At 48.6% G+C, this 242,303-nt stretch overlaps 2 protein-coding genes and 1 long non-coding RNA gene across 5 annotated transcripts; 1 reads left to right on the forward strand and 2 right to left on the reverse strand.

The window, feature by feature from the left end:
• The first annotated feature begins 18,408 nt into the window (after positions 1–18,408).
• GNAO1 (G protein subunit alpha o1) lies at positions 18,409–191,264 on the forward strand. 3 transcript variants are annotated; one of them, XM_019455910.2, is made up of 9 exons: positions 18,409–18,526; positions 18,764–18,806; positions 102,885–103,026; positions 162,555–162,715; positions 168,043–168,171; positions 169,397–169,526; positions 182,545–182,698; positions 185,871–186,086; positions 187,092–191,264. In XM_019455910.2, the coding sequence occupies exons 1-8, from the start codon at positions 18,409–18,411 to the stop codon at positions 186,056–186,058; spliced, it is 1,065 nt and encodes a 354-aa protein (XP_019311455.1). In that variant the 3' UTR covers positions 186,059–186,086; positions 187,092–191,264. The 3 variants fall into 3 exon arrangements, with proteins under 3 accessions (XP_019311455.1, XP_053762099.1, XP_019311456.1); XM_053906124.1 differs by having other exon boundaries at positions 185,871–191,264; XM_019455911.2 differs by lacking the exons at positions 182,545–182,698; positions 185,871–186,086; positions 187,092–191,264 and adding exons at positions 173,489–173,642; positions 175,751–179,510.
• Positions 183,345–184,880, reverse strand: LOC128778043 (uncharacterized). The gene is made up of 3 exons (XR_008423375.1): positions 184,790–184,880; positions 184,426–184,623; positions 183,345–183,626 (listed from the first exon to the last, which is right to left on the reverse strand). It is a non-coding gene; the product is annotated as an uncharacterized LOC128778043 (long non-coding RNA).
• Positions 190,937–235,285, reverse strand: AMFR (autocrine motility factor receptor). The gene is made up of 14 exons (XM_019455906.2): positions 234,835–235,285; positions 225,890–225,982; positions 221,757–221,921; positions 220,321–220,473; positions 217,513–217,553; positions 217,216–217,348; positions 214,429–214,562; positions 213,455–213,565; positions 205,669–205,859; positions 203,306–203,409; positions 198,239–198,373; positions 196,440–196,523; positions 193,204–193,388; positions 190,937–192,563 (listed from the first exon to the last, which is right to left on the reverse strand). Exons 1-14 carry the CDS (start codon positions 235,087–235,089, stop codon positions 192,416–192,418), a joined length of 1,932 nt encoding a protein of 643 aa, XP_019311451.2. The 5' UTR covers positions 235,090–235,285; the 3' UTR covers positions 190,937–192,415.
• Positions 235,286–242,303: the final 7,018 nt, after the last annotated feature.

The raw sequence follows: 242,303 nt of genomic DNA on the forward strand, positions 1-242,303 counted from the left end.
TCTCATTTCTCTCATTTCCAAAGAGAAATCACTCTCATCCTTATCTTTGTTCCTGTGCATATAATGCATCTTTATTCCCTGATTGCCTTTAAAATTTTTCTTTAATCACTGGTTCTGAGCAGTTTGATTATGATGAGCCTTAGTATAGTTTTCTTCAAACTTCTTGTGTTTGGAGTTCACTATGATCTTTGGATCTATGGGTTTGTAGTTTACATCAAAATTGAATATTTTTGGGCATTATTTCTTCAAATATTTTTTTCTATTTTTCCTTTGGGAACTCAAATTATAAATATATTGGTTCCCTTACCTCACTGATGCTCTACTCTTTTTTTTAAGCATTTTTATTGAGACATAATTCACATACCATAAAATTTGTCTATTTAAAGTGTACACATCAATAATTTTTAGCATATTCAGAAAATTGTCCAGCCATCACCACTATTTAATTTAGAACATTTTCATCACCCCAAAGGATACTCATTATATTAGTTTTCTATGGATGCTGCAATAAATTACTACAAATTTGGTAGTTTAAGCAACACAAATTTATTATCTTAAGAGTTCTGGAGTCAGAAATCTGAAACGGCCTCACTGGGCTAAAGTCAAAATGTTGGCAGGCCTGCATTCCCTTTTGGATGCTTTAGGGAAATGTCCATTTCCTTGCTTATTCCTACTTCTAGAGGGCACCCACATTTCTTGCTTCGTGGCCCACTTTCTCCATCTAAAAAGCCAGAAACATTGCATGTCTGTGACCATTTACATTTCCATCTCCCATCAAACATGGGAGAGGTTCTCCATTTTTAAAGATTCATGTGATTATATATTTATGTGGGTAACTCAGGATAATCTATCTCAAGGTCTGAACACTTACTTGATCACTTCTGCCAAGTCCCTTTTGTCATATAATGTAACATATATTCACAAGTTCTGAAGATTGAAATATGGACATTTTTGGAGACCATCATTATACCTAGCACATCCATTAACAGTAATTCCCTCTTCTCCCCACTCCCCTACACTAGTCAACCACAAATTGACTTTCTGTCTTTATAGATTTGCCTGTTATGGACACTTCATATAAATGGAATTTTATGATATCTGGTCTTCTGTGCTTGGCTTCTTTCACTTACCATAATGTTTTCAAGGTTCATCCATGTCATGTAGAATGTAGAAGTACTTCATTCCTTTTTATGATTGAATAATGTTCCATTGTGTGGATATGCCACATTTTGTTCATCATTTTATCAACTGATGGACAATTGGGATGTCTCCACTTTTGGGCTACTATGGATAATGTGGCTATAAAGATTAAGTTTTTGTGTGCATGTATGTTTTCATTTATCTTGAAATAAGAATAGAATTGTTGGGTCATGACGTACATTTAATCTTTTGAGGAAGTACCAAAGTGGCTGCACCATTTACATTTCCACCAGCAATGTATGAGGGTTCCAATCATTCCACACCCTCAATGATACTTTATTGTCTTTTTTGTTACAGCCCTTCTAGTAACTGTAAAGTGGTAGCACATTATTGTTTTGATGTGCATTTATCTGATGCCTAATGATGTTGAGCATCTTTTTATAGCTTACTGGCCACGTGTATATCTTCTTGGGGGAAATCTCCTTTCAGATCCTTTGTCCATTTTTAAATTGGGTTATATGTCTTCTTTATTATTGATTTGTAAGAGTTCTTTATATATTCTAAATACAAGTCCTTTAAAAGATACATGATTTACGAATATTTTCACCCAGCTGTGGGTTGCCTTGTATTTTCTTGATGGTGTTCTTTGAAGCATGAAAGGCTTTAATTTAGATGAAGTCCAACTTACCTATTTACCCTCTGTGCTTGTATTTTTGGTGTTGTATCTAAGAAACCATCACCTCAATATTATGAAGATTGACTCCTATCATTTTCTTCTAAAACTTTTATTATTTTAGCTCTTACATCTAGGTCTAGGGTCCATTTTCAGATAATTTCTGTGTATGGTGTGAGTTAGAGATTCAATTTTCTTCTTTTTTTGTGCTTATTTGTTTATTTTGAGAGAGAGAGAGAGAGAGAGAGAGAGAGAGAGCATGTGCACACACGTGCACGTGAGCAGGAGAGGGGCAGAGAGAAAGGGAGAAAGAAAATCCCAAGCAGGCTCCACACTGTCATCACAGAGCCTGATGCAGGGCTCGATCCCACAAACTGTGGGATCATGACCTAAGCCAAAATCAAGAGTTGGATGCTTAACCGACTGAGCCACCCAGGCACCCCAATTTTGTTCTTTTGAATGTATCTAGACTGTTCTTTCTCTATTAGATTATCTCAGCATTCTTGTCAAAAATCAATTGGCCATAAATGTAAAGGTTTACTTCTAGACTTGTAATCCTTTTCTATTGATCATATGTCTCTATATGTCTGTTCTTGTGCCAGTATTACACTGTCTTCCTTACTGCAGTTTTGTATTTAGTTTTAAAATCAAGACATATGAATCCTCTAACTTTGTTCTTCCTTTTCAGAATTGTTTTAGCTATTCTGGGCCCCTTGCATTTCCACATGAATTCTAGAATCAGTTTGACAAATTTTTCAAAATAAGCCAACTGAAAATTTGATAGGCAGTATGTTGAAACTATAGATCAGTTTTGGTAGTATTTCCATCTTAGTAATACTAAATATTCCAATCCATGAACATGGGATATCTTTCCATTTATTTGCATCTTTTTAAAACTCTCTCAATGATTCTATGTAGTTTTCTTTTTTTTATTTTACAAATTTTTTTTAATGTTTATTTTTGACCGTGAGAGAGAGAGAGAGAGGGAGAGAGAGAGAGAGAATGAGTGGGGGAGGGGCAGAGAGAAAGGGAGACACAGAATCCAAAGCAGGCTCCAGGCTCTGAGCTGTCAGCACAGAGCCCGACGTGGGGCTCAAACTCACAGACTGCGAGATCATGACCTGAGCCAAAGTGGAATGTTCAACCGACTGAGCCACCCAGGCGCCCCTCTGTGTAGTTTTCAATGAGCAAGTCTTGTACTTCTTTTTAAAAATTTTACTGCAAAGTGTTTTGTTGTTGTTTTGTTTTTGATGCTATTGTAAATTGAATTGTTTTCTTTTTTTAATTTTTTTTTTAAATTTATTCATTATTGACAGAGTGTGAGCAGGGGAGGGGCAGAGAGAGAGGGAGACACAGAATGTGAAGCAGGCTCCAGGCTCTGGGCTGTCAGCACAGAGCCCAATGCAGGGCTCAAACCCATGAATTGTGAGATCATGACCTAGGCTGAAGCCAGACACTTAACTGTTTGAGCCATGCAGTCAGTCTATTTTCCCGATTTCGTTTTCAGATTGTTTATTGCTAGTGTATTGGAATATAACTGCCTTGTATATTGATCTTGCATCCTGCAAACTTGCTACATCTTGTCATTTACAAATAGAGAGTTTTAATTCTTTCTTTCCAATCTGGCTGCCTTTTATTTCTTTTTCTTGCTTAATTTCCCTGACCAGTATCTCCAGTAAAATATTAAATAGAATGATAGCTGACATCCTTTTTTAAAAAAATTTTTGTAATGTTTATTTTTGAGAGAGAGAGAGAGAGAGAGGGAGGGTCAGAGAGAGAAGGAGAAACAGAATCCAAAGCAGACTCCAGGCTCTGTGCCATTAGCCCAGATCCTGATGCAGGGCTTGAACTCACAAATAATGAGCTGAGTCAAAGTCAGATGCCTAAGGGACTGAGCCACCCACGTGCCCTGAGGTAGTTCTCTTCTATTTGTACCTTTCCTGACTGCTTTTAACATGAAAGAGTGCTGGAATTTGTCAAATGCCTTTTCTGTATCAAATGAGATGATTATGGTTTTTGTCCTTTATTAAGATGGTGTGTTACATTGTTTTCAACCTTGGGTATATTCCTGAGATAAATCCCACTTTGTTATGGTGCATCTCTTTTGTATATGGGCAGATTCAGTTTGCTAGTGTTTTGTTAAGGATTTTTAAATCTATATTCACAATGCACGTTTGTTTGAAGTTTCCTTGTGATGTCTTTGGTTTTGGTATCACAGTAATATTGATATCATTGGCTGAATTGGAAGGTGTTCCTTCCTCTTCTATTTTTTTTTAGTGTTTGTAAAGTATTAGAATTCATCTTTAAATTTTTGATAGATTTCACCAGTGAGGCATTTGAGCCTGGGGTTTGTGGGAAATTTCATTTTATTTTATTTTTTTAAGATTTTATTTTTAAGTAATTTCTACACCCAGTGTGGGGCTTCAACTTACAACCCCAAGATCAAGAGTTCCATGCTGTACCAACTAAGCCAGCCAGGCACCCTGGGAAATTTTAAATTATTAATCCAAACTCTACTTGTTATAGGTCTACTAAGATCATTTACTTCTTCTTGGGTTAGTTTCAACAATTTGTCCATTCCATCTATGTTACTTAGTTAGTTGGCATACAATTATTCATAGTATTCCTTTGTAATCTTTTTTATCTAAGAATAGTGATGTTCTTTCGTTTATGATTTTAGCAATTTGAGTCTTTTCTCTTTCTCTTTTTTCTTTCTTGATCAGTTTAAGTAAATGTATTCTGTTGATCTTTTCAAAGAACAAATTTTGGCTTCAGTGACTCTCTCTGTTTTTCTATTCTCTATTTCATCTATTTCCACACTTATCTTATTATTCCCTTCATCTGCTAGCTCTAGGTTGTTTGCTCTTCTCTTTTAGTTCCTTATGGTGGAAGATGAGGATATTGATTTCAGATTTCCTTTTTTAATACAGGCATTTATACCTATAAACTCCCCTCTAAGCACTGCATTAGCTGAATCTCATAAGTGTTGGCTTGTTGTGTTTCCCATTCATTTATTTCAAAATATTTTCTTTTTAAAAATTTTTTTAACATTTATCTAGTTTTGAAAGACAGAGACAGAGCATGAGTGGGAGAGGGGCAGAGGCAGAGGGAGACACAGAATCTGAAGCAGGCTCCAGGTTCTCAGCTGTCAGCACAGAGCCTGACATGAGGCTCAAACTCACGAAGCATGAGATCATGACCTGAGCCAAAGTTGGATGCTCAACCAACTGAGCTATGCAGGAGCCCCTATTTCAAAATATTTTCTAATTTCTCTTGTCATTTCTTCTTTGGTCCATTGATTATTTAGGAATATGTTTTTCCCCCCACATATTTGTGAATTTTCCAAATTTATTTCTGTTACTGATTTCTAATTTAATTCCATTGTGGTTGGAGATGCTCTTTGTTGATTCACTCCTTTTAGGTTTATTGAGGCTTATTTTGTGGTTTAACATTGTTCTAGTCTGGAGAACATTCCATTGGGCTTGAGAAGAATGTGTATCTTGCTGCTTTGGGTGGAGTATTCTATAGATGGTTATTCAAGTCTTCTATTTCCTTGTTGATCTTCTGCATAGTTATTCATTCATTACTGATAGCAGGATAATGAAGTCTCTAACAACTATTATTGAATTGTCTATGTCTCCATTCAATTCTGTCCATTTTTGCTTCATGTATTTTGAGGCACTGTTGTTAAGTGCATACATGTTTGTAAATGTTTTATACCCAAATGTTATAAATTGTTATATTTTCCTTTTATCATTATAAAATATCCCTCTTTGTTTCTATTAATAATTTTTGTCTTAAAGTCTATTTCATCTGATATAAGTGTAGCCACTACAGTTCTCTTTTGTTTACTATTTGCATGGTGTATCTTTTTTTTTTCCATCCTCTTATTTTCAATGCATTTGTGTCTTTGAAATAAAGTGTCTCTTGTAAACAGCATATAGTTGGGTCATATCTCTGCCTTTTACTTGGAATATTTAGCCCATTTACATTTAATGTAATTACTAATAAGGTAGGATTCATGTCTGCCTCATTTTCTAAAATTCTTTTTTCTCTGTGTGTTTCATTTGAATAGTTTGTATTCTGTTATCAAGTTCACAAATTTTTTCTTAACATCTAGTATGCTGTAGATCCCACCTAGGGTATTTTTCACCTAAGATAGTATGATTTTCATCTCTAGACATTTAATTTGTACATTTATTTTTTATTTGTTTAAATAGGTTTTTTTATTTTATTTTTGAGAAAGTGCATGAGTGAGTGAGGGGCAGAGAGAGAGAGAGAGAGAGAGACAGAGAATCTCACAAGGGGCAGAGACAGGGAGGGAGAGAGAGGGAGAGAGAGTACAGAGACCTAAGTGGGGCTTGAGCTCACCCAATACAGGGCTCAAATTCATGTGGCTCATGAATACAGGGCTCATGATTCACCGTGAGATCATGACCTGAGCCAAAGTCAGATGCTTAACCAACTGTACCACCCAGGCACCCCTAATTTGTACATTTAAAAAGACATATTCTAAGTCTCCACTTACAGATAAGATTCAGTTAAATAACTGTTAATGTATTTGTCTGCTAATTCTAATACCAGTATCAGTTCTAATTTGGTTTTGCTTGATGGATTGTTCTCCACATTATGGGTCAGATTTTCTTATTTATTTGGATGCATGGCAATATGTGTTTGAGTGTAAGACATTGTGAGTATTACCCTCTTAGGTGCTGAGTATTTCTGTATTTCTTTAAATATTCTTGAGTTTTATTTCATAACAATAAAATTCCTTGGAAACTATGTGATAATTTTGGATTTTGCTTGTTGGGTAGGATCAATGTAGCATTTAGTCTGAAACTGATTATTCTCCACTTCTGCGGCAAGACCCTTCTGAGTACCCTCTCAAATACCCCATGAATTATGAGATGTTCTGGTCTATCTAACAAGAACAGATCCTGTTATTGGACCTGTGTGAGTGTTGCCACTGTTCCCTCTAATCCTCTGATGGTTCTTTCCCAATCTTAGGTAGTTTCCTCACATGCATGTAACAATTAGCAATTTGAATACTCAAGAGGGACTCTGCAGATATCCAGAGTTCTCTCTCTGTGCAGATCTCTCCTTCCAGAATTCTGTCATGAGAACTCTAGTTTCCTTGGTCCTTCTGGATTCTCAACTCCATCTTCTCAACCCAAGGAGTCTGCTGAACTTCACCTGGATTCTCCCTCCCTGTACCACAGCCTCAAAATTCCCTCAAGGCAGTAACCTGTGGAAATCATAGGGTTGCCTCATTTGTTTCCTGTCTCGTGTCCCTCAATACTTGGTGTCCGAGATCTTGAAATACATTCTTGTGCATTCTGTTTTTTTTCTAGTTGTTTCAGTAATAGGCAGTGCCTTCTTGACCAGAAGTAGAACTCTTTACCTGGGTTTCTTGATGTCCCCTGGGGGTTCCAAATGATTCAGAATTTTTTTTTCACCACTGGGAGTGCCTTCTCACACACCTGATATAATGGAATAGGAGGTACATAACATGCCCTTTGAAGTATTTTTTTCAAAGAATGTTTAACCTGAATCTGAGGAATATTGCATCTGAATCAGGGTGGGCCTCATATAAGCCACAACCCCACAACAGAATTTCTTTTGCACCTGAATTCCTCCTGTCTCCAGAGCTCCTGTGTCCAGCTCCTTTCTCTTTATGCCAATCTATACATGAATTTATGTTATTCCTATAATGTCATACACAGGCACTTTGCTAAGAACAGTGTGAATCCAGATCCAAGAGGAGGAAGACATATTCCTCCATTGCCTTAAAATGCAGGCTGCTGGTGGAGACATTGATTCATGCATCTCTAAAATATTCAATTATCTTTACCACAGAGAAGTCAGAGCCCAAAGCATAGAGCAAAATCTGTGTTCTTTATTTATATATTTTTTTAAGTTTATTTATTTATTTTGAGAGAGAGAGCAAGTTGGGGAGGGGCAGAGAGAGAGGACGGGAGAGATTCCCAAGCAGGTTCAACACTGTCAGCACAGAGACTGACATGGGGCTCACACTCACAAACTATGAGATCATGACCTCAGCTGAAATCCAGAGTTGGATGCTTAACTGAGCCACCCAAGTGCCCCCAAATTTGGACCCTTTAAATTGCGGTATGCTTAAATGACTTACTAGCCGATTCAAGAGCCAGGAATTAGAACCTTTATAAGGTTTTCAATAAGCAGAAAAGTAGAAACAAAAAATAATATCCTAAAATGTAACAATGATTATGATATTTAGAAATTCCTCACAGAAAAGTGATTTTCTCACGATTTGTCAAAATCAGGTTTGATTAGTGATAGGATGCCTAAGGAAGGATCAAGACCCAGAAACTAGATTGAGCTTCTCAAAGTATGATTTTTGTACTATTTACCTCAAAATTTAAAAGATAAATGTTCAAATTCAGGTTTCTAAATCCTGTTTCAGAATAACTAAGTCACAATTTCTAAGGGTGAAGCCCCAGAACCTGCACTTATAATAAGCACTCTTGGTGATTTTTATGCACATTAAAGTTTGAGAATGACTACAGGTAATCCCACTGGAACTAAGCAGGATAACAGATCCACTCAACAGAGACCAAAAGGAAAAACTCCATATATGCAGGCAAGACATGGCGTTAAAGGAATGTGGCAGTAAGCAGATAGCTCATGTAGAACATAATGGGAGTGGGAGAAAGGTCCTACAATGTCAACAGATGGAAACCAAAAGTGGAGAGATGTATTAGGAGTCAGGGATCAGCAATAGGTAAAGTTTCAAACAGACAGATGATGGGCATCAGAGATATAGTAGCTTGTAGTAAGTCATGCAGACTTAAGTTTAGGAATTGGGTTCTAATATCCACAGGGTTGAAGGCATCAAAGTAGAACTCCAATCCCAAAGCAGGCTGAGAAAGAACCTGAAAGAGCCTATTACTGGAACTAGTCACAAGGACCAAGGTTAGAGCCTACTCTGTAGGGCCAGGGTCAGCTCACAGAAGGACCAGCACAGAGACTGATTTGATGCTCAGCCACCAAGCAGTGTATCTAGGGGTTCTTAAATTTCCTTGCTCATGGCCTGGAGCAGTCCAGGATCCACCACAAGAGTTATCTTGCTCCAGGGAGGTAAGTGGCCCCATGGAAAGGACTTATGTGACTCAATTTCCCATTCCCTACTTGAATTCTGATGTTGTCACAGGAGTGATAGTGGTTTTCCTCAGTAGTTATAATGCTGGCAGCTAGCAGGGAAAGAGGCTGATTCCTAACTAGAATAGCTCCCTAAGGGGAGAACTGAATTCTGGAGCCAACAGCAAGTTGTCTTCAGCCCCCAAAAATTCTGAAATGTCATAGCCTAGTCACTCCAGGGTAGAGAACCCAGGTGTTCTCTGTTCAATTCCACTTTTCTTCAACATAGCAGATGAGTTTTGTAGTGAAAGAAAAACTAATTTTTATCTCACTGTTGGATGAACCTATAAATCCTTGGTTCTTTCAAGCTTAGAACTGGTATCTCTGAAGTTGTGAAAGCTTATGCTGAACCCCTCTATTCCCTTGATGAAACCCAGCAAACAGGCAGGGAGCAACTAGTAGTCACTAACCAAGTGCTTACTAATCTGGCAAACGTATTCTGGGGTATGGGAAGTAAGCGAAGCATTGGGAGAACTATTACAGCCAATGCCAGAGAAAATCACAATGGGAGGACTGAACAGATCTAGTGGAGGGTGTTGAGATAAGGCCTACCCCTTGTCTGGCTTATCTGCCCTTTGGTTACTTACCACTGACTGTGTCACTCCTGGATCTATGGGACTCCCTTGGCTATCCCTCCTGAGCCCTGTGGGATGTTCCCCACTCATCCCATTCACCCACCAAGAAATACTCTCAAAATCAATTGAGTGGTGATTACGAGCCATTATCTGCCTACTGTGCTGAAAGGAATACAAGGCAATCTGGAGAAAACCTTTCACCATTGGCTTAAAAAAATCTCCAGTATATCTGGAAGTGATGTCACTTCTAAGTTGAAAAATCAAAGCCAAGCTACAATCCTTTCATAATATTGGCTTGTTTTGGTTACAAAGTGTTCTATTTCTAAAGAAAATACCATAAGACCTATGAAAGAGTCATTCTTGATGTGAAGGGAGGAAAAGAGAAAAAGGAACCATTTCAACAGTGGAACAGATGGATTCAGAATCAAGGGTTAAACGGATTTGTAACATTCCCTTGCTCCATAGGAGAAGCCTATTGCTCTGCCTCCTATAGTCTCCCTGATGTCACTCTCCAGGATCTCTGTCCACTTAAGTCAGATTTAGAATTGTGTATGTGGAATACAGTAGGTGCCTAAAATTCAATTCCTTGATTAAGGGAATGAAGGCCTAGAAAAAGTACTAAATTTTCCAAAGTTGGCTGAACCAAGACTAAAAGTTCTGTCTTTTGATTCCCAGTCCAATGTTCTTTCCACTCTGTTGCCTTTCTTGATTTCACTTATTATTTGTGCAAACCTACTGGGACTAAAGCTTTCTAATATTATCCTTTAACAGTTGTACATAATTTACTCCCAATTTCTAGTTGTTATCTTTATGAAAGAGGGCATGTCACAAAACATGGACATAATTTATTCTGTATTAAGAGCTAGGAATTATTTATTGGAATAAATATCATCGGATCACATATTGCTTGGATAAAGTCCACTTATGATGATCAATAATACCTGACAAGGGGCGGGGGAGGATTATTGAGCAAAGTAAAAACTAACTAAAATGTGAATAATACAATTGGTCTAGATGCTACTTAAAAAGAGCAACTTCGATATAATGTTTGAACCACGGATCCTAGGGAAGTAGCATCATATAACATGAAGACTGTCTTGGAACATAGAAAATTGAGGGTGACCATGTTGATTACAAAATTTACCAGCTGGTCTTGGGTAAATCACTCGAACTTCTCTAAGCTTAACTTCAGTATGCATAAAATGTAAATAGAAATTTTGGCTATTTCAAAGGGTTGTTAAAAGGATCAAATCAAAAAATGTATGAGAGATTGGTATAATTCAAAGATCAGAGACTATGTGCACCATGATGCCAGGGGACCACATGCATTGCGTTCCACAGTTTACTCCCAACACAAAGCACAGAGTCTGTCACATGGTACACACACAGTGCACACATATTATAAAGGCAATGATAGGGGAAGTGTCATTCTTATCACTATTTTCTTGCCAGAGAACTGTTCATGGGGTGGGGGATAAAGCCAAGTGTAGGAGTGGAGCAGGGGTGGGGAAAGTGAAATAGAAGGAAAAATGCTTGGCGTCACTTCTTTCCTAGAACAGAGGAAAGGTGGTGGAATCAAAAGAAAGGATGATCAAATTGACCCATTCTTTCCATGCCCCATTTATCCCACCTCTTAATCTCAAATCACACGATTGATTTTTTTTTTTTAAGATTGCTTTTGGGCATCCACCTCATTAATTTTGGTCATTTAAACTACGGCATTCAGTGTTTTTACTGAGATCTTTATATGTCCTCTCTTTGGTGACTGAGAATAACACTGCTTTAAATTTATATTGGATATAAGTAATTCAGCGTTCTCCTCCTCCTTTTTTCTTTCCTCTCCTCTTAGCCCTCTCCAAAAGCTACAGTGGCCATGGGAAGAGGCAGCAGACTGCAGGGACAGCTTGAGAGGAAAATCAATCTAGTTCTTTTCTTTCTACTTCAAGCTCTGAATGAGTCTAGCTAAAAGTCCAATGGGATAGTTGTCTGGCTAAAAATGTGTCTCTTTCTGAATTGCCCATCTTCAATTTTATAGATGTACCTCATCACACACATAGAAATTTCAATAAAATGCTTTTTCTCTGCCACAGAGGTCAAGGTTTTTCAGGCCTTTGGGGAACAGGTAACATGCCCAAATGTCAGCTCAACTGAAGACAGTGTTACCCCCCATGGAACACCATGTTCTTGGCATTTGGCAGACTTTGGGAACACCCCAAATCACATGTAGAGGATGCAAACAAGTCACAGAATTAAATCAGTCTAGCCAACCTACTTCTACTCTCACACTACTTCTAATGAACTTGAATTAATGAAAGCCCTCCTCGTCCCCCTACTCATAATTGTTACAGCCAATTCAAACTGATTTTACTGGATTCAGATAAAATTCATCTACTTTTTGCTTTCGCAAATACAACTGACAGGAACAACAACAACAACAACAATTTCTATTTGTAGAGAGCAATTGATAATTTTTTGGACCTTGAAGCTTACAGAAGTCTAAAACGTGTTGGAGCTGCATGCATGAAAGGCTCTATGGAGATAGAAAATACGATAAATAATGCAAGAAACCTTCATGTCAGGAAATCTCCTGTCTTCTGGAGGACTTAGTAAGTATTAAATAAATGCTTTACAAAGACATACCTGCTAATCTTATCTGTCAACTTCAGCCGGGGGAGGTTGAAAAGTACTATTATTCTCGGTTCTGAAGAAAGATTTTCCAAGAAAATTCCAACACAGACCACAATTGGTAGGTAAGGCCTTCATATTAAGCCAAGCTTCCAACTTCAATTTCAGCACTTGGTCAATCTTATCAATGTGAAAGCGCTAGTCCTACCTCCTCAAACTTTGCACTCAATCTCAGCCAAATGCATCCCTGGGGGATTCTTTTTCTACCCTAAATTGAGAAAAATCACAAAGTGCACCCTCTTTGGGGCTCTTGAACCATCAAAGCACACTCAACAAATAATGTTCTCAAGAGTGACCACATAATGGATTTCAATAACTTAAGAGCTCAATTCAATTACCTACAAGTCTTAATCTGCTCCTTCATGCAAGTCCCTTCCTTTAAAAATACACAAAATCTTTATTTCTTCCCATGGCATCTTTTATTCCTAACATTATAAATAAAGAAACTACTTTTTTCATGAACTCAACAAAATAACAAGACACAAAATTTATCAAAGAATTTTCTGATGGATTCTTCAAAAGCATTTGGTATACATTCTCTTCTTATCAGCTCCTAAATGCCAATAAATCTCCCACTTGCTTATTTAAAGTCAGTATCATTTCAGTTTTCAGAACCTTACTTGAAAACAAGCCACTATCATTTTGAACTTAATCTTAAAAATCTTCCCAAGTCATCAAGTCACAAAATTTCTATTCGAAAAAATCAAAAGGTCTCAGCGCTAGGGAGAACTTTGACAAGTGATCTGATTTAACTCTTGCCTATAGATAGGTGAATTTAATTTACAAGCATTAAAACTGATGACCTGTGGACAGTGGACCATGCTTGACCTTCTGGGACATTCACAAAGTGATAAGACAACTCTCTTGGCCTCAAAGGAATTTACATGCCAGTGATGTTTCTCAAACTTTGTCAGTATCACTTAGGGGAGGAGATAGGATTATAAAGATGAACATTTCCAGGCTCAATCTCAGACTTACTCATTCAGAAATTTTAGGGATGAGACTCACAAATCCACATTCTTAAAAGCATCCCAGGTAATTCTTAGCACCATTGAACATTTGAGAACCACTGTTCCAACAGGTCTGAGAAATGTGCTCAAAATAATATCAGTCATAGAAGTGTTGAATATGGACTAAATGGTGGTGCGGCCTATCTTCTAGGAAAAGAAACAAAAATTTGATCAGTATCTTCCTTCATTAAAACCAGGTATCTACCAGAATATACTCAGTCATCTGTTAGTCTGGCCCAGACATTTTTGTAAGTTATATTGACCACTAAGTTATATTGTAAGCTATCAATTTCATAATAGAAACCCTTAGTAAGGAAACTTAAAATCTCTAGTGATCTACCATTCCCCCTAAAACACCAAATTCACCTGACATTTAGTTCGGTTTCATTTAGTTCATGAACCACACGTTTTTAGCTTAGTTTCTTACCATGACAGTAGTATTCAAAAGGGATAGCAATTCTCACGTTTTCCTTTGACAAAAATATTTTTAAAACAATAAACATTTTAGAAGTTGAGGGGCACCTTGGTGGCTTAGTCGGTTGAGCATCCAACTTCAGCTCAGGTCATGATCTTCCAGTTCGTGATTTCCAGCCCCGCATCAAACTGTCTGTTGTCAGCACAGAGCCCACTTTGGATCCTCTGTCCGCACCCCCCCCACCCCTTCCCCCCCACCTCAAAAATAAATAAAACAGTTTTTAAAAAGTTGAATTCAGAAACATGTGAGATGTCTGAACTTTTAAAAAGTAACCTCCTACCAGAATTAATTGGCACATACAGATTGTATGTATAAGCTCCAACATTTTGTGTACAGAAAAATCATCTGGGGAGTGGCTATCAATATGGAATGCAGAAGAGTCTGACTTGGTAGAAGTAAGGTGGGTAACTGAATTTTTATGTAGCATCCCAGCTAATTCTGATGTGAATGGTTTTGAATAAAACATTCTAGGGATTTTAAGAATCCAAGCTTATACCCATCCAAACCTTCCTTTGAATCAAAATCAATATATTAAACACAAAAGATTGCCAATACATGCATATTTGATTAATTACAAAAGGGAAAAATAGAGAAGTTTGGTTCATCTAATAAGAACGTACATTCTTTAAGTCAAAACTGGAGGATCTTGCATGTATCATAAATTACTGTCCTCCAGAATTAGAAGCCACATGTAGTAAAAAGGCTTAACATAGGCTTTTGCTGTTGTTCCTCTTATAAAACATTCTAATTCATTTTAAAACCCAGGGGTGCTTGGGTGGCTCAGCTGGTTCAGAAGCCAACTTCAGCTCAGGTCATGATCTCATGGTTCAGGAGTTCAAGCCCCTCGTTAGGCTTTGCACTGACAGCGAGAAGCTTGCTTCAGATTCCCTGTCTCCCTGTCTCTCTGCCCCTTTCCCAGAGCGCTCTCTCTCTCTCTCTCTTTCTCTCTCTCTCTCTCTCAAAAACAAAAAAACCAAAACAAACCAAACAAACAAACAACTTAAAATATGTCGAACAGTGTGTGAGAATGGCAAGGCAGACAGTCGACTGAGGACTGGGTAAGTTAACATGATTCTCTGGCCAACAGCAATAATCAGAGAAACATAGTTCTGAGGATCATACAAAATAAGCAAATGAATTTGTCCTTTATCACTCCTGATGTTAGGATTGTAATTTCCCTATTCCCACAGGAATTAACTGTGGACAAATTAAACACTTGTGGTATTATCTAATTACTAATAACTTGCAGAAAACTGAGATGTTCTCATGCTCACTTCTTTTGTTGGGAGGGTGAATATCAGTGGGTTCTGGGGTTGTCAGCATTCTCAGAGTCTAGAAAGTATGCTTTATATGCTTATACAACATGTTATTTCTCAAATAATCCACAAACACATAAAAGGAGCCCTGGTTTATTAGTTAACGATGGTGTAACCTTGAACAAGTTATTCACCCCTTCAGAGGCTCAGTTTTCTCAGCTGTAAAATGGATAGCCAGGCTGATCTGGATTCATACTCTAGGCTCTTTCCACTCTGCCATGACACTCCCAACACCACAGTGTCTAACCGAGGTTTACATGGGAAGATCCTAAGAGGTAATTTTTATTAAAGTGTTCCATGAACTGTAAAGCACTATACAGACACAGTGCATTATTAGTTGCTTTATGAAGCCCAGTTATAAAGATGCAAAGTGACCCAGAGAAAGAAAACAGGGTAGACAAACCTGAAATACAATATCTACAGTACCTAGAACATTACCTGGTGCATGATAGATAAGGTGCTTAATAAGTAAAGAAGTAAAGAAAAACACACACACAAAAACAGGTCTATGCCTTCACCATACTAGGCGTGATACGAAGAAGAAATAAATATAACTAAAATCAAGGATAGTTTGATTCAACCATATAAGCCACAATTCCCCAGTAGCCTAAGATCTCAAAAACTACTTGATATGAAAGAGGATTAAAATATAAGATATGACCCATCATCTTTTAAAAAATGGTTATATTCTTACCTCTTTGGTCGTTCCGATGCAGCCTTGTAGGGATAGCAGAATCTGGGTGAGTTGCTGAAGTTTTTCCCTATATCAGATCTGCATAATCATCTCAGCAACCTGTAGAGGTAATAACAGATTGTATAGAATGTTGGGTACCTTAAGCTCTGTTTTGGATCTGGAAGGCTGACTTTTAATGACACACTAATTTTCAGCAAACTAGGTATATCCCTTAAGCTCCCCTCCTCAACAGACACACCAAAGGAGGCTGGGGTCTGGGTAGGCGAAGAAGTTATTTATTTTATAAAACAATTCTTTATGAGTCCTTTGTCAGTTTCCTAGAATACATAAAATGTGATTCGAATTTAAATATTCAAATTGCATTACATACAGCTTTTGACACAGCTATTTATAGAAAGAGACAAATAACACATTAAATTCAAGGGAAAAAATGTTTTCTTCTGGGTGGGCCTTAACTGCCTTCTCCTCCACCCCCATTGCAAATATATTTTTATGCTGGGTAATATTTCCAAAACAGGGGTGCTTTTTTCTGTTGTTGAAATGAAACAAACAAGTTTGCTTTCAGAGCCATAGAAGTGCCCAACTGTTAGAAAAAACATTTTCTGCTGGCCTCTTGCCTGTCCTATCCCCATGCAACCTTTCCTATTGGCCCCTTTCTCTAGGAGGGCCCCTGAGGCTGTCTGCTGGAACTGTCTGCTGTAAAACCATTTTGTGCAGTGAGAACTAGTCTCTTCAAAATCTCAGAGACCACCCAGAACACGCCTGATTTTTGGCAAATGTGTATGTGTTTCTTCGGTACTTGATTAGCTGTATGCTGAGTAACTGACCTGGGTTTCTGGGTCTTTATTTGAAAAAGAGATGGGAAAGTGTTTTTAAAAAATTGAAGAAAGGAAGAAAATCTCTTCTCTCACCAAAAAGCGACTTAACATTCATTTATTTGTGTTTGGGGGAAGGAGCAGGACAAGGGAATTAAATGCCAAGATTTCAACCAAGCGAAACCGTTCAAAATGAGCACAAGCGTTTAAATTCTGTGTTGAAAGAGCAATGATGTGCTAGAAGCTCATGAAAACCTGTCCCTCCCAACCAAAGGCTTCCCAGAGTGGGACTTGTCTCCTGCGCTGATACCTATGGCGGGGAATCTCAGAGCAGGGTCCGCGAAGGCACAGGGAGGTAGAGGCTCCTAGAGAACAGGCCCTGGCTTTGTCTCATCCTGCTGTGTTCCTCTCCTCACAGCCTCTACTCTCACATACTAGGTGCTCAATTAATGATGGTGGGTCGCAGGAAAAGAACAATCCGCGACCGCCCCCATGCCCCAGGCGAATTCACCGGAACGCAGGTTTACTCCGACCCACTGTCTCCTCGCGTTTGCTGAGGTCACTTGGTCTCGGCTGCCACAGCCCTGACAGCAGAAGAGTAACCAAGAAGGCGAGCTGCTGGAGCCAAGATGGAGCGGAAGCGGGAGGACGAGCAGGGCGGCGCGGGGCGCGAGCCGGGGGGCCCACCTGACCGCGGCGCGGGCGGCCCAGTCCCGCGTTCCCATTGACCAGGAGGTCGGCGGAGCCCGCGCGTCGGGCGGGGGCGGAGGCGGGGAGGGGCACCCCGGCGCGCGCCCGGCCCCAGGCTCCGCCCCCGCCAGGCCCCGCACGCTCCCACCTCTGGGAGCCGCGGGCCCGGGGGCGCTGGGGGGGGGGGGGGAGGGAAGGCCGCGCGCGCGCGCGCCGCCGCCGGCTGACGCGGTTCCCGGCGCGCGCGCCTCCCCCGTCCCCCACCCCTCCCTGTCCCGGGGGCCCGGCGCGCGGCCCTGCTGACGTCAGCGGGCGGCTTGCGGTGCGGGGTGCGCAGAGCCGCTGGCGCACTCGCGCGCTGCGCTCGCCCCCTCCCCCGCCCGGGCTGTGGCGCGCGCGCTCGCTGGCTCTCCCTTCATTTTTTTCTCCCCTCCCTCCCAGCCTCTCTCCCTCTCTCTCTCTCTCCCTCGAGCTCCCGGCTGCCTGCGGCTCCCTCGCTCTCCCTCTCTCTCCGGTAGGCTCCACCGAGCGATGCGAGCTCTGGGAGACAGCGACGCCGCCTCCCGCTAGAGACCTGCCCCCCGACCCGGCCCCCTGCCCAACCCTGCCCTGCGCGCAGGGGTCGGCGAAGGCGCCGCGGACGCACCGACGGCTGAGGACCCGCGATGCACATGCACTAGCAGCACCCCCTCTCTCACTCTCTCCACACCCCGCGCCGCCGCCTCCTCCTCCTCTGGCAGCAGCGGCAGAAGGACCCACCCTGCCCCCCACCCCACCCTCCGCCGGCTCCGGCTGCGGCTCTTGCCTCAACTATTATTTTATTTATTTTGGGTCGTGCACAAGCCTCAGTGCCTGCAGCCCGCGCCTCCTCGGACCGCGGGCGCCTCTTCCCTCGGCCCCGGAGCCCCAGACCCCGGCCACCTTCGCCTCGACACCCCTAGAACCCGCCAGCTACCGCAAGTCTCCGCTGCTGGAATCTTAGCGGCTGTCTTTTTGGGGGGTCCTGGTTTCCCGACATTTTTGTTTTCAACCAAGGGAAGGATATCGTGGTTTTTTCCCCTTTGAGCCCAGGCTCTGCTCTCTGGGGGGGTGGGGGGCGCGCCGAGCCGGGGAGCCGTGCCAGCCGAGTCGTGCGGGCTGTGGCAGGGAAGGGGCCACCATGGGATGTACTCTGAGCGCAGAGGAGAGAGCCGCCCTCGAGCGGAGCAAGGCGATTGAGAAAAACCTCAAAGAGGATGGCATCAGCGCCGCCAAAGACGTGAAATTACTCCTGCTGGGTAAGGACCGGGGCTGCCACCCCCATCTCCCGACCCCAGCCACTCCGCACCCACCTCTGCCCTCTCTCCCACCCTACTCGTGTCTGGGGAGACCTGGTCCCGGAGTTGGCACCACTGTGTGCCTAGGATCGTCCATCCTCTCGCATGCCTTACCTCCATGCCTTCCCCCCCACCCCCCCCCCCGCCCCTTCCCCTAAGCTGACACTCACCAGTTTTTCCCCCCGTCTGTCCCAACAGGGGCTGGAGAATCAGGAAAAAGCACCATTGTGAAGCAGATGAAGTAAGTCCCTGTGGCCTTGGGATTTGTACTTTTATTAAGAATAATTTTTTGTCATTTGTATTATCTTGCTCATTACACATTGCTCTCCAGGCCTGGTTTCTGATTAGTGTACACACACACACACACACACACACACACACACACACCTGGATTTGACTCCCCTCCCCCACGCCCTCCGTTGGTTCTGGGTCCTCCACCCCAGCTCCCCGGTGGGTGTTTTTTTTGCGGAGGGGGGAGGGAAGTGGAGTGCCTGTAGTTGTATGAATGACAGTGTCCGCCATATTGATCAGAACATCACACTATTGGCATGATTATGATCATTACTCTTTCTTGCCCCTTGTATGTATCACTACCTCCGTTTCTATCTATATGTCTCTGTTTCATTCTGTATTTCTCTCTCCTCCTCCCTCCACCCCCTCCCCCTTCCACATCCACAGTCCCTTCCCCCTGCTCTTCTCCTGGGGCAGTGATTTTGAACTTGGCTAAAACATGGAAAGGACCCAGCCCTAGACTGGGGTGGAGGATCAAGTGTCTGCTGTTCATGGATTTGGTGCTGAATTGGAGGTTGTGGTTTCTGCCCCCGCCCCCCAAAAGGACTAGGGTCAGGGGAAGGGGTTATGTGGTAGGGGAGGGGGGTGGATTTCCAAGCAAATGTGGCTGGCACAGCTGTATCCAAGGCAGAGGTGGAAGGGGAACTCTGGCTGAGGCTGAATGCCTGTCCCTTGTGTCCCCCCTCATCCCTCCCCCCCCCCCCCCACCAGCGTTTGGTCTCCTGACCGGCAGTTTCCTTCACTCTGTGGCCTTTATCAATGTATTTATTTACACTCTGCATAGGCCATGTTCCATGTAATCTACCCACAATGCGGATTTCAGGCCCCACTTGCCACCGCCCCCTTCTGCCTTAGATATCAGTTTCCCCTCCTAATTAACTGGGGGTGGATTTGAGTGATGGTTGAAAATTAAAACAAAATGGGATATTTCTTCCCTTCCACACTTTCTCAGTAAGGAGCCTCGCCCCTCCTTCCCACTCTCAGGCTTGCTTCTTGCCCCATCCATTGGGCAATTCCTAGCGAGCCCACAGGCAGCTTTGCTTGGGAGGGGGTGGCCTGCGGGGAAGGGGTGGATGCCCTCAGGGCCTCCCGGCCCCGCTGCTTCCGTTGGCCTGTCAGTTCAGGACGGAGGAGTTCGTTAAGACCATTTAGCGAGGATTCCACGTCCCTTTGCTGTGACACCTTCGTGCACACACAGCTCCTAATTAGGGGTTGCTGTGCAGTAAACAAAAATGATTATTTTTCAACTTGACAGAATAGCTGAAGTAATTGCATCCCGTAGGAAAACAATGGAAAATAAAAACCCCTTTGGCGGAAAGGTGGGTGGGAATCGAAGCATGCTTGCGGTTTCAGAACCAAGATGCAAAAAATCTTGCATGTGTAACAGGCATGACAAGCGGGTTCTAGGCGGCGCCATGATGGTAGGGAGTAGCGACTAGGAGACAATTCCCCCCACCCCACCCCGTCTGTTTGACATATTCTTATTTTCGTTAGAGAGCTCCCTGGGGCTTTCTTTGCAGAGGCCCCTCGGCTCGCCGCACCCCTCTGAGCCACGGGTAATTTGGCCTGGGGCTTCTCTGGAGCTTGTGCAGCCCAAATGGATGGAGAGGCGGGGCCGAGGGAATTGCTCTTTGCAACAAGGTGCATGTTGCATCTGCCTGGAGCCCTTGCAGGTCGGTTAATGTAAGCAGCGCCACCCCTCTCTCCCAAAGGGGGATGTTTCAAAACTTAAGAAGTCTGTAATCTGCAGTGGTGGCCTCGGAGCCGGGTAGAAGCCCCAGCCACAGGGGCTGGGTGAGGTTTCAGGCGTTGCGAGTGGTGGACAGCGCCCAGCTGAGGCCGGAAAAGTCGATGGGGCTCAGCTCGGTGACGCTCGGCTCAGTTCGGGGCGGGCTGGGCGCGGGGCTCGGAGGGACTCGGCAGTGTTCGGAACGGAGTCGGGGCCCCAGCGGAGAGAACCCGAGCCGCTTCGGAGGGGGCCGAAGGCATTCGGAAAGACTCGTGGGAGGAGTGGGGCGGGGGGGGGGGTGAGAACGAAGGAGGGAGGTATGCTAGAGTCTGCAAATTAACTTTGCGTCCACCAGAGCAACTCCTTACCTGCTTTTCCCGAACATGCCCCATAAATTAGGTTGATTTAATAAGAAGTTTAAAAATATATACTGACTCCCCCAAAGGGTACCTCACCTTTTTTATTCAAAGAGAGCTGAGCTCTCTGAGGAAATAGGTGTGCCATTTTAAAATGAAAATTCCTAATTATATACTGGGGCAGGGAATCTTAAATGAAGGCTGTATGTAGACTTTCCCCGGAAAGTCTTATGTGTCTCAGATTTAGTTACACTGAGGAAGATGAAAAAGTCAAGCCTTTGATGTTTGAGATGGTTAAATCAGATATCTGAACATTTCTTCTCTTTTCCCTGTACTCCCCACTTTTCTTACTCCCACAGAACACCTTTTTGTAGAAAAATGTCAGGCAAAACTGAGGTAAAACTATTAATTTTTTTAAACACACCAACTCTAGGAAATAGGCTATGTTTGTTCAAAAGGTCAATCAGAAAGATTTCTGGCCCTGTAAATTTTGCCACAAGGGACCCTGGCATCCTGTCCTCCTGAAGCATTCATGAATGGCAGCTTTTCCTGTGAGCCCTCCAGCTTGGCTTGAAATAAATCAGATCAGGGCCTTGTGCCAAGCTGGATGCAGGACTTGTTTTATTAACCACAAAATGTGGGATTGGTGTCACTGTATCCTAGTGACAAATTCTTTTGAGTCCTCCTTTGCAGAGATGATTTTCCTGATCGCCACGACTGAGAATCACTTGAGTCAGGAGACCTGTATCGTGGGTGGGGCTGGGCCCAAAAATGTAGGTGCCATTTCCAGAAAGCAGTTTTCGACTTGTCTGTGCAGTGTGATTAGTGACCGACCTATCAGGCCATACATATGAATGAATTCGGATGTTGCTTTATTTTACCCAGGTAGATGAAATTAAAGAGTTCTCCATGGGTGATGCCCTGTGAGAACTTGATGATTTCCTAAGGGGGCCTTGGGCTTAATAGTTTCTGTTGAACAGAGAGAAAGAATATTGATATTCAGACATCTCCAGACCCTTTTAAACCAGCGTTTTCAGAAGAGCATGCCATTTAGCCTCTTTTCTCATCCATGTTGTGGCGTGCTGATTAGAAGGAATAGGCTTCCATATATGCCATAGTAATTGAAGTTATATGATAAAGGGCTAACTGATGCTACTTAAAACAAAGTATTAACACACACATCAGCCTAGAAATGTTGCAGGAGACCGACCTTTGCAATTCTTTTGCTTGATACATGTTGTAATGGGAAACTTACAGCCATTAAAGAGATGCCACAGATGAGACTGTCATTTTAGAAGCCTGATTCTTAGTACTTTATTAAATTTGTTAAAAGTTTCATTTGAACATAGCTTGCTGTGCTGTTGTTGTTGTGTTTTTTTGCATATGTGATCGTGAGCTAGCGTCTGGGAGTTCTGGGTCAGACAATCCAAAACATTTCAGTTCTAAGAAATAACAATCATTGAAAGAGCACAAATAAAATTTTACACACACCATGAACAGTGACCTTTTTAAATATGTGGTATTTTACTTGTGCTTGTTAGGAGGCGATGACCTCACCTGTGATATGGGCCTCATCATTTTTGCAATCCATGGGACTGTTTTATTCAGACAAATCAAAATTTTATTTTTTATTTGTTTTACTTATTTGTTTATTTTTGAGAGAGCAAGAGCATGAGCAGGGGAGGGGCAGAGAGAGAGGGAGACACAGAATTCGAAGCAGGCTCCAGGCTCTGAACTGAGCTGTCAGCACAGAGCCCTACATGGGGCTTGAACTCGCGAACCGTGAGATCATGACCGGAGACGAAGTCGGTTGCTTAACTGACTGAGCCACCCATGCACCCCTGGACTAATCAAAATTTTAAAAGGAGGTGTTCATTTTATTTAATTACCAAAATCCTTACCAAGAAATCTCTTAAAGAATTATACTTTATGAAGTATGAAATCAATAGAATATCCTTTTTAGTGACTTCCCGTTTTGAACAAACAGTGACAAGTGCTTGGGCATTCTACCTGATGAAAATGTAAAATGAGCTGTGGAGGTGCTATAAGAACTGCAGTTTGCCCTCATTTGAGGTGTTGAGTTCTCTGTGATGTCACATTCAGGCTCCCTGTGTCTGGAGCATTAGGTGGACTTTTAGGAGATAGGGAGTTGGAAGGTGGCAATGAGGTGTGGCTTACAAGCTGCTGGCTTTAAATATAAATGGACAAAGTAAAATGGAGTACTCTGGGTGTGCACTCATTCCCAAGGCGCCTGCTCAGTGCCATTGTAAAACAAATGCCAGGATTTGTCCGGTGAAGACGTCATTTCTTGTACAAATATCCCAGCCCTTATAGTGGGTTATGATTCAGAGGACAGACCCCATCCTGTTGGAGAAGGTAGTCTTTTAAAACGTCACCTCCTCCGTGGGGCGCCTGGGTAGCTCAGTCGGTTGAGCGTCCGACTTCAGCTCGGGTCATGATCTCATGGTCCATGAGTTCGAGCCCCGCATCGGGCTCTGTGCTGACAGCTCAGAGCCTGGAGCCTGCTTCAGATTCTGTGTCTCCTTCTCTCTCTGCCCCTCCCCTGCTCACACCCTGTCTCTCTCTCTCAAAAATAAATACACATTAAAAAAAAATAAAAACGTCACCTCCTGACAAAAGCTGGTGGCTTCCTCCCACCAGTGACCCTGCTTTTGTAAGTAGGGTGTCTTCTGTTTGGCTTAGGTTCACAACAAGCCTGTGTTCAGTCAGCACACTGCTGTTCAGCACCTCCCGAGTGGCAGTAATGAGTGGAAGGGAATGGCCACTTGCAGCCATTACTCTGTAAAAGTGCAGCCATCTAAAAGGGCATTTCCTGCATGTCCCCAAAGGGTCCCATGTTGAGGCAGCACTCCGGAGAACCACCCTTCTAGGTTTGTGGACTTGTTATTTCTGCAATCATCTCTTTGGCTGCTTTGCCCCTCCCCCTTCCTCCCTTCTCCATGTTTATTCAAATGGATGCACCTTGCTCTCTGGAGACAGCATGATCGCAAACAGAATGTCGGATCAAGTAGCAGATGAGTTCTCCTTCGCTGATGGATGGTGCTCTCTCCTTGCTTACTGTTCACTGAGCTGTAAATACCAGCAGACCTTCTTGCCAGAAAAGTAGCAAACAGTCCACCTGATCTCCTCAGGAGTCAGCCATGGAACTCTTGAACCTGAGTTACCTGTTGAATTCTGAAGTAGAACCTGTCTGCTTGTTAAAAGGGTTGTTTCTGATTAGATTACATGGATGAGGCTTCATTTGGGATTGCCATGGCTCTAAAGGAATCAGACTTTCTGTTCTCTCTCCGCGTGGGACTAGATTACATTTATAGTGCTCAGAGTCAGAGTACTGGCTTGTTTCTTTACCACTCGGAACTCCCCAGATTATGATTGTTCTCCTTAGTGCACCACATCTGCTAAAGATAGGACGGGGTCACTCATGTTTCTCAGCTGCTCACAGCACTCTATCTCTATGAACACTGGAGATTTAATGTGAGTAGAATAAGGTCCTGTTTTTCTGACATGTGGTGAGTCCATCTGGATGCAGGGACTGGGTTAGCTGTCTCCCAGGGTGTCTTCAGGGTCTCCTGTCTAATGAAGCTAGACAGATCATTATCACAAGAGCACGTCGTGATCTGAAAGACAGTAGACAAGCTGGGAAGGGGATGATTTCAAAATGAAAAAAGACATTTTGGAAAGGGTTACCCCCAAACTTGACACTAGCAAAGAACAGCTTTTGATTTTGACGGAAGGAAGCTGTGTGTGTGTGTGTGTGTGTGTGTGTGTGCGCGCGCGTGCGCGTGTGTACACACATGCTACGTAAGTTTAAAAACAGTGGATAGTATGAGAAGAGCACTTTACTTATGGACTGCATCACCATAAACACGTTGACGGTACTCAAATGATCTCCATTCTAAGAATTTGTTTAAATTTGTATCACATTCTTATTTTATCTATCCTGTGCTTCTCGCGCGTACTACACAGTACTGGTTAGAAAAGACACCGTCCGGCAAATCAGTCATTAGCGTAGAGGGGGAAGAGAGGAAGGACCAGTGGCCTGTTACCGGTTCAAAGAAAAGCTAGTTTCTTTTTTCGAGAAGCAGTTTAGCATGCTTCTCTAAAATTGAGAGGTGATTAAGAGCATGGACGCTGGAACCAGACTGCCTAGCATCAAATCTTAGCTCTACCACTGATTAGGTGTTAGTAACTTAAACAAGTTACTTTACTTTTTGTACCTCAGTTTCAGTGTCTTTGCCTATAAAAATGGGGCTGATAATAAAAACGCCACCTAAAGGAGTTGTTGTGGGCAAATGCCCTTATAACAGTGTTCTAGAAATCACTATACAGACGTCAGCTATAGTTTTCATTCCTTTGATTGATTAGTGGGTGTTCCCTTCCCATATGGAGTTGTCTTTTCAAGTATGTGGGCCTTGTCTTCCTTAAAAGCCAGAAGGGGAGTGCAGTGGTTCATGCTTATGGCTTCTCCCCCTTGGTGCTCTGCAGTATGAGTTATATAATAAACTGTGTTGTCATAACTGATGTGACATTTTTGATGGTGCAGCTGCTTCAACCCAAGAAGCTGGAGTGATGTCACAAAGAGTGGGAAAGAGCACTGGACCAGGAGTTAAGGCTAGTGGCTCCTCCCGCCACCTGCCCCTCTGGGGGTACTGTTTCCCCCAGCTCCTTCCCTGTCTTAAGTGGCCCATGAAATCAGAGCTACCTTCATGTCAGGGTCTTGAGGTCTTTGATGCAAGGTTCTAAACATAAAAGCATCATTTATAGTTCCATCCTGCGGTGGGGGGCGGGGGGAGTACGGGGTACCCATGAAAGCTCTTTGAAGGCCAAGATGATTGTAGAAAAGCGACCTTAACCACAAAGCTTTGTCAGCCAAGAAATTCGTAGTTCTGAGAGGCATTTTGAGGAAACCACCTCTAACCAAACTCTTGATGCAGATGTGGTTCTCAAACCAAAGAGGAGGATCCGAAAGTATCCTGCTGGTGAAAAACAGGATGTTTCTGGGAGGAGAGCCCCAGTGACATGTTAGAGGGAGAAGTGGTTTGTCGGTGGCTTCCAGGAGTCTTAGAAATAGAGACAGCCTGGCCCCACCAGGGGTGGCTGCAGGTGAAGGGACTTGCTTGGGTTCAGGTGTCTCAGATCCCAGGGGTCTGCCCGCAGACCAGTAAACGGGGAGGATCGGTAGAACTGTGTTTTAGTTTTGACTCATTCTCTGATTCGACTTTGGGCAGGTCGTTTAGCCCCTCGGAGCCTTGGTTTGTTCATCTCGTAATTAGAACGTGGGCTTTCACCACAGGATCTCTCAGGCCTCTTTCAGGTTCTTAGCTCTAAGATCCAGTAAATGCAGAGAGAAACCTAGAAGCCTGAAATGCAGGGGGGAATAGTGGGAGTATTTACCGCCCACAGCTTTTATCTGCTGAGCCATCTTTAGTTCTAATTTTCTTTACAGAGGAGAGGAAAAACATTGTGCTTTTCATAGCACACACAAAAAAAATAATAAAGTAAAATAAAATCCTGCAAGGCTAATAGTGCCCTGAATTTGTCCCCCTACTCGCTTAATTTCTTAACCAAGAAGGAGGAAAAAGAAGAGGGGAATAGTATGTAAGGATAGTATTCCATGGCAAGAATTTACCCTGGATTCTCTGCCCATGTCATAGCCAATTGACAGGCTTTCTGTGGAAAATTGATACTTTACAGGGACAGCTTCCCCATGTCATAAAATCAACTCTGGGTCACCCGCCTCCAGAGGCTCAGAGCACTAATGTTTATTACACATTGTAAATTAATTATGTGTTTAATATATCTGTCTCCTTTGCTAGTCTTGGTGCCCCTTCCTTACCAGGGCTTCCTAAAGCAGAGATGGTGACTTCTTTTTGCTCATAATACAGCACTGAGTGCAATGTCTGGCACACAGGAGGTACTTCACAAATGCTTGCTAAATGAAGAAAAGAGAAAGGAATGAGGTTCACAGGGGATACAAACTCATTTCTACATAAGCCAGCATAATAACATTGAAAGCCTTTGATGTTCGTAGCGTTGATCATTTTCAATCCAATCCATTATCCTCATTTGTTTTTTCACATCAACCTATGCGGAAATACAGTCATCAACTCCATCTTACAGATGAGGAAGTGAAGCTCAGAGAAGTTGGGTGGCTTGCTCGAGACCACACAGCTTCGTAAGGCCACAATTTGTTTAACTCCAAAGCCTATGTCCTTTCCATTCTAACACTACGTGGTCCTTACTAGACCACCACCAGTGTGGACAAAAGAGAGCTGGCAGACTGGGACCCAGTGCCCATCAGCAAATGGGATGTCACTAACTTTGGTTGAGGTCAGTGGCTGAGAGAATAGCAAGTGTTCGATTGGTGCCGGATTTTTGGAGGTGGAGGTGGTGGCCGTCCTCACATATGACATTAATTCTGACACCAGAGTGTTTCCTAACCCTCATCTGGACAGCCTCTGAAATAGTTTTCTGTTGCTGCCTCAGAAATGTGGGCCATTTGTGGGTGCGGCCACTGAAGACTTTGGCTTTGGTAGAAGCAGGTGATTCAGAGGAGGCTTTTGATTCAGAGAAAGACAGGACAGTAGTATATACATCCATTCAACCACCTTCCATCCATCCATCCATCCATCCATCCATCCATCCATCCATCTTTTCATCCACAAGCATTTACTGAGCATTTATCAAATGCTGGACATATGCATGGTGTCATGGAAGTAGAGAGGAAGGCCTCAGTCCTTGCCCTTAAGGAATTCAGCCTAAAGGGAGTTACATGTAAAAGACGCTTATACTTCAGAGCAAGAAGCCCCACAGGAGAGTTCTCCCCACAGCCCTAAGTTCTCCCCACAGGAGAATGGAGGCCCCCAAATCTAGGCAGGAAGTTTGGGTAGAAAATGACACATGGGCTGAGTCCTAAAAACTAGTGGTAGTTAGCCAGGTGGAAAAGGGAATCCCAAGGGGCGCCTGGGTGTCTCAGTTGGTTAAGCGTCTGACTTCAGCTCAGGTCATGATCTCACAGTTCGTGAGTTGGAGCCTCACATCAGGCTCTCTGCTGACAGCTCAGAGCCTGAAGCCTGCTTCGGATTCTGTCTCCGTCTCTCTCTCTCTCCCTCCCTCACTCATGTTCTGTCTCTCCCAAAAATATTAATTAAAAAACAAAACAAAAGAAGGAATGCCAGGCAGAGGGACCAACATGTAAAAAGGTGCTAAGATAGGTCACCACACGAAGCAGGCTGAGGATGTAAAATACTTGATTTGAGGAGTGTCCAGAGATAAAGGATGAAAGAGGAGACAGAGATAGATTGTGAAGGGCCTTGTCTGTTGTGCTAATAACTTTAGATTTTATTCTGAATACAATGAGATGGCACAGAAGGGCTTTTTTTTTAATTGAGGTGTGATTAACAACATTATATTACTTCCAGGTGTACAATGTAATGATTTGATATTTGTGTAAATTGCAGAATGATCACCACAATAAGTCCAGTTAACATCCATCACCAAACATGGTTACAGATGTTTTTCTTGTGATGAGAACTTTCAAGAACCATAGGGTTCTAAGGAAATGGGTGGCAGGATCATTTTTTGCACTTTAGGAAGATCACCTATGTGGACTAGAGAGAATCATGTCCAGAGGTTAAGAGACCATGTGGAAATTTATTTCTGTGACCCAGGTGGGAATAGAATAAGAAGAAACTCAAAGCAGTGGAATGGGAAAAGGGTATTTGGGCAGTGGAATAATTGAACTTATTTGATTAGTTGAAAGGGGATTGGGGAGGAGCTCCATTTTAAAGGATATAGACAAGGGGGCACCCACCTAGCTCAGTTGGTAGAGCATGAGACTCTTGATCTCAGGGTTGTGAGTTTGAGCCCTATGTTGTGTGTAGAGATTGCCTTAAAAAATAAATAAATAAAGGATATAGACAAGACTGGGTCCAGGATTCCTGGTTTGGGCTACTGGTGGGATGACGGTGCCATTCCCTGAGATGGAGGAATGCTGGAGGGAGAAGGAAGGCTTGGGGAGAGAAATTAAGACTTAATTTTGTTCATGTTGGTGATTTTTGTGGATCATCCAAGTGGAGATCCCTGGCAGGCAGTCAGATATGTGGAGCAGGGTGTAGGACACACCTGGGGAGAAGGATCAGTTTGGAATTCTGTGGTGCTGTGGGCAGTGGGAGCCATGAAAGTCGGTAACCTCACCAGGCTGAGTGAAAAGGCAGAGGATGCACCCCGTGCCACGTGCACACACCCCAGCTCCAGGATGTGACATTTAGGAAGAGGAGCCTGCGAGGGAAACTGAGAAGGGATGAGCTGAGGGATGGAAAAGAAACCGAGGTAGAGCAGCATCATGAAAGCCAAAGAAGGAAGGGGTTAATTGAGTCAGATACTGCAGTAGTCAAATAAGCCGAAGACGGACACATGTCCAGTGGGTCTGGAAAGTTGTTGGTGAACTTGGCAAGAGCAATTCCGGTGGAGTGGCAGGAGAAAAGCCAAATTGCAGTAGGAGTTAAGTAAGTGGTACTGAGGAAGTGGAGGCTGTGAATGGAGACTCCTGGAAAAGAAACCCGGGTTCTAGAAGGAAAGGGACAGAGGGAGGCAGGAATGCAGTGAATAGGGTTGAGCAGAGGCTTTATTGTTCATTTGGCTAGCAAGGTGGGACCTGGATCCGCTGAGAAGCAGAAAAGGAAGAGCCCAGATGGAGGGAGATGTTGAAGGTATGGGAAAAAAGAAGTGGTAGAAGGAGCAGAGCCCTAAGAGGATGGGCAGAAACAGGGTGCAGAGTATGGTTGAGCGACCTGATGTTGATGTGAATGTGTGTCACCTGCCCTGAGACTGCCAGAGGGGCCGTAAGGATAGGGAGATGGGGAGTGCATAGGGAAATTTGGAGGCGGGATGGTGGGCACAAGATGTTGAGGGAGTTCCTGCCTTATCTTTTTTTCTCAAGTAAGGAGCATTAAAAAGTAGCTGTGCTCATTTACTGGCACACACCAAAGACTGGTAACCTTTCTTCCATTCAAACCATTCATTTATTCATTTACCCAGTATTTATCTAGAACCTGGTATGTGTTAGGCACTGTTCTAGGAGCTTGGAGATTCAGTGGTAAGCAAGTCAAGTCCCAGGGGACTCAGGAAATAACTTCATAAACAAATATTCAGGCACCGTAATTGCAGACTGAAAGATTTTCTGGAGCCACACCTTTGGTTAAGACCTTTTGCTGATCACCGAGGGATCCAATTCCTGCCGTTAGAGAGTTGAGTCAGTTGAAGGAGACAAACTGGTGCGGTGAAAGCACAGAAGAGACGATGGCAGAGTTTAATTTGGACAAGGGCTTAGAATTACACATGCCTCAAGACAGCTAGGTGGAGAAATGAGAGTTCAGTGGACACCCATTGTTTTACTCTCTCCAGGCTGCTCCGGTGAGGCTGCCCATCACTGCCCCCTGCCACTTGAAGATAAGAAGTGAGTGTGTGACTCAGGCCTTGCCATTCACAAAATCCCATTCTCCTGGCCACAGTGATTGGAGGATGGGATATGACTCAATCCAAGCCAGACAGAGTCCTTCTTTGGAATTTTATAGTCAGTAGGGGAAACAAGCTCTTCATCAAAGAAGGTCTTCACTGGGTTGGAGTGATGAAAGCCTAGAGCTGCCTGTGGCCACATTTCCACGTCTCCATTACACTGCAAGGAGGAAGTTCGCTTCTCATGGGAAAGACTGAGGCTTTAAGAGAATGGGGCGTGAGGGAGGGAATGAGGAGAAGACAGAAAGAGACAGAGGAAGCCAGAAAGACATCCGATGATAATTATTATAATCTCTGAAGCTGCCTCTATGGACCTGAAAGTTATGTGAACTAATAAATCCTTTCTTTTACATAAACTAATGTGAGCTGGAATTCTCCCCTCTTCACGCAGGAAGAAGAAACAGTGTGAGCTAAAGCGCAGAAGCAGTACTCCACTGTGCAGGGCACCATCAGGGAGCAGTGAGCAGTCTTACGTGACCGAAGCATTGGGGTTTTGTGGGTCTATAAGGAGAAGTGGTTAGAAAAGAAGAGTGGAGCTACATTGTGAGGGTTCCCAGACCGCCTTGCCAAGGTGTATATACTTTGAATACAGATTAGGGTGCCTTTCCCTCTGTGGTAGGGTAGTAGGGTGCCAAGTCGGCAGAGCTTGAAGAGGAAGAGTAGACAAGAGGCTTAAAAGCAGAGAGATTTTTGTAGTCTGAACTAGGAAATTGGAAGGAAGGGCCACGAGGAACGGGGTGGGGAAGAGATTCTGGAGGCGGAGTAGGTGAGACCTGCTGTCTGCTTGAGTATGGGGAAAGAGTAGATCAGAGGAGTCCTCCAAGTTTTGAATCTGGTGTTGGAGTTTAGTGATGACATCAAGTTAGGAGGCATAAGAACAAGGAGAGGGGTAATAGTAGAAGGAAGAGGGCAAGTCAGACCACAAGCACGAATTTTGGCTCCTTGAAGGATAACTTTTATGTTCCGCTCCCAGTGTTCGGTAGTCTTCTTAGGCAGTCATTCTAGCATTTGGAAGGGAGGTCAGGGCTGGAAGGAGGACTGGGCTCAGCTGCCATGCACAGTAAGGCCATGAGAGTAGATGCAGTTTCCCTGGGGTGGTATGCACATGGAGAGGAGAAGGGTCCCCTTCCCCCGCCCCCCGTTGTGGAGGTGAGCTGGGAAACCTGCCTTCTGTAAGCTCTAGACTCCTAAGAAGCTCCAACTGGGAAAAGGGGCTGGGAGTCAGAGGAGCGGAGGAGAACCCTGCTGGGCGCTCTGCAGGCAGGGACTGTGCCTTGGTTAGTTCTGTGTGGCAGCACGGTTCTGTTCTATGGTGGTTCTGCTCCCTGGCATTGCCAAGCTAGATAAGGACTGAGAAGGAGCTATCGTGTTTGGTGATGGAGGCCTTCAAAAGAGCAGTTTCAGTGGAGGGAAAGGGAGAGAAGCCAAACTCAAGAACATTTTAGGGTGGATAAGTCTGGCCTAGGAGTAAAGAAACCTGAGTGCTACCCCAACTCAGTCCCTATTTAGCTTGGTGGCCCCAGGCAAGTTCCGGAGCTTCCCTAGGCCTTAGTATCCTCACATATAATGTTAGAAAACTAGACCGGATATTCTATAAGCTCTTGCTCAAATCTTGAGGTCATAATTTAAATTTTGCTGTCCAACAAAACAGATGTTCTCGTGGCAGAGGAATTCCCTGCCTTCTCCCTTGGCCACCCCCAACTGAGATAATAAATTATAACAAAATTAAGCTTTTAGAAGTCTAGTGCTAATTGAGAAAGAAAACTGGGACATCCGCTCAGGGAATTGTGGACACCAGTGCATGTGCGTCCACGTGTACTCTCCATTGAGAGTGTGGGGCCCTGTGCGGGAGGAATATGACTCCGAATGGTATCAGGGTTTACAAGACCAGAGTCCTATGTTGCTCTTCCCTAGGGAGGAGTGCTGAAGATGTTCCTGGAATGCAAAGACAAAACAACCTTGGGGGTCCCCTCTTCGTGAGCTCACATGGCTAGGAGAAAGAAGGCTTGTAGCCTGAGCTGGCTCCAAGGGGGGTGTGGGGGAGCTCCAGCCAGGGTAGGCAAAGAAGAGCTGGAGGGACCCATGCCTCAGGAGAGAAACAAGCATGAGGGCAAGTGTAAGGGAGGTGCTGGCTCTATCTCTCAGGCACCTTGTGGCTCTGTCAGTCGGGGGGCTCTGGGTAGATGGTAGAAAAGCATCTGGTTCTGAGTCATTCCTGGTCTTCCACCTTTTTTCCCCGGTGTACAAAAAGGCCTGTCTTTTTTGAACCCTTTCCTAGAAGTGTCAGCTATGTGGACCTCACTATTCCCTAACTTCTTTGGCGCGTGTCCGTTCATTCTGTGAGTACTGGTGTTAGACCAGTCGTGTGTTGGCGCTGAGTTTCCAGAAACAGAGCTCTTAGGAAGACTGACAAGCTGCCTGCCCTCAAGGAACTTACAGTTTTGGAGAAGGGAGATAGTAAACAGGTAAATGAATGAGCAAGGTCATTTCAGACAGTGATATGTTCTAAAGGAGGAAATAAGGCTTAAAAACAAGAGAGTGGTTGGCAGAAATGAAGGATAGGGAAGCAGGTCAAAAAAGATCTGAGGAACAGGGAATAGAAGCAGAAGCCCAGAGGCAGAAATGAGCAGAAAGAAGGCTAGAGAGGCTGGACCTTAGGAAAGGAAAAGTGACACAAAATGGGATTAAAGAAGCTGGTGGGGGGCACCTGGGTGGCTCAGTCAGTTGAGCGTCCTACTTCGGCTCAGGTCATGATCCGTGAGTTCGAGCCCCACATCGGGCTCTGTGCTGACAGCTCAGAGCCTGGAGCCTGCTTCGGATTCTGTGACTCCCTCTCTTTCTGTCCCCCCCCCCCCCCACAGTCTCTCTCTCTCTCTCTCCCTCTCTCTCTTTCTCACTCTCTCTCTCTCTCTTAAAATAAACATTAAAAAAAAAACATTTAAAAAGAAGCTGGCGGGGTGGGGTGCCATTGTTCAAGGCCTGGTGGCCATGCCAAGAGAAGCATTTAGATTTCATGCTGAATGCCATGGGCTGTTGAAATAGGGGACAACTTGACCTGACTTATGTATTAAAAGATCCCTCTGCATTCTGGAAAAAGCAAAACCATAGGGACAGAAATCATATCACTGTTTTGGGGGGATGGCAGGAAAGAGGACTACAAAGGGGCACAAGGGAACTTTCAGAGGCGATAGAAATATCTGTCTCTTAATCATACGGTGGTTGCACAACCATCTATGTTTATCAAAACTCGTCAAACTGCATCCCTAAAAAGGGTGAATTTACTTTAATTAAATTATAATTCAATAATCCTGACTTGTCAAGTGTACATTATTTAGTTTAAAAAATTTTAGTAAGCCTTAACAAAATCCCTTTGGCTGCTTTGTGGAAGATGGAGCACACAGGCCTTGCACAGTCTAAGCAGTACCCCCACTGCTGGTCCCACGATTGAGCCTATATTATGTGCCGTACCTGGTGGCTTTCTCATCAGTTTATTGATGTGTGTTCCCAGTTTTCCTGTTTTACTTAGCTTTCCTTTATAATTGGCTTGAGAACGCAATGTGGGTAGAAACCATCTGCTTCCTTTGTGTGGGCCCATGGTAGATACTGTTACATATTATTTTCCTTACATTTGAATGGCACTCGAGAGTTTACAAGCTGCTTCCACATTCATTATCACCTTTGGGCCTTACAACAGTCCTGTCAGGCTGCATAGACACCCCTGGATCCCCATCTTACAGAAACTGAGATGAAAAGAAGTCAGTGTAGCAGTATCAGAGAAGTGTGAAATTTGGCGGTCTTAGCTTTGCCGTGTGTTGACTACCAGTGTGATTTGGGGAAAATTATTTAGTCTCCCTGAACCCCAGTTTCTTAATTATTAAAAAGAGATAAAGAGGAAACACACTGCAGATATGCTATGAGGATTAAATGAGGTAGAGCTGAAAGCACTGAGCACATAGTTGAAATTAACTCAGTGTGAGCTATTTATATCATTTTTACTATCAGAGAAGACAGATTTATTCAATACGATGTGGTCAGTACATGATGGAACTCAAGCCCAGTTCTTGTGATTTCAGGTGTGTGTCTCCTTCCGCCACATCACTCAGTGCATTCTTACTGGTTGGCAATTGATTGGTCCTGGGCTAATTAATTTTTTTTTTAATTTTTAAAAATGTTTTTATTTATTTTTGAGACAGAGAGAGACAGAGCATGAGCAGGGGAGGGGCAGAGGGAGAGGGAGACACAGAGTCCAAAGCAGGCTCCAGGCTCTGAGCTGTCAGCACAGAGCCCGACGCGGGGCTCAAACTCACAGACTGTGAGATCATGACTTGAGCCGAAGTCGGACACTCACCTGACTGAGCCACCCAGGCACCCCTATCCTGGTCTAATTAATTACTCTTTACCAAGCTAGATCTTTCAATGCAGTCATTGATTAATTCAACAAATACTTATTGAGCCCCCACCGTGTGCTCAACACTGCATACGATATGATGGTGAGCCAAGACAGGCTGGTTCTCTGCCTTGAGAACAGAGATGCCCTTACAATTAATAAGCACCATAGCCAGGATGCTGAGGGCATTCCTTCGTCAGTTTGGGGTGTGGGAAGACTTCCTGGAGGAGGTACATAGAAAATGTCTTTTTTTAACAACGAAAAAGTCTTTTTTATTGTGACATAAATATACATGCAAAGTGTGCATTTGTTTTAAAAGGCAAACGTTCACGTAAGCTTCACTAGGTAAAAAACTAGGATGTTCCTAACAGCCAGGAAAGTTCCCTAAATACCCCTTCTTGATCCCTACTACCTTGATTTTCATGGTGTTTCTTTGCCTTCTTGTAGAGTTTACCACCTATGTATGTATCCTGTAATCATAGAGTTCAGTTTTTCCTGGTCTGGATGTAATTAGAATCATACTGTTATATATTATTAAGTCTTATATCTTTTCTTTGATATTGTGTTTGTATTATTCATCCATGTTGTACATAACTGTAGTCCATTTATTTTCATTGCTATATAATATGCTATAGCATTCTCTTCTGAATATTTATAATTTTTCTCTGTAGCATTCACAAATATTTGTGTGTATTGATGAATATGCTATATATTATTGACTTCACTACTATATAATATACATTGTTATTTGCTGGCTATGACAATACTGTAATTTATTTATCCATTCTACTGTTGATGTACCTTTGGGTTATTTTGAGTTTTGGACAATTGTGAAGGATAGTGCTATGAACACCTATGCGGATATATATCCTAAGGCACATGCATTAGGATGTGAAGTGTTCTTTGAAGTGGAATTACTGGGAATCTTCACCATTATTAGATAATGCCACATTATTTTCCAAAGTGGCTATTCCATCTGATACTTGCACTAGCAGACAGAATTCCTGTTGTTCTAAATTCTTGCCAATATTTGGTATGGTCAAACTTTAAAATTTTTGCCAACTGTATTGGTAAGCAGTAGTATTTCATTGTGCTTTTACTTTACATATTCTAGCAGCTTTTCACATATTTTTTGGACATTTGATTTTCTCTTTTGAGAAACACCTGTGCTTTTATTACTTTTTAAATTAGGTTGTAATTTTATTAGTAATTTTTAGGCATTCTTTATATGTTCTGGATACTAGTCCTTTTCCAGTGTTATTCATTACAGATATTACCTCCCATTCTCTGGCTTGGTTTTTCGCTTTGTTAATGGTGAACTGTGATTAAAAGATGTTCTTATTTTTAATGTAGTCAGAGTTTTTGGTATTCCCCTTTTTGATTATTGTTTTTTGTGTCCTATTTGAGAAATCTTTCTTTCTTTATCTCTAAGGGATAAAAGCTACCCTCTTTTATCCTCCTGTTCAAAAAAGCTTTGAAGCTTTTTTCTTCCATATTTAGGTTTTTAATTCACCTGTAATTCTTGTATGTGGTATAAGATAGAGGTCTTGTTTTATTTTTTTCCCTAATAGACACCTGTTTGTGCCAGCATTGCTTATCCAAAAGGCCATTTTTTCAGGCACTGTTCTGTAGAACCACCTCTATTTTAAGTCGTGTGTTTATATATGCAGAGACCTGTTTCTTCTCTCTTTAGACCATTCCACTGGACTCTATTCCTATGTCAGTGCCATGCTGTCTTGATTACTACAACTTTGTAACATGTCTTGATGTTTAGCAAATCCCGTCTCTTCTCATGGTCATCTTCATCAATGTTTGGCTGTTCTCAGCCCTGTGTGTTTGCATGTAAATATTAGACTCGGTTTATGATACTAATCTGTTTGGGTAGAATTGACATCTTTAGATTTGACATCTTTAAACCTTAAGTTTTGCTGATCCATGAACATGTTATATTTCACCATTTATTTAGGTTGTCATAATTTCTCTCAGAAATACTTAACATTGCCCATAGAGATCTCATATACTTTTTGTTAGATTTATAGCTAGATACTTGATATTTACAGTGGTCTTATAACTGCCTTTTTTGAATTGCAGTTTGTATTTGTTGCTGGTCTAGAGAAATACAACAGATTGCATATTGATTTTGTATTCATCAACCTTACTTAATTTTTATATAAATTCTAATGGTTAATCCGTAGATTATGAGGCCCAGAGAAAGGAGTAACCTGTCTAGGTTCCAATGGCCTTGCTAGTAACAGAGCAAGAATGAGTGTGGTCCCATTTTTCCCATTTCTGCTTCCCACTGACTGTTCAGGAAGGGTTGGGGTAGAAGGACACAGCTGGGGAGAAGGAAATCACATTTACCAAACACCTGTTATTTACAGTGCTTACTACATATGTGAGCTTAACTTACTGGAGGCTGATTTTTGGTTATCCCCATTTTATAGATGAAGGAAGTGAGATTCAGAGAGGCTATTCGAAATATTTGTTCAGGGTCACACCTTGGTTTATCACTGAGAGGACATTCCAAAGTTGGAGGTTTCTCTTTCATGCATGTACCAGTTTGCACACCTTCTGTATACGATTTTAGATACCCACAGAAGTCTTTGGGCCTCCTCCCCTCAACCAGGCTGTCTCCCGGGCCTCCGCCCTGTGCAGATCTGCCTCTAACAAAGCTGTGCTATCATCTTCAGACTCACACAGGCCTGCTTCTTGTCAGCTCCTAGGTTGAGTTCCTACCCAAAGTCCTGAGATCACTTTCATCCTGCCCTCTCCAACCCCCCCCCCCCCCAACATGGTTCCCTCCCAACTGAGAAAATTAGTTCACAAGTTGTTGGGTTCTAGGAACCAAATTAGGAGTTGGCCTGGGCATCTTGTTTCGGTCCTGACTTGAAAATATGGTTGCGGTTTTATGACTCTGCTTTGTTATACAGTGGACTAGAGAGAATTTATGGTTGCAGTCCTTCCTGGCTCCCCTTCCCCCAGTCTGACTGATTGGTGGGAGCTGCCTGCACGCAAAGAGGAGGTTTGCTGTTACTGGCTGTGCAAAGGAATTGTGAAATGCTGTTTGTGAACACAGCCCAGCAGTGCTCTATTCAGTGTGACAGCTTCCTACTTGGGAACACACAGCCCTTCACAGGGTGACTGTAAATTATGCAACTCCGGAGCTAAACAATGAGGACTAATGGGGAAAAGGAAGGGACAGACTGGATTTCAGCCTGGATCTGCAGTGGTAGAGTGCAAGCTTAGGCTACTTGGCGATCCATGGGAGGAAGGTCTTTAGCAATTGAGAAAAGCCAGGAAGTCCTGTCACAGTGCTACTTGTGAGAGTGGGTTTTACTTTTTTAAAAATGTAAATGTTCTTTTCAAACTCTGTTTATCAATTCAGGGAGCGTTTTAGAAACTAGGAGAGACATTTACAAAAGAAAGTAGTCATATGTTGTTACCCAAAGTAATTGAATGCTGTACACAGTATTTAACCTTTGTCCTCATGGCCCCAAATCATCATTTTTTCCTTACTGCTTTGTGCTAAAAGTCAGCAGTGCCCCTCAGGGCAATTGATGTACAGACCATTTCCCACCCCCTGGCCCCCCTGCCCTGCCCCCATGGTCTTAGAATGCAATTAACTCCACTTTGATATGCTTTATATAATTTTCCTGTCTCTTCACTTGCTGTCATCTGTCATGCCTTGATGCTTTCTGTGTTCCTACCTCAAGCCTTATTTCCCTTCTCTTGTTCTACTCTGAATCTGTAATGGCCTGGAAAACTACGTGACTGGGTCTGTCACAAGAGTGTGTAGGGCAAGAATAAATAAGGTATAAGTGAGGACCCCTTCTACAAGTAGAGTGCTTGTGCTTTAGTGCCCAGACCTCTCTGCACTCCTGCCTCTTAACGGCATGGCATTAAGTATGTAAAACTGAGTTGGCAACCATAAAATGCTCTACAAATGTACATGATGGTGAAAGGGTTGCTGTTGTTGTGCAGCCTGGTGCTCAGAGTTCTTCATTGTCCTTCATGATTCCTGGCAGGGTTCTGATTCACAGAAATTGTTGGACAAGTAGCTTCCAGATAAGAGTGATGCACTGTCATTTGCTACAAAAGATGTTGGGCTGGCCTTAGCAGCCAGGAGGCTGGTATGAAGAACCTCTGTGGTGAAAGGGTTCTGCCGGGCCCTTTCTGTAAAATGACACAGGCACACATGGGTGCCACAGGGGTCAGCTGTGTGATCGACAGGGCCATCCCTGGGAACCCTCCGCAGTGGTGGGCATCACGGACATCCGCTCACCTGCATGAGAACTCTAGGTCACTTGGCAAATCCAGGCCAGACCCAGTCGCTACTTTCAGGAGACCAGCACCGAGGGAGAGGGTGGGCCGCTCCTTCCTGCTGGTCTCCTAGCAGAGGAGGTCATCACTGGCCCTGGCTCTGCCGCCTGCTCTGCCACAGCACAGTTCCCAGACCATGAGCCCTGAGGCTTGAACAAGGACAGGAGGCTGTCCTACAGTCGACCTCATTCAGGGCTGTTGACCCAGGTGTGGCCTCGGCCTTAAACACACCAGGCAAGCAAACATGGTGTTGAGGTACAGATTCCCCGGGAACCAGAACCAGGGGGCAGGTCTCCTCACGTACAGCCAGAAAGTTTAGTGGTATACAAGTGAACACGTGTGTTATCCTATTTATTTTAACGTGTTTTAGGACGAAAGGTCTGTAACACATCAATGCCGTGGTGTTATAAATAATTGTGGTTTAGGATGCAGTTAAAGTAGTGGGACATTTTTTTTCAAAGGCATAAAAGCCATGAAGGTGGCCAAAAAAATGTTTGGGTAGTGCTATCCTCAGCCCTTCTGACAGTATGGGAGTGCTGATTCTGAGCAGGCCTCGCCCTCTAAGGGGCAAAAGAGTGCCTTGAGAAGGCTCCGCCTCTGTCATCTTGGGTAGGTGGTAGCAGTGTCTCTTTCCCAGCCCCGGGCCCATGAGCTGCCCCACTCAGTCATCTTCTTCCCCCCACGTGCCCGGCAGGCATGTCTGGGCCTGGCCTGGGGCCCCTCACTACCATCTCTTGCTGAGCCTTTCTCTGGGTGTTGCGCATAGCCTCTCCTCGTGTGTCTTCCAGAAATTCTGTTTTTGTCCTTCACCATCCTGCTCAACCACTTCATGGTTTCCTCTCACCCTCTGCATAGGATCTACAACTGTCCTTAGCTTTGAGAACTTACCCCAGTCCAGCTTCCCACACTGATCCTGAGCTGTCTCTCATTCTGTATAGAATGCTTGTCTCTGGGATCCACCCATGCCCATGCCTCCATGTTGCCTCTGTGCTGGATGCCGAGGCAGGCTTCCTGTCCTCTTCGTGTGCAGGCCTGGCCTCTGAGGGCCGGCTCAGTTCTCATCCGCTCTGGGGGGGGGGGGGGGGGGCGCTCCATTCTCTAAATCACTTTGTATGTGGTGCCTGCACCACAGCATTAGAGTTTTTAAACATGCTGTCATGGTCCCTAACGGATTGCCCTTCTGTTTATCTGGTCACAGACACACGAGCGCACACACTTGCACAGGTACCAGAACAGACTTGCTCACCGCGGGCCTGGCAGAGAGCTCTGCCCGTGAGCCGTTTGGAGAGAAGCAGTTTGAGCTTAGTGGGGAAGTGTTCCAGCTCTTGTGCTAGCTCTGCCTGGTCTGAATCCTCGCCGTGCCACCTGTTAACTTTGTGACCCTGGGCAAGTAGGTTTGAGGATGATGGGAAACAGAGTAGAAAGAATTTAGCTCCGTACTAAACACCAAATACACATACACTTGGTATGTGTAAGACTTGCTTCTTCATCTGGGCTTTAAACCTCCTGTGGAAGGAATCCCGATTCATAATCATTTCCACCCCATAAGCCAGATAGGTCTGAGGTGCATAAAGGAATATTCAGGGTAAATTTACATAGTAAGTCAGGTAGCCCATTTACACTGCTCTGAGTTTTCTTGTAAACTGTTGGGCATAGAAGTTTTTGCAATGCTTACGTGAAACTTCAGTATGCATACGTGGTATGTATTACCTGTATATTTGGGTCCCCAGTGGATTAAGAACTGCTGAGCCTGGGGCACCTGGGTGGCTTGGTCGGTTAAGCATCTGACTCTTGATTTCAGCTCAGGTCATGGTCTCCTGGTTTGTGAAATCAAGCACTGCATCTGACCCTGTGCTGACAGCATGGAGCCTGCTCAGGATTCTCTCTCCCTCTCTCTGCCCATCCCCTGCTTGCACACACTCTCGCTCTCTCAAAATAAATAAGTAAACTTGAAAAACTAAAAAAAAGAATTGCTGAGCCTACCACATCACAGGCTGGATGGAAAAACTATAGTAAGTGCTCCTCACTGGGCACTTACTATATGCAGGAAGAGGAAAGGGCTCTGCTGCCTGTCCAACTGTGGAGGCGACTTCCATCTCTGACTACATTCCCTTCCTGTCTCCCTTCCCCACAGCCTAGGCCTGTGCCTCTGCTCCCTTGCCCTACACACCTTCACTTTGCAACTCATTCCAGCAGGCGTTAGGGCCAGATTTAAGCAGTAGAGGAGTTTGTGGCAGGGCTACGATGCTAAGCCTTCCTACTGCTAAGGGCAAAAACCTAAAAGAAGTAATATCTCGATCTAGGCAGTGCTTATGTAGGCTATACATTTAATCTAATCAAATCTGAGGACCTGTACACCTAAGGTTTTTGTGTCTTACTATATATCTTGTTCTATATATATTACTCCATGTACCATTTCTCAAGCCTTTAAAAGGCGGCGATAGTATTTTTTGTTAAACAAAGGGCCTGGGAAATTACGCAATGCCCCTCTGAATCTACCAGCCTTGGGAAAGTCTGATTCTGTGGGGAGCAGATGGGGGTACTCAAAAGAGGAGGACAGGCCCACACCCTAGTTTTTCCCCACTCAACTACTAGCATCAGCCTTCTGTGAACTTCCTTCATCCCCCACATTTGTACCTGCAAGTGGAGGACTGGGAAAGGATGCCCCAGCACCCACTTTGGAGGCCCCGAACTGCCAAGCACCCAAGTTCGTGGTCACAGCCCTCTCTTTGGCACAAACTGCTTGCCACTGTGAAGCACAGGAATTCATGTCCTTTCTCTGCCTTTTGCTGGGCTGGGAATTAGCAAGTCCTTACCCTCTCTGAGCTTCTGGGGTTTTTTACCCCCTGTAAATTGGCGATAAGACCTGTGTTAGTCTTAACAGGAGTAGCAAATGAGATAGTGGATGTGAAAGTCTCATAGGACCATAAAACATAAACGTCAATAAAGTACACCCCCAAGGTCAGCTTAATTCCACTAGTGTTTGAGGGCCCAGGTTTTGAAGAGCAGTAATGTCCAGTGGTTCAGTGTGCAGGCTCTAGAGGCAGCCTGCCTTGGGTTCATTGGCCCTGGCCCTGCCACTTACTAGCTGTATGACCTTGATAACCTGCTTACTGTCCTGGTGCCTCAGTTTCCTCAGTTGTAAACTGGGGATAATGACAGCACTTGCCCTACAGGGTCGTACTAAGGATTAGAGGAGTTAATCCAGGTAAAGAACTTTGCTCAGGGTTCAGCTATGTAGCTAATACTACCATGAGCAAGGCTGGCTGCTGGGCCTTGAGAGGACATCTTTATTGAGCAGAGACTGGGGGCAGAAAAAAAAAGTCTCGTTTGAATATAACTGCTTTGTGCACCAGCTATATTTTCCATGACTTGGGTCTTGGGATAGATTATTTGCTGTATTTGGTAAGTTTTTCCATCCTGAAACCTTTAATCTTTTGAGTTTGCTTAATAAATAAAGGGCCCCTGTGACATGTCCTTGCCTTCAGAGTTCTGCTGCAGCATCGCTTGTGAGCTCTCTGATTTCCAATTCAGCGAAAAAGTGACAGACTGGGTCTTCTGGCTCAATTCAAGGTGATTGCTGCATAGTCATTTTTAACAGGACACCAGATTTAGCTAAATGCTTGCAGCAAGGTAGTGCGCATATTCAATTCAGAATGCTGGTTATATGGGCTGAGCCTCTACATCTTTCTGTTATGAGCCTGGATTCTAAAAAGTCCCATACCGCTGACATAGTGGCTTCTGTTCTGCCTACGGGGAGTGGGGGGGGGGGGGGATGCGCAGGGCAGGAGACCCCTATCATTAGAGTCGAGTGTTGACTCTTTCTTTACCCATCTTTTTGTTTTTTAAAAAAATTTTTAATGTTTATTTCTGAGAGACAGAGAGCGTGAGTGGCAGAGGGGCAGAGAGAGAGGGAGACACAGAATCTGAAGCAGGCTCCAGGCTCTGAGCTGTCAGCACAGAGCCCAGTGTGGGGCTCAAACTCACAAACCGCAAGTTCATGACCTGAGCTGAAGCCCAGTGCTTAACCGACCAAGCCACCCGGGTGCCCCTTCATCCGTCTTTTTAAATGAGTATGTATGAAGAAGCCCTTGTCTGGAAACTGTAGGGAACTCAGAGAAGTAGGAGGGCCACATTTGTTGAAAGTCGGCCAGGTTCCAGGTGTTCTACATGCATTAAGATTATTTGGTCATCAGACATTATACCGTGAGTTACTTATTATGACTTTCTTCTTACAGATGAGAAAAACTAAAGCAAGTCTGTTGTCCAAGTTCACCCTCCTGGGGTGTGGCCTGGATGTCATCCCAAGAGTTTTCTGGGACCCTGTATTGCATTATTCCAGGGTTACCATTCACATTGTGTTATGTATGAATGCTACATCCAGGATCTTTTTTCTGATTAGCTTCAAATCAAGTAGGAGAGAGAGAACACATAGGTAAATAAACAGTAACACAGGGTAAAGTCTGGTAAGGGGCAGAGAATGTGCTGTGTATGTTCCGAGGAGGGAAGAGGCACTTACTCAGATGGAGGCAAGGAGGTGCCAAATAGCTCGTAATTTGAAGTCAGTTCTGTTGCGTTTCGCATTGTGATCCAAATGTCCGATGCATGTTTCTGATATTCTAGGAAATGTCAAGAACGGCTATTAAGCTGTGACTAGCCATAAGTGGTTAGGACATCCTCTCAAATGTCTGACTGTGGCTTCCCTCTTCTTTTCCTCCTTGCCCTTTTCGGGAGATAGAAAACGTTCCATCGCATTAAGTAGGGCTGTTCCCTCCCCAGGCTGGATGCTCAACTGGTTCACACAGTCCTGAGTCAGGAGTTGATTCATATCTGGGCCTCAGATGCCTTTCCTGGTAGGTAGGGATGGACCATCACCCAGCCTTTCGGTTCTTGCAGGGGTGTGAGTTGTAGGGAGGTACCAGTGTCAGTGGAGAAAACCAGATGAGAGCATTAATGTTCTGCTGCAGTAAGTTTGGCAAGAAAGATTTCCAGCATAAAATTCTCATGTAAAATGTGAGATGGTGAGACCTGATGGTGAACTTGGGGCCCAGCCACACCGCCCACCATGCTGACTGACTCCACGGGCCACTTGAGAGTGGCATTTGCTCTGCTCCCATGGGAGCTCAGCTGAGACTTGCTGACGCCCTGCTGCCCGATTCCCTAGGACAGGCTCCAGGTTCTGCACACTCTGGTCCTGCCTGCCTCTCCAGCCTCTTCCCTTGCCAGCCACCTTGCCTCCTTGTATGCTGATCTTCCTTCCATTTCTGACACAGACTCTGTGTGGTCTGTGTCATGCATCTCCAGGCCTTTATCCACATTGTGCCCTATTCCTGGAGCCCTTTTTACCCTACTCTGCCTGCCCAAATCGTACTCAACACCCAGGCGTCAGCACAGATAGGACTTCACAGAAGCCTTCTCTGAACCCATAGGCCACTGGTATTCCCTCGCACATTGAACAGATCTACCCACTGCTCCTTCTATTATCTTTTCATTATGGGTATACGCCTACGCCTTTTTTTTTAAAAAATATGAAAGACACCACTTTGAGGGAATGTGCTCAGTTGGAGCCATTCCTTGCCTCCACCCCTAAGCTACACCTCTGAGTTGACCCATTCCAGAGAGAGGCCCCTGCATCCGAGGGACACATTTTTTTTTTTTTGGGAAATGTATTTATGTTTTTATTCAGGAACAATCAAAATGTTTTTGAAGTACGATTTTGGTCCATATCATATAATATAAGCAGTTTCACCCTGCTCCCCCCACCACCCCTTATCCAAAATCCATGGATGGAATATCTAGGAAATGCACAATTTACATCTTAGAAATAGCAGCATCCCCACAGGGGACCTCGTGAGACCTGGAGACTTAGCCTAAAGAAGGCAGCCTACTCTTCCACCTATAACAGCCATGGTTCAAAGGCAAGTTACATCTTTCTCTTAAGATGTCAAGGACGTTAAATGTCCTAAGGTCAAGGACTCAGTTGCTTGTGGAGATGTTGATGCACTCAGGGAGCATACTGGTACCTGATTACCATTATTTTTCCATTCCAGTGGGTCTTGGGTTGAAACTAGCACTTTGGGTTAAGGTCTGCTGTGATTAACCCTCCCCTCTCTTGCAAGCCCCAGTTTAGGGAGGAAGTCCCTGCATGGTTGAGAAGTCAGCCAGGCTTGGAAAGCTAAGGTGTCCCATAGCATCTTTGCTCTTGCTTATACCCTCTCACAAAAGAAGGCTTCCCGGGAATCCCCTTAGTTGCTCAGGTCATCATGATTGTAATTGCCTTCCAGAAAGCCAGAGGTCTTGAAAGGCTTGTCTTTGGTAGCAAATAATAGGAGCTCTTTCCTTCTCCCACCCTATGTCCCATCCCCCAGATAAAGATACTAATACACAAGGAGGAAATTTAACTTTTTCTAGGCCACACAGCAAACCAGCAGTCAAGACTTGAACCCATATCTCTTGACCCTTGATGCAGGCCTTTGTCCATTGCCATGTTCTGCCTTTTCTGCAGTCTGTCATGACTTCCTCTGTTCTCTGGAAGAGTCCTGAAACTCTCAACCTACAAAATAGCCCCTGAGAGAGAAGCATCTGGAGGCATGTGCTAAAATTCCCAGAGCAGAGGGGAAACCTGTCTCGCAGCTCCCATCAATAGGGTAAGGCCCTGGTGCCTTGGGCTCTCCAAGGTGTGAGAATCTCAATTCCCAGAACTACAGAAGACCCTCGTCCGTCGAAAAGTCTGGCAAAGTAGAGGAAGATTGTCTATCTGGCTGATGCCGAGAAACAGTGGGACTGGAGTTGGAGCCCCAGAAACACGAGAAGGGCAGGAGATGGAGGCGCTCACTGACAGAGCTCTTCCACATCTATTCTTTTTGTAAGCCTTCCCACAGCTCCTTGGACAGCTGTGTGGACCTCTCTTTGCAGGTAAAAAAGCTGAAGCTGGAGGCAGACCTGGGATAAGGGCTCCGACCCGGTAGCCTGGGGGTCTGCCGTTGTTCCCACCCACCTGCAGAACTTCATCCCCACCTCCTCTGTACGCACTTCCCTCCTCCCATGAAGACATCACCTTGGAGGGTGCTCCCCAAAATGATTCACTAAGAGCCTACTACAGCCAGGCTCTGTGATAAGTTCCAGGCTTTGGGAACAGAGTGGTACTTGAATTTTCTCCTGCAAGTGTTCAGAGCCTCCTGGAGGAGACGAGGGCCTAAAACTGGGGTTGTTAATGTCCTTCGGGTCACAGACCCCTTTGAGAAACTGACGAAGGCATTAAGAGTCTCCTCAGGAAAATGCCCCTGCGTTTTTGAATTTGAAGAAACACTGCATACAGGGTCAATAGTCTCCCAAAGGGAGCCCCGGACCCGCCACACCCTGCCTGGGGTGCTCCTGGATCGCAGATAAAGAAACTCTAGGCCAGATAATGATATCATAGCCTTGTTCCTTGAGAAGAGTTAATTCTCTGAAGACATCTCGTCACAGTGAACAGAGGATGGGAGCCTGCGTGTGCCTTTGGGATCGTCGTTATCATTTGGGCAAAGTTGTACATGTGCCAGCGTCCCGTAGTCTCTGATTTGTTGTCCCAGGGTTGGGGAGGAAGCCAAGGCACAGAGAAGGGTGACCAGCACCAGAGCCAGCTATGGTGCTCAGAGAGAATGGAGACGTGGGACCCAAGCGCTCTACTTCTGTGGGGGATGGCAGGAGGCCAGATGGGATGTGGGGGAGACTTAGGAAAAGAGCCCAGAGTTAAGCACCAAAGTTTTTGCAATGGGATTTCACAGGCTTTTTAAGAGCTCAACTTTGAGATGAACAGGAGGTTTAGAAAGCCTTTATAAGGTCTTTCTAAGTACTGCTGACAGCTAAGAGTGGCATGCCCCTGAGAGTCTATGATTATCTCACAGGAGAGATCTGTATGGGAGCCTTATTAAGAACAGAGCATGTCAGTGGGAGGGAGGAAGGGAGCAGCAACGTGTTCACAGCTCTGGAGGGCAAGTGAGGCAGCCTCCTTGGTTTGCAACGTGCCTTGCAGTCCGTTTCATTATTTCTGCAAAGACCCACGAGAGTGGCAGAGAACCCCATGCGCCCCGGAAATTCCAGGACACTAGGGTTGTCGTAGCAAGAGGTAGTGGCTGCCCGTCTAAAGGTATCCTTAAGATAAACGTGAGCTCGGGGTCTGCCCCTCTACATCCAGAGTGATGTGACAATCTAGATTAGAAGGTACCCCTCAGAACCTAGAGCCCTACAATTCCCTGGATTGGTGGCCTCCAAAAAAGAACATAAAAGATGTTGCTTCAGTGAGATCTTAATCCCCTCCCATGTGCTCCCGGGTGCAGGGAGTCCCAGTCAGCCCCGCCGAAGACTTGAGGTTCACTCTGGAGCCTGGGAGCCTGAGCTTCCACATCAGGTGGAAGTTCAGAAATGGAATGGGCCAAGGATAAACCCAGGAGACGGATCCTGGGAGAGCATGCGGTCCAACCCCTTCATTTGACACATGGGACAGCAATGTGACATGGCTTTGCTGCTAGACTTGTGAGAACTGCTGATGAGGGCGATAATAATAGCTAGCATATTTTGAGTGCTTGCTGTGTGCCGGGCACGGTGAATTGATAATATCTTATGCATTCTCCGTGAGATGAGCATCATAGCATGGTTGGGTGTCCGTGTTATATACATGAAGGCCCTGCGGAGAATGTGGGCCCTGGAACGTCAGCCCTCAGCTTCGGTACCTTCTGGGTGGGTCCTGGGTAGTAACTTAATGTATTAGTTTCCTATTGCTGCTCTTCCATATCACCACACATTTTGTGGCTGAAAACAATACACATTACTATCTTGGCGTTCCATAGGTCAAAAGTCTGGTACAGGTTTCATCAGACTGAAATCAAGGTATTGACAGGCTTCATTCCTTTCTGGAATCTCTAGGGAAGAATTCCTCTCTTGCTTTTTTAGGTTGCTGGCAGAATTCACTTCCTGGGGGTTATAGGAGGCCCTCTTTTCTTCCTGGTTATAAACTGAGGGCTGTTCCCAATTCCTGGAGGCTGCCACCTTCCTTGGCTTGTAGCCCCTTTCCTGCATCCTCAAAGCCTGCAGTGACAAGTGGAATCTTCTCCGTTGCATCTCTCTGGTCTCCCTGCTGTCATTGCGTAGCTCTCTGACCCAATTGGGAAAGGATTCATGTGATTAGATCAGGCCTACCTGGATAATCCAGGATAATCTCCTCATCTCGATGTCCATAACCTTAATGACATCTGCAAAGTCCCATTTGCAGAGTCGGGTTGCAGGGGGGAGGGGGGATTAGGGTGGGGCTGTCTTTAGGACGCCATTCATTATTCTCTTACCACAGTGAGAGGGAAGAGCACTTGACTTCTTGGTTTTGTTAAGCAAGGAAGATGAGGGCATCACCTTTGGACTGCTACTATGAGCATTGAATGTAACCGCCATCAGCAGAGGTCCTGGCACAGTGGTAAATGTTTACTTGGTATTAGCTGCGGGGTTTGCTATCAGACCTGGTCTATGGTTGAGACTAAGAGACATTATGTAACTTGCCCAAGGAATGACATTCAAAACTCCATGAGAGAAAAGAGTGCATTTCATTCATCCCCCATAGCCCTTAACACAGTGCCTGCCTGGAAAAGATGCTGAGTACATGTATGTGGAATAAATGACTAAGAACCAAAAAGACAAAATGACCTGTATGAGCACTATTAGACTCAGAGTATGTCAGAGATGGAGAGAACCTCAGTCCAAGCCCCTCATTTCACAGCTGGAAATCAGCTCAGTGGAGAGGGAATCTGCCTCAGGTGACCGGTAATGGCAGAGCCCCAGAATGTAGCCTGTGCCTCCCTGGCCAGTATGTCTTTCTCTGCGCCAGCCTCTATTTACTTCTGTAGGGGTTTCTAGACCCTGTGGTCCTGGCCAAGCCAGAGGCAGTGCAGTGGGACAGTGGTGTTGACTCTGACCCTGGCCCCTGGCACAGCCTTGGAGAGAGAAACTAGCATAGAGGAGAGAGCCCCTTACCCTCTCTTCTTAGAGGTAGCCTTCGTCAAGGCCTATCTGTAGCTTGTTGCTCAGGCTTCTATAGATTTCTAGAGGCAGCTCCCCAGTAGAACACAACCAGGTGCCTGATACCCACTCATAAGGCTGCATGGCATAGTCAGGGCGCTTGGGTATAGTGTACCCAGTTCACTTACAGCCTTATGGGACCATGGGCCATTTGGTTCCTTGGGACTCAGTTGCCCCATTTGTAACCCATCTGGACATCTCCAGGGTCCCAAGTGACAATCCTGGACTTCAGGCCCGTTTCAGAGGGATGGTTCAGGAACATTCACATCAGCCTCAGACAGAGATGTACTGTTGTCCCGAGGGCTCCCTGGCTCTGCTTAGGCTAAACACAGCTTGGCAGCCCATGAGATCTTTCTGGACAGCTGGTAGCGTTCCCTGTCTCCGTGAGAGCCAGCTAAGGCGGGACGGAGTAGCGCCCAGTGTCTGTGGCCCCTGAGGCTGTGCCAGGCTGCCCCTGACACGAGGCCACCACAGGGAAAGCCATTATATTTCTGTAGAGCGGAACGTGGCATATACCCTGTCTCGTGGGAATTACGGCTTCACTGTCGTGTCTGATTGTGTGAGAAGAGTTGAATCAACTCCGAGTTGTTCCTTTCTAGGCAAGAGATGTCAAATGTCACAATGTCAGGGGTACCAGGTAATTTGTTGGAGGAACGGAGGATGTGGCGTACGGTACTGTGAAAGGGGAACTGACATGTGTTCCTGCCATTTGCCAGCCCAGGCTTGGCACTTTTGCATATTGCCTACTTTCACTCCAATCCCTTGAGGCAGGTACGATTTTTCCCAGTTTTACAGATGAGGAAATGGAGGTTGGTAAGTGGTGACATTCCTGGTCACCCAGAGGGTACTAACGGGAATTACGTGGGCTCTAACTAGTTGGATCTGGGCTTCATTGGCCATCAGGTCAGCATGTAGGTATATGCATTCTGTCCAGATCCGCGGGGGCCAGAGCCACCTCCCCTACCTTCTGATGGAGGATGGAGCTCGTTCTAGCAGAGAGGGAACGGGTAAAACAGTGCTGCGATGACAGCCCCTTTCATCGGTACGACCAAGTACTTACCGAGTGTGTGCTGTGTGTGCTATTCTGGACACTGGTGATGAAACTGTAAGGGCAAGAGTCAGAGTCCTTGCCCTCAGGGAGCCGCCATTCCAGTTTCAGAAAGACACACAACACAGATAATAGATGACAGATACTTAATGCATGGAGAAAACTAGAAAGGAAAACGTGATGGAGGGCAGCTGGGGAGCTGCTTTAGCTAAAGTGGGTCAGGGAGCCAGCCTTCCTTAAGGAAGGAAATCTTAGACCCCAATGATGAGAAGGGGTAGTCATGCAAAGACCTGGGAAAGAACTTTCTAAACAGGAAGAACACAAAGACAGAGACAGCAGTGAGCACATGGTGATCCGGCGACGACCAGATGATAGGAAGGCTACCAGGGTGGCTGAAGCCAAGGGAGTGAGGGGGAGGGGGAAGGGAGGCCGCAGCCCTGGGAGGAGCCTAGGGGCTGTTGGGAAGAAAGTGTGTTGAGAAGCCCCTGGAGGGAGTGAATTAGAGATATGGTCTGATGTATACTCACTCTGATTGCCATGTGGAGGGCAGGCAGTGGAGGAGCAGGGGGGGACCAAGGAGACAGGGAGACGGCCTCAAAGTCCTCCAGGTGGGTGAGAGGTGGGGGCGACTGGGACCCGGGTTGTGGCCGTAGATGTGAGAAATCACCAGAATTGGGCAATATTTGCAGTATGATTAGGACAGTGGTGTGCTGGGAAGCGAGCCCGAGTGGAAGGGAAGCCCTCGTTTGTACCGTGCCAGTTTCTGTGGTGTCCCATTCCCACCATGGCTGCTTCCAGGCTACCAGTCTGACAGTGCGTGATGCACAGGCAGCTCTTGCGAGCCAGGGTGAGCCCACTCCGGCACTCTGTGGTTCCACTGTGGACGGTCAGGAGGCAAGAACTGTGTTCCAAGGGCTTCGGGCTGAGCAGCTCCGTGGTAGCGGTGACCTCCACTGAGGTGGTGAGGGGCAAACATGGTTCTGCTGTGGCCATTTTCACTTTCACATGCATATTAGACATCTGTTTTACAAACTCTGGGCATGTGCCTACTTCATCTCATTTAAATGTCAATCCTTCCGGTACTGGTGCGGTTGGTGGTTTCTTCTCCGTTTACAGAGCAATAAGTGCAGATAAAAGGGGCTAAAACCCTGACCGAGGTTGGACAGCCAGTAAATGGCAGAGCTGAGTTTGAACTTAGTTGGGTTTGATGTCACCGTCAAGAACCTAAGTGTCGTAGCCAGAAACTATGCCATCTTCGGCTCTACAGTACATTTCTTAGGATTTTAAAAGTGGGTCTTGAGTAGGTTTGGGAACAGCCTCCAGACCAGAGATTGCAGGATGGTTGCCTAGAGGCCATACCCCACCCTCAGATGTGAATGGAGTATGGGGGTTTTGGGTTTTTTGTTTGTTTTTTTTTTTTTTTTTGAAGATGGGGAGCTTTTCTTTTTTGTTTCATTTTGGTTTTTGCCTTCTATGGCATTTGTTTAAAAAGAACAAAGAAAGAAATGCCATGGCTTTAGACGAGTGTGTGTGTTCTCTGGCCACCACCTCCATCCCCACCCCACCCCTTCACTGCTTACCTGCTTAACGCATGTGTGGCATAGCAGGATCGACAGGAAGGTCTCACCCTGGAGTGGGCTTGACCAGGTGACCCTGAGCACTGCTCTGGAGCTGGTGGCACTTTCCAGAGCCAGGGAGAGGGTCCGGCCTACCTCCATCTGGACAGGTTCATGTATTCCAAGTGCCGCCAGTGAGCAGAGTTCCCCCAGGCCTAGTCTGGGCCCAGCCAGGCTGCACTAGGATAGGTCGAGCACACCTGGGAGGTAGCAGGTCTCCCTGGACGTCTTGGATGTTGCCCCTCGTTAGTAAAACATGTTTGGGTCTGTATCCTTAATATATGTAATTATATTCTGTATGTTAAAATGCAGAGGGACAAATAGGAAAATTAACTACAAATTACTGTAACTAGAAATGTTAGTGTTTCTCCCACGCCCCTGTGGATCACGGGAGCATACCCCCTCTGGTTCCAACCCACTCTCATCCCGAGCCTGCTGGCCTGGGGCTAGTGCAGTGGGAAGAGCCTGGCTGGTTCCAGGTCCCAGGTCTGCTCATTAGTTTGCTGCGTGCTGTGAGCACGTCTCCTCACCTCACTGCCTCACTTCCTCAGGTCCACATAAACGTCTCTCTCTTAGGTCTTTTCCGACCACCCACCCCACATAAACCAGCATCCCACCCTACTGTTACTACCTCTTCTCTTTCTCTGCCTTTTTCTTCCTGAAAGTACTTACTATCCTCTGACATGTATATATATATTTTTGTTCATTATCTGTGCTTCCCCATGTATGCTCCATGAGAGCAGGGATCAGCTGTTCTCTGCTGTGTGCCTGGCACATAGAAGGAACTCAACAAATATTTGTCAAGTGAATGAATTTCCTTTTCTCTGTATAACTGAAAGCTTCTGAGTGAACCTTTGTGATGAAGGAGAAATGAAAAATGACTTTAATGCTCAAAAGGAGGATTAAGAGAGTAGGGGTAGAATCATTTTAAGGAATGTCTGCTTTGTTGGAAGACACCGCAGTTGTCTTTACTGATTGTTGGGGGATAGAAGCTACAAGTAATGGGATCTCTGCTGACTACCAGGTACTGTTCTAGGAGGTGATAGACAGACAGACAAAAAGAAAGAACTTAATCTTCACAATAACCCAGTGAGGCAAGTTTCATTATCTCAATTTTATGGAATCATAACAAACAAACAAACAAAAGAAACGGCCCAGAAACTTAAGTGAATCTCACTGGAAAGTGCCTAAAACCGTGGCAGGCACCCAGTGAGTATCTGGGGATGGAAGAAAGCCCCACTATTTGTGTTCCTAAAGCTTCTCGGGCTCTTCGACCAGAGAGCCTTCCTGGAAGAGGGGTGTATGCCCAGGGAGGTCAAAGGACATCACCTGAAGCAGCCTACTTCAGGCCCAGAGTTTCTGTGATATCTGGCTTTTTATTCTGAAGCCTCATGTGAAATTCGTATCACAAAACAAACTCGTCTTGTTTGTTTTACTGTAAAAATGATGCTTTTGATTATTTAGCTACTTACATTATAGTTTTGTTTGTTTTGTTTTTTTGGACTTCCATTAGAGCTGCTGCTCGTGGGTGGTAAGCTCCTGGTGTGAGTTTTATATACCAGAAGTCATCCAGCCCAGTGTGCAAAGACCACAGTGGAGCCGGGTGTGGGGCCTGGTCTCTTCCATCCCCTCAGCGGGATCTCGTGCCACTTGTCCCTGTGTAAACATGGCTTGTCCAGAGGAAACGGGATGTTCACTTCCAAGCCCAGGCCATCTGTTGTTTCAGAGCTGGATGGTGGCTGCACCTGGGCGAATGGGGCCTTCAGCAAACAGTGCCTTGCCTGGCCCCCTGATAAGGGCTTACCTCTCAAGCAGATTTTATAGCTCTGCCCTTCATCCCCAGTCAGAGAGTGGGTGGGGAGAGAATGCAATAGCCCTGAAGCTGTTGGAATAACCTTTATGGTTTGTTTTTTATAAACCAGAGGTCCAAGGTGGTATGTGAAACAGACCGCAGAGACTTGGCCTGCAAGACGCTGATGTCAGGAGAGCTAAGGGCCTTTGGGAAGGGACCTCTTGTCAGGTTAATGCTTCAGTGATGGAGTTTCCCATCACCTCTCTAAGGAGGGAGTAACAGCATTCCGCTGGGTCTTGGGTGACATTTCTTCAGTCTGTGTGTCTTTGTTGGCCTCCTTCTAGAAGCACAACCCATGCATGTTCAGAGGCATACAGTGGTTTACAACTGGAAGGGCTCTTAGATTCCATCCAGCTCACACATTTCACAGATGGGAAACTGAGGCCCTGCCCCACTGTGATCTGATACATCCTCCACTTCATGGATATATCATGAAGCCAGGGCCCAAAGACACAGCAAGAAGCAAAGAGAATGAGAGTATTCAAGTCCAAAAGAGGACGCGCTGTTACTTGGGCAGTTTGGCTTACTCTGTCTCTGAAGAACTTGGTTGGTCCCTGTTCAGACCCAGCCCAGCCAGGTCCCAAACCTCTGAAGCCCAGGGTGGCTGACTTGGGGAGCCCCTGGGAGGTGGGCTCAGAACAGACTCACTCTACCCACCTTCATTCAGGTCTCTAACCAAATGTCACCTCTTCCAGGAGGCCTTCTTTTAAAATGAGAGCCTGTCTTTTAAAATAGCACCCCTCATCACTCACTGTCCCATTCCTTTGCTTAATTCTTCACCTGCCACGACCTCTCATGTGTTTATTTGCTCATTCTCTGTTGTCCCTTTCTAGAACATACGTTCCCTGAAGGACAGGGCCAGGTCTGCTTTGTTCACGGCCATATCCCCAGAACCTAGAAGAGTACCTGGCATGTTCTGTGTGCTTAATGCGTATTTGTTGAATGAATAAAAGGAGGAATGGGGGTTTGTGAGGGATCGGAAGAAATAAGTATGGTGCGGAGGTACTGGGAGGAATCGGGCAGTTCTGAGCAAGATCAAGAGATATGGAATGGGCAAGAAGAAGCGTGTGGGCTGGGGGCCTCTGCAGGATGTGGAGCACACGGAGACCGTCAGGTAGCCGTGGGAAGGAGGGGTGGTGATAGGGTAGAATCAGAGAGATCACCGTATTTGGGGGAACAACTGGGAGGGACTGGATCAAGGAAAAGAAGTGAATATCCCCCTCATTTCTGAACCAATTACATAAATCTGAACACAGACTCTGAGTCTTTTGAAACTCACCGAGCTTGATACTAGGCACTGGCATCTGAAGTCAAGGGTTTTTGATTCCCTGGTGGCCCAACCTATATTTCCCAAAGTGCCTCTGGTCCTTTGAGGCTCAGTAGCTTCCCCCTAACAGGGCAGGGCCCTTGGCAAGGTGAGCCTGGTCCCAGGAGGCAGGTGTATCTCAGTTACAGTGTCACCCCGTGCTGCCTGCCACCGGGTGTCAGATCATAGCGAGAAAGAGATTGTGGGAGCCCGAGGGGCCCCTGGGCCATCTGGTCCATTCCCATCTATTGCAGAAAGGTGAGTGGGGCCAGTGCCTGGAGTGGATAAAGGACCTCCCTGAGGGCACACAGCAAGACAACGGCAGAGCTCAGACCAGACCAGAACCTGCTTTTTTTAAAAATTCATACTTCACTATTGTTGTTGCTCTTTTGATGTTTTCTCCCTCCTAGAGCCTCCCCTACAAAAATAATAATAATAACAACAACAACAATCCCCAAAACCTTGGCAAGGGCCTCCTGATGTCTGCTCTAACATGACTGACCCCCTTAAGCCTTATAGCTCTGAGGTAGTTGCTGGAGAAGTTCATACATTTTCAGAAATGTGCCCAGTGAGACAAATGATGTTTCAGGCTAAAGAAAGTGGTTCCAGTGGGGCAGGTGTTTCCCAAGTTCATATTCCTTGGAATTCTGATTGCATGAGCTTTGAACATGTGGTCTGTACCCCCTCACAAAATAGTTGTAAGGCAAGTTAAGTCTAGAAAATCCTGCCGATTAAATCCCCATCTTGGAGAAACACAATGGTCTTTAGCATATTAAAGGCTCTGAGAAGTTCTGTAGTTAAAAAAACTCCCAGCAGCTCTTTTTGTACAACTCAGTTTCCCACACTCGTTTGACCTCAGAACTCTTTTTGCCTGAAAACTGTCGGCCTCTCACAGATCTGGTCTCCTCCAACCACAGACCAACTATATCACTCACTCAAGTTAATACCCAACTTTTACTTATATTTTATACGCTCCTGGGTTTTTTTACTTTAATAGTAAATATACTGGGGAAAAAATAGTCATACTGACCTCCTCAAAAGGGGTGTGGCAGGGTGCCCCCAACTAGCCTTTGCTTCTTCTTCCTAGAAGGACAAAAGAATGACAGCTTCACAAGGACATCTCTTCGTTACACTTATAATTCTGTTTTTATTGTCTTAAGACAGACTGCGGGCTCTTCCCATTTTGTGGGTACAGCCAAACACGTCCTCTACACAAATGGCTCTCAAGACAAGCCGAAAAGAAGTCACCATCAGGAAACCGCATCAAAGATGCTCACATAGCTTGTGAGGCAGGTGTCATTGCACTTAAGTGGGTTTGAATCCTGCAATGACCAGGGAACGTTATTTCATCTGGCTATAGTCTCAGTTCCCTCACCTGTTCAATGGGGTGCCCGCAGTATCTGCCCAAGACTGTTTGGAGGTTTACGTGAGATCCGTGTGTAGCATTGAGGATGGTGTGCAGTGCAGCTCTGATACCTCCTGAGCACTTACTGTTACTGTTAATATCACTAGAATGAGAGCTCTGTGTAGACATCAACTTTGTTTTGTTCACTGCTGTACCCCCAGTGTTTAGAACTGGGGCTGGCACATAGTAGATGCTTAGTAAAGATTCACTGACTGACTGAGAAGTTGAATGGATGGTCTTCTCTGTATGGACAGCAAAGCATGTTTCTGAGAATCAGATTCCAGCTGAGCAGGCACCAGGTTAGAAATGAGCTGCTTTCTGCAGGGCGAGGCTTTCACTTCCTCTGCCCTATCCTCCCTGTGCATCAGTGGGGAGCCAGCACCCAAGAGGATATAAGTCACAATGTGGAACTCAGAAGCAGAGCGTGAGGCAGTTTCCTGGAAGGTGACGGTGTCATCTGAACGTTTCAGGCCTCGAGGTTCCAAGCCTTGTGGATTTCTATTCCTGGTTATTGCATGCAGGTCTGTGTTTGCCCCAGCCGGAGAGTTGCCAGCATGAGAACCACTTACTTGTGCAGTATCACAGGAATGAAGCTGCCTCTGGAGCTGCTTTCCAGAAGGGGAAGTAGTCCTCGCTGTCAAAGCAGGACCAAGAGCCCTTTGGCCACCTTAGCATTCTTGCCCCCCAAAGGCTCCACATTCCTTCCTCTGGGGTTTGCACCACAAAATGGCATGTGAACCCTTAGCCTGCTGGTGTTGATTTTATTTTCTCTTGAGGAAACAAAACCGAGGCACTAGACCAAAATAAGCAGCCCAGATGTTGTGCTGACCCGGCTCTGCTGGGAAGCCGTGATATTGATTTGCCCCTGGCCTCCCTTTGCCTTCAGTAACCTCAACTCTGCCTGGGATACCTAAGCTGAGTGGTTGATTCCTCTCCATTCCGTGGCAGTGTGTTCATCCAGACACCTACACCCACGTTGTTTTATTCCTAAAGGAGCCAGGGTTTACCTAGACTTTGGTATTTTTAAGGACTGTGAGTGGCCCAGCCCTCCTGGTCTCTGGTGACACCCCAAGGAGAGTCTACCTGTCTCGCCCTCTCTGGCTGGAGGACCCAGTGACAACCAGTCTAGGGAGTGACAAAGGCCTGAGCAAAACTCGCGTGACCAGCCAGACTCATGGCCTTAGCCCTCTGGCCCAGAATGTCTTAGGCTGGGGATACTTAGGATTGGGGAGGGATGCACATCAAGACTGATCTCTGCAGAGGGGGTGGACAGAAATGCTGGAGGCCTGCAGCTGAACGCTGTCTTTCAGGAAGTACAGCTGGAAAGAGAGGTTAGCTGTGAATCAGCCAGGCCTGAGATTCCTCAGCCTCTCCCATGGGGTTCTAACAGCCAGTTTGGAGAGATCTCACGAAAGACAAAAGCCTGGGTGAGCCTGTGAACTATTTCAGAGCTGACTCAGCTTTTCTCAGTTCTGCAGCTTCCATTTTCCCCAGTCCCTGGGTCATTTGCTTCTCATATCCAGAAAGTCTCCTCTGAGAGCATGGGGTTCTTGAGGGCACATGGTTCAGAAGAAGACCAGCAACCACCCCACCCCCTGCCCGCCATCCCCACAACACTCTTGTTCTAGGACCACAGTGGGTGTGCAGACAGACGGTCCTTTCCAACTCAGAGATTCCCCCAAGAGAGCACATTCTAGCCCTAACAGTTGAAGAGACCAGTCTGCCTGTCTCCCCATGGTCAGTGGTCTGGGTCGGAGACCCGTTTCACTTGGGGTGACAAGTGCATGGCCATCTACAGCTGCACTGCACCTGGCTTGTGAATATTCAGCCATCAGTCTCCCCTGCAAATGTTATCCATGTCTCTCTTACCCCCAGCTCCCCAGGGAGTTTAAATATGGGTCTGGGTGCTTGAGATCCACAGATGACACCCATTCTCTGCCCAGGCAGAGATGCTTAGCCACAGCTCACAACTCTGAGGGTGCAGTTGGAGACCGGGGAAAGGGTATCAGATTTGTGCCCTCTTGAGATGAGTTATTTCTTCTAGTGTGACTCCCTCAAAGAAATTCCAGGACTTCCCTCTGGTGGCATGTGGCATCAGGATGTTAATAAAAGACTTAGTCCATGTAGATTGTCAAGAAACATGAAATAGATTTAGAATCACAAAGAAGTTAGGAGCTTCAAGAGAGTAAGAGAGGATGCAACTACCCTGCCCTTCTAAATCTTTTTTTTTTTTTTTCAGAGACAGGGAGTGAGCAGGGGAGAGGGTCAGAGGGAGAGAAAGAATCTTAAGCAGGCACCACACACTGGGCATGAAGCCTGAATGGGGGCTTGATCCCACAACCCTAGGATCATGACCTGAGCTAAAATCCAGAGTTGGACACTCAACCAACTGAACCACCCAGGTACCCCCCACGCCACCCTTTTACAAAGGAGGAAGCTGATGCCCACAGAGGCCACAAGGACACACAGCAGGTGAATGGCTTCCACTCTGGCAGCCTCTGCCGTCTGTCATTTCCCCTCAGCTCCTAGCGTGTTCCCTTAGAGCACACACCAATCTAAAACCTGTCTCCAAAGGCAGTGCTCACGGTGGAATGCTTGCTAAGAGAGAACCTTCACTTTCATGGGTCTTTGATGGAGATGTGGAGTGTGCCCAGCCTTCCTCAGGCCTCCCTGACTATTCTGCTCTGCAGGCTGCAGCCTCTGTGTCCTTTTATCCTTTGACCACCCAGCTCTATCCTGGGACTAAGAAAAAGAGTAATCCCACCTTCAGCTAGCCTATTGGACCAAGAGGAATGTGCATTGATTTTGGCAGGAGGTAAGATACTGATCTTCATCGTTGGACCTGTGTGCATCTCATGGCCATGTGTCAAACAGGGAGGGAAATAGAGTGGCACTTTATGTACAGGACTTGGTAAATCTTTGTCATTTGAAATCATCACAAAGAGGGATCAAGACTCCCCTGTTTTCACCTGAGCTGGTGAGTCTGAGTCACAGTGTATTTTGACACAGGGAAGCTAAGCATTGGTCTCAAGGTAAAGACTGTGTCAGCCCAGTCTCCATTTGAGTCCAGGCAGTCATTCTTGATGCTGCTTCATAGGTAAAGAGGAAACAGTGTTCTCCCATCATTACTTCTCAGATCTTTCCAGAAGAAGCTGAACTGGTTGACATTTGCTGGCAAATCCACATTGATCTCCTCTGAAGAAAAGAAATGAATGACATAGGCAATTCTGGCCGTAGTTGATATCGAAGACTTTTAGTACTGTTGAAGAGAAGGGAACGTATGTTAAATTGTATCTTTTCTGTTCCCCCCACAATTCTCTCTCTCTCTCTCTCTCTCTCTCTCTCTCTCTCTCTCTCTCTCTCACACACACACACACACACACACACACACACACACACACACTGATCAGTTTGAGTCTGTGGGGGTAACTGTCAGAGGTAGACGGAAGGAGAGGAAGGGGAAATAGAAGTGCCCTTCTTAGGGACCTTAGAGATTCCCAGATATGATTTCCAACAGGTATGAACCTCACTGGTCCAGGCCAGCCCAGTCAGTTTAATCAGCCAGGGTCAGAGAGATAAAGTACCAGTGTTTGGTCAAACTGCAAACAAAAGTCAGGGCTCCCAGTCCAGTGCTCCACTTTACTGTACCATGTCACTTCTCTCACCTGAAGTGCTCTTTCCAGGCTGGCCCATGACTCCCCAGAGCAAACTGGTCTCATGACATTATAGTCACACGAGCAGCTTTTTTCTCAAACTCAGCGATCGTCCATAATCATCACCCACCTTATGGCTTTGAATGGCTTTTGTTTGTTCCACAAATCCAGACTCACCAATAGAGAATGAAGCTTTAGCACCATTAAGTATTTTCAGATTCCGAATACATTCTGGAAAGGGTTGTCAGAAGTGCTTTAGCCAGTGGCGTGTTGGTGGAGCATGTGTGTTTTTACATTTGGATACCTGTGTCTAGTTACACTGCCCACTGCTGGGTGATCCTGGATAAGTTTCCTTCATTTATCTGTGCCTCACTTACCTCATCTATAAGATGGGAATGATAGGACCTAATTTATAAAATCAGAAGGATTAAGTGGAATGCTGGTGGCACATAAAATGCATTCAGAGAGTATTTGCCATCGGCATCTGTGACGTCAACCATCATCATCAGTTTATTCTTCTCTCTCATTTTCGTTTACATTAATCTCTCTTATAGTTGTGGATGTTATCAACCAACACAAATAAATATGAAGAATCAAAGCACTAAAGAGTAATGACATTAGCCTGGTGGGGTTTGTGCAGTCATTCAACAGATAATTTATTTTAAGCACTGACTATGTGCAAGACATAGAGCTGTATTTTGGGGTGAATAAGATAGATGTTCTACCTCCATGAGTCCTATCTCTTGGTAGGGAGACAGGCATTTATTGGGTAATTACCAGTATGCAGAGTGTCACCACGTGGATGCCCTATGTCTGATAGAGGAAGGAGAGAGAAGAAATCATGCATTCTGGTGGCCACCCCACTGTTCCAACCAGAAGAACACAATGATCTCCCTGGAAATCAGTCTGTGTAAATTTAACTCTAGAGGGAAAAACACAGCCGTTCCATTTCCAAACTGGAATTCTCCCCCCCCCCCATGTGTTTTTGGGAAGCACAGATGCCTTGGCATTTTCCCTCTAACAATAACAGAGATTGTTCACAATTATGAATGGTTTTGGTTGACTTCAGCTCCAACAAAACCATGAATCATTTCATAACTTCTGAAATTGCAAAGAAATAACAAACACCGTGGCTCCAGGGGGAAGAAATGGACAAGTTATGGGGCACAGAGTCATCTAAATTAAAACATGAATCCTTTTTTGTTTATTTAGTAGCTGCACATTGCAAGGCCAGCTGACAATGGATAAAAAAGCCAAGTTCAGTATCTTGGTACCTGGGGGTACCACTTGTACATTCTCATCTGTGTAATCCATAACTGGCTATGATATAACCTCCTTTCTTCAGTTTTCTCAAAGCTTTGAGCCCAAAGCATTATTTCATACATTTTACCATGTTCTGAGGAACTGAGAGGGAAAGGAGGTACATGGGCTGAGTCTCATGTGATAGAGGGTCTCCATCATGAATGGCGTTACAGATACCCACATGCATATACACCCTTAAGTGGGAGCACTTTTTCCAGTAGTCTTGTTGCATCCTTCTTATACTTGGCCATCAGACCAGGTTTTCAAAGGGTGGGACTGAGAGGGTCAGACTTCCCTGATATGTGACAGCCTATGTATGAGGTGCCAACAGGGCCTAGGACTTGAGATACAGGCTAAGATATAGGTTGGCAGCTCCTTCTCTTCCATCTTAATCTAGAAGGATGCTTTTTTTTTTCTTTAAAAAAAGGTGCATCCTGGACAAAGACACCCAGATGTCCTTGCCCATGCATGCATTCAGAGGCACAGCCAGGCTTTAACATCTCAGAGCTGAGACTAGGTTGGCAGGTAGGGGCAGACATATGATAACAGTGCCATAGTCTCTGAATCTTGCCTTGCAACCTATTGACATTCTTTTTTAATGTTAGTAATGTCAGTGTAGCTATAAGAATTTGTCGAGGGGCACCTGGGTGGCTCTACTTCTGCTCCTGTCTTCTCCACCCTGAGGGGGATAAGACAGATGGCCGTAGGCTCAGACCTGTTGCTCCAGCGTGCCCTTCCATACACACATTTGTTTTTCGTAACACTTTTATTCACAATTAACACTTGCTTATTGTAGATAAGTTAGAATATAAAGACTTAAAAAAGGAAGAATTTCAATATCATCTGGACTCCAACCAGGAAAGCAGTTAGCATTTTGGTGTATATATTTCCAGACTTCTTTTGATGCATGTGTATGTGTTCTTAAACAAAAATTAGTATGAAACCAAACACATAATTTTGTTACCCCTCCTTACACCTTTTTTTAAAGTTTATTTATTTTGAGAGAGAGACAGAAAGAGTGAGCAGGGGAGGGGCAGAGAGAGAGGTGGGGAGAGAGAATTCCAGACAGCCTCCACACTGTCAGCACATAGCCCCCTCCCCCCCGCCCCCGCAACACGGGACTCGAACTCAAAAACCACAAGTTCATGACCTGAGCCAAAACCAAGAGTCAGACGTTTAACCAACTGAGCCACCCAGGTGCACCCAGTACAATCAGGTGCTTCTGCCCCTCCTTACACTTAATATAGAACATTTTACCATACCAACAAATACAGTTGCCTAGCACTTTGCGTGTGAGAGAGCTTTCCTACTGTTTCTCCCTTCTTGCCATTAGAGAGCAGAGACAATAGAAAATGCACTTAACAGAGCACCTGGGTGGCTCAGTCGGATGAATGTCCAACTTCGGCTCAAGTCCTGATCTTGCATTTCCTGGGTTTGAGCCCCGCATCAGGCTCTGCACTGACAGTGCAGTCCACTTGGGATTCTGTCTCCCTCTCTCTTTGCTCCTCCCCTGCTCATGCTCTCTGTCTCAAAAGTAATAAATAAATGAACATTTTTAAGAAAAGTGGAGAGGCACCTGGGTGACTCAGTCAGTTAAGCATCTGACTCTTGGGCTCCGGTCATGATCTCACCATTGGGGAGTTTGAGCCCCATGTCAGGCTCTGCGCTGACAGCATGGAGCCTGTTTGGGATTCTCTCTCTTTCCCTCTCTCTCTGCTCCTCCCCTGCTCGCTTGCTCTCTCTCTCTGTCTCTCTCTCTCTCAAAATAAATAAATGAACTTCAAAAAAAGCAGTCTTAGGAGATAGTTTCAAAAGAAAATGCACTTTACCATTGCATCAAAGACTGACATCTCAGGCACCTTTGAAAGTTTTGCAGTAGCCAGTCACAATCACACCACCTGAGACACTTCCGCCTCTGAGTGGTGATTATGAGTACACTCAGTGCATCAGCCATGAGCCATGGCCAAGGTGAAGGCCAGCTCTGTAAAGTACACCGCCAGCTTTGCCACTATATACCATGGGAGATCGCCTTGGTGCTGCTCAGAAGCACTGAGCAGGTTGCCTCAGCAAAGGAAATGCTTTAATAGAACTCTCTTTAGTAATTAGATGCTTTAATAAAAAGCAGCCAGCTCAGTGTTCCCTTCTCCAGTCAAGGCTTACTCCAGCTGGAAAAAACCCTCCAGGGACAGAGAAGGTCCTAGAGATGCACTGGACAGGCCCTGTCCCCCTACCTGCTGAGCCAACAAGGACTGGTCAGATACTACCAGATGATAATATCTGTCCCCCTTTTGCGCCTATATCTGGAGGTTCTAAGCCATCATATTCTTCTGGTTTTAATGAAGGACTGTTTCAGTGATAAATTCTAGAGATAATTGCTGAATGTTAATTATACTGGGGAAAAAGTTAAGAATTTTCATATTTAGAACAGATTGGCTAATGTGGGAGCTCACTACGTACAATCTAGGTGCCAGACCCTTCTGAATGTCATTGTGAATTATCACCGTAGCCTTCAGCGATGGTTGTCTTTCCCAAGGTGAATAAATAAGATTGCTGTTTATTCATTAAAAGACAGCATACGGCATCTTAGGATAGACAACTTGGCAGAGGCTGTGGTAGTGCCTTTGGAGGAGAAGGGTCTTAGCAACTGTCCTTGGGCCATTCAGAACCGGAGTCCTGTCTCCACAAAGGTAGGTCAAGCTTTTGAATCAGAAAAACAGCCTGTCATTGTCTCCTGGAACTGCAGAATGTGAACAGGTGACTGGTCTGGAAAGTGAAGCAGGAGGCCTCGTAGAACACGCCCTGGGTTCAGGGCAGGGGCTCCAACCAGCCCCTCGTGGCTGAGGAAGAGATGGGAAGTGTGTCTGAAAGTCTCCTCAGCAGCCTCTGGGGAAGTGCCTTCTCACTGGTTTTGGCTCAGTCTGTACAGGGCTCAGGAGAGGTACAGCCGGGCATGGAGACGTTGTCTTGTGGACACCATTCCCTGGACCTTGCTTGTCCATCTAGTGGTGGAAAGTGTTCTGCTATTCCTCATATCCAAATTTAGTTGAGCTAGCCATCATTGGGCACCCTGTCTGTTGCCTTGCCTTCGCGTGTCGGTGGGGGAGGCAGGTATGAACATGGTAGTAATTTCACTCCGCTGGGTGATATCAGTTTTCAACTATTTATTTCCCTAAAATGGTTTGTTTTTTTGTCCCATGAATCTAGCCTGGCCCTGTTTAATGCTTTTATTTGATGGTGGGTCCCAAATGTGTATACATTTGAATTTGAACATGTTTGATGGCATTTCTTCTGTTGTCTAGGACTTTTATCTGGATCTCATATAAAAATCTAACTTTTCCCATTTCTGTAGACCTTTGCCAGTTCCTCCATGAAATGCCTACACAACATTCTAAGAGCTTTGTGAGTTGATCTTGGTTTAATTGGTTGGTCTAGATTGTGATTTCCTCTCTCTCTCCAAGCACAAGGCTACTCATGGCTGGGTACCGAGGGTAACGAGGTTGTGAACTGTGAAGCAGACCAAGGTGTTCTCCTCAAGTGATGTCATCCTTCAGATCCCAGATGTGGGAGGGATTTTTGGAAAACTGTAATAGGACAAGTTCTCCACGGGCTCCAGTTTGAGTTGTCTCCACACAGGATGGCCATCCTTGTGCAGAGGGAGAAGGCAGGTGATAGCCAAGGCCAAGATGCCTCCAGAGGAACAATGCTCCTTCCAGGAAGGTGGCATTGGCACCATTCAGCTCTCTCTAGGGCTCTGTACTCTTCATACTCTGTGTGCTAGGTGGCCCGGGCTCTCCTCACTGCTTCATGGAGCAGGGGCAGACCTTGAAAACTGAGCATTTCTGCTGCTGCAGCCCACCAGGAGCCATGCAGCGCTTGTCTGCAGACCCTGCAGTGCTCCTATGGAAATTTCCCCAGTAAGTCCAGAATACCTTGGGTGAGTGCTGATGCCCAGAGCCTATGTTGTAATTCCCACTCTCAGGGAATGCCAGTATGATTGAGCAGCAAAGCTTGGGGGTGGGGAGGTGGTGAAGCATCCCTTCTCAAAACACTGTCTCAGTGTGGAACATTGAAGGTACAGGCATGACTGTACATATAGCATACTGTTCACTCACTAAGTGGGAGGAAGTGAGCCCCTCTTCTGTTCTCTTCCAGTCATTCTGATCAAGTCGAGAAGAGAGTTTCAATTGGGCACTAAGATGTTTTTAACATCCTTCTCTAAGGCTTGTTAATCTTCTTTTAACAGACAGCATTTTATTATATGGTTTTGTTTCCTTTGTATTTACTTTCATGGTTATCTCCTATTTAAAGCACGTAATACTGACTTTCCATTTAAGGCAACAATATAGAATTTCTTTTTTAAATAATAAGATATATTTGTTTCTAGTATATAGAATTGTATTAAACTGTTAAGCTAATCGAGTGTGGTGGTACATGGCTATGACCAAAAATCATGAGGGTGGTCCTTGAGTGACCAAAGTCTGAGAAATGCTAAATCAGACCTGTTCCTTACCATGCAGTCCAGCATCCTTTCTTGCCAAGGCAGCTGAGAAGGCATTTTGATTGAGTGTGTGTGGATTGTATCACTCACAGGAGCTCCCGTCTACAGGCCTGTGGGAGCTGAACATGAGCTGAGGTCGTGCTGGTGCTGGCAGAGACCCTGGCCTTGAGCCTTAATGGGAAGCTACACTTGGGAAAATAAAAAGCCCCGGACTTGGGAGTTCCCTGTACCATATCTGGGAACAGCCTGTATACAGGGTGGTCACCATGGAGGATGGGGCTGTGGAGGTCACTCAGCCCACTCTCCTGCCAGCCTCGGAGAGCCTCAGGGACTACAAAAGTACTAATAATAAACATGTATTGGGCTTGTACTACGTGCTGGCACTTCACATGAGTTATCTTATTTACTTCTCATAATGCTAAAAGGTAATAGTGGTGGTCGTAGTAAGAAGAGGAGGAGGAAGAAAAATATGGGGAAAAAGTTAATATTTATTGAATACTCTCCTCGAAATGATCTGCAGATCCATTGCAATGCCTATTAGAATCCCAGGTGCCTTCTTTGTAGAAACTGACAAGCTGATTCTAAAATTCATGTGCAATTTCAAAGAACCCAGAATAGCCAAAACCACAAAAAAAGAAAAAGAAAACAGGACTTATACCTTCCTGTTTCATGACTTACTACAAGGCAGCAATAATCAAACAGTGTGGTACTGGCACAAGGGTAGACATATAGATCAATTGGAATAAAACTGAGAGTCCAGAAATAAACTCATTACATATATGGCCAACTAATTTTTTATAAGGGTGCCCAAACCATTCAGTGTGGAAAGAATAGTCTTTTCAACAAGTGATACTGGGACAACTGGATAGCCACATGCTAGAGAATGGTGTTGGACCCTTACCTCACACCATATATGAAAATTTTCTCAAAATGGATCAAAGACCTAAATGTAAGAGCAAAAACTATAAAACATAGGGATACACCTTTATGAGTTTGGTAAAGGATTCTTAGATATGACACCAAAAGCAGAAGCAACAAATTAAAAAACAGATAAATTGGACTTTGTGAAAATTAACAGTCTTTGTGTTTCAAAGGACATCATCAAGAAAGTGCAAAGACAACCCAAAGAATGGGAGAACATATCTGCAATTCATATATCTGCTAAGGGATTTGTATCCAGAATATATGAAGGACTTCTACAATTCAAAAGACAAATATCCTAATTAGAAAATGGGCAAAGGATCTAAATAGACACTTCCCCCAAAGATGACATCCAAATGGCCAATAAGCATATGAAAAGATGCTCAACATCATTAGCCATCAGGAGAATGCAAATAATAAAAACCCCAAGATACCACTTAGCACCCAGTAGGATGGCTAGAATGAAAAAGTTAGGTAACTAACATTGGTCAAGGATGGAGATATCAGAACTCTCGTATACTCCTGGGGGAAATGGAAAATGATGCAGCTGCTATGGAGAGCAATCTGGCAGTTCCTCAAACACTTGAACATAAAAGCTACCTTATGACTCTGTGGTCTGACATTATGATGTCATGATTGGAAAACAACCCGAATAGACAAGTGGATAAACAAAATGTGGTACCTCCATACCATGGAATATTATTCAACCATAAAAAGGAACAAAATACCAATACAGGCTATAACACGGATGAACCTTAAAAGCATTGTACTGAGTGAAAAAGGCCAGTCGTAAAAGATCACATACTATATGTTTTCATTCATAGGAAAGTCAAGAATAGAGAAATGGTTAGGGACAGAAAATAGATCACTGGTTACTTAGGTAAAAGAAGGGACATGGGAGGGGAGGTGGGGGAAGGTGATAGTTAAAGACTATAGGATTTCTTTTTGAGGTAATAAAAATGGTCCAAAATTGAGTGTGGTGATGGTTGCACATATCTGTGAATATACAAAAAATCATTGACTTGTACACTTTAAATAAGTGAATGGTATGATGTGTGAATTATATCCCAGTAAAGCTATTAAAAACATTTATTGAGCACTTACTAAGCGCCAGGCACCAGTCTAAGCATTTTACCTATATTAAGTCATTTTATTTTCACAGCCACCCAATGAGGTATGCCTCATTGAATGAATATCCGCCATTTTGCAGCAGAAGAAACTGAGGCAGAGTTGCCCGAGGCACTATTTTTACCCAAGCACATAAGGAAGACAAGGCACAGAGCTTAAGTGCTCTGTCTGTGGTCATGTAACAGTCACACAGTGGAGGGAGAATTGTAGTCTGGTACCAGACCCCTCCCCCACTCTTGGCCACTCACTGTGCTGGTCTAGACGGAAAAGAAAGGGTCTCTGTCCTTAGGGAGTTAGTGTCTACTTGCACACCCAAGAAGCATTGTCTGGATGACACTAATTCATGCAGACTTCAGTTAAGGCATGGCATTACTGGGCCTGTTTCCTCTTTCTTAAACCATGTCTTAGGCTAGATGCAAGAGGGCCCCGTCCTGGGGTTTTTGAAGGTAGTAATGCAGGTCTGTGGACAACCTCTAGCATTAAAAAAAAAAAAAATTTCTAGCAGCTATCCTATCTGTGAAAAGGCCTCACAGGCTAATGAGACTGCTGAGCGTCTTTGCTCTTGGCTGGAATCACATCCAACCAGGGCAGTGCCCTGGTTACCTCAGGCTGCTGAGAAGCTGATTAGCAGTTGCATATCTGACTGTGCTTAGCAAGAGTAAGAAATTGAATCCTTCATTGCTTGAGAAGGGCTGTGTGGTGCAACGAGCCTTCATAGCCTGTTTTCTGAGCCACTTGGTGGGAGAGGCCAGCACTCATCTGGAGGCCTCCACCTCTTTGTCAGACTGTGATTCTCCAAGATCCTTGGACTCCCACTGGACTTGCCCTGCCCTGGACCCCTGGCTTCCTGTGGTCACTCAGATCCCAGCTAAGGAGGCCTCTCCTCACCACTCAGGAGTTCTCTGTGGAAGGCTGGAGCCAAGGTGGTCAGTGGGTGGGGGCTGGCCACCACAGCCAGGCGCACCCATGCTGTCAGGAAAATGGGCTGGGCCCACAGTTCTCCCAGCCACCACCGCTTTTTCTCTTTAAATAAGCAGAAGGCAAGGCCCCAGGCCCACTCACTAGCACCATCTTGCATAATGCCTAGGGAGCTCTGAAGATAAGTCAGATTAGGAATAATTGAGGTATAGGCTGCACCAATGGCCCCTCAGGTCTACTCTAGCACTAGTGTTCTGTGTCACTGATTTTCAAAACCTGTTTTACTAAAATGTTTCCATTGCGTAAAACAGTGCCTTTGGGATCAGCCTATACTAGAGTCTAAAGACAACGGAGCCAAGATGAAGCCACTGAACAACACTGATTTATTTTTATAGATGAGGAAACCCTTTTGGTTTATTTAAAAAGATGCCTGGTCTACCACTATTGGTCTGGGGAGATGTGGCCTTTCTTAGGCTGTTGTTGCTGATCTGATAATCAGGATCATTTATCCGCTCGTAGAAATAGGGGACTGCTTCTTCTGCCCTGTGCAACTACTAAATTCATTTTGTATGGATTTGTCCTGTAATCACAGCCCCGATGCTGCATTTGATTCAGCTTGGCTGGAGGATGCTCAGGTCTTTTGTAGATGAATTCATGGCCCTGACCAGTTAGAGAGTGGCATGCCCTTAGGGGAGCCAGAAAATCTTGCTCACCGACTCATTCATTAACACACAAACACAGCAGAGATGGCCCTAGGTATTTGGGAAGCCTGTAGAAGTTGAGGTGGATGCGTTCCTGACCCAGAAGGAGCTGATAAGTGTCTAAGAAGGTAAATGTTTTATAAATGCACACACTTATCACTCTAATGCAAAGGCAGGAAACACTTGAGCCAGATGGAGGGCTGGGCGCTTGAATGTAAGGAGGAATTATTGGCTGTGAGAGGCCCAAGGAAGGTTTTCTGGAGGAGATAGCATTTGAGCTGATCCCTAGGGAATCAGTAAGATTTGGGAACTGATATGGTGTACTTTCTCTGTCAAAACCTGGCCCACAGAGAACAGGAATCCTAGCAGTTGAGACAGAGTACCAAGCCTGGAGCCTGCAAACTGAGGGGGTAGATGAAGGGGAGAGTTCCTAGAAGATTATCAGGGTAAATCACTCCCCCTCTCTGTGCTGAGTTTTCCGTTCTCAAAATGGTGAGGCTAGTGAGACAGTGGTCAGCCACTTTGTGCTCTAACTTCTGAAAATTCAGTCCAAGCTCCTTGTTTTTTAGAAGCCCTAAGGTGAAGTTACCATCCATTAGGTGGTTATGATGGCCACGCGCTGTGCCAAGTGCTTTACGTGCACCAGAAACACCCAATGAGGTCAGTTGCTCACCAGGTCCATCTATTCACTTAGCAAACTGAATAATTCTGTGTGCCAGGTACTGCCCTAGGCACAAAATGATGAACAATACAAGCATGGCCTGTGCCCGAATGAGGCTTATACAGTTTTATAAAGAATAACAATAAACACACAAAGGAATCTCATGACAAATTGCGGAAAATGCAGGCATTTTAGGAGAGAGGCTAATGAGAGTGTTATAACTTAGATCCAGTGTGTTGGGGGAAAGGGCAGCACATTCAAACCCAGAACCCAAGTGGTAATGACTCTGCTTCTTCGCAGCTAAGATCTCTGCAGGGTCCATGAGTGAGTCGGGGACAGAAGTTCGGCCTCTCAAGGCCCCAGGTTCGCCTCCTTTCCTCACAGCCCAGCCACCCCTCAGGCACATCCCTGTCTGCCTGACTGGTGGGAAACATGGCTGACTCCTACCAAGACACCTATTTGAGGTGAAGTCAGAGCAGCCCTAACACCCAAACTCCCCTTTTCATCCAACTCCTCAGGACGCATGACTCTCAAGTCCTAAAACAGTCATTGAGCTTTCCTCCAAGGTCATGTTTGGGAAACCCCTGTTTAAATCTGCCAGCTGTAATCACAAAGGGCATCGGTGAGAAAACCCCTGCTGTAGAGTTGGTGTTCGTGGCGACGTAACCCGGTCACAATCTGGGACAGATGCAGGGATTCTGCATTGCAGATGTCTCTGGGCCCTACCATTGTCCATTAATGGATGGTCAAGTTCAGGGTCTCCCAGCTAAATTCAGCTCTAGGAAACTTCCCAGCAGGGGCCATGGACAGGGAGCCAGTGTGTTCATGCACCAAAGGAGCTTCTCCTCTGCCCAGGATTCCCCTTCAGGAAAGCTCCCCGCACCGCTGTCCCCCACAGCCCCCAGCACTCCTCTGTGGCTTTATTGTCTGTGCTTTGTGATCTCCCTCACGTGTCCTCAGGACCCCAGCAGTCTGTCTGTGGCCAGTCTGCTGTCCCTCCTCTCCTGCCTGCCCCTCCTTTTCTTTCCTACAGCCCTTTCCCCTGGCACAGCGCTCTTGTCTCTCTTCCCTGGGTGTCCGCCTCTACAACAAGATGTCTTAAAGAGCGAAATTTTAATTTATGTTTGTTAATTAAATAAATTGATCAAATAAGCCTTTATATTATGTAATATTTTGTACGTATAAAAAGCCTATATAATATCAATATAAAGTATTAACAGCCAGTTTTGCCAAGTTAAATGTCCTATGTGACCCACCCCTGGAGTGACAGCCTCTTTAACTGGTCACTTTTCTCCTTTGTCCCCAATGTAATTTATTGTCCACATATCTGCTGAAGTAGTCTTTGCCCAGCTCAGCTCCCCTCAATCTCACACACACACACACACACACACACACACACACACACACACACACACAACTCTGCACTCCACAGAGCACGCGGGCTAGCGCTGGCCATTCTGAGCAGCACAGAACCGCCTGCACCCTGCACTCTGCTGTCTCCCTGCCTTGGAGTGCAGTTTCCTTTACCTGGAATAACCCCACCCACATGTCCCACATCTCTGCCTGTCACACCCACCTCTTCTAGGCCCCAAAGTGTCATGGTTTTTCCCAAAGCCGCACCTGATTTCTCCATGGGCTGTGCTTCCTCCTCCTCTGAGCCCCTTTAGAACATGGGTGCTTTTTCTTTCCTCTTGCAACATCTCACATTTTGCTGCTTTTTGTTTTACTAAGCTTAGTTTTTTCTAGATCTTATCTCACATACAGGATTATAAGCCTCTTGTAGACCGCCCCATGTCTGAATTTGCAGAGCCTAAGCAGAGCACCAAGCACATAACAGACGCTTGGTAAATCATTAGATTACAATGAATTGAACAGTCCTCCTCCAACTCACATCTTCTTCCCTGAAACCCTGTAAAAATAGGCACCTGTTGGTCTCCCTAGGGAGACAGAGTTTCCTTGGGCAGGAATATGGTTGATTCTTGATAAATACTGCCTGGATGCATGAATATTTGCAAGTATTCTGCCCAAGATAGAGGGTTGGACTGAATGGTTTCTAAGGCAAAAAGAAATGTTAACCTGTGCCACTTCTTGATAAATAGCTTCCATATAATGATATTTGGAATTGCAAATTAAATATCATGTAAAGACAAAGCAATTATGATATTGAATGTGAACTTTTACAAATACCAGATAAGGATCACAGCTCTCAGAAAACTACTCATAAAGGTTTGAAGTCTCTCTGTAAGTGTCTTTGGGGATCAGGGGTTGTGAGGGAGAGTTTTTGTCTACATGATCTCACTTATCCGTGCCTTTAACACAACACAAACTGCTTTGCTTTAAAGAATAATACTTTAAAAACATGATAAGAAAAACATGCACAATTCTTTGAAACAATTTTTAACAGTATAATATATTTATGCCTTCATTTTTACTGTCATAACAACAGAGAATTTATCATATAAAAACATCCACCACCCTTAACTGTTATTTCTGTTTTCCTGTGATATTCTCCAGTCCTTGTCCATGTGTAGCAAAGAAGCTTTCACTTCTTTTTTTTTTTTTAATTTTTTTTAATGTTTATTTATTTTTGAGAGAAACAGAGATAGAATGCGAGTGGGTTAGGGGCAGAGAGAGAGAGGGAGACACAGAATCTGAAGCAGGCTCCAGGCTCTGAGCTGTCAGCACAGAGCCCGACGCGGGGCTCGAACTCACGAGCTGTGAGATCATGACCCGAGCTGAAGTCAGACGTTCAACCGACTGAGCCACCCAGGTGCCCCAGAAGCTTTCACTTCTGCCAGAAGTGAAATCAGAGTGCTGATGCGCATGTGAAATCATCATGAATGTGAAATCTAATAGACAGATTTTGTGAGCTCCCACTAAGTATAAAACCCTGTGCCCAGAGCAATGGAAAATACAGAGTTTGTCCCCTGAACGAGTGTTTACTAAGTACCCGCGGTGTGCCTTGAGCTTCTCTGGGCTTTGAGAAGAGGCGGTGAATAAGACCAGCCACCAAAGAGAGAGAAAAGTAATATATCTGGGGCAGGTAAGCTATGAAGAAAAATAAAGCCCAGAAGAGGGATAGAGGGAGCTGCTGTTTCCTGAGAGTGGTCAGAGACATCCCTTCCAAGGTAACTCTAAGAGATTTGAAGGAAATGTGGGAGAGTGGGAAGAGTGTTCCCAGCAGAGGGAACAGCAAAGGCCCTGAGGTGGGGGCCTTTGTGGTGTGTTTAAGGTCTGGGGAATGGTGGGATCAGGAAATATCAGGTCAGGAGGCTCAGGTTAGCCATGTTTGAGGCTCAAGCAAGGGCTTGAGCTTTTTTCTAAGCATGACAGGAGTCTTTGGAAAGGATTACTCTCACTGTGGAGAACAGCCTGGGGACAAGGACTGGAAGCAGGGAGATGGCTAGGGGACTGTTGGGAGTTGCTCAAGAGAGACCTGTGGTGGCCTGGACCAGGGTGATAGTGCTTTAGGGAGGTGATAGAGCAGTCAGGTTCTGGATATGCTTTGAAGGTAAGAGGATTTCCTTACCTATTGATTGTGTGAAGAGAGGAGTCCAGGGTGAATCCAATGTTTGGGGCCTGGGTAACTAATAAAACAGAGATGTTGCTCGCTGAGACATAGAGAAACACAGGAGGGACAGATTTGGTTGGCAGAATCAGGAGTTTTTTTGGACCCGTGAAGCTAGATATGCCTCCCCCTAAGGTCATAGCAGACATTGCCACAACACTCTTCCCTGCTCAACTCAGATGTAGGCCCAACATCTCAACACTGTGCTTCAGAAACCCGCTCCTAAGATGAAGACTGTTCCACTTTCCTAGTATTGATGGAAAATCCAGTGAGTGTGCATTGGGGAGGGGGCTATTCCTAATGATTGGTGTGATCTGGGAAAGTTCCAAGGAGGAGAGGATGTTGAAAGTGAGCTTTCCTATCAGGGGACTGTTGGCTGCAAGTAACTGAGAACACAGCCCAAAGTGGCTTAAACCTTATAGGAATTTGTTAGCTCACAGATCAAGAAGCCTGGAAATTAAAGCAGTCCCAAGGTTGCCAAGTGAGGCCATCAGGGACCCAGGTCTTTCTGTCTCTGCATTCTGTCAGTCTCACACAAGCTAGCTCCTCGCTACAGCAGCTCCAGGCAGCATGGTTTCACATACCTAAATCCAGGCACAATAAAGAGCCTAACCCTTACCCGTTTCAAAATCCCCAGTGGTAGGCTTGACTTTATGTCTCATTGGACAGATTTGGGTCATACTTCTCTTCTTAATCCAGTCACTGACAAGGCAGGTAGTTAAATGAGGAGCTTAGACCAGTCAAGAAGAGTTATAGACACCAAAACACAGATTCTACTTGGCCAGCAAGGAAGAGAGAGAACAAGGTGGATGGCTTGGCCACCAACAGCATCTGCCCAGCCTTGAGTTGTCTGGAGCAATTGGTGCTGAGAAGTAGGAAGGGAAGGTGTTCTAGGTGGGGTGAGAAGTTTGAGCAGAGGTACAGAAGCATGAGATACAAGGTACATCCATCGGACAAACTGGGTTGTTGAGTTGTGTACGAGTGTGGCAGAAAGGCCAGAAAGAAACCATAATCACAAAGCTTGTTGGGGACCTCTCAGATAATCAGGCGTCTTCAGGGTCTTTAGGCCCTTAAAAACCACAGATCTCTCTGCTTTCCTCTATGTTAACTTCACTCTCAGATGGGCTCACCCCTCAGGGCCACAAGGTGGCCGCCTCAGCCTCAGGCCATCGATGGCCTCACTTTAAATCCCCTTACAAAGTGTGAGTTTCCTGACTGGGTATCCCAGGAAAAGGCTTACTGCTTCTCACTGATTCTAATTGGCTGACATCCCCATCCCTGAGTCCCTGAAGCAACCACCGTGGTTTTGAGGAATGCAGTGTGCTCAGACCTCACCTCAAAGACATTGACCCAGAGCCAGGGAGGGGAGGTCCTCCAAACTCCGGATAGAGGAGTTGTGGATGCCAGAACACAGCTGGTGAAAAGGTGACACAATACTTGGAAGTCCCAAGCCACAAATATCCAATCTAAGATTCTACCTCCACATCCAAGGAGTATCTAACAGATTTTATTCCACCATCCCTGACGTGTTTTACACCCTACAACAAGGTAGCACAGACACCTCGTTTAATCCCCACATATCCCTAAGGTGGCTGGATGGGAATTAGCCCACTCTACAGATGAGGGTCAGAGAAATTAAATTATTTATTCAGGACCATCCAGATAGGAAATAGCAGATCTGGCCTCGGAATCCGGGTCTTCTGTCTGTAAGACCAAGATTGTAGTCTACTCTGCCAGGAAAATTGCCCATCACATTTATGACTCACTCTGAACCTGCATGCATATTTGAAGAGAGAAGTTCTCAAAACTGCACAAATGAAATCAAGTTGAAGAGTCAGCTCAAGGAGTTACCGTCACTTGAAGGCTTGCGATATGTAAATGGTAAAATAAAGAACATCATTAAGCTCAAGGGCATGTTTTAATAACAGTTAATTAACTTTTACAAAACAGTCAGCAAATATTTCCCCCTTCTGCTGAGATGGGTCCTAGGAAGGACTGTAAGATAGAACCCCAGGTGGCCGAGTATGCGCTGGCTTTTCCTAACAGCCTCCTTTATAAAGAAGAGCTTGCCTGTGGGTGACTGTCCTCACACTCCCCGCCCCCCACCCCTTGCCAGTGTGCAAGCCATCATCAGCTGATAGTCCTGCAGATCATGTGGCAGAATTCAGTCTGCTCCCAAGGTTGGTACCCTGAGCTTTTCCCACCAAGTGGCATTGTCTGCCCACCGTCCACCTCATCTGAACTTCAACTCCAGTTGGCCAGCCAGGCTGCCATTTCCTGTGATCAGGAGGTGGCTCCAGGATGGATTCTAAGGCACCCTGTTAGATTTCTGGCTGTTTGTAAGTACTTTTTCTGCGGTCCAGATAGGACCAGAAGGCTTCGGGCAAGAGGGCACTAGCTACCGTCTCCAGTTCTCTGAGGCCCCGTCATGAAGACGGCAAATTAAACCTGTTCCCTACGGATGGAGCAAGGGCAGAAATTACAGGGATTAAAAAGAAGTCATCCTCCACCCTCAAAGTAGGGCCACACCAAAGAGGATAGAGGGAAGTCCCACTGCAAGTGAATTGATCAGGCCAGAAACTTGTGCTTATAATTCATTGAGAATATATATGAAGGTACAAGGTAAATTGTTGGTACTGTACTGTGTCCCCGTTGGTGATTAGTCTCTGGATGGCAGAGCAGTAACAGGACTGAGTGGGACAGCCTCTGTGAACCCAGGTCTTCTGACTCCCAGTCCCTCAGCTGGTTCCCCAGATGCCAGGATTCTGCCAAGACCCGCTCAGACGAGGGCTCGGGGAAGCAGTGAGCCCTGTGCTGTACTGACCAGGCTCAGCAGGTCACTAGGGTGCAGGGAGAGCAGGGCCAGCCCAGGAGGGAATTAGGACGAGCTGGAGCACTCTAGCACTTTGGTTTTGGAGTTTTGGAGTTAAACAGAAGCCTGGCTCTGCCACCTACTACCTGTGTAACCTTGAGCAAGTGAGTTCATTTCTCCAAGCCTCCACCTCCTCCTCTGCAACTTGGGGATAAGAGTAGCTTCCTCGGTGAGGGTGAAATGAGATGGTGCATGCACTGAGCACACTCTCCAGCACAGAGCAGTTCCTCAGTATGTTCCCCTCAAGCCATCCACCTCTTCGGTCCCAGCCCAGCATCTGGGCCCCCTCCAGGGGCTCCAGTGTTGCCTCGGTACCCGCCCTCTCTGCGGACCAGACCGCAGCCTCGTGGAGTTGTCAGACAGGGAGCAGCTCATCCAATACCCTCACTGGGAACACTCCAGAGGATTCACGGACGCCCTCCACACGTCCGCCCCTGGCCCCGGGCTGGTCCTGCTATTCCTCACGGGCAGTTGGGTGGGCCCTCTGTTCATAGGGAAGAGACGCCCTGCTGCTGCTCCAGTGTGCTGCCCTCCCACAGCTCATGGGGACTCCCTGGCAGGTGGAGTCCAAGGCTCCCCGAGGAGTTGCCCCGCAGAGTCCGACTCAGAGGCTGCAGTAGGGCTTATGGGTGATGGATGGGCCAAACACGCTTGCCTCTTTCCAGTTCATCTGGGGAGCTGCTCTCTCCTGACCTCTGAGTGTCCGATGAGATAGCAGCAGCAGCCACCTCTGGAGCCAAGTGTTTGCGCAGGAAACAGCGTCACCCTCCTCCGGGCCTCCTCTAGCCTGGCCCAGGTTCTGGCCAGCTCTCCTGAAAAGGCTTTCTCGAGGACCCTGGGTCTGCTGCCAGGACCCGTCGTCCCCACCGCTCCTCCACCTCACCCGCGGCAGCGTGTGACTTGTCTTATCACAGAGATTAGCAGGAAGGAAGCCTGGGATGTGGAGTCAGAAGACCGCAGTTGGAGCCCCAGCACGGCTCCTTGCCAGCTCGTGACCTTGAGCAAGTCACATTACCTTTCGAAACTTGGGCTTTTTCTTCTGGAAGGTGGGGAGAAAGAGGATAGCTGTCCCTTTTCCTTATAGAATATATATGTACGTCAAATAAGATAGCCCATAATGTAGTGCTTGGGTGTTTGAGAAGCTTTTAAAGAAAGCCAGAGGTGAATTTGAGAAATGAAAATATTTTTTATAGTCCAGCGGGACAGATATTGACCACCCTTTCCATCCACGTGGTGTTGGTGAGTGAAAGCAGGCACACTCTCACTGGACCAATCAGCTGGTTTCAACGCTGATCTCTATGTTACCCTGCTGGGTCCCTCTCGGGTCCCCCAGTAAGAGGCAGGTGGGGCTCTGACTTAATAGGCTGTCATCTTGTGGAAACAGAGCTGGGGGCTGTGTAGGTGGCTGAGGGGGAGAGGGGAGCCAGCACTGAGCCTTTACCTCCTCCTTAGGCTGGGAGCGGGAGGGAGATGTCAAGTCTTCCTGGGCTCGAGCTCCCAGTTAAAAAAACAAAAAATGAAAACAAAACTGTTGTTGAAATTCTAACTGAAATATGTATTAAATTCCAATATACGGGGTTGGCGTTTTTGTTTTTTTTTAATATAAAGTCGGTCCCATTCAAGAACATGTGTCTTTTCTTCAAATCTGTTCCGTAGCTTTTAGTGACATATCTTTTTTTTTCTTTAAGTATAACATACCTAGTAAAAACACACAAATCCTAATGTACAACCTGATGAATTTTCACATAGTGAACACACCCAGATACCCAGCACCCAAGTCAAGACGTAGAACGTGACTGGCACCGCTCTCTTTCTATCATTATTCCCACCTGGGAAACCACCCTCCTGACTTCCAACAGCAACGATCAGTTTTGCCTATTTTGGTATTTTTATGTAAATGGAATCACACAGTGTATGTTCTTTTGTTTGGTTGTTCACTTAACGTTCAGGTCTATCCATTCTGTCGTGTATGTAGTTGTAGTTCCTGCGCATTGCTGTATAGCATTGCATTGTGTGACTGACCACAGTTCTGTTTATTCCTCCTCCAAATGTTGGAGGTGACTTCTGGTTTTGAGGTATTACCAATAGTGCTGCTAGGCACTGTTCATGGCTTTTCGCGAACATATGTACACATTTCTCTCGGATATATACCTAGGAATGGAACTGATGGGCAGTAAATTTTTATAGTTTTCTTCATGTAGGTTCTGAAGGCTTCTTGTATAATTTCTCCCTAGGCATGTATAATTTTCTCACTGTTATGAATGAGCTATTTGCTTTATTTTCTTGCTTTAGGTACTTACTGCTAGGGGGGAAAAACATTAATTTTTGAATATTTATCTTAGATTCGGCCACCCTACCATTTCTCTTATTAATTATAGTAGACTTTTTTTTTAAACAATAGTCTCTTAGTTTTTCTGGATATCCAGATACCATCAAAAAGGCATTTTAGCGGGGCACCTGGGTGGCTCAGTGAGGTAAGCGTCTGACTCTTGATTTCAGCTCGGGTCACGATCTCACGATTGGTGAGATCGAGCCCCACGTTGGGCTCTGCACCGACTGAGCAGAGCCTGGACCCCGTTTGGGATTCTCTGTCTCCCCCTCTCTGCCCCTCACCCATTGACACACGTGTGTGTGCACACGTGCGCACGCTCTCTCTCTCAAAATAAACGGATAAACTTCTTTAAAAAAGTATTTTAGCTCTTGTTTTACATCACTGATACCATTTTCTTGCTCAACTACATTAGATGGTAGTAGCAGATCCCGTTAAGTACCAATGGTGATTACTGCCATCCTTATCTAGTGCTAGATTATAATGGAAATGATTATAGAATGTACTGCTTATAATCATATTTTCTGTTAGGCTTTGGTAAACAGTTTTTATTTTGTATGAGTCATTAGCATCTATTCCTTGTTTTTAATGAAGGGTGATTTAAATGTTACCAAGTACATTTTCAGCGTCTATTGAGGTGCGCAAATGCCTTTTTCCTCTTTGAGGTTGTCCTAGATAATACCGTTGAACCACTCAAATTCCTAGAATAAACCTGTTTCATTGTAACATGTTTTCTCTCATGATACTTGGCTATATTCCATGTGGTAATTTTCTAAAATAATTTTTGCATCACTTTTAATAAACGAGAATGGTCTCTAGTTTTCTTTCTTGTGCTGACTTCTCCATGTTTTAGTCATTAAAGTTATGATGGCTTCATAGCACTAATTGGGGAATTCTCCATCTTTTAGTATGACCTAGGATCTTGAAATAAAGTTGGAATTGTCCGTCACTAACAGTTGGATAAAATTCACTGAATCTATTTGGCATTGAATACTTAGTGCCATTTTCAATAACAGATCTTTACTCACCTTTCCAATTTTTTTCCTATGGTAATTTGTTTTTTCAAATGTTCTTCTGCTTATTGGGCCAATTTTAGTAATTTATGTTTGGCTAGGGAATTATCAGATTTTCATGTTGGTGGCCATAGCTCTGCGTGCAGTGTTCTTTTATGATTTTGTTTTTCTCTTCTGCAGCTGTAGTTGGGTCTTCTTTCTTATTTCTAATCTATGTATATTTGATCTTCTCTTAGTCAGTCTCATTAGGTTTTATTTTGCTTATTATATTTATATTATCTGCTCTTTTGTTTTTTAATCTTATCAATTTCCACTTTTTACTTTATTAATTTTCAGAGTTTCTTTGTTTTGGTTCATTCTTTTTCTGATCTCTTTTTTTTAAGAGGTTTTTTTTTTTAAGTTTATTTATCTTAGAGAGAGAGAGTGTGTGTGTGTGTGTGTGTGTGCATGAGCAGGGGAGGGGTAGAGAGAGAAGGAGAGAGAGAATCCTAAGCAGGCTTCGTGCTGTCAGCATGGAGCCTGATGCGGGGCTCAATCCCACGAACCGTGAGACCATGACCTGAGCCAAAAGCAAGAATCAGACACTTAACCAACTGAGCCACTCTTTTTGTGATCTCTTAAGAAGAAGGCTAAGTCCCTTTATTCTTCATATTTCTTTTTTAATATACCAGCTTTGAATTTCCTCTGAGTATGACTCTGTCTCATGAAATTGTTATGAAAGTTTCTCTTTAACTGCATTCTAGATTGTTTGTCATTTCCCTTTTGATTTCCTCTTTAATCCTAGATTTATCTTAGAGTGGGTTTCTTAATTTCTAAGTCAATATTTTTCTTCTCACCTTTTTTTAATTTCTAATTTTGTTGACTGTGATCAGATATTGTGGTCTATAAAACTTTCCTTTGTAAAATTTGTTAAGGTTTTATCTCTGAAACCCAATACGTGATCAATCTTTGTAAACGATTCAGGTCCCTAAAAGTAGTCCATTCTGTATTCAAGGACTGTAAGGTCCTGCATATTTCTAGTAAATCAAATTATATTATTCGTTTTCTTTGTTACCTTAATATTTGCCTAGGGGATGGGTTCATTTCTGAAATAGACATCTTTGAAATTTCATGCTAAAACTTCATTTATTCCATTTCTAATACATGCTTTACATTTAGCTTGTCTCTTGTTTGATGCCTACAGGTTTCAGATGGTTGTAACTGCCTCATAAAACATTCCTGTTATCATTAAAAACATCTTTATTTATCCTATGTGATTTTTTTAACTAAAATTCCACTTTATCTAATTAATTTTGACACTCCTACTTTCGTTCCATTTGCATTTGCCTGGTATCTATTTGTGCATTTATTTTCAACATTTCTACATACCTTTATTTTAATTAGTTTTTTAATGAAATTGTGTACCTGGGTTTTGCTTTTTGTTTTAATTTTTTAACCAATCTGACATCTGCTGTCTCTTAGTGAGAAATTTAGCCCATTAAATGATGTACTTGATTTTATTCCTTCCACCTAATGGTATATTTTTAATTTCCTTCCATCATTATTTCTGTGTCCTTTTTTCTTCTTGTTTGTGGCGGTTTGATGTAGTTGCTTTGCATTTCCTTTTTTTCACACGCTAATTTGGAAGTTCTCTACTTTTCCATCGTATTAAAGGTTACATTCTTTTCCCCTGAATTCATAATCAAGTACATATTGTTGCACTATTATTTGAAAACAGGATAACATGAAATGACTATATCTCCCTCCAATATGCCCTATTTCCTCTCCACTTTTCTCTACTTCAGTGGGATGAGACCTTGGAAGACTTTTACTCCCCTCCTCTTCAACTCCTTGATCTTGTTAGGAAAATTTAATATTTTTAGCTTTGGGCCTCTGTTGGAATTTCCCTCATAGTATGGCCCTTCTATTTTCAGAGTCCTTATTTGCCAGTTCCATTTAGGTTTAGGAGAAAGGGGAGGGAGCAAGTGTGTGAGATTCTGTATTCATCATTTTCCCGCACGTTAAGGTCTCTGTGCTGGTGCATTTGTTGTTTTGTTGCTTTAAGTATTTTCCATAGCTGGAATGTGTGGGTGATAAACTCTGTGAATTCTTGCATATCTGGAAATATTTCTTTTTTCCCTGAAAAATGATGAGCAGAATATTTGAGGGGCTTTGGCTCTCTTTTCTGAGTAGTCTGTATGTGGTATTACATGCTCTTTTAGCTCCTAGTATTTCAGATGAGAAGTCTGATGTCACTCTGATTTGTTGTTGTTGTTGTTGTTTTATTTTCTTATAGGCAATATGTTCTTTCTGTCTGGAAGCTTTTAAAGTGTTGTGTTCATTCTCAAAGTTGAGGAACTTTACTAGGATAACCTACTGTATGTTTCTTCTTGTCATCCTTCCTGGAACTTTGTGAGCTCTTACAGTCTGCAGACTCAAGTCTTTTTTCAACACAGGGGAATTGTCTTCTATTTGTCATTTAATTACTGGCTCTCCTCCATCAGTTCCTTTTTCTTCTTCTAGAACTCCCAGTATTCTTGGGTTAGATCTTTCTGGGTCTGTCCTCCAGGTCTTTTATCTTTTCCCTTACAAGTTTTGTCTCTTTATTTTTGCTCTATACTTGGATTGTTTTTCCATATGGTCTTTCAGGCTGCTAACTCACATCTCAACGAGGATTCATCCACTATGGTTGGGAAGACTTTTTTTTTTTTTTTAATATGCAGTAAATCTTTTATATCTGCCCTGAATTGCTTTAGGGCACATGTAATTTTCTGTTTGACTTGTCATTTGTCTCTCGGAGCTGCTCTACTTCACCAGGCATGTGTACTATTTGTTCTGACGGGTCTTCTGCTGCTGGGACTTGGAAGCATGTTGTGAGTGTTCTTTGCTCTTTGTTGGTGCCTCGGGTCATGGAGTTCAGAGCAGTAGCCCTGCGCTGTGGGGTGGAGCCGCCCTTGCCCTCTGGGCCGGTGGTGTCAAAGCAGGTGAGCCACCAGTCTGTTTGGGGGTCATCTGAAGGAATCTTTTCTCCCTGGCCTCCCTGTTCTCCTTTGGCCCCAGAAGCAAGGGTTGTGCACAGCCCACTCGTAAAGAGGTCCAGGGACACCTGGGCCAGTCAAGCAAAGATGTCTTTCCCTTCCGTCCTCTCTGGACTCCCACACACATACTGGGCCCCAGGGGTCTCTCTCGGCCAGGCTCTTCCCAGCATCTGCATCTGTTGGTCCTTGTTCCCACGTTCTCTGAAGCTGGTCTTCAGGTGAAGGGGAGAAATCCCCACACTGGTTTTTTACTCTTATCTCCCACATGTACCCCCACCTGCCCAAAGGCCTTAGTAGTTCTCAGGTTCGGGATGGGCAGATAGATTGGAGATGCTAATCTCTTTCAGGTTGCTCTGTTCCCAGGATCCCCGTCATCTTCTCTCAGTTTTCAGTGGGTCAGCTGAGACCGGATAACCCCCTACCCTTCCCTTCCTCAGGGCAGGCTGTCGTTATGCCTGGCACCCAGACACTTTATCACCCCACCCCCATCCCCTGAAGCCCTCTCCACTCTTTTGTCTGCTGGAATCAGATTAGACACTGGACTAGATTCTAGAATCATATGCTCCTGAGTCCCTTGTATTGAAGGCTGGGTGCTGCTGATGACCCCTGAGATGATTTGGTCTAGTAACAGGGACACAGTGTTCAATACCAGTGAATCCCATGGTGGGAAAGGTTGTTTTCTCCTCCCGCCCCCCCCCCCCCCCAATTCTCTTTCCATTCTTCTGATTATGAGAAATAGAAAGTCTTGAGTTTGGTGTTACTATGTCTTTGGCACCTCTTTAGCACTTATTAATCTCCCTTTTAACAAAAAAGAGAGCAGGTGTCATGCTCAGAGTCTTTGGTAGGCAACAGTATTTGCCTTTAGCTGGGGTGGGGAAGGCTGACAGAGGAGGAGGTTTGGAAGGAAAATCAGTAGTTCAGTGAGGGACCTATTTGGCCTGCGGTGCCTAGTGCATATCTAAGTGGAGATGTTGAGCAGGCAATCCAGGGTCTGAGCCCCGGGGCATTCCACTGTGTAGGGATTGGAGTTCTTCCCCATCGTCAACCAGTGCATAGGTACCTTTCCCACTTGTTGGCTAAGTGCCTTTGCATTGGCTAACTCAAGAGGTTTGCTTCCCATCACTTCTGGACTACTTCTCGGAAGCCGAGACCACGTGATTGTCATTAGTGCTCCATGCGTCTAACCCGGCAGCACTTACTTAAGTGCAAACATGGACTGTGGCCAAACGTCCAGCTGTGCAGGGCCTTCTGGAGCGGCCGTGCATCTTGTCAGATCCATGGGGTGTGTGGGATCCTCAAACAAGGCTGCATAAAAAGATGGAAGCAAAGTGGACTGGTTTCACAAGTTTGAACATGGTTCATACTAAATGTTCCGGATTCATCGGACCTGTCAAATTCCTGGCTACTACCCATATTTACTAGGGTGACCAAAAAAAAAAAAAAAAAAAAAATGGAAGAAGAAATCTACCATTAGTTTAGCACTTTTCCTTCCTGCTGACAGGCTGGAAATGTTTATTCTGCCAGGAACATGTGGTTAATGTCACTTAACCAGCTCTTTGAAGGAGTCACAATGGCAACAGAACCAGCACGCAGAAGACTGAAGTCTGTGGATTAGTGGGGCCTGTTTGGTTGCTGGAGTGCATTCACCCTGCTCACAGCAGGCAACCAGACTCAGGTCACACTCAACAAGGCAGATCAGCATGTCTGGTTTTTTTCAGAAGTCAGAAGTCAGTATCTTTTTGTGAGAATTCTCCTGATTTGTAAACATTTGCTCCAATAAAAAAACAAAACTAAACAAAAAAAAAAAAAAACCCCTCAAAACCACTGCAGGCCAAACAAAACACATCTCTCTCTCTTTCTTTCTCTCTCTCTCTCTCTCTCTCTGGCCCAGATCCAGGCTACAGCTGGCTAACTTGAGGCCTCTGTGCTGGGCCAGCGGGCCAGCCAGTCACTCTGATTCTCATACCCTCCCCCCACCCCATGACTGTAAAATGGGGCCACTGCTAGGGCCCTTGGGATGGAGGTTATGGAGGGAAACCCTGCTTCCATCCCCAGTTCTGTTTACCAGCTCTGAGACATTAGCCAGACATTTGGGTAACCTCCTAAGCCTCAGTGTCCTTACCTGTAAAATGGGGATAACTGTTACTTATCCCTGATATTTGTTGTGAGGATTAAATGAGATAACATACATAAATACCGAGTCCAAAGTTGGTGTTTACTAGCTCAGTAGGAGCTGTTATTATTCAAATAATATCTGTGGAAATGCTTGGAGAACTTAAAAAGGAAGCGCTGGGTATCCGTCACTGCTGGGGCAGTGGCACACGAGCCACAGTAGGAAGCTCCTCACTGTATCTCTTCAGCAGCGGGAGGCAGCAGGGCTGGACCGCGAATGGCCTCTCTCCGCTTTCTTGCATTTATTTTGTTCATGATGAAATGGTAGTGATGATACTCCTAAAGTTCTGGGACCTGCTGTCCGGGACAACCCGGTGCCGTGCCCCCACTGCTCCCCTGTGGGCTGCTGTCGGAGGCTGGCCGCCCTCCCACACATGGACCCTGACACACTCAGCCTCTGGGCAGCCCTCCCCATCCAGGATGGAGGGGTGCTAGAGAGACAGAGCATTTCTGCCATCCCCTTTGGGAGAAGTGAGGGATTAGTACATGCTGTGAGAGCAGGGCTGGGAGATGCTTTAGTCTGAGGTTGGACGGGGGAGCCCCTTGCGGCTCTGGCCCCCAGAGCCCTGTTGGTGCTTCGCGTTTTGACGTGACATCGCCGTGCAGGCCACCCTTGTACACAGCTCTTTGTTCTTTGTGGAAAGCACTGCCAGGCACACACTTGGCTTCAGATGGTCCATTATTGGAGGCTCAGAGTACGGTAACAGGCTTGAAACAACAGACCCTGCACCAGGAAGCGGAATATTTGCTTAGGCGTTCTTGCACAGCCGGCCGAAGAGCCCCGGGGATGATTTGTGATTGGTGCGAGTCAGCAACCCCGTGTTGGGGCTGGGGAATGCGGGAGCCTGTGCAGGAGGAACGGCCTGCGTCCAAAGGCATGGGCAGCACCACCCAGGAAGGCCCATCAGGAACTGGAGCCACACACCAAAATCAGAGCGAGTGCACCATAAGCCCCACACCCTGCCGGAATGCCACCTCCACGTGAGGGAGCGAGACCCACACCGAAGAGGCAGAGACCGTGCTTTGCACTTAGTAGGTGTCAGAAGGTGTTTACTGAGTTGAATTCCATTCTTTGACAACTCTGTTTGCCTCCGATGCTGGGAAATTGTGTGTATCGTCTGCCCCTCCCGCCATCCTTCCCAGTCCCTAACCACCCCTGTTCCCAGAGGCATGCACGTTGGAGCTCAAAGCGCAGAGGATGCAAAAGTGTCCTGGGGTGGTTGTCTCGGCAGTTGGCTATGGTGATAATAAGCAAAGATGAACGGGGTGGGGACACGAGGCAGTGTCAGGGGTCTCCCAGGACAGACGTCGTCCATTCGTTTGTTGTTCACACCTCCTGCAACCTTGTGTCTGGCTCTGTGGCTTTCAGCCCAGTGAGAGAGCAGAGGCGCATCACCGGGAACCGGAACATCAGGTAGAGCGCATTGAGTGGAGTGGATGCCGTACCGGGAGTGGTCAGCAGAAGAGCCGGGACAGGGCTCATCTGATGAGGATTCATTGAAGGCGCTGGATGTTTCACAAGGGCTGCGACTTTCCAGTTAAGAAACCTGGTCGCTGGGACCCCTTCTTAATATGGAAGTGCCTTTCCCCCTCCTTTCCAGTTGGCCAGCATTCTTGCCCCTCATCAGCCTGGTCTCTCCCCCTGGATGTGCTTGAGATCATCAATGCTTCTTGGAAATTGTGGTCCACGGGGCTGTCCATAGAGTGGTTAGGAGGTTGGACTCTTGGGAACACGTCCATTTATTGACCCTGAGAAAGCTCACTAACTTCTCTGTTAGCCGGTTTCTTGGAGAAGACTCAGCCTTTCACTAAGGCTGGATGCTGCGACGTGAGGCCCAAGGGTTGTTGGAAGGAGTGAGTGTGTGAATATCCACGAAGCCCTCAGCACATGCTGGCCACGTGCGGGGGTTCAGCAGATGCTAGCCACCATTGTCCTCCCCCAGGACCCAACCTCACTGCCCCAGGCCTGGCTGAGTGGCGTGCCTTAGAGCTCAGACAAGTAGGCAGTATGCATTTCTCTTCTCTTTACCAGAGATCCCACTTAGAGTCTGACCGGGTGAACAGATTCTCTCAGGATGGCAGCTTGAGAGGCCCATCCCCTTTGGAACGCTTGATGTCATTCTGAACCAGTTGCAGGCTTGATTCACATTCAAAGCCCCTCAGCTGCCAGCCACTGGCCCAGAAGCGGGTCTCTGCCTCAGCACAGGCTCAGAGACCGTGAGGGACCAGGACTGGCCTCACGGATGAGCAACAGAGCCATCCGCTGAACCCTGAGTCCATTGCACGTCAACCTCAGCCGAAGCGAAAATCCACCGAGAGGGCACAGCTGGCCCCCACCAGCATCTGCTGCACCTACGGCCTGGGCCGTGTGCCTTTGGCCAGAAGAGCAGAGCTCACTGCCCCATCCCCGACATCCCTAGAGAGGCGAATGGATGTGGAAGCCCACAAAGCGATTTCCGTGGACTCTCTTTTTTGGGCTGTGACCGTGCCCTAGTGGTTATTAACTAGGCGCTTCCATCTGCTTGAGAAAGGCTGCGGCGGGAAGCCCCGGAGGCCACGGCGGGGCTATTTAAATCCACCACACAGAGACCGCCATCCTTTCTGGGCCACATCCACCACCAGGGAAGGAAGGCTGGCGGGGCTGGGTTTTGCTCCGTGTTTCTGTGACTGTGTGTCTCTCGGTCTGGCAAGGCAGGAGGCCCTCGCCTGGAATCCTCCCTCACCTTCTTTCAAAGACCCGGCACAGATATGACGCGCAGGGAACCAGAAGACTGTGGCTTCCACGGTACAGACAGGCTCAGGACCTGAGTGCAGGTATGGTCCTCTTTGTCCGGCAAAAGTTGGCATGATGACTGACCACTGCTGTCTGCTTTGAGGGAGACGCGAGTTACCTTGGAGAGGAATGTGGACTCTGACTTGCTTTTGGCAGACCTGACCACAAGTATTTCCCCCCAGCGGGCATGAGAAATGTGATTTTCCCCAAGGAGCCCTGTTGCGGTGATCTGTACCTTTTGTCTTGAACTCTCCTTGGCAGGGATCTGAGAAGGGTGCTTTTTATTTGTCTCTTTGTTTCAGAACAAACACTCACCTAGAATTGTCTGCCATCTGGGACAGTGCTTGGGAGGCTCTCTGGCAAATCTCAAAGTTATCCCCTGGGTGCGTGCCAAGCACTCTGAACTGGAGAATGAGGATTCTTTTCACGCCCCTTTGTCTCTGCAGGTCGGGGGTGGTGTTTTGGTGTCCTTCCTCCCAATCACATGGTAAGAAGCGGAAGAAAAACAAGTCCTCATTTAAAAAGAACAGGAAGGGGAAAACCAAGAGCCTGTGAAAACCCTTTTCCAGGCTGCCTAGATCTATAATCTAGAAGAGAAGCAAGATGAGTGAAGTTCTGATGCTTTTTTTTTTTTTTGGCGGGGGGGGGGGGGCGGGGGATGGCTTATGGGGCAATGGAAAGACTTTGAGAGCTGCTGGTCCCTGAAAAATGCCTTCAGGGTAAAGTGACCTCCAGCCTGACTTGGCCACTGTAAAGTTGGGACAGGTGCTTTCATGCAGTGCTGTAGCCGTCAGAGCCCTGAGAAATCATGCAGTAAAACCAGACAGCCCCCTTTCAGATCAGGAGGTCTCTGTGGCTAGTCCAGTGTCCTATCACCGTCGTGCCAAACAAACTCACAAAGCTGTGCAATGTCTCTGGGGTCGTCATCGTTTCCATGTGGCTGAAACGCAAAAGGAAACACACTGGATCCTGCAACTGAGTAGCCTGGGCATGGCTGGGCAGGTGTGGAGCAGGAGCTCACCCAGGAACTGAGGCTGGAGATAGGGAGAGTCCCCATGGTGGGAGGAGAGATGGTTCTCCAAAGGAAGGGAGCATAGAAGTCGGGCAAACAAAAACAGCAGATGTCCGCTACAACCCTCATTTGCCATTTACAAAGCTCAATCTTGCTCATAGGCGGATTCTGCCGTGACTCACCACTGCACCCCACGGTGAGTGGCGAGGGAGGCGCAAGGAACCCAGATAGGAGCCCTCCCACAGATTGTCAGAGTCCCACCTGGTCCGCTTGGGTGACAGAGCCTGTCATCCTGGGGTTGGAGGGAAGATGCTTTAGATGGCTTGAGTTGGTGAATGGCTAGTCTGTGAACTGTCTGCCAGAGACCGTGGGTTCTAGTGGTCTTTTGTCTCTTTCCTGTGGTTCATGAGACCACATCCAGGGGCTCATGAGCAGGGATCATACATAATGAACAAACCTACTGTAGACAGGCAGGGGAAAAGGGATTTTTCCCCCAACGACTGAACAAGAGGAGCAAAGCTCTGCAGCGTCACTTGTGCCTCCTCCACAAAACATAATTAAAAAGCTGTGCACGCTGCCCACCAATGTATAAAATCATTCATATACTAAACATAATGTACTAATAAGAATACTCCGTTTCATTATGTCAGCAGCAGAAGAAAGGGCGGTCTAGCGGCTGCCCTAATCAGGGAGATGGGAAACCAGAAATGTTACTTAGATTTGGGCAGTAAAATCGACGCTGAACCAATTTGCCTCACTCACAGGCTTTTACTGTGTTTAATGAAAGCTCACGTCTTTACATAAGGCATTGTAAAAAGGGCTCGGAAGCCATAAAGCTCTCGGTCATGTCTTTGCAACGTAACCACTGAATTTAACAGTTGGATTTCAAAAAATGGCTTTGGAGTTTCCCAGAATTGAGCGTGGAGTGGGCGGCGTAAGGTGGCTGTATGTCCTGACCCTTTGAAAACCTACGGGAACCAAGATGAGGGGTAAAAGGGAGTGAACTCGCACGGGTGAGTGAGGGAGTAATCCTCGTTACCATCACTGGGAAAAGGGCCACAGGTTCTGGCCCCGAAGGGGGAAGACTGGTGAGCACCCAAGGTCGGGAGATGGGTTTAACAGCCAGGGGTTGAGGTAGTGGTGGTGGGTCAGGGAGCACATTCGTCCTGGCCCACAGTGTAAAAGCCACCCAGCTTCACAGGAAGGAGTCCTGTGTAGAGCTGCCAAGAGGTCCCAGGCGGCCGCCTGTTTCATTCAGCCATTCAGCCAACATTTACTGAACATTCACGAAGTCTAGGCACTTCTTGGGGACACTGTGGTCAGTGAACGAGACAGACAAGGTCACTGCCCTCGTAAAGCTCATTGGTATGTGGGGAGGCTGTATACAAGGAAGTATACACATCAGGCAGTGATGCATGCTACAAGGGAAAATAAGGCAGGAGAAAGACGGGGAATGATAGAGACCACCAGAGTGGTCTGAGGAAGTGACATTTGAGCAGAGCCTGAATTTAGCGAGGTACGCAGGTCTCTGTTTCAGAGCTGCCCAATCTTTTTGTCCCTCAAGAGCCCATTTAATTTTTTGTACCCGTGTTTTATGAGCTGTGATATTCCAAAAAGACTGCATTTGGCAAAGACATAGATATGACCATGGAACTTGGTTGACCCGAGTGAAGCAGGGTGGCCACAGGGAATTGACACACCCCAAGTCCAAAGCTAGGGCAACACACAAAGGACACGTCTAAGCTCACTGTAGCTGGTCAGTGGTAGAACCAAGGCCAGACCCCCCAGATCTCCTGAGTGACAAAACCAGGTTGTAAGCTGTCACAGTAAATGGCAGCATTTCCTAAAATCCCTGGCATGGGAAGGGCCAGCGGCTAGAGTCTGGGGGTGGATTGGGAGGCCAAGGGTATTGGCAGAGGAGGCAGGCAGAGCTCCCTCAAAGGCTTTCCTCTAACACCAAGGCGGAGCCCCAGGTCGAGGCGATGGTGCTGACCTAAGAAAGGTGGGCCACAGCCCCTAGCTCCCTGGGGACTTCTCTTCCCCACTTCACCTGGGGCTGTGATGCTTGTTAGTGGCCAAACAGCATAAGAACCTGGGTCTTCTGCCCCCAAGTGCAAGACAACAATGTATGTCTCTAATCCAAGGCCAGGGTCCCAGGATTCAGACCAACCATGCTGCCATGAAGAGAAAAAGGAACAGAGCTCTAGAAGGCAGTGTTCCGAGCATCACACCCCCATGGAATGAGAGCTGGCCTGTGCCCCCCCCTCACCCCCTGCACAGAGAGTCTTGGGAAAGGGCAAGGTCCACGTTGTTTTCCAGATAATGGCAGCAGAGGCTCTGTACTGGAATCACAACGAGTCCTGGCCTTGCCCCTGGCTCCGTCTGGTGACAATTGGCAGCTGACATCATTGCTTCTGGCCTGAGTTAGCCCTTATTAAAAATGGCATCTTTATAACAGATTTCTGCAAGTCACTGTCAACAGGACACATCCCTTGTTTTGTACCAGTCGTCCCCCTGGGGGACTGATTTGTTTAATACTATTATTTTAAATACCCTTCTATCCTGTTATTCTTAGAATTCCAAGTTTTAAATACAGTATTAATTAGTAAGGGATCTTATCTATTTTTAAAAAATAATTTTTCTCGTATCATACAACTTCACCCCACAGTTAAATAGCCGGTTTTAAGTTGGATCTCTCTTTTCTTTTCAAATAGCTGAAAGATCCCATCTGTGTTCACACAGTTCACTTGAGCCCAGCGCGTAAGGCCAGGGGTCACCCAGCCTCTGGCTTGTTCCGTCCAGGTTTTGTAGCTTTCTGCCTTTTTTAGGAGAAATTCGCTCATGGTCAGGCAGCCTCCCCAACAGCTGACTTTGAAGCTGGGGGGTGCTCCCGTCCACAAGCAACGCGAGCGTCCCACTGACGGCAGCATGGTTGAATGACTCAGGCCCCACTCCAGTGATGGGACACCAGGCAGCCAGCGACAACTCCTGGATGATACAGAGGCACACGGCGTGATTCCGTTTCAGGAAAGACAATACACATATGGGCTCCCAGATAAAAGGACTGAAATGTACACTAACATGTGGACGGTGCTTCCTCCAGGTGGTGGGATGATGGCGATTTTTTTCTTCTTATTCTTTTTTGCCTAGCTGTGTAAGTTAGAATCCCTAACTGTTCTGACAACAGGCCTTTCAGTCAGAGCTGGAGAAGTCAGGGAAAGAGGAGGGAAAGCTGCTATTTAAAAGCGATCCACACTTAGAGCAGAATCAATGGTGGAAGTCATAATGGTTTGTGGGGGACACGTTTTTTGTTTTAATAGGTTGCTGTTTGTTTTCATGTGTATTATGATAAAACGTAAGTTGTACGTTGGCCCTACATGATCAGCTCCCTGCTGCCCTCTCTGACCTCGTCTTCCACTCTCCCTGGTACCTACTCTATTCTAGCCCCTCTGGCTCTTCACCATTCTGCTAACACACAGGGTGCCCCGGGCCTTTGCACTTGCTGTTCTCTCTACTTGAAATGTTCTTCCTCACATACATACAAGGTCCGGTCCTCATTAATCAGGCCTCAGTTTCACATGCCCCCTCCTTTCCTGGCTCCTAACTCCACACCCCCAACCCCCTCACTCTACCCTTCTTGTGTTCATCACTCTATACTATTTCTTTATTTACTTCTTTATTCTCTGTCTTCCCCGCTAGACTGTGAGTCCTTTGAAGTCAAGGGCTATGTCTGTCCTGCTCACCACTGTCTGCTGGGTGCTGTATGAACGACACCTTACGTGTAGTGGTCAGTTGTGTGGATGAGGAAGAGGAAGCCGTCACCTTCAGGAGAGCTCTGGTTTTGCCAATCAAGGAAGCAGCCTTTATGCTTAGACAAGAGCGAAGCTTCTGATCTGTCATCAGGGCCTCTGGGTCCCAATGACTCTGCTCTCCTGGAACTCTGGGAAATCAGAAATCAGGGTCTCAGCATAATTACTTTGTGAAACACACACATCTTACCTCTGCCCAGCCAGTGGTCTCTGAGCCAGTCGTTCAAAGCATGAGTACCCTCTGGGCCCTCAACGAACTCATTCATTTAGGTCAAGACCCTGCTACACTGGGTAGGAGGGGGACCCGTGTCCCGACAGATAAGACTAGAGGCTTAGCCGTGCTTTAGCACCAATCGGTCTATATCTTTTAAAGTAATGTCAGCAACTGGCAACTAACAGGCCTGTGTACCAGGGCCTCCCCACATGTTCTTTAATACTGCTGACAGCCTGTAAGGGACAGCGTCATTATCCCCATTTACAGAATAGAGATCTGGGCCCACAAAGATTGAGAACCTGTCCACAATCCACACTGTTAGCAAATAGGACAGTCAGTGTGTGTCCAGCTCCTAATGGGTGCTCATTCTATATTGTGGAAGGAAGGAAGGAAGGAAGGAAGGAAGGAAGGAAGGAAGGAAGGAAGGAAGGAAGGAAGGAAGGAAAGGAAGGAAAGGAGAAGGAAGGAAGGAAGGAAGGAAGGAAGAAAAGAAGGAAGGGTGTCCTCACAGGGATTGGGGCTGCTGCATGTCCTGGAAGCGCCCGCCTCCCATCCACCCCCTGGCCCCACCCACACAGTACCTTCTGGACCACTGTTGACCATTCTGCTTAGTCCTCACTCTTGGTGGCATCACAAAATCAGGAGCCAGGGTCTCTCCTGCGGGTCAAACCCCGCCGGGCACGACACTTCGGCTCTTTGTCAGATGAAAGTAAATGTGACAGTTGGTGGGAGCACCAATGGGAAAGAAGAGAAAGGCCTTCAGCAGGGCCCTCCCCTCTGCCTGTTATCCTGGGGTGCCTCCCGTCGGCTGCGCCCGCTTCAAGCTGTCTGCTGTTCCTGCCAGCACCCTTAGCCTGGCCGGTGTTTGTGACATTTACCACATCGGCTTGGCTTACTGTTTCTACTTTTTCCAGGAGGTTGGGTGGAACCCTCCCTCGGGAGGAAACATCAGACCTACGCCGGCGCCAGATCCAGAGCAGCCCTCCCGACTGGGATCTCCGGCTCCCAGTCCCACCCGCCAGCCCAGGAAGTGCCTTCTGTTCCTTTCGTACATTTCCCCAGCACCCCGTGTGCCTGCCAGGGCCTCCGGAAGACACACGGAGACCATGCAGAGAAGTGGCTCTCTGGAGCGCCACCTTGGCATGTGCTGTCCCCCCGTGTGGAGTCCTGTCTCTGTCCCTGTCTGTGCAGCCAGCTCGTGCTCAACTCTCCGTGATACTTCCTGAGCCCGTGCTGGAGATCCTCCTCTTGGATCTCTTTCCAGTGGTATTTTAATTCCTGGTAGTGCTGACTCCAATTATAATTTAATTAAGCATTTGTGAAATTACTTATTCAATATCTACCTTCTGCAATAGAATTCAAGCTCTAGGAGGGCAGGAATTGTGTCTGCCAGTTCACTCTTGTCTCCCCAGCACCTGCTACAGTGCCTGGTATATAGGAGGTACCAGAAAAATACATGAAAAGTGAAAGAGGGAATGAGTGAATGAATGAATGGACAAAGAACACCCTCAAAGAAGCCTCCAAATTATTGGGAACTAGAGATTTTAAGACAGAAGGGGAAACAAATCTTTCTGTTTTGCAAATGATAGATGTTTTTCTCACCTGGTATGACCCATCAGCTCCCCTGCCTTAGGGCAGCACTACGGGAAGTGAGAGGCCTGTGGCACAATGGAAAGGCCTCTGGGAATTTTGTCCGTGCTCTGCCACAAGCTAACCATAAGCCTGTAGGCAAACCTCTTCTCTCTATGTCAGTTTCCCAGCTGGAAAATGACTTTCTATGCTGGTTCCAGGAAGGACCATTTCCCTATCCCAGGCAGAGGGCATCCTGGTAGGAGCACGATCTACCTTGCACGATCTACCTTTGTTATCAGATGGCCCCAGGGTTGATTTCGCAGTTCAGCAGCGCCACTGGGAGCCCCCTAAACCCCTTTGACCTGCCATTTTCAGGGTGGTGGCATTTAACCTCACAGTCACAAGATGGCCACCATGGTGCCAGTATTTACTTTTCTCACAACTGCATATAAAGGCAAGAAGCCAGGGTGTGACCAGTGGAGGCACAGCCAGGGTCAAGGAAGTAGTAGACTAGGGAGGCAGGAAAACTGCTCTCAAAACCCTCTCTCTTTGGACCAAGAAGGAAAACCATTTCTCAGAGGCATTTCTGGCCTACTCCCCTTCATCTTACTTGAACTGGATCATGTGGTCACTCTTAGCTGCAAGGGAGGCAGGGAAAGTAACTCACTGGAGCGACACGGGAATGTTGGGTGGTGGGCAAAACGTCTGACACACAAACCCTTCAGTTGGCCCTTGGCAGATAGTGCTTTATATCGCTAGCCTTGCCATTCTTAACACTTGCCTTATCATCCAGAAGGAGACCCCCGGGGAGGCAGGGACCAGGCCTCAAGGCTTCAAAGTCTTGAAGTCAGGCTTCAAGACCTTAAGTCAGGCTGAACCCAAGTGAAACATGTCAGGAAATTCCTATTGATTAATGATTCTACCCCTTTTTACTCTGGTCCTCTCTCCCGGCCAAAATGGTCCCCCTGTTAAGCACAAGTGTCTGTCTCCCACTGAAAATGATGTGTTGTTCTTTCAAATACCAATTGCACATTTTTTTAATGAGACAAAACCAACACATACAGAGTGTAAAAAAAAAATACCCCTGAATGCCACCACCCAAAAGTGATTATTGATGATACTTTGTTAAGCATTCTCCCCCTCTCCCTCCTTTCTCCACACCCCTTCCTCCTACCAACACCGTCACATGCAAATGTAATTTTATAAAAATGGCCCCAGAAGACCCACACATTGTACTCTAACTGGTGTTTTCATCTTAGGACCCGGTTCAGGTCCCGTGCTCTCTGATGGGTTCTGTGGAGCCCCTCATTGCTGGTGTGTGAACCATTAAATCACTGCATCTCACTGTTCACTGTTGGATTAAATATGTGTGGTCCTTTCCCACCACGGCTCGGCAGAGGCGTGGCCCCAGGGCACATGCCCGTTGCGGGTCAGTCTCCCTGGTGAGTGTCACACAAGTGAGGCACCGAGCACTGACCTAACCTGGACAGTCAACATGTGAATCTCCAGCTGTGATCAGAAACACATTTTATGACATCACGGAGCAGCACCCAAGTCAGAAAATCCAGCTTTTTAACCCACTGCTGCTCCTGTGATGTTCGTTAGGTAAATGAGCAGATTCTCTGCTTGAGTGCCAACAACGCCCCCCTCTCCCTGCCCCATCTTCCCTTCTGCGGCCTTGCTTGGCTTCCTCCTGGTGGGCAGTGGTCCTCTTGTGACCTTCTGGCCCCCCTGCCCTGTGGCCCCGGGGTCACGTCCTCTCCTGAAGAGGACAGACATGGTGCAGCCAGCCAACTGTAGCTCCACCCCAACCCTGCCCCGCTCACCAAATATGATAACAATAATAATAACAGTGGGGCTGATTGAGTGCTTATGATGCCCTGGATGCCCGGCACTTGTCTTTACAAACCACGACTGGCGAGGAGAGTTACTGTTACCAGGCCCGTCTCCATGGAAGGTTGAGGAAGCTGAAGCACTGAGCTGTGAAAGAGATTGCCCAGCCCCACAGTTTGAGTCTGGCTCCCAAAGCACCCCCTGAATCTAGATCCCCAAAGGGACTATGGTGGAGGATAGAGAGACAGTTCCAATGCAGGGGAAAGGGTGCTGAGAAAGGGGAGCAGAGGGGCGTTTAATCCAGCCTGCAGATGGTGTGAAAAATCATGTTCCAGCAGCTTAGGGCCCTGAGTTCTTGAACCTCCAGAAACTGGGGGTAACGGTATGTGCGTGGGGGCATTTGCCACAATCTCAGAGGCATCTGTGATTCAGAGAAGGAGAGTGGCTGCTGGGCCAGAGGATCCTCCAAGGTCCTTTCCAGCTCCTGAGCCTGTGCTTCTGTGACCATATAAGGCCACCGTGCCCAGGGAGTCTCACTGCAGCTGAGTGCAGTCCTACACTGAGAGGGGAAGCAGAGAACAAGAGAGCCCTGGTCCAGGCCTCCTGCGAGGTCCCAAGGCAGTAAGGAGGGGGAGCCAAGGCAAGGGAGGCCAAGGGTCACTCCTTGTTTGCCTCTTCCCAGAAAGCTCAGACCTGTTCCAGTGGGCTCGGATGCCACCCTCCCCCGTTTCCCCCCCGTTTGCACTTGAGGTCTCCTCCCTCAGTTGTGTTGCCAGGTTTCCAGAGTCTAACTGGTGGCTTCTGTCCAAAGGGAAACACTCAGGTCTGCAGTCAGCCCTTGCCTGCTCCCCATTTCTTCTTGGTCCACCCCTCAGAGTCTCTGAGTTTGGGATGGGCACCATTGTGGCATCTAACTTGGCTTTGCTTTGCTACCCTGGCTCTGCAGGCATAGGAAATCTGGTGGATTCCCACCCCAGCACACACACACACACACACACACACACACACACACACACACACCTGCCTCCTTTAGTGGGCTCCTTCGGGGGGGGGGGGGTCTTAAGCATCTGTCTACTCCAGTCTCACATTGTTAATGTCCCACTTTCTCAGTACTGTCCAGAGCGCAGTCCTGTGCCAAATAATATGGAGAAGAGGAACTGAGACAGACGAGATGTGGTACCTGGCCTCCAGGGACTGACAGGCTGGTGGTAAAGACAGAAAATTAATAAACAAGTTTACTAGGAGATGATCTCTGATTATTGTTATTATCAAGGTGCAAATCATGTTTTAGTCATGACTCTATTAGTTATAAATGACAGAAACCCGAATCAAATTAGCTTAGGCAAAAATAAGAGGGAATTATTTAGCTGCTATCACTCGAAAGTGTAGAGATAGGGTTAGCTTCAGGCATGGCTTGATCTAGTGGCTCAAATGATTGATGTCTCTGGGACTTGATTCTGCACTTGGATGAAGATCAGTTTATAGGACTATTGCAATGTGATGCCACTGACTATTGCTAAAGTGTCTCATGCAGCCTTGCTCCTGCTTTCCAAACCCTGGTATTATCTCCTCCAGGGCTCAGACCTCAGACTCCCCTGGGCTGCCTCTCCAGCCCCTGGCCAGATTCTTCCTTTCCTTGCCCCACACTCCTTGGGCTGATATTATAAGACATGTTCTGATACTCACTGTGTATGTGAAATCTCCAGACCCTCTGGGAACCTGGATACAGGGATCCAGAGCAGAAGAAGCACTTCTGCCTCTGTGTGTCTGTCTGGTGGTCACAGGTAGGGTCTCGAAGGCCACTTTGACACCTACCAGCTGTGTGACCCCAGGTAAGTGGTTCCATCTCTCTAGTTTCGGTTGTCTCATCTGTAAAGAGGTGATGATAGTTTTTATCTCCTAGGATTATCTTGAAGATTAGATGAGAGGGTACACGTAAAGCCCTTAACAGAGAGCAAACCCTCAGACATCAGCTGCTATTATTATTGTTTCTTTTATACTGCCAATGAAGGAAATTCTATTTGGGGGATTTTGACTGTGGAATGAGGATATATATTACTAATAGCTACCATTTATTATATACTTATATATGACCGGCACTTTCCATTTATTCCTCACCCAACAGCCCCTTGCAGATGAGAAACCTAAGACCTGAGGGGTGAAATCCTTTACCAATGACACCCAGCTCATCAGTGGTAGAGCTGGGGTTTGCCCGCACCTGTGTGACTCCTAAGACTAACCACAGCTCTGCCCTGCCTCCAGAATGTGATGGCGAAATAGAAAATCAAGGGGCCTTAAGTGATACTTGTAAGGACACACGACTCAAATCAATGCTTGGGGGGGGGCGGGGTGCGGGTAGCGAAAATGAACAAGGTGGTATGAAAAGAGTCCTGGAAGGGTGGACACTAAAAACTGCAGTGTCTTTCCCTGAGTGACGGGATTACTGATGATATGGGTTGTTGTGGGGGGTTTTGTTGTTGTTGTTTTATATGGCCCAGATTTTCTAGTGTTAGCATTTACTACTTGGTAGTTAGAGGGCAATATAAAATCCCACCCTGAAACAGGAAGTCCAATTCTAAGCTCATATGAGCCAGTTTGTACAAGGTATGGAACTCATCGTTGTGACCGGAGCAGGTTTTTCCCACATCGCGTCATTTCTGCAAACCTCACATGATGCTTCTGTACCTCAGGCCACCCCAGGCACCAGGCTGAGACCTTTCTGGCAGTTTTTGACCCAGTCCAGCTGGTGTAGAAGAGCGTCCCGGTCGACCCGCACTCCACTCCTGGGCTGAGAAGACGTTAGGCCAAGTACTTAATCTCTCTCAGACTCTCTTCCTCTTCTGTCAAACAGAATAAAAAACGTCCCCTCCCTGCCTTATTAGGTGGCATAAGGACTGATACTCATGGGTGTGGACAATGATAGCCCCATCCCTAGTGTTTCAGGGGAAATCCTGAAGGCAGCCAAGGGTCTAGAGAGTATTTCCGGGAGAGTGGTAAGGCCTCCTGGTCCAAAATGAAGCATGAGAAACTCACTGCACTGACTTCTTCAGAGACAGTGTCACGGGGACCGGCAAATCCCGGCTCCACCTCTCAGGTTCCCCAGCAGGTCCCACCCTCTGTGGGGAGGCTGGTCATGGAGCCTAGGTAACAACTGGCTTTTTTATATAGCTTTTTAGTTGTTCTAAAGTTTACAATATGTGTCTTAACTTACCGTCTTTACTTTGAAGTGCTTCATGTGTAAGAATTTTTCAACAGCGTGTTTCCATTTTATCCCTCCTATCCTTTGTGCCGTCGTTGCATAAGTTTTGCTTTTACATATGTTATAAATAACACAATATAGTTTTTTTAGCCTTTTTCCTCTCTTTGCTTCAGTTTGGATAGTTTCCATGGCTGATTGTTCAAGGCCACTAATCTTCTATGAGTTAGTTGCATACTGTGAAATGTTTATCTCAAATATTATATTTCCATCTCTAGACATTCTGTTCTGTTCTTTTTTATATCTTCCATTTCTCTGCTCGTTATGTTCATGTTTTCCTTTAATTTCTTGAAAATATTTTAAATAGGTATTTCTAAAGTCCTTGTTAATTCCATCACCGCTGTCACTTCTGAGTCTGCTTCCATTGACTGATTTTTCTCCTGGTTGTGCATCCCACCTTGCTTCTTTGCATAGCTGGGAATTTTGTATTGGGTGCTGGACATTAAAAAATATTATATTGTTAAGTGTCTGATTTTGTTGTCCTGATTTAAACAGCGTTGGACTTTATTCTATCAGGAAATTAAGTTACTCGTGGGTCAGCTCAATTTTTTAAAGCTAATTTTTAAGCTTTGTCAGGGTGGGTCTAAAGTAGCTTTTACTCTGGGGCTGGTTTAGACCTACTACTATGGCATGAGCCTTCTAGGGTCTCTGCTGAGTGATCTAGCTGTTCAACAAGGACTCTCCACTCTGCCTGGTCAGAACTCACACATCTCCCAGCCTTGAGTGAGGTTTGGGAAGTGTTCGCCTTATAAGCTCCCTGATGCCTCTTCTTTGCTGAGCCCTTGCAATCTCTCCCTATTCAGCCAAAGACTGAGGAGACCCCCATTCATATATCTAGTGCTTGGCTCCCTCTCTGTAGATTTCTCTCCCTGGTACTCAGCCCCTCAAATTCCAGCCACCTCAGGCTTCCTGAACTTCGAGCGTTGTCTCATCAACTCAGTAAGACCGCTGTGCTTTTCTTGGGTTCTCCCTCCCTGTGCTGAGAGCTGGTAAATGCCTCCAGGTGGAAAGCCGAGGCAGTCACAAGGCTACCATATTTGTTTCCCTTGTCTTCTGGATCACAGTCCTGTACTACTTATTCTCTAGTGTCTGAAACTTCTTGTTTCTTATATTTTGTCCAATTTTCTGATTGTTTACAGTGGGAACTAGCAATTTCCTTTAAGATCCCTCTGGGGTGCATCAATGATCCAGGCTACATGTACACTCCCTCCAGAAACTTGTACAGAAATGGATTTAGGGTTCATAAAAGTCCATGAAAAGTCACAAGGGTCATTCTGATCTGCTTCTTAGAGAAACCCAGGATAAAGACTCACAACCCAGTATCAAGTCAAATTTTACAACAGGAATTGTTAGTGTCCGTCAACTGATGGATGGATAAATAAAATGTGGCGTATCCATACAATGGAATATAACTGGGCAATAAAAAGAAATGAAGTCCAGGGATGCCTGGGTGGGTCAGTCAGTTGAACATCTTACTCTTAATCTCACCTCAGTTCTTGATTTCAGGGTTGTGAATTCAAGCCCCACATTGGGCTCCACACTGGACATGAAGCCTACTAGAAAGAAAGATAGAAAGAAAGAAAGAAAGAAAGAAAGAAAGAAAGAAAGAAAGAGAAAGAAAGAGGAAGGAAGGAATGAAGGATGGAAGGAAGGAAGAGGGAGGGTGAAAGAGAGAGAGAGGGAGGGAGGAAGGAAGTCAGGAAGGAAGGAAAGAGAAAGAAAGAAAAGAAAAGAAAGAAAGAAAGAAAGAAAGAAAGAAAGAAAGAAAGAAAGAAAAGAAATGAAGTACTGAAAAATGCTGTACCATGATGAAATGATGAATCTTGAAAACATTATTGTGCTAAATGAAAGAAGCTTATCACAAAAGACCACGTGTTATATGATTCCATTTATATGATATGTCTAGAATAGACAAATCTATAGAAACAGAATACAGATTAGTGATTGCTTACTGTGAGGTGGGGGGTGAGTGGAGATTACTAATAGGTACAGAGTATCTTTTTGGTGGGGGGACAAAAATTAGACTGTAGTGATCATTGTTGAACTATGCGAATATACCAAAAAACATTGACTTGCATACTTTAAATGGGTGGATTGAACGGTATGCGAGTTATGTCTCAGTAAAACTGTTTTTAAAAAAAGAATTGTTAGTGATTTTCTTCTGTACTGAAGGTAATGAAGGAATGGAAAAGTGCCGTGTTGATGTGGAAGTCTCAGCTCTCATATTGATGTATGTACATACCATAAGTAGTATTTAATTGCGAACTGGAAAATGTGACCAGAGAAGTATTTACACAGTTTTCTTGGGGGAGGTGGTGGCCACTGTTGGGTGTTCGTCTCAAAATCCATTCAGTCTTTCCTCGTTACTTCAGCTATAGGAGAACTCTTGCAACGTTTAGGTTTTATCCCCTCTTTCTAGTTTTTTCCCCTACCTGGAACCTGGTCAGCAGTAAGCCCATACCGAGTGACTGCTCTCTGCAGGGAGAAGGGACATCAGGACATGTCTAGCCTTAACCTTGACCTCGGAGGAATCTGAGAACAGGAGAGCAGAGAGTATCGCGTGGCCTCTGAGAACTGATGGCACTTTTGTGTCCTCCGTGTCACTATTCAGAGCCACCAGAATAAGGGTGACACGGTAGTTCAATCCCAGCCAAGGATGGAAGAGTAGACACCCTCCTTCTGTTGGTTTTTCTGTTGTCAGAGATGACGACGGTTCATTTAAGTGAGTCCTCTTTCCTTCAAGCACTGTGAGTTTTCTGCAAAAGAAAAATTATCATTCATTTGCAGGCTTCTTGCCGGGGTCTTCATCAATGTACTTCTAAGTGGAAATTTAAGTTAAGACCCTGAGCTTTGCTTAAAAATACCAATAGCTAACACTTACTGAGTTCTTCGTGTGTGCCCCTCCTGTTCTAAGCACTTTCAAGTATTATCAGCACTTTGCCAACTGGTACTTCTTTCACTATAAATAGGGAGTGTAAAGACACTGCATTTCTTTTTGCCACTACTCTGTCTCAGCTTAATTTCAGTAGGTTCTTCCTTCAGATTTTATGGTATGATGCAGCAGCTCAGTAATTCAGCATCCGGGTCGGACCCAGTCCTCAGCCAGCAAAGCCAGGAGGTTGGCCCCGGCGGCTTCACGCACCTGGCATTCTTGATGCCAAGTGAGGACGGTGCACTCATCAGATGTGTGTGTGGTTTTTCTCTAGGATCATCCACGAAGATGGCTTCTCTGGAGAAGACGTGAAACAGTACAAGCCTGTTGTCTACAGCAACACCATCCAGTCCCTGGCAGCCATCGTCCGGGCCATGGATACTTTGGGCATCGAATATGGTGACAAAGAGAGAAAGGTAGGCCACGGGGCCCATGGGCACCTCAGGGAGGGAGGCTGTGCTCTTTGCAACATCGGCTGCCTCCCAGGAACAGGAAGAGACTGCTGTGTGTGATAGAGAAGGCTAGTCGCCAGCCTAAGCCAGTGTATCAGTCGGCCTGGCAAATACAGTCAAACAGGGGCTTAGGTGATGGGCACACCTCCCAAGCGAAGTCGCCAGCAAAGACAGCAGACACAGAATTTGTTTATTTTGCATATGACAAAGGGTTGGTGACTGTCCTAAATCGGAACTCCTACAACACACAACATTGTGCGAGTACTTGCCCTTGGGCAATGAACTTGAACAGAAAAAGCATTTCTCAAACCAAACAAGCACTACCTGAGCACCGTCTCCCCTCCTTAGGAGAACTGTGCTTGCCTTCTTGGGAGTGGGGGGCAGCCATTTGAATTGACTCTCTTTCCTCCTTTACACCTCGTTCTTCCAGGTGAGTCTGAGGACCTAAGAGGCTCTCCTTCCTGTAGGAAGTTGATGTCCTGAAATAGGGGTTGTTGGGTTTTTTTGAACGTTTTATTTAAATTGCAGTTAGTTAACATACACTGTAATACTGGTTTCAGGTGTACAATTTAGTGATTCAATGCTTATAGACAAGGAACTGTTTTTCAGTTGCGTTTCCAGGTGTCTGATAAGTGGTGAATGGAATAAGTGCATAAAAGCCTCTTATTTGCAAACATTTGCATTAACTGTAAGACTGAACCATATACAGCTATCCTTGGCAAAGCTAAATAAAAGAGAGGAAGGGAAAGAAGGAAAACAGCCTTAGAGAATTCTATCCACGAGTGGCTCTTTGTGCCCTGGTGGGCTCGTGAATCCCAGCAATCCTTTCCCTGTGTCCTGGAAGGTGGAGAAGGGAAGGTGGGGAGGTCTTTGAGCGCCTGGGCCCCACACTGGAGCCTCTGGATGGAGAGAATTAATCTCTGATTACTGTGTGATTCAGTAGTGTGCTACGTACATATCCTGTCTTTGCTAAAAATCATCTCCCTCACAGAGGAAAACTATCCTCGTCTGGTAAGTAATCTGTGGCCGACAGCTTTACATGTAAAATTCAATAATTTACACACAAAATTCTAATTCCATAGGGCAGACTCATCCCAGCTCAGGCATTGGCTCCTCCTCCACAGGGGTATTTGGTGCCTGAGGGTGTGTTGAAGGCCAGCCTGGGACAGGGACGACTGGTGCTGGCAGGAGGGCCGGGTCCCCGCCCCCTGCTCCTCTGAGGGGCCAAGTCCAGCAGTGGTTCTGCAAAGGAGGCACTTCCCACCAGGGGGACCTGCTTTGGTTTCTGTCATAGAACCAGCGCCTGTGGGAAGAGTGGCAATGCTAGGTCTTCAGTCCTGTTTCCGTGACGCACGAACTGATGGCTTTCAGCGAGCCGGGCACGGTGCTGGCTGCTGGGGCTTCAGGAATGAGCACAGAGTGGGTGGTGCCCCAAGAACCCAGGCAGTCAGCGCATACCTACTCAGAGCATCAGAATTAGCCAAGATGGCTATAGGGCTCCATTCGTGTTAATAATAATGGCCACAGTGGTAATTGACGAGCTGTCACTTACTGAGCACCTCCTAGCTGCCAGGTGCTGTGTTAAGCATTTTCTATACATTAACTCATTTTCATTAACTCAGGCATTAAAGCCCAGAGCAGGAAATGCCTGGTGTGATCTTTAGACAAGGACAGGCCACAGGCCTCTTGGCCAAAGAGAGAGCAAGGTGCCCAAATCTCTGTTAACCAAATGACAGCTACAGTACAGAAGGCCCATGTGCCCACAGCACATGCCCTCCACGCTTACATGCACACACATATGCACGGCCCGTGAGATCTCCCAAGGGTATGTGTGTTCACTGCCATGCCTGCCTCCCAACCAGCTTTTCCTCCCCAAAATTCTCCTGCCCTGATTAAAACCCAGACAAGTCATTGTGACTTTGGAATGCTTTTCTCCTTCAGTTCTGAAAGCTCTACTTATTCCTGTGGAATTTTTTTTTTCTCCGTTTTATTACCCTGAACAGACATTGCTTGGGAATTGGGAGGAATACGATATATCAAGGACTTATGCCAGGGGCCCCTGGGGCCTCTGGGGCTGTGTCTCCTCTGTGACACAAGACAAGACAGTCCTCACGTAGGAGGGCAGGGAAGGTGCCAGTGCAAAGAGAGACTAGGACCAGAGTGGGGCTGCCCTGGAGAGTCCATTGGACACGGTAGGGTCAGAGCCCCGTCCTGTCATAGGTGGCACCATGGCAGGTGCCTGACCCATCCCTAAGGCAATTCAGGCTCCTCAGGCACAATCCTTCTGGCTGACAAAGGCCTCCAGGCCCATGGACACCTCCTCCCTTTGTTATGTCACCTGTGGGGAGCAGAAAAGAAAAGTTGACCCAAGACTCAGGCCAAAGTGAGCCAGGCAGCCAGAGAAGGTGTTTTCTGGAAGCACGCCAGCATGGATTGCAGTCTGGGAAGCTGAGTGCAGGGACCCCTATACATTAATCTGGGTGGGGGTATGGGGCAGCTACTTCAGACAGTTTCCCCTGAATCTGGAAGGGACATTTGTGATGAAACTTGACTATGAGAAAGAGACAGCCATGGGAGCAGAAGGGGACAAAGGTTCCAAACAAGCACGAAGGTCCTGACAGAGGAGTGAGCCTGGCATGTTGGAAGAGAGAAAGCCTGAACTGCACCCTGGGAGAGCGGCAGGGCCCTGGGGTATTGGAATCTTCCAGTCAGGTCTTCCAGCCAGGCTTCCAGCCAGCCAGTTGGTGGTGCCCAGATGCCCTGACCCCAGATGCTGGGTCTCCAATCTCTTTCCTCTCTCAGGACCCCAGGGGCTTCCCACCTGGAGAGTCTGCTGTTTGGATGTTGTGAGAACTGCCCAATGCGGAGCAGACCCAGATTTGTGTTTCGGCCTCTGAAGACTCCCTCACTCTCTTGGCTTCCCCACCTCTGCCCTCCTCCCCCAACCCATCATGGATTATCTAGAGGAAGACAGCCCCATATCCAGAGCATCCTTGGGCCAGCCAGCTTTGCACTCTCCATACAGAGAAGCATCTAGAAGCTTCCTTGCTGTACCTCATTAGAACAGGTGTTCCTGACTTCTCTTGGCAGCTGGCTCACCACCTACCCTGGCCCCCCAGTGGAGGGAGGAGTGACTGGTTTCTCTTTCAGCTTCTCTGTCATGTAGACACCCCAAGCCATATGATTGTGCATGAGCCCACTTCTGAAAGAGCCTCTACCTGGGACAAGTAACAGGGATCCCCCTACATCAATCTGGGGCTTCTGCCTCCCATGCCCCAGCCACAGAAGACCACAGAAGCCCACAGAGGTGCCACAGGGGGTATCTTTGGCCCCTCCCCAAAGATGCCACACACTCCCATGCCTCCAGGCCTTGTCTTAAGCCATACCCTGTGCTCCCAATGCCCTTCTCCCCTTCTCTTCCTCCTAGAATTCCTCCTGTTGACTGAGAACCAGCTTAGTTCCCTTCTCTTCTGTGAAGGCTTTCCCTTCCTTCTCCTTGACAGTGAAACTCAGCTCAAGTCTTTCTCTCCATCGAGCATTTACTCACCCACCAATATGAAAATTGGTTGTGTTACTGTTTCCTTAGAAACATGACCCTTGCTCTCTAGGGCATTCAAAACCCATTTGAGCAGCTAATGAAAGCAGGGAGCCTTCCTGTCTGTCCCATGCACACATCTGGGAAATTTTGCCTATAATTTCAGGGGGCTCTGGAACTCATAAAGCCCACGAGGGGAGCCTAGAATAAGAAATCCCTCATAATTTCGGGTCCTTCTGCACAAGGCTTGTGTCATTCCATCTTTCGGTCCCCTCCTCACCCATAAAAACCTGCACAGTGCTCAGAATATTGTAGGTCTTCAGAACAATCCCTTGAGTAGAATGACATTTCTAACTTTCTCCGTTGTCGGAGAACCTGTACCTGTAATTCATCACTGAATGAACAGATGTTGGTTGGGTAGGTACTGTGGGTAAAGGCTTTGTGCTAAGTGCTGTGTGAGGATTTGGAGGCATGTGAGACAGAGCCTCTAAGGAACTGATCTCGTTGGAAGACAGGGTTCACAAGCTGAATGGCTGGGCCATCACGAGGTGTGGGAGGTCAGGGAAACCCTCTCGGGGAAGAGAGGCTGGCACAGACCTTGAAGCAGGGGTGTGGCTTGATGGGGACTGAGGTGGGTAAGGAAAGGGACTCGAAGCAGCAGGAAGAACAGGAGTAAAGACAGTGGGTTGGTAGCTACCAAAACAGATCTGATGGACAGGGGAGGCCAGTGGCTAGAACAGAGGTTAGGATACTGCAAGGTGTGGGAGAGTTAGAAGATGCAGTTAGTTAGGTCCAGATCCGGAGGCCTTGGAAAGTGCACCGAGGAGTTTGGGTTTTATCCTATTGGCAGCAGGCAGCTTTTGATAGATTTTGAGTTGGGGAGGGATGAAAGTGGGTTTTTAAGGAAACTCTCACGATGGCTCCTGTGCGAGCAGGGGGTAGAGGGAGGGGGAGGCACGCTGGGGTGTGAAGTCTCCATGGGGGTTGGAAAGGAAGGGCAGCCAGAGGGGTGTGTGGTGATGAGGGGAAGAAAGGGGCCTGGGATTGAGAAGGCTACTGGGGCAGAAGGGCACAGACCAGAAAACCGGCTGACCAGAAACAAGGCGAAACCTTGGCAGCAAAGTCTCAGGTGGGGCTGGGCCGGGCCCCGTGTGCTAAGTCTCCTTGGAACTCACGGGCTACCTACTACCTGCTACCCAGCGGGAGTGATCAGCAAGTACATAGATCAGAGAACGGAAGCTTTAGGAACTAAAGATGCTGATAATAGTGACTTCCAATCTGTAAATTGCAGGGCCCAGTTTACACGATTTACATTAATTATCTAATCCTAACACTAGCTACCTGTGCGGAGGGTGCTATGGTTATCCCTACTTTACAAGTGAAAAAAAATTAGAGAGGCTCAGTGACTTGCCCCAGGTCATGCAGGCAAAATAAGTGCATATTTAATCTAGCTGGTAACCCTATTGAAGCTGTAATCCATGTGGCTCAGGTCCAGAGCAGAGACCCACTTAAACAGGCACAGCACAACCAGGCAAAACAGATCTTTAAAAAAATCTCGTTCTTTATCCTAAGTCTCTCTAAAAGTATGCAAAGGGACCCAAAGGGCAACTCTTGCTGCTTTTCTCAGACGTCCTTTTCTGTCCTCCTCATGCCTGCCCCACCTCCACTCTCTCTTGAGCTGCTGGCCCCCCAAATTCTGCAGATACCCTTCTCTCCCCGCAGCCTACAAGGCTTTCCCTCTCTTGGCCTCTTCTTCTCGCTCCCCCGCCTTTTCTCTGGTTCCTTCTCCTCCTCTCTGCCTCTAAGAGGTCCCCTCTCTTCCTCTCCTCTCCCCCTTTTCTCCATCTGTTTCTCGGCTTCTTCTTCCTCGCCCTCCACTTCTCCTTCTCCCCCTCCCTCCCCCTCCCTACTCCTCCCTCCTCCTCCCTCCTCCTCCACTCCTGCTCCCTCTCTCCCCCTTCTCCCCTTTTCTTCCCTCACTCTCGACCTCCCTCCTTCCTCACCCCCAGCTCATTATCATGTAAATTGTCTTAACCTTTGGAGCAGCCTCTCTCCTCCCTGTGCTTCTGCGGTGCTCAGCCCAGGGCCTACATCTGCATCACAAAAGCGGAGAAACTTGTAGGGCTGAACTGGCCTGGACTCCTTGGAAGAAAGGATGGGGGGGGGGGGGAAGACAATTACAGGATTAGAAGGTTCACTTGGACCCATGAGGGGATGGAGAAGCAATCCCGTGTTAACAGATTTTATCACCTGCACATGTAAACGTACATAACATTTATGTGCATATCCGTGTATACTTCCATATGTAACATACCTTGTAAACTAGTGGGGCAGGAGGAAGAAGTAATGCCTTCAGCTTGTAGAAGGCTTTATCCAGTTGAAAATACTCTCGTTTTTATTTGTTCACCCTTTGTACATGTGCTTATTTCTCCCATTAAATTATAAGCCCCCTGAGGACAGAGTACAGGTCTTGCGTACGGTGCCTGACACAAGAAGTGTCGGATACTATGTTCATATCCCAGCCGTACTACCAGCTCTACGGCCCTGGGTAAAATATTCAGCCTCCTCAACACTCAGTGTTTCTGTCTCTAAAATGGGCATAATCCTAATACCTTCTTCATTCATCTGCTGTAAAATTAAATGAGATAATGCATGCCAAGTGCTAAGGAGAGGGCCTGACGCAGAGTTCTCAGCGCGTAAGTCTTGTTCTTTTGTTTGTTTGTTTAAAATTATCAATAAAATCTTGATAAATGATCCTGATAGCAATCTAGTGAGGAATGGGCACAGTTGTATCTGCATTTTGCATGTTAGAAACAGAGGCACATGTACTTAGTCGAGCTGTGCAGGGTCACTGACCTAAACAGGACTAAAGACTGGTGCTGGCAGGAATTGCCGCCTGGGGCTCTTCTGTTCCACCAAGGGGCTTCATTAGAACTGCCCCCCACCAACCTGAGATAATGGCAGCTCTTTGGGGAGGCAGAATCAAATTTCACACTTGGTTTCCAGAATGTCATCAGATCTCCTCTGGTAAAAGAAATCTTGACATTTAAGTCACACAGTGGAGCTCAGAACCCTATCTTTTTTTTTTTTTAATCAGGAAAATATTGTGGCCTTGTCTCCATGGCATAGCGTGGTTCACCCTTGTAGTTTGCTTGAATTCTGAAACGGACGAAAACAAGGATGCTCTGTGGCCTGTGTTCTGCCTGAGTTCCCTGGGGCCTGGAGGAAGCTCCCTGGTGGTTGTCAGATCTGATGGGGGCTGGGGGAGGCGCAGATGAAGGCCTCCATGTGCCGGTGCCCAAACCTGAGGCCAGGAAGAGGCTTCTGCTGGGAGCAGCCAGAACGCCTGTCACGTGCTGTGCACGAGGCTCTCTGGCCATCCCAGCCCAACTCTGTCCTCCCTGCTCTGACTTTTTGCCTGCCCAGATCAAAAGAGCTGGAAACTCCTCCATTTAAGACCATCTAATTCTACTGCTCCATTTTGCAGATGGGGCAAAATAGGCCCCATCTGGCCCAAACAGGAAAGGGACCTACTCAGGGGATGATGTGGCAGACCCAGGACTAGAACTTCAAGTTTCCGGACTCACGGTTCACTTCTCTTTCCATCTGACCAGTCTGCCTCAAATTACCTAGCCAATGGGAGGCCTCATTTTCTTTCATTCGGTTGGCCAGTTAGTCATTTCACAAACGCTTACCGAGCAGTCGCTTCCTGGCTGACCATGCATAGGGCGGCAGGGTTGGATACAAAGATAAAAAGAGGTAGGGCTCTCAAGCTTGGGTGGAGATCCTGTTCCTCAGATGAGAAGGTAGACTTCTTGATTTCTAAGACTTCCTACAGCTCTGACATTCCAGCTCTACGTGACTCAGTGCAGCCAGGTCAGCTCCTTCCCTGTAGTCTAAAACCACCTCAGGCTCCAGGTTTGGGACAGACACCCATTGTTTAAGCCCTGCCATAAGGAGCCCCACATCTGGCTGCTGAGACCTTGGCCCAGGGCAGCAGCACCAGTCTCGTCCATCTGCATGTTCCCCCCATCACTGTGTTCAGTGCACAGCAGGGGCCAGTGGATAGCTGAGCTCATGAGTGATTCCATTCATCCAGCAGGTGTTCCGAGGCCAAGTGCTGGGCTAGGTGCTAGGGATATGCTTGCGAACCGGACAGACACAGCCCCTGCCCTGAACAGACACACCCGTGGAGGAGGGAATGAAAGATACAGAACACACTTATTTTCATGCCTTCTTGATCTCAATGTTGAGGGCAAAGGTGGCTGGAGCAGCCTCCTGCATTGCCCCATTTATTTGTCCATGCAGGAACTCATGTAGCGGTGGGTCAGACCCAGTCCCTGCCCCCAAAGGGCACAGGCAAGGAGGGCAGACACTTCCATAGAGAGCGGTTTTTATTTTCATGAAAGTGCAGCGAGATGAGCCCTGAGGTGGGTAATGACGATGGAGATAATAACAGTGATGTATCAGTGGGTTGTCTGAAGATTAAGTGACTCAGAAAGTGTGTGCTCTTAGAGCAGGGCCTTGCACACAGTAGGTGCTCAGGAGAGGTTAATTAACATCAGGATTGTGTGCCTTAAAGCAAAGTGACAGCTATTATAGTTTTCAAAGGTTGCTTCTGCCTGGCAGGTGAAGGGGAGCAGGGAGCCAGGCCTTCTGGGCAGAGGGTGGTGGGAGCTAAATAAAGGTATGTGAAAGGGGCCTGAGAACTGGCATAGGGGAAGTACTGCTTTTGCTTAGTTTCTGTCCTGTTGTCACTTATCCGTCCTGGGGAAACGGTAGGAAAGTCGGAGCAGGCTTGAAGAAGTCACTTCACGCACGATTGGCGTTTAAGGAAGAGGTGCCGCTGAGGGGAAGACAAGGTTTCTCATCTGAGCTTTGGCGATTCCTAAAGGCGATGGTCGAAAACCTTTTTCTGAGTCTTGATGAAATGCTAAGCCATTCCCTGTTTTAGTAAGTCTAGTGTTGAGAACACACCAGGGTCTTTGCTGGTTGATAGAGGATCACACTGGGTCTCTGGGTCCTCCCTGTGGACCTTCGGGCGCTGTGGTCCAGGCCCAGAGATGAAGGACATTCCTACAGGAGGTCGGGCTCAATCTGCTGCCCCAGGGCATTCTGAAGAAGTTGCCTTCTGGATGGACTACATTGCTGGGAAAACAGTTTACCTGGGGGAAAGCCCACATTCTTCCTGCCCTGAGGCCTTTGACCTGGAGACAACAGGCCGGATGTGAACACACTCCCTGAGCTGGTTCTTGAGGAACCAGGAGACTGCCATTACAGTCAGGGACGTGTTGTACGCGTTGGATTTCAGGTGGTCGCGCTCTTAAGTGTAATCGGTAAGTGCTTTCCCGTGAGCGAGCCACTCCAAGCTTCACTGTGCACGTTAGCATGTATTTGGCAGCAAGGAAAAGAACAGCCAGCCAACAGCGTCCTAAACCATAGGAACAGCCATCGTTTCCTGGAGAGGGAGGCCCAAGAGTCGGCAGGCCCAGGGCCGTCCAGGAGGCTGCGCAGCCCGGCTTCTTACCCGGCATTGGCCTAGCAGTCAGGGAGCTGGAGGAAGCAAAACCGTGGCCTTTTTTGCCACTCTAGTGGGACACACAGGCAGGAGAGGAGGGCAGTTTGGGGATAGCACCAGGCACCGCGTGTGGACTGCCGGGAATTAGGCCAGCATGTGCAGGTGGGTGTGCTGAGGTGATGGGGATGGCAGCGGGTGCCCTGGTAGATGGGGACTCCAAGGTGAACTGTCTTTCCGAGCAGTGGCAGAGGTGGCTCGTAGTTTCTTCTCTGGTTTTTGCCTCTGTTTCCCCACTGTCTTAGTCTCCTCAGGCTGGCATAACAAAAATACCGCAGACTTAAACAACAGAAATTTGTGTCTCACCATTCTGGGGGTTGGGAAGGCCAGGATCACAGATCAGACCGTCTCCTGGCTTCTGATTGTGTCCTCACATGGCAGAAAGGATGAGGGAGCTCTGTGGGCTCATTTCTGTGAGGGGGGCTCTGCCCTCATGACCTCATCTCCTCTCAGAGACCTTCCTCCTAATACCATTTCACAGGAATTTGCAGAGGGGCAGGGACACAGACATTCAGTCTATGGCACACATGGTGGTTCAGAAGGTTGATGTACCAAGGGGCACCAGAGACAAGAAAACAGCTGGTGGCGGGTGATTCCTGCCAGGGCAAAGCTGGAGGAAGAAGTCCTGAGGAGGAAGTTCAGTCCAGCTGATCCTGGGTCAGGGCTCCCTGGGCAGAGCACAGCAGTCAGGCCCCCTCAGCCCCACCGTTCCCCAACACCCCAACTTCTCTGTCTCATCGGGTGTTGTCGAGGCCACAGGCAGCCCCAGCCCCCATCTGGCCCCCCCCGACATCCCCTCCAAGGCATGCCAAGCGGAGGGGTATTAAGGCCGGGCCACTGCTGTCTTTGCACGTTCACGTGTCCGTTGCCTGTAGAAAGGGGAGTGGGATTTTTAAAAGAAAAAAAGGAAAAGGAGACATAAATGGGAGAGCCCACAGTAACAAAACGCAGTGAACAGTCAATGAAAGCCACAGGCGACGATGCCTTGCCCTTGCATGTTCTTTGTCTCTATGTCTCTGTGTCTCTCTCGCGCTAGCTTGCGTCCCCCTCCCCCCGTAAGCCCATCATTACGCTGCTCTGCCGGTGGAAGGATGTTACAACTATGCAAGTAAAATTTCCAGAGCGTCCAGACTGACGTGGGTCCCCGCTAATGGCCCTTCCCGCGACTGTCCGGGAGGCCCCTACATTACAACCCTTCCCGTCTCTGCCTGGCCACCCCACAGGGGGACCTGTGAGCCTCCTCTTTGCAGAGGGAGCCTAGTGGATATGTCCTTCAGGCCCAGCACAGTTGTTTTAAGGGGGCAAAGGAGCAACCAAAGAAACCTCCCATCCTTAGAAGATGCAGAGAATGGCTAAGAGAGGCCTGCCTGGCCATTGCCATTTTTTGAGGTCCCTGGCATACTGAAAAATAAAGAATTCCCAAGTCAAGGTCACAAAATTGTGGTATATCTTATTTTTTTTTATTTTTGTTAATGTTTATTTTATTTTTGAGAGAGAGAGAGAGAGGGAGGGACAGAGCGTGATTGGGGAGGGGCAGAGAGAGGAGACACAGAATCTGAAGCAGGCTCCAGGCTCCGAGCTGTCAGCACAGAGCCCAATGCGGGGCCCAAACCCACAAGCTGTGAGATCATGACCTGAGCCGAAGTTGGCGCTTAAAACAACTGAGGCACCCAGGCTCCCCGTGGTATATTTTAAATGTGTATGCTTAACAGTTTATCTTGGACCCACCTCAGATGCAATGCAATATAGTCACACTACCTAAAAAACAGCCACAGGATTTGTAAGAATATGAATTCACAGGGTCGTGCCGGCCACGTGGTCCTATAGTGGATCACAGGGGAAAGCTTTATGATAAGCATTGTCACCTCTCACTGCAGAGGTCTCTCCCTGACTATGTCTATTACCTCACTTGATCCAAGCCCCAAATCTGAGTGCTTTGTGAATGTGCGATCCCTTCCCGGTGACCCAGTACACCGTAGAGGAGACTGTTTGCTAAAATCCAGCTCAGTGGCAGGTGTCAGGGACCGAGAAAGGGCTTCGGTTTGTTGAGGTAGCAGCACCGTGTGGGTGAGACTATGAGTCATAGGCCAGGTGGGGATGGCCAACATGGCATCTCTCTCCCCAGCTCAGGGACCCTGCTCTGGGCCAGGGGAGGGGTGGGGGCGTGGAACAGTGGGGAGGGAGGTACACAGGTTGTACCACACACAAGCGTTTGGGAGTGGTTTCCCTGCAAAAACCAGAACCCGTCTGCCCCTCAGACAGCCACACACACACATTCACAGTCTGCTTTACTCAATTTCCTCCTCCTTTGTATTACTTGTGAGGCAACCTGCAGTGGTCTGGTATCACTGCCAAAGACCCCTCTCTGGGCAAGTTAGGACTCTCTTGGTCACAAGTATAAAACACACCATCAAACTGGCTTACGGGGAAAAACAAAACAAAACTGACTCAGGGGTTAAGAAGTCTAGAAGTACAGCTGCAGGTGAGGCTTGATTCAGCAGCTCTGATGACATCCCTGGCTTCTCACCATCTCTCCACTCTGTCCCTCTGTGTGGTCTTCACCTTAGACTCCACAAAATCGCTCTCTCACTTTGCCAGACCATGTCTACAGCAGTAAAGTTGCTATCTCTTCGCACCACACCTGGCCGCTGAGCGTCCCGGGATGTACCCCTCTGCGAGATGGGGTGCACCTCGCAGGCTCTTCCCTGAACAGCTCCCCAAGTCCTGGGAGTCCCTCTCTCTTGGTGGCCCTGTTGGATCACATGCCCATCCCTGAACCAGTCGCTGTGACCAGAGTTCAGCAGGGGTTAGAGCCGGGCTTTGGAGTCAGAGAGACATGACCTTGAATCCTGGCCCTGCCTTTCACCCCGTTGGACTTTAGGTTGGTCACCTGGCCCAGTGAACCTTAGATTCCTCATCCATAAAGTGAGGATGATAACACTACCTGCCCACAAGATTGTTCTAGTTAAAAGAAATTATGCAGGTTAAGAGATAAGGTTCCTGGCACCTGGTCAGTGCTCAATCAACAGCTATTGTTTTCACCCTCCTCTTACCCCACTTTACTGCCTGTTTGGTGAAGACCCCAATTCTGAAATTGGGGAAAAAATTAGTGCAGAGGCCTCCAAACTACTGCAGGTCGAAGAGGTGGCTTCCCCCTCCCCGAAGGGACCTGTTGGCTCTGGTTTTAACTCCAGGGAGAGAGTCAGGTGCCTCACCCCTGCCCTCTTGCTGGCTTTGCAGGAGTGGAGCTGAGGAGCACAGCTCCTGACCCTGGGCCCGGTGAGGCCCGAGAAAGAAGCCAAACGAGGGAGAGACAAAGAGAGAAGAGGCAGGGCCACAGAGAGAAGGCAGATGGTACCAGGTGACACTCGTCTGGGGAGCACTTGAAGGGGTTCTTCATGAGTGGAAGGGTCACCACGTCAGGTGCCCCTGAGCCAGCGTGAGGGCCTGTGGCCCTGTGAACGACAGTCCCGCAGTAAGCCCCTCCCTGGTCTCTGCAGCGTCAAGTGTCATCTCCCTCTCCGAGGTGCCACGTCCGTCTCTCTCTCATCCACTCATCCATCATTTGACAAACGTGTGTCGTGACCGTGTACACACTAGCAGTGTGCCGAGCCCTGGGCACACGGTGCTGAGCGGAAACGGGTGCTGCCGTCACTGAGCTCAGTCTGGGAAAAGATGGACACCCCTTGAGTAACTCTAGAGAGCTGTGAGCATCCTGGCTGCAGGCCCAGCCTGGCCTGTGCTGAGGACGAGGTGTCTGACAAAGAGCAGCAGAGACCGGCGGGAGGGAGGCAGATGAGAGCAGGAGAGAAGAGGCGGAACCTGGCAGGTAGGTGGAACAGCATGTGCAAAGGAGGTGAGGAGCCCTGACCAAGGGTAAGGGTCTGCAAGAAGGGCGGCGTGACCGGTGCCCAGAGGTCGAGGGGGCAGAGGGGCAATAGATGAAGCTGAAGAAGGAGCCAGGGCCAGCCAGGTGAGAAGAGCTCCTCAGCCACGGAAGGAATTTTGGCTTTGTTCCTAGTTCAGCAAGAAGCCACTGAAGGTTTCCTGTGGCTGCTGGGTGTGGAATGGATAGGCCCCAGCAAGAATGGCAACAGGGAGAAGAACAGAGAGGCTACTGTGGGCATCCAGGGACAGAGACGGATACGGTCTGTTCCAAGAAGGGACAGGGCCTCGCTCTGGGTCTGCCCACCATCCACCTGACGTGAAACCTTGTGCAACTGCCACGTCGCCCCGCAGGACCACAAACTCCTCCTGGTACACTGCCTGGCTCAGAGCCTGCCAAACCCTGTGGATGTCTGTTGGGCAAGTGGATGAAGGTCCCCTCCTCCACCCCTGCGGCTTAACCAATGCAGATGGGACCCCAGGCCCTGAGCACAACAACAGCCCTGGCCCCTTTGCTCTCTGCATCCAGGGAGTCCTCAGGGGAACTTCCTCCAAGCTCTGTGCATCCGGAGAGCTATGGCCTCCCCACCCCAACGCCTGACTTCAGCCCCTTCTGGAGGTTCTGGCCTCAACTCCCTGAACCCCTATCCTTGGCCCAGTCTCTCATCAGTAAAAAAGAGATAATTCCATGATTATGATGATCAAATAACCGTGGACAGGGAGCTCTTGCCCTGCAATGTGCTCCTGCAAACACAGCACGAACATGTTACTTCCAGTGACGCCCACGGGCCCTCCTGGCTCAGACAGCAAGCTCGCGTCACCCAGCACAAGTGCTGGCAGGCCGCTCTCCCTCCTTCCTCTCTCCCGAGTCAGCCCAGGAGCAGCTGACAGCTTCTGGAGGAGACGTGGACCAGGAGCATTTGCACACCCAGACTGCCCTCCCCCAGTATCTCTGCTCCGAGGTCCCCAGGGTGCAGTCCTGAAATAGCTCACTGCCAAATTAGGTCCAGCGTTTCCAGCTCTGTGGGCGCCTCCCCTCCTTTCCCAGCCCTCTGTCTTCCTTCCTTTCTCCTTCCTGCCACACTTCCCTGCATGGAGCCCAGACCAGCTGGTTCCCCTGATGACAACTGGCCAAGGAGAGGAAGGAGCTCTCGGGGCCCCGGGTGCCTGCATAGTTAAGTACCCTGACTCCCGGATCCTCCCCTGCCCAGACCCAGGAGTCCTGCTCTGCAGCAGGAAGGTGGAGGGTGAGGTCCCTGACTCGTGTCCTCTCATGGAGGGGACCTGCACCTCCCGGAAGGGAAGTTCTGTGTGCCGTGGGGCTGAGGACACAGGCTCAGGACTCAGTCGGGTACAAGGTCAAAACCGGATCCTCAATTTTCAGCTTTATGACATCAGACAGGTTCCTCACATACCCTAAACTCAGTATCCTCATCTGTATAAAGGAAATACTACCAGTGTATCTCAGGGGCACCTGGCTGGCTCAGTCGATGGAACATGTGACTCTTGATCTCGGGGTTGTGAGTTTGAGCCCCACAACCTGGGTGTAGAGATTACTTAAAAATAAAATCTTTGAAAAAAAATACCAGTGTATTTCAGTCACGATAGGGGCTTAACCTGCTGTAACCAAGACGCAAATAAGACAAAGGCGTTCCTCTCTGGCCTCAGCCGCCCAGATGTGACATAGGATCAGGCCCTTCTGTCCACAGCTGAGATGCCCTGTCACCTTCAGGGCCACTGCTTCCATGTCAGGCCCGAGGGGCTGCACCAGCTACCCCTGCTACCCAGGAGCATTGGGAGAAAAGGAGAGGGGTTCGATTGTTGAAGGCCTTGAGTGTCAGGCCAAGGAGGACAAGTTCTCCATGGTGTGGGCCAAGATGTGTCAGAGCTGGGGAAGAGCCCCTGCCGAGCAACATCCACCAGCACCAAGTGGTGGGTAGGATGGAGCACGTTCTCGCTGGAACCTGTTGCATCGTGTCGGTTTGCTTCAGATTTACTTTTCATCCAGGCCCAGCCGCTCTCCCCTGAGCCAGAGCATCAGAGCTCAGACCCCCTTGCACCAGCCGCCGTGGGGCAAGCCTTCCTCCAGAGCAGGAGCCCCTGCCTTGCCCAGCGCCTCCGGCCCTTCCTCGGGGAAGCGTCTCCCTGGTGCTTCCTCTCATCCTGCCTCCGCGTCCCTTGTGGTCTGCGGCAGCCCTACGTGAGTGTAGGCACAGCTTTCTCAGTGAGCACTTGCTGGAAGAATCGTTGACACTCTTCTAGCCTGACACTCCTCAGACGTCAGTCCCATGATGTGATCCAGCAAAACACGCTTTTCCTGTCGAGTAAGTTTGAGAACGTGGACCGCATCTCCTCGTGGGGAAGCACAGTGCACACTACAGCATCGAAGGCTCGCCGAGCCCTACGGAAAGGAAGTTTGTGGATGCATGGCTCATCCAGAATTTTCCAGTCCTTTTCTTCTTGCTTGAGTCATCCTATTAAGTTATGTAACCATTCCCTGGAACGTGCGTTCTCGCTCAGGTCCTTCCTTTTACAGAAGGGGAGACAGAGGCACAGTGGGAGGAGAGGCTTGCGCAAGGTCACATCACAGGCCGCGGCAGAGCAGTTTTCCGGACCAAGGGTTTTCTTCCATTTGCACGCTTCTCCCCCGCAAGAACCACGCTCCCACTTTCAGCAACTGTTCCGGATCTTCCTTCCCTGCTCCATCGGCCCCGACCCACGCGCTTTGCCTTGTATCTGGTCTCCACAAACACCAGGAGGGCAGGGCCACTGCCCTCTGCTGCTGTTGCTGCCACCAGTGGGGCACTTGCCCCTGTGACTGAGAGTGAGGCACTGAGCACTGGGCCGTTGATCTCGTTCTTGCCATCCCTGAATTAGAGTGGGTCCAAGGTCATCACCTCTAAGACTTCTACCCTCGCTTGCGCTCTGCTTGTGCCCAAAAGCACAGAGAAGGACAGCCCTGGGCACCTCTGTAAGCTGATAACACCCACCCTGTGCCCACGCTGTTCGAAATGCTGTCTACACGTGAATGCCCTTGGCCCTCCTCTGGCCCCTTTGAGGGCATCCTGTTTCTTGGTGGGACACTGACTGATACATAGATTCCATTACTGTACTCATTCTACAGATGAGGAAATGGAAGGTCAGAGAGAGGAAGTAACAGTTAAGCCCAAGGTCACAGTGCTGTGGGCAAGAGGCAAGTCAGGCCGTCTGGGCCAGAGTGTGTGCTTATGAGCAGGCAGGACCACGTCCTCCATCCAGGCCTCCCCCCCCAGGAAGGTCACTGGGAGCCACAGTCAGACACCAGGCACTGAGCTGTGTGCACAGAGATAACCAGTGAATCCTGGAAAACCGGGAAAGGGCCAGCCTTAGCTAGCCACCGACTGTGACGCCGTGCCACAGCCCCTGGCAGATGAGGCCAACGTGCTGACAGAGCAAGTGTTCTGCCCTCGCTGGCTTCTGGGCCTTGCCAGCCACAGGGGTGAGTGGGTGGAAAGACTCCTCCAGTGTCACTCTCTGAGGCCTGCCAGGAAGCAAGCCCAGAGCACATCCTTGCGCTCCAAGTCCTAGAAGTTTTCAAGCTGGGCAGGGGGGAAGAGAATCAGGCCTCGCCTCTGCTGGGAAAGGTGGGGGAGGTGGGAAAGTGCAACCCCACCGCCTTATCTCACCAGCCACCTAGCTCGACAGGGAGAACAGCTGGTGCGGGGCCAGTCCTCCTCACTGGGACTCTGGAGTCCAAAGGGGCAGGAGCCGAGTCTGCCTGGGACCCCCTTCTCAAGCCACGGGCATGCCAGGCCTCAGCTCATGGCACAAGAACACGGACCCTTCACGCAAGAGCCTGGTTCCCCACCCAGCCCTGCTCCCTGCTGGCTGTGTGACCTCAGGCAAGTCCCTTGTCCTGCGGGGTCCTACAGAAGGAGCAGATGGCCTCTAAGATCTCCCCTCCACCTCCTCCCTCATGTTCGTTCTATAAATTCTAAACAGTTCTATAAATTCTCCTGGCAGAGCTTAATTGCTAAGGTTAGGTGATTGCCAGCACAAGGCTCTTCCCTTGAATCCAAAAGAGAAAGAACCCCAGAGTTTCAAAAGCAGGACACGTGTGGAAGTCGGAGACTGACTTCTCTCAAGGTGGGAGTTGCTGTTAGCGGCAGGCAGAGGCAGCCCAGCCCTGGTGGGGGCTCTCCACAAGCACCCGGGGCCCGCGGCTGTAAGGATGCGCATGGTCCCAGCCCCGCGGGAGCCCCAGTGTGGACTGGCACGCGTAGGCCACCAAGCCATGGGGATGAAGCCACTGAGTCGGGCAGAAAAACACTGTCGGGTGTTCCCACTGCTGCCTCCGTGTCAAGGGTAACCATGTTGCGGGGCGGCAGTATGGCCGGCTGAGGCTCTCGGTTTCGGTCTGCTCAATCTGGAAGGCTCCCTGGGTGGTGGGGAGAGGGACGGCGGATTTCAGGAGCTGTTTGCTTGACGAGAAGGAGATGATGGAGCACACGGAGCAGGCTCGGGGCGGGAGGGTGACGCCAAGAACGCCTCTGGGCATTGTCACAAACAGTTTGTACACATGCCGTTGACGGACCCACACCCCCAAACCCAGAGCACCATCTGGGCACCTGGGGCTCAGACCAGTGGGCAGTGCTGCTGCTGTATATCCCTCGACCCATTTAGTGCCCTGCCTGCCGCAGTCAAGCTCCCAAGAATCTCCTCGCCAGCACTCAGCCTCTCCTGCCCGCCATGGTCTGTGGAGCTTTTACAAAGGCATAGCTGATCCTCTGCTTAACAGGCCCCACTGGCACCCTTGGCCCTCAGAATAGAGCCCTGCCAGCCTTGGGTCTGCTTCTTATGCTTTAAATGCTGCAACTTTGCAGTCCCGGGACCTCTGCAAGAGACATTCTCTCCTGCTCCTGTTGCCCCCACCCCTCCCCACCACCTGCACCCCACCTCCCTAAACTTGGGCTCTACTGTCACCTCTGGGAGTCCTTGCTTGACGCCCCCCCCCCAACACCAAGCCAGGCCTTTTGTCCCAATGCTCTCAGAGCCCTGGGAGCTTACTTCATGGCCTTGTCACATTTGTAAATGTATGTGTAAAATATTGGATCCCCTGCCAGACCACAGGGGAAGGAACAGGACCTATATGATTCCAAATGAAATCAGTACCCAGACCTAACATGGCACCTGCCCCAGAGCAGGTAGGTGCTCAGTTAAACTCTACTCCACAGACAGTCACTCACCCATGGTGTGCTGAGTTGTCTGCTGGGGTCAGAAGGTACATATCTCTGGTCCACCCCACCTTTCAAAACCGAAAGATCCCTCCCACCAAAGTCTCTGTTGAGCCCAGTTAACAGCTACAGGCAAGCTCTCCCCTACTGAGCCTTCCTGGTGCCCCAGCCCCCAGAAGCAACCATCCCAGAGTCCAGAGTCCCTGTAGACACGTTGCACTATAACGTGCAGACTTGGCAGAGTCAGGGTGTCAGACACCCGGCCCATCCCTCCTCCCCAAGCGTTGGCCTAAGAAGAGTCTGGAGATGGTGTGAGATCTGGATTTTAGACCCAGCTTTGCTAATAGCTAGCTGTGGTCCTTGAAAACCCCAGAATATGTGCTCTCACAGGGTCTCTTGGCCAGCTGATTGTGTAGATCCTGAGGTCCTAGGGATCATGGCATCCTTGGATGCTCAGGGAGATGGCTTCCCATGGGTGTGGTGGAGAGAGTCACTGAAAGAACCAACCAGAATTAAACTTTGAGAAGCAGAGTCTACTGACCTGGATTCCCCATAGCACTCACCGGTCCTGAGTTGGGATTTAAAGAATACCCCCCCACACACACACCGGGGTATTGGGTGAGAGTATGGGGACTGTGCTGTGTAGAAGCCAGAGGCTCTGGTAGCCCTAGAACTCCCTATTGTCGCTGCCTAGGCCTAGACATCTCTCCATCCTTCCTCCGGTGTTTGCGGAGCACCTGTAAGTGCCAAGCTGGCAGCGGACAAGTCCATGCACGTGGGGAGCCCACGGACCTGTCACCTGCATCATGGCGTGGGCACAGTGCGTAGGCTCACACGCCAGCCTGCCTCCTCGCAGAGCCCTGTAACGCTGCTCACCAGCGGGTGGCCTGGGGGGAAACTCCCGATCTGCTCTGTCCTTTTCTTTAGCTGGAACATGGAGGTAAAGGTGGTACCTACCTTGTGCTTGGGACAATGGGAAGGGCTTCAACATCTGCCCAGAACCTTAGTATGTGTAAGCTCCTTATTAGTCTGCTTGGGCTACCATAACAAAACACAGACTGCGTAGGTTAAAAAACAGAAATTTATTTTCTCACAGTCCTGGAGGCAGGGAATCTAAGAGATCTAGGTTCTGGCCCATTCAGTTTCTGGTGAGAGCTCTCTTCCTTACCTGCTGAGGGCCACCTTCTCCTTATATCCTCACGTGGCCTTTCCTAGGTACATGCCTGAAGAGCGGCAGGGAGGAGGGAGAGAAAGCTCTCTGATGTCTCTTCTTATAAGGACACTAATCCTATCAGATCAGGGCCCTACCCTTATGATCTCATTTCACCTTAATTACTTCTTTCTCTGCACACGGCCACACTGAGAGTTAGGGCTTCAACATACGAATTTGGGGTGGACACATATATTCAGTCTACAGACTCTTATTAAGAAGACTTTGCCCTTATGGCCTGCTACCCTGATTTGGCTCTTGATGATAAACTGACCTGGCATGTCTATAGCCTTTACCAACTGCATAGCTCTGTGATGGTGGTGAGCCCCCCTGTAAGGGCAGGAACCTTGTGTTTCCCAGCTCCAAGCTCTGGACTTGGCACGAAAGTAAATCCCTGTCACTTCTGACATCTTTTCCCTAATGACTAAGGATGTTGAGGATCTTTTCATATCTTTTTGGCTATTTGTATATGCTCTTTGGAGAAATTGTCTATTAAAACCTTCGTCCATTTTTCAGTTCGGTTATTTATCTTACTGTTGACTTGTAAGAGTTCTTTATGTATTCTTGATACCAGTCCCTTCTCAAATAGATGATCTGCAGATATTTTCTCTCATTCCCGTGGATTGTCTTTCCCCTTCCTTGATGGTGTCCTTTGAAGTCCCACCCACTCCCGCCTCTGCCCACTCGCTTGGACGTTCCTCCTCCTTTCTGATCTACTCATCTTTCTCACCTGCTCTCTGGGCATTTGCACTCTTCTGGGGCTATAGGAACTGGCTCTTTTCTGCTTCACAGGGATTCTCTCCCTGTGTTCCCAACGGGCTCTCACCCAGCCAGCATGCTGACCTGCACCCAGACTGTGGATGTCCCTGGGGTTGGGGGTTTCTGAGGCTGTGTGCTAAGCTGTGGCCACAGCCCCACGGCATGAGTGTGGACAAGGGGCGAGAAGACCACCATACGCTGGGTGTCCACTGCATACTCAGTGCTTTGCACGATCGCATCACATCCCCAAAACAGTGCCAAAGTCGCTAATATTTTCTCTACCCTGTGGATAAAATGGAGCCAGGATTTGCCATCCAGTACCACGCAGCATGTACCTGGCCCATGAGCAACAAGTCTAAAATCCTATTTGGTGAATGTCTACTCTGGGAGGGGCCCAGCGTTGTTCAGAAATACTAGAGAAGTGTTGGGTGCCTTAGTCCCCAGGACTGAGTCCCAGAACAGTAGCTACAGAAGTTCCTTGACACTTCAGAAAATGCCAGACTTCACCTGCTATAACAAACCACCCCACAACCTCAGTGGCTGAACACAGTACAAGACTGTTCCTTATTCACATCAGTCTGACGTGAGGTGGAGGGTTTCACTGGTCCATGTGGTCAAGAGCCAGCTCCTCCATTCTGATCAGTGGCTTTGCCCGGCCCTCAGGGTCTTCTGCTGGACTCCTGGTGTTGGGCCGGCAGACAGGGAAAGGAGGACACGTTGAAGGTTATAAGGGAAGGTTTTGAGAGCCAGGCTACACTTCATTGGCCGGAACTTGGTCACTTGGTCACACCAAACTCCAGGGGGCCTGGGAGATGTCAGGCTGTGACCTCAGGAAGAAAAGTCAAAATGCCCTTATCCGTAGAGAGCTGATGTCTGGCCCAGGGCTCAGATGTGAATCGTAGCCACGTGGCTTCCAGGTCCTCAAAGCACTGCCTCCAGTGTGGGGAGAGGTACACTTCTATGGCTCCTTTGGCCCCATTGCCTGCCCCGCCCTGGGACCCGGCTGAGAGGTTAAGGAGCATTCATCGTCTGGGACCTGGTGGAGCACAGCTACGAGCCCCCTTGGTGGCGATTGTGGTGGAGTGTCCTCTTCTCACCCTGTCTCCTTTATCCCAACTCCGTAAACGGGGGCTGTCCCGGTGCTGGTGTGCGTGACAGCTCTGGGGCTGGGGCCCCTGTGCTGTGTGCCAGTGTTCCAGGGACTCGTCCTTTTATATCAGTGTTTCTCTGGTGTGGTACACGTACTTTGGAGGCTATGAGATTAAGCGATACATACAAACTTTTTATTTTTACTTTTGAGGTTATATATTTATGATAATGTGTATCAGGAAAAAAATCACTAACACATAAAAACCCATAATTTCGCATAAATTATCACTGAAGATGAAGCTAATTTTGGGGGCTCTACTGATACAGAAAAAAAAGTGGCGCATGAATGATTGAGTTCGGGAACATTGCATGGGATAGAAAGGCTCAGATGCCGGACCGTCTCGACGAACTGTGGCTCGGTGCTCTCTAGCTGTGTGGCCTGCGTGTACCCGCTTCCCTCCTCTGTAGCATGGCCCCATAATGTATTTAGAGGTTAGGGTGCCCAGGGTGTCAAGTAATACATATCCCCTGCTCACTAGGTACGAGTTAACTAATGTTGCTGGTACTGGGAAAAATTGGATCATAATGCAGTTTGGATAATCCTGTGCCAATAATCCTGTCATAGGTGTTATTAATGCCATTTTACAGATGAGCAAAGAAGGCTAAGTCACTTACCCATCTAGTAGAAGAGCCAGGCTGTGACCCCGGTGTGCCTGACTCCAAAGCTGAGCTCTCCGAGGGGAGTCCAGTTACAGTCCTGGCTCTGGCACTAACTTAGGAGGCCCCTTTAAGCAGGCACGTCCCCCTCTGAGCCCCAGACTCCCCGTGTGCATGGGGCAGAGGACCCACTTAGTGTTTTGTGCAGGATCCAGCTCACAGAAGAAGTTAGGGACTACTATCCTCGTGTCAACCACTGTGGAAGCCTTTGCTTTAAAAAAAAAACAAAAAACAAATTATTAGAATGTGATCTAGAAGCCTGTAGGCTGTGGCCTCCCAGATCCTCTGCCTGCCTCTGAAACCTCACTGCTGTTTTTCTCCATAACACCTGGGCATTTCGTTGTGACCAGGTTTCAGACTCACCCCATAAATAGACCATCGTCTAGTTATCTGTTCATCTGTTGATGGACGTTGGAGTTATTTCCTTTCTGGAGCTAATATAAATAATGCTGCCAAAACATTGATGTACATACAGATTTTTGTGTGGACACATTTTTGCTTCTCTTGGGGAATATCAAGGAGTGGAATTGTTGGGTCACATGGTCAGGGTATGTGAACCTTATACGCAACTTCCAAAACCACTGTCCAAAGTGGTTGTACTATTTTTTTTTTTTTAATTTTTTTTTTTTTACATTTATTTATTTTTGAGAAACAGAGTGAGACAAAGCGTGAGCAGGGGAGGGGCAGAGAGAGGACACACAGAATCTGAAGCAGGCTCCAGGCTCTGAGCAAGCGGTCAGCACAGAGCCTGATGCGGGGCTCGAACCCACAGACTGTGAGATCATGACCTGAGCCGAAGTCGGACGCTCAACCGACTGAGCCACCCAGGTGCCCCTGGTTGTACTATTTAAAACTCCACTGGCAACGTATGAGAGTTCCTCGTTGTGCCACACTGTCATTGACACTTGGAATTTTCATTGCAGCTGTTCTGGTTTGTACGTGGTGGTATTTCACTGTGATTTTAATTTGCATTTCCTGATGACTAATGATATTTAGCACCTTTTAATGTGCTTTTTGGCCATTCATATATCCTCTTTTGTGGAGTATCAGTTCACATCTTTTATTCTTCCCTTTTAATGGGTTGTCTTCTTATTAATGACTTGTAGGAGTTTTTTAAAAATATATCCTGGGGGTGCCTGGGTGGCTCAGTCCGTTAAGCATCTGACTCTTGATTTCAGCTCAGGTCTTGATCTCAGGGTCATGAGTTCAAGGCTCACTTCGAGCACCTCACTGGGCATGAAGCCTGCTTATATGTGTGTGTGTGTGTGTGTGTGTGTGTGTGTGTGTGTGTGTGTGCACGCACACACACGATCCAGGTTCTTTGTCAGATATATATACCGTGAATATTTTCTCCAGACTGTGGCTTGCCTTTGCAATTAACATTGTTAAATGGATGAGTGAATGCTGATTTGTGGACTTTCAAGCTTCCATGTCTAGCCCATGCCTCCCTTTTGAGTGCCGGGAACGCTTTACTGTTTATTTGTTTGGCTCTCAGATATCTTCATCTGCAGGCAAAGAGGTGGTATGGCATTAGGGCTTGCACTTGTGACTCCGGGATCGGGCAGTCTTGGGTCCAAGCCTCAGCCCCATGGCTTACGAGTGGGTGGATCCTTCACCTCTGCTCTCTGAGCCTTGTTCTTCTGGCTTGTAAAATGGCAACAGCAGATCATCATCTCGGCTGGTGCGCAGATTAAATGAGGGGATGACTGTAAAGCACTGGGCGAGGGCACACAGAAGCTGAGCTGTGTGCATTCGCCCCCTTTGCCTTAGCACCCCAGCCCAGCCCTAGCCCGTGCAAAACCAGGCCACGCGAAGGAGCCTTCTTCTGCCTTCTTTTTCTCTTTGACATAAAACGTTATGTTGGCCTCAGGTGTACAACGTAATGATTCAATATATGTGTGTATTGTTAACTTCCTTCTTTATACTGAAAACACCACCTTCCTCCTGGTTACTCAGGGGCCCCCTTCCCCTCACTTCCTGTTCCAGAATGGCTCCTGAACCGTCTTGTTGGTCTCTGTGTGCAGGCCTGTGCCCCAGTCAGGCTTCCTTCTTCCCTCTGGTGCTCTTGGAATAACTCTTTACCAAGATGGTCGCCCTGCCTTCCGCCTCCTCCCATCTTGGACTCTGCGTGCCACAGCCACCATTGCCAAAGGATTCCTTTCTGAACAGAAACCCGGGGCTCCTGGGGTGGCTGTTTGGGGGAGACCACTTTGTAAGGGCAAGGCTCAGCTGCCACTAGCTTCTTCTCTGGTTATAAATAACAGGCTCTATTCTTAGCCCACCAGTCCTTGCTCTCCTCCCCTACCTTCCAGAGCCTCCGTCAGGGACCTTGGCTGTCCTTCTTGGAGACAGGCCATTCTTTGGCCTTTGGCAGGACCCATTCCTTTAATACGTGATCAGAAAATTCAATTATAAAACCAATTACTGATTTCCTGAGCTTTACAAGGGAGACATGAAAGTTTGATTAAGTTTGAATTCCTGTTTGGCCGATTGCCAGCCAAGGCCAAATGGGCTTGTGGGAGATTTTTGTTGTTGTTGATCCTGTTTTGTTTTGTGGCTGCACTCTTGGGGTTGAGAGGGGGAGGTACGTCGGTTTTGTGTTGTGGGTTCCCCCCACCACTTGCTGAATGGCTGTTCCGTGTTGTGATGCATGAGATGTAAATCCCCCAAAGACCCGTTGCCAGGGCGACAGGCTCCGGATCGAGCTCTGCTAAACAAAGTCCTTCAGCTTTGAAGGGGGCGGCATTTGTTTCCCATACGGAGTCCAGCTACAGCGGCCTCAACAAAGCCTCGTTCAAGGGCGCCTGCATGAACGGGGGTACAGAAGTGGCGCACTGGTCCCTTCAGAGTAGCTTCAGCAGTGTGGCTGGGCTCTCTCTGCCTGCTCCCTGCCCCTACCCAGGGGACACACACATGCCGAGGCCTAGGATCAAAATGTCAAAAGTCCTGTGTCTCTGCCCAGGTGCTCACATCTCTCCAGAACCTCCCCAGAACCAGCAGGTGACCACAGCCTGCTGGGCCCGGGCAGCAAAGACTCTGGTCAGGTAGGGATTGGAAAGCAAACCTTTGTCTCTAGCCAAAGTGCCTTGGTTTTTCAGGACCTTCTGGAAAACCAAACAGAGCATGTGGTGGTCTTGGAGCTGGCTGAGGCTCCGAGTTGAGTTGGTTCTGGGACCCAGGTTCCTTCGCTAGAAATAAAATGAGAAGCTCCCAGTTCTTTGGAAGCTGTAACCATCCCCGAACTCTTCCTACAAGAGGCATATTATCCAAAAAGCGGTGATGGGACCCCGCTCAATAGTGTCTTCCATAGGCCTAAAACTCCCCAGTTAGAGATGGAGCCCTTTGGGGTTTAAAGACTGTTAGCTCTCTAAGAATCCTGGTTGAAGTACCAAAACCCCTGATTAGAGAATCATCTTCCAGGGGTGAGTAGCCATCAGCCAACTGAAAAGACAGCCCTTTGGGAGCAGGATATGGGATTCCCTGTGCCCGGGGTGGGGTCGGATAAATTCTCCCTGCTTCCCAGCACAGTCAAGGCCAGGCCCCAAAGTCACCCCTTACACCAGAAAACATTCACACCTCTAATGTGTGCATGGTGCCCCACACCTCACAAGGCACTCACACCCTGCCCCTCGTTCTCAGGGCAGCCTCATGAGCCAGCCCATCTTGACCCCCATGCAGATTAGCAAGCGAGGCTCAGAGAAGTCCAGTGCCTCGCCCAGCATCACACGGATGGTGAGGCCAGATCCCGAACTTGGGCCTGGGACTTCTGAGTCTAACCCAACCCTGTTTCTTCTGCACACACAGCCTCCAGCTGCATTGAGGCCACAGGCACGGAGCACCCACTATGTTTGATTGGCTTGTTTGTTTGTTTTTACAAGGTGAGAATTTTTTCTAAGGTTTGGATTTGAGGGGTTTTCTTTTTTTTTTTTCCTTCTCTCTCTTTTTTTTTTTAACGAAACTGTGACAGCTTCCCGGTGGAGTTGTAATTAGGAAATTCTGGGTTAGTCAGCGAGGCAGAATTGACAAATAACCAGGCAGTGCTGGATGGAGGACTTTTTCCCTCCTTAGAAATTCAGGTTCTACCAAATTGGGGAGATAGAGTGGTGACGATGGGGAAAATGTGTGCAGCTGTGCTGGGCCAGGGAGAGCAGATTCCCTCCTTCATGCACAACTAGACAAGAAAAATGTAGCCATCTTTGTGGGGGTTGCTTTTGTGTAAACGTGTAGACACGACATAGTGTGGGAAAGGTGGGGAAAAGCAGGTGAAGGGAGAACCCAGGTCGGGGTCAGAAACCCAGGCTTTGGCAGAAAGAGTATTGGGACCCCAGATGGATGGAAGGGTTCTCGAAGCAAGTGCCTGGATAAGCCCCACCGTCAACTCCTCTTCAGCCCGCACTTCTGAGTGACTGTGATGATGGTGGGCAGTGAACAACCAACCATCCCATAAATGGAGCTTTGCGCCAGCCCCTGCCCTTTCTGGTGTCGCCCTGACATGCTTCATTTTAATAGTAGAGTATCTATTTTAATAGGAATCCAAAAAATAGGTAGCCCATTCCGTTCATGATCGCCAAGATATCAGAAGGCCAAAGTAAGGACTTAACTTTTTCCAGAAGTGAGTCAGGTAAAAGAGTCACACTGTGCGCTGAAGGGCAGGGGTTCTAAAAGCAGGACAGAGGGGTCTGGAGTCTGGGGATCCTCGCCTGCCCAGAGGAGCTAGGTGAGTCTGTGATTCTGCTCATTTTACAGATAAGGAGACTGAGGCTCAGAAAGGGCGGAGTGACTTACCCATGGTCACACAGCTGACAGATGACAGAGCCAGGACCTAGCACCAGGCCTGCCTGACTCCCAAGGCCGGGTCAGCAGCCCCAGGGTGGCTCAGAGCACACAGCCCAGGTGAACATTCTCATCTTCACTCCCGGGGGGGGAAGCCCCCTTCTGGGGCTGTCTGCCAGAGAAAGGAAGTTTTTCTGGTTCTTTACTGAAAGGTTAATGGAGGTGAATCCCACTCTGGGGAGGTGGGGCCCTGGGCCTGCTTCCTCCAGTCGGTGTCTAATTCTCTCAAATAAAAGCCTTTTCAGAAAGGGCCTGGCGTGGCGCTGCATGTGACGGGCAGAGCAGCCACTGCCAAGCGGTCACTGTGCGGCCTGTCCTGGCCACCACCCCCTGGCTCCGCCCCCACCAGGGCCCCCCCCCCCCACTACCACCTTTTCTCCCTTTCTTTTCTTCCCCGGTCCCTCCCAGCTCTTCCTTTTCTTCTTTCGTTCCTGTCTCTGAATCACTTTTTCCAATAAGCTGTCTACTCAGTATATCAAATAACTCCCTGAATGATTTCTGAAAGCCTCCTCCCGAGAGCCGAACCTCAGAGTTGGAAACACATTTAGATTTATGTGAGACCAGGGTTTCAGAACATTATTAAATTTGCATGGGGAGCCAGCAGAAGAGCCTCTTGCACAGTGTAGATGGTGAGGAACGAGCATCTTCAGCAGGATAGGAAGAGCCACACAGGCAAGTTTGCCAAGAAATCAGCCCCGTTTTCCCAGGCGTCAGGGAGCGGCCTCTCCCCAGACAATAAGAATGGCTCTTGTGGCTTAGGAACCGTTTGGATCCCTGTGTTTTCAAATTGGTCAGGTTCCTAATCAGGGATTCGGGGGCTGTAACCCCAAAATTAAAAGGAAGATAGGGGGAGGGGTGTGCACACATACGCACACTCACATGTGCATTTGGACGTGTACTTCCGGGTGTGGTTTTGTGTATGTTTGGCCGTGTGCTTTCCCTAAGGAGAGGGCCTCTAGCTTTCATGACATCTCAGAGGGGCTGTCTATAATCCTGAAAAGTTTCCATTAAAGACCTACTATGTGCCAGGCATGTAGGCTGCTAGCTGAAGCCTTTGAGAAGAGTAATTCTCATGGAAATTAGAGCTCAGAGAAGAAAAAATGACTAACAAGAACAGCCAGATGGTGGCCTCACAACGCAAAGGATTTAAGCAAGCAGGTGCAATAAGTGGGTGGCTGCTTGAAGTCAAGGTGGTAACCACCTGGCTTCTCCCACAACTCACCCTTGGCCAGCCGTGTGGCATATAACAGCTGACATCTGCTGACTGCTCACCATGTGTCCGGCACCGTCCTCAAAGGCTTATATTCGTCCCTGTCATCCTCATAACACTCCAGGAAGTTGGAACTATCCAACAGGTTGGATTGCTAAGGCTTGGTGAGGTCACACAGCTAGTGGTAGAACCAGGACCAAAACATAGGGTCACCCACCTCCAGATGTCTCACTGGGTAAAATACTTGCCTCTCCAGACTTCGGGTTTCTCACATGTAAAATAGGATGATTCCCTGTTTGGCTTTATCCCAGAGAAGCAAACAGAATATCTTTTGGGGGCACCTGGCTGTCTCAGTCAATAGAGCATGTGACTCTTGATCTTGGGGTTGTGAGTTCAAGCCCCCCACTGATTCCTTAAATAAATAAACTTAAAAAAAGATATTGCTTTCCTAGGTAACTGAGCGAAACAAAATTTTTTAAGAACATCTTTTTTTTTTTTAACATTGATTTATTATTTTTGAGAGAGCATGAGCAGGGGAGGGTCAGAGAGAGAGGGAGACACAGAATCCGAAGCAGGCTCCAGGCTCTGAGCTGTCAGCACAGAACCCGAGGTAGGGCTCGAACTCACGGACTGCGAGATCACGACCTGAGCTGAAGTCGGACGCTCAACCGACTGAGCCACCCAGGTGCCCCTTTAAGAATATCTTTTAAAACATAAACTTTTAGGGGCGCCTGGGTGGCTCAGTCGGTTGAGCATCCGACTTCGGCTCAGGTCGTGATCTCGCAGTCCGTGAGTTCGAGCCCCGCCTCGGGCTCTGTGCTGACAGCTCAGAGCCTGGAGCCTGCTTCGGATTCTGTGTCTCCCTCTCTCTCTGACCCTCCCCGTTCATGCTCTGTCTCTCTCTGTCTCAAAAATAAATAAACGTTAAAAAAATAAATAAATAAAACATAAACTCTTACACAAACAGGTCTGAAAATCACGCCCCTGCTTTTGGCCCGGGCGCTCTTGATGGTACCGATGGCCCATCTGTGGCCATAGCCCAGGCATTCCTGAGTTTTCTCGGGCTGCTTCCGGGCTACCAGTTGAACCACCAGTTGTGAGGAGTTTTACTTGAACCTCATTTTACGAAGTAGGGTCTGACCTGGTCGTCTCCCACTAATTTGTCAGGGTTCCCAGCGAACAGGTTTAGTTCCAGAACCCTGGTTCCCCGAGGTGCAAGGCCACCTCAGACTTCTGAGAGCTCCGATCTCCGCCCGTGTGGCCGGTATGAATACAGGCTGGCCGATGCTGACGGTGGTTAGTGTTGACAGTGGTTGACAATATCAGAGCTACGGTGGTCTGGAAAACGGAGTTGAGGCCTACTTGAGCAACACAGTTGGTTGACAGTTTTCCATTTCAAGCCCCCTGGAGTATCACCGGACCGCGTAACACACTTCGCTAAGTCCGTTGGGGTGACTCGGATGTGCCTCTGAGGATCAAGGCTCTTGAGGCGAGGTAGAGCCGACAGGCTTTGGGGATCGGGAAGATCCAGACACAGCCCAGCTCTAGCTTCCAGCTCCGGGACCCCTTAGACTGCATCGTCCGCAACCTTGCTCTTAGTTGTTTATCCAGGGGATGAAGAGGCTCCGGGAGGCAGGGCCATTTTCCTGTTGACTCTCTAAGCACTTATCACAGAGGCAGGTAATGTTTTTCATTATTGTTATGTGTGTGCATGTGCGTACAGAGAGATTGGTGGTTTTTTATTTATTTGGCTGCTATGATTTTTTTGTTTTGTTTCGGTGAGTTATTTTTAGCTAAACCCCTGACTTAGACTTGTTTCACTGTGCGTTTGTTGCAAGTGGAACCCAGCTCAGCCATTGTGCCTGATTGAAGGGTTCAGTCAAGCAGCTCTAGACAGATGCGATTAATAAACCACAGTGGCCATTATGTTGAGTTCTTACTATGTGTCCCGCTGAGCGCTTGACTGCACTCTGTCATCATCCCCATTTTACAGATGAAGGTAGACTCCAAGAGGCTAAGGAAGCCTGGTTCCCAAGTCCAATTACTGCTCATGGTGTTGCTGTCTGGAAGTGTGGGTGTGGGCCGAAAGTCCTGGGACCCTGAGCGCCCCCATGCACGGGTCCCACCAGCTCATCCCGACAGCCGCACCTGCCTTCTGCCTCATGTTGATGTGAAGTTTGTCTCCTCGATCTGCAGCTCAGAATCTGCTGCTTCTAGCCCCTCTGCCACCTTTCTGCCTGGAGTATTCAGTTCTCAGGGACACCGGCACCAGCCCAGGCAGGCTGAGGCTCCCTGGGCCCCTGGCTACTTATCAGTGCAAACTGTGGCCTCTGACCGATGGGTGTCCACCACCACCTGCTCCTTCTCTCTCCCTGCCAAGCCCCGCTTCCTGCTTCCCAGCTAGCCTGAACTTGCTCCCACCTCCGTGCTGGGAGTTACCAGCGGGGCCAACATTGACCCTATAGCCTTGAGCCGGCCCCTTCCTGTGCCTCACTTTCCCAACTTGTATGATGAGGGAGCATAAACAGCATCATTTCTAAGCACCCTTCCAGCTCTGACACTCCCCCAAACCTTTCTCATCTGATGGCTGCAGTAGCCTCCTAGGTGTTCTCTCTGTGGCCACTCTTCCAGCTCTGCCACCAACCTCCTGTGGCTTCCCACCACACCCAAAACAGAAGTCTAACTCCTTTCCGTGGTCAGCAGGTAGCAGTGCCCTGTGTGATGGGGGTTCCCACACTGACTGCTGCTCAGAAGGGGCCTTGAGCACGGCCAGCCCACCAGCCTGCCCACCCTTACCAATACAGTCACTGTGTATATCGATTCCTCCCCTAACCTGTGTCCTCAACTTTATATGTGTGTGTTGCCCTGACATTTCCCTTTTCTTACACGCCCCCAAATTAATAAAAACAGCTGCTTATAATTAATTGAATGAATCATGGAAAAACGCTTTTTTTCTATCTGTAAATAATTCCACCTAAAATTTTTTCTGGGAGGATAAAATGCTGGGGCCAGCATCCAACAAACACCCAGTGCATATTGTCTAGCTTCCCAGCTGCAGCTCACGGACATCCTGGCGCCATCTCTGGAACTCCCCATGGCCTGAAACGGGACCTCCATGGGCCATCAAGGTGGAATCAGTGGAAAAGCAGCCTTTGACCACTAATCCCGCCACTTCCAGACAGTTTCACATGACTTCAGTCCACCTTTTGTGTGGCCAGCTCTGTGCCCTATCCCATGGCTGGGGTGGGTTGAAGACACCCCCAAGAGGGATCACGGTCTTGTTTTCAAGACTGACACAAGGACGGCCATTCAGCAACCAACTGCGATCCGGAGCCCGGTGTAGGACCTCAGAAGAGAGCCAGGTACGGAAGCCGGTGCGCAAATACTTCCCAGAACAGACACTCCACCATCGTGTCCTGGTGCATGAAATGGGCTACAGACATGCCCAAGGAACCCTCTCGTGTTCACTTCAAGGTTCCGTACTGATGCCATCATTTTGTCCGGGGACCCTGACATGGGCAAGGTCGGGAAGACGCCCGTATAGCAGAGCTGGAGTTGGCATCTGAGGTGGCGAGGCCTTGGGCAGAGATTTCACCTGGGACGGGCGAGCCCCTCCTGATGGTTGAACTTTTTAAGTACATGCGTGCTTGTCACAGCACTGCAGAGTACGATGCTTTCAGTGACCTTGGGCATGATCACATCCAAAGAGAGGCAGAGATGTGGTGTGAGAGCTACCATTGACCCCCAGCCCTTGACCCTGGCAGTCACTGCTTCTCCTTCACAGTGCTGAACCTCACCTGATTGCTCTCAGGTAACCAGTGCCCCAGAGAGCCACCACGGTGATCAGATTTGGCCCTGACGTTGAAGCCAGCTTCAATGGTCTGGTCTACCTGGGACAGCTCACTTAACTTCACGGAGTACAGCAGGGGAAAGCGACCTGGAAGTCCACAGTGGGGAGAATACCTATACCCCCATGTCTTCCAACCCTTTGGCATGATGCTTTTTGGCTCTTTCCCTGCCAAGTTCATTTGTTCAGCAAATGTTGACTGAGCCCCTGCTGGGTGCCCAGCTCAGTGGTAGATCCTAAATGCAAGAAGGAGCCTGGCATAGGACCTCTCAGGGTCCAGGGAGAGATCTGGAAACACATACCCTAGAAGGTGATGAGACCTACACTCAAGTGCCACCCTCGTGGGTGGCACTGAGCCCCTTGTTGCTGCCTCACTTGCTTCTCAGGGGCTTTGCCCGCCCGCTGGACACCTGTGTTCTGTTCACCCCTTGTTCAAGTCCTTGCCCCAAATTCTAGTCTTGTCTCCAGGGATGACCAAGACCTGTGGCCATCCCAGGCAGGAAGATCACTGGTCCCTCCCCAAGCTGGTGCTCTTGAGGTGTTCGTCATTTATTCAGTGGATTTATTTAGGGAGATACTAACTTTCCATTAATGAAAATGTGTTTCTTTAATGTTCAAAATAAGGGATACGTTAGATGCACTGAACATAAACGCATCTTTTTAAAAATTAACACTAACTTTTTGGGAGCTGAGGCTTTCATGTCCATCAACTGTAAGAAGAGAAGACGGGTTCCTCACAATTCCTGAGAGGAAGGAGCCCATGTGGATTTAATTATGGAATTAGGCTCAAAAGTCAGTTTACAGTTCCTTTTTCTCTCTCTCTCTTTAATGTTGGCCAACAGTCTCCGCTTTTCTGAAGTCCATGTTCTTTCTTCAGTTTTCATTTTTAGGACAGGTTTCCCCCACTACCCGAAAGCAGAGCATCCCTATGAGACCTTTTGTAAGCCAAATGGCATAAAGCTAAGAGTTAATTACTGTTAATTTATACGGAAAAATTTTTGAGCATCGCTAGACCCAAAAAGTAACCTTAATTTTAGGCTTTTCCTTGGGACACCTACCTTGGGGCACAATGCTAAGGGATGCGCAGAGCAAATGAGATAAAGCACAGATGCTCAGAGACCCGGTTCAAAGCTCTGATGGCTTGCTGCTGAGACGCTCAGTGCAGAGGCTCCCAGGGAAGGAGCTCGGCGGGGCGCTCACTGCTCGGGGTGTGCGCTGCCTCTATGACGGCTCACCACGGAAGAAATGTTGAATGCTGGGTTTGCTTTTCGCCTTTTTTTTTTTTTTTTTTTTGGTAAAAGTGAAAATCGTCTTTGGATTTTTTTCGGTTCATGAAAACAGCTACTGACATAGGCCTCTCCTAAAAGAGAGATGGCATAGGGGCGCCTGGGTGGCTCCGTCGGTTAAGTGTCTGACACTTGATTTGGGCATAGGTCATGATCTCACAGTTCATGAGTTCGAGCTCCCCATGGGGCTCTGAGCTCACAGAGCTCAGTGCTCCCTGATTGGGATTCTCTCTCTCCCTGTCTCTCTGCCCCTCCCCTAGTCACTCACTCTCTCTTTCAACAAATAAGTAAATAAACTTAAAAAAAAAAAGAGAGAGAGAGAGAGAGGTGGCATAATGCAGACTTTCAAAAAGCGGAGGATGCTCGTATTCCAAGCCAGTTTCTTCAGAGGAATATTAGAGGGTTTGAAATTGAGAATATGTGGTTGTCTCCATATTCAGCTGACGTAGGTGGGCACCCGGGAAGGGCACTGCCTCCCCCATAACCTCACTTCCCCAGGTTTCCTGCAGAGACCTTGAGAGCAGGTTCCAGGTGGTCTCTTCTCTGCTTCCTTACCCCACCTTCAGCTCACTCTCGGGCTGCCAGGCTTCCCAAGGACAGGGAGATGGCACCTGCTCTCCATCTCAGCTTCTGGCCTAGAGTTCGTTCATCCCACAAGCATCACCCTGTGAATGAACTAAACAGTGAACAGAGCAGATGCAGGCCCTGCCCTCATGGAGCTCACAGTCTTGCTAGGAAGAGAAATAGTCACTGAGGAAACACACATATCCAGTTACACATTGCGATAAGTACTATTGAAGGAAAGAATGCTGGCGTGGGAACAAGAAGCCCCTGCTTTAGATGGAGGGACGAGGTAGTCAGGGAGAGCTTTCTCTAGGACTTAGATTTAAACTGAGATTGGAAGACTAAGAAGGAGCCAGTCTTGGAGACTTGAGCTAGCAGGAGGAGCCGTGCAAAGGCCCTGAGCCAGAAATGAGCTTGTTTGTGTGTGGCAAAGCCTAGAAAGGGGGCAGGGTGGCTGGCAGGTGGTAAGTGAAGGCAAGGGTGCCTCAGGATGAGGTTCAAAGGGAGGCCGGACCCAGATCCTGCACTGCTTTGCAGGTAGCTTGGAATGATAGAGAGCCCTGCTCCCAGCCCCAAGGAGAGCCCAGTCTCCGGAGCTGTATTCATTTGCTAGGGCCGCCCCAACAGAGTACCATAGACAAGGCGGCTTACACAGCAGGACTTTATTCTCTCACAGTTTTGGAGGCTGGTAGTCTGAGGCTATGGTGTCATGAGAGTTAGTTCCCTCGGAGGCCTCTCTCATTGGCTTGCGGGTGTCTGTCCTCTCTTGTGTCCTCACACAGTCTCCCCTCTGGAGGTGTCATAATCTCCTTCTAAGTATACCAGCCAGAACAGATGAGGGCCTAATCTAAAAACCTCATTTTGGGGCGCCTGGGTGGCTCAGTCTGTTGAGCTTCTGACTTCAGCTCAGGCTATGATCTCACGGTTCATGAGTTTGAGCCCCACGTCGGGCTTTCTGCTGACAGCTCAGAGCCTGCTTCAGATCCTCAGCTCCCTCCCTCTCTCCCTGCTCATGTGCTCGCACATGCGCGCTCTCTCTCTCTCTCTCTCTCTCTCTCAAAAATAAATAAACATTAAAAAAAATTTTAAGACCTCCTTTTAATTTAATTACCCCTTTAAAGACCTACCCCCCCCCCCCCCAGGGGCACCTGGGTGGTTCAATCAATTAAGTATCCAACTTTGGTTCAGGTCATGTTCTCAGGGTTCATTAGTTCGAGCCCCGCGTCGGGCTCTGTGCTGACAGCTCAGAGCCTGGAGCCTGCTTCGGATTCTGTGTCTCCCTCTCTCTCTGCCCCTCCCCTACTCACACTCTGTCTCTCAAAAATAAATAAACATTTTAAAAACACCTAAAAAAAAAAGACCCTCCCTCCAAACACAGTCACATTCTGAGGTACTGGGTGGGTAGGGCTTCAATATATGAATTTTGGGGGACACAGTTCAGCCCATAACTGGGCCCTCCCTGACATACTCCTTCAGGACAGGTTGGGGCTGTGGATCAGCGTTTGTAAAATTCTCTCCAGAACCCAGAGGAGACCCACCCAGGCTGCCCCCTCTTGGTTGGAAGAGATGATCGGTATGTTTAGGGGCAGCACAGACTTAGTACCAAACTGAAATTTTCTTACCCACAATTAGTCAGAATCCTCGACAGAGAATTGGAAACCTCCCCGGGTGTCATCAGTGGTATTAATGCAGGGTCCCCAGTGGCCTGTCCTTTAGGGACTGTCCTTCAACCATGCGGAGCTGGGTCGCCAGCAGAACCTAGGCAGGAAAGCGAGTGACAGGCTGAGCTGGGCCACCTGGCTGGCGAGTGGCCTGGTGAACACTGTTCTGGGGACAGTGCCGGCCATGCCACCCAGCCTCCACAGTGTTCCCTCCCAACCCTTAGCATAGCCCCTTGCCCTTTCCTGGGAGAGAGGGCCTGGAAGGTGTTGTGCTGAATGAAATGGAAGAAGAACCCACAACACAACCTTCCCTGAGAACTCTCAGATCAGTGAGTTTTCAGCCGCCAGGGGAGCCCCGCTGCTGGAAGATGGAGGCGTGCGCAGACCCACAGTTAGCCTCAGTGTGCCCTCCCCCCACCACCTTATCCTGAAGATAAAAATAACTACAAGGGGGGAGTTGTCCTAGAGAAATTACCTTGAAATTCGGAAACATGAAGCCTGGCTCCATCTAATTAAGATGACATTTTGCGATGGGGGGGGGGTGCGGTGTAGGGAGAGGCCCGGGTGGCATTTTAAATTGCAAGCTGATTGTGCAGCCTCTCTAATTTTGGTTCTGAGCAAAGTTTCCAATTGGAACAGAGGGCCGACTTCAAAGGAATCGCCTACCGCTGGCCAGGCAAAGGGAGTGAAAAGAGCAGCATGGGGCCTCGGGGCACAATGTGGCTGGGACTGGAGTAAAGGCTTGGGCCCGCAGGGGGCCGTAGCCCTCGGGAGCCTGCTGTGCCTTTTAGGGGATCAGTAGACCCACTCCTGGGAGGAGAGCTAATTGAAGCAGTGGCCTTGCCCTTGAAGAATGAGCTTTTGTCCTGCCTGGGCCATCGTGGGGGCACTTATTGGGCAGAGCTCTGGCCTGAGCTGGCCATAGGCATCGCCCCACCCCAGGCTCCCCCTGTGCTATAGAAACAGGCCTGGTTCTTGTGCAATAGCCTCCCAGCATCCTCTTGGGGAGGGGCCACTCCCTCCTGGGGACTCCTCCCTGCCAGCCTCTGAGGCCCAAAAGGTGGAGAAGTCCCGCCCCCTCCCTCCCAGACTCCGGAAGAGGCAATCCCAGTCCCTTTCAACTTGGAAGGCGGCGGATGGGCCTCCAAGTTGGAGGTGCAGTGACCAGCTGGCCCAGAGAGACACCTGAAGTGCAAGACACTGTTCTGCTTTCTGGAAAGAGCAGCCCCAGGTGTGATGAGCCGTCTACCCTCAGAAGCTCCTTCATGTGCTTCCTCTTGTCCACCCCGTGTTAGCTCACAAAGACGGCTTACCCAGGCAGATGTACTGTTACTGTAATTATTACTCATGCTACCAGCACTGATCCCCATGTGTGCACCTGCACCCGCACACCATGCTTTAAGCAGTTCACAGTTCAAAGAACACATTTCCCTGGACCCGGGTTCTCACAAACCATGGGAGGACAGCATGGCATGGAGAACGCCACCATTTATACTTGAGGAAACTAAGCCACAGAGCAATGAGATGATGTGCCCACACCCTTGGAGGCCAAATCCTTGCATTTTGTAAAAATCTGGTGTGACCTTGTGCCACGACCCCCCCACTTGCTTCCCCTGGACTTGCCCCACCCACCTGGCTCCTGACCACCCACAGAGGTCTCTGCCCCATTCCTTCTCTCTGTTCTCCATCTTCTTCTCCACAAAAGTCTTTACCCATTTCCTCCAACGGAAGGGAAGCAGGGCGGCGAGGTGGCTGAGGAGCATGGGCAACAGATAGAATGAGTTCTAGTAGGTGATGGGCGGGGTGGCCTTGGATCCATCACTTGTGAGCCATTGGGGGCTGGGGTGTGATTAAATGTTTGCTTGTCAACAGATTAAAGTGACAGAGCCTGGAGCCAGGAGACCGGGTGTTCTGGATGCCTGCTGTTATCCATGCCAGAGAGTCAGGGCTGACCTTGGAGGGAAAGGGAAAGGGTCAGAGTTCAGACCTTTCTGGGGGTAAATGACAGTTCTTCGGAATCAGTTGGCTGCAGGGACAGAGGAAAGGAAGAGAGAAGAGCTGACCATGGGCTCTCCAGCTTCTGTGACCAGAAGCACAGAATTACCCTTGCGAAGAGGCCACATGTCCCCAGAGAGTGGTACAGGCATTCCTGGCCACCCATTCACGCAGACCAACATCTTTTGTTTGAGTGCTTTTATGTGTTTTAGCATATATTAGAAAAATTAACACCCAGACCCCTGATTTCATGGATATTATTGTTTAAGATAAGCTGATTATTTAAAACGAGCCCATTTGATGTCATTTTTAAAAGGCAAGGAAATAGCAGCGGTCGTTTGTTGCTTTGGTGGAAATCACAAGACTGAGACGGGAAGGAAGGCAGTGTTGCAGACTGTGACATAGGAACGCAGGCGCCGGGGAGAAGGTGGGATTGACCGAGAGCGTGCTGAGCTGAGCGGAGGAGCCAGTGAACAAGAGGTCAGGTGGGGTCACTCGGCAGCCCCCTGCACAGAGGACGATCTGGTGACATCCTGCCAAGGGAGAAGGTGACTTACGAAAGCAAGAAGGGGTTTGAGGACTGAGCCCTTGGGAACTCAAACGTTGGGTGGAGGGATAAGGGCCCACAAGGGAGACGGGGGAGGGCCTGTGGTGGATTAATGTGACCTGGAATTCAGCACACTGCCCAGGAAGCAGCATCCACAGGGCCCAGCACCCAGAGACGGAAGTGAGCAGACGGCAGCTGGTGACAGGGAGGGCACTGAGAGCCCTGACGAGAGGTGGGCAGGGAGGAAGCACAGAGGACAGTGGCTTGCGGTGGGGAGCAGTGTTGGGGACAGACTCAGGATGGGAGGCCAGAGCATGAGTGTAGGTGGAAGCAAGAGGAAGAATGGAAGGGAGGTGCGGGACGGGTCAGGACGAGAGGTCAACAGAGATGGAGTCGGGACCAGACCAATGAGCCCCACTTTTTTTCAGCAGGTCAAGTCTAATGTGGAGCGAAATCCACAGTGATTTTTCTTTTAAGGGTATTGCTGAAGTTCATTTGGTGGCTGGGTGAGGCGTTAGAGGCTTGGGAGGGGACAGTCCTGGATTTGGATTCGGTGGCTCCCAGGAAGGGGTCATTCTCTGCCCCTCCCCCATCAGCACACAAAGAGAAGAGTCATATAGCCCCTGCTTGGGGGACAGCCCACCTCACGCAGGGCAAGTGCCCACTTAGCCACAAGGCTGCTGGGGACAGGTGGGCAGGACAGATGTCCCTCCCTCCTTCCTTCCGTCTTCCCTGCTGGCCTTGGTGCTGGGCACTTACCTTCGCACTGCCTTTTAAGAGGACATTGGCAGCTAGGAGACAGAAGTCTCCATGACAACAAAGCTCCTTAGCAGGCCAGAGCCCCTGGTTCTTCTGTGTCTGTGTCCAAGCAATTTGGGGTGACCATCACAGCAAAGCTGAGGCCTCAAGGTGCCTGCTGGGGGTGGAGCAGTGGGGGCAGGGGGTCAGTCAGAACAGACTCACTGTTGCCATCCCCCCACCCAAGTCAAGAAGGCACAGGAGCCCCTTCCCTTCCGGTGAGAATGTCACACACCCCTGGGGAACTGCAGCCACCAGTGGACTCATTCCCTCTTGAAACCCAAACCAGGAAACCAGGGAGGGAAGTGAGGACAGAGAAGGAGACAGGAGGTCCGTGGCAGACGAAGCCTGGAGCCCATGGCAAGCCACCCCCCATCCTGTGCTGCCCCCCAGCAAGCAGCATACACTCCCAGTAAATCTGGGTAGTTCTCCAGGTTTCACAGAACACGAAGCCCTGCTGGTGGGAGGAGGCTCAAGGCCATGCAGTGGCGCCCACCGTGGGGCGGTGAAGTGGGTTATTCCCAGCCCCCTGCCTAGGGGCTGGAGCCGGATTCATTGCTCCTGGGCTTGCACCTTCTGCTTGAGACCCTGGGGACACACTGGCCTTGTGCCTGCCTTCTGCTGCTCACTGCGGGGCGGTGCTTCCCAGGTGGAGGACGCAGGCAGATTTTACCTAGCACGATGGATGCACGTGTTGATTTTTATCTCAGCAGCTATTAACTTACTTTAACGCGTATTAGAAAAAGATTAAAAAACTAAGCTATCAAATATCCTTTTGCAAATGTTGTTAGTGATACTAAGTTTCCTTTCTCTTAAAGTAAGTTTTAAGTAGATGCAAGTCTAAAGAAAAATTTTAAGCCAACTAGAGTACAGGTGGTATCCAAACATGGCCAGATTTTAGCATTATTTATTGAGCACCTACTGTGCACCATGCAGGGTTCTGCAGATACAGTGGTGAACAAACATCACGCCAGCGGCAGGTACGTGGCTGAGGCTTGGGAGGCATGGCTGGGGGGCACTTTTTCTTGTGTTCAGGGGAATAGAGGGGGACACAGATTCTTTGATATTCCAGAACACTGGCCTCTGCCCTTGTCCAACTTATTGAGAGGGCAATCTAGTTCCTGTCCAGAAACCAGGAGAGGAGGAACACTAGCAGGATACATAGATAAGGGCACCACTGGCCACTGCAGCCAACATCGCCGATGTCTCATGATTCACACGCAACAGAAGGTTATTTCTTGCTCTGATAGTGTAGGGCAGGTGCTGCGGGTGGGTGGCTCTCCTCCACACGGTGATTCACGGACCAGCTCCTTCATCTTCCCTCTTGCAGCGCCACCACCCAGGACTTTGTCATCACGTGCATTCAGGGGGCACACTTGCATCTGAGGAGCCTTGGCCCACAAGCAGCACACTTCACAGTCACACCCCAACACCTCCAGCTCAGCTACAGGGCAGGTGGTGGCCCGCAGAAGGGTCTCAAACCCAGGGGCCGCGAGAGGGCTGAAACCCAGCCCACCTTCCCCTTGCCAGACCGTGTAGCTTGAAGGAAAGAACTCCTTTTCTCCTAACCCCCGGAAAGGTGCTGTGTGGGCTGGCTTCTATCCTGACTGAGGCTGGAGGAGAGGACATGGGAAAGGAGAGAGAGGAGACAGAGGGACAAAGGAAGGCAAGAGCGGCCTTGGAGGGGAGAGGAACCTGAGCCCTGGGGGCACCAGGTGGCCTCCTTTGTGGCCCCGCAGTTTCAGAGAGTGCGGGCCGCCCGAGCCAGTGCATCATGCCTGTCCCCAGCGGGGTAGAGGGTTCCACTGCCCACCCTCTGCTCAGCGAGCTGTGTGCAGCTTTTCTTCAGCGCAGGGCAGGACTGAGCCTCAGGCACGGAGGCCCCTGCCCAGCCTTCCATGCCCAGGTCTGTGCACCTAGGGCCTTATCCTCACCCCATGCCCATGGTCACCCAGGGTCAATGTCAGGGAGATGATGAGGATGGCAGGGGCTAAGTGGGGAGGGGAGGCCGGGCACCCTGGTCCCAGGCCTTGGGGAAAGCCGCCGAGATGGTAGCACCCTGGCTGGAGCAGCTCCCACCCACCGGGCCCCGGGCTGTCTGCATCCTCCCCTCCTAACATGAGAGGCCCACAGAGGCTTCACTCCAAGCCTCCCCCTGCCCTGGGCTCCTCTCTCGGGGCCAGGCACTGGGAGTCAGGGGAGCCGGCATCGCACCTGGTCCCACCATGCCTTCCAGCTCCTGCCGCTCCCAGGGTGGCCCGGCCCAGCTGCTGCACAGCCACGGGTGCCACTCTGCCTCAACGGTGTCTGGTTGACAAGAGCATTTGTCACCCTTGTTTTTTACACCTGTCACCATCCCACCTGCCTCATGTAAACAGTGCCAGCATCAACACACTAACACTGGGTCCCCAGAGTGGGCACCAGTCAGGCCCCCTGAGGGCTCCGTCCCCTTAGCAACAGGGCTAGGAATGCCGTGGTGGCGGTAAGAGCGTGTCCCAGGTGCCAGCTTTCCCAGACCCTGGCCTCAGGGAGAAGTCAGAAGACCAGGGCTCTGGCCCAGCGCTGCCCCAGGCTTGCTGGGTGACCTTGGACAAGGTCCCACCTCCCCCATGCAGGCCTCAGTTTTCCCCTCAGACCAGGAGTTGGGAAGCAGTGCTGTGTGGTAATTATGCAGTGAGCTCTGGAGCCAGACGGCTGGAGTTCAAATCCCAGGTGTGCTACCTGCTAGCTGAGTGACCTTGGGCAGCCCCATGACCCATCTGACCTTTGGTTTCTCTGATTATTAAAGGGTGAAATGGTAATACTTCTGAACATTAAATGAAATAAAGTACATAGGAAGGGCTCACTGAATACTAGCTACCGTTATTATGTCTTAGGGCTCCTCCTTGACAGCCAGACTTCTGAGCACGCATGTCCACGCAGGTGTCTGTGCTCCCAGCTCCAGGGCCCACAGAAGACACCGTAGTGGCCTCGACTTGCCGACCCTCTGGACCCGGTTGGTTTGGCCTGCCCTGGGTCCTCACCCCAGAACTTCCTCCTCAACCCCAACCCTGGCAGCTTCCACCACCACCAGGCTTGGGCAGAAACCCGCAATTCTTATCTTTCTAACCGAGAGGGGTTAGCTCTAGCTTCACGCCTCACCTCTCCCCCACCTCTCGGCCCATGAGGTATATGAATCGGTCACTCTTCAGCTGGCCCTTACGAGTACTGGCTGCAGGGTCTTGAGAGACCATGTGCCCAGGGCCTTCCCGAGTGGAAGTGCCTGCCACCCTTCTGTGCGATGAGCTGGTGTCAGTGGTGAGGTGAGATGGTGGACAGGGTCACCCCGTTTACTAATGTGGGTTCACCCAGTCGGGAAATGATTCCTTCCTCTCTTTCAGCCTGAGAAGCTCAAGAAGAAAGTCCCAGGCTGGTGCTAATATCTCCTTAACACTCCTGAACTTCCCCCCTTGTTAACAAAGAGGAAAGGGCAGCAGGACCCTGCTAGAATTTAACATTAGTTAAATGTTTCATTGTACGTATCCTTACGGGTATCTCTATTTAAAATACTTCACGCAGGTTTTCCAAGTACCACGATAAGGGTATGACGTTTATAAAGTATGAAGTTGTATTTACGAAACTTAGTAGGTGATACTCATCAGGTGAAACAGGGCTTTTGCAAAAGTTATAAAGATGCTAGGGGATAATGTTCGAGGAAGAATGAGCTGGTCTACTCTTTCTCAAACTTTTGGGTTTTGGAACCCCTTTAAACTCTCAAAAATTATTGAGGACCCCAATAAACATTTTGTTTATGTAGATTACAGCTACCGACTTCTTTGCATTAGAAATTGAAACCACAAAAATGTCAAATATGCATTCATTTAAAAATAATGATAAACCTACTACACATTAGTATAAATAACATTTTTATGAAAAATTATTTTAGTTTCTAAAATTTTTCCAGTAAGAAGAATGCCACTGTTTTACATTTTTGCAAATCTCTTTAGTGGCTGGCGTAATAGGAGACAGCTTGATTCTTGTATGTACTTCTGCGTTCAATCTGCTGTGATGTGTTGTTCTGATTGAAGGATAGGAATAAAATTTGGCCCCACATAAATGCATAGTTGGAAAAGGAATATTTTACTCGCCTTTTCAGATAATTTTTCTTTGAAACTCACCCAAACTAGACAAGTGGTAGTTTCTTACCACTGCAATCTGAAACAGTATCAGTGACCTTTTCCTGGGATGTTGCATTAAAATCCACTGATCTCCTCAACAAATGGTGCTGGAACAACTGGGACATCACATGCAAAAAAAAAAAAAAAAATGAATCTAGGGGCGCCTGGGTGGTTCAGTTGGCTAACTGTCCAACTTCGGCTCAGGTCATGATCTCGCAATTCATGGGTTCAAGCCCCGCATCGGGCTCTGTGCTGACAGCTCAGAGCCTGGAGCCTGCTTCAGATTCCGGATCTCCCTCTCTCTCTGCCCCTCCCCAATGTGTGCTCTGTCTCTCTCTCTCAAAAATAAATAAACTTTAAAAAATTAAAAAAAAATGAATCTAGACACAGGCTTTACACTTTTCACAGCCATTAACTCGAAACGGATCATAGACAGACATAAATGTAAAAAGCAAAACTATAAAACTCCTCAAAGGCTACATAGGAGGAAATCAAGATGACCTCGGGCATGACATGACTTTTAGATACAACACCAGAGTCAAGATCCATGAAAGAAGTAGATAAACTGCTCTTCAGAGAAATTTAAAACTGCTCTGTGAAGGCCACTGTCAAGAGAATAAGAAAAGCCATGGGCCAGGACAAAATATTTGCAAAAGGCATGTTTATTAGAAGACAGGTATCCAGAATATACAAAGAACTCTTAAAACTCAACAGTAGAAAAGTAAACACCCCAATTTAAAATGGGCCCAAGACCCTAAGACACATCACGGAAGAAGATATACAGATTGCAAATAAGGGTATGAAAAGATGTTCCACAACACAGGTCATCAGGGAAATGCAAATTAAAATAACAAGCTACCACCCCACACTAGTAGAGTGGCCAAAATCCGGAACACTGGCAACTGCAAACACTGACAAGGATGTGGAGCAATGAGACCCTCCTTCATTGCTGGGGAAAATGCAAAATGGTGCCACACTTTGGAAGACAGTCTGGCAGTTTCGTACAAAATGAAACGTACTCCTACCACAGGATCCAGCAAATCACGGTCTTTCATATTTACTCAAAAGATGTGAAAACTTAGGTCCACACAAAAACCTGCACACAAGTGTTCATAGCAGCTTTATTCATAATTGCCAAAACATGGAAGCAACCAAGATGTCCTTCAGTAGGTGAATGGATAAGTAAACTGGTACATACACACAATGGAACATTATCGCACGCTAAAAAGAACTGAGCTATCAAGCCAGGGAAAGACGTGGAGGAACCTTAAGTGCATATTGCTAAGTGAAAAAAGCCAATCAGAAAAGGCTGCATACCATATAATTCCAACTGTATGATATTCTAGAAAAGGCAAAACTATGGGGACAGTGAAAAGATAAGTGGTTGCCATGGGTGGAGTGAGCAGAAGCGATGAACAGGCAGAGCATGGGAGATTTTTAGGGCAGTGGAAATACTCCGTACGATACCCTAATTACGGACACATGACATTGTAAATTTGTCCAAACCCATAGAGTGTACAACAGTAAGCGTGAACCCTGAGATTAAGCATAGACTCTGGGTGATCATGGTGTGTTAATGTAGGTGCGTCCTTGGTAACAAATGGGCTATCTGATGAGGAATATGGGATAGTGGGGGAGGCTGGACATGCATGGCGGCAGGGAATATATGGGAAATTTCTACCTTTCTCTCAATTTTGTTATCAACCTAAAGCTGCTCTTTAAAAAATAGTCTTTTTTAAACATCCATTGCACTTTGAATGGGTCTCTTGCCCAGGCATGATTTTTAACACCATTTTGGTCATTTGGAAAGTGTTAGTTCAGAGTATGCAGATCTTCCAAATGTTAACACATTTTAGCCTGCAATATTAAAAACTCAACGTTGTGTTAACATCGACATCTACCTCATCAGAAAAGTCTTTAGGTATTGGGAAGCTTTTGAGCTCGTAATGATAAACACAAGTTTTCCAAAATTCTTTCACTTGAAAGCTAGTATTTTTTTTTTCATTTTGGTGACAGATATGTTAGTTGCTTTCCTTGAAACGATAGGCTCGGCTGAAATGTCTTCCAGAGACCCAATAGGAATTACCATTGTTTGTCTGTCAGGCTTCTTTTAAGTAAAAGTGGTGTCCCATGAGAAAAGGGACTATTTTGGCTGGTGGCTCCATCTTACAAGAGCATTTCCTCCAGAAAACCATCATCCTTTGGTTTGCTGAAATGTCTTATGCATACTTCCCATTTCATCACACAGAATATGAAAAAGATGTGTACTCGGGAGTTTTCTTAATTCATAATTTTTACTACTTCATCAAGGGCATGCTTTTTTTTCAAGTTTTAACTTAAATTCTAGTTAGGTAACATATAGTGTAATATTGTTTTCAGTAGAATTTAGTGATTCATCACTTACATATAATAACACCCCAGGCTCATCATGACAAGTGCCCTCCTTACTGCCCATCACCCCTCTAGCCCATCCCCCACCCACCTCCCTCCATCAACCCTCAGTGTTCCCTATCATAAAGAATCTCTTCTGGTTTATTTTCCTCTCTCTCTTTTTTCTCCCTTCTCATATGTTCATTTTAAGAATTTTGTTTCTTAAATTCCACATGAGTAAACTCATATGGTATTTGTCATTCTCTGCCTGACTTATTTCACTTAGTATAACACACTCTAGCTCCATCCAAAGCATTGCAAATAGCAAGATTTAATTCCTTTTGATGGCTGAGTAGTGTTTCATTGTCTATATATACCACATCTTTCTCCATTCATCAGTCAATGGACATTTGGGCTCTTTCCGTACTTTGACTATTGTTGATAATGCTGCTATAGACATTGAGGTATATGTGCCCCTTCAAATCAGTAGTACAATTGCTGGGTCATAGGGAAGTTCTATTTTTAACTTTTTGAAGAACCTCCATACTGTTTTCCAGAGTGGCTGCACCAGTTTGCATTCCCACCAACAGCGTGAGGGTTCCCCTTTCTCCACATCCTCGCCAACATCCGTTATTTCGTGAGTTGTTAATTTTAGCTATTCTGACCAGTGTGAGGTGATCTCTCACTGTGGCTTTGATTTGTATTTCCCTGATGATGAGTGATGTTGAGCATCTTTTCATGTGTCTGTTGGCCATCTGGATGTCTTCTTTGGAAAACTGTCTATTCATATCTTCTGCCCATTTCTTAATTGGATTATTTGTTTTTTGGATGTTGAGTTGGATAAGTTCTTTATAGCTTTTGGATACTAACCCTTTATCAGATATGTCGTTTGCAAATATCTCCTCCCATTCTGTCAGTTGCCTTTTAGTTTTGTTGATTGTTTCCTTCACTGTGCAGAAGCTTTTTTATCTTGATGAGGTCGCAATAGTTCATTTTTGCTTTTGTTTCCTTTGCCTCCGGTGACGTGTTCAGTAAGAAGTTGCTACAGCTGAGGCCAAAGAAGTTGTTGCCTGTGTTCTTCTCTAGGACTGTGATGGTTTCCTGTCTCACACAGGTTCTTCATCTTATTTTTGTGAATGGTGAAGGACATGGTCCAGTTTCATTCTTCTGCATGTAGCTGTCCAGTATTCCCAACACCAAGAGCAGACTGTCTTTTTTCCCATTGCATATTCTTTCCTGCTTTGTCGAAGATTAGTTGACCATAGACCTGTGGGAAGGACATTCTTAAATAAAAGTGGCATCTTCTGTGATTCGCCATGTGAATGCATGGTGGCAAAGAATGTAATGGCAGCTAGTGCCATTTGGTGTCCCTGCTTCCTGATAAGGAGCTAGCGGTCTTATCTCTTACTGCTTTTGCTGCATCAGTGCAAGCAGACAACACCGTTAGCAAGGCAAATAGCATCCTAGTATTATCATGAAAATAGTTTTGATCTTGTGGACCCACTGCAAGGGCCTCAGAGACCCCCATGGGTGCAGACCACCCTTGGGGAACCATTCCTGTACCCAACCCCTTCCTTATGCATTTAAGGACCCTCAGACCTTAAGAGGAGACGAGGCTTGCCCAGGGTCCCAGAGCTAGCTGGAGGCAGGGCCAAGTCTTCTGATGCCATGTCCCTGAGATCCTGGAAGCAGGGTGATCCACTCCTGGAAGCAGTATCTGATCACATTAGTGGATGGTGACAGTGAGGGGGCAAGGAGACAGGAAGGGGTGGTAATGCATAAGCCTGACTAGAGGCACCAGTCAGCCAAACCTGCCATCCTCCAGCCTTGCCCGTCTCCCCCCAAAACCGCTGCCATGTGTGTGGTGGCCCGACTTCCATCTTCCCTCTCCCATAATTGTGTTGCTAATATCTCCCGGCCCAGGCGGCTCTAATTAAACTATTCACCATCATCGCCTCGTCACTTCGTGTTCTGAAAAGATGAGGTTGGCCATTATCACTTTTTCTCTCCCTTTGACTGAGCTCTGTGTGGGTAATTTTATTCTGCCCTTGTTCATTTCTTAGAAATTTAGCCTCTCCATTTTTAGTTCTTTTCTCCTATCTTAGAACATTGTGCTCAGGAGAAAGGCGGCAGAGGGTGAGGGTATCACAGGTTTGGAAATTTCTGTCCCGTTCACCTTAAAGTTTATTTTTGACTGAACAGTGCCTGCTTGGTGGTTCAGCTGTCCCCCTGCACTCCTGCTAGGAGAGACTCCCAGGAGATACGGACTGGCAGGTCTGGACCCACCAAGGAGAGAAAGGCACTAATAGAAAATGGTGCCATGTAAGGCTGTCCCAAGGTGGGTAGTGACTGGAGCTTTGGACAAGCAGGAATCTCCACTTCATCCTCGGGGACCTGAGGTGGTCAGAGGCCTTGGTGACATAAACATACCATGGCTCCCCAAGGACCCAGGCGAGCCTCTATCCTGCCTCCCCCTGACTCTGCCAGTCGCCTGCATAACATACCCATCTGCACTCTGGCAGGCCTCCTCCACAGGCCCTCACCCCATTCTGCTTTGGCCTCAGCACTGCCCTGCCCAGAAGCTGTGGACCGACTCCTGCCCTTTACCCAGCCTGGCACTGGATGTCCTGCCGGGGTGGCCTTGGGAGATAGACAAAATGAAGCAGCTTCTTCTGAGCCTGGAAGAGTTGGGGTGAGGGGGGGGGGGGCTCATTGAAAGCCCAGGGAACAATGCTAATGCTCCCTGAGGAGGGGCTCCTTAAGGAGGGCCAGGAGCCAGGGAAGCACAGGGAGAGAGTGAGTACCCCAGGCCCCACACTCAGGGAACATCGGCATTTGCTCCATGGGACTCCGGCTATCAGAGCTGCCCCCACCGTGGGACCTAGGCACCTCTATGGAGGTACACACATTCACACTCAAACAGCTGCTCAGGACACAAGCCCCACCAAGATGGAGTCTGTGTGGAAGCCCTAAGGTGGCTGTTTCCAGCTTAATATCTAAGCATTATATGGACCTCCAAGCCCCACCATCATCTTCAGGCCCTGCAAATGGCTGAGGGGGCATCTGATGCCCTCTAGGACCCTTTGATTAGGATCTCTGCCCTTCCCCCTTTAATTCCCTGCCCAGAGAAGACCAGTCTCTGGACTGTGCCCTGCTTCTGGGCCTGGCTGACCCTCTGGCTCCCAGACATACCCCTCTCCCATCTCCCCACCCACACCAGTTTCGTCATAAGGCCCAGTCCTTACTCGGTGGCTGCCAGGAGGCACTCAGTTGATGTGTCTGATATCCCCACTGGGTTGCAGGCTTGGTCAGGGCAAGGTCTAGATCCTGCTATCTGATGTGTCCCCAGCACCCAGCCGTGGGCTCAGCATGGGAAGACGCTCGGCCAGCGTGTGGTGAAGAGACGCTCACTGGACTAGCACTGGCTCCTTCTGCTTAACTTGGGCCAGGGCCAGGGGTAGGAAACCATACCAGTTGCAGGGGTTGACAGACGGTTTCTGAGTGGAAACTTCTAGGCGTCAATGTTGGAACCGGTGAAGGGGTCTCAGAGGACTCAGGCCACTGTCACCCTCACGAGCCCGGGTTCTTGAAGATACATAGTAAGCCAGCAGGAAGAGCTGCCTCTAAATAATTGTAGGATTCAAAGGTTTTGAGGCTGGAAAGAGTATGATCCTTCAGAAAACTCAAGCCTTCTCCACCTTCACGGGAGGCAGCCTGGGCCCCAAACAGAGAAGGTTCTCAGCAGAGCTTAGGACAAATCTCTGAAGATTCTAGGCTCCTGACAAAGATGGGGGCCCTGGGCAGAGGGAGGAAGAGCCAAGGGGGCAGTTCTCCCCTGATGTATTTGGGGCACCATCTAACAGGCTGACGAGATTCAGGCAGTTCTTTTTTTTTTTTTTAATGTTTATTTATTTTTGAGAGAGAGAGTGTGTGTGCAGGTGGGTACAAGCAAGGGAGGGGCAGGGAGTGAGGGGGACAGAGGATCCAAAGCTGGCCCTGTACTGACAGTGTGGAGTCCAATTCAGGGCTCGAACTCAACAAACTGTTAGATCGTGACCTGAGCCGAAGTTGGATGCTTAACCAACTGAGCCACCCAGGCGCCCTAGCAGTATGTTCTTTTTATGCCAAACGTGGAAGTTCTAAAGACTGAGACTGCACTCATTAGTGGGTGTACAATGGATAAATGAGTGAATGGGTGGATGAACGGGTGGGTGGCTTGATAGATCAAGGAAGAGTGAAGGGAATGGGCACACCAGTGAGTAATTAAGGGACAGACAGGTGCTGTTGAAGGATAGAAGGGGGGCAAAGGGCCAGGTGGGTGGATGTGGACATGAGTGAATGGATGAACAAGGGTAGATGATGTAATGGATGGGTGGGTGTTTGAGTGGGTGGATGTATGATGGTTGATGGGTAGGCATCGCAGATAGGTAGTATAGGGATGGGTGGATGGATGCATGCATGCATGGGCAAATTTGAAAGGAGGCAAGATTGGAAACCATCAAATCCTTGGTTCTGCAAACCTTTCTGGGGAACCAGGAAAGTTCCCTTCCCAGGGGAATGACAGCATGCTGTGGGCACAGGCCTTACTAAGACCCATAAGCCCAAGTGAAGAAAGAGCCCCAAGGATGCCTGGCCCCAACCACTAAATGCCTGTAGTGCCCCAACTGTCACCACTAACAGAAACGCCCCGCATACGTCCAAGAGGCATCGTGGCACCGCTTCCCTCAGGGTCACAGCGAGGGAGCCATCTGCCAGGCCTGGGCCAGGGAAGCGGGCCCCTGCCGCAGGGGTGAGGGAGCGGCCCCTCTCGCCACCGCCATCCCCACTGGCCCAGGGCCCCGCTGCAGAGAGGGAGGGAGGGCTCCCCCCTGTGTGTGAGAGAGAGAGCACGACCGCCCAGCTGCCTCAGGTGCACGGGCCTGGGCGGGGTGGGCTGACAGTTGCTGAGTGTCCAGAATGCCCCCCCCACCGCCCACCACCCTCCGCCAGCTGGGATTGCAGTGTGGCCGCCAGGCCTCCAGCAGCTGGGGTCTCTGTGCCTCTTCCCCTTGAGGAACAGGGTGAGCAGCCCCAGGAAGACAGCGACGCCCACTGCTCCTGGCCCTGCCCTGCCTGGTCTTTTGAGCTCCCCTGTCCGCCCTGGTTCCTACTCCCATTGGCCTGTGTGCTCCTGCCCCCTGGCGGGAGTCAGGACAACTGCAGCGCACCAGGCGGGTCGGGATCAGGTGGAGGCTTTTCCCTGCGACTCAAGGAGTACTGCGTGTGTGTGCATGCACACGCATGTGCTCACACCTCGCTTGGCCTAGAAGATTGGAGATGGAGCAAAACTCTGAAAGATCCAAAGCAGCTCCTCAAATGGAAGGGGTTATTATTATAATTACTATGATTATTGTTATCAAGAGGATCATGCTTGCCTGAAAAGTCTTGTACAAAAGCAGGCTTATTTTATGGCAGCTTGTTGTTTGTGTCTGAGGGACTTCATCTTTGCTTACAATAACGAACATTTGCAGGGCTCTTTATGTTGCAAAGCTGTGTCATATCCTTAGCCTGGTTCATCTGCACAGACAGCCCTGGGAGGTGGGAACTAATCAGGGAACAGAGGCTCAGAGAGGTCCCGTTGGGCCGTCCAAGGTCGCAGGGCTAGAAAGCTGCAGAGCCAGGACGTGAACCTGGGTCGCCTCACTGAAAAGTCCTGTTCACTTCCCCACCACATCCTTTGCATCCCATCGCCTGTGAGGGTAGAGGCTTTTTATTGTACCGTAGCTCCAAGCCTTTTTGCGGCTGTTGATTGAACAGCGCGCACTGCCCTGAAGAGAAGGGAAAGGTTTTGAAGAACGAAGGATCAAATTAAAAGTGCAGTTAGCCGCCCCAGTTTCGGCTGATGAATGCACCTGAGCACTTCAAGCGCCTGGCAGTGTCTGGCAGGTGAATGGAAGTGTGTGGTGTGCGTTCAATGGCTCGGCTGGGCTGGCGCCAGCCTCCTGTGGTCAGCACTCACGGCCACCCCCCAGTGTGGCACAGCGCAGACATGCACCAGCCACATCTTGGCGGGGGTTGAGCGCGAGATGCGAGGGCAGGAGAAGTCAGTGCAGGGATCTGGCTTCCGGCCCGGCAGCTGGGAGCCCCAGGGGTGGGGGGGGGGGGGGCGAGTGGCAGGTGGAAAAGGCCCCGATGACCTTGGGAGCCCTCACCCCTCCTTGTAGTACCGGTTCCGGCTCCTGGAACCAGCTGGCTGATTGCAGATGGCTTTCTGGAAGTAGAGCCCCCCACTCCTGGACGCCAGTGTGCAGTCCCACTGATGGCAAGGACAGTGCCCGGATTGTCCCTTTGGGTCTCGGGTGCTGCCTCCCAAGCACATTCGTGGCCAGTCCCCAGCAGCACAGACCTTGTCGTGGGAGGCCTCTGGCCTGTATACCACAGTGAGGGACCCCTGTGTACTCTCAGTTGAGGGGCAGAGCCGCCCCAGCACCACCCTGGCACCCTGCTTGCTCCCCGGCAGTGGCCCGAGGCAGCCCGCCTCTGGGAAGCATCCTGTGCTGAGCTTCCCACCCCACCCGGCGATGGAGAAGTCTCCTGGGCCCTGTCTCCACATGCCCCCCCTCCCTGCCCACCCCTTTCTCCAGATGCTCACGGATGCGGTTTTCCAAGAGGGTTCTCCAGAGTTGTGGGCATCCCAGCGGTACCTCGCCTCCACCTAGAGCAGCTCCAGGCCATTTGTATGTCAGCATTATGAGCAAGACACCATGTTAATGCTGTTTTTAAATCACTGATGTGGTGGGGCGCCTGGGTGGCTCAGTCGCTTGAGCATCTAACTCTTGATCTCGGCTCAGGTCATGATCCCAGGGTCGTGGGATTGAGCCCCGTGTCCGGCTCCGCACTGAGAGTGGGGCCTGCTTGAGATTCTCTCTCTCTCTCTCTCTCTCTCTCTCTCTCTCTGTCTCTCTCCCTCCCTCTCTCCCTCTCCCTCTGCCCCTCTACCCGTCTACCCCACTCATGCCCTCTCTCTTAAAAACAAACAAAAAAAAGCATTGATGTAAAAAAGAGTCTCGCGGGTATCTTCTGCACAGCCTCTCCAGAGCCTCCTGACCCTGAGGTGCCCAGAATGGTACCTTACCCACATTCACATGCTGAACACACTATCTGGCCATGCCTCAGAATGTTCGACCCCATTACACACGACACACACACACACACACACACGTGGGCATCACAAGAGCAGGCAGGCTGGCCTCCTTGTCTCTCTGTGGCCCCCCAGCAGCTTGGGGGGGGGGGGGTAGGGCAGCGGCACCCCTCAGTTTCATCTCTGTGCTCGTGCCTTCCATTTGGTCACACAGCCCTGTGAAGAAAACAATGGTTCTGTAATGCCCATTTTTCAGGTGAGGGCTTTGAGCCTCAGAAAGATTAAAGCCCAGACGGGCTCCCAAGCCTGTGGCCGAGGCCCCCAGAAGGCTGCCTGGAGCAGGGCCGGGAGCCTGGGGAGGGAGGGGCCAGAGGGGACCCTCAGAGGGGTGGGTGGCATGAGAGCCGGGCACTGAGCCAGGGAGTCCTAGCAGGCAGAGAGTGGTGGGCGGGGGGGGGGGGGGGGAGGGGGGGGGTCGTTGTGGACACTCAGCAACTGTCAGCCCACCCCACCCAGGCCCGTGCACCTGAGGCAGCTGGGCGGTCATGGCCTCTCTCTCACACACAGGGGGGAGCCCTCCCTCCCTCTCTGCAGCGGGGCCCTGGGCCAGTGGGGGCAGCGGTGGCGAGAGGGGCCACTCCCTCATCCCTGCGGCAGGGGCCCGCTTCCCTGGCCCGGGCCTGGCAGATGGCTCCCTCGCTGTGACCCTGAGGGAAGCGGTGCCACGATGCCTCTTGGACGTATGCGAGGCGTTTCTGTTAGTGGTGACAGTTGGGGCACTACAGGCATTTAGTGGTCGGGGGCCAGGCGGGCTGGTGTGTGACCGAGCCGCACGGTGCAGGATGTCTTGCCTCGCACTCGGCTGTGCAGGGCGCTGTCAGACGTGCAGGTCCATGAACGGCCTAATTAAACTCCCTGCAGAGCCGTTCCCACAATCCCGCCAACCTGCCTCTAGTGTCCAGCATGCGGCCGGTGCCCACCTCACGCCTACAGCCACACACACAGGAAACCGAGGACAGTATGCAGGCACTGCACCCGGAGCGGGGTCCACGCCCTAAGAGGCGGGGGGGTCAGAGGAGCTGCGTGGGTCCCAGTAATGGGAGGTAGGCCTGACGGTCTCAGCAGACCAGGAGGTGGAATCGTCAGGACTATTTGGGGGTACAAATGCATAAGTAAAACAGACAAACAAAATACATCCTCGACAGGATTTGGAAAAAAAAGAAAAAAAACATCAAGAGATTGACTCAAGTAACTGGAAAGCCAGAGGTATATGTGACTGCAGGCACAGCTGGATCCAGGTGCCGACAGGTTATCGGGTCTCAGGGTGTCTCCCTCTCTCAGCTCTGCTTTCCTCAGTGATGGCTCCATAGTCAGGTGTCTCTTTCCTAAAAGTTCCTACAAATGTCCTGGGGCTGGTTGGGCCAGTGAGACTGATTGTCGTCTAATTGAACAAATATGGGTGCGTTGTCTACCCCAAACTATTCACTGAGACCAGCGGGATGACTGGCCGGGCCCCGACCATGTGTCCACTGCTGGAAGCAGGGGACAGAGTCAGCTCCACCCGAATTGCTCAGGCTGAGTCAGGGGACGGTCTCTCCTTCAGGGAGGCGGGGGCTCTAGGACCAGAAAACAAGGGGTGGAAGGCATCTCAGTAGAGAGGGCAGCTGTCCGGCAGAATGGGATTGAGGGAGGGGGCAGGGAGCTGCCACCTCCAGGCTGGCCACCGCCATCTCTCACGCTGCCTGGCGAGAGCACAGCACGTGCTTTCCACAGAAGTTAGCCTCAGCATTCTCCACTGAGTACAACTCTGTAGGTCCCACCTGGTGAGTCTGTCTTGAGGACCCGTGCGTGGTTTGTCATACTTCCTATTGCCTAGACAGCCGGGCATTCTGTGGCAAGAGGTGACAGCACCATGGGGACTATAGCAGAGGCAGAGGTGCTGGAAAACATTCCCGCTACTGGCCCAGGAGGAGACCTGGATGGGAAGGTCGGGCCCAGTGTGAGCACCATCCCCTGGGCCCCGGAAGACAGGCAGACAAAGGGACAAGGGCCTTCCCTGGCTCCGTTAATTGCTGTTAGGCTTGGCACCCACAGGGCTAGGCCCAGCCTCGCACCCTCCACAGTGCCCCAGAGCAAATTGGCAAGGTCCCTCCTCCCCTTCCAAGCCTGACCCTTCGTACCCTTCCTTCTTACCCATCTCCTTCCTTTTTGTTCAGGGGGCTGGGCTGGGATGAGCGAGTCCTCGGCTCGGGCCTCAGGTAAAGAGGCTGTTGACTAGAAGCCAGTAGAGAAGGTTGACCTTGGCTCCAAGCTGTCCTACTTACTAGCTGCATGGGCTCGGGCCCATTCCCTCACCTCAGAACCTCCGTCTCTCCATCTGTTAAATGGGGTGGCGACCTGCAGTTACTGTGATGATTAAATTAGCTATAAATATTGGTGAAATCAACAAGATGAGAAGAGTTGGGGAACTTAGAGAGGAGGGAGTGAGAAATTGGGGCTGTGCCCGATAAAATGCCAAGGGCCCGTTCGTTCCACAAATGTTGCTGAGCGCCAGCTCTGTACAAAGTACGGTGTGAGACCTGGGGTACTGTGAAAAATCAGGAAACCCCCTGCCCTGAGGAACAGGCACCTGTGACACCAGCTGTGACATGTGTGGTCGGTGCGCTGTGGGAATACACTCCGCCTGGGGGCATCGAGGAGGGCTTTCCTGAGGAAGTGACCTTTGAGATGGGAGGAGCCCAGGCACAGGTCCGTGAGGTGGGATGACCCCGGTTTACCTGAGCAGCAGAAAGAAGGGCTGTGTGTTTGGAGCCCCATGAGAGAGTCCCATGAAGGGTGGGAGGAGATTGGAACGCAGGGGTGGGTGGGGGCTTGGAAGCCAAGGTAATGAGTTTGGAATTTAGGCCTGATGAGAGCCCAGTGAAAGAGTCTCAACAGGGAGAGTTATTGTACTCATTCGGATTAGGTTTGATTCTGAATATCTGAGCCCTGGAAAATAATGATTTTAGTAATAAATTTATTTTATTTTTTTAATATATTTTTTAATGTTTATTTATCTTTGAGAGAGAGAGAGAGAGAGAGAGCAAACAGCGGAGGGGGAGAGAGAGAGGGAGACATAAAATCTGAAGCAGACTCCAGGCTCTGAGCTGTCAGCGCAGAGCCCAACGCGGAGGGTCCAACCCAACGAACTGTGAGATCATGACCTGAGCCGAAGTCGGATGCTTAACTGACCGAGCCACCCAGGCGCCTCAGTAATAAATTAATTTTAAATTAAAAAAGAAAATCCAGAAGGCATGGGGTGCCTACAGAGTTATCAAGGACCTAGGCTGTTTTCATATCGCTGTTCTACTATCCCTAGGGTATAGACTTTGTCTTCACGATCCAAGTTGGCTGCTAGAGCTCCAGCCATCACATCTAAGTTCCAGCTTCAGGAAGGAGGAAGTGAGAGAAAAGGGTACAACTTCCCTTTAAAAAGGACATCCTTGGGGGTGCCCCAGTGGCTCAGTCGGCTGAGCAACCGACTCTTGATTGGGTCCTGGGATCAAGCCTCATGTCAGGCTCTCTGCTGAGCATGGAGCCTACTTGGGATTCTGTCTGTCTCACCCTCTGTCCCTCATCCCTGTTCACTTGCTTTCTCTCTCTAAAATAATAAATACATACATACATACGTACACACATACAGAAATAGGGCACTCCCCTTTGGTTTATGTCTCATTGGGTAGAACTTGTCACTGGGTCACACCGAGCTGCCAGCGAAGTTAGGAAATGCAGACTTTTACTTGGATGTCAGTGCGTTCGGTTCTTTTTCTGAGGGGAGACTTTATGTCAGGAGGAAACTAACAGCCTCCTGCTGGCTGCCGTGTGAGGAACAGACCAGAGAGAGGAGAGGGAGGCAGGGAGTGCTTGGGAGGGGACTGAGGGCAGCTGGGAGGAGAAAGACGGTGCTTGCTGGGACCCAGGGAGGTACGGGTGCATGAGGAGACGGGGAGAAGTGGTCTGACTGAAAACAGCTCTGCCGGAAAAGCCGGCGGGACACGGGACGTGGAAGGGCAGCAGCGGAACCAAGCGTGACACCTAGGCTGAGTCTGAGGAGCTGGGCCAGTGGTGGGGCCAGACGCTGAGCTGGGGGGAGAAACAGCAAGGGCAGGTCGAGGGTGCTGCCAGCACAGGACCCCCCCCCCCCCCCACCGACCACCACCCCTCGGGGAGGAGATGGAACTGGGACGACGGCTCCAGACCCTGGGCTCTCCCCTGGAGAACCCCCAGCATGCCACCTGTTCCAGCCTTCCCCGAGCTGTGCCCTATGCTGCCAGACTCCAGGACACGGGTGGGGCAACCGAGGGTTCAGAGCGGTTTATAGACCACACCTCGCGGGGTGCAGCTCCAAGGCACTCAGATCAGAGGGTGTCTCTCACCCAGCAGAGTCTCGCCTGACCCCCCACCCCTCCCCCCCAACCCCATCCTGACTCCCTTCTCACAGATCGGGCAGAAACCACGAAGGTGAGGCCCACCAGAGGAAGCTGGGAGCACTCTGGCCAGGTTCCCCAGCCACATTCCACAAATAGGACAGACGGCACACGGGGAGCTGAGGGAGACCGAGATTTCCCAAGGTCACCAGGCACTCGGGAGCAGCATCAGCGTGTTGGCCCCTGATTCATAGGCCTCTTTTTAGCCCCAGGTGGAGGCAGCACCCCTGCTCACCCACCCTGCCTGAGTCACTGCCTGCCCGGGGTGCCCATCACCCAGGCGCCAGGGCCAGCTTTCCAGGTCGATGTCCCGGGGGAGGCTCAGATGCTGCAGAGATGCCTCTCCAACACAGTCCTGCCCCTCTTGGCGGGCAGCCCTCCTTGTCCGCCGTGGGTGACTCGGGAATCCTAAGCCTGGGGTCTTTGGGACGGGAACCCTAGGGAGCACTGTGGCCTGGCCTGGCCTGCTAGCCTGCAGGCCAACTGTAGCTTGCTTCCCAGGGTAGATGGCCGCCAGAACTTTCCCATCTACCTTCTGCAGTAGACGGGCCTCTGACACATAAATAGCTACCTCGCTACATAGCTCAGTTCTGGAAAGTCTCCACAGAAGGCTTTGGCCCCGCATACCTTTTGTGCAGAATCTTTTGTCAGCCACGCAGTGCCCAGGTGCTAACCTCATTTCCTTTGTGTCTCTCCCACCCCAAGGGACACCTGCAGATTTCCAGCAGTTTCCCTCACTTCTTGAACCACATGCCACGGATGAAGTAGTCTGTGTTTCCTCTAGCTCAGTCGGAGGACTGGGTGTTGAAAGGACTTGAGAGTAGAGTGACGGGCTAGTGATGATTACCATGCCCATGAATAGAAAACCCGACGCCAGAGAACCCAGGAGGTCAAGGATATGGCAGGCCTGGGGCACCCCACTCCCAACCCCCAGCAAGGGCTCAGCCTTACCATGGGCTCCAGCCCGTGCACGCTGAAACTGGGGGAAAAGCAGCTGGAAGAGGGGTCCCAGGGGTGCTGACACATACAGCGGGGCCCACTCTGCCCTGCACCCACTCAGCTCCCTGGATCTGCCCCTGTCAGTGCTCTACGTCTTGTCTGGGGCCTGGGATGTATGAGGGGCCAGGCTGCGGAGAGGATGAGGGGGCCTGAACACCATGGCTTCCTGCTTCTTTCTGGTAGCCTCATGCTTAGGGGCTTCTCCGCGAGTGGGACACGGGTCTTGGTGACACCACTGACTCTGGGGGCGCAGCCCCTTAGGCTCGCCCTACCGAAAAATCCCAAGGAAAGAACACAGCCGGCCCAGAGCAGGGCCTGTGCCTGCCAGCCCCCGTTCACCCGTTCACCCGCTCCTGGCCTCAGCTTCCCACACCTGCCTTCCTGGGCCCATGACCTGCCCGGGAAGCTGGCCTGGGCCCCGAGGGACTGTGGGCTTCTGAACACGAGGGGTCCAGCGTGCGGCCACGCCCACTCCTCGCCTGGCCCTGCACTCCCAGCCACACCTCTCTCCCCACCGCCGGAATGCCTCCCAGCACTAGGCCGTTACAGCACCTACGAAGAGCCAGGGACCGGGGGCAGGCGGCAGCCACGGGGCAGAGTTGTTCTTCAGAGCCCTCTGGGGTATCGCGGGCCAGAGGGGCCACACGGTGTCTGTCTCCCGCTGTTGGGTCAGGAAAGTGATCCGAGCAAGGCTCTGTCGCAGACCTTTCTGGTTAATGCCTGTCACCCTTGGTGTGCCCCCTGCGCCAGGCACCGACTGCCATCAGAGGTGCCACGGTCAGTCAGCAGCTGCTCTCGGCACATGTGGGTCTCCTCACGGAGGCTGGCCTTGGGGTCGGACACTCCTGATCTTGAGTCCCAGCTCTGGCACTTTCCTCTTGTGAGCATAGGCGAGTGCCTTCCCCTGTCTGGCCCTCAGTTTCCTGACCTATACAATGGGAGTAGTAACACCGTGACTAGTTATTGCCACACAATAGTACTAACAAACTTTCCCTAACTCAGTCACTTACAATGGCAATTCTTTCCCTTCATGAGGCGGGGCTTCCGCTGGGGATCAGAGACCCCAGGGCGGCTCAGCTGTGCTCCGCGCGTCCCTGATCCTCTTCCTGGAGTGACCAGGAGAGCCTGGGCGGAGGCCCAGCGGGACAGGTGGGACCACGCAAGGCCTCTGAAGGGCTGGACCCTGTCCCACAGCCACTCACAGTCAGGCACAGAGGAAATCCGCTCTACCTCCAGGGGGCAGGGACCGCAGAGACACAGGCAAAGGGCATGCACATGGGCAGGGGTGAAGACCCAGGCCCTTTAACGCGGTCTCCCGCCGCTCCTTCGTGAGGTGCTTGTGAAATTCTGAGCAGAGAGGGAGTGTGCCCTGTAGCGTCCTTTGTAAACTGTTAAGTGCTACATGTGTGCACGAGGTACTGGAGATGGTGAGGTGCTGGGACTTCTCCAAGAGCCTCCGACTCTCCGGAGAGGCCTCCGGAGGTCTCCCCCCAGCCCCAGGGGCCTCGGACACAGGACTGTGTCCAGATTGTGCCTGGTGGCTCACGTCTCCTGAGCGGGCTGAGGGCTGAGCCGCTGTCCCGGGGCCCCGGCAGGTGCCCGGCCGGGGCTCTGGCCCCACCGAAGCCTCAGAGCCACCACCATCTCCCCTCACAGGCCGACGCCAAGATGGTGTGTGATGTGGTGAGTCGGATGGAAGACACCGAGCCCTTCTCCGCAGAACTGCTCTCGGCCATGATGCGGCTCTGGGGTGACTCAGGAATCCAGGAATGCTTCAACAGGTCTCGGGAGTATCAGCTCAACGATTCCGCCAAATAGTGAGTGTCTCGGGCCTGGGGAGGCCGCCAGCGGGGCGCCGATGTGAGCGTGGAAGGGGACGGGGACGGCGGCCAGGGGGGGTCCGTGGCTGAGGTCAGAAGTGCCGTGAGACGTTCTGTCTCGGGTGTCAGGAGAGGCGTCAGGAAGGAGTGGGAAAGGGCTTCTCCCACCCCCTGGATGAGGACGAGGCCAGGGAGGTGGAGGACACAAGAGACCGCTAACCGCAGGGGCTCCCAGAGGGCGGGGCTTGGCACTCCAGAAGGAAGGTCTTTAGGAGAACGACCATTTTTCCCCCCTGGAGAAGCCCGGACCCCATAAGTACAAATCGAGAGCCATGGAGGCAGAAAATAATTTACGTGATGGCGTTTTGTTTCATTTGAGGCAAACTTTCCATTCCTCTATCTTTAAAATTAAAAATAAGGAAATAATGGAAGACATCCTTTGATAGTGTGTTAGAGAAGAGAAGAGAGAAGGAAAGGGAAGGAGAGGGAGGAGGCTCAGTGACAGCCAGAGAGCGCTGGAAGGGGAAGACAGGAGAGGCCGAGAAAGTGGCCTGCAGGGTTGGTGGGGTGGGGATGGGGGGTCTCTTCCTGTGAGAGCAGCTTTGTCACTTCAGGCTTCCCTGGGGTTACATGCCCTTGTTCCCTAGATTGGAGGCTCCACACCCCTGGGAATGGTCCACACTGGTTGGGAACATGTCTTCTGTCCTGGAGATGTTGGGACGACACCCCACTTTTGCAGCCTTGTGCCCAGGTTGTCAGTGGGAGCCCCTGGGCTTAAACCCACGATCTTAGGCCGTGTGCGCTCCGACACTGAACTGATTCAGCCATCCTCACCCCTGCTGCTCTTCCAGGACCACTCTGCCCCCAGGAGACCTTTGGCAATGTCTGGGGACAGTCTTGATTGTTCTGACTAGGGTGGTGTTCCTGGCATCTAGTGGGCAGAGGCCAGGGATGCCGCTGAACATCCTATGGTGCACAAGACAGACCTCCATAGCAAGGAATTATCTGGCCCCAAATGTCAATAGTGCTGAGACTGAGAAACCCTGCTACATAGCAGAAGCTGGGGCCCAGAAAATGGCAGCTGCTGATGGACATTGGGCCGTATCTGTTGGCCCAACTAGGGACTTGAGTAAGGCCAAAGCATCTCCCATTTCTGCACACTTAGACTGTCTACTGGGTAAGTGCTAGGCCCCGTGAGCCCCAGGTGGTAGGGACCCAGGCCCCAGGCCCGGATGAACCCCCAGGGACACATCGGTGGGCCAGGGTGCGAGCCCAGGGGTTTGTGTCCACACTCAGGTCACTCCTCCAATAGATCTGGGTCTTCCTCCTAAGACGTTCCAGTGGGGAGAGAGTCCTGCTTCCTTCTCCCCTTCCCTGCCCCTGCTGGGCCCAAGTCCAGGGACTTCCCATCCCCCACTCCCCTTGATGCCCTCAATTGTGCTCTCCACTTAAGTTGTTGTCCATTGAATTGTAACATGAATTCATTGCAAAAAAAAAAAAAAAAATGTTTAACAGTATAGAGAGGTATAAAAGTAATAGTAAATTCTCCCAAGCCTGTCCCCCTCCAACTTTTAACTATTTCCATTTCTTTGTCCCAGTGTTGTCCAGGAAAACCTGACCCTCCAACCTGCCTGTCTTCCATGTCTCTTCCCTGCTTCCAGTGTTTTGCTAGTTAGGGCATTATTTGTGGATCTTCTGGTGGTTACTTTCATTACTTTAAATAAGAAACTTGAGTCAGTATTTGTCAACTCCCCAAGTCAGCTGAGGAAATCAGCCTTCTCTCTGCGTGTTTGTCTCTGGAACAGGGTCCCAGGGCAGGCAAGGGCAGGGACCCACAGCAGTCAGGTTCAGAAGGGCTTAAACACTTCCTGGTCCAGGGTGTGGCTTTGCTGTTGTGGTTTTAGCAGCCAGATCTCCTCTTCTGACTGAATCCTGGGTGCGACATATGAAAACAGTTAACAGTGGGTTTGTTGTGACTGAGGGAGAGGGAGCCCCACTGGGCCATCTCAGGGCACAATTCCAGGGGGATGGTGTGAGTGGCTCCCCAAGGCCCAGAGCCTGTCACTAGGTCCCCAGCCCGGTCACCTCACTTGCAGGTGAGGATACCAGAGCTGGTGCGGCCAGGCTCCTGTGCAGGCTCTCACTGTCTCCCTGCACCCAGGCCTCTGTGAACAGAGCAGACTCTCCCTTTGCGCCTCTGACCGATCCTGAGACAGGCCCCAGAAGCCCAGAAATCTGAGCACCCGTCCAAGCAGGGGCTGTACAAGCCAGTTCCATGGTTTGGTTAGGACTGTTTTTTCTCCTGCCTCTCTCGGGAGCCCACCCCTCAGGCTGTGCTCCCACACCCCTGCTAAGACTGCTCGGGCTCTTGACTGCCTCCTGGAGCCCACTCCTCACGGTGCCCCCAGGGAGGGGGTGGTGCCTCAGGCTTCCTTGCCTGCCACCCTTTCTCTGTCACCTCCCCGCCCTCCGCCTGTGCCCTCACTGGAGTCCTTGAACCTCTTCCAGTCTATGCAGAGTGCCTGGGTGATCTCCAGCCTCGTCGCCCTGAATTCCTCACACACCCGGACAGATCTCATTTATGTCACCAGCCCAGCCCTCCCTCCCGAGTTCAGCCTACTCGGTGTCCATTTGGACACCTCAGCACATCTCAAATTCATACGTGCCCACTGACTCCTGGCTCCCAACCACCCCAGACCTGCTCTGCCTCTGTTCTTCCTCCCACCGAGTGCAGCTTTGTCACACCGCGAGGAGGCGGCTTTTATGGGCTCTGCGTCCCACACCCCACCCTCCCCCAGGCCCCTGCATAGCTGCCACTGTGGTGTGACCTGCCACAGCCTCTCTCCCCTGCACGGCTTCAACAACCTCCCGACAGGTGTCCCTACTCCTCCCTCCCGATCTGCTCTCCTTACAGCACCAGAGCCATTATTCCAACACTCTGCATCAGAACCTTCCAGAGGCTTCCTGTCCTACTCAGAGTGAAAGCCGAGGTGCCTAGAATCACTTCACGGGGCTACCAGCCGTGCCCCACCCTTGCCTCCGTCACCCCACTCCAGTCCCACAGCCCTTCTCCTGCCACACCTCCGACCTCCCCACCCCAGTCCCGTGTCTGCCTCCCAGGCTCCTCCTCCACCGCAGGACGGCCTCTGCACAAGCCGGCTCCCTCAGTCTCCACTCCAGTGTCATCCTGCCTTCTCCAGCCACCCTCTGTCTGATAGCAGCCCTCCACAGACCTCCTCCTTACCAGCATTCTGAGTCTTTCCTCCTGATATGCTCTGTACCTTACTTAGCTGTTAATTATCTCACATGCGCGCGCACACACACGTAGGCTCCAGGAAGGCAGGACTGTGTTGTCTTGCTTGTGGTCTCCTCCCAGCACCCGGGACAATGGGTAGGTGGAGTATACAGCAGGCCTCTCCCTTGGCCATCTCCCTGGGCGAGGCTCGGCCAGCACAGAGACGGAGGGCCAGATTTTCTGTCTAAAGGAGGTTTCCCGGCTGGGGCGGGGGGGGGGGCAAGACTAGAGGCTCGCAGCCCTGGTGTCCAGCTGGAGACAACAGACAACAGAACGAGGGTCATTTCAAAACCAGCGTGGCTCCTGAGCAGAGGCCAGGGGAGTGGGGGGAGGGCCATGCCCAGAGGATTGGGAAGGGCTGGGACGAGCTCCTCCAGGCTGAGCCCAGAGCCCAGACGCCCCCATGGGCCCGGCGAGGATACGATGAGGCAGCCAGAGCCTCCAGGTCTGCTCTGCGGCCGCTGCTCCCCTCCGTCCACAGAGGAGAGGAGGCCTGGAGGCCTGTTTAAGAGCACAGTATCTGGGGTCAGGCACACCCGGGCTCAAAGCCTAGCAGTGTCTCCTTTTTGCAGCGTGACTTCAAGCTTATGCCTCCTCTGCCTAGGAACCCAGCATTCGGTTTTATTTCCTTAGGGAAAATCCTCACAAGGATTTGAGGCAGGCCTGGATTATTGGTTTACCAGTAGAAACCCTCATTGGTGAAGCCGCCCCACCCTGCAACCCCATGAACGTCCTCAAGCCAAGGAGCTGGTCCCCACGTGTCCCAGGGCTGGTGCTAATGAAGCACAGCCCCTTCCACTGGCAACCCGGGACCTCACGTCGTCCTGTGGCTTGGACCCTCGGGGCTCCTCCCCTGTGGGCTGTGTGTGCTTCTCCCCCAGCACAAGGGGTGGATGGCCCAGCCAGCCTTGTGGGTCACTGAATGGCCTTCAGGCCTGGCTCACCTCCCTCATTCCTGGTTTTCCAGCTCCCACCCCAACTTTGGGTTCAGGCCTGACCCATACAGACCCCAAAGCCCTTCTGGGTACTCGGCCTGGGCGGGTAAAATGCAAAGGCCTGGTCTGTCTCCAGAGCGAGTGGTGATAGAAAAGAGAGCCCCGATGCCAAAGACGCGGCCCGCAAGGCCCAGCACCCTGCCCAGCTGTGTGACCTCTGAGCCTCCCTTCCAAGAGCACCAATGGGAAGGTGCGGCAGATGCCCCGGTAGACTCTGAGCAAGGCTGGAAAGGTGGGCGGATGCCCAGAGGGCCTTCCGGAAGCACTCTAGAGTACTGTTAAGAGGTGGACCCGGCGCTAGATGTCTGCCTTCGAGCCCGGGCGCACGGCTGGGCAAGGTACTTGGCTTTGTTGACCGTTGGTTTTCTAATCGATAAAGTGGTACATTGAACTCAGGAAAACTAAGGATGAAACCCGATCACAATGTAAAGAGTCGAACGTAACTATTGGCCACTATTATTTTAAGAGGAAGACATGACAAAACAGCACTACAAACGGTCTCATGTAAGAGTTTGAGCTTCTCTAGGGGCGCCTGGGTGGCTCGGTCGGTTAATCGTCCAACTTCGGCTCAGGTCATGATCTCACGGTCCGTGAGTTCTAGCCCCGCGTCGGGCTCTGTGCTGACAGCTCGGAACCTGGAGCCTGTTTCAGATTCTGTGTCTCCCTCTCTCTCTGCCCCTCCCCTGTTCATGCTCTGTCTGTCTCTGTCTCAAAAATAAATAAACGTTAAAAAAAAATTAAAAAAAAAAAAAAAAGAAAAAGAGTTTGAGCTTCTCTAAATGCATCTGGAACTACACACACAGCCCTTGACTCAGTGAGAGGCTCTTTGAGAATGTGAGGCCAGGACTTAAGTAAGCTTCCCCTCCTCCGTGGGCACCTCCCACTCTCTGCCCCCAACACCAGCCCCTGGATGGCGGGGGGGGGGGGGGGGGGGGGGGGGGGGGCACGCCATCGCTTCCATGGTTGGCCCCCAGGGGGCGCTGGCCAGGGCCGGGCTGGCTTGTTCCAGGGCCCCTGTGTGTTGCCATCCCCAGCTACCTGGACAGCCTGGATCGGATCGGGGCCGCCGACTACCAACCCACCGAGCAGGATATCCTCCGAACCAGGGTCAAAACCACTGGCATCGTGGAAACCCACTTCACATTCAAGAACCTCCACTTCAGGTGAGGCCCGGGGAGCCTCCCGAACCCTGGCGAGGACACCGGGACAGATGGGAGCCACCAGCCTCTCCGCCTTGTCTTGTCTGGAACACCCAGTTATCGCCCCGCCTCGGGGGGCTTTGCAGTTGGGACAGACAGTAGATATGAGAAGGGACCTGTCTGTGTGTCTGTTTTCTACCAAGTTCGGGGCCTAGGATGAACAGGGAGGCTTCCTGGAAGAGGCAGCGTTCTAGAGTGAGTCTCCAAGGAACAGAGGATTTGAGTAGACAAAGGGCGGTAGTCTTGTGCCTGGGTGACTTCTGAGGAGGGGGTAGCCCCTCAAAGGCCTCCCTGTGAGGAGTGGGAGGGAATGACGGGTAAGTGTAAGAAAATCTATGAGACCCGATGACCCAGATTACCTCAGAGCTAGAAGGCGCTCATAGATCAGCTGACCCACTGTCTCCGAGTACATGTGGGGGACACCGAGGCCTGAGAGCAAGGCTGTCCCCAAGCACAAAACACAACTCAAGTCCAGGAGCCCAGAGCACCTCAGAACAGAGGCCTGAGGCATGAGGCTGGACTTCTTGGGCCCTCCCGGAGAGTCGTGTCCCCACCTGGGGTCACCTCCATGCACTGAGGCCTGGAAGTCCCTGTCTTGCCCCCACCTACCTTCCAGATGTGGTTTCTGGGTGTCGGTGGAGCAGAGGGAGAAGCCAGGAGGGGGAGCGGCAGGCAGCCATCTGCCAGGGAGGGGTGGCACAGAGCAGAGATGAGGCCGTGTCCGTGGACACATCCGGGTCAGACCCCGGCCCTACCGTGCCAGCTCTTGCCGGGGCCGCGGGCACTTAACCCCTTGTGGCCTTCCTTTCCCTCCACAAAACAGGTGACAGTCCCCCCCTGCCCGACTCCCCCCGGGCTGGTTTGGAGTGTGCCCAGACCACAGACGTGAGCAGACACACTCGGAAGGCCAGGAACAGGATGTGCACGTTGCCCTGAGAGGAGGGCCCCGCAGAGACCTTTACTGGGGGCGGCTGAGGCGTAGCCCTCGGTACGGTTCTCGAGGTGCGAGGGCAGGCGCTTGAGTCCCAGCATGTGAGCACAGCCCAGGCACGGGACCGACGGCCACGGTCTGCCCGTCAGCACCTGAAGTGGGGTTTCTCGGCAGGCTCAGGGCTTGACCAGGCCTCCCCACACCTGCCTGGGCCCCACCGCCCACCACTCCCAGACAGCTTCCCTGTCTCCCCACCAGGCTGTTCGACGTCGGGGGCCAGCGATCTGAACGCAAGAAGTGGATCCACTGCTTCGAGGACGTCACAGCCATTATCTTCTGTGTCGCGCTCAGCGGCTATGACCAGGTGCTCCATGAAGACGAGACCACGGTGAGTGGCCCCGGGCCCGCCCGACCTGTGGAGGCACCGAGGGGCCCAGTCGCACTCTGCCGCGGGGTGAGCCCCAGGGGCACTGGGGCAGGGCCCGCCGCTCCCTCTCCCGACTGTGCGGCCGGGCAGACGCCCCGTGACGCCAGCGCAGGAGGGGCGGCCGCAGCCCGCCCCAGCTCAGGGGCCGCGTGCAGATTGATGACCAACATCTCTGCAGCCTCTGGGACTCAGGCACTTAGTGCCTCTTCAGTGAACACGGCAGAGTCACAGAGGCCATCAGGTCAGAACAAAATTAAGCAAATCCTAAAAGAAATCAAGGTTGCAGTCGAGCAAGAGCGTAGGTATGACAGAAATAGCTGCTCTTTGCCCCGACATCCTGCCCCACGCGCTGGCCGGGCCGCTGCCAAGAGAGGTGCGGGGCTGGCAGGGGGAGGGCAGGGCATGCGGCACGGTGGTCAGCGCCCCTCCGCTGGAGGACGCCAGCCCCGGTCCCCGCCTGTGTCACCCGTGCGTCACCCTCAGTCTGGGGCCTCGGAGGACACCAGGCTGGCTTCAAAAGGAGGCCCTCACCTGGAGACGGAGACGGGTGCTGCCTGATCTGGGCCTGCTCCTGGTTCGCTGCCCAATTCAGGCTGCACCCCCGCCCCCCGCCCCATCTCGGTTACTATTATCTGTCAAAGTGGGTTAACGACAGTACCTACGTTGGGGGCCGTTGGCGAGAGAACGAGAGCGCGTGTGAAATACTTGGAACCGTTTCTGGCAGAGCAGCATTGAGCTTGGTGGTTGTATTGTCCCTGGGACTGTCCACCAAGCAGCGGGCCCGTCTGCAGAGCCCGCAAGGGAAGCCGGGTGTTGTCGTGATGCACCCGCAGGGCCCCCAGACACCAGCCCGCAGCACCTCGCGGAGGTCACGGGGTCCTGGCTGTGGGGTCGCTCCCTCGGCATGAGCCAGCTCCTGCTGCGGGCGGCGCGCACAGACCCGGAGCCCCGAGCCTCTCAAAGTCGGCGCTGAGAGTTTGAGGCCGTTTGTCATCATGGTAGGGCCTTGAGCGAGTTTGTCTCCTCTCTGGGTCTGTTTCCTCCTCAGTCCTGGCCTGCTGGCCCCACACGGCGCGGCGACGCAGATCCGGTGGGCTGTGGGCGGTGGGGAGGGATGGGCACAGCAGTGAGGCTTTCGGCAGACTGGGGCTGGAGCCGTCGGCGGGGTGGGTGGGTGATCTGCGTGCCGGTGTGTCCACCTCGTCCTTCCTTGCTCAGGGCCAGCTGCGCCCCTGAGTTGGGTTTTGGCAAAGCCCCCGAAGCCCTGGCTCGTCCAGGGGCAAGGCTCCTGGGGCCTCGGCTGTGAGCTTTTTCTGGTAACGCTGTCGTTCTCAGGGGCTTCGGCGGGCTGTGGCCCCTCAGATCACTGGAGCTGGGGGTGGGGTGGACGCACACCCTGGGCTTTGCTTGGACCCGGACTCGCTGGCCACCCCACAGCCTGGGGTCGGTTCGTGGCCGGCCCCACAGTGAGTCCCTGCGCAGGGGACGGTCCCTGCACATCTCTTGCTGTTCCGCCGGCCAACTCTGTGCTTTTGGAGCTGCCAGGCCACCCACGTGGTCGGGGCTCCACTCGCCTTGTCCTTCCTCCCTCCAATACCCGGGAGTAAGAAGCAGGGCTGCACAGTGAACCTGACGCTAACCCAGCCACGGGTTTCAAAGAAAGCAGAGAGCTGGGGCGGGGGCAGAGGGGCCCCTCTCTCCTGCAGCCTGCCCTCTCAGGGCTGCCCGCAGCTTAAACCCGAGTCCCGGGCTCGACAGCCACAGGGCCGGACTCTCATTCGCCTCTGGAGCGTCAGGCAGAAGCAAAGGGTCCGACAGCTACAGGGCCCCAAGCTCCTTGGCCCCTGGGCTGCCAGTGAACGAGGGGCCGGGCAGCCGTGGGCACTGTGCTCGGTACCCTCCCCGTCTGCCCACCTGGTCCGGCCCTGCTACCGAGTGGAGCGCACCCCCTGGGGAGCTCTCCCCATAGGCGCCTGCGCCTTCCTTCCCTTCTTGCCTTTACTGTCCCTCTCCCAACCTCCCTCCTCTCTCCTCCTGCCCCATTTCCCCTGCCCTTCTTCATAAGCGCCGAGGCCCAGGACCGTGGGGAAACCAAGGCCAGGAACGGGCCTTCGCTGGGGCCCTTTCCTCCCCAAAGCAGGCTGCCCCTACCTCCTGGGCAGAGCAGCAGCCCCTGCAGGAACGGGCTTCTCAACATGACAACAGCTCACCAGGCGGCTCGTTGCCGTAGGGGCAGCAAGAACGATACCTACCTACCGTTGCTCTAGAGCTAAGCAAAAGTCTGTGCGTCCGGGACTCGGCAGCATCGGGCAGTAGAGGAGCCAGATGGGCGTGGCCCGGGGCCTGGCCCCGCCTCTGCCACTGGGCGAGTGCGAGCCGCCTCTCCACTTCCTCCTTCGTAAAGTGGCCGTGGTGGCAGAGCGGCCTGGCGGGCAGCCGTGACACCCGCCGCACACGGAGCCAGAACGACACCCGCACTCAGGACTCTGCGCGCAGTAGATGACCGTTGTCGGGACTCTGGCCAAGCGTGTGGCCGAAGGACAAGCTGGAGGACACGGACGCTCGGCCCCCGGGAGGCAAAAGCTAGGCCCTGCTGGCCAGTCCTTGGTCCTCAGACTTCCTCTGGGGTCAGCCTGCGCGTCCCCGCCCCCCCCACCCCCCGGCCTGGGGCAGAAGTTGGGACTGTCAGGACAGCTGTCTGGAGGTGGCTCCTAGAGGCTGGCCAGGAGCCGGGGGGCTGGAGGCTGCCCACCTGCCAGCGGGCCTCCCTGTCCACTACACTCCAGCACCCCAAGGGTTACATCCTGGCCTCCTACCTCAGGCCTGTGGCTCCAGCGGCCTTGGGCCTCAGCCTGCCGCCATTTCTTCACTGTCACCACCGTCACCACTGCCTGCAGGGCCTTAACTTGCCAAACCAAGGCCAAAACCATGAGCAGATTCTGAGAGACCCTCCAAGTTGGGCAGGTATGAAGCGCCTCCCTCCAAGCGAAATCATCAGCTAAGAGTTGAAAGCACCAGGTTGTCAGGGCGCCGCTGGGTGACTTTGCTGTGAATGCCCTCCCTGCCCACCCTCGCCTTCCATCTCCAGTCCTCGGGCACTGTGGCGGGCACCGTGGCCTAGGCCAGCCTGCGTAGGGGCCTCTGGATGGGCTGGCCTTGACCTCCTGGCCCCGGGACTGGTTGAACCAATATTTCCATTTTTCTCTCTTTCTCTCCTGTGTTCCGCTGGGTTTTTAATCTTCCTTTCTGTTTTAATCTGTTTTGCTGGGTTTCTTCTTGGGGTTCTTCTGGCCGCTCTACTGAGAAACCAGCCCCAACAACGAGCTCCCCCAGAGCCGCCCCTGGCCCAGCCACGGCCCAGCCAACCAACCCGATCCCCCAACCGCACCAAGGCCACAGCAAGATCACCCCCTAGACGCTGTCCCCCTGGTGGCTGCTTCCAACTCTGGATTAATTCGAGGATCTCTCAGTCCTCGGTTAATGTTTCCCAACGGAATGCGTGCACCCTCCCACCCCCGCGGGTGAAACCGAATGGGATCCCAGTAGAGAAGTCTGCATGGCCCCTGGTTCCGTGTAGACGTGTTGGATGGCAGTGCTGTCCCTGCGTGCATGGTGCATGTCCTGTCCGCAAGCCGGAGACCCTGCAGGGCCTTCTCTGCCCCCTCCAGGGCAGACCTCCTCCGGGGGTGGGGGGGCAGCATTCTCCATCCTGCCCGCCCTGCTCTGCCCCAGCCTGTCTGCGTGTGGAATGAAGTAGGGACCGTGTCCCGTTTGTCCTGTGGGTCCCCCTGTCTCTGTCCCTCGGTGGTACGTTCAGCCACGCTGGTGGGCCTTTCCTTTGCTTGTTCCGCTGTGTCGGTGGCCGCGGTGAGTCAGGGCCCCAGGCACCGCCAGCCCTCACTTGCCTCTCCGCTCTGTTGCAGAACCGCATGCACGAGTCCCTGAAGCTTTTCGACAGCATCTGTAACAACAAATGGTTCACAGACACGTCCATCATCTTGTTTCTTAACAAGAAGGACATATTTGAAGAGAAGATCAAGAAGTCCCCGCTAACCATCTGCTTCCCTGAATACACAGGTAGAGCCCCCCTGCCCCGCAGGGACAGCAGGGACAACACAGCGGGCTTCTGGCCACACTAATGCCGGAGGGGGCGGCGCCTCCCGCCCCCGCCAAGTCCAGTCCACCTCTCCCGTGCTCTGAGGATGCCCCAGACCCTGGGAGGAAGAACCCAGCCCAAAACAGAAGACGGGCCTCCAGGCCCCCGGAATGTGCCGTAGTGAGGCGGGCCGGGCAGCCCGCCGGGACCTCCTGGTCGGAGGAAGCAGGGCTACAGTCCTGGCTCTGCTGCCTCTTGGAGCCGCAGCTTCGTCACCTGTAAACACAGGTTATCAGTGAGGCGACAACAGCAGGATGATGAGGGGGTTGAAAGCCGGGGCTTCCAGTCAGGCAGCCCGAGGCTCACACCGGGCTCCGCCACTCATAGCAGGTTAGGTAACTTCTGGGAGCTCGAACGTCTGTGAGACGGGGATAATCGCTGTGATTATGCAGCCCTCCCTCAGGACTTGCCGTGCGGACAAAGTGAGCTAATGAGCATGGGGAGCTTAGCATGGCAGCTGGCACATAGTAAGTGCTCACTAAACATTCGCTATTACTGTCACAGTCGTGATGATAACTAACGAGCGCCATAAGAGCACCTCCCACAGGGGCAGTTAGAAGACGGGAATGATCCGTTGGCTATGACGGAGGTCTGCAAGCAGCAGAGACCCTGGCCTCCTGGCAGAGGGGCTGAGGACGTCAGAGCCACCTCTGCTAATGTTGCCGTGGTTCACCTAACTGGGATGTATGAGCAGCCAGGGAAAGCAGCCTGACCAGGGCCCCAGCAGAGGCGGCCAGAACGGCCCAAGTGCCCACTGGCTCTTCCAGATGGCCAGGGCCTGAGCAGACGGGTGAGTGGGTGGAGAAGTGGGCATTCCCAGCCTGACCACCCCCGGGCCTGGAAAGCACAGGGTGAGGGCAGAGTCCCAACAAGGCAGGCCTGTCAGGGGAGCCCCCAGGCTAAGCCCCCACCTCCCTGAGAGTAGATGTGGGGGTCATGATGGAGCCAGGCTAGCAGCACCGTCCCCCACTTCCTCGAGGCCAGGCCCCCAGTGGCATGCACCCAAAGATGGACAAGGCCCTCATGCCCACCAGTCAGCCTTCTCTTAGCCCTAAGTTGGTCTGTGGATCCTGCCCTAGGTGAGCTGGGCTGTGGCTTGTGGTACAGCGGAAGCAGGCAGGATGGGTCCATCCCCAAGGCTGGTTGGGGGCTGAGGACGTCTGAGTGCCTATGTGTAAGTCCCAAGGACGCTCTCCCTCACCTGTAGCCCAGATCGCAAAAGGAGCTGTGCTCTGGTAGGCCCTCAAGGCCAGGCCCGTGTGCTCATGTGCCTGAGGGGCTGGGACCCCCTTCCAGGTCCCAGGCTTCCAGTCCATACAGCAGCCACCCTAGCCTAGCACTGTGGCTCCAAGATCCAGCCCCACTGCCCGGCTGCCCTTAGTCGGCCGTGGGCCCCTACTCTGCCTGGGCCCAGACTCCTGCAGCCTGTGGGGGCCTCAGTGCAAAGCGGGGAGGTCCTGTTCCGCTTCTCCCCCGACAGCAGGTGCTTCTCCCGGGCTCACCTGGGAAGAGCAGTGTGGCACTCCCCAGGAAGGTGGCAGAGCCAGGCACTTGTGAATCCCAGGTGGTGACTGTGACAAAGGGGAGGGGTGAGAAGAAGGAGGGAGGAGGCCCAGGTGGGTCACCGACGTCCAGCAGTGGCCAAAGGAGGTGACGTGGGGAGGACCTGTCTGCAGGCTGTGCATCAGCCAGGGGCCCACCTTCTCTGAGCAGGACCCACGGTAAGAACATTTGCATCAGGAGTCAGTGGGGACAGATTTAAAAGGAAAACAGGAGTGTCACGAAACATGACTCACCCTTAATAGGAGCAAGGCACAGTGAGATCTGGTCTTTTTGCTTCATTTCAAACTGGACGTGGACCACTGACTTGCTTGCGTGGCCCCCTGTTGACTTAGCTGAGCCGTCAGGCTGCCCTCCCCCAGTCAGGTTTTCCCCTCAGGGTTGTCAGTGGGAGGTCCTGGCCCTGGGTCTGATGGACACCCTGGTGGCGGCCTCGACTCACCAGCTCCGCACCTGGTCTCTCCTGCAGGCCCCAGTGCCTTCACAGAGGCCGTGGCTTACATCCAGGCCCAGTATGAGAGCAAGAACAAGTCAGCCCACAAGGAGATCTACACCCACGTCACCTGTGCCACTGACACCAACAACATCCAGTTTGTCTTTGACGCCGTGACGGACGTCATCATCGCCAAAAACCTGCGGGGCTGTGGCCTCTACTGAGCCCCAGCCTCACTGACCAGCTGCCCGCCTCCCTGCCTGGACTGCCACCCCACCCCACCCCTAGGACCAGAGCTCTGTCGCCTCTCAGACCGCTCTCTGCACTTGACAAAGAAGCGCCAGCCACTGGCACTGAGGAAGGAGGAGGAAACACCCTCCGTCAGCCGCCCCTCCCCCGGACATCAGAAGGCGTGGTAACACAGGGCCTGGGCCGGGGTGCCAAGTGCCCGCACCACTGGCCTCCGCTTTATCTCTGAGAGTTCTGTCCTGGGGAGAGGGGTGTGGGGGCCAAGGCCACCATTTGGCCCAGAATGGGCATGCACTGCACTTGGTGACTCATACTCAAAGTCCCAGGGTCTCCTCCTGTGTGGGGGTGGCTCTGGGCCAGGGTGCTGGCTGGGGTGGGGGCCGCGGGAGCCACTGCTCAGCCTCTCCTGGGGTCTTTTCTGGTCGAGTGCGGCTGCGTCACCAAAAGCCAGGGTGGGACCAGCCCAACCACGTGTGGGTCCCAGGGCTCAGGACACGGCGAGTGCCTCCCTCCTCCTTGTGCCTGGATCTCGGCCCTCTGGCACGAGCCCCTTCTTCTCTGGACGATCATCCCTCCTTGCACACTTTGGAGGTTCCCATTGCCTTCTGGGGAACCCCCATCCCTGACTCCTCGTAGGTCTGGAAATGCTTCTGAGACTGACTTATTGCAAAGACACGTGGTTGATGGTCAGAGGGGTCGAGTCCCGCGCCTGGAAGGAAGTCTAGGAGGAGGTGGGAGGCGGCAGGGGAGGGGAGGCTGAGGGGAAGTAGCTCTGGGGTAGACTGGGATGGGGCCTCACCCCCAGTGCTTGCGGGCTCAAGGATGACCCGTTCACTTTCTCCCATCACCTGGGTCTCTGGCAACTGCTCCAGAATGTGAGTAGTCAGTCGTGCTCTCCCTTCTCAGATTCACAGTGAATCTGGCTCAAACCAGCAAGGCCAGGTGGGGGGGCCCCTCAGGCACCGTGTTCTGAGGTTGAGGAGGCCCCGGGGAGGTGTTGATGTGGCCCCTGCAGCCAATAGCGCAGCTTCCTTCTGTCTCGGTGAAGAAAACAGAGTTTGTACAGAGCTGTGGGTGTCCTGCCAGCCCTCAGGGGCAGAGGAGGAAAGACAGATGGGGCCACCATCCTGAGGGGCCCAGACTGGCTCAGACACATACCCACCTCCCCCACCCCCCGCCCCACTTCTCTGGAGAGAGAGTCCTAGAACACCCTGGAGGGGCTTTGCTGCAGAGATTCCTGAGCAGAAAGGGGTGGGGTGACTTCTTTTGGTGACCCAGGCCGTGGCTGGCCTCGGGCAATCAACATACCTCTCCCTTACACCCAGGAGCCTCCAGCGGGCTCGCGCCAACACCCTAGGCAAGCCCTGTGTGCTTGTTTGGCAGTCGGTCCTAGGAGTCAGATGTGCCCATGGTAGGGGAGAGGGCTGCCCCTTAAGAGGCCTCTGACCCCTTCCTCGAGCCCTCTGTGCTCTCGGCCTCACTCTGGGCTCTGTTCCTGGACTCCCACTACAGCCCCTGGGCTGCCCCAGAGCCAGGAAGAGCCCTGTGCCAACAGCTCTGGGCTTCTTGGTTCCGGTAGGCACAGAGCTCTGGGTGGTGCGCAGGAAACCCAGGGCATCCTCCCTAGTGCCAAATGCCTGCAGGGATGCGTGCCACTGGGAAGCCACACCCCTCGTCCGGCGCACTTACTGCTGCCCCCGTCCTTGTGGGAAGTCACCGGGCAGCCAGGCTGCAGGGACCAACCCCCCCACCAGCCCGAGCCCACTTCAGCTTTGCTTGCCTTGTTGCGTGCTGGACTTTGCACCAGGTGCTGGGTCGTGGCAGAGGACAGGCCCCTGGAACCAACAGTCTCCGTGTCCTACTGTGAGCAGCCAAGGCCAGTGAGGCCATTTTGTCCAACAGTGAAGACGTAGCAGGTCTTTCCCGGCATCACCCCACCCTGGAAGTGATCTGCTGCGCCCCTAACTCTGCCCCGTGACCCCAGACTCAAAAGCAGCCACCAAGAGGAGGCATGCTTGGACAACCCCACCTCTAAGGCCATTGCCCTGGAGGTGGAAGTCACTGGCCCTCTGGGCCCAGGGTTCTCCATCGGTCAGCTGCCCCCACCCTCCCCTGTGGCACCAGGAGGCTGGAGGGGCAGGTTGCCTGGGGCCTTCCTGTCCTTCTGTGCCCCAGGCTGCCCGCAGTGCTCTCGCCGTCCCACCCTAGCCTGCGGTGGAGTCCTCGGCTAACGGAAGCCCACACGGAGAGGGCATCTGGGACAAAGTTCCCTCCTTGTCCACTGCGTCTCCCATCCACGTCGTTACTGGTGGCTCCAGTATGGGGAGGGATGACTGAGGGTGACAGATGAGTTCTGGCTCCGTCGTGGGTATGGATGTAAGGGGACGATGTTGTGAGTGAGAGACCAGGCATTGGGGGGCGGGGTGGTGTCTCTCATCCATGGTGGCTTCGTGCGTGTCCCCAAAGGACCATGCCTTAAACTCTATGAATGGCTCTAATTTAGCAGGCTGAGGGGAAACGGGATTTCTAGGAGGGACGCCTTTGCCAAACCCATGAAAAGTGTGCCTGCCATTTAGATGCCTGTGGGCAAGTTCTGTGCCCTGCACCGATTGCCCTCACAAAAGCCCAGTCTGGGCCTTCCCGCTGAGAACTGTGGTTCCCCAGGGCTCTCCAGCCTCCCTGGAGGGAGCCGGGCCTGAGGCCCAGGCCGGGGCTCAGTTGAGCCTGTGGCCTCTGGCCTGAGGAGGGCGTGGGCTCCACCCTCCCCGACCCCCTCCCCTGACCAGAGGAGAAAGCACGGCTCTGCGTCTCTCGCCATCAGCCGTGACAGTCTGGGTTCCATGGCCATCTTCCACGGAGGCCTTAGATGCCACGTGCCCTGGCCCTTCCTCTCCCGTCCGTCCCCAGCTGAGCCTGAGGGCCCATAGCCGTGTGCGCCGACTACCCAGGCGCAGTGGCTGAGCCCAAGCAGAGCCACCTCTCCCCCAGCCCGGCTCCCCACCCCGCTGTGGGAACCAGGACACCCAGGCCCTCCGTGACTGCGCTGGGCATCGGTGAGTCTCCCCCAGGGCGGGCAGCAGCGGCGGGGGACCTCCCCACGCGGAACCGTAGCAGAGCAGCCCAGGACCCCTCCAGGCAGCCTTCCCTCCCACCAGCATGAGCCCCGCAAGGCAGGGCCCCCACTGAGAGCGAGGGCGTGTACAGTCATCCCCCAAGGGTTGATTCTGCAAGTTTTTCCTGCCCCCGCCTCCCTTCTTGCCGCCCCCCACCCCCAACCTGGCCTCACTCACTCCTGCTCATCTCCTGCCTCCTCCCCACCTGCCCCTACCCAGGCAGGGGTGAGTCCGGGTGCTGCTGTCCCTCTGCGTACAGCGGTCCCCCCTCCCATCCCTGCCAGCGCTGCCCACCCCGTATTAACTGTAATTTTGTAAGAAGAGTGACTTGTTGGTTTAATAAATCTCTAGTCATTGTAATAATTTATTGGCTACCGTAATGTATTTATTAGTCACCTGCCGTTAATAAAAAGTGCCAGCTTTTTCTAGTGCAAGTGTGGTGTGTTGTGTCAGGGCCCAAGGAGCTTCCCCCAGGTGCACCCACGTGACACATGTCCTCGTGCCCTGCACAGGCCCGATCCCAGGGCCAGGACTGTGGGCCGCACGGCAGAGGGGGCACACTCGACTGGAGGCCAGAAGGTTTCCGGGCATCCGGCCTGACCCCGCCGACCTCTTGGGATTGTCATGAGCCCACCTTCCCGTCCCAGTGTGCTTGGTGCCGGCCACACCGCTGCCCTGGGGGACGCAGCAGCCGGGCGGACAGAGCTTTCCTGTGGCTGCTGGTGGCTGGTGGGGGGAGACGGGAAGGTGACCGCGGACAGGAGTGGGTGGCTGTTGCCCGGCTGTGACCTCTGGCTTCTTTCTCTTACCCCCAGCGGTGCTGTCTCCACTTTGTGTGTACTGCAGCATCTGTTTTCTCCAGGGAAGCTGGGGAGGACAGGCAGGGCTCCTGGCTCGGTGCGGGGTTCCGGTCAGCGTGCAGAGGGATGGCAGTCGGGCGTGTGCGTGGGGAGGGGGGCTCAGTGCCGGCGCCTCCCCTCCCCACTGCTCTCCCTGAGTCTCCTGGATCAGCCCTCTTCCAAGACTCACTGCGAGACCCTCCCCGCAAAACCGGGTCCGACTGTGCGCAGCGCCTCTCCAGACCACAGACCTTTTCAGTGCGTGTGCCCTGTCCCCTCAACTAGACTGTGAGCTCGCAGAGAGCAGGACTTGAGCTGGCTGTTCCTACCGCCCCGTAGCAGCCCAGCAGAGGCAAATCCAGTCGGTGCTGCTGGGCAGAGCAGGTGTATACGCACACACTCTGCAGCCCTGGGCAGAGGCTGCGGAAGGGCTGAGCCTCAGGCTCGTGGAGCTGTGGGGCCCAAGCGGCTGGCCTGCACTTCTGCGAACCTAAGCTCGGGGGCCCGTGTGCTAAACGGACGCAGTCCCTCCTGGGTTCAGTTCACCCTGGGAATCCCTTCTGGTCCTGGGAGTCCTCCAGCATACGTCCCCATCACATCCTCCGGTGTCTGAAGACCAAAGCAATGCTCGGGACGGTCTGTTGTGCAATGGGCCTGGGGACTGGCCTCTGGCTGCGGGCTTGTGGCTCTCGGTTGAGCAGCTGTGGGACCAGGCAGCTCTGTGTGGTGGGAGGCATTTTCCTATTGAGTCCTTGGGTCGTGGAGCGTCCCTACTCTGCCCTCAGAGGTGACACATTGGGCCTGAGTGTTCCCAGCCCTCAGCAGGGAGCTTCCGTTCACGTGACCTCCTCCCGTCCTCCTCTGAACAGGCCCCGTGACGCCAGCACCCCCGAGTGCAACGGTGCACGTGACAGGCCAACTTTGGGGGTGCTGAGAATGGAATGTGCTGGTTGGGGCCAGGAGGCTAACGAGGTCATAGCTGTTTACTGGTCCAGCAAAGAGAAGGACAAGGCCGTTCACTGCGGCTCCCAGAGTGGGTAGTACAACCATGCCAGTCGGCTGCAGGCTCCCGAGGGGCAGCGGAGAACTTGTTCCAGCGACTGGCCTTAGCCGTCGGCACAGGGTTTGGGGCTGGGACTCTCACAGGTCATCGGTGTAATAACGCGGTCATGGGAGAGCGGCCGGAGGCGCACAGAGCTGGTCGTGGCCCTCTTCCTGTCTATTCCTCTAAAGGCCGTAGACTGCTCATACTGGCCGGACGAACCATTGCGTTTCGTAAGCTCTGGATCTGGCCCAGAGCCGGGTACACATCTCTGCTCTTCCGGGCCCCAGCTCTGTCACGTCTCAATGTCCCCTCATGCTTGATGAGGCTAAATAACACGAGGCAGGTGATGTGCTGGGCTGGGTTCTGGCAGAGTGGGGCCCGGGGAGCAGTGGTGGCCACTCCGCCGTCTTCCTCACTGCCTTGTGCTCTGATAGAGGAAGGTGGCCATGGCGAATGAGCCAGAAGCTCACTCAGCTCTTACTGCTTGCGAGGCCCCGGGGATGGGTTCCTCCCCCACGGAATAATGCCCAGTGATGCCCACACCACCTCTCCGCAATGACCTGTTTCAGTCTTATGACAGAGGGACAGTGTAGCCTGGAGTTACCCATGGAGCTGAGCGTGGGATGGATAAGTTTCCAGGGCTGGGACAGGGTCCGAGGGGAAAAGGAGTGACTGTCCCTTTCCTTGGGAAGGTACGTTTCACGGAGGAACCACCTTCCCGCGCAGAAATGGCTTTGCTCACAGAGAGACGTGCTCCCCTGCATTCCCAAGAAACATGACCCAAGTCTGTGTGCCCGGTCCTGAGCAGCACAAGTCAGTGCTTGCCCGGGGCAAAAGGCTATTCCCCCTCAGGTTCTGCTTTAATTGGAGTGCCCACGGTGGTCACTCGCTTGCTAAATGGACTTCTGTGTGCAAGGCAGTCCTTTGTGTCTGCATTGCTTCAAACTGTTTGCAGGGTCAGACATGGCTGAGTTTGCCCCGGCCAGAGGAAGTGCGGTCCCCCAGAAGCCTCCCAGGAAGCAGCCCGGGCAGGAGCATCTCCCCAGAGAGGTGGCCCCCGAGGATCCTGGCAGGAGCCTGGCATGACCTCCCCTCCATCCACAGGAGGGGTGGAGAGTCACCGTCTCCACCCACAGATTGGGCCCCAGAGGAAGCACCTGGACGGGAAGTGCCGAAGCCCTGCTCTCGGGCCCCAGTCCAGCACCGCCTCCCCCGACCAACACACTCCCACCCACGCAGGCAGACCCTTCCGTGGCGGGGGACCGTGCGATGGGGACAGTCCATGTCGCCCTGTCCTCGGCCCCACCCGGGGAGCCACGGCTGTTCCCAGCCCGGGCTCTGCCATTAGCCCCGAAATGATGGTGTCGGGTGCCCTGAACGCCGAACTGAGCAGCCCTGTGCTGTGACGGGTCACGGGACTACTGTCGCCTTCGGAGGAGCCGTGGGGGCACAGGAGCCCCACCTGAGCTGCTGGGCAGCCCTGTTCTTCTCTCTCAAACCTAACTCTCTTCTTCTCTTTCCCTGTCTCCATGTCTGTCCCTCCCACTGTCTGTCTGGCTCTCTTTCCCCCCGCTGGGGCTACAGAACCGCATGCACGAGTCTCTCATGCTCTTCGACTCCATCTGTAACAACAAGTTCTTCATCGATACCTCCATCATTCTCTTCCTCAACAAGAAAGATCTCTTTGGTGAGAAGATCAAGAAGTCACCTTTGACCATCTGCTTTCCTGAATACACAGGTGGGTGTCGGGGAGGTCCCGCCTCCACCAGGGACCTGGGCTCTTCCAGAGCCACGATCCAGAGCCCGGCTGCCCCGTGGGCTCGGGGACAGGCTGCCTGGCCAGCCCCCGCCGGCCCTGGCACGCGGGCACCTCTGCCCCAGTCGGGCAGGGGTGCAGAGAAACCCAGCAGGGTGGGGGCCTGTTTGGCTCTTCCCGGGACACAGCCCTGGGCATGGTGGGAAATGGACCCACCTGACCCATTTGTGTTGCCATCAAGTGACTCGAGAGTGACTTGACAGGAATCAGGAGGCAGGACAGGACCACAGGCTTCCCCTTACGTCTTGTGCTCACCCTCTAGGAAAGCTCTCCTGCCTTCCCCAGTCTCACCGGTGGCCTCCCCTTGCCCCTGCGCTGGGAGGCTACTGGGCCACACAGCACCTTGCCATGAATTAGAAAGGGTGAACTCGTGGTCTGGGAGGGGGCCCGGGCTGCTTTTCAGCCCCTACCTGCTTGGGTGCACTGTGCCCAGCCAGGTCCTTCCACCCCTCGCCCACCACACCCGTCCCCCTCTCCGTCTCCTCCCCCATAGCTGCCGTCCCCCTCTTCCTACGCCCCTGGCCCTTTCCCCAAATCAAAGCACTCCGGCTCTCTGCAAGCCGCCTCCATCCCTGCCTGCCTTCTTCCGCCTTCTCTGGGGAACGCACCTTCCCTCTCTTCGGGCTCCCAGGAGGAGGCATCACAGATCCCCACGAAGAAGCTCTTTCTGAAGGGGTGGGGAGGTGTCCGGCTGTCTCTCGCCGAGCTCTGGGCCGCTGCTAAAGGCCGGATCGGTGCTGATGGCATACCATCCCTCCGGGGACTGGGAAGCTTCCAGGGGCCCCTGGGGTGGCGACAGAGGAGGATGTGTCACAAGTTGGCTCAGCCAGGAACGCACCAACTGACGACCCTGGAGAGAGATAAGGGCATCGACTCGGCTCCCAGGGCTATCCGGGTCCCCGAACCCAGCCAGATTCCAGAAGAGATGAATGCCGGCCCCTCCATCCATCTCTACTGTGAGGAAGAGTCAGCTCACTCTTGCGTGGGGAGGAGGGCCCATCAGCTTGTTCGGAGCACAGCCCGTCTCCTCACCGATACCCCACACCGCTTGGGAACCTGCAGGGGCCCAGCCTAGGGTGCCTGGGGAAGGAAGGGGTGCGGGCTCCGTCTGACAGACGTCTGCAGCGCAGTCCCCCGTAGGCGGGGTGCAGGCTGAGTCCCCAGCAGCTCCTGGGGCCAGACCGCCCGCAGCTGTGGGCAGGTTGACCACCGGTGCCCCGCCTTTCATCTGGGCACCACAGCGGGTAACAAGAACGCCTAGCACCGAGGGCGGCCATGCGGATAGATGGAGCGGAGCTGGGCGCCAAGCCCACTTGCCACTGTCAGTAGTGTTACTCAGAGGATGAAAACCAAGAGAGGGGGAAGCGGTCGCGGAGGCTAGAGGGAGTCTGGGGGGCGGGCATGGGACGAACTGGAAGGGCCCGGGCCGAGGGGGGCCCTGCCTGTGGCCAGTCTGGCCAGTCTCTCGCAGCCTCAGCTTAAGGTCCGTCGGGACCGATTCGGGTCTTTAGAAAGTTGTGGTGACCGGAGAGGGGCTCGGTAGCCACAAGCCCCAGCAGGCCTTCTCGGGCCAGTGCCACCTTCTCGGGGGCAGGCACAACCCTAAGACCCTCCCTCGTCCCCAGGGGCCCGCCCTGTGGGACCCCAACCTGGGACACGGTCTGAAGAGTGGTCGGTCTTGGTGCTGCGGAGCACGGGGCTCTCGGTGCCCCCAGAGAAAGTCAGCCTCTGGAATCCAGAAACATCTGAGTTTTCCAGGGCCTCCAGAGAATCCAGTTTGAGTTCACACACCACCATGATGGATGACAAATGGTCACTGATGCAGCGGTGCCATGAACTGCCAAGGCCTGTGGGACGTAACACAAGCCGGAAGGCGGGGGGCTGGTGGGGGCCGCGTGTCCGAGGCAGGCTCGAAGGGACGGCCGGACTGTGCGAGGTGCCATCTCAGCAGATGCTACGAAGCCACAGCTGGGCATCCCCACCATCTGGACGGGGCCCCTTGGGGGTTCTCACCTCCATCGGTGCTGATGGGGTCCACCCTGGTGCTGTGTTCACTAACTTGATGTCTTTGCTACAGCCGCGCCTTTTGCCTTTGGTGCCCTGCCAATAGTGGGGTTGAAGAGCGGTCTCTGCCCTGACCCCCACGTCCCAGACATCCCCAGCCCCTTACCTCTGACCCCTCCTATTTGCTAATCTGGCCACAGGACCCCCAAGCCCCGGTCCGCCCCTGCGGTGCACACCCCCCAGCTGGAGAATGGGGCAGGGCAGACCAAGGTGGGAGGGGAGGGTCTCATCCCACACCCTCAAAATAAGATCAGATCATTTCCATGCTGGCTAGATCCTGGCTGCACTGATGAAAGTGGGGCATCTTCCTGAAACGGGTTTTAGGCAGTTCCACGTTTTGTGATAATTCAAAGTTGTCTACAGGGTGGAGCCACAAAGGTTTGGGTTGTAGCTGGATGGACAACTGTCCTTACGTTACCCACAGAAATCCCTGCCGGGCCCCAGCCAGGATCAAGGGGATGGCCAAGGGACTGTGGAGGGCAGCGAGGCCCAGTTACGCACCGCAAGCCCCCTTAAGCTTCCCACCCAGGGGATACCACTGTTCCCACATCCCAGCCCCGTCAGGACGCCTCTCGGGAGAGAAAGCCCTGGAGAAAGGAGGCACGGCCAGGACCCCGGGAGCCCTGGGTCACCACCCTTCAGGGAGCTGTTCTATCAGACTTCACTGTCTTGTTTGTCAGAAGTAGCGGGACTGGTTTAGATCACGGGTGAGTGTTGTGACTGTCAGCCCCAGGGCCCCAGCCTCGGTGTGCTCATCCAGAAAGCAAAAGAGGTGACCTGTGGCCCTCGCCTCCACAGGGCTCCTGGGTAGATCCAGTGTGAAAACAGAGTAAACGGCCTGAATAGGGCAAGAGCCAGGCGAACGCTAAGCTGACGTGGTCTTTAATGTAAAATGCGGCCACGCCTTGGGGTAAGGACCCCGTCTCGTCCTGCTTCCTGGACAACCCGTGACCCACTTCTCTGCCTGTGATCCCAGCCTGCACCACCGCGCCACTCACCGGGGCCCCTGCCCTGTTCTGTCTTGTTGCAGGCCCCAACACCTATGAGGACGCGGCCGCCTACATCCAAGCACAATTTGAAAGCAAAAACCGCTCACCCAACAAAGAAATTTATTGTCACATGACTTGTGCCACAGACACGAATAATATCCAGGTGGTATTCGACGCTGTCACCGACATCATCATTGCCAACAACCTCCGGGGCTGCGGCTTGTACTGACCTCTTGTCCTGTATAGCAACCTATTTGGTAATGATTCCGGCACTCAGAAAAGCTTGCGCGTACACACACACACACACACACACACCCCACTAACAAATGCAAGTTGGTAAATAAACTTTAAAAAGGTATAACAAGACCTTATATATATACAGATATATATTAAAAATTCTTTTTAGTTTGTATTAGAGCGAGCTTCGGACAGAACTGACCACCATCCCATAGACCATCAGGGGTTTTCTGGGACAGCACGTGAACAGGCACGTTAAAGCGTGCACACGCTCTCACACACACGTCGTGATAGGGGTCCATCCCTTTCCAGAACGGCCACGTGATTTTACTCTGAGACCCATTTCTGTGAGCAGGGGGAGGGCAGAGAAAGGCCTGCCATTAGTCTGGCTTCTCTGCTTCCACCCGCTGAGGCTGCGTTCTCAGTTCTGTCCTGCTCCTGGGCAAATTCCAAAGCCCTTCAAAAAATGGCCAACGCCCTAGGCATCTCCCTACCCTCTACTCCCAACAACAGAAAAACTAAGGATGCTTCTCTTTTGGGTGGCGGTGGTTGTTAATCTCAAGAATTTAGAAGAATCATTGCTCCGACCAACCCACTGTCTCCTGAGTTTTCTTTATTCATGTTAACAAGGCGAGAGAGTCGGAGAATGGGAGACTTGGCCTGCTTTCTAGAAGCAGCTGAGGGGAGGGGACACTGAAACCATGGCTGAAATTTGCCTGCAGAGTTGAAGCCAGCCCCCTTGAGAAGGGCTCTCCTCGTAGGGAGCAGGGGACGGCCCGATATGGAGGCCTGACCTGAGTCAGAGGCCTGCGGGGTAAGGCCTCCCAGGGGGCCTGGGCCTGGGCTGGGCTTCCTTGGGGTTCTTAATCCCTGCTGCAATGTGGCCCTGTCTTGCCCTACCCCAACATTATTAAAAAACATTCTAGGGTTTTTGTTTTTGTTTTTGTTTTTGTTTTGGTTGGTTGGTTGGTTTTTGAAATCAAAGAAAATGGTCAGACTGGACCCCCTTATCTCTCTCTCTACAGACTGCTTCACGGACTCTTTGCTGTTGACGTTGATCTCCTGGTAGCATGACCTTTTGGCCTTTGTAAGACACAGCCTTTCTGTATCAAGCCCCTGTCCAACCTACGACCCCAGAGTGACTGACGGCTGTGTATTTCTGTAGAATGCTGTAGAATCTGGTTTTAGTTGAGTCTTTACATTTAGAATTTGAAAGGAAAAAAGAAAAGAACATTTCTCATGTGCTTTGTAGCTTAAAAAAAAAAAAGGAAAAAGGAAAACTCACCATTTCATCCATATTTGTCTTTTTTTTCTTTTCTTTTCTTTTTTTGGAAATAAAGCAGCATACACATCTGCACCCGCACCGCGCCCCCCCCTCCACCCCTGCCTGCCACCTCTATCCCCAGCATAGAGGGGCCCCCAGTGCACCCGCAGAGCCACCCCTCCTGGGGGCTTGGGTCCCAGGGGAGCGTGTTCAGGTGGCGCTTCCCAGGGTGCCCCCCACCCCCATGCCCTGCCCACCACCTGCTCCCTCCAGGTTTGCATAGGAAAAGCACAGCTCTGACTGGCCAGTAGCTGCCAAAGAGTACCGAACAAACATATATAAATAGAGCCCTTACAGACAACAATTTTCCCACAACCTCCTTTCTACAGATTCCCTTTATGATTTTTCGTTATTGTTTCCATTTTTGTTTTTATTTGTGTCCCAAAGAGCACGATGTATCACATACCGGCTAGCTCTCATAGTCTGGGAAACAGGGTTGTGGATTTTTTTTTTTCCTCTGACACTTTTGCTTCTCAGTCTCTCAGAGGGATGCTCCCTTTGTGTGTGCGCCCCTCTCCGCCTTTTCCTTTGTTCCAGTGACCTGTGTCCGCTCCTTCTCATGTGGGGATGTTTGTGCTGCAGATAAAAAGAACAAAAACAAACAAAAAAAATTTTTAAATACCATGAGATGGAAAAAACAAAAAAAAAAATTTTAAAAACAGGTGGAATGTAGTGTTTACACGAAAGCCAGTTTTCATGATCAGTCCTATGTCATTTCTACTTTGACTAGTATCCAAACCCCAAACCTCTTCACGGTGTCACTTTTAAGACTTACTATTTGCTGAAGAAGACCAGTCACGGCCATTTCAGATAAAGAGGAGGTGAAAAGACAAAACACACAAAAAAATCAAAAATATGGAAAAAAAAAAACTTGAAAAAAAAGGAAAAAAGAAAAAAAAAAAAAGCCCACGGGTCTTTCTAAGCCTTTCTATTCCCAATCGGTGAGGTTTCTGTGATATCTTACACACTGCCAGTCTACTTCTCTGACTAATGGAAAATTCATGTGTAGCTCAATAAAGAGAATGTTTGTCTGTATTCTGAGTCTCTCACCCTCGGGCTTCATTCTGACAGGAGGGGAAGGAAGGGTTTGACTGGGCCACAGACACTGGGGAGGCTGGCGGGTAGGGCTGTAGGTACCAGATAAGGACCTTCTCCCCACCCCCATCACCCCTCCCTCCCCCCCCACAACCCAGACCTTCTCCATATCCACCTCCCCCCTCAGTGCGGCCACCAAGGGGAGCCAGCTGAGCACAGCCACCTGGGAGCAAGGAGGGCCCAGCGATCGGCCATGCCCACCTGTGGATGCCCTCTTCCTCCTGGCCCCGGCTCCTCCTCACCTAGCTGGTTCGGGAGGAGGGTGGAATTGAGGGCTAAAATGGGAAATAAATGGTGGGGGAAATAAATGGAATGGCAGGTAATCCCAAACCTCCCGCTAAGACAGGAACTTGTTTCTTCTGAACCAGTGGTTCTGCAACAGGGGGGGAATGGGTGGTCCTAAGAATGAGGCCAAGTTGCCTGGGTCTTCTGCACCCGAGGGGCCACACCCATCCACTCGGACATCTTTAAAAATCTCCCTTCCTGTGCCCGGATACGGGGCGCCCACCACAGGCGAATCGCACAGGGCACCTGAGGTCCGCACAGCCTGGCACCAGGAGCCTGATTCTCCTCTCCTCCAGGCTGCAGGCCCCACCACCTCTCCCCTCAGCTTACCAGGTTTTTGCTGGAATAACCAGCCAAGTGCTCGAGGCTGGGACCTAGAGGGGACACAGCCCAGCAGAGTCCCTGTGTGGTGTCCACACAAGGATCGCTTGTCAGCCAAGCAGTCGGTGGTGCCACGGCCATCCAGGGAGACGGGAGGGCCGGGAAGAGGTCAGCTCGTCGGACTCCTCTCCACGCACCAACAAATGGCAGTTGCCAGCCAGGGAGGCGCTCTTGCTGGCACCCCAAAGGGTGTTTCAGATTTAGTGGGGGTGGCAGGAGAGGTCTGCTGCAGACAGCCTGGAATCACAAGAGGCTGTGTGCAAGAACTGATCGGGCACCCTAGGCCTTCCTCCGCCGGGGCCGAGCCTCCCTTCCAGTGCTTTATCCACCCGCAACCCTCACCCCCGACCTATCCGCAGGGGGCTGCCCACCACCATCTTCCGTCACGGCAAGGTTGCCATCGTGGCCACAAACCTGACAGGACACCGGTCGAGGGGGCAAACCAGGACAGAGACGGAAGTCAAAGGGCACCAGGACTCTCTCTACCTGAATTTCCCCTAAAAACGAGCCATCTTCTAGTGTTCCTTCCTAACTTTCGAGTGAGTTTTGTAGGTAAAACCAACAGGTATCTTTGCCTTATCTCCCTTAAAACGGAAGTCAGGAAGCATTCGGGGGCAAAGAGTGCAGGGAAAGACCAATTCAATTAGAACAAGGAACATGGAGGCAGAACTCCTGCATCACGGCTTCTAGAAGCTCCAGGAGTGCTTCTAATGTGCAGTCGGGTTGGAACCACTTCTAACCTAACAGGAGCAGGGGCGATGAGATGAGAGACAGAGGCTTCCAGGTGATGAAGGGCCTTCCACGCAGGCGGGCGGTTACTCCTGGACAAGCTCGGCAGCAGGGCCTGGCTCCCCACTTCAGCGCTCGGCTTGCTTTCCACCCCCGAGGGGACATCTGCTGGCTAAAGATAAGAGAGCACACATTGTCTATACCGCTCCGGTGGGAGGGAAATTAGGTCCAAGCAGCCACCTGGACACCTCGGATTTATAGTCGCACAAGACATTCACAAGGACCACTGTTCTGTGGTTTGGACGAGCCTCCAACTTCGGGAGCGGGGGGCTACTGAGGAGAAGCTAAGATGTCAACAAAACAAGGCCCACAGGACAATGGAGGGAGCAACACAGACCACTTGCAAAAGAGCCCAGAGAGGGCAGAAGAGGGCAGAGGGCAAGGGCAACCAGCACTCACCACACCGCCCGGTCAGGCGCCTTGTTCTCAGCCGACAAGCCTGAACCAGCAGCCTGCCCTCAGCTCCCAACGAGGGTGGCTCTGAGCACAGGGCAGGCACCCTGAGCCCGGGGACAGCCAGGACACGGAAGATATAATGGGCTGGGGACGGGACCCCACCCAATGTAATAAGACCCTGGCCTGGCTCCCGCCACCGCCCTTAGCATCTGTCCCAGATGCCCCCAAGAAGCGACAAAAACCGAGAGACTGTATGGGGCCCAGGATCCTTTGCTGTCCAATTGCAAAACCTATGGGTGAATTTAGGACTGCTCTTCTTGGGTCATTTTAAGCTATGGAAGGCAGGTCTCCGCCTTGATCACGGTCATGTTGCTATATTCCAAGGTCCTAGGACCCTCTACCGTGTCTCAACCATTCTCTCCTTCCACACGTCTCCAACTAAGAACACGTGGAATTAGGGTCATCGTTAATGTGTGCCACCTGCAAGGTGTAAGGATGGGAAAAACTCTCCAAAAACGGTACACAGAGAATCAAAGTGGGTCTAACTTTGGCACCTCTGATGAAAACTGCCTTAGCGTCCAGCCACACACAGCACACTAGAAGAGTTTGCTTTTTATTATTATTATTGTTTTACAATAAAAACAAATAGCTATGCTCTCAGCAAAACAAAACCATTTTTTTTAAAAATCACAGAAATTTACTAACAGCATTTCAAGGTAAGGCTTTTGAAAGATTTATTCAAATAAATTATCTCGGCCTAAACATTTACCCATTGTTCTCTTCAATTACGTTTCAACATTCCGAAAACGTTCAGTTATGTAAAATACATTTAACTTTGCCAATCATTTTAGATAATACTGGATTCTTCCCCGAAGGACTACCATAAAACTATGCTTTCAAACATTAAAAAAAAAAAAAAAAAAAAAAATGTAATCCAACAGAACATAAAACTGAACTATGTAGCCTATGATTGTGTGTTTCAAATCCTGAAAGTTAAATGTGGGAAGAATTTGAACAGGTTCAGGACCTGGGTCCGCTCCGAGGCGGATGGATTCAGCATCTTACCTTTCTATGTTTAATTAAACCAACAGGAGCAAAGTCATGAAAATGAAGGGCTCTGGGGAAGAAAGATAAAAAAGATCTCTTATTTCTTCAAGAAAGCCCTCTAACAGTGACTTGCTCAGTTTGTAAGGCTCTCCTTTTCTATAAAGGACCAAACCCACAGCCCCTGGCATTGCCTAACTGACTTGACCAAGGAACTAGAACCATAAACCAAAGCTTTGCTGCTCAGTCCTTTCGGGGCTGGCCTTCCCCAGGTCTGGAACACAGAGGGGGGATAGACTCTCAGAGGTACTCGTGAGCCGCAGGAGCACCAGTGGTCACGGAAACAAAGCCAACTTCAGACTGGAGCTCGGCAGTCAGTCCCCGATGTCCTGGGACACAACAGGTCACCTCCTCACACTCCGCAGCCCCAGGCTTTCCCCTCCTCTGCTCTACATAGCAAATCAGGAGTCACTTTTCCGAGATGCCCCCACCAACCCAGGGCTCTGGCCCTGCTCGTCTGGCCTCCGTAGCGTTCTGAATGCCGCCCAAGCGAGAACAGCAGCTTGACGACAGAAACCACCCGGCGGTGGAGTCGGGCTCACGCTGCACATCTCCGCGCGGCTTTTTATGAATCCTGGCCCCCCCTCACCTTCCTGCCAGACTTGGGGCTAAAGACACCAGCGTCTGCTGTGACCTCCACAAGCAGCAGTAACCCAGTAGTCGGAGCAGCCTGCTTCAGGGTTTCCTGGCTGCCCTCTTCCACTCGGCTGCCCCGCCCCCTAAGAAGTCCCGTCGATGCCAGAAGAGATCATGCCTAGAGTTAAAATGTGCAGTGTTTCTAACGGGAAGAGAAATGTCACATAGAAAGTATTACAAAAAAGGATTAAGTTTGTCAGCTGTCCAAACACTATTAAGACCACATGCTTTATACAGCGGCAGCGCAGCCGACCCCTCCTCCGGCGGCGGCAGAAGCAGGGTCGGGCCTCTGTGGCGGCGCGCTGCTCGGAGGCGGCAGCGGTGGACGGCGAGGAAGCGCTAGGACGTCTGCTGCTTCTGGAGCCTCCGTTCGGCGGCCGCGGCCAGCATCCTCCGACGCAGGGTCACGGGGTCAGAGGCTGTGCCTTCTGCCGAGGGGCAGCGCTCCGAGGCCGAGTCGACTTCAGAACTTCTGTTCAGGAAACGCCTACAAAACCCAAAGGCCTCGCGTGAGGGATGAGGGACGCTCTGGGACACACACACACACGCAGAAACACACAGCTTCCCGGGCACCTTCCTGCGGTCACCTGGCACCAGCCCGTGGAAAAGACACCCATCCCCGGACAGAGGGGCAGAGGCTCCCTGCATCGGGGAGGAGGCCTGTCAAGCGGCTGTCCGGCCCCCCTCTCCACCGGCCACCACAGGGCCACCCCACACCTCCAGTGGCAGGCCCAGTGGCCAGGAGGGCGGCCTGGGAGCGGACACCGGGCCGGGTCGGCCTCTCTGGGCCTGTTCCTTCAGCCCTGCCTCTCACGTGGATGCAATTAGAGTGCTCCCCTCGAGAGTTCGGAGAAGCAGAAGCACCGCTGAGGGCTCAGAACACACGGGCACGCGGGCGCTCCGTGCAGGTGTGGCCAAAGGCATCCACGGGAGCTCACTGGGGGACACCGGTCAGGTCCGGACCCTTTGCTTTTCCAAGAGAGGTTTGGAGTCTGAACGTTTTGAACGCTTTTCAACGTTGGAATCTGTTTAAAAAGGCAGGACGTGGGCCTGACGCGACGAGGGTCCCCGGGCCACCGGGTTGCGACCGGAGACGCGCGCGAGCGAGAGCCGGAGGGTCGACTTACTTGCGAGCCTGCTGCAGGAGGTCATCCTTCCGCTGGACCAGCATGCGCTGCCTCTCGTCCGCAGACTTGGAGAAGCGGCTCCCCCGGGCCTCAAAGTCCTCGCCCTCGACGGGCTCCGCCTCCACCTCGCTGAAGTCCAAGGCCTCCTCCAGCCGAGGACTGAGGTCTAGGGGCACACGCTCGGTCTGGGCACAGAGGAAGCAGGGGGCCTCTGTGAGCACGGGCCGCCCTCCCGCTAGGACTCCCCGCCCAACCTGAGTGCCCCGAACAGTGTTCTTCTGCACCCACAGGGAGCCAGGCTGCCGGGTGGGGAACCATCGGTGTATGAATAATGGCCGGCGTGGGCTCTGGGAGGCCTGTGCGCCACTAAGGACGGCACCCGACTCACGCCAGATGTTCAAGATTAGTGCAGTTTTTTGTAGATGATCACCGGTATGAAAAACACAGACACCTTGAAACTGTACTCTCAGAAAACAATAAAGTTAACTCCAAGTTGATTTACATTCTGGGAATTTTTTGTTCAACTCTACTAATTGCTCTGAAACTTAAACAAGTCTTATCACATTTACTACACAAATTTTACACCCTCACTTGATTCTGAAAACAGAGGCAGGCAGATAAAAAAGGGTAAATTTTTTTTTTAATGTTTATTTCTTTTTGAGAGAAAGTGAGAGAGAGACAGACAGGCAGAGAGAGAGAGAATGAGCCAGGAAGGGGTAGAGAGACAGGGAGACACAGAATCTGAAGCAGGCTCCAGGCTCTGAGCTGTCCGCACAGAGCCCGACGCAGGGCTCGAACTCGTTAACTGTGAGATCATGACCTGAGCCAAAGTCGGATGCCTAACCGACTGAACCACCCAGGTGCCCCTAAAAAGGGTAACTTCTAAGGATCTTTTTAAAAACAGATATAAGATCACAAGACTCTTTGTGTAACAGGATATTAAAATGGGACTCTCTCGGTTTTGGCTAAAGCTCTGAACACTACGGCAATGCCCAGGCGCCCCACACACTTAGGCCAGTGCCTGAACATTGATGTTCCTGCTACCAGACAGACCCAGGTTGGCCAGTGTCAGCCTAGCCACCCACCTCTAGGTGACGAGAGTGTTGAGGTGGAAGAGGCTGAGAGACTAGCACATCTGTAAGATTTCTTGGCGTGTGGCACCTGTTACGCAACCTCACCACCCTTCCCTGCCTTCAGTCAAATGAATGAGGGGACTTCAAGACAGCCATGTGTCCAGACTCCTATTCCCTAGAGTTTGGGGGCCCCCGGGGACTGGTGGTGACTAACACACGCAAGGAGTCGAAGAGAAAGACACCTGCTTGTGGCAGATAAAAAAAGGGGAGCGAGTCCAACTTCCACCGACGGTAAGGCCCCACTGTGTGTCCTTCGGGGCGGCCACAGATGCTGGAGGGAACCAGCCTGAGGTTGTTGAAACAGACCCGGCCCAAAGGACCGCCTGGAGGGTGATATGGTCTCCATGAAGGGAGGGATGGTCAGAAAAGGCCAGCCCAAGTTCTGAGGAAGGACAGCTGAGGCTTCTGCCGCTAGCTGGGACAGGGAGATGGGTCAGGTAACAACTGTGATACACTCACACGTGTAGCACATGCACACACACGCATGGTGGGGTCATGTGGCCTGTCCTAACCCGCCCTCCTCCTGAGCCCGACCCTGGAGGAGGTAGAAAGAGCAGCTGGTAAATGGGGGAGATGAAGGAAGGAAACGGATGCACACCCCCAGTTCTGCTGGCTTCCAAGCAGGCCTGAGCTCAGGCCGGGGACAGGCCGCATTCGGTACCAACCCGCACAGCCAGTGCCACGCTTGTGCTACACGGAGGTTTTACTAACCGGACTGTTATCCAAGAACTTCTTACTTGGGAATGACTGGAAACACTATACAGCGCGTTCCTTGTGAAGTAAGTACATTCCCTTCACTGTGCTAGGAAAAGTTCAGACATCTTCCCACTAACTATAAAAACAGAGTTAAGGATCGGGACAGAAAGTGAACGTGCTCTACCCCGAGGGGCCCCCAGCCAGCCCAGCACTCAAATCTAAGCTGGGCCTGCTATCCAAAAACCCGGGAATGCAAAACCGAATTCCTTCTCCAGAAGCCAGGTACCACTTTACGAATGCTGCACAATCCAAATATGGATTTGGGTGTGAAAAATTTAACTCAGCAACAGATCTGAGAGAGTCTTAGTTTCTAGGGCTTCCTGTTTGCAGGGAAAAGCACACGAGGTACGGGGTGAAAGCAGCTTCCATGTCACTCACCCATCAAAGCAGCTGCTTCAGGAAGAGCAGCGTCACCCTGAGCAACACTGCTGGACAAGGCAGCACCAGCGTCAGCCCCCAGCCCCGTGTGTGGGAAACCCCACGTCACAAGCACACAAGCACAAAGACGGGGCTATCTGGGGTATTCTCCGGTCTCAAGAAAGTTTCTGGAAAGTGTGGTAATTGATTAAGCAAATGGGAATTACAGACAAAGGGTGTGAACCAGAACCCCCACAGTGGGGGGCTAAGAGCATGGGGGAGGGGGAGGCCTCTGCCCTGGAGACCAGACAGAGGAGCTGCCTTTGGAAGGGACGGCCACCTCGACTCACCTAAGTGGATATCCAGGCCAATCTGGCTCCCAAGATAACCACACTCCTCCCCACCCACACACCACTCAGAGGGTCTCATTGGCGTGAAGTGCACAGAAGCACTTAGAAACTCTGAGTTGGCCAAGGGAGGTGTTGGGGAGAAGACTTCAACGATTTCAGCTCGAGACAACCGAGCCCCAGTCAGCCCCTGTCTGGGTTCAGATGAGTCCGATCACCCAGAGTCCTGCCTGTGCCCAGCTTCCCCATGCCCCTCCTAGGGCTACTGCTCAAGGTCAAGATGGCAGGGCTGGCCCGGGGACAGCATGACTCCGTTCTCCCCCAGGTCCCAAGGATAATGCCCAGTGAGTGGGTGGCGGCAGGCCCTAGGTGGAAATGCAGGCCATGGCGTGGGCACAGCTGGGTTTGCTAACCTGACATACCGGAACAATGTGGCACGAGGCCTTCTCTGACACCACTGAGGCCTCATGCACACCAAAGGCAGGACTGAAGACCACTGCCGGGCACGACAAGATTGCCCCCGGGCCCATACACTCTCTCTCTCTCTCTCTCTGTCTCTCTCTCATACACACACACACACACACACACACACACACACACACACACACCAGACACACACACACCCCGCCTTTGCACACCTTACCTGCACAGAAGCTTCTCCCTCCTCCTGGTCTCCGTTTGGCCTTTCTACAGGACTGTTCAGTGCAGGCCTGATGCCATCTGAGCGCTGCAAGAGAAAAAGCACCACAGACCGTACAGAGCTGCTCAGGGGCTTATGGAACAGGGCCGGAGAAATCCTGGGGTACAGAGGGAGCTCCGGTCCCCAACGCTGTCTGGGCTTTTGACAGAGTCTGCAGCAGCAAAGAAATGAAGATGCTACTAAGATCGAAGAGAAGACAAGGGCGCCTGAGTGTGAGTCTGAGTCATCAACTGGCACCGCATTCAGTTTCTCCTCAGTGACAGTGACTGGACGGTGACAAATCGACAGCAGGTAACACTGACTGAACGCTTGCAGAAACTCAACGTGACCATCTCGTTTATCTTAACACCCTATGAAATAGGTACTGTCGTTCTTCTCATTTTTAGGCAGTCTGAGATCTTGGCCAAGGCCACAGATGCTCTGGGGCCCTGCCCATCTCCCTGCAGGTCCTGCCACGTCAGCGCGGGCCGGCCAGTTTCTGCAATTCATTGCCTGAGAGCTCACTCTGGCTGCACAAGGTCACTCTGAGCCCCACCCCCTCAAGCAGCCGTCAACCAGCAGCTGACGGGAAGTGGCATACAAATGCCCCTGCTCACTGCCACTTGGGAGGCCCCAGTGGGATCAAGCCCTAGGCATCCATGACAGTAACCTGCCGGGTAACAAACCCTTACTGGCCGCCTTCCCCGCACCGCCATCTCACAGCCCCACCTGCTGCCTGTTTCCTGCAACCTTCCCAGATGAACCACTGGCACTCGAATCCTTGTCCCAGGCTCTGCTGCTGGATAATCCAAAGCCAACAGCCAGGTCAAATAGGGAAGGACAGATAAGGCAAGTCTAATGTCAGCCCATTTGATGCCACGCTCTAGGCTCATTCTCTCTTGAAAGATTCTCAAATTTTAGGATTTTATTAATAGATTTCTACATAGTCTTATACATGAAGTTGAATAATTTCTTGTTAAATGACTCCTGGTCATGTATCTATCCCCTGGTCCTGCCAGGAACCTTGTTTTGAAATGTTAATACTGCGTCAAATCGCTAGTATACATCTGAAACTAATGTAACATTGTAGGTCAACTCTATTCCAATAATAAAAATGAGAGTAAATAAATCAAATGTTAATAGTTCTTGTGCCCATCAACGAGGTTATATAATGGGCCAGGAAATGTGACCTTTTAAAAACAGAAGTATCATAGCTATTACAGCTAATGAAAAAAATCCCACCAATGTGCAAAGCCAACCGGGGACAGAGGGCATTACCTCCTAGAGCTGGGGGTCAGCTTTGGCCTGCAGCCAAATCCACCCTCCACCTATTTTTATGGATAAGTTTTTCCTAGAACACAGTCACGCACATCCATTCACACACTGTCAGTGCTATAGCAGCCACAGCTGAGATGCGACAACAGGAGCCACATGGCTCACAAAGCCTACGCCTATCTGCCCTTTACAGAGAAAGGTTGCCAATCCTCGTCCCAGAGGAACCAAGGTTATGACCTCCTGGACTGGCGAGGGCAGGCTGATGTGGGGTGTGCATCTGTACAAAAAATTACCCCAATACACTTGTCCTTGTCTTAATCTGAGCCTCTTTGATGGGTCTGTCCTCAAACTTTGGAAAGTGAGGACATTCACAGAGACCCTTCATCAAATCATGAGTGATATTCAATTAAGTAGCTAAAGAGTTAAACTACAGGATTAAATCTCTGTGAAGACAGAATCCACTTTTCATGCATAAAACCCCAGTGTACCTGTGTGGGAAAAGGTACTTGAATCCGTCCTTCTAAAATGTTGTCCGTTGTTATTTCTACCGAGCGTGTCAGCTGGAGGTCCTGCAGCACCAGGTGGTATGGCACCTGGGGAAACATTTCTTGAATCTGATGAGCCTGTAGGAATACAAACATGGAAGCCTTGGAAACGTTCACCTTCAACAGTGACTCCTTGGGGTCATGGTGTATGGCAAGCTCTGAGCACTGAACTCGGCATTCCGCCTTGAAAACACAGGCAAGGCGCCCCTCTATTCTGCAGATCCCCATCAAACCTCACTCATTCTAGCATTTTCCTAGGATGCCAAACAGGTAGCTGGGGATAGCCTCGATTTCAAAATAAAAAGAGCATGGAAATCCAGCTGGATCTCGAAACAGGTTCAATTAGAATATCCCAATTTTAAAAAGTGTTCATTTTAAAGCTCGGTATAATTCAGGTAAAAAAAAAATGTGTTCTCCTTAAAGAATAATGCCGAAAAGGAACAAATTTCTGATACCACACCCGCATGGATGAAATTCCAATGCATTAGGCTAAGTGAAAGAGCCTGGCTCAAAGGCTATGCGCTGTATAATTCCATTTATATGACATTCTAGAAGAGGCAAAATTAAAGGGACAGAAAACTGGTTAAGTGGTTGCCAGAGACTGAAGGTGGGGAGAGGAAGCAATTTTACAAAAGGGCACAATGGAATCTGGGGCGGGGTAGATGGAACTCTTCTATACCTTGAGTATGGTGGTGGCCACACAACCGTATGAATTTGACAAAATACACAGAATCGGATACTATGAAGGGTGAATCTACCCGATGTAAATTATTACACCACCATCAGAAAAAAAAAGATTATAAAGAATGTAAATTCGTAACACTAGAGCTGTAGATTTCAAACCACCCTCTAGAAACGTCTCAGAGTCCACGTGGGCGGGGCTCTGAGCAGCAGTCTGTGTCTAGGGGAAGATGGCACAGGTCTCCCAGCACACCACCACCCATACTTGCATCAAAGGCCCAGATTTTATTTTTCAGGTATGTACATTCATTTTGCAATGCTTATGTTCATGGTTTTATTGTGGAAAAGCCCCAATGATCAAAAAAACAAAAGAGCAGGAAAAATGTGATTGCTTTCGAGGCATAAGGAAGTCTACCACTGGGGTATTAGCTCCTCAGGAGCACAGCACTGTAACTGCAGAAGGAGAAGGTGTCCAACATCAGGGCCTTGAGAGCAAAGACCAGGGTGAAACACGCACAAAGCTTCACTTAGTGTCTCACTGGGGTGGGAGGGCTAGACAGGCAGAGCCCAGCAGTGGGACCAATAGCCCCGCACTTCTGGGTCCCCTCAGGGTTTCTATGAACGGGAGCTGATCATTCCCCCCGCCCCAGGGTCAAATGAACACTAAGTGAAGAAGAGTCCATAAAAACCTAGACAATCAGGTAACATTCTTCTCCATTCTTCAACAGCTTCCCCCTCATTTCCCTGAGATTCATTTTACCAGACCAAAGCTTTTCTTCCAGAAAATCCAGTGAATTAAATATTGGATCTTTATAAAAAAGGTATGTTCTAGTAAACTAATTACGTTAAGAATAGGCTATTCCAATCCATCATGGAGCTAGAGAAAGACCAACCGGGGACTATCAGAGAATGCTAAACACACCAACTCCAAGAATAATTCTTATTCCTAGAGGGTTACGTGCCCGTGATTCTGGCTTTTTTAGGGAGCAGGCGAGGTGATCCACCTGCAGGACTTCAACAGCTGCCAGACCCCAAAGTCCACACACAGAGCCTGACACAAGCCGGTGGGTGGCCGCATTAGGCCGCCACACTGCAGACCATCTGTGTCCGTTAGGTCGTCACTCACACACTCTGCTGACGTGGCCGAGCACTTCCCTGAGGAAGCAAGAGGCAGCAGGAACCCAGGACTTTTCCTGTTATTACTATGGTCAAAAACATATAACCATCCTAACCATTTTTCAGTGTACGGTAGGGCGAACCATATGCACATGACCGTGCGACAGATTCTAGAACTCTGCCATCTTGCAAAACTGAAACCCTGAGGAGCAACTCCCCATCGCCCTCCCCACTGGCCCTTGGCAACCCCCATTCTAATTTCTGTTTCTAAGAGTGAGACTAATTTAGAGACCTCATCTGAGTGGAGTCCTGCAGTGTTTGTCTTTCTGTGATGGTCTTATTTCATTTAGTGTAACGTCCCGGAGGTTCATTCACGTTGGGGCACGTGATGAGATTTCCTGCTTTTCTAAGGCTGGCTAATATTCCACTGTATGCATGTGCCACACTTCTGGAATCCATTCATCCACTCACCTGGCAGACACTCGGGCTGCTTCTGCCTCTTGGTTATCATGAGCCAGGCCTTCTACTTAAACCACGCCTCAACGAAGCGCTGGAGCTGCCTCCGTCCGCCCTCCTAACAGAGGCGAATGCCTCTCTCCTGACCCCACCCTCCAGCTTCCCGTCTTCCTCTTCCATCTTTACTTCCCTGTGTGCACCGCACTTTCCATCTCTCCCTCTCTAGTGATCGTTCCCATTTGCACCCCAAGCATGCTTCCACATCTATCTTTACAGAAGACCCACAGGTACTCAAAAGAAGTGAGACCAGAGAACAGAACTCGTACAGCCATGCCCGTCGCAGCATGACGCACAAAAGCCCAAAGGCGGAAGCAATCCAAGCGGCCGTCGGCGGAGAGTCACGTAAGCAACGTGTGTGTGGTCTCCACACGACGGAACACCATTTGGCCTAAGAAGAAACTCTGACCCCTGCTACAACACGGATGAACTCGGAGGACGCTGTGGCAAGTGAAATAAGCCAGGCTCAGAGAGACAAACTGTGATTCCGCAGCTGTTCCTGGGCCGGGGACTGGGTGGATGGACCAAAGGATGAGAGAGCATGACTTCCCTGGATCCTCCTCTAGAGCTTCTGGAACTTGTGCAGAAAGGACCTGCTCAAAAACCTTCAAAAAAGAAATCTTAAAAAAGCCAAAAGCTCCCCTGACACTACAATCCTCGCGAGCTACCACTTCTACCGCTCCGCCCACTTTTACCACACGCTGCCAGCCCCGGTCTGTTTCTTCAGTGCCCACTCATTTCCCAATCTACCGGGAAGATCCCATCCCTCAGGCCACGGAAGCCGCCTGTTCCTCTGCAGTTAACCAACCGCCTCCATTCTGCCGAATCCAACACGTCCTCCTCCGACCTCACCTTCTAAGAATCCCCACGTGCTCGCCTTGCACCTTCTCCCGGTCTCCCTCCTCCTAGGTCACCATGTGGCCCCTCCCTCTCTGCCAGCCCTCGCCCGGAGTCCTCTCCTCGTCGTGAGCCGCATCCTCTCCCAGGAAGAGACCCGCTCCCCGCCTCGAGGAGCACCTACAGACCGAGAACTCCCAAGCGTCCAGCTCCAGCCTGACCTCTTCGGCGAGGTCCAGATGCCTACGTGGCATCTCCATGCGGATGGCTCACCTCTGGCCGGAAGGAAGGCCGAAGCCCCGTCCTCAGTCCTGCTTCCGCCCATCTCGGTACGCGGGCCCCCCAAAGCAAAGTGTCGTCCAGTCCTGTCGGCGCATCATCCCAAAGTGTCTTCAAGCCGCCCCTTCTTTTCATTCTTACTGCCAACACCCTGGTCCAAACCACTATCTTTTTCACCTGCATTATTGCACAGCCCCCTAACTGGGCTCGCTGCTTCCATCCCTGCCCCTCTATAACCCAGTCTCTCAGAAGCAAATCATTCTGTTAAATGTCCTGTCAGTCCCCTGTGGGAGGAAAAAGGCCTTGAACAACCTTCTAATACTTTCACAATAAGATCTACACCGAGCTGTGGCCTACTAACCCCTGCCATGACCCGGCTCTGCAAAATCAGCATGCATCACAATCTTGGTCTCTGACTCACTAGGCTCCAACCACAGTGACCGCTCTGCCCCCAGGGCTTTCTCACCTCATGACCTTTGAGGGCTTTCTCACCTCATGACCTTTGAACCCGTAGGTTCCGCTGCCTCTTTTTCTCCCAACTGCCTCTTTCTCATCCTTCTTGTCTCAGATCAAGTATCAGCCCCTCGGAGAGAACTACTCAGACACCTCCGCTAAAATAGCTCTTACCTCCACCTCTGCCGCACTGCCGGCCTTACTGCCCTCAGAGCACTCACTGCCATCAGCAATGATCTTGTTTGTGTTTATAACCAGTCTCCCCGGCTAAAATCTACACTTCCTGGGAGTGGGGCCCACATCTACCCGGTTTGCCTGGCAGGTGCTATGCAACCGTTTACACTGCATCATGCGTCGCAGGAGTGGGCTTTCAGTACAGATTTGTCAAGTAAATACATGAAGATAAAGGAATGAATGAACAAATGAACCAGTGCCTCTCTGAAGTACTGACCAGGCTTACCCAGGTCAGCCAGCAGCGCTATCTAAGCAGGACTAAGGCAGTTAGCATTTTAAGAGTCCTGCATTCATCATCACAATGAACACTAAATTGCAGTGATAACGACACATGTTTCTCTAAAACAAAAATACCCGCCATATGACAAAGCTTTAGAGAAACACAAAGAATATTTGAACAGTATCCTTGAGCTAACAGTATGTGTGCCTCCATATCTCAAGGTATATAGATACATGTGCATACCCACAGATGTGTGTGTGTGCGTGTGTGTGCGTGAGCACGTGTATTTACTTATTTGGGGGGAGGGAAGGGGACAGGGTCAGGAAAACACATTTAGCAGGCCTTATACAACTTTTAATAAAAGGCCCATCATTCTCTCCAGTCACTAAGTCTCTAAATATTTTTGGTTAGCATCAAGGAGCATCCCAAGATTGGCCTAGATCACAACAGAGCGAACCTGGCGGTGCTCAGAAACAGACAGATGATCTGCCACATATCTAAAATGGAAGCTGGTTTCCAAAGCAGTTTCAAATTTGAAAACACATGAACTGAAGTTGTCCCAGCTACTACGTCACATGCCCCTGAAAATCCTGCTATTTGGCCAGAGTGAAGCACACAGTGCACAGCGGCCAGCCCCTCCCTGATCACCAACCACCCCGAAGCACGGCGGTCCTTACCATCGCATTCAGCTGGGAGTTGCTCGCCTGTGTAATTCCTAGGATGTTGGTGGTGTGCATCACCTCGACGGAGAAACTCGGCAGCCAACTTGCGATCCGGGACCCTAAGACAAAGAGAACCCAGCACAAGTTAGAGATCTCATACCCTGTGTGGTCCAGTCTGGGGTCAGCCGCTCGGGGACCCCAGCTCGTTCCACTGACGGCTTACTGTGTGCCAGGCCTTTTGTACCAAGGGTTTCACACAGATCAGCTCATTGAATCATCGCTACTTTTATACCCGTTCCACTCTTCTCAGAGAAAACTCAGTTCTCATGGTCTTTTGTCCTGAGGGCACTCAGAAGTCAGGTAACTTGCCCAACATCACACAATTACGGTGGATTTGCAACCAGACAGTCAGGTTCCAGAATCCTTCACCACTAGGCCCTCCTGCTTTCCAGACGCCCTGGATCCACAGGTCAATCTGTTCTCCACCTGGCACAGAAGGAAGGCTTTAAGGCTCTACAGCTGCTACGTGAGAGGGGCTTGTGCTCCTGTCACACCGTACACAAATACCACTCACGTGGAGACATCATTTTCACAATTATTTTCATAAGGTATTTTCTACCGCATCGTCTGATTTAAAGACCTTGGTTTTCTGATTCGATTCGAAATTCTTTTCAAAGAGTTCGACAACACAGGCTTGTGTGTGGAGCCAAGAAGTCGGCGGCTTCTGCCATTTCCCCAAGAAAAGGGGGGACCCTAAGCTAAAGCTCCAAGTATTGGTTAATCAAGCTACCTGTTTAGGAGTTATTTTGCTTTCCTTCACAAAGAAGCACCGAGGCATGGAATATAAAAACAAGTTCAATGGCTGTCTCAAGGTCCCGCCCAACAAAATGTGCCTGTTAAAAAACTAGGTTCTTATTTCACGTACTTCCCAGGGAGAAACAAAGTGACTTTTCTATTTTGACTAAGTTTTTAGTACAAATTCATAAGGTAACGGATTATACAGCTGGGCCCCACGTGCAAGATCTGCTGGCGTATTTCCAAAGTCCTACCTGGTAGAGGCCTTAATCGACAGCCAACAAAGCAGCTGCCTCTCAGCCCTCCGGCACCTGTGGCCCAGCCAGCCACGTGGCCTCACCTCCTAGTCTCGGAGACCAGACTCTACTGCCCTTCATCCTCCTATGAGGGGTCTCATCAACACACCATGGCTCCCATAATGCTCCACCCCCTGGCAACTCAAATCAGATCAAAACAGCACTCCTCCTGTGATGACGCACAGGGACACAAGTACCCCAATGTTTACAGCAGCACTTTCAACAATAGCCAAATTATGGAAAGAGGTTAAATGTCCATCAACTGATGAACAGATAAAGAAGATGTAGTTTATATATACAATGTGATACTACTTGGCAATGAGAAAGAATGAAATCTGGCCATTTGCAGCCACGTGGATGGAACTGGAGGGTATTATGCTAAGTGAAATAAGTCAGTCAGAGAAAGATACCGTATGTTTTCACTCATATGTGGATCTTGAGAATCTTAACAGAAGACCATGGGGGAGGGGAAGGGGAAAAAATAGTCACAGAGAGGGAGGAAGGCAAGCCATAAGAGACTCTTAAATACAGAGAACAAACTAAGGGTTGATGGGGGGTGGGAGAGAGGGGAAAGTGGGTGATGGGCATGGAGGAGGGCACTTGTTGGGATGAGCACTGGGTGTTGTATGGAAACCAATTTGACAATAAATTATACTTAAAAAAAAAGAACACTCCTCCTAACAAAATCCCAAGGATACCTATTTCATGGTAACAAATATTAATTCATGGAACTCAGTGGTATTAGAAGTGATAAGAATCCACAACAGCTCACTGCAATATGAATTAAAGAAGGATGATCAACCAGCCCCTGGTGTGCAGCCCATGGCTTCAGAATTTTAAGTAGGGTTTTTACTACAACTCCTTGCAAAACTGTAAGGGACAGAATATTCATATTTTATGGACAAGGAAAAGGCTCTAGCTCTGATTCTGCTTCTGGTACTCACTGGAAAGTCTACTCAATGCTCCTGCATAAGTACTACACTGATGTAATAAATTATTAGCAATGGTTAACTATCATTAAGTGTGGTCCTCACAGGCCTGGCTGAGTCAATATTCATTCCTCCTCTTTCTCCCCCTCCTCCCCCTCCTCCCTGCCCCCATATTCACACAGAATCCAGCAAATGCCTGGCACAGAGTAACTCTCCAGTGCTATCCATGCCTACTGAACACTTTCAATTGAGATGGAAATATTTCTATTAAATTGGCCTAGGCAGGGCAATTTATAATTAAACCAGCATCCCCTTAGGGGAGAACCCCGTGGGTACGGGTTTAGAGGTTGAAACTAACCATCAAAGTGGAAGAAGTGATTGTGTTGGTTTAAGCGAGGGCGGCCTTCGGCGGCTGCTACAGGAACCAAATTCTCATCCAAGTTCTCTCCTTGATGGTCCTCCCGGACCCGGTTATTGTCAGCGATATTAAGAGACATTCTGCATGTTGGGCAGGAGGTGTCTTGTTCTAGCCAGGAACGAAGGCAGGAGCTATGGGAAAGTCCAAAATAAGATAGATAGCCTTAGTATTTTTTGTAAGAATTCACCAGAAGTACTCCGAATGTACCAAATGTGTTGCAACTTTAGCTTCTATTTACGAATAGTGAGATTTAAATGTTGAGAAACGTCTGTTGACATTACCTCTTTATTCATACACTTCCAGTGTGTTCTGCTGTGAACATTAATCCAACAACATATGTGGTCACCTACCGAGCTCCTGGTCATGACCTGTCTGCAGTAAGACTCTTATCACATGGCCCGTCATCTTCCCTTCCAACTCCATTGTCTACTTCAAAATCCATGAGGCTGAATCACCCAACACTCTAGCCTCTTATGTCTTTGAATCTTCTACTGCAGTAATCTGTTCTCACTCTACTTTAGCCACTCACTAACACAGTCACAATCTTGGCCTTCTCTTCAAACTTTTGACTCCAAAGATCTCATTCTAACTAAAGCTCTTCTCCTTCCAGTTCACTCCCAAGACCATTATTTGCTGAGAGCACCCATCCACAATGCCACCACTTTCTCATCTAGCGTCACAACCCCTCAAATCCTTACTCCCGTCCTCATGTCACTTACCTACAACCCCTCCCTTACACCTGCCACCTCAGCTTCTCCAGCCCTCTGCTATTCATACCCTGGTCTCCCAACGAGGCTGGAAGCTTCTTCTGCCCCCTCTCTCAGAAGATGACAATGCCCTAATTATTCCAGATAGGATAACTACTTGTGCTGTCATTAACGGGAAGTATATTAACAAAACCAAGAAGGTTGGATGATGTGATCTCTAAGGTTTCTTCCTATTTTATAACAATATATTACCTTTCTTCTAAGATTTCAAGAAGGCTCCCCATCCCATAACACATTACCTTTCTTCTAAGAGTTCAAGGAGGGACTGAATAAAAAGTGCTCACTTCCTTGGTGTCATTTTTAGTATCTGTGGACATGGGTACATTTATGGAGAGCCTCACCCTAATGTGATGATCCCCTGAGCCTCTGGCAACCTATCAGTACTTACGTATCAAAATTCTCCCTGAGGCCAAGATGGAGCTATTTCTTACTATCTCTGCTCCAGAAGAGCTTATGACAGTAATGTGACAAAATAATGAGTGTGTACGGCCAACATTATCACACCTGAAATAAACATCACCTATATATAAAGGACTTGTTTGTGATCATTTAAGTCAACCAGATAAATGATTATATATTTTAAAAGTTTGTTTCCTTTTCTCATAAGTAAATAAGTAGATAAGTAATTAACACAAGTCCACTTCCCTAACGAACACCCTTAAATCACACCACCAGTAAAATGAGCCTTGTGTGGGACTACAAAAGTATGTTAAGATCCTGGGCACCCTCCAATAATGCCACATTGTGACACACTTTTCATAAGCAAACCTAATTTCATATTCTGCAAAAACCTCCCACATTAAATATAACAGCCTGAAAACTCCAAGGTGAGGACTAGACGCAGTTGCCTTAAAAATAAAAGGCTAGACTTTCACAGCTAAAGAAACCAAACTTCAGAAAAAAACATGTATTTTTTTCTATAACTATAATAATACTCTATTGAAAGAGTATTTCTCCTCCATCTAAGTTTGATACTTCAATGTGACAGAATATTTGTCAGACTCTGAATGAAATCTTGCAAAGACCTATTCTATCAAAACAAATTATCTAGCTATATAATCTGCTAGAACCTAGACATTTAGTGTTATCACAGATTAAAACGAATCTGCCCTTGGTTAGTGTAGTGTTAAGCCCGGACAGCCGGCTTTTCTTTTTGCAGTGCAAGTGCCTGCTTTAAGTTTTGACAGCCTAGGCCTTCACTTCCAAGATGACTATCTCGAATACACACAATGCCAGCCACATGACTAAATAAAGAGCCAGCCCCTCCCCTCCCCCCAATTTGTTTTAGGGATCTTGGTTGATTTTGAAAACTGATCAAGTGGACAGGTTGCGTCTTCTCTTTCTGTGCTTTAAACTCACATTCTTATTTTTTAAATTCACCAAGAAAGAGTGAGCCCATGAAGCCCTAGGCGTCCACCCTCCACCCTAATAAAAGCAGAACCCCAGCCCCACACTTTCATCCTACCCACAACCTGTGTGGCCCCAGGTGTGCTATGTGCTTTCTAAGACCTATACCTATAAATCTTTTTTCCCCAAAGTTTCCTGATGGTTATTGCTAAGGGTGTCTTGCTATTATAATAAGAACCACAAGGGCCAGGGCAGCCCCAATACTGATTATCGATAGGCTGAGACCAGCATGAAACAACTTATCATTCCACAATCCCACTCCCATTCTATTAACCAAAGCTACAAAGTAGGGCAAACCAAGAGGTCCTATTAATGTGTTGTTCACTCAACCAAGACAGATGAGTGTCTTAAAAATTAACCCTTGTGCAGTTAGAAAATACTGAGACAAATGAAATAGAAAACACAACATACCAAAACTTATGGGATGTAGCAAAAGCAATGCCTCGGAGGCAAATTTTATAGCTAAAAATGCACAAAAAGAAAAAAGATTTCAAATCTACAGCCTAACTTTGTGTCTTATGGAACTAGAAAAGGAGCAAAGAAACCCACAGCCAGAAGAAGGAAGGCAATAATAAAGATTAGAGCATAGGTAACTGAAAATAGAGAACAGAAAAACAATGGAATAATCAATGAAACCAAAAGCTGGTTCTTAAAAAAAAAAAAAAAAAAAAAATCAACAAAACTGACAATTCTTAGCAGGACTAAGAAAAGATGCAAATAATTAAAATAAAAAATGAAAGTGTGAAAAAAAAGAAATGAAAGTAGGAACATTATTACCAACCTTATAGAAATGGTAAGGATTATAACAGAATACTAGAAATAACTATAATCTAACAAATTAGAGAATATAGATAAAATGGGCAAATTCCTACCAACAAAGAAATTACCTAAAACGACTCAAGAAGAAATAGAAAATTGCAACAGACTTAAACAAGTAAAGAGACTTGACTCAGTCAAAAAATCTCCCAGAAAGGAAAAACCCAGGACCAGACGGCTTCACTGGTGAACTCTACCAAATACGTCAAGAATGAACCCCAATCCTATTCAAAATCTTCCAAAATACAGGAGAGAAAAACTTCCTATCACACACTATGAGGCCAGCATTACCCTGATGCCAAAACCAGACAAAGACACCACAAGAGTATCTCTTATGAATACAGACGCAAAAATCCTCAACAAAATACCAGTGAACCAAAACCAACAGTACATTTAAAAAGATTACATACCATGAACAAGAGGGATTTATCCTAGGAATGCAAGTGTGGTTGAACATAAGAAAATGAATCAGCATAACATACACTAGAACAATAGAAAAAAAAATCATACGATAATCTCAATAGAGGCAGAAAAATCACTTACCAAAACTAACCACTCTTTCAAGATAAAAATACTCAGCAAACTAGGAACAGAAGAGAACACCCTTAACATGATAAAAGACATTCATGAAACCCCACAGGTAATATCACACTCAATACTGAAAGATGAAAAGCTTTTCCTCCAAGCTCAGGAACAAGATAAGGATGCCTGTTTTCACCACTACTATTCAATATTGTACAGCAAGTCCTAGCCAGAGCAATTAGGCAAGAAAAAGAAATAAAGACTTCCAAATAATAAAAAAAAGTAAGTAAAACCAGCTCTATTCACAGATGATATGATCCTATTATAGAAAATCCAAAACAACACACACACACACACACACACACACACACACTACAAAAGAGCTAATCATCAAATTCAGGAAGTTGCACAGTTATAAGAGCAACATGTAAAAATCAGTTATGCTTCTATACAGCAGAAATAAATAATCCAAACAGGAAATTAAGAAAACAATTCCAGGGGCGCCTGGGTGGCTCAGTCAGCAGAGCGTCTGACTTCAGCTCAGGTCATGATCCCATGGTCTGTGAGTTCGAGCCCCGCATCAGGCTCTGTGCTGACAGCTCAGAGCCTGGAGCCTGCTTCGGATTCTGTGTCTCCCTCTCTCTCTGCCCCTCCCCCGCTCATGCTCTGTCTCGCTCTCTCTGTCAAAAATAAATATTTTAAAAAATTAAAAAAAAAAAGAAAACAATTCCATTTCCAGCAGTATCCAAAAGCATAAAATACCTAGGAATAAATTTAACCAAGGAGATGAAAGACTTGACCCTAAAAACTACAAAGGATTGCTGAAAGAAATTAAAGAATACCTAAATAAAAGGAAAGACATTAATGTTCATGGCTTGGAACACCTAATATTCTTATAACAGTAATACTCCCCAAAGTGATCCACAGATTCAAAACAATCCCTATTAAATTCCAATGGCATTTTGTGCAGAAATGGAAACATGGATTCTCAAATTCATACAGAATTGCAAGGGGCCCCAAACGGCCAAAACAATATGAAATAAGAAAAAGTTGGAGGACTCACCATTTCCCAGTTTCAAAACATACTACAAATTCACAGTAATCAAAACAGCATAGTACTAAAATAAAGACAGGCATGCAGGCCATTGGAATTGAGAGTCCAGAAATAAACCCAAACATCTATGGCCAACTGATTTCCACAGGAGTCCCAAGACCATTCAATAAAAACAAGATTCAACAAATGGTATTGAGACTACAGGACAACCACATGCAAAATAATGAAGTCAGATCCCTTCCTCACTTCGTGTACAAAAATTAACTCAAAAAAGGGGTGCCGGGGTGGCTTAGTCAGTTAAGCGTCCGACTTTGGCTCAGGTCATGGTCTCATGGTTTGTGGTTCCAAGCCCCGTATCAGGCTCTGTGCTGACAGCTCAGAGCCTGGAGCCTGCTTCACATTCTGTGTCTCCCTGTCCCTCTGCCCCTTACCCGCTCACATTCTGTCTCTCTCTCTCTCAAAAATGAATAAACATTAAAAAAAAAAATTTTTTTTTAACTAATTGAAAATGGATCAATGACCTAAATATAAGAGCTAACACCATAAAACTACTAGAAGAAAACACAGGGGTAAATCTTCATGACCTCGGATTTGGCACTGGATTCTTAGACTTGACACTAAAAGTATCAGCAACCAAAGAAAAAATAGGTACATTGGAATTCATGATAATGAAAAATCTGTGTGCATCAAAGGACGTTGTCAAGAACCTGAAAAGAAAAGCTACAGAATGAGAGAAGATATTTGCAAATCATAATATCTGATGAAAGCTTAGTATCCAGAATTTATAAAGAACCCTTACAACTTATCAACAAAAAGGCAAACAACCCAATTCAAAAATGGGCCGAGGACTTGAACAGACATTTTCCAAAGAAGATATACAAATAGCCAACAAGCACGTTGTTTAACATCAATGGTCATTAAGGAAGTGCAAATCAAAATCCCAATGAAATACCACTTCCCACTAGGATAGCTATAAAATAGAAAAATAAATAAATGTGAAATACAAAGCGTGAAGAAATTAGAACCCTCACACATTGTCAGCGGGATATAAAATGGTGTGGATGCTATAGAGAACAGTTTGGTGGTTCTTCAAGAAGTTAAAAACAGAAATACATATGACCCAGGAATTGCACTCTTAGGTGTATACCCCAAAGGATTAAAAACAGGTACTCAGATACTTGTTTAAAAATTTGATCACAGCATCATCTGCAACAGCCAAGCGGTAGAAATAGCCCAAAAGCCCAACAATAGGTGAATGGGTAAGTTGCTTAATTATTATAAAATTATCATTTTCTTAATTCAGCCATAAAAAAGGGAATGAAGTGCTGGTATTTGCTGCAACTTGGGATTTGAAACCATTCTACGCAGTGAAGGAAGCCAGTCACAAAACGTAGGATTCCTTTCCTATGAACTGTCCATACTAGGCAAATCCACAGAAAGCACATGAGTGGCTGCCCGGTAATGGAGAAAGGAGAAATGGCCAGTGATTACTTTAGCGAGTATGGGGTGTTATTCTGTGATGATGAAAAAGTTGTGAGACTAGAAAGAAGTGACAGTTGCACAACATGGTGAAATGCACTAAATGCCACTGAACTGCACACTTTACAATGGTTAACTGTATGCTGTATGAATTTTGCCCTAATCAAAAAAGTAAATCCGAAACTTAACCTAATCTTGTGCTTTACGTTTCTTCTAGACCGACGTACACTCTTGGAGTTCTTCTTCCCAACTGTCTCCCAGCAACTTTGAAGAAACGGGTGTGGATTCTCAGGTCTCCCAATCTCAACTGACAGCAGCACTAGACGTGTAGCCGCACAGCCACAAAACCAGGAGAATCCCTGACCAGTCTTCTATTCCTTTCTCAGGGCCAATCCGATGGATCTGTCCACTGCTCCCCAACCCTTTTCCACCACTGTGGCCCAAGCTACTCTCAAAACACACCCGAACCACTGCGGCCATTACTAACTAGTCCTCCTGATTTTCTTAGGCTGCAAATCTGATCCCCAACCCCTCCTAAAACCCTTCGATGACTTCGCCCCTCCTTCCACTGGCCCTCAAGCCCCTGCAGGGTCTAGCTTCTGCCCGCTTCTTCTGCATCAGCAAATGCCACTCCTTATGATCTAAGCCCCGGGCATATAGAATCTCTTCCCATTCCTTCCACACACCTCATTCTGCCCTGTCTAGAGGATCTCTCTCCTTTTGCTGACTCAACTCCTACTCATCACCAAGAGTCACTTCATCCAGGCTTGAGTCAGATTCCTTTGCTACAAGCTCTAAAGAACTATGTTCCTTCCCCTTAGAGCACTTAGCTCGATTTATAATTATACATTCAGAAACGTGCCTGCTTAATTCATGTTCGTCTCCTCCATTAGGCTGTAAGCTGCATGAAAGCAGAGACCATGTCTGTGCTGTTTCACTCCCAGACCCCAACACAGCACCCAGCACACAAAAAATTCTATCAATAAATGTGTTCAGTTACTGATACTCCAGCTCCAAACCCCTTCCGATATTAAAAAAAGAAAAGAAAAACAATTTGGTAATCTAAAATAAGGAAGGTTAAAGATATAAAGATGAAAACTTTCCCAATATGCAAAAATGATCACTCCCTGGGAGAGGAACAAACCTGTCCCCACATAGAACTGGTGCAATCTTAAGGATTTTCTGAAGATCCTGTGTTGTTATCCCTGAAAATACACTCACAGCTCTTCTGGACTGTTCGGTAGTTCTGGTCCAGTCCCCAACTCAGCCCACTTTGCTGGCGTGTTGTTGTGGTGCTGCTTTTGTGCATGTGAAAAATGTAAAAATACACATTCTCTTACCCCAGGGAGCACAGAAGCTGTTTGAAAGCAAGGACTCCCCCACCCCCATCCCTTTCTTTTAAATCTTAACAGGCGTATCTGTTCTACTTCAGAGCTTAAATTGACAAGGAGCATGAAGACAGTTAGCAGACCCAGAAATTAAGATGGCGGACTTGTGAGTGGGGAACAGTCCTGCCGTGTAGGCAAGAGGCTGAGGGACAGAGGAGAACCTCCCAAAGCTCCCCAGAGCCCGCACCACTCGCTCCACGACCAGTCTGAGGTAACATCCCCACTCTCTGCTGGGACTGGTCGTGAGCCAAGCACAAACACCCACATGCCCCGGATAGGACACCTGTCCCTACTTGTGGAAAAGATGTCCACAGGGCAGTTTCCTCGCGGCCTGCATGGAGTCCCAGCAGATGGCACAGTCGTCATTATTGACAGCCAGCTCCTCTGGAGTTGCAACCGCAAACCTGTAAGAGACGAATGCACCCGGCAGACAGCTCCGTCAATTCCACACACGTTCACAGAGTGCCACTTCACAAACTTCGCCCTTCTGACACCAGTTACCCCTTCTGACATCTTGTTCCGTAAAACATTCCCGACCATCGAAAACATTACACCTGCTTTCTCTTCACAGCCCACTGAAGCAAGAAACTTACACACAGAAACTAACTCTGTCTTAACTACAGCTCCTCTTAATTCCTTCCACATAACACATTAGCTAAAAAGGACTTGAGAGAGCATTCTAGGCAAACCCCCCAAACAGCCAAACTGTTCCCCTGGACACAAAAAGGATACCCATTAATCTCACATTGTCAGGCTTGGTTTACCCTCAGGTTGGTGAGTGAGTCCCTCCTCTGGTGAGGTTAAGAGCGTGTATGTACATAAACATGCATGAGTAAGGAATAAGTGAGACCCACTTCATAAAATAGAGGGCAGAAGCCCAAGGAAGCTTCTGCTTAATAATAGTGATAAAAATAATGACACAGTAAGAACCACCTAATATTTATTGAGTAGCTACTACATACCCATAACTGTTCTAAGTATGTTACCTGCATTATCCCCTGATCCCTCCCAACAGTTCCAAAAAGAAGGCTCTGCTATCACCCCTAGACAGGAAGCAACTGAGGCACAGAGATTTAAATTAAGTTGCCCCCAAATCACACAGCAACTACGTGGGGATCCACACCCAGCAGTCTTCCAGAGCCTCCACTTATTCTCCTCACCTTTCTGTAAATAGCTTACAAAAGCAGTTCTCATGTAACCTGGGATCTGTTACTATGAAAGATCTAAAATGAGTGCACTTGGGCAACATCAGCTCAGGCTCGCTCACCTGGCTTCCATGTTCCCAACCACACGCAAGTAGTTCTTGTGTCGCCGGATCCGACGCTGCACTTCGTGGAATAGGTAACGCAGCTGCATAAAGATGACCAAGCTGGCCATGGATAACCAGATGTTGCCAAATAACTGAACAAGAAGGAAAGAGAACAGAATACACCATAAGATGAATGTGAACTTGCTAGTGACGAAGGTTAAGGCGTGCAACAGAAGCTCTTACTGTTGGAAAAGCTGAACTAGAACAATCTTTTGGAAAGCAAGCACATATATTTACCTCACGACCATAAACAATGCACATGCTCTTTGGCCTGGCCATTCTATCACCAGCTATCTTTTCTCAGGTACTAATCAGAAATTTAAAAGCTTTATGCACAAAGATGTCCATCCATGCAATTATAAAAAATAAAACCAGGAAATGAGCAAAATGTCCAGTAGGGAAATGGGTTCATATAATGTAATAATATATAGCCACTAATTACATTTATTATAAAGTTATATATTAACATTATACTGTATTTTATGTATAATCTTTTTAAAGAATAATTACATGGAAAAATAAGTGAAAAAGGCAGGATAAAACTACCTTAAAAGAACTCATATGTGGGGTGCCTGAGTGGCTTAGCCAGTTAAGCAACTGACTCTTGATTTCAGCTCAGGTCATGATCTCACAGTTGGTAAGATCGAGCCCCGTGTTGGGCTCCAAGCTGACACCTTGGAGCCTCTTTGGAATTCTCTCTTTCCCATTCTCTCTGCCCCTCCCCTGCTCGCTCGCTCTCCCCCTCTCTCACTCAAAATAAATAACAATAAATAAACTTTAAAAAACACTAACATGTGATAAAAAAGATTATGTAAAGATGTAAAATAGGAAACAACTGAATACAATCTAAACATCCATTACGAAGGTTAGTTAAATCATCATACATCTATATGATGGGATTTTTATACTGAAGGCATTAAAATGGTTTAGAAGAACTGTGGCTAGGGGCACCTGGGTGGCTCAGCCAATTAAGTGTCCGACTCTTGATTTCGGCTCAGGTCATGATCCCAGGGTTGTGGGGTCAAGCCCCACGTTGGGCTCCATGCTGAACACGGAGCCTGCTTAGGACTCTCTCTTTCTCTCTCTGCGCCCCCCACTTGACCCTTCCACTGCTCACAGCTCTCACGTTCTCTCTCTGTCTCAAAATAAAAAAATAAATAAAATTTTTAAAAAAAGAACTGTGGCTAGCACCCGACAATAGAGATAAATACATTAGCTAAAAATAAAGCAAAAGTGAACTGCATGTCTAAAATATGATCTCAATTTATGACTAGATATACCTGAATATAAAAACAAATAAAATGTTAACAGTTATCTTTGGGTATTTGTTTCGGGGCGAGGGGATTTAAACAACTATACGTGGTTTTTTTTAATATGTTTTCAAAGTTACTTTCAAAAATCAGACTTAGAACTGTTCTGTGTCAAGGCACCTAGGTGGCTCAGAAGGTTGAGGGGCTGACTTCGGCTTAGGTCATGATCTCATGGTTCACGGGTTTAAGCCCCACATTGGGCTCTGTGCTGATGGCTCAGAGCCTGGAGCCTGCTATGGATTCTGTCTCTCCCTCCCTCTCTCTGCCCCTCCCCGACCTGTATTGTGTGTCTCTCTCTCAAAAATAAATAAACATTAAAAAAAAAAAAAATGTCCTGTGTTGGGGTGCCTGGGTGGCTGTCGGTTAAGCATCCGACTCTGATTTCAGCTCAGATCATGATCTTGAGGTTCCTGAGATCCGGCCCCATGTCAGACTCCCTGTGCTGACAGTGTGTGGAGCCTGCTTGGGATTCTCTGTGCCCCTCGCCCACTCATGCAGCACATGCTCTCTCTCTCTCAAAATAAGTATTTAAAAAAAATAAAATAAAATGGTACAAGTACTAAAAAGAAAAGAAAAGAAAAGGAGAGAAAAAGAAAAAGAAATGTCCTGTGTCTAACCCAGTAATTTTTAAATACAACTTTAACAGGCTTATAATAATTCAACTGCCCACCAAATACGTTGATTCTCACCATCACTGAAGTGTTAACCATTGAAACAGAGTTTCAAATTTCTTGCACATAAGTAAAATGTAAACAACGAAGTAGGAGGAATTAAGTACAGGTGCTTTCTTTTTTTTTTTTATTTTTTTTTTAAATTTTTTTTTTTCAACGTTTTTTATTTATTTTTGGGACAGAGAGAGACAGAGCATGAACGGGGGAGGGGCAGAGAGAGAGGGAGACACAGAATCGGAAACAGGCTCCAGGCTCCGAGCCATCAGCCCAGAGCCTGACGCGGGGCTCGAACTCACGGACCGCGAGATCGTGACCTGGCTGAAGTCGGACGCTCAACCGACTGCGCCACCCAGGCGCCCCAGGTGCTTTCTTTTTAATTGTAAAGACAGAAAATTTATGAATCCATGAAGTAGCTAACACTGCAAGAGCTCCCATGATCCCCTACAAAGTAACTGCTCCATAGAAGTCATAGAAACAGTGTGTAGCACACTTTCTAATTTCATATTAGAAGAATTCTCAGTGACTTAGTGGAGTTAGCCGAATGTCCTAGAAGGACAGCAAACCCCTCCTCTGGCCGGGCTCCAGCCGAAGAGGCACGCCATTGCTTTCTACCCGGTGGCAGAAACACAGAGGGGCGCAGCTGCATTTATTTTTATAGTCTTTACATCCTTTATCCACAAATGGTGCATTTGCTATGAACTAACCAGGGCTTCTGTTTCTAAAAACCTTTGCTCTCTGTTAGAGCTCCTTCTGAGGAAGCTTACCAACATGTGAATATGATGCATGAGGTCCAGGGACAAGAGAGTGAGTTCCATGACAAAATCTGTGTAATAGACATAGGTTCCTTTTCCTTCCCATGTCCCTTCATGGTTGAGGTCCCAGAGGTGAATTACATATCTGCAATGAACAGAGAAAAATCTTTTCAGTAATTACTGTGACAATTTAATTTGGCTTAAACATGATATAGTACAGTCACATTTGTATAGATTTCATTCAGGTCATATCTTAAAATCAGCAGTATGAATAGACCTCGATCACCTCCTTCCCAAATTTCTACTCACCGTAAAATCACATGAGCGGTCCTCACTGTCACAAGAAGAGACTATAAAGAAAGGTATATTTTTTCTTTTTAGTAAAATTTGTAACTGCTCAGGCCAAACTTACTTTTACAAACAGATAAGAGACAAGCATTTCTCAGTTCAATTAAAAAGCAGCTTTATTCAAGGGACATTTAGGGAACTGGACAAACGTGGTCAGAAGGTACAAACTTCCAGTTACGAGATAAGTAAGGACTGGGGATGTCATGCACAGCTATTTTTTACCTGCTTCAACTACAGTTTTACCAAGTATTTTTTATCTGCTTCAAATTTCCACGGAATACTTTCATGACCTAGAAACCCAACTTTTATTAAGCCTTTTCCTGTTAATAGGTGACAACCAATTACACTTGTCCATCTCCTGGGGAGCCCTTTTGCAATCCTGAGGTTCATGCTAGTGGTCTGACGATCACTTCTATTTTATACAGCAGTAAGTCACCATCATCAGTCACCTCAAAGGGTGTCTGAATACCTGGTGACCCTATACCCGAGCATAGTTTAGGTACCACAGTCTGAGATAAGTACCTGCTCTCGACATAACACTTTGTGTGCTCCCTTTGCCCACACAGAAGAACGAAGGAAATAAAAAATAAATAATAAGCCCTTTGTAGAACTCTGTATCACAGAAATTGATATTTAAAAAAGTCCTCTTAAACTGCCAGAATAGAACTATTACATTGTTTGAGATCTGGAACTTCCAATTTATAAATAGAAAGTATTTTACAAAGAGAAATACTATAAATATAAAAATATGATTAAGTTTAAAACATGAAATCTGTAACATGATAAATTATCTTAAAAAATCAATACTAATGAACTAAAATAAGGGGCGCCTGGGTGGCTCAGTCGGTAGAGCATCTGACTTCAGCTCAGGTCATGATCTCACGGTTTATGGGTTCGAGCCCCGCGTTGGGCTCTGTACTGACAGCTTGGAGCCTGGAGCCTGCTTCAGATTCTGTGCCTCCCTCTCTCTCTGCCCATCCCCCACTCGCGTTCTGTCTCTCTCTCTCAAAAATAAACGTTTAAAAAAATTAAAAATAAATAAAATAAAAATATGTACTATAGTATAATCCAATAGGCCTAACTTAAATGTCTTTATTTTTAAGTATATCTTTTCCAAAGTTTGGCCTAATATTAAAAGTAAAGGGTGTCTCAGTTCATTAAGTGTCTGACTCTTGATTTTGGCTCAGGTCATGATCTCATGGTTTTAAGATCAAGCCCTGCATCAGGCTCTATGCTCGTGGAGCCTGCTTAAGATTCTCATTCTATCTCTCTCTCTCTCCACACACACACACACACACACACACACACACACACTCCCTCTCTTAAAAAAAAAAAAAATGCAAGAAAACCAGAGTATCATGCAAATGGTGATTTATAATAAAATATATTTAAAGCAAATTAGTAACATAAATCAGTGCAAAAAAACTTTTAAACAGATATTTTCAAGAGAAATATACACATGCAGAAACTATTCAACTAGAATTGCAAATGTTTTTACTAAATACTTAAATGCTCCTTTCCTAATTTTACTTATACTACATTATATTCTGAAATCAATGCTATTAAGCAAAAAAAAAATTTTATTTGTTCATTTATTAACTTATATTTTAAAGTAAACTCTACCCCCAACGTGGGGCTCAAACTCACAACCCTAATCAAGAGTCACACACTCTACCAACTGACCCAGCCAGGTACTCTAATAAACTTTAACCCTATTCTAACAAATTCCCAAACAGTAGTTCAAACTTAGTGTTTTGATATTAGTTAATTAGCTTTAACAATCTATTGTTTCATTCGTTTTCATTAATAGTACCAATTATGGTAAAGATAAAAGTATTTTGCCCTTGGCCTGAGGAAAAAAGCAGATATAGCAAATGAACATAAGGACATCCAAAAAATTTTTCTCTCTTTTTTTTTTTAAAGCTTATTTATTTTGAGAGAGAGAGAGTATGCGTGCACACACCAGCAGGGTAGGGACAGAGAGACAGGGAGGGAGAATCCCAAGCAGGCTCTGCATTGTTAGCATAGAGCCCGGTGAGGGACTCAGACTCACAAACTGTGAGATCATGACCCTAGCCAAAACCAAGAGTCAGACGCTTAACCAACTAAACCACTCAGGAGCCCCCCAAATTTTTATTTCTAATGAAAAAAGCTGGTATATTCAGAAAGCAAATTTAAAATATACATGAGTATCTCAGATTATTCTTCCAAAATAAAAAAAGAACTTATTTATGTTATTCTGTAAAATATTATGTAAATAAATAATTTATGTCCTATATAAAAAAAACCCAATTATAGAGTATTTCCTTTTTAATCACCACCAATCAGTGTTCATTACATCTGAGGGGGAATAATGCCCTTCCTACTAGGGAAGGATGGCACCTTGGATGTCACCACTGCCCGCTCTGGAACCTTAAACAGTTCACTGCACCCTCTATGCCTGTTTCCCCATTCATAAACAGGAATAATAAAATGAGTCAATACACATAAGGTATTAGAGCAATCCCCAGCATACAATAGGCACTATAAAAATGTTGGCAAAAATAATTACTTTATTACATTGTAGCAAGGATTACATAAAGTAACACTTTTCCCTTCAATATCAGTATCCAACACAAAAGCAAGGAATTCAAAATATGCTTGTTAACAACAAAAGACCAAATATCCATCAGTCACTGCACGAGTGAAAATAACCTGACAAGGATCCTCTCGCTTCCTTGAAAGTAGACTGGAATATGATCAGAGCAAAAACCTGCATCCACATCTTACCTCTGCTGCCATGAAAGCCAGCGTGTGCATCCCGTGGGTGTAGCCTGTGACACAGCAGACAACTGCTAATCCACAGCAAGAAAGCAGCATCGCGATCAACAGAGACAGCACTCGCCCATGGCTGCTCATGGGTGTGGTGGGGGAAAAGGAGAGCTGAAATGTACAAAACAGGAGAAGGAAGCTCATTCTTCTTCACTTCAGTGTTAAGCTTCACTGAGAAACTCAAGGTTAATCTTGGTGTCTTTGCTCAGGAATCTGTGCTTAGCTGTGTGGCCCTAAGCATCCCACTAACAGACAGTCAAAATTCTCCAACCAACCTAAATATGAGTATGAGCTGATATTTAAGAGATCTGTATCACTTAATTTACAGAAAGTAACAATATACATTATATTTTTATCTCAAATTCTCCAGGATCCTCCTACCAGTGGGATTATAAGCCTCCCCAAGCAATTTTCCAAGGGTATATCATTCTCTTTTTCAACATTCAACGGCACTCCAGATTGCATCATGTTCTGTTGTGTTTCTTTCTGGATCTTGCTGTAGAGCTCTCCTCCTGAAAATTCACTTGGAGAACGCTCCTACAGTGTTTAGGGCTGGGACAGCAGAAATGTAATCCAGGTGCAGAACGCCTAGATCACAATGCTATGTTAATAGTATACAAGGAGAGGCCACAGCCAGGAACAAAAGGCTGGGGCTGGGACTCTGAGCAGGAGGGTGGAGATAACAAACCAGTTAGGGAGGTTGGGCACTCCTGTTCTTGACGCCTTAACGGCTTTCAGACTGAGATGAACTCACACAGAGGTGCAAGGACCACCTGGTCCTCAGGGACCAGGGGCAAATAAGGCCCCGGAGTGGGGTTTAGCCGAGGGGCAAAACTGTAGGTGAGAATTTCCCCAGGATCCATGACATCAGTTTGAGTGCCCTCAGGAGTGTGGGTTCGCCTGCACAGCTCTGAAGTGGAGAGGCAGATCTTGCACCCAAAGAAGGATTCGCTTCTCCCGGGACCCAGGAAGCCAAGAGAGCTAATTGAGTCCTGGCCCAGGGGTAGAAACAGCATAAACCAGTCAGTAGGAAAGCTCCAAGAATTAGAGGAAAAAAATGGAAGGAGACTAGAACAGAAAATATCTGGAAGACAGCTGCTTGTTTTCAGTTTATATATTAAGCTTTCCTTGAGCTGTGATCAAAACAGTTTGTGTAGGTGAACTGACCCCACATGGGCTGTAACATAATATGCTATTGGGTAGGGGAGGAGACATGTTCCTACATTCCTTGGCTGCTGCAGGAAGTCCCTCAAGAAACAGGCAGTGGCTACCTGATCAAGGAACCTTGCCTGGAGACCTCCTTGGGACATGCCCTTTATGGCTCATTCATCTTACACAGTCCAAACCTGGCAAACCTGTGACTAAACAAGGAAAGATCATGGCTAAAAACTCACATATTCAAACCGGTCCTTGCAGAGCTGAACCATCAGATGCAGAAATACAAGTCCAGCAAACCAGAGGCACCACATGACCACCTCTTCCACTGTTTGGACATTCAGCACACCAAAAATGAAAATGAACTTGTAGAAAATAAAATTCCAAAACTTGTCCTTGAGGTGCTGAAAAGAAAAATATTTATAAAGGTGAGTACTATTACATCTAACTGATTTACGAGGAGTTAACACAACAAAAACTGGCCTCTCTGGAGAAAATATTCTACATTCAGCTTTCTAATGTTTTCCACAAGAAATTATAAGGTAAAGAAAAAAATAAATCCTCTGAAGAATAACGCTAAGACTTCTAGAAAATAATTTATAGACTCTGGATTGTAACCCTGTCAGTTATAAAATTTTAGCCAGTAAAAGGGAGTGATATTAGTCTAGTACCTTGTATATTAAGAATGATATACTTCCAACACAAAATTTAAAAAAATGGTGAAGGCTACAAGTATCATTTTTAATACTTCTGTTCTCTTGGACTCTTAAACAGTAGAAAAGATTAGGTTTTTTTTTTTTTAACACCTTTTTGATTAAAAAACAACATATGCTCATTGGCCAGTCTATAATCAATAGGAAAAGCAAAACAAAAATGATGCCTTAGCATTTTTATGCTTTTTTCTTGTCTTCTTCCTAATGTGCAAAAACAATTTTTGTACATTGCTTTATTTCACTTATTGTGAGAACCTTACCAATGTCAGAGAATAATCTGTGAATACACCATTTTAGTGGTTACAGATAGACAATAAAAACAACTTTGTTCCATACTGTTGGATATTGTGCAATATCCAAAAATATTGCAATGAATATCTCTGCAGGAGTTTCTATTTCTTCAGCATTATAAAATCAAGGGTAACAAATGTTTTTAATGGTTTCTAGTAAGTACCATCCACCTGGTTTACAAAGAAGTTAATAAATGTACTGCTCCTGGGAGCACTGGGAGAGTACATCACCTACAGGGAGGATATCTAGTTTTTAAAATCTTCACTACCCTGGGACACCTGAGTGGTTCAGTCAGTTAAGTGTCCGTCTTCAGCTCAGGTCATGGGCTCACCGTTCATGAGTTTGAGCCCCACGTTGGGTTCTGTGCTGACAGCTCAGAGCCTGAAGCCTGCTTCAAATTCTTTGTCTCCCTCTCTCTCTGCCCCTCCCCAACTAACGCTTGCTCTCTCTCTCCCTCTCTAAAAAATAAACATTAAAAAAAATAAATTAAAAAAAAATCTTCACTAGCCTGAAGAAAAAGGGCAACGAAGGGAGTTTAGCCACCAGATATTAAAATATACTATCAAGCCATCTGTGGGAGGGGTAGGAACTGAGGAAAGAAGAATGAAATAGGACTTCTAAGTACATTTGTATAAATTGTTCTGAACCATTTGTTTCGCAGATTCAAGCAACTGAAACAGAAAACAAGCAAAACTGAATAGAAACAGAAATAATGGAGTCTGTATGTGTAACAAGTGAATGACTACAGAGAGAGAAGAATACTTTTGAGAACTTTTACACACTGTACTCTATACATTTGCACAGAGAACAAATGGAACTAGGAATCTTTGGTGAAGGCTTGTTTTCAGATCTGGCACAGGTAAAGTACAAGGTGAACCCAGGACATCTTATGCTGGGTTTTAAATCTTCACCCCACCATCTATCTGCTGTGCAATTTTGGACAAGTCACGTAACATTCCAGTGCTTTGGTCTCCCCATCCGTAAGATGGGCCTTATTACTCCGGGATCACAGAATTGTGGGAGGAACTAAACATGTGTACTGTGCTTGGACATGTGCCACGGTAGGCTTTTAAAAAAATTCCTTGTTCTAAACCTCCATCCGTTTTTACCCCATCTTCAATATTCAGTGTCTTTGCCTCTAACATGACTATTTATTGAGCGGCCTTGAACCACCTACAGAGCAAACCTGTGTCAGTTCTGCAGAGTTCTAACTCAAACTGGTGCCTGATAAACGCCCCTGGATGACATTCGTCAAAAAATAAGTCGTCACAGTGGTGAGAACACCATAATGGCATAATGTGTATAGAGATTTTGAATCACTGTGCTGTACACCTGAAACTAATGTAACATCGTGTGTTACCTATATTCGAAGTTTTAAATAAGTAAATAAATGAAATGAAAGATGTGATGTCTACCGAAAAACTGAAAGTACAGTAACAAATGTGTTCACTACCTCTAGGAATTGTAAAAGTCTCTGTAATGCTCCAAGGTTATGCTTTCTGTAAACTTTGAACTGATACTTAACATTTTAGAAAAACGAAAACTATAGATCAGGTCCACTGGTGCCAGGTGAGTCCACCAGCATTCAGACGGCTTGCCTGGGCCTGACCAATTTCTGGCCTGCAAGTCAAAAGTTTTTCTTGAAAAAGAAAGAAGCATCAGGGCGCCTGGGTGACTCAGTCAGTTAAGTATCCAACTTTGGCTCAGGTCCCATGGTTCGTGAATTCGAGTCCCACATCAGGCTCTCTGCTGTGAGCACAGAGCCTGCTTCAGATCCTCTGCCCACCTCTCTCTCTCTCTGCTCCTCCCTTGTTAGTGCTCACTCTCTCTCTCTCTAAACATTTAAGAAAGAAAGAAAGAAAGAAAGAAAAAAAGAAAGAAAGAAAGAAAGAAAGAAAGAAAGAAAGAAAGAAAGAGAAAGAAAAGAAAAGAAAAGAAAAGAAAAGAAAAGAAAAGAAAAGAAAAGAAAGAGAGGGAAGGAGGGAGGGAAGGAGGGAGGGAAAAAAGAAAGAGGCATCAAAAGGAGCTTTTTGTATCCCACCAAAGAAATGACAATCTATTGATGCCATTTGGGAGACCTCTGGAGTTGATATTTTGGAGAAAGTGCTCAATACTCACTAATGAAAACTCTCTGGGAGAACAAACAGTCCTGCTCGTAACAGCATCCAAGGGCTCAACCACACAGTTACCTCATTTCAGCTCTGAACTAGGACCTCAGCCGACTTGATAATAGAGGACTTGGGTTGAAAGGATAAAGAGTGAGACCAGTATAGGTTCATGCAGCAGCTTCCTGTGTCTTATCACCGGAGAAAGATAAAGTAAAACATAGTTCTGTTTGTATGGTGTTGTGTTAAGGCCAGTTCTAAATTCTTATTTTAAAACACACCATTCTACATTCTACACTAAAATCCTTGGGGGACTGCCAATCTGTCCAGTACGCTTGTGGCACATTCTTTATCCGAAGCACGTCCTGTTCCTATACGTGCATATTCTGGGAGTAATGCTCCAATGCCAGACCACCCCACCTGAAACGAGAACAAGCCACCTAATTGTCTGCTCCTGGAACGATGAATCTTAATTTACTTTTCCAAAGGGAATAACTTAAATCTCTCAGTAAATCCCTTTGGAAAGGAACTTCTATCCTAAAGAGTGGTATTCACTACTATTCAAACTAAAATAAATCTATGCTTCCTTTCACACTACATTCATGAAAGTTATGGGGGGGAAAGCTGTAAAGAACAATACCAGGGCAATTTGGCTACAAATTGAATATGGACTGCGGATTACAGAAAGTATTTTATCGGTGCTAAGTTTCCTGATTTTGGTCACTGTGCTATGGTCACATAAGAAAATGTCCTTGCTCTTGTGAAGTACATAGTGAAGCATCTGGGGATACAGGGGGATGATGTCCACAACTTACGTTCAAATGGATCAGAAAAAAAACATTTAATATAAATAAAAGGTGAATGTTAAAGCAAATGGGACAGAACATTGGCAACCGTGAATCTGGATACAGGTGTATAGAAGTGCTTCAGAGTATTCAAGCAACCTTTCTGTAAGTTTAAAATTATACCAAACACTGGGGCACCTGGGTGGCTCAGACGGTTGAGCATCCAACTTTGGCTCAGGTCATGATCTCACAGTTTATGAGTTTGAGCCCCGCATCAGGCTCTGTGCTGACAGTTCAGAACCTGGAGCCTGCTTCGGATTCTGTGTCTCCCTCTCTCTCTGCCCCTCCCCTGCTTGCACTCTGTCTCGCTCTCAAAAATAAATAAACATTTTTAAAAAATTAAAATTATACCAAACACAAAGTTAACAAAAAAAAAAAAATCTGGTCACTAGAATCCATCCTTGCCATTTGGACTTACCTGTCTCTCACTCACTCGAAGAGGGCCAAACACAATACACTGGATTAGTTTAGCCACCAACATCAAAACACAGCAAGCAGTATTTACTAGAACCTGTACACAAACCAAAGAAAGAAAGTTTATTTCCTCCTGCTAAAAAATAAAAACAGCTCTAAAGATTTTGTATTCGGAATTCAGCAATCATTTCCAATGACTGAGCCTCTCCAGTTCCCTACCAACACAAGTAATATTTGAAGGGGCACACTTGTAGGGGTGGTGGGAGTAGAGAAAAGGAATGGGGAGGAGAAACACCAGCTTAGCAGCCAATTCACAGAGCCCTGTCCCAATATACCATCCAGCAGGCCACCTTCCCCTTCAGTCTTTACTGAACTGTGTGTGGTAAACTTTGTACTGAATGTATAAAACTATATGCACCTTGTAAGCCATACGTATCGCCTAGGTACCTCACTTCCCACATTAAGATTTTGAAGAAAACTTTGCTAGAAATGGAAGTTATCATAAACTAAAATCCAGCACCTACATAGCTTGCTCTGCCCTGCAGAAAGGAATAGCAAGTGAGGAGGAGAGGGTTGATAGTCACATAAGAATCACAAGACCATAAAAAATAGAGAACTCATATATATATGTACATATGTACGTATATATGTATTTTAATGTACTACAATGGGATAATCTGCCAACCAAAAGATAAATGTTCCCCATGCTTGGTGTTGGCCTTCAAGTAAAGATTCTGGGGGCATCAGAGGGAAATGGAATCGAGAAACCAGGAAGAAGGAAGAAGGAAACTAGCAAGGGGGTCTGAGAACTGGAAGGCAACCAAGAGACACCAATGCAAAACCAAGGCCTTCTTCAACAGGAGGTGAGAAATCTTCTCTTTTCTTAGGTAATTAAGAGAATGGATATCCCTACACCTAAACAAGAAATCTAATGCTCACAAAATGAAAGAGTTGGCTGCCCTTGACCAAGAGGCTAGGGGGGCACATCTCACCACTGATGCTCAAATGATTTTTAAAACTCTGCATGACCCCAAAAGCCAAAGGGACCTTGATAAAGACAGTAAACATGACTTTTATTGAGAAATGAAATTAATGGAATAGATGGAAATGAATGGAAATTAACCCCAAATCCATGTAAAGACTGCTTCAAGCTTTGATTCATTAAGCTTATAGGAAGGTGGCCATACTCTTCCTGGGTCATTCTTCCCTCTTCTTTTAAAAGAAGCAAATGATACTATGGAACTTAAAAAAAAAAAAAAAAAAAGATGACAGAAGAAGTAATATAAAAAAACAAGCTCCTTAAGATCTCTTCAGGTTCCCCTTAGTATTTCACACCATCTACCCCTCTGGGAGAACATACGTAATGGCAGTCCTGATTCATTACAAAAACGTTAAATTATGTTTAGTCCTATTCTGCCTGTCTAATGGGGCAAGGAAATGTGTGATATATTTTTAAAGAACTGAAAAAAAAAATAGTTTCGCTGAAAAAAGAAACTATTCTGGTAATAAAATCCTTCAAATAACCAGGAAAAATAATTAGTTATCCAAAACATCCTATATCCCTAACTTGTGACTCCAGTGGAACAGCCCTATTCCAAACGGTCCAACAAATAGCTTAGGATACTAATTTGCAAGGAGATGAAATAGATATCAAAAAGATCACTATCATTGTACTCTAAACCAGTCAATGGGAAGCTTGGTCATGTTAATTTTAAAAAACTTCATAAGACAAAGCAACCATAACCCTTCAAGCCACATCTCCTAGCTAAGCAGAATTTTTTTTTGTTTTTAAAGTAAACTCTGCCCCCATTGCGGGGCTAGAACTCATGACCCTGGGATCAAGAGTCACATGCTCATTGACTGAGCCAGCCAGGCGCCCCTGAAAAGAATTTTTTAAATCAGCCAAACATCCATCCCCCAACCTAATTATAACACAATTTTTAAAAAGAATTCTTGCTGGTTTTGCAGGTGGGCATAGCAAATAAAGAAATGACTCCACACATTTAGCACCTACTTGTTCAAGGCACGTGGGACTTTAAGAGAAATGAGAGAGCTCTGCACCCTGCATTAAAAGAGCTTTTAGAATCTGCAGGACACAGAACTTGGTAAGCATCTAACACACCAAGCAGGCTGCAGGGAGAGCCATCGGTGCAGGAGAAGAAAGTAAATTGAGGGCCACGTAATCATTGCTCTATCCAAAAGCACACTCTAGCACATCTTGGGTTGCAAAACAAAAAATAAAGTATCATTTACTATTTCTGTTACATTTCTTCAGGTTCAAAAATACAGTTCAAAAAATTAGCATCATTTTTTTTAAAAAGTGAGTCTGTCATAATCCCATCACTCATAGATAATCATGTCTTACTTAAATTTCAATGGAAGATTTAAAAATTAGCCAGGGTAAAAAGGAAAAAAGGCTTGAGAAAATACACTGATATTAGAAAGGGAATTTATGTAAAAAGAAAGAGCTAATCTTTTGTGACCTTTATATGAAAGCCAGGCTACACAGAATTGGAAGCAACTAAAAATTATTTTAAGATGATGAACGAAGTATTTTTAAAAACACCTTAACAATTATTAGTAACTATTTCTTCTTTGTCTATTTATAGAAAAATTACTTAATATATAATAAATTCTCAACTTTAAAACTGATTAAGCCTTGGGGCGCCTAGGTGGCTCAGGTCATGATCTCACGGTTCGTGGGTTCGAGCCCTGTGTCGGGCTCTGTGCTGACAGCTCAGAGCCTGGAGCCTGCTTTGGATTCTGTGTCTCCCTCTCTGCCCCTCCCCTGCTTGCACTCTCTCTACCTCTCTCAAAAGTAAATAATAAACATTAAAAAAAATAACAATAAAAAAATAAAATTGACAAAGCCTTGAAAATGTGCAAATACAGAAAGCAACCTAATTGTAGCATTCTCCACTTAAAAGCAAATCCCACCAACTATACTTCAATTAAAAAAAATCACCTGCACACAAAAATTTTTTTTTTACCATGCTTCTATGTGTGAGCATTTGCTAAACTGAACACTGTATAAAATCATTTGTTCCTGGGCCTCTGAATAGGAGACAAAGATAAAGAAATGGCAATTTCTTTCTATTGGGGATAAGTGGTATTTTCTAACTAAAATAAAGTATGGCATTCTAAAAAATTAAATCAATACATTAAAGCAAATCCCAAATCAGATCCCATTAGGTCACCAGCAGTATTCTTACAGAAACACTTTAGCCCAGATGTAAATCCACAGAACCAGGACAAACCTTCTCACCTCCAATAATCAAAATGAGGCTCACCTCTAGCAAGCCCAGTCTGAACCCCTTTATCCACACAGACCACAGTAAAAGTACTAACTTCATTTTATTTGTTCTGTGCAGCTAGTTTTTCCTTGCAGGCAGAATCCAAACTTGACTGTAAGGATAAAGGGTTCACTGGAGCACTGTTGACTGACAGCAGAAAAATGGAACACAATTAAATGTCCATCAGAGAGACAAGTTCAATAAACTGAAAGAGGCATTTGGTGGAATACAATGAAGCCAGGAAAACTGGCTCAGCAGCTTTTTATTTACGGGTACCCTATGGAACCTTCAAGATCACTTGCTTACTGAGAAAAAAGCAAGGTGTAGAAAAACTATTATATGCTTGCCTGTATGCAAAAGAGAAAGCATGTGCATACAGACACGCATACGCACTTGTATAACTGTAGATGTGCACTGTGCCAAGGACTTAATCACCTGGGTGTTTCTCGGTCCTCTACTTAACACTAGCACTAATTACAAGAAAGTGGTAATGGCCACTTCTGGGAAAGGGAAGCAGAAGATTTACTTTTCACTGTACATCACTTGTGTACCTTTTGACTTCTGTACCATGATCATGTATTATTTTTTTAATTGATTTTTCTAAAGTTTAGAGTCTATTAAACTTTCTGACCAGTTCTGAAATTCCACATTTATTTTCTCATCATACGATGGGAGACTGAGCAAATGGGGTGGCCTCAATTATCTTGTTACATGAGTATTTCTACTATATTAAAATGCTTCAGAAATGTTTCTCGTATCTACAGCAATGTAAAAACTTTAAATAATGTTCTTTAAGTCCTCACCAAACTTCTTTATTTTGTATCTAGTCTACACAAAATAAGTTTTGTGTGTTCCTGAACAGTCTACAACAGAAAATGTCAAGGCAGTAGTGACCCGAGGAACACCTATTTAATCAGGCTTAACGTAATTCCTCTTAAGGCCCCATAAGAAAATTCCCCTCCCACAGTGGTTCTGCTATGCTACTTGAGAACAACAGAAACGAAATTACAAGACAGTGTGCCCTGAGAGGAAAAGAGAAGAAAGCAATAGCAAACAGATTAGCCATGTTTATCACTGTGTAATTCTGGAGGTATTTTTGATCCTATAAAAATGCTGGCCACCAATGGGGTGTTATTTATAAGCTTGTGATAAAATGTAGTTAAACTACCAGGAACGGTCTCCAGGCCAGGATCAATATGGTGTTTCTTAGTCTCCTACTTAACACCAGTACTAACCACCACCCCCACACACCATTTGTCTGTCTCTTCTCTATAAGGACAAGTGGAATATGTTCTCTCTCTGAAGGCTCTCCATGACCAGTATAAAATTCGACAAAATGCAAAGATGCATACTCCCCCTTTATTACACGGATGATCATGCTCTTCTTTTCACAATGTCGGGGCAATAAGTGAGTTTATTTATACTCATCATGCACGTAGCAAGCAATCAAATCATCTCTTTCTCCTCCTCACCCTGAGGATCTTTTCTATATTTCTAAGTTGTTTATCTAGGCTTATATCCTCTTGTCTAGAAGTGTAGTCTTTCTCTCTAGCTGCCCCAACATTTCTAAAGCTAACATTTTTCTCCAAACTTCTTTGGAATATTCAACTCATAAAGACTCAAACCTAATAAATTACTTTCAGTTCTGGAGTTTCATAATTATATGAAGATGAACTCTTTAAAGCAGGAGTCAGCAACTTTTTCTCTAATGGGCTATCAGACAATAAATATTTTAGGCTTGGTAGGCCACATGCTCTCTGTCACATACTCTTCCCCTCTAAAAAAAAAAAAAAAAAAAAAAAAAAAAAACTTAAAAAAATATAAAAACCATCAGGGGCACCTAGGTGGCTCTGTCGGTTAAGCAACCGGCTCTTGATTTCAGCTCAGCTCATGATCTCATGGTTCATGAGGTGGAGCCCTGCATTGGGCTCTGCCACTGCCTACACAAGGCCTGCCTGGGATTCTCTGTCTTCCTCTCTCTGTCCCTCCCACGTGCTCCCCCACTCTCTCTCCCTCTCTCTCAAAAACAAATAAAAACTAAAATAAATAAATAAATAAAACAAAAATATAAAAATCATCATTAGCTAATAGACTTGTAGAAAATGGGCCAGGCCAAATAGGCCACTGGAGTTTGCCCATCCCTGATCATAGCGGTCAGGTCACTTTTCTCCATTTTCGTTTTTTTGGTGATTTTTTTTTTCCCCTAGAGACTTCTATTTAAATTATTTGATTTGCATACAACTAACTCAGAACTTTAACACTTATTTTGTATTTCCATTTCTCCATTCTACCATGTCCTGCTCGTATAATTTTAGAAGCAGATCTGTAAAAAAAAAAAAAAAAACAAAAAAAAAACCAGGAAGGAGATACAATGAAAATAACAAGAATAAAGAAGGGGAAAAGCCAAAAACACCTGTACAATTCAAAACAATAACAGAATGGATCAATAAGGGAAGTGACATCTGAAAAGTGTAAAATAAGCCTAGAAATAAATAATGAAACCTAATCTCAAATGAAACTTTAGAACGAAAGTTCTAGAAAGACATGCAGAAACAAGTGATCCCATCATCCCTCGGATTTGCCAGGGTAAGAACCCTGGAGCCTCCCCTCGAAACAGTTATGCTCACCCCAGAGGGCCGCCTGGAGATACCCCCCTTGGGGGAGGCCATCTCCTGGCCTCTTCCCATTCTACATGACTTGGTCCTCACCACTGCTGCCACAGGTCGCTCCTGAGAAAATCACCTCATCATGCCTGCCCCTCGTCCCCTCCACCCCCACTTAAACCCTATGGCCCACAAAATAATGTCCATACTCCTTAACAGAGCTGTCAAGGTTTACATAATCTGACCTTGACCCCACATCCTATTCTCCCTAATCCATTTCTCAACCATTAGTGTGCCTAAAATCACCTGGAACATTAATCAAAATGAAGACTCCAAGGTTCTGCCCTTCCCCCTGAATCAATCCCTAGAGAGAATCTGAGAAACTGTATCTCACTGTACCAGGTTGCCAGAAACTGTACCAGGTTGCCAGAGACCCACAGGTCCACACTTTGAGAAATACATGTTTAAACTTTAGAGGGGTTGGTCACTTCGCCCACCTCCTGTGACTCCTGGGTGTCCCCTTTACTTTCCCAAACTCACTCTTAATCATAAGACCCAATGGAGTTTTAATATAAGAGCCCAGTTTATGGGCTGCTCTGCATAGGCCGCGCACTACCTTTCATACGCTGTCTGAGCTTCACGGGCTCTTTTCTCTACTTGGAACACATACCGCTACTTGCTCAGATCCTTCTCACCTCCCGAGGCTGGGTTCAAACACCATCTTCCACGCATCCTTCCCCTAGGCATCACTTTCTCCTTCCCCTAGGCATCACGTTCTCCTTCCCCCAGACTCTGCCATTTCTTCTTTATATATCTACTATCACTCATCAAATTTTGCTTTATGTGTATACGGATTGCTTTGAGGGAAGGGGGAAAGGGTTCACAGCTATGCCTTCCAGAGTGCCCAAAAATGATACCACTGAAAGGTTTTGAGCTGAGTTTGTTAATCAAAAACGCCCTGAGATGCTATCAGACCTATACTGATTTAAATGGTGCTCACAAAGAGAAGTTTTAGAGATTCCAATAAGCCAAACAGCAGCTAACAGGATTTGCAAACTGGCAGAAAGATCAGTTTTTGTTTTGTCTTGCTTGGTTTTTAAAAAAATGAATCTGAATGTCTTTGGGCAGGACCAAGGCCCCACCGAATATTCACTCAACAATGCTGTCAGGCCAAGGAAGCAGGCCTTTGAAGACTGTGAGTCCCGCTCAGCTACTATGCAATGGGTGATGAGGAAAACTTATAGGGGGTCTGAGAAACCAAGGAAGACCAGCATCAAAGTGTGAAAACCATGAGGAAAGATGTTAGAAGAACAGTAGGAAGATCAACTGAAAAAGGGAAAAAAATCATCAGATTAGGAAGGAATGATAAATCTGCTTTAGGTAAGACCTCTAATGAAAAAGATGGGGGAAAATGGCTATGTTCGTAAAAGAAATAATTTCTGTGGGAAAATCAACAGGCTTTATGCAATGTTTAATGAAGAGGTGTTAACCTTGGAATTTGAACACAGGTTTTGTAAAAACAAAATCTCCTGGAGGGCAAAAAATCGTTAAACAATGCTAGTAGCTGCTATATTCTACAGTGGTTCCTTCTTATTTATGTCTTTTATATCGAAGACTGCATTGTAATCTTGACATTTGCCAGAAGTACTCTTGACATCGATTTAAGTTGTTTACCTGCTAACTCAAACGAAAAAATAGATCTGAGATAAGACAAGAGACGGGAGTTGGGTTCTTTCTCTTCTCCCTTCTTCTCTACTGTTTACACAGTACCCACCTCAGGTACACAGCAGTGAAAGAAGAAAACGTCACCCTTCACTGCCTTCTACTAATCTCTTCATCAGAAGGACCAAGAGACGTAATCCACAGCCCCCCGAGTTCATAAATCCCACTGCTTCCTGATGAAGCACAAAGGGATTAATTATAACAAATGAGTTGTAGATCATTCTCTATCCTTGGAATATTAATCTTAGTCATTTACAGCCTACTCTTAACCCCAAATGGGAACTGCAGAAGACAAGCCCCAAGACACCACAGCAAACCCAAGTGACAGACTTAAATCCTGGAGCAACTTTTCTGATCGCTGTGTGTACATACATGGCATTCAAGGCCAAGGTGGAAGCGAAGTTCTTTAGTCAAAATACTGTTGATCTGCCCAGCCTGAAATTATCTGTCCTAACAAGCGAAACCAGCACTTACGGCTCGTAGGTGCTGCTTATCTTGCATTGACAGACAAACTGAAAACCCTGTTGTAACATGGATCACTAAATGGGCAGATCCGGAGTGAAAACGATGAGCCTGCTCTTGACTCCGAATGTTTTACTGCCCTCACACATCAAAGGAAACCGTCACGACTCATCAGGTAAAAGCAACAGGAAAGGAAGCACGGTTTGTGTGTGTGTGTGTGTGTTTGACCCAAACAGGACAATCACATCCTAAATGGCCAAAACGAGAAAAGTTGTGGGAGCCGGCCTCCCTCCTGAAAGAAAGGTCCCAGCACACCCAAATGCGTACAGCTGTCCCAAAGCCAACATCTGATTCGCCTCGGCCCCCTCCTCTTTACTGGAAACCCGCTAACAACACTCCGTGCCGACCGAGTCAGAAAAGCCTTTCAACTTCCCTCCACAATTCACTGGCCCACTGGGGTAACCGGCTGCTGGAGGGCTTCGAGTTTCCGTCCCGGGGTCCCTCAGTCACTCCCCCCCCGTCCCAGCACCTCGCTTCTTCGCCTCCTCCGGCTGGACCGCGCGCCCTCGCGCCCTCCGCACCTCCCCGAGCCCCGTCCTCTAGCCTCTCTCGGGTCGCCCCCGCTCTCGCGCGGGCTGATCTCTCCGCGTCCCCCACCCCCACCCCGGGCCACCTCAGCACCTCAGCCTCCCGGAGGGCAGCAAGCTGGCGGGAGGGCCCCGCCCCCCCAGGCCGCGCACCCCGGGCCCCAGGGAGGCGACCCCGGCCCAGCCACGCCCCCTCCCGGCACATAATGGGTGACATGGCGCCCCTCCCCCCGCCCGCTCCCCCCCCCCCCCCCCCGCGGCGGCCCGGGCAGCTTCGCTCACCCACACGAACAGGCTGTCCGAGAGCAGGTACTGGGCCACGTCGCGGGCCCGGGGGCCGCCGGCGCTGGGCCGGGCGGGCGCGGCCGCCTCCGTCTGCACCGGGGCCGTTGGCGACTCGGGCTCCCCGGGCCCGGCCTCGGGCTGGCTGAGGGCGCGGTAGGCGCTGACGATGGTGCCGAGCAAGGCCAGGCCGCTGAGGCCCGTGTAGGTGCGGAGGCTGGGCCAAGGGAAGCGCTCCAGGAAGAGCAGCGGCATGGCGGCAGCGGCGGCCTCCAGGCCCCAGGCCTCCCCGCGCTGCGGCCGGGCTCCCGCGGCGGCCTCGCGAACGGTGCCCTCGGGCTCTGGCGTCGCCGCAGCCGCCGCCGCCGCCGCCGCCGCGCCGGGCCGGGCCGGGCCGCTCCTGGCCGCTCGCGCCGCTCCGCCCCGCGCCGCTCCCGCTGCTGCCCCTGCCGGCGCGGAAGAGCCTCGGCGGGCTCGGGGCGGGCCGCCGCCCCCAGCGGGGCGCGGGCGGGACGGGCGCGGGGGCGCGGCCTCCGTCCCCCGCCCCCAGCAGTCGCGCCGTCGCCGAGCGGGTGAAGGCCCGGGCCACAGGCTCTGGGGCCCAGCACCCAGCATTCCTATCCGCCGACACCCCAGCCGGGCCGGGCCCGCGGGCATACAGGGCGCCTGGCCGGCGAAGCAGGAGCGTCCCGCGGGCCTGACGGCGCCGGCGGGCGGTCGAGCCCAGGCAGCGTCGCGAGTCCGCAGCGCGCGGGGACCCGGACACTCGCCCCTGGGTTTCCTTAACAGTTACCCCGTCCCGCTTAGGCGGGTTACCCCTGAGTACCCCACTGGGCCTAGCGGCTTCCCTCGTGGTCCAAAGAGGAGATGATGCTTAGGGAATAAGAGAGGCTAGACCCTAAAGGAAAGCATATTAATCAACAGACTGAAACGTATCGCCAGTAAGGTGATCTTAAGGTTTTATTGTTTACTAGTAGCCTCCAGCAGAATCTACAACGGACTTAATTCAGCAGGAAGTAAAAAATGTGTTCCCTCATACACCAGGAATATAAAATAGGAATATAAAATAATGCAGCTTCTTTGGAAAATTGTTAGTTCCTCAAAAAGTTAAACACGAGTAACCATTTGACCTAGCAATTCCACTCCTAAGTACATACCCAAGAGAAATGAAAAACATTAACTCCACAAAAAATTGTACACAAATGTTGGTAACAGAATCATTCACAACAGCCAAGGGTAGAAAGAACGCTAATGTTCCTCAAGCGATGGGTGCATAAATAAGGTATAATCCATACAATGGACTATTATTCAGCCATGAAAATGAGTGAAGTAATGATACATGCTACAGCACGGAGGAACCTTGAAAACATGCTAGTAAGTAAAAGCAGCCTCACACAAAAGGCCACACATTGTGGGTCCATTTATATGAAATATGCAGAATGCGCAAATACATGTATAGAAACAAAACACAGGAATGGTTGCTGGCTGGGAGGGGTGGGATAGGGTGTGGTGGGGAGGGGGAGGCCAGGGATGAGGGAATTGGGGGGTAAAAAAATATGGATTTTTAAAAATTGCAATGGCTCCACCACTCTGAATATACTAAAATTCATTTCACTGTACACTTTAATAAAGCGGTGACCAAAAAAAAAAGTGCTATACCAAAAAAATGTTTAGCTCGAGGGTCTTACTCCTCATCATATCCCCAGGGTCTAGAATTGGGCCTGCTCCAGAGTAGGTGCTCAGTATATATTTGTTAAATCTTACAAACTTCCAAAAGAAAAGGACTAAACCATGTTCAAGGTCTCTTTTTCTTAAGGTCATTAATTAGAATACAAGGTTCTCTCAAGGTTATTACCATCCACTTTGGAATTGTTAGAAACATCCTATTAAAGGGCCTGTGATGGAACACAATTTGGCTTTTGGGAGGATGGGGAAATTACTTACACCACACACACTCTTCTATGTGAAGTCTAATACGAATTTTAGGCTTCAGCTCCCTTTGGTTTTCCACCTGTAGCCATTTGATTAAGATGCTCCGCTTTCAACTTTATTGGTAAAATAAAGGAAAGCTTTATTTTGAAAAATGAGGATATTTTCCAGGGAAGTAACCATTCTACTATATTTGAGCTCCCAAGATTTTTAAATCACAATACTGGGCCATCTATATTCAATCCAAGTCAAAATACAGTAACAAGATCCCACACACCAAACTTGTCCAGTCACCATAAGAGGGGTTGCTAATAGATCTGCCTATATATATATACATATATATATATATATGTGTGTGTGTGTGTGTATATATATATGTGTATATATATATACATATATACACATATATATATATTCCACCAACATTCCACCATCTGAATTCTAAAGTGCTATACTCTTCCTTGAACTATGTTGAGATAACCACTACTTTCGAAGTGTTAAACCTTAGACAACCTGTTTTCTGTAACAACTTTGTAAAACCCTTAATAGCAACTTTTTAAAGTTCTGACTACATAAAAATTATAGTCTAAGTTTGAACTTCCTGAGGACTCAATAGGTGAGATTAACCTAACTATATGAGATAATTTTTTATTTGCATTTTAAAAGATTTTTTATTTATTGGGAGAGCACACACACACACACACACACACACAAGCGAGGGAGGGGCAGAGAGAGGGAGAGAATCTCAAGCAGGCTCTGAGCTGTCAGCACAGAGCCCAATGAAGGGCTCAAACTCACGAACTGTTAGATCATGACCTGAGCCAAAATCAAGAATTGGGTGCTTAACCAACTGAGCCACCCAGGTGCCCCAGCATTTTAAAAAATGTTAAAGGTTTGTGCCTGATTATTTCACTAGAATAGTTAGTATTTGTTCTACCAACATTTTTTTGCTCTCCCACTCCAAGAAGGTAGCCAGGCTTTTGCACATTCTTCTCTCAAGGATTTTTTAGCAAGGTCAAAACTCGCCTTCTAAAATCTACCAGCACTTCTGGTTCTTTGCATTGTCTCCTACTCCCTGAGAGGACCAGGGGAGAAGGCAAAACACAGAGCAATAAATACTTAGTGTGCCCAGCAAGACTGAACATAGGTACAGGGACTACCTTGATAAGTTAAGTCCTCAGGCCCGAATGTGGCAGGAAGTCAACCACACCAGACCTTAAAGAGCTGGTCCACCTTAGACAAGAGAAGTATCTGTAGAGTCCATGAGGGAATCTAGAGCTGTCTGCACACCCACCCTTTCAGAGTACCATTTATGCTTTCTGGATTCTTCTGAGACTTTGGGCCCCAAAGTCTCCCAATAATGACTAAAAGACTGAATTTTCTGCCTTCTTCATAAGATGGTAACTGTGATTTAGCTTGAGTTAAAAGAAATTTTTTTAAAAGTATCACTTCAGGCAAACCAGAGTTTGTGTGAATTAAGATTCACACCTAGATACATTATTGGTATTTACTCTTTTTAAATATCTGAAATCCTTTCACATTCGTGACTTCATTTGATTTCACCGTACTGTGAGAAAGGCTGAGTACTTTTGTTGTTGTTGAAGATTCTCAACATCCTAGAAACTGAATTTCATTATCTAATCCAGTAGCTTTAAGTATACTCCCACAGAATTCTGGTGTTTCATTAGCGAGACCAATGTGTCCCTCTACTAAATCTAGCAGAGGGAGAAAAATAACCAACTCAAGTTGTAGGTTAAGAAGTTAATGGACATATTTCAATTTGGGGCTTTTCTTTCATAATTTTTCACAGCTTTTTGGTACCTGCCATAAAATACACAAGCAGTAAAATTTTCAGAAAAGTCTTACAGTAACTTTATCAGGTTTTATTCAACTTTTGTTCAGATATAAAATCTTACGGCTATGGTTTTATTACACACCTGTTCCCATCTTTGGGGCACGCTGTTGCTATTTAAGATGCTGAAATTACATTACACAGTATTACATAAGCAGAAAGCCTGGTGTCTGAAAAAAAGACTTAACGGAACCAACACTCTCTTTATAGGTGAGAAAACTGAGTCGCCAACGATACAACAACACACTTAACAAAATTATGGGACAACTTCTAAATCCCAGGGTTCAGGTTCTAAATCCAGTGTCCCCCTTCACAATGCAGGAAACTAGATCTGCCTAAGACCACGGCTAACACACAATGGAAGAGTGCCAGGAGAGGGCAATATCAATGTCCCAGTTCTTCAGGCCCTTGCTATTCTGCCAAGTTGTCTCTTACCTAATGGCCCCCAGCCAAGGACACTGAAAAAGAAGCATGCAGGATTTCTAATTGCAAACTAAGGTTAGTAGCCACACACAGAGTCATTGTTTTATTTTTTTAATTGAAATGACAATAAAATAAAATTTAAAAAGAACAGTGACCATTTTAATCCAACTTTTACTTTACAAATATAAAAATATAACCAAAACTTCGAACAGTTTCTTTTATACATTTTCTGTAAGTGTAATGCCATAAAAATTCTCAAAGCCAAACCATAAACGATGCTTGTACACTATGATGTAAACACAGTAACCCAAAGTTTTTAAGTGTTTAAGTGCACTGATCTCTCCCTCAACAGAGAACGTAATACATTTTCCCCATTTTTGTCTAGTTCTATGTACAATCGATCACTAAAATACAAATTACACCTAAACTGACTACATCTAGACTCACTTAGGTTTTAGTCCATTTTTTTGTTTTGTTTTCACAAAAACAAGCTTGATAAATACGAGCTAATATTAAAATGTCTTCTATGGCTCAAATTATAGTATTGTTTTTCATCATCTATCTAAACAACAAAGGCAAACTACTTTAAATGAGTCAGTTTAACCCAAATAATAAGTGATGCAAAGCAAGTGGAACAATTATAGGAAATCAAACTTTTGCTAGGGAAGCAGACTTGTAGTACAATGAAAACCCACTTAAAGCTTCTCTGGCGAAGCTGCATACAAAACTGCACGCTGTCTCAAATAGTCGTAGTGACCAGGAGGTACTGTCCTGAACACTATGAACCAGTAAAAACATTAAGTTTGAGAAACTCCAACGTGGAAAAAGCTAATCTAGGCATTTCACCTCAAGTGACTGAGCAAGTACTCAAAAATAAAGTCATTAAAAACCGCAAGCATAAGAGTCACATCATTTAAGAAGGGGAATTTTTAAGCTGCTAATGCTTGCTGGTCTGTTGAATTTAGAGGACCTCTACCTACCTCTCTTCTAATTAAGCATGAAGAAAGACTGGCGAATTTGACTATGTTTTATCTAAATACATGCTAATTTAATGGAACCCGTAAAAAAACAAAATAACTGAACCATATAAGCTAAGATGATAAAAAATAAAAAATCTTCCAGATCTCATGTTATAAAGTACAAATTCATAAAGAGAATTATCATAATGCCATTTTAAGTATCATCTACTGATTAAAAAACCACAATAGTCTTCATCACTTAAAAAAATTTCACTTTTCTTCAAAGGGATGTCAATTCTAAATATGACTGAAAACATCTGAGTAAAACTTCTAGTTTTTCCTCCAAGCTATTGAATATTTTCCAGTGCCATTTAGCAGATTTATATACAATATGCACTACTTGGATTACTCTGAAAAAATAACACGGCATATATTGTACTCCTACAATGCAAAAGAGGACTCTCATCTATAAACCAACCTGAAACATAGAAGGCATTCAAAAATACAAAATCGGTTCAAGAGCTCATTTTAAAATTATTCCGTATTTAATATGTAGAGAATCAGAATGCACAATTTTAAGACTGTTAGTTTTTGCAGAGGTGTGTTAAGAACTTACATTAAAAGAGCTTAGCGTTAAGCAATGCCCATGTACCCTCTTCTAATGTGTAGGAATACATCAGATTTGAATTTCCTAGTTCTACTATTTCCATCAGGAAAACCTAAAACACCAGAGTATTGAGATACAACCGTAACTGTCCAGTTCAAAGACAGTTTAAAACATTTGTGTTTGTGTGTTGTCAGTTTTACATCCCAAACCAGATCTTTTTACATTCTAAGGTTAGTAACCCAGACAGCTGAAATCAAAGGTGTCTCTTACCTCGGCCCCAACATATAAATGATGGACTCAAGTACTTACACTGTGAAGTAGTGATCAAGAATTTCTAGGTCAAAGCCTATGTTACAAAGGACATGAGAACCTTCATATTAGATCTCTTCAACTTATACAGCATTTTATAAACCACACGAACCCACCTCCTTCCACCATCCCCAAATGACAAATACTAGCCTAGCACATCTGAAATGTGGTTACTGTAGCCTTTCACTTGGATGCCAGAAGCAACCAAGAAGGTGGACTGGATTAAGCTGTCTCCATCTTTGCCTTCCCCAATCTTGACAGGGCTCAGCTAATCAGTGAGCTCACCAGGAAAATTATGGTAAGTTATAAACATATTAATGTAAACCAGAGGAGTGGGACTGTTAGCCCTTGAGGGAGATGACTATCCACAGAATTAGTGGCTTTTTCAAAAAAACAAACAAACAAAAAAATCACTAATCATTTTTGGTCCTAAAGCCTGGTGGTGCTCACCTACTACAAAGCATGAGCATGGTCTCGATCACTACTTGACACATAACCTTGTGATGGTTTGATGGGACCTCAACTAAATAAAATTGAACCTTTACTAACATAATTGCTCTTGGTCTAATTTTTTCAAGTCTAAATAGGGAAGAGTATGCAATGTACCTTTCAAATCACCCTATGTTCAGGAGAAAAAGCCTGTGATCACTACCATAAAGATATAAGAACTAATCAATAGTTCATTTCTGCTTATCTATTAAAAACTATAGCAATCTGTCTTAAGTAGTTGCATCTTACAAGATTTCCTTTTCACCAGACCTACCATCAACAAGTGTGCTACAAGGCATATACACAAAATACTTTGGCCATTAAGCTATGACACAGCCAACAAACTCCTTTGCCCTAGGAGTCTTTTTTCATTCCCCAAAATTTGATCCTAATTTAGTAGTGTTATTTTAAAGAGCTTTTAAAATTTGGCATTTTTCTCTTAGGCTGATAAAATCTATCCCCTATCCTGTCCTTATATTTCAGTTGATTCAAATTATTCCAAAATATTTTTGAAAAGGCTTATGTCACTTGCTAAAACCAAATTTTCGTTTCTATGGATATAAACTGAAATGACTAACTTTGCAATCCAAAGAGCTCAAAACCTAACAGACCCACTTTTAGAAACTTCCTTTACAGACCACTATTTTACCATGACTAAGAATGTCACAACACAAATAATTAATACCTCCATTATGTGAAGGAAAAATATCTCAATCAGCTCTCAATGGGTCTCTTTTTATACCAATTCCCACAAGTTTCCCTAAGGTAGCCAATTTTAACGACTCCTCGTATGTTTAAGGTCTGTTGCTTGCGAACAAAGGTCTGAACGTATCAGTATAAAATGTACAAGTCAGTAATATACTGGCAGCTCTGCTGTAGCACAATTCAGAGTGCTTTGTTT

This window comes from Panthera pardus, unplaced genomic scaffold, assembly GCF_024362965.1.
Source record: "Panthera pardus isolate Hobbes unplaced genomic scaffold, ASM2436296v1 HiC_scaffold_18, whole genome shotgun sequence".
In the NCBI taxonomy this organism is placed as follows: Eukaryota; Metazoa; Chordata; class Mammalia; order Carnivora; family Felidae; genus Panthera; species Panthera pardus.

Bases quoted from the DNA above. Each gene is read 5' to 3' on its own strand.
- GNAO1 (XM_053906124.1), top strand. From the start codon at position 18,409: ATGGGATGTACTCTGAGCGCAGAGGAGAGAGCCGCCCTCGAGCGGAGC. The intron at 103,027-162,554 runs GTAGGCCACGGG...CTCCCCTCACAG, and splicing joins ATGGTGACAAAGAGAGAAAG to GCCGACGCCAAGATGGTGTG. The intron at 162,716-168,042 runs GTGAGTGTCTCG...TGCCATCCCCAG, and splicing joins CTCAACGATTCCGCCAAATA to CTACCTGGACAGCCTGGATC.
- AMFR (XM_019455906.2), bottom strand. From the start codon at position 235,089: ATGCCGCTGCTCTTCCTGGAGCGCTTCCCTTGGCCCAGCCTCCGCACC. The intron at 217,349-217,512 runs GTGAGTAGAAAT...TGTTCATTGCAG, and splicing joins ACCGCTCATGTGATTTTACG to ATATGTAATTCACCTCTGGG. The intron at 213,566-214,428 runs GTGAGCGAGCCT...CGTCTCTTACAG, and splicing joins GTTGGGAACATGGAAGCCAG to GTTTGCGGTTGCAACTCCAG.